This window comes from Boleophthalmus pectinirostris, unplaced genomic scaffold (genome assembly GCF_026225935.1).
Source record: "Boleophthalmus pectinirostris isolate CB_2022bp ecotype Guang Dong unplaced genomic scaffold, ASM2622593v1 HiC_scaffold_13, whole genome shotgun sequence".
Lineage (NCBI taxonomy): Eukaryota > Metazoa > Chordata > Actinopteri > Gobiiformes > Gobiidae > Boleophthalmus > Boleophthalmus pectinirostris.
Window position 1 is genome coordinate 12,549,335 of NW_026571036.1, and position 249,240 is coordinate 12,798,574.

The window sequence follows — 249,240 nt, forward strand, 5'->3', positions numbered from 1 at the left end:
GCTTTTAATGCTGTAGTAGTTTTCCTTTATTATTCTGCTGTATGCTGCATACATGCATCCAGAATTTTGTACTTCCACTCATCGTACAATGCATACTGGGAAGGGTTCTCTGAAAATGTGAGCATCAAACCGCCATGTTTGATTTCCCAGTGGGATGTGTCTATTGTCAAAGCCGATCTTTTCAAGTCTTTTGAACCATATCACTTTTGTTTCTGATATTGTCATATTTTAGTTATGGGATTCGAATATCATAATTGTGTGGTTGTTGGATGTCCTAACAGCGGAAAACGGCTTCGGAAATTAGCGAACTCCATAACTGCAAAACGGAATCAGATCTGTGTGACTGCAAAACTCAGTCCAACTCAGTCACGTTCAAACTGTTTCCCTTCTCAACGGAATTGAAAAATAGTGAAAGGCGACGGCGATGAGCAGTATTGATCCACAGGAAGGACGAAAATGGTAAAATTAAGAACTTTTAACCCTGTACGAGCCTCCCGCAGCCTTAGATCCTCAGGCAGGTCCCTGTGGCTGTTTCAAAGTCCAGACTCCGGATGAAAAGTGATCGAGACTTTTCAGTCCGGGCTCCTCGGCTTTGGAACTACCTACCTGAAGAGATAAGACTCGCACCATCAATATCATCTTTTAAATCATTTCTTAAGACTAATTTTTATCACTTGACCTTCCTGTAACTGGTTTTAGCTTGATTTTATTCCTTACTTATTTTTTATTCTAATTCTTTTATTTATAATGTAATAGATTGTTTGCATCATTGTCTGTTTTTGTATGTTTTTATGCTTTTTGTAGTGTTCTTTGCTGCGTGTACAGAACTTTGTAAAGTAAGTAAAGTACAGACACCAGAAATTCATACTTCATACAGTACTTGACTACATTTTCAGTTACGTTCCACCACTGCCTATGACTTATTTCGACCTGAAGAGCTGCTTTTAAAATGTATCTGAACTGTGGAAAGATAATTTTTTGCTCAAATACATGAAAGCAATATTTTAAAAATCACTTACAGACCCTTTAAGTCTCTGCAAAAATGATTATATCTGGATTTAAGTTAAGCTTTGAGGGCTCACAATTTCTCTGATGGCTGCACTCAGCATCAGTCTAAACGTATTATTCAAATGCAGTTCTAATGGAGCTTGTAATGGGCTTGTACATGGCCATCTTCTTCCCATCGGATCATTACAGGGTCTCGTCTCCAGGCTTCTACACCTGGACTGGAAAAAAAGTGAACCACCACCACCACCCCCTTTCCCCCTCGCTCCTCCCTCCTCCCCACCTGTTTCATGTTTACATTACCTCACCCTCTTCGTCCCTCCATCCTCCTCCTCCCCTCTGCACACAGGCGCACGGGCACCTGGGAAATAAGCTCTTGCGTGGCGAGGTTTGTGTTTACAGCTGGAGTCTTGTGGCTGAGGAGGAGGAGGAGGGCTGGCTCTGAATGATGTAAAAACGTGGGAGGAAAAAGGGGAATATTTAGGGAGAATTTTAAATAGGGGACACGAAGGTGAGACTAAAGTAATTTTGGTTGAACATGTCATGAGATAGGGACAGATAAAAATAAATAAATGTATAAAAAAATGAAATTAAATAAATACTGAACTAGAAAATACAATTAAATACAAAGAATAGCCTACATTATAAATTCCAGAGAGTGGTTTGTGTGGTCTCAAGAGCCGTACAAATTAAAATTCAAGTACTACCAAAGAAAATATTTAATCTTATCATCTTTAACAGGATTATTCCAGACCTAAACCAGTCTTGTACCAGGGTTTTAGATGTTATAAACAAGGACTTACTCAAACAAGGAGGAAAATGTGACACTAGAACTGAATAGTTCTAGTGTCTGTGAGAGATAAACAACTTTATCATATCAGCAACAATCTTTAACTTTTAATTTAAACTTCTTCACGCTTCTGTACGCCGGCAGCTGGAATCCTTGCGCCCCCTGCTGATATTTTGTAGCTATTTATATAAGAGCTGTTCGTGTACTTTTGGATCTTTTAGAACAGGAAGTAACATTCTACAGTGTCCCCTCTTTCCCTGCTGTTCTCTCTCTCTACAAAGCAAAAGCCCCAAAACATGTCTTGTAGAAAAAGGTGAAATTGTGTACATGGTGTTTGTGCTGTTGTGTGACTGTGATGTCAGATATGTGTGTGTGTGTGTGTGTGTGTGTCAGTCCTGTGCAGCTGAAGTGAGAGAGACTTTGATGAGGCCACACTGCTTTTATCCAGAGCACAGCACCAGACCTTGTGTGTGTCATGAGTGTGTGTCATGAGTGTGTGTCGTGAGTGTGTGTGTGCGTCGTGAGGAGGAGTAATGGCCCCAGGCTCAAAACACACAGACTGTATATGAATGCATTAGAGATATTTGATATGTATGAGGTATATGAGGTTAGACTTGGGTTGTCTGCTATCAAAATAATGACTTTAATGGCAGTCACTACGACTATTCGGTGGTGTTTTTGAAAACCACACTTTGAAACAACTTTATAGACCCGCAAGGAAAAATATTTTGTGTATTTTCTCCAAAAAAAAAAAAAAAAAAAATTGAAATGATACATAATATTCTGCCTGTGATCCAGAAGTACAAACTGTTAATCCGACGTAAGAGAAATGTCATTTTGTCCAAAATGTTGGATGACCAATGCGCTCCTACGTTTGACATGCGTCACTGAACAAAGACATGATTGGACATGATTGTGGATTTGCCAGATAACGGATAATGAGCTTCCTCTGGTACGTCACAGATCTAGTGCCATATGGCATGAAATCACAGACTGTGGTTTGCAAATATTCACTCTATTTTTGTTTTATGACCATCAGTTTGATTCAGTACCATTTCATTTTTCACACATATTTGACATTTACAGTGTAAATACAGTTGGTGCTAAAGACGTCACTGTTATTTATGCAAACAAATGCTAATTCAAGATGTTTTTTAAAATCATTTTTACTCTGGTCTCACTTGATTCTTGTCAAATACTAAACCTCAATGTCCATCAGACTCAAAGTATATTATGCAAGAATAAAACATGATAGATTTTCTAAACCTGTGACTCATCAGGGACTTGAATTACCCAAACAAAGTCTTAGCTGTTTTATAAAGAAAATATTAGAAAAACATGATGATGTCTTGAAGTACATCAGTTGAGATGGTGGAGCCTTTATGCTCGGCGCTGCATGACTAACCACAGCCTCATGTAAAAACAGATCCAAACTCTAAAAATACTCTGGCACATTTTGACTTGTGCATTGTTATTCACCTCCTGTTGAGTCACCTCAGATCCTGCTCTGGATTCACACGCAATCAACACCTGAACGTAAAAGGGCCCGACTGATGTGGTTTCACGTGATACATTCAAAATTTGTTTTTGCCTCTGCAACAGCAACTTCTGGAGTCAAAATAAAACTGCTGTGCACTTTCTGCATCTAATTATGAAGCTGTTAGCATGCTAGTTGTTGTTAGCATTGGAGTGGCAGCAAAACTTCTCTTTGGCTCCAGAAAGTTGTGAAAAAAGCATGCCGAAAATGCAAATAATTTAAAATCAACTAGTTCTGTTTTTCATATTGTTAAGATAGAAAAAAAATCAGGTACAACATCTTACAACAGGTCATGTATAAAGTTAAATACAGCATCTATGGTTAAACTTCAATTAGCATTAGCTACAAAACGGAAAAACAAATTGTGACTCTATTAAAAACAAAAAACAAAACACTGGAGTTTGAATATTACCAGCAATAGGAATTATAACATTTATTTTGGTGACACTTTAGTTCACGGACCACCTATGAGTCGCTAACTAAGTGATAATTGGTATGCTAATTGGTATGCTGTTACTTAGCTGTTAGTTGCTATTTATCAACATTTATCAAAGCTTAATATGATTTAAGTGTATGTACAAAAACATCTATTGTAATCCTCACTAATTTAATGAGAAGAAAATAGTTAATGGCTTAAAATGTGCAAAATATGTGCTTAGACAAAAATACATTACACTTATTATGCATATGTTATTGGAATATGTGATTTCCTGCCTGTACAATTTGTCATTAACTTAAACTTATATTTTAAAAGCCACAAACCTTCGCGACCCAAGTCAATAGACATTATTCATAAATTACAAAATAAAGGTGGATTTGACCATTATTGAACATTAATGAGGATATTTATTGTTGATTGAGTGATTATAGCCACCTAGTGCCTCCGCTCAATTTCATTTCTCTCCAGCGCCTAGGTCAGAAATCAGAATACACTAGACGGTTTGCAAGAGTGTGAAGAGTGAGTTCGGGCACCAGCCAATCAGCGAAGAGTCATACATTCTGTGTTGGCAACGATTCCTGAGGTTGAGGATTTAAAGCCGGAACAAAGAGAATGTTTGCTGAATTTTATCAAGGGGAAAGACGTTATTGCCCTTCTTCCTACGAGATTTGGAAAAGATTAATATACCAGTTAACCCCTTTAGTGGCGCATTACATACGTCACGACCAAATAGCAGCGATTGGTTAAATGAAAAAAGTACCCGCCTACAGTCGAGTGAACAAATTCTAACGCTGTGAGGTCAGACGGTTTCCACAGAGGGAAACTGTTTGATGAATCAGGCTAGAGTCATCGTATCTCTCTGAACAATTAGTATTACTCAGGTTTTAAACAATGAAAAACAGTAATTGAACCAGCAATAAAATATATTGCAGACCTACAATGCTTAGCACACATGTAGTAATTAGAATTGAGAAAAGAGTGAAACTGAAATACAACTAAATATAGCCTACAGTGGGGATGCATTGAGGCGAATTACCATTTTGTGGTTGAATTGGACGATATAATGACTGGGGACTGTGTGGTCATTTTAATGGAAACAAAACATAAACAACAAACTCACCTGAAGTAGATGATGGATGCAGTTTAAATACAGGCCCGTGGAAATACAAGAGGATTCCCACCTGCGCACAAAAATCCCACTGGAGTTTGAATCCTGCTTGCGATACCAACTTCTATGGAAACTAGTCCAATCCTACAGCTCTAAAAAGAGAGGAGATTCTGGATGTCTGAGGAAGGAGAATTGTACTTACCATCAGTAAACAGACTTCCACTGGAGGGTGCAGATTAACATTAATGGTCCTATATTACCCAAAATTGACTCTTGTGAGCTTTAAGACACGTTAGAATGCTGTTACCTGCTCAAAAACATACCTGGAGTTGTGTTTTGTTTCATTCACACACGTTTGAGTAACATTATTATTGTTTGTCTATATCTCAAAATGCTCTGTTCCACCTCGTGATGTCATGAAGCGATAGTGTTGAAGTTAATAGCTTCCTTTTGCCTTTTGTTCAGAAGAGATTGGCAATTCCAGGGCTGAAATTATCCAAATTACTCCAGTGAAGGTGTAACAAGGTGGAACAGAGTGTTTTCAGTTTGAGAGAAAAACTGGAGGGTTTGTGTGTTTGAATAAAACAGAACACAACTCCAGGTATGTTTGTGATGAAGAAACAACATTATAACATACAGGAGATCAGAAAATAATGTAATATGGGCCTTAAATCTCAACAACTGGAGATCTTTCTGTGGCTGCACATTCAGAGACTGGAAAAGGAGTTGCTTTGGAAGAATGCAACTCTTTTTGCCCCATCAAAATGTAAACACAAAATGGGAGGAAAAAAATCTTACAAGATCATTTTCTTCAGTGTTGTGCATGAAAGAGTTCAAAAGAACGCATTAATTGAACACGTTCATTTTTCAGTGAACTTTGAACTAAACGCAACACATTTGTAAATTAAGAACTTGAATGCGAATTTGTTCAGATTATGTGAGATGAACAACGTACGTCACTGTTGGGGTTCAACGCCGGAATTTGTTTTCACCTGATGAGTCGAGTGACAAGGTCTGCTCGCACTTTTCAAACTGCATGTTGCACTGTCACTGACTGCCCATGGGCTCCTCCTGCACAGCCTCACCAGAGAGCACTTGTGCTTGCAATACATCTTGGGTAATGTAGTGTGAAGCAGGGATGGGCATGATTAGTCAGCTAATTTATCGTTAAAAATTTTGTCGATCACTTTCATTTTAATCGACAAACTGAATGTAGGTTGCTGTGCGTTGTGTAAGGAGACAAGGCTGTGTCTGACAGCACAAACACTGGAGTTGTGGCCTCACAGTTCCATGTTTCAGCTCTGGCACCTCCTCACTGTACCACTCACTGAATGCACTTACATGCACATCAATATCCCGGGTATGATCAGGTTTTTTGAGTATCCCTGTTTCACCATGGTGCATGTAAACGCAGTATCCTGGTTAGTGCAACATAAAGTTGAGTGCGCATGCTTCCAAAAAACAAACACTTTTCAGTGTTTTCATCACAACTGAAGGCAAAATAAATAAAGTTACCAACATAAATAAAAGGAGTGAAATGACTAAACCTGCACACGTATGATCTCTGAAAACATGAACCATCTCCAACATGATATACGCACAGTTTAGTCAGAAGTCAGTTTGAGAAATAAGTTCAGCCTTTCATTTACATATCTCACCTAAAAATAAAATGAACTGAACTTTGAACTAGTTCAAAATTAAAATTGTGAACTATGAATGTGAACAGTTCACTTTGAAAATGTGTGAACTGAACTTTGAACCTAGTTCATGAAAAATGTGAACTTGCACAACACTGATTTTCTTATATGTGCATGAATCCATGTATCATTCATTTATTAGTTTTTTCAATTTAAAACCAAAAATAAGAAAACAAAACAAAAAAAAAAAACAATTATTTTGTTCATTATTTGTCTCCAAAACCAAAATGAAAAACAGATAACGATTCGTTTTGTCAACTTTCGATTTTGGGTTTAATTAAATAATGGAAAAAACAGATAATGGGCCCGTCCCGACACTCAGGCCTGTTTTAGTCCTGATTCAGTCCTGGTTCAACATTAGTTTAGTCCTGGTTTAGTCTTAGCTCAGTCCTGGTTTAGTCTTGGTTCAGCCCTGGGATCAGTCCATGTTTAGTCCTGGTTTGGTCTTAGCTCAGGCCTGGTTTAGTCCTGGTTCAGTCCTGTTTTAATCCTAACTCAGTTCTGGTTTAGTCCTCCTGGTTTAGTCCTGGTTCAATTCTGGTTTAGTCCTGTTTTAGTCTTGTTTTAGTTCTGTTTTTGTCCTGGCTCAGGATTAGTCCTTGTTTAGTCCTCGTTCAGTCCTGCTTTAGTCCTGTTTTAATCCTAACTCAGTTCTGGTTTAGTCCTCCTGGTTCAACCCTGGGATCAGACCTTGTTCAGTCCTTGTTTAGTCCTGGTTCAATTTTGGTTTAGTCCTGTTTTAGTCTTGTTTTAGTCCTGTTTTAGTCCCAGCTCAGGATAAGTCCTTGTTTAGTTCTGGTTCAGTCCTAGTTCAGCTTTGTCTCGTGAGATCTTGTATCACCATCTCTACAGTTTCTGCATCAGTGTCTCTGTGTTGGTCAAGAACTATCTGGGGAATTCGCCCACATTGTTCAAACTTGACAGACTTTATTGAAACCTTCATCCAGAAAAAAAACAACTTCACACGGAAGACACACAGCTTCCGGGAATGAAACCTTCGACTTTTTGCTGGAGGCGAACCACTGCGCCAACAAATGCTACTACTACTACTAGTGCTGTGAAGATGCTCTTGATTCACTCTAGTGCCTGATAAACAGCTCGCAGATGTAGCACTCCTAGCAACAAGAGAAAAAAAAAACAATGTTCCCTGGCAACTAGCACCCCTCCTGGATCTCCATAGAGCGGCACGAACGGCACGAGCAGTAACAAGTATCTGTTAGACGCTCTCCACTGGGATTCTCCAAATACACGACCTCAGCCCCATTCGCACTCTTCATGGGAATATGAGGTGACAGTGGATTGTGTGATAAGACGATTGGAAATATTAGCTTTGGAAAGAGACTGAGAATAAAACTGGAATACTCTTAAATCTTAATCTTCTTGGGACGCAACATAACATTTTTTTGGCTGGTATAAAAAAATGAAAAGAGCAAGAGGATGGTTGTGAAATAGTGTGCTGAGAGATGATAATTTTATTCAAAAACTGATTTTGACTGGTGTCTACTGTGAAATCACTACTAATGATCCTGGTCTGATCATATTTTTGGGACAATTACTCGTACAGATTGATATGTGTGACAGTCTGGATTGAGTTCTACACATTATGATATATCTGGAACGGCTCTCACTCAAAGCGATCGGAAAACACGGAGCATCATGACGACTGTTTGAATTTGATTGGTCGAAACGCCATAACAGCGAAACAAACAAACAAAAAATCTAACTTTAGTTACATCCGGTTGAAAGAAAATCATAGATATCGTCCCTGTCCACAAATGCACAAACCTTTTACCTTCTGCATGTTTTTCACAAACTAAATAGTCTGTTTCAACGTTAAAAAAGTCTGAAGTACCATATTTTTCGGACTATAAGGAGCACTTACAATCATAAATTTTTCTCAAAAATCAACAGTGCACCTAAATTGATTAATTCTGGTTGTGCTTACTGACCTTGAACCAATTTTATGTGTTACACGGCTCTCAGAAATCTGTCAAAATGTTTTAGTACGACTTTGGTAAACTATGAAGCCGTACCGGTTGATAGATTGTTGGAGCATTATGGCTACTGTAATCAGAAGCCTCATGGAGTAAGTTCGACAGAAGCTGCCTGCATCAGTGCACAAGGAGCAAGCTGTTTTGTCAGCGCTTATAGTTTATGCAAATGAGCCATGTGGTTTTAAATTTAGTTTCAGTAAAACGTAAACAAATGTGTGCAAAGCTGCATTAAACACGTTGTTACTCAATGTATATTTGAGTTCTCCTTGTAGGAATTAATAAAACAAACTTAAATTATCCACCCACATTCACATTCATAATACACATTCACCAAGACAGGGAGGCAACGCCGGGGGGAATTACGCCGTGATCTGCCAAAGTTTGTTTCGCTTAATGCGCCTTATAATCCGATGCACCTTATGTATGAAAACAGACGAGAGAATTCAACATTATTAATACTGTGCTGTATAATCTGGAGTGACTTATAGATAAAAAAATACAGTACATCTGCCAGTGTTTCCATGTTTGTTTTGGTTCACCTTTGACTTCTGCACAAACCTCAATGATTGGTCTCCCACCCAATTAACCTTAATGTGGGCGCACTCCAAGATGGACTCTCATGAGCTCGTGAACTCACAAATATGATGAGAATCCATCTTTCTAAGCAAGGTTAGGTCAGAGAATCCATCACTTTGTATGTGGGCAAACTCCAATTCTGAGTTTGGAAATAATTTATAAGATTTTATCATCGTAAAGAAAAGCAGAGAGAACATCCAGAGAACTCAACAAACTCTCCTGCAGACTCCAGGTTCTCAGCAGTAGACAGTGCGCCAGTAATTGTCTACCTCATTGGCAATGTAAGACTATAAAAGAACTGAACAAGCATGTTACTGACTACATAATACGCACTTTACAGCTTTGAAATCCATAATCCTTGGGCCTAGTATTGTTATATCCCTCTGACTTCACTTCACAAGGCTAATTCTTCCCCATTCCACTTGGATTAGCCTTTGGTCTCTGCACACAGACCTTCATAAACTATAACCAGCTTCTTCTGATTTCACATTACAGAGCTATTTGAACCTTATAGAAGAGAGAATTTCCCAAAGGCCACAGTGAAAGAGTATACGGCTGGATTGAATCGGCGCCTCAGGACACGATGCATCTTATCTACTTTACACATGTGTTATAGGATTATACTCAAATCTCTCAGTATTCGGCGTAGATCAATGGATTGACCTCCAGTAAGTAACAGTCCATGAAAGAAGAAAGATCTGGGACTGGGGATGTGCTGAAGAAATGTCAAGCTTTCTGTTTACAATGTACCAGGATCAAAGTATTATATGTTCTCTAAAGTGAACTATCAAAACGTCAATAAGTGAACAGACGCTACTGATAAATGTTAACGTTTGCAACAGGTTTGATTGACAGTCATCACAAAGCGCCTCGTGGAAATCAGCAATGTAAGCATGAAGAGTCTGTGCTGAAACGTAACAAAGTAAAAGTAAAAGTAGTACTGTACTTAACTATACATTTTAGGTATCTGTACTTTACTTACAGTACATTTGAATGTGGATATTTTTTACTTGTACTTGCCTTTAGTGGTGTAACAATATCCAAGTCTCACGATATGATATTGTCACAGTATGAACCTCACAGTACGATATTTATTGCGATATTGTGGGAAAGCTCATGATATGGTGGGCAGGCTCAAGGCTTAATGTGGATACTTTTTACTTGTACTTGCCTTTAGTGGTGTAACAATACCCAAATCTCTTGGTATGATATTTTCACGATATAAATCTCATGGTACGATATTTATTGCGATATTCTGTGGAGGCTAAACAGCTAAAACTATTAATATGCTACTTTTTCCTCTTAAAATGCCTTGACAAGACTTAAAAGTGCTTAGAAGTGTTATTTCTTCTTGTAGTCTGCACTGAAATGGAGCAAAGGATCATGGTCTATGTAGTTTCCTCTGTCTTTTTTTTTAGCTGTTGCTGCACCATAACTTTTAATTTAAGAGAAGAGGCTTGTAATTCGATATATTGTGATGGTCCATGATATTATTGTGAGAACTTTGATGATACGATGTCACGACATTTCGGTTATTGTTACATCCCTACTTACATTTGAGAGTAGGTATTTGTATGTTCTACTCCACTACATTTTTTGAACAAGACTGAAAAGTAATTAAGCATATTTTATTATTGTTTGAGACCTGCTGAAAAGGCGGAGGAGTTTATTTGTAGTTTGAGCAAACAAAAATATACTAATAAAAACAGCTTGGAAAATTTTTATTGTTTCTGCTGAACAAAATTCAACACAAATGTTTATCAAAAACACTGAAGTTGAAGCTTTATTAGATTTCAAAATCTGAGCTGAAAACTAACTTTTTCCTCTTTAAGTAAAATTTTAAACAGGTGCTTTTGTATTTTTTTTTTTCATATGATACTTTTACTTATATCTGTGCATTTTTTGCTCCGATATCTGTACTTTTTCTTAACAAAATTAAGCACTTCTTCCACCACAGGGAATGAGTGAGTACCTTCAATAACCTCACCGCTGATTGGCTGCACTCTGAATTCCAAATATGGAACTTGGCTCCAAATTAACCCCCAACTGCTGGCCTCTATTAGCTTCAGTTGACTGGAGCCGAACAGTATGACGTCCCTACGTTCACGTCTATATATAATCTGTGGCTCTGGAGGGAATTTTTTCAGCCTGTTAATGTAAAAAGTCCTTTCAACTGACGAGAATCATGCTATATTTTAACACAAGAGTTGCAAAATGGAATGGCTTTATTTACTAAGGCGACAATGCTCACATGACAATGCTCCTGGATTTTTTTTTTTTGCGGGTTAAAAAAAATTTGTGTCCACGTGTCGGATCAATAAATATTCACATCCACACGACAATGGAGCACTGAGTGAAAACGATGTAATACATATGCCACACCTTAAAACAGGATAGAGCCTCTGGACAACAATACTACAAAGAGCACATGTGCATAAAGACGAGGACGGGGTCGCAACATCATTGTTTTCCAAAAGCTGTGGTTTGCTTGTCCACATGACAACACAATGCCAGCGTTCTCAGATTTCTCCACTCTGAAACCCGTTTTCAAAAAACACAGTTTTCACCCACCCAAAATACCGGCTCCGTGTGGACGAAAGGCCAAAACGAATAAAAACTTCACCATTTCGACCAAAAAACATTGTTGTGTGGACACCACCTAAATAAAACTATAACATTTTGCAACTCTTGTGTTAAAATATTTCATCTCAGATTATTTGTGCTGACAGAGAAGATCTTGAGGTTTTTGTCCATCTTTGTTTCATGTGGATAACGCCTAAACATTACAGAGACACTAACCATACGTAAAGTAGGTCAAAATAAAAATTGTCTCAGTTTGAACACGACTTTGTGGTTTTGTCTGTGCACATTGTCTAAAACCCTAACTTTAAAGTTCATATATTACACAAAAGTGACTCTTGTGAGCTTTAAGATATGTTATAATGCTGTTACTTCTTCAAGAAATACACCTGGAGTTGTGTTTTGCTCTATCTTCACTAAAATCTAAATGATTGTAGTGAAGTTAAGCTTAAAAACACAGTGGAGCACTTCCTGTATTGCCATGACATCAAAAGCTGGAACAGTGTTTGCTGTTTGAGAGGAGAACTCAACGTAAATATGCAGGATTTATGAGTTAAATATGTGTGAATGAAGCAAAACACAGGTCCAGAAATGTTTTTGACGAGGAAACAATATTATAACATAGATCAGGGCCCTTTAAAATACTACTTTCAAAAATGAAAAGTTAGGAGCTTAATAAATGACTTCCTTTTCCACAGTGTGTCTAGTTTTTGTAGCAGTTGTTAAATGACACTGGGCCCGTTGTCATTACAGATAATTGCGGTGCGCTGGATAATTGGTCCTGATTACTTCCTGGCACCTCTGTACACACGGATGGTACTGCATTCTCATGGGAGACTACAGAGCGTGGTACTTTTTGACTTCACCGAATGCCATTGATAATAACAGGGCTAAGCTTTGGTCTGGTTCAGGGGTCTTCAAAGTTTAAATAGTAGTTTTATATTGAAGTGCACTTTCGCTGAGGTCATGGTAAATTGTAAAGCTTGACAATGTGTTGAAATGAAAAGGAAAGGAAAGTAGATAAAAAGTTAAATTAAACACCAATCTCAAACTACACAGACTTGAAGACGTCCAGTGAATATGTAATCTGAGGCATTGGATAAAATTCATACTTAAAATGGCCCGTATTACACTATTTTCTGATCTGTTATTATGTTTTTTCCTCATCACAAACATACCTGGAGTTGTGTTTTTTTCATTCACAGTTTGTTATTTCATTATTCTGTTTTAGTGTCAAAAAAAAAAAAAAAAAAAAAAAAAAAAACGGATTTCAACCTCTATTTCCAATATTTAATTTAAAGTTTATTTAAAATCTGTGTGACATGTGTTCATTCGTTTTTCAAAATAAAACCAAAAATATGAAAACAAAAAAACATCTGTCTTCATTATTTGTCTCCAAAACGAAAATGAAAAAACAAATAATTTGTTTTTTTCATTTTTCGATTTTGTATTTAAATGAATAATGGAAAAAACGGATAACGGATGTTTCCCGTTTACGTGACTTAAACTGCGATGCCGGACTGAACCAGGACTGAACCAGGACTGAACCAGGACTGAACCAGGACTAAAACAGGATTGAACCGGGTTTCAGTCCTGGTCTCAGTCTCAGTGTGGTCCCGGTCTCAGTCCCAGTCTGGTCCTGGTTTCCTAACCACCCGACAGTCTACGCGGGCGCACGTCCAGGCCAGTCCTGACACTCCTGTTTCAGTCCTGGTTTAGGACTGAGACCAGGACCGGACGAGGACTGATACCAGTTTAGTCCTGGTTTAGTCCTGTTTCAGTTCAGTTCAGCATCACAGTCTAAGTCTCATTTTAACACAAAATCGAAAAGTGAAAAAACTAATTGTTAACCGTTTTTTCACTTCCATTTTGGAGACAAATAATGGAGAAAATAGTTGTTTTTTTGTTTTCTTATTTTTGGTTTTATTTTCAAAAACGAATGAACGAATGATACACGGATTATTTCAAGTAACACCATTACTGCCTATTTTAATTTTGATATTTTATTCTCTGATTTATTTGCCCCAGAAGTTCTGCTGCTAGAATGACTTACTTGAAAAATCGTTGCAATTTTGTGGACAAATATGTTTCTTCTTTTATAGCGATGCGTTTACTTTCACGTCTTAGAAAGTCATTGATGAAGTCCATGACGAGAAACAGAAAGCAGCGATAAACTTCATTTGACACCATAGAAATCTAATATATATTTTTTTTATTTATAGAGACATGGTTGAGCAGCAGAACTTCAGGGGCAAATAAACCAGAGAGAATAAAATATCAAAATTAAAATAGTCACTGAGACTTTAAACTTTAAATTAAATTTTGGAAATAGAGGTTGAAATCTGTCTTCTTTTTGTTTGACACTAAAATGGAATAATGAAATAAACCATTTTCCCATTTTACTATATTTTGTTCTTAATTGAAATTCAAAAGAACGAATGGTACATGGACCGAAGTGCTCCACTGTGTTTTTAAACTCAATACACTTTCACTAGAATCATTTGGGTGATTTCAGCCCTCCTTCAGCCAATCCATACTAAAAATATGGCAAAACGTCTCTGTTATCTCAAAAACTACCGCTTCATGACATCACAAGGTGGAACAGAGCATTTTGAGCTTTGGAAATGTAGACAGCCCAATAATAAAGGGTTGAAACATGTGTGAATGGAACAAAACACAACTCCAGGTCTGTTTTTGATGAGGTTATAACAACGTAACCTGGTTTAAAGTTTACAAGAGTCAATTTTGCGTGGTATAGGGCCTTCAAGTGTCTGCCTCTGCTTGATTTCACATCCTGTCCTTTATACATCATTAAAGGTGCCCCATGTAACTTTTCTGGTGAAGGCTGATTGTCTCCAAGGAATTGTTATTGCTTTGCCTGGCATTAAACCCAGCCAAGCTCCAGCTCAGGGGTCTCATTTACAAAACCTAATGCGGAATCCTTACTAAAAGTGTATGTACAGCAAAACACCTCCTCCAATTTGCCTCAGCTCTGAAAACCCCGAGGCACAACGTTCAGAGCTTTGGGACCCGGCAGCTCATTTCCATGTCAAGTTTTCATAAATCACAAAATTAAAGGTCCTATATTATGCAACTTTGACGTTTGTGAGTGTTAAGCCATGTTATAATATTTTTATCTCCTCAAAAACACATGCAGAGTTGTGTTTTGTTTCATTCACATGTTTGAGTAATCCTTTATTAATGCTGTCATTTAGTGGTAGTTTTCAAGTTAACAGCTACTCTTTAACTTTAGTTTAGTAGAGATTGACAATTCCAGGGTTGAAATTATCCATATGATTCTAGTGAAGGTGTATGGAGATTAAAGAACAAAGTGTTTTCAGAAGAACTCTACTGAAATATGCAGGGTTGTGTGTAAAACATGTGTGAATGTAGCCTGAGTCATCAGCCAGTTTCACTTCGTAGAAATGGTTTGTCCTTGCATCTTTAGAATTTGTTTGCTCAACGGTAGACGGGTACTTTTTTTCATTTGACGAATCGCTGCTATTTGGTCATAACGTGTGTATTAAGCTTTCCCCAAATCCCGTAGGAAGAAGGACAAAAACGTCTTTCCCCTTGGTAAAATTCACCAAACATTCTCTTTGTTCCGGCTTTAAATCCTCGATCTCGGGAATCATTGCCAACACAGAATGTAAGGCTCTTCGCTGATTGGCTGGTGCCTGAAATCGCACTTCCGGGGTTTTTGCGAACCATTTGGTGTATTCTGATTCCTGACCTAGTTGAGCCGAGGCACTAGGTGATGCCAGCCTGACTAGTGTGAATGAACATAGATCAGAAAAGACTGTAATATGGGTCCTTTAATGTGGAGAGTGTCGTACGTCACTTTTTCGTACATGCACACACTTTATAAATGAGACCCCAGATAAAATGTGCAAACATAAAAGTGCACATTTAATGTAGATAACCCATTAGCGGGGTTCATTCCCACGTTTGATGCAGACTGTTCAATGCCATGTTTAGACAAGTACTCGACTGTTCTGAAAACTGAATTCATTCAAGTGTGTGATCTACTATGAAACCAAAACTGATATATATCGATTTAAAGTTGCACTATGTAACATTTCTGCTGGAGGGTCTGACGCCTGCTTGTCTCCATGGCGATATTACTGCTTTGCCTTGATTATTCCACAGTACGGAGCAAAAACAACAATTTAGTAATCACAATGGAGGCAAGGTAATGGTCAGATCTATGGAGAAGCAAGCCTGCACATAAGAAATCACATTTAGTAAGATATTTTTGAGCTATAAAACACCTCTAACATTAGCTAAAAAAAATAACTCCATGGGGACAAGCAAGTAGTCGACTCATCACCTTAGAAGTTACATACTGCCCTTTTAAGCTCTCAAAGACCCTAAAGCAAAATACATCATCTTTTTTTTTCTTCCATCTGAAATAAATTTGACACAGTGATAACCCCAGCCTTACCAGAAGACAGTGGAACTTTTAGCAGAGAATCCTTTAGTCCCGGACACCACAGATAAGGCTCTGCAGAACTGGGTTTGTTTGTTCAGCAAATCTCTCAGACTTATGCCCCAAAATAGAGGTGCTCTGACCCAGCTGTCCTGTCAACCCTGAGAAACAAAGATTTCACATAACTACAAGTCACTTTTTATTATTAAAGGTCTTATATAACACAAAATGTACTCTTGTCAGCTTTAAGTCATGTTATAATGCTGTTTCCTCTTCAAAAACAGACCTGGAGTTATGTTTTATTTTATTCATACAAGGTTGAGTAATCCGAGTATTATTCTGTCTACATCTCCAAATGCTCTCTTCCACCTTAATGCATCGGTGTTTTCAGTTTTATATAGCGCTTTTCTGGACAGAGCATAATTCATTCACTTCATACCCAGTGGTAATAAGCTTCTATTGTAGTCACAGCTGCTCTGGGGCACACTGACGGAAGCGTGGCTGCCAGTGGGCTCCTCTGACCACCACCATCACTCACACACTCAACTTTCATACTAGGCAATAAGAGTGTCGTGCCTTGTGACAGTTTTTGCGACTGGCTCCCCACTGTGGCACCTGATTTTCCCAGCGGTCTCCCATCCAAGTACTAACCAGGCCCGGCACTGCGGAGCTTCTGAGATGTGACGGGATCAGGCTTTGACAAACTGGTATGGCCCCTGACAAGTTAACCACCTTTTATCTTGTTTGTTGTTTATTGGAGAAAGGCTTTTCCAGACCTGAAATAATCCAGATCCAGCACATGGACTTTTTACATCAGGTAGAAGATTGCGCCACCTACAGGCTACAGGTTTTTATCCTGATGCCGTGAGACAGATCAATTCTGTCAGAAAGCCCAGACATTAATGTGCCTTTACAAAACAACACTGATTTGGAAGGCACTTTAGAAAATGAGGGCAGGTGGGGGCTGTGTTTTTTAAAGACGGTATTTGCCATACAATATTTTTACTATATATTCTTATTATTATCTATGCTGCTGTTGACCTGGACCTGAGTGCAGTATTTTGTTTCTGTGTATTTTTCTATACTGAAATGACAAATAAATTCTGATTCTGATGATTCCAGTGAAGGTGTATGGAGTTTAAAAACACATTGGAGCACTTCCTGTATCACCACATGGCATCACAAGTTGGAACAGAGTGTTTTCTGTTTGAGAGAAAAAAACTAAAAGTCTAAATATGCAGGATTTGCGTGTTAAATGTGTGAATGAAACAAAACACAACTCCAGATATGTTTTTTACAAGAAACTACATTGTAACAGATCAGAAAACAGACTAATACTTTAACATTTAACACTGACTCAAATATGAAAACAATTTTCTTGGCACAAAAAAATAATTGGCTGAACTTGAATTGCCAATCGTGGCCAGCAGACATCATTAAATTTTTGTTCATACAGTAATAAACTTAGTGCTGAAATCATAGATTGTAAAAAAGTAGCAGGCAGCAGATCCTCCACCAGAAAAGTTACGCAATGGACGTTTAAAAATGTATAACAGATTGATTTAGTTTAGAAGCAACACTGGTTAGAGATGGACACAAACAGCAGCTTGCACTTGATACACTGGTAAATCTGGAATCATTAGTCTGTACTACAAACCTATTAAAATTCACTTCATTTTTTAAAACGTCATCTGGAATCCACACGGAAATTACAGATTTTGCCCTTCAATTTTGTATTTTTTTTCTTAAATTCTTGCAAAAATAAAACCCATTGTTCATTCTCGACTACAGTACCATTTGTGAAATTCTGCATTCTTCACAATTATTGAGAAACGAAAATCTCTTGGCTCCGACCAGTATTCTAAATCACGCAGACAGTAGTGAGAGGCCTAGGGCTATTGATTTGAATTATCACACTGCCAAAAATACTCGCTATAGAAAAACTCCTCTGAAGAAGAAATAGAGGACACAGAAGGGACATGTCAGATTTTAGTTGTGATAAACAGCACTATAAAACCATTTCGACCTTCATAAACCGACCTGGGAGAGCAGATAAATCCTTACAAAAGGCTTTGGTCGAACTTTGAACTACTTTTAAAACATATTCTCGTTGAAGACATGAGCTTTCACCATTTACTCGATTTCATTACAAACCTTTAACAAAGCATAGATCCACATTATTACCTCGCAGATGAAATGTATTAGCTCTGACAATAAAAAAGTATAAATAGTAGAAGAAAAAAAAAAACAAAATGTCGCGTCGGTTTTTGGGATTTAATTAAAGCTACAAACAAGTAAAACGAATGACAAGTTGCAGTCTTTGTTGGCGGCGTCGCTAACATGCCAGCATCCAAACATCGTCCCGAAATGGAGGCGGGGGGGGTTTCACATCGGAGTGCGTGGACGTGTGTTATTATGGGATGGCTCTGTTGGGTCTTTTGGGTGGGGGAGGGGGCATGAGGGCGGCGTCGGGGTCGGAGGGGTGTCTCTTGTTCTGGGGGGGGCCGCTTTGGGCGCAACACCGGTCCAGGAACTCGAACAGGATCTCCTTGGTGACGGGCTCCTGGATGCTCTTGCACACGGCTGCGGAGAGAGGAGACAAGATTTAGAAAGTATAACAATGGTCACATTTAGATGAGAGCTTTAATTCCAAATAAAACTTTATTCTGTTTTAAAAAGACCATGTAAACACTTTATTCCTAATGACAATGATTACTGACCCACTTACTTCAGAATTAAGTTTAATTCCGAAGTAAGTGGGTGGTTTATCCAGATTTTCAAACTGAATTAATTTATTTCTTGATTGTGTAAACATTTATTCTTCTTAAAAATAATTCCAGTCATTCAGCGCATGCTTGTTGGGTTGCTTTTTTGATGCGATGACCCACTGCAAGACCAACTTGAGATCAACGTTTGCTTTGGGCCGTGAATTTACGAATCCTACCATGACCACGTCAGATTTCGCCGAACTCGCCTTCTGATCGGTCAAGCCTTGAAGATCAACCAATCAGAAGCAGAGTTTGGCGAACTTTGGCGTGGCCATAGTAGATTTTGTAAATTCGCAGCCCGGAGCTGACGTTGGTCTCGAGTCAAATAAATTTTTTTGATAAGTGTGCTGGAAGAACTACAAATAATGTAAAGAGTGAACCATCGGAACAACTGCGAAAAAGTTTGTATCATGTTTGTGTCCATGGCGTAACGACAATCCGAGATAACAAAAAAGCCGGTAACAGCTGAAGTGTGTGTTTTTTTTCCGATAGAGTAAATACATTTGTGCACCCCCTGTCCAATCATAACTCTCCTTGATAACCACACGTTGAGCGAAATTAAATAAAGGTGATTTAACATGTTTTCCATGTAAACGTCAATTCAGAATTATTATTTCCAAGTAATCTCGAAGTAGAATATTTTAATTGAGAACTATTTAATTCAGAACAATTAATTTGGAATTCAAAAACATCAGGTAAATGTGGCCAATATTTCAAGAAAAAAAAAAATCACTGGCAGCTTCACGGAGCACCACCTTATTACCTTTTCATGAGTTTCTAGTTTCTGTTTATACTGTAGGTACCATTTTCTACGACATTTCAGCATTCAAAAAGATATTAGGCTTGTAATTGTGAATTGCCACGGCAACATTGCTAATTTTTAATCACTCTAACAAACCCATGAATATATAGACAAAAGGCGGGAGTGTTTTGCTCAAATTATCAAAGGTGGTAGCAATGTAGTTTCAGTAGATCTTCAGGAATCTAACCTTAAAAACTCCCCACCAATACTATTGCAATGCATGTGGAGTGAAAAAAACGGTATTGTTGCCATGGGAATTAACTTATAATAAAATATATCCTCTGAATGGTGACATAAAAGTGCTCAAGATGACGCCGATGTTTCTTTCTTTTATGTGTAATGTAATTTAAGGCGGTGAGGAGTATGGGTCCAGGAAGAGCCATATCATTTCTTTTAAATTAATAAAAGAAGAATGGCCCTCATGTTCATTTCATAACACCACTGTATTTAATTTTGTTCTTATTTCACACGCACTTTAAATAAATGAAAACCAGCGTTGCGTTTTGTAACCTAAATGTCACAGATAAGCCTATGGAACCTGTGATGGAAAAACACTCGGGCTGCCATGACCTGGTTTCTCCTGGAGGTAAAGGTTGAGCATGTGCATCATATTATATAGGGTAAGTCTCATTAGCCTAATTAGAAGGATCATTTGTCAACCTCCTCATGATCACGTATGCAAAATATAGGCCCCATGTTAGATTGCAATATATCATAATGGTTCAGGAGTTTCAAACGTTCAAAAACTTTCGCTTTTCAACTCCTACACAACTGAGGAGTCTGATTTAATTTCAGATAAATGTAATGTTTAAAGAGATGGGAGATATCTTGTTTAGATAATTTGAGCTTTTTACATCGCTACAAAGTTGTTCCTTCATTAAAACATAGCCTAAATGGATTTGTCTTTAGTTCATTCACACATTTAAAGGTCTTATATTACGCAAAATCCAAAAAGCAAATGGTTTAAGCCATGTTATGATGCTGTTACTTCATCAAAAACAGAACAAACCTGAAGTTGTGTTTTGTTTCATTCACACATGTTCACAGTAATCCTTTATTATTAGTCTGTCTACATCTCCAAAACTGAAAATGTTCTGTTCCACCTTGTGATGTTATGAAGCGGTACTTTTCAGGTTAACAGCTACCCTTTTCTTTTAGTTAAGTAGAAATTGGCAATTCCAGAGCTCAAAGTAACCAAAATGATTCCAGTGAAAGTGTATGGAGTTTCAAAACACAGTGGGGTGCTTCCTGTATTACCAGATGACATCACAAGGTGGAACAGAGTGTTTTCTGTCTGAGAGAACTCCTGTGTGATTTTGTGTTAAACATGTGAATAAAACAAAACACAATTAGATATGTTCGAGGAAAAAAAATTATAACATAAATCAGAAAATAGCGTAATACAGGACCTTTTAGTAATATTTAATTCTTGCTGCTCTCTCATCTTCTTAAAGGTGCATTGTGTGGCTTTTTGGTTGCAGGACTGCCTCTTGTCATTGCTCTGCCTGGAATGTTCCACAGTATGACATTAAACAACTCTACCTTACATTTATTCATTATTACAGGTGGTTTTATAGCTCAAAAATATCTAGAAAAACAGGAATTTTCACTGTGCGGGGTCGCCTCTCCACAGATCTGACCTGTAACTTGGTCTAGTTTGGTCTCCATTAGGGGTGTGCAAAAATATCAAAATATTGATATGTCGTATTGTTTAATATGGTGATACAGTATCGATATCGTAAGCTACTGTATCGATATCACCAAGAGTATTTTTAGGTATATTTTACTAAATTATTTTGTTACAGCGCTACAATTTTGTTGCTTGTTTAGAGGAAGGAAACTCATGCAAACTTTATGCAACAAATTTGACATTTTCACTGTTTTGATGATTAAAATGTTTGTGTTTCATATTCACTTTGCACAAGAAGTGGTTTAAGAAAGGCTTTTAGTATCACAGCCATGATTTAGCCTTTATTTTTGATTGAACCGTATCGAATCAGTTTGAAATATATCGTATCGAATCAAAAGTATCAAGTATCAATCACTGTATCAAAGTATGTATTGTATTGGCAACTTCTTAATGATACCCAGCCCTAGTGGAGATAGAAATGTTTAATGCCATACTGTGAAACATTCAAGGCAAAGCGAGAACATCTTCATGGAGAAAACCTTTTGACGGACCCTCCACCAAAAACCACACAATGCACCTTTAATTTTTGATTCAACTGACCTAAAATGGCGGCAGTTCGTTTTTTCTACTGAACTGCCATATGAGTACATAAACATGACAGATTTCTCCCGCTGTATGGTAGTAACACTGCGGCCCACGCCTTGGCAGGGTCCGCGGTGTGGGCTGGGCTGAGTGGGCAGAGTGTCTGTTGTCTGTGGGCGTAGCACAGCGCCAGTTGGTGGAGCGGAGCTTATATAGCACCAAATCTAACGCAATGTACTTTTACTAACCAAATCATTCTGTGCTACTAAAAAGGCCACCAATAGACATGTAATAATACAGATATTTTCTCATTATTATCATTTGAGGAGCAGTTTTATGTCATGACCTTTAAAAAAGCATTAGTACAGGGCGACGTGTAAATTTAATATTATGTGCAATAACATGTACGTCGTTTATATGGATCACTGATTGCCAATTATTTATGTAGTCAAGTATTTCTTTTTAATTAAAGTTACACAAGGACATGAGGGAAAACATTTCGCCGTATAACTATTAATGTGCTGGGACCTTTTTGCTAATTTGCAGCTCCCATAACTTCTTCTGCAATTTAGAGCAGCTATACCAAAGATATTCGCTTCCCCAGCACTTTCACAGCATCCTAATTATTCGCTGCAATGTGTTTACGAGCAACCTTCACAGGTCAGAGTGAAATTTAGGATAAAAGTAAATTAGAAAGCTAACAGCGCACTTCCTGATTCTCTGATGATAGAAGGCTTTATAATTAGATGTAGACAGTACACAGCGGTCTCATTTTGACCCTAAAAAGCTGCATATACTTACATCTGTACTGGGCAAGATCTGATCGAATACTTGGGTTGTAAGTATAAAAGTAAAGAAAATCAGATACTAATCGATACTAAAACTAGTACTGAAACTAGATACTCAATTGAGCAAGTATTGATACTAAAAAAAAGTCTCTGAAAAGCTTTATATTGATCTTAAAAATCACGTAGACTAGCATACGCTCATGGATCACTGTGGAACCTACCTGGACGACTGAGGGATTACACAGATATAAGGCCACATGTTAATATTAGGAATGTAACAATAACCAAAATATTGTGATATTTTATCGTCAAAAGTCTCACAATAATACCGTGGGCTGTCACAATATATCGAATTACAAGTTCCTTTGCTTAAATGCACGATTTTATAGTAAAAACAGCTTATGAACATTGGAAACTACATATCCCAGGATTCATTTCAGTGCAGACAACATGAAGAAATATGTTTTTAACTTGAATTCTTGGGATGATAATGGAAATAATTCACACCAAAATCTTGTCAGTATTTTAAAAGAAAAAAAGTGTCAAATCTACAATTATATCAGCCTCTACAAAATATCGCAATAAATATACCGTGATAATATTGTATTGAGAGATTTGGATTTCATTACATCCCTAGTTTTAGTTAGTTATTCAGTGTAATTCTCCACTCCTGTGTTCAGTTTTAGTTGGCCCTCATGTATTTAAACATCCCTGTTTGTTGTCTGGTTGGATTCATTTTATTCTGTTCAGTTTGATTTAAGTTATCCCAGTTGGCCTGGCTTTTTGTTAATGATTTACCTAATTTGAGCCTTTGTTAAATTACATATTTTTTGACTTTATTAAATTTAAAATTATTTTTATACCTTGTCTTTGCCTGTCTGTTTGGTCCACTACATTGGAGGGAAGGATTACACAAATCTAACACAACATGATAATAAAAAATAAAGTACCGTATTTTCCGCACTATTGGGCGCACTCTTAAGCCTCCAAAACATAAAAAAAAACACGAATGAGCACCCTGCAATCCAGAGCGCCCTATACACGGATCCACTCGGGTGTCCCAGCATGACTTCAGTAAACTACAAAGCCGCACCTCACGCAGCGCACGCAAACACGCACGGAGCAGACAGCGACCGCACAGTGAAAAACACCCACAGACACACTCATCACTCCACGCGGACAAGGAACGGAGGAACGAACCGAAAAAGCGAGTGCAATGTGCCACTTCTAGCCACAACTGAACAACTGAGTCACTGCGAACACGCCGACAATCCAGCGGTCCCAGACAGCACCCTCCCTACACTCCACAACTGAACAAGAGAGAGTCACCGTGAACACCACAAACAAAGTCCCACTGACCCATCAAACTGTTGTGTTTCGTTTAAGGTCTGATGCGGTTTATTTGTGAAAAAAGTTCGAAAATAGACCATTTAATGAAAGTGCATTTTATAATCCAGCGCTCCCTGTAGTGCGGAAAATACAGTACTGTCATTTAATGCTGAAAATTACATTCTATTGTCTATGTTTTTTATTATTGTCAGAATCAGTATCAAACTCTAGTTTGAAATTTTAGCATCGTGACAAGACTATTGACTACTATCGCTACTACAATTGCTATTCTTGCAGCAATTCTGAAAGATGCTAACCACTCCAGACCACACAAAAAATGCAGTTTTGGAGATGTTATTGCCCAGTGACTCAGCCATCACAATTTAGTCATCCACAAACAGCAGACTTGAAATAAAAAGTCCAATTGAGGCAGTTCACTTCACCATCAGAGGCTGTAGCGTTGTACCAGATTGGTGTATGGCACTTAAGCAAACATGAAGTACTTCCCCCTCAACAAAAGAAGGCATATTTTTACTACTTTGAATGTGGTCCATAACAATCCAATACACAGAATTCAGTATTTTATCCCTATAACTGCAGCCTAGTGCAAAGTGTGTCTGGGTTTTAGATTTAAGGTGCCATCGGGGCCACACACACAAGACGCGACGCTCCATAATTCACAACTATCGTTCGATCTTCTATCAATACAATTCATTTCTGCGATGCTTTTGCTCCCTCGCCTCCGCCGCTTGTTTTTATGGCTTCAATTTGTCCTTTCATTCTGTGTTTTAATGTTGCCGTTTAGGTGAGGCTCGCACAGATAAGTTCAGTCAACATTAGTTTTTCTTATTTCTGTATTGGAGTTCTGAAATGGTTTTGTAAAAAAAGGATGGCGTGTCTGGGCATTTTTATGGGATTGTAAAAATGGAGGGGAATTTATCTAGCAAAAAGAGTTTGTATTTTTTCAGAAATACAGCTAAGAACATAATGTATTTAATGTGTTCACATGCAGCTGGTCTTTTTAAAAGGTCTGCATACAGTTTGTTTGTGATAAAAGTGTTTCTGGTATTATAATTTGAATGTAAGTTCATTTGAACCTTTTATTATTTGAATCTTTCTGTAAGGTAGCACCAGATATGTCTATTCAACTTAGCTCATATTAAATGTGTAAAAAACTGTTACAATAAGATAATGCATTATGTTAAAAAGATATGAATATCATAGGCGACTTTAGAGGAGAAACAGGTAGGATAAGGAGGAGAATAGGCACTTTGGACATAGCTAAAAGCTAAATGACCTAAAATAGTTCATCCATCCATTTTCTTCTGCTTATCTGGGGCCGGGTTGCGGGGCAGCAAGTCTAAGCAGGGACTCCCAGACCTCCTTCACCCCGGACACTTCCTCCAGCTCTTCCGGTGGGGACCCCAAGACGTTCCCAGGCCAGCTGAGAGACATAGTCCCTGCAGCGTGTCCTGGGTCTTCCCCGGGGCCTCCTCCCGGTGGGACATGCCCAGAACACCTCCCAAGGGAGATGCCCAGGAGACATCCGGAACAGATGCCCGAGCCACCTCAACTGGCTTCTCTCAACGTGGAGGAGCAGTGGCTCTACTCCGAGCTCTTCCCGTGTGACTGAGGTCCTCACCCTATCTCTAAGGGAGCGCCCAGCCATCTTGCGGGGGAAACTCATTTTGGCTGCTTGTATCCGCGATCTTGTCCTTTCGGTCATTACCCAAAGCTCATGACCATAGGTGAGGGGAGGAACATAGATTGACCAGTAATTCGAGAGCTTTGTCTTTCGGCTCAGCTCCCTCTTCACCGCAACAGTGAACGGTGATGAGGATCAACTCCTCCAAATCTAAGGCCATGGTTCTCAACCAGAAAAAGATGGCTTGCCCTCTCTGGGTGGGTGGGGAGTCCCTTCCTCAAATGGAGTTGTTCAGGTATCACAGTGTCTTGTTCACAAGTGAGGGGAGGATGCAGCATGAGACTGTTCAAATTACAAAACCTATGAGCCATAGTGTTGTCACAACGACACAAGGGACTCAGTACCAATTTGAATACCACGACCAGTAGACACTCTTTAGGCAACAGTCATTTTTAACATTAAATAATATTACTTTCTTTTATATTACCATGTTGTCTTACATCTGTGTAGTCCTTCAGTCGTCCATAGTGGTCCATGGGCATAGACTGGGTTATGTGCTTTTATACTTGTTCTGTTCTGCTCAGCATAATTCTAAAACTATTCAGGAAAGGTTACAGGTAATTTCTGTCCTGTGAATGCGATTTTTTAGTATTAATAGTCGATCAAATGAGGATCTAGTTTCTATACTAGTTTTAGTATCGATTAGTATCAGCTTTTTGATCATTCTGACAAGCCTAACTATTACTACTACTACTACTAATAATACAACTACACCATCTACTACTACTGTTGCTTCTGCTGGCACCGTCACAGCAGCTGGGCACCGTGCACAGAGCCAGTGAGGGAACATTTGGTCAGACTCACCCATGGCTGTGTCGTAGGAGTTGGGGAAGCTCTTGTCCACTCTCTGCCTCATGAACACCCAGCTGTTGTTTTCGAATTTACACTCTATGATCTTGTTGTCATACAGTTTCAGTTCTTTAGTGGCCTGCAACACACACATGGAAAAGAAAAGGCATAAATACTTGTAAATTACGCTGCAACAAATGCTACAACATTTTCCTTTTTCTTCTTTGTAAAGTGAAGGCCTTGAAAAGTACACAGCGACGGTTCAAATCAAGTTCATAGTTATTATTCCGAACATGTTTTTCTGCAGTGTATTAGGCTTGGTGATTAGATGTGAGATCAGAAGAGGCTTACGAGAAAGCTAATAATGCCTTGTTACTAGTGACAAGTGAAAACAAAAAAAAAACAAAAGTTAATCCTGTTATTTTCTAAGAATGTAGATCATTATTTACAAGTCATATATAACAAAATTGTGAGTTTTAAGACATTGTAATGCTGTTTCTACATTAAAAACATACCTGGAGTTTTGTTTTGTTTCATTTCACACATGTTAGAGTGAAGGAAACCTACATCTGCCTACATCTCCAAAATTCAAAATGCTCTGCTCCACCTTGTGATGTCATGAAGCGGTAGTTTTCAAGTTAATGGCTACCTTTTACACTTGGTTCGTTAGAGAGTTTGTGTGTTAAACATATGTGAATGAAACAAAACACAACTCCAGGGCCGTGTTTGTGATGGGCGGTTGGTTAGTGCTCTCGCCTCACAGCAAGAAGGTACTGGGTTGGATTCTGGAGCAGTGTGGGGTCTTGCTGTGTGAAGTTTGCCTGTTCTGTGCTTGCTTAGGTTTCTCTTGGGTGCTCCAGTTGATTCTACCGCTAAAAACATGTACGATAGGGTCCCTTGTGGGGCCAGGACTCCTCTGAAAAAGAAGTTCATTATCTCAGCGGGACTATCCTGGTTTAGTAAAGGTCAACTAAATAAAAAAATAGGAAACAACGTTGTACCGTAGATCAGAAAATAGCGTAATATTGACACTTTAAATGCCTATTCATGTAGACCTACTCCAGGCATCTTTTCCCCATGCTCAAAAGTTGTGGCTCAAAATCATGGATCGTAGGTTTCAGAGTGAGGCAGGGACAAAGATCAAACTTGCCTGACAGTTTAAAGTCTTGGTCTCAGTGTGAGCCATCCTCTCTCTGCATCTGTGATCAGTCTGTGTGGCATTCAGTAAACACAAGAGCTCCTCAGTAACAGCAAAAGAGCTCCAACGTGAGAGGGACCATCTCTCCTCTTTTCTCTTTCATTTACTCACTTTTACAAACACAGAAGCAGCATGTAGCACTAGCCTTACCCAACGGTACATTACGGAAACATTACCACACGGAGCCTGGAGTCTGATATTCACTCAGAAAAACAGTGAGAGCCATTGGACAGTGAACATGTGTGCTGTGGTACGATTTAAATTCCTCACTTCGTGTAGTGTGACATCCAACAATCTGTCACTCAGAGCATGATTGAGGCTGCCCAGTGAGACGATGGTGTGGGGAAAATGATCTGAACATGGAAGAAAAAAAGCATTTTGTCACTAAGATCAGATAACTCAATTCTGATAGATGAATTATGCTTCACTGACAATGCTTTATTGTTTAAAAATGTGCTAATATTGGCTGATGGAAATTAAACGAGCTTTGTGGCAAGAGAGGTTTTGCTATAATAATGGAAAAATATAAAATCTAAATAAAATGAAGATTGTGCTGTAAAAATCATCAACTGAACTGTACAATTTATTTGCTACTGATTATGTCAGAATCTCTTGTCTGGTATCGTTTTGTGGACATTGTGTCTTGTCCCCATTCACTGACCATCATGTCCAAAAAATAATTAGTATGAAAATCTGTAAAAAATTATGCCTGCATGACAGACGAGCCAAAGTTTAACACTGGCCAGCCAAATCTGAAAATTTAACAAAGAAAAAAACAAAAAGTAGCATTTTTCTCAACAACAACCAGGGAGGCAGGACTCCAGAGTAGAAGAGTAGAAGGTCAGATGGGCAGATCTTGATCAGGTTGAAAACATGTTGTCTCTGTGATGAATGTTCTCAAACAGGTCAGTGTGAGGGAGCTGCTGTGCCTCGCGTCCCACGCTGTACACATACTAACCAGCAGCAAACACACAGAAGTGCTGTCATCCATTTTAATATGCCATCCAAAGGCCACATACAAAACATATCGATTCCACTCTTATTTATTATAAGTCTGCTGTTGTGAATGCAGATTAGGGAAAATTACCAAAGAGTTTTTATTTCACAACGCCCGCAGTGTTCAATTTAACAATGTTAAGGAAAACCTGCAAAGGTTCACATCTTATGCCTGTTCAAAGGGAACTCGACTTAGGGGAGCTACGAACAGACAACTATAAAAGGCACTATAAAAGGATCATAATAGTTCTGCTTTTTTTACATAAAGAACACATGTTGTTCTTGTGTTTGCTATATGCAGTAGTTATAATCTATGACACCCGTGGATTATTATGTTGTAAAACGCAATATTAATTTTATCAATGACTTAATAAAAGGAACAAGCCTGCGTGTACAAACGGAGGTTGATAGGAGCAATGAAGGCTAAAATAAAGGAGTATATACCATTAAATTACTCAAGCACACATGAATCACTCTAAATACAACTTCAAGAGGGTAAATGAGATAAACAGTGATGTTGTAATTTTGCAATACTGACAATATTTTTGATAAAAATGTAATTAAAGTGCCCACATTATGCTATTTTCTGATCTATGTTATAATGTTTCCTCATCAAAAACATACCTTGAGTTAACACACAAACCCTGCTTCTCTCAAACAGAAAACAATGTTCCACCTTGTGATGTCAATACAGGAAGAGCTCCACTTTGTTTTTAAACTCTATACACCTTGACTAGAATCATTTGGATAATCTCAGCCCTGGAATCATTAACTTCTACTGAACTAAAGGTAAAAGGTAAACCTGAAAACTGCTGCTTAATGACATCACAAGGTGGAACAGAGCATTTTGAGCTTTGAAATGTAGGCAGACTAAGGCAGGGGTCTCCAACCTGTATCTCCAACCAGTAGCTCTCCACCCCTTCAAAGTAGCTTGCCAAGGGATTTCTGAATTCTACATATTGTGCTGAATAAGTAAAATTTGATTCATTAAATGCCTTTTACCATTGTACATTTATCATTTTGATGTCTAACTTTGTACAGTAATAAATGGATAATGGTTTATATTTTATAGACATAACTGCACCTGTCGCTGTTATATTTCCTCAATAACCTGTGACCACTAAAACTATTGCATTTTTATTTTGTAAAAGTAGCTCACTGGAGGAAAAGGATTGGAGACCCCTGGACTAAGGATTACTCCAATATGTGTGAATGAAACAAAAAACAACCAGGTATGTTTTTGAGGAGGTAACAACATTATAACATGGCTAAAAAGTTGATTTTGTGTCATACAGAAGTATACTTTAGACAATAAAATGTAACTTTAACACAAAGTATTAGATGTTTCTTTAATATCACATGGTCTAACTATAACTCTGGTTCAGATAAGACCATTTTGCCATATTTTTCTAGTTTTAGTATGAATCTTGACAACCCTAGTCTGTGATATTACACAAGTTACATCTTCAGCTGTTATTTTATGAAGCTTAAAACTAAACACACAATTGACTTGCGTGTGTAAACCACTCTGGCATTTGCTTCTTGGCTGGTCCCTCTTCATGCCTGGATGAGCAGCTTGCAACACCATCGTAACCCTGGCCTCCTCCTCCACAGTGTCCTGGGACCACTGGCTTATTACATCACTCTGGACTCTGAACAAACAGAATGCACTGGGAGCACACAGGGGGACTGCACAGAGGAAGTCTTTGAGGAGGAAAAGAGGAGAGGAAGAGACAGACGGAGAAGAGAGAAAGAGGAGAGGGGCAGGAGAGGAATAGGGGAGAAGAGGGAGAGAAGGAAGGGAAGAGGAGAGGAGAAGGAGAGGAAAGAGAGAGAGGAAAGCAAGAAGAGAAGGGGAGGTGGAAGAGAAGAGAGGAAGGGGAAGAGAGGGAAGAAAGAGGGAGAGGAGAGGGGAAAAGGAGACAGATGAAGAAGAGAAGAAGAAGAGGGAGAGAATGGGAGGAAAAGGAGAGGGACAGTGAAAGGGAGAGTGAAAGAGGAGAGAGCGATGAGGGAGAAAAGGAAAGGGGGAGGAGAGAAGAGAGGCAGACGAGAGGAAAAGGACAGAGAAAGGAGAATAGCGAATAGAGGGGAGAAGAGAGGGAATGGAAGAGGAGAATGAGAGGGAGAGAAGAGAGGAAGGAGAAGAGGGAGGGGAGAGGGAGAAGAGGGGAAGAGGAGACAGATGAAGAAGTGAAGGAGATGAAAGGAGAAGGGAGGAGAGGGAGAGAAAGGGTGGAAGAGGAGAGGGACAGTGAGAGGGAAAGTGAAAGGAGAGAGAGAGGAGGGAGAAGAGAAAAGGGGGAGGAGAGAGGAGAGGGAGAAGAGAGGAAAAGAAGTGGGAAAGGAGAGAGAAAGAGGAGACAGATAAGGAAGAAGAGAAGGAGAGGAAAGGAAAAGGGAGAAGTGGGAGAGAATGGGATGAAGAGGAGAGGAAAGTTAGAGTGAAGAGAGAGAAGAGGGAGAAGAGAGGAAGAGGAGAGGGAGAGGAGAGGAAGAGAATAAAGGGGAGAAGAGAGGGAATGGAAGAGAGGAAGGAGGAGAGAGGAAGAAGAGAGGGAGAAGGGGGAAGAGGAGACAGATGAAGAAGAAGTGAAGGAGATGAAAGGACAAGGGAGGAGAGGGACAGTGAGAGGGAAAATGAAAGAAGAAAGAGAAGGGAGAAGAGGAAAGGGGGAGGATAGAGGAGGAGGAGAGGGAGAAGAGAGGAAGAGAATAGAGGGGAGAATAGAGGGAATGGAAGAGGGGATTGAAAGGAAAAGAAGAGGAAGAGGAAGGAGCGGAGAGAGAAAGGAGGGAGAAGATGAAGAGGAAGAAGACAAAAGGAGAAAAGACAAGGGAATGGAATGAAAGAGGCAAAGGAGAAAGACGTGAGAGAGAGGACGCAGACGAATATGCTAGGAGAGAGAAAAGAGCGGAGAGACAAGGACAGGAGAGAAAAGAAGAGGAGCGTCCGTGAGTCAAACGAGACATTTGGGCAGCTGTTGTTTGTGCGTGGAGCTGAGAGCTTCTCCAGACTGTGGTAAATGCCAGAGCTGAACATGTCAGGAGAACAATACACTGACACAAGAACCTACACACTGTACAGCAGCACTTACACTTCTACTGTTTACGCTATTACATGATGATGTTGTGTCCTGGGGCAAGGCACTTCTCTTATCTTGCATATACGAATGTTGGAGAGGTCGTATTATTGTTTTTGAAATGTAATGAACAGATCTTTTGGCATCGATTTAGGATCCACTTGAAGGTCAAAAAACAAACATGGCGGGCAATAATCTGAAATAATACTAATAGTTGGGGAAAAAAAAATTCTCATTCTTGGCCTGTAGCAGATCTTCCAAGAGCTCCTGAGATCCCGTGGAGAGAAGCATCTGGGCCCACAGTGGGTGCTGACTTCACACAGGAAGTGTTTGAGGAAGAAAGCACCAAGAGAGAGAAGAGACAGGACAAAACTGTACTCAGTCACGCAACACGAAAACACACTTCAGACGGTAAAAGTACTTTGGACAAATGTGAGATGGGGAGAGAGAAAATATGCACATTTTGTTGTTTGTTATATATACTAGTGTTTTATAGTGACACAAAGTACAGCATTTGATGTAGTGGATAAGATTGCCTTGTTATATAATTCAAGAGATACTGACATATTGCATTGTCTAGCACCCACTTTTTAAGAAAGAAAAGCATACTGACAGAGGAGCACATAATGATAGATGCAACAGAAACTATTTCCTCTTAATGTGGGTTTGTTACTGCATCAAATATTTTAATCTGCTAAAAGGCAAAACCTTTACTGTTTGTGAGAGAAATTCCTTTTCTGGGCTGTACAGAGGGCACTCATTGCCATCTCAGTCCTTGTTATCTTGGCCTATATCATCAAAGGTATAATACTCCCTACAATGAAAGTATACCTAGGATTGGACTGTAATGAACAACACTATCACAATGTCTTAAGGGTTCACACTGATGGTCATATCACTGGATCATAATCAGGATAAAAGAAAAAAAAAAAAAGATATTTATATGTCATGAACCCATATCAAGAATATCTAGAGTTACAGTCCAGTGAGGTTCATTTGGTTTTCCGATATTTTATGTTATTAGGTTCTTTTTTCTGAGGGTTTGTTTTCATACCTGGCACTTTCGACAACATCATGTGACCACTCTGAGGAAGACTGTGTGAGCAGTCAAAACTATCAGGTATGAAAACAAACTCAAAAAAGAACCTAATAACATAAAATATCTTCAGTTCATAGCTGTAGCATTTATGTGCTACATGGCGTACTATTTGCAAGTCTAAATACAAGTTACAAGCTAGTCTCTCTCTCCTGTTCCACAGTATCAGCTCACACTGTCGGCTGACATTTACTATAATTATTGTGTTTGTGTTGCTGAAGAAATTACAATTTTTGTGATTAAAATGTGGCGCATGATTCAGAGCCTGTGTTGCAACATGGGCTCACCTGATTTACTGAAGACTTTTGACTAAAACTAAGGTAAAAGTAAGGCCTAACTGAAAAGCATGTGTGCTATTAAACTTGTCAGGGTGGTGCAGGCTGCTGGAGCTGGTCCCCACGGTGACGGGGGAGTTATTGGCTGCCATCCTGCGTCACCATTTGGAGCGTAATCCGCCAAAATCTGCCTCATTATGGTGGCGCACATGTGCCACTGGTTACCAGGGCCCAGAGCTGGCCACTGCATCAGCCAGTGTTTCACTACAGCCCCACACTAGGGCCGGGCTTTGTGCGTGAGATCTGCCCAGAGCTGCTCTAATCTCATGACCAGGTTAACTTGTGCTGCTCCCAGCATCCTGAGAGAATACACAAATGTTTGCTCCAATACTTCTGACGCTCAGGGTACAAATAGACACATTTACAAAGCAAACTCACCAGACACATCAGTTTAAGTTATTAAAGACTTTCTGTAATAGTTCACATATTCTCAACATTACATGAAAGTCTCTAAAAACAATGAAATGTGTATGGCATTAAACTTTTCTATCTCTGTGGAGTCATCCTGGCGTCTTAACTCTCCACCAGAAAAGTCATGCAGTGCACCTTTGCTGTAGAATTTCTTGGGGAATAAAAGCTGATAACTAAAACTGCTACAGGACATAAATTCTATGAAAAGAGTATGTCAACAGCAAAAGGTGACTCCCAGAATAATCACACAACAAAGGCCCAGCTATAAAACCTAACCTTTTACAGGACCTATGCAGCACATAAAGTCTACCTGCAGTTATATCATATATGGTCACCCAAGGGACTGGCTCTATTGCTTTATATTACATGGCATTCCTACACAATATGACAAAGTTTTCTCCTATGGGATATATATATTGTCTGCTATGTATATCCTTATTCTTTGTATTTCAGACAGAATTAATCAGAAGAGGCCCAAGGGTAAGCCACGCCGCAGCAAGCAGGTACATTTTAATAATAGCAAGAAGATAAAAAGAGACGATATAAAAGTCAAGGAGATAGTCTGCAGTGGCCAGACTTAGAGAGACATCTTGTAATGTAGTACATCGGTCTGGTGGCTCTCAAAAGTAAACATGCTGAAGTTTTAAAAATGAATTACAACTACCACTACTGCTACTACTACAACTACAACTACAACTACAACTATTTCAACAACGACTAATATTACTAGTAGTCTTGGTCTCGAGAACGACCTTGAGAACGCTTATTTACTGTCTTGGTCTTGTCTCAGACTCAAGCACATTTAGATTTGGTCTTGTCTTGGTCTTGATGGTAATTGGTCTCGGTCTTGTCTGGGACTTGAGGTCTGACACTCGACGAGTACAATCATATTTCATTACAGCCGGTGTGTAGAGGCTGCTAAATATCACTGCAAAACCAATAAGATAATGTAAGTGTAAATGTTTTGCACTTGAAAAAAACACTTGATTAATATTGAAGTTCTTTTCTGTAACGTCCCATTGGAAGCAGGATTAAAGAAGGGGTTCTGAAACTGTGGGTCAGGCCCCAAAAAGGGGGCGTTTAAAAGCAGCACAGTTTGCTTGGCCTATTTTAAGACTAAAAGAACACTAACCAGATCAAATGGAGATAGATTTATTAAAAATATTGAGATATATATGTGCCAAAATAGAAATAAATGTAGGAAATGACAAAGATTGGTCTCGATGGGCCGTGGTCTCGGACTTGTCTCGACCTTTAAAAGTTTTGGTATTGTCTCGGTCTTGTCCTAGTCTTGGGACCCTGTGGTCTCAAACTGGTCTTGGTGACAATTAGTGCGGAATTCTACAACACTAAATATTACCACTAAATGTTAAAGGAACTGTTAGGTAACCTGCACTCATGCTGTTTTCAGAAATACAATACAATCACAACCTAACCTGGGTTGCCAGTGCTGAAACCTACAGATATAAAGAGCTTATGATTTCCCTCTCTGAGCTGCACTGACTCATGATTGGCTGCAGATGTTGGGGTTTAGACAGTGAATATGCAGATCAGTGAGAGTGAGTCTTTTTAGGTTTAAACCAACTGGATTTCAGCACCGAAACTGGCAACTCAAATGAGAAACTCATGTGTGATTCATTGTGCGTTCTAATTGGATAATCATATTGAGAACCAAAATACCAAATTATAACAACAAATTGGCCCTCATGTCCAATGTTTTTGTAATTAAGACTAAATCAGCATTGCAATTATTATCAGTAAGAGAGCTATATCGAATTTGTTGTTGTCTAACTCGTATCTGGGGGCACAATTTAAAATCAGTGTCTTGCATACAGTTCCTTTAACTATCACTAATTAGGTATAATTAAAGGGGAAATCCAAAGTAGAAAAATAGGCTACAAAATTAACTGTGTAGCAGAAAATAGCACATTTTACAAATATACCCCTAAACGATGACCTGGCAAACCTAATATTAGCCACTTCCTGACGCTAGATGTGTACACTTGGCTAGCTGCAGTGTAATTACGAAGGCCCGTCGCAGCTGTAAATGTCTCGAAATAACCAAATGAGAGACATATAAATGGCGGAGCAACAATTGTCTTCAGATCCTGTTAGGTGACGTCAGCAGCCCTCTGAGAATATGCATAATGCTGTTCATTATCCCACGCATCGTAATCGGCCGCCACATTACAACCGAGCGCAGAAAAATCAGCCAATAAAGTGGGACCGAGGCAAACGGAGCAAAATATGGTGTTAAATCTCAATCTGGCAACGTAATGGAGGAGAGGGGAATGGGACGGCGGTGGTTCACTGGGTTCACCACTCAAGTTAGCGTTAGCATTAGCATAGTCTGTGGTAGTTTTCTACGAATGAGCGCTTGTGTAATATCTGTAATGTGACAATTTTCTATTCTCGAGTTCTCTCATCTAGTTTCTTTTTCATTTTCTTCCTGCAATAATCAAATAGCAAGGGCTGTAATTTTTTAGAGGAAGTGAAAACTAAATATCTTGCATTTATATAGAAACATTTAGTACATCAACAAATAGGCCCTTTTGCAGTGATGTAGGGTAAATGTAACCCCCAGTTAATGCTTTTTATGGCAAAATATCTGTGGAAATGTCTTGCGTATTTTCCACCAAGTTCATAAATCTGCCCCATCACCAAATCTTCATCCAACAAGGTCAACAACGGACATATTCTGTCCATGAAGAATTTATCCACAACTGTCAAAGTAAGAAAGACGAAAACGTAAAGACAAACGACGACTAGCATTAGTGAACTAATACTGAGAAAAATTGTTAACGTTATGCTCATGAATTAGGGTGACTAGATTTTCAAAATCAAAAACTGGGATGGGTTGGTAATAATAAAATTGTGAAATGAGTGCATAATTAATGAATTAAGAAAATTTGAAATCAAAATTACACATTTACAAAGAAAATAGGCATTTTATCAATCACATCTGAGTTATTCAGCGAAGTATGTATAATTCAGAAATCCCATGGTGAGCTACTTGGAAGGGGATGGAGAGTTACTGTAGTTCAGGAGCTACAGGTTGGAGACCCCTGATAAAGATCATCCCCAGCACAATGTCACTGCAAAGTATCAATGCAATACTAAGGAAAAAGAAAAACTGCAGCGAAACCCTACCACAAATGTTAGCAATAATTTGGTCGCAGTTGTCCACTATATGGTCATGGTCACATTTTTATATCGCGCTTTTCCACCTTCAAGGCACTTAAAGCCCTTTACAACAAGGAATCACGCTCCCATTCACACACCAGTGTACACAGACACTAGGGGCGACTTGGGTTAAGTGTTTTACCCAAGGACACAATGACAGCATTCATCTGTGGACCTGGATCTGACCGCTCAACCAATGATGTGTATGTCAAGAGCGGGATTCGAGCCGTCAACCTTTGGATTTGTGGACAAAAGCTTTTACCAACTGAGCTACTGGGGACAGAGATCTTGTCAGAATGGGGAAAGAGCCAGATTTCCCTCTTTACTTACACCGTACTTTGCCATGAAATATCCATAAGGTAAACTTACAATTGCTGAACCTGATCATTTCTATTACTGACCAGACCCAATAACACAGTGTATCAGCATTTTTTATAATATTCATTTTAGCTGCCTCCGTCTGTATTAAATGTTATTGGTCTATAGAATATTGTGATGCCATCTGAAACCAAATAGCATCACAAGACACCAGATGGACATTTGATATATAAAACATGATTGACTTAAGCGATTTGAAAATGATAATTGTGGGTCTGCAGCACTGTGACTTGAATCTAAAACATAGCAAATTGATATGCAGTTGCTAAATGGAGCCAAAAATGATCCAAATAAACATGATATTTTGTCTGGTCACGACTTCACTCTCAGTGCACGGCCACAAAACTCCATTTACACAAACTTTTAATTGATGGCTCTATTTTGCTGGGTGTTATTGGTAGTTTTTCGACCATATTGTGAGCAATACACAAAATTACATCAGAACTTTTTAATGAATTGTCACACAATTTAGTCCAAGCTGACATCAGGTATGGATGAGAATATTTGCTAGTTTCCTCCTACACAGCAAAGATTTGTGGGTAATGATCCAGCAACTATGCGCATAAGGTTTAATCAGAGCTGTGGCCAGTTGACCAGCAATTAAAAAGACTATTAAAGTTGCACTATGTTACTGTTCTGGTGGAAAGCCTGACATCTGTTTATCTTATTGTATCATCTAAATGTTTGTCACGTTAGCTGTAGTAAAAGCAGGGAATTGAGTGTGTGTAACCAAAAACTGCTTCAAAAACTAGCTCTTGCATTATATCCTTGAATCAATGGCTGTTTTTTAGAAAGTACAATTAATTAGGAATGTTGTCATAGCAATTAACAATTTAAAAACATTTCTAAATCCAGTCCAACACTTGCACAAGCCTATATTGTTCTAAAGCTGCAGATAACTCAACATCAAAACTCACTTCAGCCAATTCCTGAGGTCCTGGCTCCAAGTTATAACGACAATAAAACTGTTATCCAAATCCTGAGCCATTAAAACTGATTTGCATGAACATTTGGACAGTTTTCTAATTATGATGATTCACATGTTTGCAGAAGCTAAATCAATTTTTGTGTGGCCACTGGATTTGTCTGGACGAAAATGTTACCGTTTTGGACAGAATGTTCCACAATATGGTCTCGAACTTTTACTTCCCCACGAGGACTAGCAGATGACGCCACCAGGCCAAATTAGGTCAGATCTGTGGAGACGTGACCTCTCTCACAGTAAGAATACATGTAGGTATTTTTGATCAATAAAATCAAGCAAGAAGATCATCATGCAATCAGAAAAGAGAATTATATCATTTTCACATGTATTTCTAAGGAAAAAACATGACTTTTTCTGCACACTTTGTCGCTGGCTGATATATGGTATACTCAGTGTATAGTTCACATGGAAATAGGAATATTCTGTATTCTCTGTGCACAGTTTCAGGGCCTGTTTACACAAGAACGCTTGCAGGGAAAAACGACAAAATATTTTATCGGAAGTGTCTTTCATTTAGACTGTGACAGCATTTTTTGGGGCTTAAAAATGCAAAAATCTGAAACCGCCCTCCAGATTGGAAAAGTTGAATATGCTCCGCCGTAGTGTTTCCGTCTACACTGCCCAAGACGCAAAACTCTGGTCAGATCTGCTCTGCACGTATGTGTTTACATCACTACCTAGCGCACGGGTGGGCAAACTTTTTGACTCTTGGGCCACAAAGGGTTCTAAAATTTGACAGGAGGGCCGGACCAGGAGCAGATGGATGGAGTTTTTTTGTAATCCACCTCATAAGAGAAAAAATAACATGGGGTATGTAGAAAACAGACCCCATATTATTGAAATATCCCCTAATTGAAAATCATTACAAAGCATTACAACAAAATATCTGTCTTTCAAGTCCCACGGTATTTACTATTTATTGAAATTACTCTTAAAACACTGAAATTTATTATTATTATTCAAGTTCAGCGGGCCGGATGAAAAAGATTAAAGGACCGCATTTGGACCCCGGGCTGTAGTTTGCCCACCTCTGACCTAGCGTCACCATCTAGTAGCTTGGCATGCATACCCAAACGAATTCCACACACTTCTCCGTCACCATGTGCACGCAGATTTCCTCCTGAATACACTCATCTAAACACAGAATAAAAAGTGAAGACGCGACGCCACTTGTGCGTCTTCTGTTCAGACCGTCATCATTTAAACATAACCTCAAACATCAATATATGCCTATTGCTATTACTATTCTAACTGTGATTTTGCAAAAATTCTTGAACTAGGATAGTATCCTGAATCTACATTAAGGGTAATTAGTCATCTTTGGTTCACTACACCACATTTCCAAAGCATTTACTCTAACACACTTCGCGTATTTAGTTAACAGACTAACAGAACAAGGCATAAACCACTAAAGCTCCAAATTATTTACACCTTTTGCTCCAGTTTGTTATCGCTTTGAAGGACAACAACAGGTCCAAATATGTGTGTTCTGTCCCCACAGTGATACGGAGACTCATTAATGTAGATATGAGTAGTTAAGGACATTTGAGCTCACAGCAGGTGTGAGGAGAGCTCCATCAAAGCCCGAGCAGCCTGACACAGAGCGCCTCTTATCTGCTCTGCTCTGACGATCAGCGCCACAGCCATCACACACTCTGATTAATGATGAGGAGCACGGACCACACACAGAGCTGAGCGGGGAGATGCCAACACACAAGCAATACAAAACTCTGCTGCGCAAAACCTACATAAAATTTTGGAACAATGTGTCACTGCGGATTAGGGGAATAAATTAGAAAACTGATAGTGACAGATTGTAATAGTGTGTAATAATTAGATTAAAAATCACATACTAATGGATATTAAAATTAGTGAAACTAGATACTCATTTGAGCAGGTCTTGATACCAAAAACGTCATTCACAAGAGAGAAATGAACCTTTCCTGAATGATCTTGAGATGTATCTGAGCAAGTATAAGAGCACATAGATACACAGATATAAGGCCAAATGGTAATATAAAAGAAAGTACTATTTAAAATCATATTCTATTGTCTAAATAAAGAGCATTTAAATCATCATTATGGTATCGAAATCTGTTTTGATTATCGAATCTATTCCTTACTATCGAAATCAAGTTTGAAATTTTTGTATCGTGACAACACTAGTAATAATTAGTACTGTATTTTCCGGACTATAAGTTGCTCCGGAGTATAAGCCAAAAAATCTGTAATGAAGAAGAAAACATATATAAGTCGCACTTTTTGGGGGAAATTTATTTTATAAAATGAGAGAGCAGGAACCGTCATTTCATCTTGAAAGGCAAGGTATAGTAATAACAAGAAAATAGAGAACAGCAGGCTGAATAGGCGTTAATATGTTAACGTAACATATTAACATTAAGTTATTCAGATAACTATAGCATAAACAACATAACTTAAGTTTACCAAACTCTCACTGCAAATCACTAAATCCATTGAATTCTCCATCCTTGGTGTCACTTCAGAGCAACTCCGCGACCTCTTTATTTCTTTCTGCTGCTCGATTACTGTTTTCGGCTGAATATTTCAGTACTTGCTGCAGGACAGGGGCTCTTTCTGCAGGAGACATGTGCAGTGGAGCCATGTGACAGTAGTACAGGAGTAATAGGTGAAGCAGATACTGGCACACAAGCCTAGAGCGCCCTCTCACGGCTGACAATGTAAAAATTTTAATATGTAAGTCGCACCGGAGTATAAGTTGCTGGACCACCCAAACCATGAAAAAACGTATAAACCTTAAACTTATAGTCCAAAAAATACGGTATACAGCACAGAAAGAAGTGAAACAATTTGGGTTTTTGCTAATGCCAATATAAAAAGGTGATAAATATGGAAATAATAAGTAAATAAAATTCATATTTATTCAGACTCATGACGTTTAATAAATACATTAAAAATGTATGTATTCATCATTTTACACTCCATGCTATATGCTACTTGTCTATATGACTGTCTATTTTATTACATAAACCATCTAAATTTTTGTCACTTTAGCTGTGGTTAAAGCAAGAAAGTGACTGTGTTGAAAATGGTGCTTCAAATCTAGCACCTACATTATGTCCTTGAATCTCGCTGTTGTCATAGCAATTCACAATTAGAATTTCATTAGCAGCTAATAATTAAAACACCTTTGGATACTTTATTTAATTAAGTATATGATTAAATACTGTGCACAAGCCCGTATTGTTCCAAAGCTGCAGATAACTTGAAATCAAAACTCACTGTAGCTGATTCCTGAAGTCCTGGCTCCAAGTTCTGACAAAGATAAAACTGTTATCCAAATATTGAGCCATTACAACCAATTTGCATGAACATTTGGACAGTTATGATGAGTCACATGTTTGCCGAAGCTAAATCAATGTTAGTGTGGTCTCCGAGTACATATGCTTTAAACAAACTTCATTGATCCACAAGGGAAATTATTTGAACTCTATATTAGCTCCATAGCCTTGATCAGTGACAATACACTTCTTTAACCATGAGGCTGCAGAGTTGATCTAGTTGAAATGTCAGAGCAACTAGCAATTACACATGTACCAGCGATATTTACAGCCCAAACATGAGTCACCCAGGAAAGGCAGCGTCTTTATAAGTGTGAAGACATTACAAGAATAGACATGCCATAGTCCCCAGTGCTCCCTACAGACCATAATACAGATGAAGTGATAATTACTGCCAAGGCCAAAGCTAATGATCATGAGACAACAGCGTCTCATCATTATTAACTCTGCATGAACTACCAATACGGTCTATTGCTCAATCTATACTTGCTTATTATGAACTTTTTTGCCCTTGATACAAATACTGTTACTATAATGGCAATGGTAGAAAAAGAAAAGTGGTGTCAGAGAATACAGCGTTATTTAACAGGGATGAATTTCAATAACAGAACATAATCGTCTACTTAAAGTCTTAAATACGTGAAGAACAGAGCAGAGCTAGTTCAGTTTTAACAGTTTGCAGCGGCCCAAAGTAATTCCTCACTTATCTTATGCATTATAGTTATTCACAGTGATGAGTTTATAAGCACTTTTCACAACAATGGGAAGGGCATGATTAGTCGACTAATGGATCATTCATCATTAAGAATTTTGTCGATCATGTTCTTTTTTAATCGACAATCTGAATGTAGGTTGCTGGGGTTGTGGCCTCACAGTTCCACCTTTCGGCTTTGGCACACCTCCTTGGAGATCACTATACCGCTCAATGAGTGTGTTTACATGCACATCAGTGCCCCGGGTATGATCGGGTTTTTTGAGTATCTCGGTTTTGTCATGGTGCATGTAAACACAGTATCTCGGTTACTGCAACATAAAGTTGAGTGCGCAAAAAGACAAACACTTTTCAGTCTTTTCATCACAGCAGCAGCCAAAATAAATAAATTGACCAACATAAATAAAGTGAGTGAAATGATTGTTAAATAAAGAGCTGAGCTAAGAGCTAAGAGCAGTGCTTATAGTTTGTGCAAATGAGCCATGGTGTATTAAATTTTGTTTCTGTAAGATGTAAACAAATGTGTCAAAGCTGAATTAAACACATTATAATCTCAGACGGGCTGATGTAGCTCTGTGTTTATGGTTTATGTTGTAAAGTTGAGTTTATTTATGCAGATTAGTAATAGTAATAATGATAATGATAATTTTAATATAAAAACATTAATGATTAATTGGAAATTGATTGTTAATTCTCCAGACGATCGGTTATGAAAATTTAATCGAATGCCCATCCCTATTCACAACTTTCGGAGACCAGAGTGGAGTTTGCTGTCATGGTAATGCAATAACAAATAGCATGCTAACATACACTTTCTGGTTCCTGCACAGTAAAACATGTTGTGTAGCACAAGAGCTGCTTATGCAATATATCTGTATTAAGGCAAGACAAATTTTGCTCAAAAACATGGACAAAAATCACGTACTTCAACAAAAAGAAATAGTTATTTACAAATGGAAAATCAGTAAAGTAATTAGTCTGGCTCGGTTCAGAAAATTGCATTTTTATTCAAAACTCTTGTCCTCAGTGTGCGGTAAACTACACTGAAATATTATTGACAATGTTTAACTGAAGAATCCCTCGCACAGAGCAGATTCAATATGATGGATCAGCTTGGCATATCTACAGAGAGATATTAATCCCTGTAGTTAATGAAAGTTTATCTCACCAACTGTCAAAAATGAAACACGGCCTGAATAATGCTGGCCTAATTCATTTACATACTATTTGCATAAAAGGCTTGCTCTCGCTGATGTTGTGATTTATTTGCGTAATTATCCGCACTTATGCATAAATGGCTTTGGCCTATTTGTGGCAGAATGTGTCAGCTGTTATTTGTGATTCTGGAAGGAATTAATAGTAAATTAACTTCTGCAGATGTGAGTGACTGGTTATAAAAATTGGTCAAAATCAATGAGTGGATACAGAGGGGGAAAACGTAAATAGATTCAAAGTCAAGTGTACCCACAGAACAGAGCAGACACAAAGACAGTATCCATCTCTGTCTGGTACAAACTGTACCCACTGACTTCATGGGTGGATTGATACACGTCTTTCTTCTAAATCACTTTTTAATTTCATTGTATTTTTGCAGGTATTTAGCATGAATGTGCAGATACATTTTGCTCATTGTAAATTGCAAAATTGATCTAAATCCTGTTCTTCATATTAGCATTTCACCTTAATAGCAAGCAGTGGACTTTAATTGTTTTTAATGATGAAAAACATGGCATTTTAACCCGTAATGTACTACCCTTATTCATCAGCTGGTTTCACTTCGTAGGAACCGTCTGACCTTGCAGCATTAGAATTGGTTTGCTTGCCGGTAAGCAGGCACTTTTTTAATTTAACCAATTGCTGGTATTTGGTCGTGATGTGTGTAATGTGCCTCTAATGGGGCTAACTGGTATATTAAGCTTTTCCCAAACCCTTTAGGAAGAAGGACAATAACTTTTTCCACTTGATAAAATTCACCAAACATTCTCTTTGTTCCGGCTTTATATCCTTGATCTCAGGAATCGTTGCCAACACAGAATGTATGGCTCTTTGCTGATTGGCTGGTGCCCGAACTCCAACTTGCGGGGTTTTTGCGAACCATCTAGTGCAGGGGTCTCCAACCTTTTTCCTCAGGTGAGCTTTACAAAACAAAATTGCCATAGAGCAACTAATGTTAGCAGTCGCAAGAAATTGTGAAAGTAGAAGAGCCATGGCAAGCCTTTAATGAGGTACAGTTAGATGCCTAAAAAACATTAACCTTTATCCATTTATTAGTGCACAAATTAGGAATCAAAATGATACATTTACAATGGTAAATAATAATAATAATTAATTCAGAAATCCCTTGAAGGGGGTGGAGAGCTCCCGAGCTAAAGGTTGGAGACCCCTGCTCTTGTGTATTCCGATTCCTGACCTAGTCGCTGAAAAGAAATGGAATGGAGCGGGGGTACTAGGTGGCGCCAGCCTGGCTATTAATGTTCGACCTGGAGTCTGAATAGTGTGAATTATTAGAAGTACAGAGGATACAAAATTACTCAAAGCAGTATGAATGAATCACCCGAAATCCAACTTTGGGTATGCTAATGAAGGGGGAATACAAGGTTAAAAGCTCATAAAAGTCTTTTACATAATATGTCCCCTTCAAATCTGTTGTCAATTTGAGAAACAAGGTATTCAGGGTAATATCCTTTTAGAATTTCCACAGCAAATGTTCTGAAATGACTGTCATACACTTAGCAAAAGTTTCACACCTGATGCCCTAACCTACTGGTTTTCATGATTGCCAAAGCCTGTGAGCATATGAAATTGGAAAGCCACAAATGAAAGAACCTGAACCAAATAGTCTAGCCTACGACTCAAGGTTTCCATCCGGAGCTTAAGACTTTGGCGGAGTTAGAGGAAGCTCTAACAGCACAGCGGGCAGGAGCTGGCTGGCACTGGAATAAATTGAACAAAACAACACATTTATTGTCTCACCTTCATGTTGGCAAAGGGCCTGTCATAGTTGCCGACGTAGAGCAGGCCCACAGTCTGAGGGAGCAGCCTGGAGAGACAGAGACAGATCAGTGTTAACAGCTAAAACAAGCTCTCAGCACAGAGCTGCACGCTGCAAACGTCTGAGACAGGCTTAAACTCAAGAAGGAACAGAGAGAGGGTGAGATAAACATATACAGCTCAAATACCTCTGGGAAAAGTACAATACACCCATGTCTTGCAAATCAATTAGTTACAATAGGCCAATCTAAAATATTATGTAAAGAAAAATAATTATATTATAAACATCATTTTTTTTAAATAAATTTTGCAGTTCATCATTCAATTCAATCTCAAATGTAAATACTCTTGCAAACTTAAAACACAACTGTAGTATTAAATCATAAATACTTGCTATTTGATATTTCAAAATTATTCAGCGCTAGTATAGATTCTGTATAATGTGTAAACAATGTACCTTCATGTCAAAAAATGAAAATGTGTAACCAAAATAAAAAGGACATCATTTTAATGACCTAGAAAGCTAATTGGGGCTAATTGGTCGAAATAAAAGAAGAACAAAGTGAACAAATTCTAAACTAAACCAAGACTAAACCAGGACCACACCAAGACGAATCTAAACTTCACTATGGCTTCACCATTATGTTCTTTAGTAGGACTGTGTATGATTGAGAAGTTGCCGATATGATACATACCTCGATACATAGGCCACGATACGATACATATCTCGATACAGTGCACTTTCGACTCCATCCGATATATTTTAAAAAGATTCGATATGGTTCAATAAAAAATAAAGGCTAAATCATGACTGTGATACTAAAAGTCTTCTTGTGCAAAGTTCATATGAAACATTTTAATCTAAGCAAGCAACAAAACTGGCACTGTAACAAAATAATTTAGGAAAATATACCAAAAAATACTCTTGATGTTATATTGATACAGCAGCCCACAATATTGATACTGTATCATCACATTAAATGATACGATATATCGATACTTTAATATCTTTGCACACCGATGGTAAACAATGTATCTTCATTTCAAAAAATGAAGATGTGAAATCAGAATCAGAATGACACCATTTTAATGAAACAGAAAACTAACTTGGGTTAATCAAAGTCCAAATAAAAGAAGAACAAAGAGAACAAATTCTAAACTAAACCAAAACTAAACCAGGACCACACCAAGACAAATCTAAACTTCACTATGGCTTTACCATTATGTTTTTTAGCCAAGGGCTAAACTGGGCCTTTCCGAAATAGATAAATACTTTATTGATGCTGTAATAAGGTAATAAATTTGCCAGCAGCAACAATAATGAGAGCAGTTTACTTGTTTCTTTTATGTTTAGGTTGGTTTCCTTTGGGCACTGCGGTTTCCCCCAATCAACCCACGACATGCAGCTAAACTAAAGTCCTCACCAAGCTGAGCTCTAGTTCTGGAGATGGGTCCCCAGGTACAGCACTGCGGCGCCCACTGCTCCTGACAGCAGCATTGAAGGATGGGTCAAATAGAGGACACATTTCCCTATGGGCACAATAAAGCTAACCTAACTTTATAAAGCACTGTTAGTTTACAGCATTTGTCATTTGTCACACCTGCCTAAAATAATAGCACAGTACTAAATCTGTATCCAACAATGGAGCTGCCGTTTTGAAGCTAGTAACAGAGCGATGCAGACGTGAGATAACACCTCTGAGCCGTCTGCCTCTATGCACAGTGTGAACCAACTATATTCAGAGCCATGCTATAGACACGCTTTGGATTTGTTAGTTTGAGAGCACAAAACAATAAGATGCATCCATGCGATTTCACAGTGTCTGGGCATGGGAGCTGAGTGGGAGAGTGCACTGAGGTTCACTGAGCACAAAGATGTGTAAAGCACCAGTGTTTTAGCAAATGTTTGGTGCTCTGCCCTGATGCTGCTGCTGGTTACTTTGAGTTTCACTACATTAGTAATTGTCTTGTTAACCATTCGCACTGTTTTATTGCATAAACAGAAAAGGGATATTTGGATTTGAATATTTAAATGTGTAATATGAGATATTTGCATAAAAACGAATTAAAGGTGCACTGTGCAAATGTGCACTGTGTAGGATCTGCAACCTGTTTGTCTCTATGGAAAAGTTATTGCTTTGTCTAGACCAGATCTGGGCACTTTACAGCTCCTGGGTCAGATTTGGTTCACTCTAACCGGCCCATTTAAACTCATTTGAAATTACAAAATAAACATATTTTATAATTTTATCTCTTGCATGTACTAAAGCTGAATTGCTTTTATTTTAGAAGTGTTTTTTATTCACATACAAAACTACGCAATTACCGTACTTTTCGGACTATAAGGCGCACCGGATTATAAAGTGCAACATAAATAATGTTGAATTCTCTCGTCTATTTTCATGCATAATGTCATACACCGGATTATAAGGCGCACTAAATGAAACAAACAGATGACACTTGAGATTGATACTTTAGCCCAGGCATCCACGATCCACTGGCAGATCATCTCCCTGTCTTGGTGAATGTGAATTATGAATGTGAAGGTGGGTGGATTTAAGTTTGTTTTTTTATTTCCTGTGAGGAGAACTCAAATATACATTGAGTAATAATGTGTTTAATGCAGTTTAGCACACATTGGTTATGTTTTACAGAAACAAAACTTAAAACCTCATGGCTAATTTGCGCAAACTATAAGTGCTGAAAAAATTCCTTGTGCACTGATGTTAGCTTCTGTAGAACTTACTCCGCGAGGCTCCTGAGTACGGTAGCTGTAATGATCCAACAATCCATCAAGCGGTGCGGCTTCATAGGTTACAAAAGTCGTACTAAAACATTTTGACAGATTTTTGAGCGCTGTGTACCACATAAAAATCGGTTTGAGGTCAATAAACACAACCAGAATTAATACATAAGGTGCACTGTTGATTTTTGTGAAAATTTTAGGATTTTAAGTACACCTTAACGTCCGACAAATATAGTAATATTATGCAACATTGAGTTAAGCATTTTGGCCCGGCCCTCCACAATATTTTCTGTTTCTCATGTGGCCCCATAGATTAAACCTATTTATCACAGTAGAAACAAGCAGTTTACACCACTGCACTACATTACAGTTCAGATCCGTGGAGAGTTGCCCCTATTCAGAGAAAGAATTACTGTAATATGCTAGATGGATATGTTTAATGTCACACCATGGAATATTCCAGGCAAAACAATAACATCTCCATTGAGACAAACAGGTAGCTGACCCTCCACCATTAAATTCACGCAATGCACCTTTAAATTCAAGAATAGGTGCCAATTAATGTTTTACCAAGGTGCACCATGTCACGTTCCCGGTGGAGGATAAGTTCGTGCTCGTCTCCATGGAGATGTTAATGTTTGGCTTCCAAGAGAGACATTAACTTGCACTATCATGTGTTTAAATTGGTGTTTTTATTGCTCAAAATTACATCACAAAACACAGGTTCTTGCTGTGAATGACCTCACATGTAACTTGGCTTTGTGGAGTCGCATGTTTGTCTCCATGGACATCAGTAAGTGTGGAACATTCCAGGGAAAGCAATGAAGTGGTGGAGTTGGTTTACAAAATCTTGAGCAGCATTATTGGCAAAGAGAGGTTTTAGAAAGTCGTTTTGGCACTCTATGCTTCAGTCTTATTAGCTCATATTAGGGCAAATTTTGAGTCATTAACTTTAACTAGATTGACAACATTACCTAATATTAACCGAAAAGAGAGGAGTGTGTTTTTCAATAGTGACAAAATTTACTACAACTTGTCGACTGACCAGTGACCCAGACATTGGACCTGAAGCTGAGGCGGAGCTGTGCTAACATTACCCCTAACCCTAACGTGGGCACAGATGTCTTAATCACAGAGTGCTCCTGACATCCCTCCATTAACCACTCCTCTACTCGCCTGCAGTGCCTGCCACACTCCCTCTCTCTCTCTTTCTCTTCTTCACACCATTACAGCCACTACCTTAAAGCACTTTATCGAAACATTAGCACCAGGACAAAAGGGTGTTAGTGACCTTAACTGGCACCGAAATAAAGAATACTTGCGACTGGCGCTTAAATTGGGTGTGTTAAAACTCCTTTAGTGTCTCCGAACACATCTCTGAGTAATGATAGCTGGAGCAGGAAGGAAGCCGGGGTCCACATTTAGGGGGATGAAGAGGTATTTAATGATGGCTATTGTCCACTGCAAAGACCAGGCATTAAGCTACCAATAAAGGCGGTGTTACTATACAGCTGGTCAAAAGAGGTTATATAACACACTAAACAAGGAATGAGAAAGCGTCTGTAAGTGGAGACCAAATGTTGTTTACTTTTAGAATGGTAGTGAGTTTAATACGGTGCTCTGTGTATAAATCAAGCAGAAGTTCATGGGTAAATGCTGCATCTGTTAAAGGTGGACTATGTAACCTTTCGAATGGATGGTCTTCTAAGCGCTCATCTCCATGGAAATGTTATTGCTTGGCCTGGAATGGTAGCTAAAATACCTTGAAAAATTCTTTGTGGGATTTAGTGGGATTCTCGACCGGAAAAAAGTGACTTGCCCTCTCCGGGTGGGTGGGAAGTCCCTGTCTCAAGTGGAGGAGTTCAAGTGTCTCGGAGTCTTGTTCACCAGTGAGAGGAGGATGGAGCGCGAGATTGACAGGCAGATTGGTGCAGTGTCGGCACTGATGCGGTTGCTGTAATGGATCGCTGTTGTGAAGAGAGAGCTGAGTCGAAAGGCAAAGCTCTCGATTTACCGTTTCTACCCTCACCTATGGTCATGAGTGCTGGGTAATGACCGAAAGGACCAGATCGCGGATACCAGAGGTTGAAATAAGTTTCCTTCGCAGGGTGGCTGGGTGCTCCCTTAGAGATAGGGTGAGGAGTTCAGTCTCACGGGAGGAACTCGGAGTAGAGCTGCTGCTCCTCCATGTCGAGAGGAGCCAGCTGAGGTGGCTCAGGCATCTGTTCGGGATGCCTTGTGGGCGCCTCTGTCAGGAGGTGATCCGGGCATGTCCCACCGGAAGGAGGCCCCAAGGAAGACCTAGGACATGCTAGACTATGTCTCTGGGCTGGCCTGGGAACGCCTTGGGGTAATATGTATAACTCAGAAATCCCTTGGTGAGCTACTTGGAAGGGGGTGGAGAGCTACTGGTAGCTCCCGAGCTACAGGTTGGAGATGCCTGATATAGTATTAAGTGCATATGCTCATATTACTAAAATGCCTAGAAAAACATGCATTCTTTAGTGGGACTGAGATAGCCACTCCACAAATCTGACTTATAACTTGTCCTGCTAACATCACCTGGTTGTCACCATGGGGATATAAAAGTTTAATGCCCTGCCGTGAAACCATGAACATTAGGGCTAAAGCAATAACATCTCCAAAGAAAGAATCTTGTGACGGACAATTAAGCTGAAAAATTACATACTATTACTATTTTTAAGTATGATTTAGAGTTACAGGTGTGTCATTGAGGTCAGAGAGGTTTGCACCAGGAAGGGCATCTGCCGTAATAACAGTCGAACACAAGAATCATGTGGTCAGTTACTAACCTTTACGGCCATTGTTAGTGTAGAGTTATATAAAATACATAAGTGGTGTCTTCTGCTGTGGACCCCAGTGGAGGAGAATCTATAAAGAAATATGAAACGCCAAGATCTATAAAAACTATTGAAAATTCTCACGCTGAGAGTAAAAGACACTTGAGTGGACGTGATCGATTGTTCGTGAGACATACAGTACTATGAACAAAAACATAACTGTGGCCTATTGATCGCTGTTTAACATTGGCCTTTGCGGATAAGTGGGGAGGAGAGACAGACAGAGACAGGATTTGTATTAGATATTCAAAATCATAAGGGTAAGTAGTTATGGCATATTACAATTAAAATCAATTGACTGTGTTGCTATTGTTCAAGGTACTATTAAGTGTTGAATAAGGAATTATCGAGGTCGAGGTATTACAGCTAGAACCCATTAATTTTCTTGGCTCAAACTCAGTGGTATCCAAATCCAACTGAAAATTATAATTTAAAGGTTTTACAGTCAGAACTAGTTCGTTTTAAACTGTTTACAGTTCAGTGTTATTCCCCACTTACCTTATGCATTCAGGGCATCCTAATTATTCACGGCAATGACTTTAGAAGTGCTTTTCACAACTTTCAGAGGCTGTCACAGTAAAGCAAACAATAACAAGCATGCTAAGCACACACTTCCTGATTCTTGGACAATATAACACTTTATAATTAGATCAGACAGTACACAGTTGCTCCATCAACTCTATTTCCTCTACATGATCCTGGTCTTTTTATTTTGCCATTTTGGCTACATTTATGCATAGCCGGGTATGATGAGAAAAAAATATTTCCCCCCCGTTTTCCAAAATAACCTCGTGCACACAGCATTGTTTTCAAAAACATTTTAATTTACATCAACCTGCATAAATATGCCATCGAGCGGCATCATAACTACACCAAGCCTACGGGTGACACCTGTATTAGATTCATACCTGCAGAATTTATTTCATTACAGTTATAAGTATTACTCAAAAATAACCTGAAAATCTTGCATTACAGAGCGGGTTTGCCTCTCCACAGATCTGTTAAAGAAGTGTCAAAATTGTTGACCTCCAAGCTCAATCGTCTCTGGTCATGGATATGATACATCAGCTGTGTATGCAAATGCAAACACATGAAAAGTGTTTGCACCAGATGTGACTGCAGCTCTGAGTGCTTCCATGATCATCCTCAGAGCAAAAGGTCGCACTTTTGACACTTCAGCTGCCTAAAACTTTGTTTATCTCACTTTACACACAAACGCGAAACCATAGTTTTCCAGAATCTAGCTGGAGTTTTCAGAAAGATTTGCTCTCAGAGGCGATGATGTTTGTGTGTAAAAGATGGGTACAAACGAAGGGAAATGTCTCTGTTTTTAAAAATACCCATGTATGAATGTGTAAATGTGGCCTCTGTCTGTAAATACATTTCTATTACTAATATGCAACTAGCTCCAAATTCACCGCTATAACGACTAGCCTTGTGGGCTTCATTTGAGAGGAACCAAACACTAGGTTTCTTCACTCGCCCTTAGTCCATTTCTTTATACAGTTTATGGGCAAGACACATTTCGCTCAAATACTGAAATCGGCTGCAGGACCTTTAAGTGTTTACACAACCAAACCAACACATTTTCTTGACCCGCACTCAGTGAGGTCTAAATCCAAATCAAAATAGAGATTTAATTAAAAGTGCAACAAGTCTCCATCTTGGTAAATGTCAAGTAAAATTTATCAATCATACCATTACACTTTTGGCATTAAATAGCAGGTAGGAGGGACTTATCTGACCTAATATGACCTGACTGATGCAAATAGTATAAGAGGTACAAAGCTGTGTGAATGTTTAGCTCCACGAGGCATATTGGAGCGGACAGACAGGGCTGGTACATTTCACTACACACCAAATGGAGGGTGATGTAAGCTCCGGCATCACTCCACAACACAGCACAGCAAATGATCCATACTCATGCAATCTATGGCACGGTTTCCAGCCAAGAAGATCATTTCAAAACAAGTACTGGTCACTGAATATAGAGGTTACTTTCTAGTGCCCTGGACAAGAGAAGGCCGATTCAATGACACACAGAGCCCAATAAAAAACATGTAGTGTTCTTGGCAAGTGACTACACGGAATTAGTCTATGATTGGATGTGAACTGACAAACAGGACTGTGTGGTTAGTCAACTTTAAATGGAATTGTGATTTTGGAGTATTACATAATTCTTTGTTGTAAATGGCACTGACTAAGTATATGTTTGTTTATGAAGTTTAACATTAAAAGTCATATGGTTGTCATCAAAATTCCTATTTGAGTCTCCTACAAACTAATTCTTTTTTAACAATTTCTTTATTTGATAGAGACAGAACAACTTTTGCAGTGTAAATATGCAAAGATGCTAATTTCCATCTGTTGTCCCTGGGAAGGTAACAGAAGACAATCACAAAACAGTACAAAAAAGACATCAACAAACAAAACCATTCTAAAAACGCTCATGTTTTGTATAGGTATAATAGGTATAATGTACACTGTGAGGTATCTAAAGCATCAGTGAAGGCATAGTGGAGCAGCACTTCAGCCTCACAACCAGAGGGTAGGGAGTCTGCTCCAGATTCTTCTGGGTATCGAGTTTCCCCGTCACTAAATACATGTAAAATAGCTTCCTTATTCCAGCATTCTGAATTTGGTTAAAGGAAATGTATGTACGATTTTAACTTTAAAGGGACAGTCTTGAAGTTTGGACATCGGACCTCCTTTCCTAGTGAGCGAGAGTGTTGGAGACGTGTGGAGACACTTTTTTAAAATATTCCATCCAATCCTTGTATTTGCAGAGGTCGCTGGTGCTGAATGATGTGAATCGATGTGAATGTCTGTGTCGATGGAATAATTTTAGAAGTAAAACCATCCTTGCATTTGAAGGATTTATGTCTGAGAAGCAGCAGCGAGTTGTACTTCCTGATAGAAAGCTTGCTGAGAATATAGTACCTCAACATGCAACGATACATGTGATGCAAGTTTAGTCTTATTTCAAACATTATTATCAACACAGACATTTACATCAACAGTCCGGTGTAATAATAGATTTGCTTCAGGTGTTTTGTGGAGTGGGTAAGACTCTTATCAGTGGCAGGATAACTATGGCCGTTGACCAGAACCAGCGACCTCTGCCAATACAAGGACTGGATGGAATATTTTTAAAAGTGTCTCTACACGTCTCCAACACTCTGGTTCACTAGGAAATGAGGTCCTATGTTGAAAATTCCGAACTGTCCCTTTAAAATCCATAAACATGACCTATATCTATATCAGCCCCCAGATATGAGGACAATGAAATTTTTACTGATAACAATTGCAATGCTCATGCTGATGATACGAAAACAGTGGACATGATAGTTACTCAAAAGCATAAGTATGTTTTGACATTAAGCACTCATGCTTTTCTTGACTGGTGAATCCGCCAGTCAATCATGACCATTATAAATCAGGATATGGTTTTAGACCCGGTCATGTAGGTATTGACACTGTGTGTGATTTTGGCTGGTCAAACAGCTAAAGCTCAGAAGCCGCAGCCAATCATAATCAGTGCCTCAGGTGTTACAGTACATTCTGTCCATACACTGAGGATCAGAAAAAACTGTAGGTGTCCTCTATCTGCAGGATAAGCCACTGGCAATCCCTTCAGTTGTGTTTGTAGTACCTAACCATAAAAGTGCAGGATACATACAGATCCTTTTAGAGAATAAGTAAATAAATCAGTTGGACTATTTTTATTTTTAAAACGAGATATTGATAGTACATTTCCAGTGTTAACAAGGGTTGTAGTTAAAATTCTTGGTTGACTAAAGACATGCCCTGCCGATTGATTATTTTTATTTTTTTTTACTAAAAAGGGGTCATTGCATAAGCTCTATCTGCACTGGAGTTCATGCAAAAACAACTGTTTATACAGAAAGAAGTACCGAGAAACAATGTACTTCTATAAAGACAGATTAAACCTGTGAGTCATGAGTTTAATATGCCTTTCAACACATAAATAGCACATCTTCAGCTAACTCACTCACTAACCTCTTACTGCTGTTGCCCCATATAAATCCTTATGTTAGTCAACCAATACACATTTTAGTCAACTAAGACACCAGCAACTGATTAATTGACAAAACGACTACAACCCTAGAGCCTGAATCCCACTTGCATCTAGGTCTTAACTCAGTGTCTGGGAATGACAGACCAGTACAATTGTAGATACTGTTCAGCTGCAGGGAGGGGCCCTTGCATGCTTTCGGGGATTGCTTCATCTTTTTCCACTTTGTTCTGTTTTAAATCTCACAACATTTTTTTCAAACACACATGGACCGCAGCCCGCCTTTGTGCTTTCTTCTCGGAGAAAAGGTAATAAACTTGGAAGTACCACGCGCATCTCCGAGGTCCGCAAATACATGCTCGAGGATTGATCGTGTGGGTTGATGAATAAACAGTTGTTAGCTCCTTTCACGTCTGTCCATCTCTCTCTCTCTCTCTGTCTTTCTCTCCTCTGCCTTTCAGAAGCTTACAGCGCGTCCAAGGCCTTTTCAAGTGCCAGAAAATTTCATCTTTTTGAAGCGAAAATATCAGAACGTTCTCCGCGCCGAGTCGTCTGAGTTTCGCCCACGCCGAAGGAGGGGGTGAGGAGGATGAGTGGAGTGGAGGGAGGGACGGAGGAGTGGAGAGATGCGGAGTCTTGAGGAGCGCTGGCTGAATGTGCGCGGTGTTTTTTGGCGCGGTGCAGTCTGTGGCGGGAGCAGAGGGGTCGGGACAGTCACCGGGGTGGGCTGGCTCTTGTGCGCTACAGGCTGCATGACCAAAATGTGTTCAGTGTAACGAGCGCGGAGAACAGCGGGTGGATTTGCACACAGATTTAAGGGTGTGTCTGTGCCATTTGTTTGTTTCTACACTGGAGGAAAACTAAATCTCTGTGTATAATAGAAAGCTGGGTTTAGGGATGCAGCTACACATTTTTTGATTAGTTGACTAGGCATATTATTATTTCTATAAGACCTTGTATTTCAAAGGATGAAATATGGTGACTGCAAAAAGAATCTTTACAAATAGGGTGTCAAAAGTATCAAAAATCAGAATTAATCATCACTAAAACTAGTACTGAATGTAGACACTCATTTGAGCATGTACTGATACTAGAAAAAAAAGTCATATTTAGGACAGAAATTAACCTGAATTGCTTTAGAATTATCTTGAGTTGTACCAAAACTATCAGAAGTCTACAGAGACTAGTATACACCCATGAACCACGATGGAACCTTCCTGGATGATTGAAGGATTACACAGATATATAATCCACATGGTAATATAAAAGAAAATACTGCCACCAACATTGCGCAATAGGGGTGTAACGATATCCAAGTCCCACGATACGAAACCTCTAGGTACGATATTTATTGCGATATCGTTGGAAAGCTCACGATATGGTGAGGAGGCTCATGATTAGGGATGTAACAATATCCAAATCTCTCGGTACAATATTTTCATGATATACATCACGGTACGATATTTATTTATATTTTGTGGAGTGAACAAAACTGTGCATATGCTACTTTTTCCTCTTAAAATGCCTTGACAAGACTTAATCCAAAAAACTAAGACTTAAAAGTGCTTAGAACTGTTATTTCTTCATGTAGTCTGCACTGAAATGGAGCAAAGGATCATGTTCTATGTAGTTGCCTCTGTCTTTTTTTAGCTATTGCTGCACCATAACTCTTAATTTAAGCCAAGAGACTTGTAATTCGATCTATTGTGATGGCCCACGATATTATTGTGAGAACTTTGACAATACGATAGTCAAAAATAGAGAATACATTAAAAACACAAGCTAATTACAATTCATTAGTCCATAATAAAGTGCAGTATGCAGATCACCAATTACTGCCCATTCAGTTGCCTAATAGACACAGGCACAATGAGTTCTTTGGTAAAAAAAAAAAAAAACAGTTCTGTGATTAAAAAAATTACACCTTTTCCCACCCACACCTCCCATTGATCAACCTCAGTCATACTGAGTGAGTGACAGGTGGCCAATTGCTATGAAGTGTGAACTATCTACAGAAGCAGATGAATTCAGTTACCTTTTTAAAGCAATATAAAAGATATCACTGTACTTCAATTGTGACGTGTGATCAAGAACATTGTGATTTTTCTTTTTTTTTTGACATATCACCCATCCCTAATTGTTGTGTGGTTTAGCGAAGGTGAATTTTAACATGTTGCTGAATTTCTAAAACTCAAAGCTCGCTGTAGAAAGTAATTAGTTCAAACTCCATCTTCAAATTTGAAAACCTTTTGTGAACTACTCCTCTTTAATGTTTTTTTGTCTTTTCAGGATGCTCTCAAAACAGGCAAACCACACAGTGCCAAAACGCATTTCACGCTTTCAGCTCCACATTTGGCACTGAAGGTTTTGAGGCACTCAGGTGGAGGGGCAGGCTGCCTGGCATTGCTGCAGCATACAGGGAGATGACTGCGCACACTGTGGTATTACATTTGGACAAATTATTGAAACACAAAGAGCAAGGTGAGGGCTTGTCAGAAGGTGGTGTTTATACACAAATGCCTTTGGCTGTTTTCTTCTCATGTTGTCAGAGCGATTCAGCTGGCTCCATTAAAATGTTTTAATGTAAAAGCCGCAATCCACATACTGTACATATGTTTAAGGTGAGACATTTTTTCCATGTGGCTGAATAATTTAACTTAAAGGTCACATATTACACTATTTTCTGATCTATGTTATAATGTTATTTCCTCATCACAAGCTTACCAGTTGTGTTTTCTTTCATTCACACATATTTAACACACAAAACCTGTATGTTTCTTTGGAGATTTTCTCTTAAATTGAAAACACACTGTTCCACCTTGTGATATCATGTGGTAATACACAAAATGCTCCACTCCATACACCTTCACTACAATGATTTGGATGAATTTAGCTCCAGAATGATCAATCTCTGCTAAATAAAAGCCTGAGTCATGGTGCTGTCTATCCGGCTCGGGGCTCTGTCTACCCGGCTTGGGGCGCTTGCTCTGCCCGTAACTCCCGGATTTGAAGTTAAGCTAAGAATAAACATCTGGCAGTGTTTGGAGAATATAAGTTCCAGGTCCTGTTTTTTACACACACACAGAGAGTAACTGTAGGAGAGTGTGCATGACAGAAGTACAGCTATTTGGTCTTCCTCCAGGTTCCACCAGTATATTCACTGCCTGGTTATATTTCATGTCCTATTGTCCTGGTGGTTTTTAGAATTTGATAATGGCATACTCTCGGGTGGGGGTAAGAGCCAAATTTTCCCTATTGTAATGTAATCTGGCCTGAAATATCTAAAAAGTAAGTTCACAAATGTTGAACACAATCATTTCTATAAGTGAACAGAACCTAGATCTGCGGTCTCCAACCTTTTTTCTGCAGTGAGCTACTTTTGCGAAACAAAAATGCCACAGAGCTACCAATTTCAGCAGTCGCAAAGAAACAGAGTAAACATAAGAGCCACGGTGAGCCTTAGATGGTGTACAATTAGATGCCTATAAAACATAACTCAGTGTCCATTATCGGTGCACCAAGTTGGGCATCAAAATTATACTTTTACAATGGTAATTAATCAAATTGTATTTATTATCCATAATGCATGGAATTCAGAAATACCGTGGCAAGCTACTTAGAAGGGGATGGAGAGCTACTGGTAGCTCCAGAGCTACAGGTTGGAGACCCCTGACCTAGAACTTGCTCGCCTGGGACCCAAGATACACACTTCTTCAATACTTTACAACGATTGAGTCTAGTCAGTCTGGTGAGTCTCCTTGTTTTCAAATAGGTGTGATTGATAAGTGGATTAGCCAATCAGGGACATGCATGGTTTGAGCATACTGGAAAAAATAAAGGAAAAATATATCACAGGGGACTGAACAACATCACGGATTGCTGCAGAATCAATGTCTGTTAATCTGAGGGGAGAGAAACAAGTCTGATTGCACAATCACCTTTGACCAGGCTTGAGATTTGGCAAAGGGAGTGGAGATGAGACTGGTATTGATCTGTATAAAAATGTATGAGATAAATCATTCTGGATTTCCAGGCAAAGAACTTGTTATATTACAACATAAATCTGAGTTTTAATAATATTAATTTTAGCTGGCGGCCCATCTGTGTTTAAAATATGATGGGTTATGAAATGTGGAATTTGTCAATACACCTCAAAGTGTTATATGGTGTAGTAAATTCATTCACTTCAATGAAAAAGTAAAGGTATGACGCTTCTTGTTACTGGATTCTGAACACAAAGTTTAAGGTATTCAAATGTAGCACAGTATAAACTAATTGAGCCTGACGCAAATAGTGCAGCTTTCAAACTATCAAGCTTAGTTGAATGAGGCCTTTTACATATGCCAATAAAGATACAACAGCTACAAATAAGATCATTAACTTGAATGTGTTTACTACTAGAAGGTAATTACTAAACACAAAATACACAAAAAGACCCCAAACTCATTCTAGATTGGACAACACAGATAGCACTACAAGCTTCAGTGTCTCACGAGTGTCTATAGCCTCTTCTTACAGAGTGCTAATGTGCACCACAGACAAGGGGTGGGCACTGGCCAACCTGAATTATTTATGATACAATGGATGATAAAGTGATGGAAAAAGAAATAATAGTGAAAAACAAAAACAAAAGAAAACAAAAAACAGATTGTAAACGAAAGGCGATGATAGGAGGAGGAATGAAGTTGTTCAGCTACCACATTGGAAACCTACGCCAAGGATTGGACCTCGAGGCTACGGGGATTGTGAGAGAAGATGGAATAAGGCGGAATGGGAAAGATTAATGTCAAAGAAAGAGCATTTTTCTCTGAGAGGCTGACACACCTAGCGTACAGTGAGAGAGCTAATGCTTCAGTGCATTCAATCAAACAAAAGGCACATTTCAGTCAAAAACTCTTTTTATGGTTTATCTATTTGGAATTAATGGAGCTATAGAAACGAAAACTTAGTCTGAATGTCAATGTCTTCCTTGTCAGTCAAAGGTTCACTATGTAACTTTTCTTACAGAGGGTTTGCCATCTCAAGACTTTTTTGGTGTGTCTAGGATGTTCCACAGCATGGCATTAAATTTATTTCTTGCATTTATTCAATTACAGGTGTTTGTATTGCTCATTTTTCAAATTAAACAGAAAACATACACCGAAGTTCTTGTAGAGGTGCAAATGCAAGGAACAGCAATTTAAAAGTGAAAAAAATGAAATGAAATTAAAATGAATTGGGGTTTTCTGTGGCAGCTCATTTTGTAGATTTTAGTAGATCTACAAAATGAGCTGCCACAGGATCTGAGTGTGCTCTGCATTTTTTCCATATTTGTATTGCTCATTCTTCACACGAATTGATCTGCAACTTGGCCTTATGTTTAATGTCACACTGCGGAACATTCAAAGCAATAACATCTCCATAGTAGCTCAGTTGGTGGAGTGTTTATCCACTCGTCGAATATTGCGGGCTCTCGACATAAACATCATTGTTTGAGCGATCAGATCCACTGACCCACAGGTTGTACTTCATCGCCCCCAGTGTGTGTGTACACTGGTGTATGAATGGGTGTGTAGATGGGTGAGTGGTTCCCTGATCTAAAGAGCTTAGAGTACCTTGAAGGTGAAAATATGCTATATAAAACGTGACAATTTACCTAATACCTTCTACCAGAAGAAGGTTTATACTGTAACTTGAACTAAGAATATTTCTTAATTAGTAGCATTGGAAACTTGTGATGTTTTTGTATCAACTAAGGATGTGGATGAAACTAAAGACAAAACATTATACATAAATACAGTACTGTGTCATATTTGTTTATTATACCATGCAGTCTTCTAATAAAACTCAAGATGAAACTGTTCAGGAAAGGTCAAATTTTATCCAGTTACGAGATTTTTTTTCAGTATCGATACTTACTTAAATCAGAATAAAAAAAATAGCTAGTTTCGATACTAGTGATGGATTACCAATTTTGTAATGTTACTTCACATGATATCTGATGGTACAACCTGTTCAGTCTAGAAAGATCCATGTATCGCTACAAAGGAGAGACTCACCCCTCTCCTCCAACTTTGGTGATCTTCAGCCTGAAGTCCACAGAGTTCAGATTTGGAGGTTTCCACTTGAGGATGTCATCGCAGCGGCCTGGTCTGTACCTCTGCGGGGACACAAAAATACAAGGTTAACAAAACAAGCCAGGTGTGTGACGTGTCTTGCCCAAGGACATAACAACAGTATAAAAGAACTTTATTCAGCCCACTTCATCAGGTTTGAAATTGGAAAGTTTTCTTATTACAACGTGCACTGCAGCAAGATTCATAATTCAAGTCCTTTAGGCAGCGCTATACATCCTGTGGAAACACAGCAAATGAGACTATTTTGTATACTGCCTGAAGTTTAGATGTCAGAATATGTAATTGGCCAATGCATGGCCTTTTAAAATACTTGCAGGCCATATTTGATTAGAAAACTTTTGGTAACATTCAAAAGTTTTAGTAATTAGGTTTAGATTTAAAATTTGAACTTTTGAAAATAATCAAAACAAGAATAATTCACATATTTTCAGAATAGCCTAAAATTGTTACCTACAACATAATACAATTCTTTTTAGTAGACTTTCTTGCTTGATCTCAAAAGGTAAATAATTGGTTCACCATGTTCCACCTTAGTTTGTCACGATCAAAAAAACAAGAAAATCAGTCCCAGAAAATGTGTTTGTCACAACAAAGGTTAATAATAATGGTTAAAGAGAGAGAGAGTATTATGCAAAATAGACTTTCTGGAGTTTTCGACCGTGTTATAACATTGTTCCCTCATCCAAAACATGCCTGAAGAGGTTTTTTATGTCATCCAGGCATGTTTGAGTAATCTAGCAATCTCTCTTGCAGGCCCTATTCGAACTCTCCTTATAGATAGCAGTGTGATCCTGTGCAAAACTCACAAGGATACAAAACTATACACTGCATCTTCACAAACCTGATGCAACGTGCAGTACTTTTATTAGTGATTGTAATGTGAAGGGGGGCGCAGGAAGCAACTGGAGGGATACTCAGTGCCAGAAACAAAACCGAAACTTATTTAACATGTTAATATTTTGTTTTAGTTGAATATAGCATTTTCAAAACAATAAAATGTAACATGATGATCTAAATATGTGATGTATTTAATGTCAGTTCAAAGTTTCCATATTAAAAGCAGTAATTGTGTACAGATTCTGAGGATATAATGTTGGCATTGTATTATGAAGCCATATTGCTGACTCATATCTGTTTGCATATTATCTTATGTAGGCCCACAATCCTTGGCAATGTTCCACTTGTATTCTAAGCAATCCGTTAATTACACTAGGTTTTTTTGGGGAAAGAAAAGATAAGCTCTTGATGTCTGTATTTATGTCTTTTACATCTTAATATTAGTGTCTGCACTTCACGTCCTCTTCGGCACACTGCTTAACGGCGTCTCAATTATACACAGCTTTTCAGTTCATTAGCTGTCACCGTTGCTTCAAAATTAAGCTCTTAAATTAGCCCATCATTACGGCTTGTTCACGCTGATGCACTTTCATTTACATTTTCAAACGGGCACTTGTGAATATCAACAACGTCCTTATATGCTTCCGAAAATATGTCAAAATCTATACATTATTATTATGTCACACAGTATTGCAAAAATATCAGTGCACAGTTGTTTATGATTGCGACAGCAAAAAAACACACAACCGCCTACCTGGGTTATTTATGCATATGACATTTACTTAGACATGGAGAGAAACACGAACAGTCTAAAGCTATGTGAGGATCTGGAGGGCTGGTGAAGAGGTAAGCCATCCCATACGTTCACTATAGGAGCGGTTTTTCGATCAATCACAAATATGGATTTTTATTTTTTTTTTTTTTTTACTAGTACCTAAAGGCCAATTAAATATGTTATGCAGTACTGTGTTATAACTCTCTATAGTTGCTTTGAATAAGTAAAATATGTGTAGTACTAGGGATGTAACAATAACAGAAATATCGTGATATCGGATCGTGGACCATCACAATATATAGAATTACAAGTCTTTTTGCTTAAATTAAGAGTTATAGTGCAGCAATAGCTTAAAAATGAAAGAGGGAACTACAAAGACCATGATCCTTTGCGCCATTTCAGTGTAGACTACAAGAAGAAATAACAGTTCTAAGCTTTTTTTAAGACTACGTTTACATTGAAACAAATCCGCGTATCAGAAACAATGTGCGTCCAGACATGTAATTTCTGTGTCCGCAAGCCCTCCCTATCCACACAGCTTTGAGCATATGTGTTTATGTTCTACAGAAACAAAACTTAAAGCCACATTTGCATAAACTAAGCGTTCAAAAGACAACTCGGTCCTCGTGCGCTGATGCAGTTCAGCTTCTGTCGGACTAAAGGACATGACTCAGTGGAATATGAGTGTTCTTTCTGTGACAGAGGGGTGTTCTGCTGATAGTGAGTTTGTTCTGTGCTTCTATCACGTTGGAGATGGTTCATGTTAAACTTTTCAGAGATTATACGTCTGCAGGTCATACGCAGGCATAGACTGTATATATGAATGGACATATATTCTAGCCTTTTAGCGTTTTGGCGTTGAATTACTTCACGGCGCATAGACCTACATCAGTGTATCAGTGTTTTCAGGCGTACTGTACTCAAATGAATTTGTGGGAGCTGGCGGCACCAGATCGTTCTGTCTCTGGAGCCGTTGTCAATCGGATTAGTGTGGACGAACACTGCATCCACAACAAAAACGACTCAAATACGTACTAGTGTGGACGGGGCCCAAGTCTCAGTTCTTTGGATTAAGTCTTGTCAAGGCATTTTAGAAGGAAAAAGTTGCATATTAGCCTCTACAAAATATCACAATAATTATCGTACTGTGAGATGTATTTTTAGATTGTTACATCCCTAATCGTGAGCCTCCCCACCATACCGTGAGCTTTCCCATGATATCGCAATAAATATTGTACTGTGAGATTCATACCGTGATGATATCGTATCGTGAAACTTGGACATTGTTACACCCCTATGTAGTACCTTATCTGAAATAAGGCTGCAAGTTTTATCGCAATCAAACTGAAATTGCAACTTGAGTGGATGCAATTCTCAAATGTAAATACAAAAAATTCCTCCACAAACAACAAAATATCCTGTCTTATTCTATATAAAAACTGCTTAGCTTGTAGTTTAGATCTGTGCAAATATTTGTGATCATGTGTGCTTCTTTTATTAGTTTTTTAGTTCTTAAGCCTATCTGAGCCTTTTTGTCATTTCTTCTGTTAGTGTTTAATATGTCAACTTTGAACAGAATTCTATTATTAAAACATAAATCACAAGTCTAGTTTCAATTTCAGTGCTTGTCAGAAAATTCGCAAATAGATATGTTTCCCAAATCGCGCGCTAGTCTGAAATATAACTTTAATATGAGTACAATACACAAACAATATTTTAATGTTTTCAGTGGGTGTGTGCAATTAACAGACTTGCAATATATTTAACGACTTCACATTTCGAAAGCAAAGTCAATTGCTTCAAAGCACATCAGTTTCAGATGGATAAATGTAATGCTTGTTTTCTCAAATTGGTTAAAAGTCCAAGACAATACTAAAGAGAACTTGGAAAAACGACTTTTCAGAGCTTTTACCCTCTCGAAGTTGTATTTAAAGCAATTTGTGCAATCTTTATTTTCAAGACGCCATATTGCCAATCAACCAGTTTTTACTTACCGTCTTCATTCTTCAATTTTATTTTCTTTATTGTTCCTTTTATTACGCCATTTTAGACGAATATAGCGATACAAATATGCAAATTATACCTGAATGATGCATCGGTGTCATAGATTAAACTATACAGCAGACACAAGCACAATATGTCTTCTTTAAAGCTAGAGGAGGAAAAAAAATATGCAAAGGCACAAGGGGGAGGGACAGATGAGCAGAGTCTAGTACTGTCTCTGTCAGGTTTCCCCGGTAACACACGTCGACTCAGAATGAGAGACAGGAGGAGGACTGAAGAGGGACCAGAGCTGTCACAAGCTACAGGTAATATGTGATAAGGGCTGATGAGAGAAAAGGATGACAAATACTGTAGAGATTGTATGGATCGATGTATTAAATTTGCAGTGAGCTTTTCAGTTTCCAAATCCATCAGACCTGAAACTAAAATAAAGCTTAATGTGATTTGAGGGAGCTGGACCCAAAGCGCCGTTCTTGAGACTAAATGGAAAAATTAAACATGCAGAATTTAAAAGACTAATTAGAAATTTGGATTTGTTTATTTTGGTCCAAAACAGATGGACGGAAAAAAGAAAGCAAGTTTGGGAAAGAATGCATTTGTACCTGCAAAGCCTGAAGGTTGAATAAATATCTGGCTTTGGCAATCTGCTGAAATATTTTGACTGCTTCTTAAATTTGCTCGTAAACAACCAAGCACACAGTTCTTCCAGACAAGCTCAGTGCCCATAAACTTGGAAAGTGTCTAGGCTCAAAGTTCGAGTCATCTACAATCCATGATTACAGGAATAAAATAGAAGGAAGAAGTATTTGTAAGAAAATAACTCTTTAGGAATGGTCTGAGATTTGTCAATACCAACATTATGCTGTTAAAATCCACAGCAAGCTCTTTTTGCTTTTGTGAAAATAATAGCTAAATGTATTTATCTTGAATATAATTTATATTTTCATTAATCTGAAGACAAATATCTACTAAATTTTCAATACTGGACCGATGTAATATCTGGGGAAATCCTCCAATATTGCCAATACTGCAATAACTGACAAACCTAAATCATCCTTAGTGTTCTTTTCATAAACTTTCTTTGAAATTAGGTGAAAAATGGTAGACAGCCTTTTGGTTTGTTGAACACATTGCTATGTAGGGTTGTCAAAAGTATCAAAAAACAGATACTATTCCATACTACATACTAGCATCGAACCTAGATACATAATTGATCAAGTATCGATACTAAAAAGTCTCATTCACCGGACAGAAATGAACCTGAACCTGAACCTGAATCTTGAACTGTATCAGAACAAGTATAAGAGCACATGGACCAATATGGAACCTCCCTGGACCACTGAGGGATTACACAGGTATAAGGCCACATGGTAATATAAAGAAATTACAATTATTTTATGCTGAAAATTACGCTGTATTGTCTAAATAAGGTCTGTTTAATATTATCATGGTGGTATTTGAATCGGTATTGACTATATTACTTAGAATCAAAATGTTAGTACTGTGACAACACTTCTGCTATGACATACAAAGAGAGGAAAATGTCTCACAGTAGCCTTGGCCAAGCGCCAGGCCAGTCGCCATTCTATGCTAATGCTCTGCCCTTGTGTTGGAATGTAACTTTTAGAAACGATCCGTATTGTGTGAAGGGTTTTGTCGATCTCTTGTTAATGGCTCCTCTTAAATGGCGTCTGATTTTGGTGCTAAAGAGGGAACAGGAGCGACTGTCTGTCCTTCTGCTTTGTCTGCAGAGCTGGAGCTGAGTGTAGGAGGCGGCCTTCTGATGCCTTTGAAACTACAAAGAGTTATTCAGTGCAGCGAGGTAGAGAGCAGCCCGAGAGGCCACGTCGCGTTTTCAACAACCTTAAGCGAGTACATCTTTTCTGCTGGGACGTGGGAGTGCAGGAACATTCTTCAGCTCAGTGCTGCAAGAAGGCGCCTGTATGGCAATCAACTCTGCTGTTTGACTGATCTATGCTGAGTTTACCACATAGAGATGCAGTGACAGTAAAGGGACGAATGCTGAACTAGAAAATGTACTTGTATGTTTTTTTAGCCTTGGTGCACTTTATGGTTTCGTGTTTGAGCATTCCTATGCCTTCTCCCTCTAAGCATATACTTGGTTTGAACTTTGACAGTAAGCAACTGAAACAGGAACAGTTCCTGAATTGTCTAGATCAGGGGTCTCAAACCTTTTTCCTCCGGTGAGCTGCCTTTATAAAACGAACATGCCAGAGAGCTGCTAATATTAACAGTTGCAAGAAACTGAGTAAATATAAGAGCCATGGCTCAATTACAGTTAGATGCCCATAAAGCATAAACCATTACGCATTTATAAGTTACACATCAAAATTATACATTTATAGTGAACATTTAAAAGACATTTACATTTATTTAAATGGGCATTTACAGCAGACATTTAATTCATAATTTCTTTTGTTATATAGCAACAGTACATATATATAAATATAATCCCTTGGCGAGTGACTTTGAAAGGGGGGTTGCTAGTTGCTTCTGAGCCACAGGTTGAAGATCCCAAGTCTAAAAATTTGACTCATAGAGTGTTCTCTATGATGTCAATTAGAAATCCATGTTTTTTTTTTTTGTTCATGGCCATTACTGATACTGACTGTTTAGAATCCTGAGCAACCTAAGGCTAATAAATTCTGCCGATATTTTTGGGATGATATGTAAGACCAATTTAGATTATTTTCTCCAAATTGTGTGATTTAAATTTACTCCAAACTCACTAACAACATTCTTTAAGTACAAAATTTTAAGAGAGTTGTGTAGTCACATTTTGTGCAGTGTCCTCTTTGCACTCACTTGTTCAAATAAAGCTTTATGTGCATTCTTTAGGTAGCAAGTTGGCAAAAACGAACGATCATCCTGTGCTGGAAATTTAAGTCCAATAGCAAATACACTAAAAAGTGCAAATAATGGACCAATCTCTAATGTCAATTTGTATTCAGTCAGAAAACATAGAACTAGGAGCACCCAAATTATTCACCACAATGAGTTTAGAAGTTGAGAAGTGCGTTTTACAACTCTCAGTGACCAGAGCTGAGTTTTGCCTCACGGTAAAGCTAAAAACAAACAGCAGGCTAATGAGGCACTTCCTGATGCTCAGACAATAAATTTTTTATATATCTATACTGAGGAAAGACTAAGAATCCAGGTACAGAACTTTAATTACTACAATAATTTAGCCAAAACACAGTGGTCTCTTTGGACGTCTTTAGAAAAATACAAAACATTTAGGTCAAAAACTAAAGCAGTACTCAAACTTGCTCATCTGTAACCCATACGTGGTAAAGATTACACAAATAACCTGACACCATGTTTTCCATCAGATACCTACAGTGGTGTGACTGACAGCTGCACTAATTGGACACGTAGAAGTCTTCTCCTCACTGTATCACCCCGCTCATCCCTCTTAGTGCAGCCTGAAAAATCTCCGCCACCTTTCTAAACGCAAATGATTACAAATGAATGCGAGCCAGCAAAACCATGGCAACAACCTGATGAAAACCCAATTAGGCTGCACGCTAAATAAACAGCCGACCTTGGTTTCAACGCTTTTATTATTGTTGTTAGTCTTGCCAATAAGCCAGCGCTTATTTAAAAACAAGAGCTTTATTATGGAGAAAGCAACAAGCGACCTTCAAAAACCCAGCCCTGCATCGCACTTTAAATCCATTTTAAGTTAATGGAGTTTCATTGCATATAAATCAACCACTTTGTGAAGTCGGTGATGTGGTGGCTCCAGAGAGGGCACAGAGAAAAGGGGTGAACAGGCAAAACAATATGTGATGTTACTGTTCAAATGGTTCAGATTGAACCCTATTAATGCGCTGATGAGTCTGACCTTGCTTGGCGCCCACACTCTCTTGATGTGAAATATTGAAAATGACAGAAAAGTTCAAGTACGTAACAGTAAATGATACTTGGTAAAGGTTAAGTGTCTCAGTAGGTGTTTCATCTTCAGTATTCCCATCGCTAGCTTGTCAGTGGTGGTGTGTTTTGCATTTGATAGCTAACAAGAAGATCAATGGGGTCTTTCTGTGAGAAGAAAACAACATGCACTGTAGGCTACAGCGAAGTATTTAAAGAAGACCTGTTGTGCTTGTGTCTGCTATAAAGTAATCATCTATAACACCCATGGATCACTGTGCAATAATTTGGACATTTAAATCACAATATTCATGTAAAACAACTGAATAAAAAAGCGCCTAATTGGAGCTGACGTCACTGTAAACTTCATTACAACAAAGAGCTGAGAAGTTGTTGGCACCTCTGATGGATAGCTGCACATCACTCTAGCGAGTTTCAGATAAATTTGGCGAACGGAGTAAGTACAAAGCATTGGCCACAGTGTCAGTATTATTTAATTTAATTTCAAGTACATTAAGTTAATAACATCACACATAATTTAATTCCTTTATTTAGACTTATATTCTAATTTGGGTGCACACATTTTAGTTAATATAAGTCTGAATTATTTACTTACACTTGTCCTTTTTTTGTTTGTTTTGTTTTGTTCGAGATGCCAGATGGAGGACCCTTGGGAGAGACTGTTTGTCTAGTTTGCTTTAAGCTCACTTTATTATCACTTATTATTTTCTATATTATAATTATTTGCCTTTTTGTTACTTTGATTAAGTTAGAAGTTTTAAAGTTTTTTATTTTGTGTAATTCACCTCTCTTATTTTCAGTTTTAGTTGGTCCTTAGGTATTTAAACAACCCTCTTCCTTTGTCTGGTTGGGTTTGTTTTGTTCAGTTTGATTTAAGTTTCCCCAGTTGGGCCCGGCTTTTTTTTATTTTTTATTTGAACCTTTGTTAAATTATCTCTTTTATGACTTTATTAAATTTGAACTTATTTTCATCCCTTGTCTTTGCCTTTCGGTTAGACCAGCAAAATGGTGTCTTGAATTCACAAAGCACTCCAAATACAACTTCAGGTGAGTGAATGGTGAGAAGAAACAATTATAACATTAAGGCTCTGAAAAGTCGATTTTGCATTACAGGTCGGCTTTAACAAAAGTTTAAAACTGCAAGAAGCTATTATATAAAGTAGTTCCCAATAGAGCGAGCATAAAGCCCAGTCCTGTGAGGGTTGTTCTATTACAGACTCTAACTGTAGATTCATTTGCCACAGGTCTCTGAGGGGCTGTTACCACGCCAACATGCAAAACTTCAAATGGTGCAGAGTCATTTAAACAGATGAGCAGCTGATTTTTCAGTGGTCCTAAAATACCTACACAACTAATGCTTAGTCATACCTCACAATACTGCTGGCACACTGAAATCTGATAATAATGCACTGGATTTGTTTAGCAACGAAAGTGCTTCACATTGCATTTAAGAGGGGGTATTAGGCAAAGTCAACTTTTTGGAGCTTTCAACCATGTTATAATGTTGCTCCCTTGAGAAAAACATGCTTGAAGAGGTTTTAGGTGTCATCTGTGTACGTTCTGTCCTGTACAATGCTCAGCACACAAGCTTACATCACCCCCATTTTCCCGTTCATTAAGCATCTTCTCCTGGAAAACGTCGCCTTCTCTCCACAAAATGTTCTGTTTACTACCAACGAATATTAAAGGTGCACTGTGTACATTTTCTGGTGGAGGCTCCATCAAATGCTTTGCTCCTGCGCAGAAAATTGTCTATAGATAAACAAAACCATGATACAAAATACACTACAACTTCACAAACTTTAGTGTGGTGAGCATCAAAAAGACAGCGATAGCAACAGAAACTTATTAAACATATTAACACTTTGTTTTCTGTGAAGCTTTATTTTTTAAACAATAAAAGGTGACAAGATGAGCTAAAAATATTATGTGTTAGCAATTAACACCCTAAGTATAAGTATAATACTCCAGGGTTCCCACGGTCATAGAAATCTTGGAAAAATCATGGAAAATAAAAATGTCATTTTCGAGGCCTAGAAATGTCATGGAGTTTTGTAAATTCAATGAAAGATTTGGAAAAGTCATCGAATTTAATGTCTCTTTCATGCAACTACAGCGTTCAAGTTATCATTAAACTATTATGATTATAAAGAGATGACGAGAAATGCAATGACAATATTTTGAGGTGAGTGGAAAGGGTTAAAATTTCATATTTAGCCTTAAAAGTCTGATCAATTCAATGCATGTAGGTGCCATAAAGTGATGGAAAATTCACTTTAGGTCATGAAAAAGTCATGGAAAAGTTTTGAACTTTTGTCAGTGAAAAAGAGTGGGAACCCTGATACCCCCTCTTTGAGTTTTAAATACGCTTCATATGAACAAACGAAGGTGAGTAAATGTTTGAGACATGTGGTGAGCAGCAGACAAACATTTTCAACTGTACAATGTGTAATGAGTGCGCACGCAGCAGTGTTTGACAGCCTGTCAGACAAATGGCTTTCGGGCAGTTATGGCTCAGTTAAACAGCACTCCCTGGTGTTTTTACAAAGAGAACTATGGCCTTCCCTGCCGTCACGATTAGAAAATAAATCTTGAGGACGACAGGAGGAGAGCCAAGTGGCGATGTGACAAGCTATCTCGAGATTTGTGGCCGTTTTAAGTCCATAAATAGCATTCATTTGATCTGATCCATACTTGACGCTGGAGGAAACAGATTGTTATAACTACTCCTCCCAGCTCAAAACGAGGTAAACAACATGTGACATTTCATTTCACAAAGCTTATATTGGTTTTAAATGCAATTAGTTCAATCCCTAAACAAGTTACGTGAAAAATGCATGTACACGGACTGCCAGGTTCTGTGTTAATATTGAGTCATTGCGAGTGCTTTGAAACAGCCATACATAATTTACAGGAGTGGATTTAATGAAGAATGCCTAATATATGAGAATAAAAGACGGAGGCCGGGGGCTTGGCTTTGAGATAACCCTTTGATTACAATGTTTTTCATATTTCGCTTTTTGCTCGGAGAGACATGGGTGTTTAAGTGTGCGGGGGATTACAGACAAAAGGCTGGGCTAGTCCACTAAATCTGCTCTCAGGGGACAGAGCGCCGTGTCTCAGCTCACACACTTTACGCCAGAGTCACACTGACACTGAGAGGCTGAGAAAGAGAAAGAACAAGAAAGAAAGAGAGAGACGCCTCGGATTTGTGTTTTGTGCAAAGAAATAGGGAAGGATTTTACAAATAAGGAAATGGACTTATAGTAAGATCTGAAAGAGTCTAATCTAATTACGTTTTGGAAAAGTTGAACAAAATGTGAAATCTCGAGTTCTGGAAATATAAAGCTCTATAGTTTAGTATAGTTGTAATGTCTCAGAAGCTGCTTGGTGAGACATTTATTAGTCCTAATTAAAATAAGTAAAAGAAATAAAAGAATTAGTATAACATCGTATTCTACAGAGGTCGAAATCTACAAATATATTCCCTCAGGGACCATTTCAGTAATATTAAAGGGCTTATATTGCACTATTTTTGATTTATGATATGTTGTTTTTTCATTACAAATATACATGGGGTTGTGTTTTGTTTCATTCATACATTTTTAACAGAAAACAGAAAACACTGTTTCACCTTGTGATGTCAAGTGGTAATACAGGAAGTGCTCCACTGTGGTTTTTAAACTCCACACACCTTCATAAACCTGTAATCATTTGGATAATTTCAGCCCTGGAATTGCCAACCTCTACTGAACAAAACATTTTTAAAACGTAGCTGTGAAATTGAAAAGTACCACTTCATGACATCACAAGGTGGAACAGAGCATTTTGAGCTTTGGAGATATAGAAATAATAAATGGTGCGTCAAACAAGTGTGAATGAAACAAAATGCAACTCCAGGTTTGTTTTTGAGGAGGTAATAACATTACAACATGGCTTAAAGCTCACAAGAATCAATTCTGTATCCAAATATAAAACATTTTATAGTCTGCAAATCAGGAAGTCGATAGTGTTAGCCTCTAAAAGTTGTGAAATGGTGTTGCAATCTCCACCGGGTGAATAATTATGATGCTTGGAATACATTAAGAAAGTAAGAACAAGAAACAATTTAAGATTCTGAACTTCAGTCCCAGTGCTATTCTTTCACTTTGGCAATGAAAAATGGAGCAGCCTTAGGTGATACATAAATTGAAATTTCCTGGTTCCAGTTCACATTATTACTAAAATGATAAGATCTTTGCTATAGTGGAGTTTGTTTATGGTTTTACTTAGGATTCCAATATCTTGTATTATTTTGACCATAGGGGATTTCATACAGACAGTGCATATTGTCTGGTTATATTTCAGTTTTTCATATAATATCTTGGTATGAGACACACACCTTTATTGATAAACCATAAAGAAAGTACATGTTTTTCTCTATAATGATCATTAGGACCATCTGTATTCCTGTGCCATCTGTGGGCCGTTGTATAATGACAGGACAGCCTCCGATATCACAGTTTTCTCCATGTGTTGGCTGAGATAACATAGCTCTGTGCTGATTTAATGGAGGTTCAGAGCAGAGAGACCCAGGGCCAGATTAACCCTGAGACCAGCCTAATCCCAGTCACACATGAAAAGATTAGCATTGCACTGGGCACAAATCAATGACTTTGGAAAGCCATTTGATTACAAAGCAGAGTTACAGCCCATACTAGAGGCAGTAATGGGACTCTTACCGTGAATCTACTGTATTTACCTTATTCCATTCGTCACTCTGGTTCTAATATTTTGCATGGCTCTGCCACACACAGCAAATAAACTCAATAAGGACTATAAAGATGTTTTAAAGCCTCCCAGAGAATCGCTACAGTGTTGACTTGTTGGCGCACATGAACACTGTATATTTTACACAAGTCAAGCTACTTAATGTCATATTTAAGAGGCAAAGTTTTTCTCAAATTCACCATTGAAATGACAGAACAGAAGATTTAGAGACAAAAGTGGGAGGACGGAAACTATTCTATAGGCAGTAAAGATGTGCACTTTACATTAAGAATATGAATGATGTATATGGACCAAAATAGGGAGCCTAATGTATCTTAATGGCTGCTTTAACTGACACATTCAAAGCTACTGAAAATGGGTCCATTACAGAGTGATGGAGCTGGCGTAAATTCAGCCTGGAAGACATAACCCTGCTCTTGTCTACCTCACTGCTTCTCCAGAGTTTTCCTGCTGGTCAGCCTTCATCCCCTCACTCCTATGACTCCTCCCCTCACCTCCTCGTCATCCTATAAGCATCCAGTCTGCCGAATATTAAACCCCCATTGCAGTTGTACAGCCATTTCAGTTCGTGTAACGCCCCACCTTCTTCAACGACTAGGTCAGGAATTGGAATACACTAGATGGTTTACAAGAACCTTGGATGTTGTAGACCGTGCACCGGCCAGTCAGCAAAGAGCTGTGAAGCCATGACATCAAACTCAAGCACCTGTCTAGGTCCCTTTTGTGGTACAGCACAACAGTAAACAAAGCGGTCGAGATGGATGAAGACAAAGTCATACATTCTGTGTTGGCAACAATTCCCGAGACTGAGGATTTAAAGCAAGAACAAAGAGAATGTTTGGTGAATTTTATCAAGGGGAAAGACGTTATTGCCCTTCTTCCTACAGGATTTGGAGCATTACATACTTGACCAAACAGCAGTGATTAGTTAAATAAAAAAACACCCGGCTACCGTCAAGTGAACAAATCCTAATGCTGTGAGGTCAGACGGTTTCCATGAAGTGAAACCAGCTGATGAATCAGGCTACTCTACCACCTCCAGTGTCCAACCTCTCCTAAACATCATCTAACCTGCCACATTCAATAAATCATACTAATAGTTTCCTTTTGTGTCTTTCCAGGTTAAAATAACCACTGGAAATGTAGAACTGACAGTGCACATATCTTAACATTGTCTGGAAATGCCCCATGCTGTCTTCAATTGGGACTGATGTTATAAAAAATTGGAAAAGTAGATTGGCCTGCCTATCCCAGTATCACCTCAGCTGTGTCTACAAATGTGACATCCCCCCTGGATTCACAATGGAAATGTACAGGTTTGCGTGGCTGCCAGGGTAATTCTAAGGATCTTATCATAATTTGTTTTATTTTAAGTGAAAATCAATAAAACATTTAATGACAAGAAAATGGCTGTTCTAATGGGGAAATTTACCAATCTCGGAAGTTAGCAGCCATTTTCCAACTTCACTCCAGGCTTTTGCAAATCACAATGCAAAGCTCCAGCCAACAATTAAAAAACTTAGACAAACCAGAATTAAATTGACTTAAACATCTCACCAATACTGACCAAGCAATTCTTTTTTTCTAATTGCTTTAAGATATAGCTTGGTCCCTGCAGATTGGGACGATTCATTTCCCAGGAGTGGAATGAATGGTAAAGATTAAACTACCAATAATAGTACCAAAAGTTTCAGAATGTCAACATGTTTTTACAGTTTTACAGACAATCAAAAAAATGATAGTCTCTCTTGAACTAACATTGAGTGTTTGAGGTTATCTTTCTTAACAGTGACCTATGATGATGAAGCCTGGAGCTCAGGACAATTTAAACAAGTGACACAGTGTGAGTCAATAACCCAATGGCAGGAGCTAAAGGTCAGGAGAGTGCATGCATTTTAAGAGTGGATTAATAATTCAACATACAAAGCCACAGCTTTTTCCACACGAAACACATTTTACTTCAATCATGGCCTTCAAGCTTTCCTTCATCACATTTGTGGCTGTGTAATCTTTTTGAAGACACCAAATTGAAAAGTCAAAGCAGGTATGAGTCACAGTTCATACAATAATCACTGACATTTGCGCAAAAAAATAGTTAAGTTAATTATTCCATCTGTGATGCTATAAATGTGTTCATTTCCTTTGTGGTTTTAATTTACTTGTATGCAAATTTGAATGAACTGAATAAATGGTAACACATTATAATAAATACATCTTAATTAGCTTTAATAAAACAATGAATGATTCAGGCTTCGTAACTACATAGTTATTTGGACTTATGCATTATAAAATGTAATCCTTCTTTTTAGTGCAACTATGACTGATTAAAATACTAACAAAAGAAGAAATGTAAATTACTTAGTTTACACAGAACAACCTTTTAAGAATAAGGCTAATATCTGTATACAGACGTGGCCTGGTGAAGTGTGATATCATCCACAGGGCTGCAGCCAAATAAAGCCAAACAAGGCAAGCTTATAGCAGCTATCCTCCAACCAAGCTCCATATTTGGAAATCCAAGAGTGCAATGCAAAGAGCCAATCAAGAGCAAGTTTGCTGAAGGTACTCATCCCTTCCCGCCTGTACTGTTGGTTTGGCAAGTGCAGTCAAATAAACGTGTTGCTCATGCAGGAGATTGATTGGTGCGTAATTAATTTTCATATCTTAAAGGGACAGTTCAGAATTTTTGACATAGAGCCTCATTTCCTAATGAGCCAGAGTGTTGGAGACGTGTGGAGACACTTTTTTAAATATTCCATCCAGTCCTTGTATTTCCAGAGGTCACTGGTTCTAGACTAGTGCATGTCAATGGTCATAGTTATCCTGCCACTAAAAAAAAAATCTTAATCACTCCGCAAAGCACATGAAGTAAAACTTATTATGTCAGAGTGTTGACGTAAATGTCTGTGTTGATAGAATAATTTTAGAAGTAAACCCAACCTTGCATTTGAAGGATTTATATCTGAGCAGCAGAAGCAGCAAGCTGTACTTCCTGATAGAAAGCTCAGCAGCGGTGGATTGATATATGAGAAAATAGTCCCTCAACATGCAACAATTCATGCAATGCAAGGCTAGTTTTATTTCAAACATTATTCTATTGACACAGACATTTACATCAACAGTCAGGCATAATAACAGATTTGCTTCTGGTGTTTTGTGGAGTGATTAAGACTGTTTTTAGTGGCAGGATAACTATGGCCATTGACATGCACTAGCCTAGCACCAGTGACCTCTGCAAATACAAGGACTGGATGGAATATTTAAATAAGTGTCTCCACATGTCTCCAACACTCTGGCTCACTAGGAAATGAGGTCCTATGTCAAAAATTCCGAACTGTCCCTTTAAGTTACGGACGAAACTGTGAAATAAAAACACCAGGATTTTATGAAAAGGTCCTCACTCACTTCCTATTTGGAATGCGGCAGCTAGAGGGCTAGTTACGCCCATCTATGCATAGTCTGTGGGTAATATGCATTAAAAAAGAAAGTTCTACATTGTTAACTACTCTTCTGAATACTCTTTGTGAACCCTGTCCTCTTTCCAACTTTGCCCTGGCTTTGACTTGCACTCTCCAGCAGCATCTCCCTTGTTTGTTCCTTTATTGTTTTGTATTTCCATTGGGCTCATCTAGCCGGAGCACTCAGCCTCATTATGGAGCAGTATAATGCCCTCCCGCCTATATAAAAGAGAAATGCAGAACTTGTAAATTATGTCGCTTTTATTATTCAACATCAGATGGCATCCCATTTGCGCCATCATTTAGCCGCGTTAGCCATGCCAGCTTCATCTATCCATGGTGACGTCTGCAGACAGGAACCAGATGTTGATACGTGCAGATTTCGGCGTGTTATCAATCACATTAGTTGGATCTGTTCTTTAATACATGTAACATGGAGTTCCTATGTGTAGGGAGACAACAGCCCCAGACGGTAGCGGGTGCCATGATCGGACTTGTATCCAATTCCGAGCTGAAAATTGTGTAAAGAGAAGAAATAAATCGCCTGCCAGCCAAAGCGCGCTGAGCTAAATGATGTTCTCTCCTTGCAATCCTTTTTCCTCATTGGAGCATCCAAAAGCGGCAATGGGATCCTGCTTGTTTATAGTAATCATTTTTACTATGAGGCCAAAAACACATCTTCGGGCTGTGTCGATGGTGCGTTCTTAATCCGAGGATGATGTAGTAGCATTCCTTAGGCGGTTTGACGAATGCTCAGCTGTCATCTATGGGTTCCAAAAGCAGCAAGCACCTTTCTTTAGCTGGATGTTTACGAAGTGCTTGATCCACTGAATTCACTGAAGAATCAGGGGTTACAGGTGTTAAATCAATTGAAGGTGGTGTTAAATTCAAAATTTGACATGATTTTTTATTTTTATTTTAAGGTTTGGACATAAAAATGGAAAATTCAAACCAAACCATCCTCCTCAAGATAGACAATAATTGTTGCTGGTACATTTTGTAAAATCGTTGATATAATTGAGCAGAAAAAGCTGCTTATTCATGGCATTATTTTAAACATCAGTGGCTGTCAAATATTTCAGACAAAGTACCACATAGGATTTAGCTTTCCCAGTACCACAAGATCAAACTCCAGACTGCACTGGGTCTAAATTAGCATTAAACTAGAGCCCTGCACTGTGGGACCTGCGGGACCCACCCAAAACAGTGCGGTGTGGTACACATTTTGAAAGCTTATTGCGGGTGTGGGAAGGAGCGTGACTGCACTCTTGACTAAATATGAGTGCAAAGTAAAATATACAAATGATTAATGTATGCATTAATGGATATTTTATTTGGCATTAATAAAAACATTTTAAACAGTCTAAACTTGTGGATGTGGTCTAATCTCGTGCACATTTTAGATAATTCCTTTCTGCTTCTCCGTGTTTAATAAAGCTTAAGAAAGTGAATGTCCCCATCTTGTGGAATTTGCGGGCAGGAGCAGGAATGAAAATTACAATTCTTTGCGGGCGCAGGCGGGAGCAGGACTGCACAACGCGGGTGTGGCCAGGAGCTGAACTGAAAATTCTGTCCCACAAAGACCTACCTCTTGGTTAAACATGTTCTAAAGGTAGATCCAAACAATTATAAACCCAAAGGGCGGGCAAATACCTTATAAATCTGTCTATGAAAGAAATACTGCATTACGTTAATGAAAGTACTGCACATCGCATCAGGTTTGTGAAGTTGTAGTGTATTGTTTAGACTAAGCACAGGACAGGATTGTACGGCTAAGTGTAAGGAAGGTTTGTATAGAGCCTAGGAGTGTTCGCTAGATTCCTCAAACATGCATTGATGAAATATAAAACCACTTCAGACAAGTTTTTGATGAAGAGCTCCAAAGTTGATTTTGCATAATACCCGATCTTTAAGAAGCTACTTAAACATGAATCGAGGAAGGCAGGAAAAACGATGCAAAAAGAGGTCAATAAAAAGACAAATTTGGTACTGCATATTGAAGCCAACAAATCATCAAAGAAATGTATAATCAAAGTCTCCTCCATACATCAGGGGAGGGTTCTGAGTTGACAGGGAGGTCAGGAATTACAAGCACTTTGAAAATGCAGACATCCATATGCGAACGCTGCAATATTGATCAAGGCCACAGCACATAAACCACCCAGCTACTGAGACATAAGTGTTAGGAAATACATGTGACGCACTGGCACCATTTTCATGTTGCCTACAAAACCCTCTCCACTGTTATAGCTTGTACGATAATGACTTCACAAATTACACATAAGAGCCAACAGGTGACGAGTGGTACAGGCAAACAGGGTAAAAAAAACAAAAACAAAATAAATCTCAAAGTTTAATTTAATTTTTTTGGTTAAGTGCAAAAAACTCCAAAGGCTTCAACAACTAATCAACTAATTGTGACAAATCAAAATGTCATCATAATGTATTTAAAAAGTGTCAATGGACAATAAAAATAATTTATCAGTGGCTACACTCACAATCTGATCAGTAACAGATTTCTGAGCTCCAAGACAATGTAAATGAAATGTAAAAAGCAAAATCATCTTATTTGGGGTGACTGTAGCTCAGCTGGTGAGTCAGATCCACTCACCACTCAAAAATTGCAGCTCTCACAGATGAATACTGTTGTTGTGTCCTTGGGCAAGACACTTAAGCCCCTTTGCCCCAGTGTCTGCGCACACTGGTGTATGAGTGTGTATGTGAATGGTTGAGTGGTTCCCTGATGTAAAGTGCTTTGAGTGGCTTGAAGGTGGAAAAGTCTTAAATAAAAATTTGACCATTTACCATTCATGTCTTTCTGATCATGGTCTCGGCAACTATTAATTAAAAACATGACTAGCTGCAGCACTAATTATTATGGATTATTACTAAAAGTAAGCCAATTCATGCTTTTTTGTAATGTTTGTATTAAAACTAAGAGTTAGTTTTTTTTTGTTTGTTTTTTTACCTTACTTTTTGTATTGTAATATATTGAGATCATATTAAAACATTTTAGGAGTTGATACGCAAAACATTTTCTTACATACGCTAACAATGTATCATCATTTAAAGTCTTATCTGGTGCTACAGATGATTTATAGTCTGTTAAATTCCAGATTTGAGAGCAGCCCAGCACCAGACTGATCCAGGGGCTTATCCTATGTTCTGGCAGAAACAGCTCACCCCCCATTTCAACAAAGCCCATCCAATCAGGCCTCTGACAGGGCAATGCCACACTTATCTGATACAAGACTGGCCTAGACTGATAGCAAAGGTGGATGTGAGGTGAAGGGAGGTTTTAAACACGAATTAGAAACATCACTAATAGGAGGACAGTGTGTATATGCCAATATATCAACAAATATTAGATAAAATACAAATTACTACATTATGTGAAATAAAACTGCATTAGCCCATTCTCCTCCCCAGAGCTGAAAGTCTCCAAAACAGAAACGTGGCAACTGTGGAGTCAGCCACAACAACACAGGGAAAACAACTACCAGAGAGCAAACACTGGCAAAATGAGTATTTACCAAACAAAGGTGGATATCAGAACAAAACAGAGGTGAACTGACAAATATTAGAATAATTGTACTTACAAGAGAAACAAAAAGTAGAGAAAGCAGACAGGTTTAGTATGTGGCACTTCTGCTGTTGTTGTTTTTAAGAGTCACCAAATGACGATGTATATCCTCAAAATGTAGAATAATCAGCATATTTTTTTAACTATAAGTTGCTCCGGAGTATAATTTGCACCAGCCAAAAAATGCGTAACGAATAAGAAAAAAACATATATAAGTTGCACCGGACTATAACTTTTTTGGGGAAATTTATATTATAAAATCAGAGACCAGCAAGTGACATTTCATCTCAAAGGGCAAATTATAGTAATATAACAATAGAATAGAGAACAACAGGCTGTTAACTTAACATATTAAGAGTTATTCAGATAACTAAAGCACAAACAAGAGAACAAGTTTACCAAATTCTCCATCTCACTCGGAATCACTAAATCCATTGAATACTTCATCCTTAGTGTCACTTCTGAGCAACTCTACAGCCGTGAGGTAAACGGAGTGCTGCTTCCTCGTCTGCGTAGCTGTAAGCCTCAGTTCCAGTTAGAATTATTCTGGCCTTTCTGAATCCTGACAGGATGGTTTCGGTTGTCACTAAAGTCCAGGCTTTGTCGATCCAACCAATGACTTCCAGGAAAGTTGCATGGCGCACCCTCCTGATTATAATGAAGCTGTGTTCTCTATCCCCACCTTTCGTCAGTCCTTCACAAGTTTCTCGCTCACTCCAAACTTTCTTTCTGCTGCTCAATTACCGCTTTCGGTTGAATAGTTCACTACTTGCAGCAGGACAGAGGTTCTTTCTGCAGGAGACATGCGCAGTAGAGGTTGAAGTGACAGAGGTACAGAAGTAATAGTAGCAGCAGATACTGACACAAAAGCCTAGAGCACACTCTCGTGACTGTCAGTGTGTAAATTTTTGCAAAAAGTTGCAACGGAGTATAAGTCACAGAACAACCCAAACCATGAAGAAAAGTGTGACTTATAGTCCTAAAAATATTGTTCTTCTGATTGGTCACAATTCTCTCAATGTGACAAAAAAGTGGTGATTGATGCAACTGTTTGATGCATTTCCCTGATTGGCTAATCCAGCAGTCAATCACACCCATCTGATCTCTGGAATATTCACCAGTGACCAGATTCACATCTTCATAAAATATTGAAGAGATGTGTATTCTGGATCCCAGGCAATTTGTTTTCCGAATACACTACACTTTTACATGACCTTTGTGGACCCTTTTTATTACAAACAAAGCAAGGCAGCTGACATTTAATGGGAAACGCTGCTTCTGATTGGTCACAATTCTCTTTATGTGAAAAGAAAATGGTGATTAATGCAACTGATAGTAAAATAACAAAGCCCCACTACATTGACAAGATAGCAGTATTTCTAACATCTACAACTGCTACAAAATACTCTTATAATGTAGTGTTTTGTATTTATTTTTGGCTTGTATTGTCTGTTGTGGACTAAAGGTTATATGCAGAGCAGGTGGAGAACCATTCGATTGGAGTGATGGCCTGGAGCCAATGTGTCTCCGAAGGATTGGACGTGAGGACAAGGACAGCAGCCGAGCCGTGTGTTCACAGACTAATGATGGACATGAAGACTTTTTCAGCATCATTTACACCTGTCTATGGGACACCGGGGAGAAGAATGGACCACAATGCCAAAGTTAAAGGGCCTAATTAAGCGGTTTGATCTAAGTTATAAAGCTGTTTCTTGGTCAAAAACATAACCGGAGTTGTGTTTTGTTTCACTCACACATTTAGCACAAAAATCTGCATATTTAGGATGAGTTCTTCTCTCAAACAGAAAACACTCTACAATATTTGACCTTGTGATGTCATGTGGTAATACAAGAAGTGCTCCACTGTGTTTTTAAACTCTCTGAACAAAAGGTAAAAGGTAGCTGTTCACTTGAAAACCGCTTCATGACATCTTAAGGTGAATTTTGATCTTTGGAGATGTAGACAGACTAATAATCCAGGATTACTCAAACAGATTGGTTCTGGCTCGCTATGGGGCAGAGGGAGTAGTTGCCAGACTGACACCAAACATGATCGTGCAATCAGATTTGTTTGTTTCAGTGACGCCTTATTTGACACCTGCTCCTTATTATCCCCTTTTCTTTTTTGCTATTTATTCTGAATTTATTATTACCATTTATATGTTTTACTCTTTTATGTTATTATATTGTGATGTGTGAGCTACTGTGCCCAAATAATTTTCCTTGTGGATCAATAAAGTTTGTCTAAGTCTAAGCTCATAAGTCAACTATTAGTTACAAATAAAATCAATATGCGCTCACCAACAAATTTACATATTAATTTAATGCTTTGCTTAAAGATTCTGGAGAAATCAGCAATATTTTTCAGTCCAGTGTTTTTTTTTCCTTTATTTTTTTCTCACAAGCAGCCATATTTGTTTTGATACAGACAAGCATTTTCCTTATTGGCTAATAGGGGTGTGCAAAAATATCAAAATATCAATATATCGTGTCATTTAATGTGATGATACAGTATCGATATCACTGGCTGCTGTAACGACATATCACCAAGAGTATTTTTTGGTATATTTTACGTTATAGCGCTACAGTTTTGTTGCTTGTTGCTTGTTTAGAGGAAGGAAACTCATTTAAGCAACACATTTGACATTTTCACTGTTTTGAATCGAATTGAATTGAACTGAAATATATTGAATCAAATCAAAAGTGCACTGTATCGAGATATGTATCTTATCGTGGCCCATTTATCGAGCTATGTATCGTATCGGCAACTTCTTAACAATACCCAGCCCTATTGGCTAATCCACCTGTCAATCATGCTCATCTGAACTGATTCACCTGTGATTGGACTCGCATCTTCGTAAAATATTGAACATGTGTGCATTACGTATCTCAGGCAGCCAGCTTTCCAAATATAGTGCATTTCTACATGACCTTTGTGGACCCTTTTCATTACAAACAAAACAAGGCAGTTGACATTTAATGGGAAAAAGCTGATCTTTTCATTGTATATAAACACCTACTCCGACTGAAAACCTCTGAGTGATGCTTTTAAAGACTTGTCACTCTGCTCCGAGACTGTAAACGTCGTTGTGTTTCAATCTGATGCCTAAGAAAAGCTGAGGCACTACATCTCAGGCTTTATGCGGTATCATAAATATTTCAATGTTAAAACAAATAAAATATAGAAGAATACTGTGCTGCTGTCAATATTTTCCAAAAGACCTCACCAGCCTGCAGCTTCAACCCATATCCCCTTTCTGTTTAATATGCTTATCACGGATCTGGCTACACTCCTGCTTCAATTTTACATTCATGTACTGGGAAAAGCATATTTCAGATAGAACCAAGATAGGGGGTGGAAATTTTTTCTCTATGATGCTAGGGGGAAGGATCACATTCCTAAATATAGGTGTTCAAACAGGGTGACAAATTGCAACGTTCAAAGGACAATTCACACAGAAAAACGGTCTCTCTGCCAAGGTGCTGGTTTAAACTTGCAATGAAGTGTTGGATAGGTTAAATTATATGTCAAATTACATTATATAGTAAAAATGTATTGCGAGTTCTTCTTTGATAGTCCTGATGTATGTTATATTGAGGTTGCCACTGATTTAAACCAGATTTACTTCCTGTTTAGTTTAGATAAAATATACTGTATATGTATATTGATGTGGAAAATGTACACATATTTTAAGTTATGTCATCACACCTTAGCAAAGTAGAAACTCAATTTGTCAGCAGAACTGAAGGAGCAGCTTGGATGAGTGGAGAAACATATTAAACCAATAAACTTTTGTCCAGTTGACAAATTGATTTTCTCCTTTGCCATGGATTCTACCTGGATGACAGGGATTTTTCACTCATCAGATCTTAGTTAAACGTGGACTAAATAACTTTTTTAGGAGGAACATTTTAGGTAGTCATAGTAATGATGAAATATTAAAGACTAAAGATGTCCACCACTTTTTCGTATCCATGGAGATCTTATTGCTTTGCCTTTAATGTCCCAGAAAATATTAAATCCATCTCTATAAAGACAAGAGAGCAGTATAGCCAGACCAAATTACAGGTCAGATCTGTGGACAGGCAATCTCTCTCCCAGTAAGAATATGTATTCAAGATATTTCTGAGCAATAAAAAACACCTGTAATGAAATAAATACTACATAGACAGTTTCGATGCTATACTGTGGAAGAGTAAGAGCAAAGCAATGACATCTCCATGGAGGCAAGCAGGTAGTGGACCCTTCTCCAGAAAAGTTACATACTACTACTAATATTTTCAGCATAACTCTGACTATTTTAAGGGCCCATATTAAGCCAATTTCTGATCTATGTTATAATGTTGTTTCCTCATCACAAACAAACCCGGTGTTGTGTTTTGTTTTATTCACACAATGTTGAACACACAAATCCTGCGTATTTAGGCTGAGTTCTTCTCTCAAACAGAAAACACTCTGTTCCCCTTGTGACAGAGCATTTTGAGTAGACAGACTAATAACTGTTACTCAAACATGTGTAAATTAAACAAAACACACCTCCAGATATGGTTTTGATGAGGTAACAACATTATAACGCAACTTAAATCTCACAGGAGTCAAATTTCCGTAATATAGGACCTTTAAAATGTTGTTTCAAATATCCACTACACATGTCCACACTATTTAATTTCACCTGTCTCAAACTTGAGTGCAGTGCAGTTTACAGTATGTCTGCTTGTCTGTACATTGTCCAGACAGGGATTGGTGAATGTGGGAGTGTGGGCTTGTTGTGCAATAACTGAGGGCTATGTTGATACAGACAGTGACAAACAGTGGGTGGTAGTGACAAGCTGTCCAGTCTTCATGTAGGAGCTCAAATCAAGCAAAGACACTAGGGCCATCTAAACTATAGGGCCAGTGCCTCTCAGTGTGTGATGAACAAGTACAGACTCACCCCACACGGCTGGAAGATCAGTCCGTCTACTTCATGGCTGACCTGCGCCGTGAAGCTGCCTTCCAAAAGCTGAAAACAACACAAATGGTGGTTAAGAAACGAAATGGAGAACAAAATAGACAGTTGTTTTCATGGAACACTCTCATTTTGTTTTATTCACATATTTGTAGAGCAGTTATCCCAAAGTGCTGTGAAATGGCAGTGCACACTAGACGGTGAATAGTCACAGTTTTAGTGTTGAAAATGTCTATTGCAGATCAACAACTTGAATTAGTCAGATAACAGAGATTATATGACCAGCTAAAAGGCCTCTTTGAATTAGGCTCTCACCAGAAAAACATCATAGTTAGTACGGTTTGCAAAAATATCGAAATATCGATATATCGTATTGTTTAATGTGATGATACAGCATTGATATCGTGGGCTGCTGTAAGGATATATTGTCAAGAGTGTTGACCAAGTTTTGTATTCACCCTGTGTGTCTGTGTGTGCGTCTGTCCACCCGTGATAATACCGCCATTTATTTACAGATTGTCACCAAATTTGGTACGTGGTTCAAGCCCCCGTGCCCGATTCCGCAAAAAATGTTTGGTGACAATCCAAGGTCATTTGAGGTCACACCAATCAATTGAAATGTCATGCCCTTATAAAGGATAGGTAAATTCAGCAATTTCTGAACCATTTGCGGGCTAAAATATTCACCCAATCATCACACAAGTTGGCACATACATAACCGGCATACACTGGATGTTACAGGTTGAAACCGGTCGAGGTCACTTGAAGGTCAAGGTAACAAGGTCAAATATGCATTTTTGGTCATAACTATGTAAAGGATCGAGCTAGAGCAATGGGCGTGGTCTCAAAATCTCAGAAAAATTATACACAGACATTCTCATGTGTGACCAATATCACACAAATGTTCATGGGCACTGTACAGCTAGACACATTGCATTGTGGATATAACGATCATGTAATATGGGCTGGGCTCCTCATAAACCGGCTTCTGTGGTGATGAACTGCCCACACCGATGCCTCATGGGGGACCAGGTTGCTCTCTCTGACTGCGCTCGTTTTTTATTGAACTGTATCGAACCGATTTGAAATATATTGTATCGAATCTAAAGTGCACTGTATCAAGATATGTATCGTGGCCTATGTATCGAGGTATGTATCGTATTGGCAGCTTCGTAATGATACCCAACCCTAATCATTAGAGTGGTCAGATCCATTGACCCACAGGATGACATTGCAATTCAAGCTCCCACAGATAAATACTGCCATTGTGTCCGTGGGCAAGACACTTCCAGATCAGAGTCTGCGTACACTGGTGTATTTGTGTGTGTGTGTGTGCGTGTGAATGGGTGAGTGGTACCTTGATGAAAAGTGCTTTGAGTGCCTTGAAGGTAGAAAAGCGCTGTATCAATGTGACCATTAAATTGAGTCATAGATCAAGACCGCTTTAAACTTTTCACAAAAAAACAAATTTGTCTCATTCAGGTTATTTTTTTCAGTATTGACACTTGTTCAAATTAGCAGATTCAACACTAGTTTTATGATATCGCATCACTGGAGACATCAAAAACTGAGCGTTGTCGACCGAAATAGCTACAAATCATTAGGTTTGAGAAGTATGAGCGGATTTCATCTTCCCCATTAACACCAAATGCCCGGCACAGCTGTACTGCCATATGAGGTAGAGAAACCCCAGGGACTACATGGAGCTACTGTACGATTAAAGCACATTTTCCACATGAGGAGCAGAGGCAGAAGGCATGGTGACGAGAAGACAGGGGAATATTGTGGAGTCTGGAAACAGTTATGTTACAAACAGATGTAAAATGCAGTGTCAAAAAGTCAGTCAAGGAAGAAGCAAAACAAGAAAGCATTGAGCCCTCGAAAATGAGTCTGTGTTGAGATGTCAAAACATTTGCTGAGTGCTTTGTCTCCACAGCAAATGTAAAAAGTGACAACAGTTGTGTGAATTTTCTGAAAATAAGTTGGGGAAATTGCAATGACTTGTCTGTAGATGCAATTTATGGACTTGCTTGGATCGTCTCGCACTCAAATGTCCAAAATCCTTCAGTGGTGACATTTATGATCTAGAGATATAGTAGTCTAATGTTGGTCATAAACTGAAGTAATATTTATGCCAAAAACTGGCAGCAGTCTCTTAGAGGTTATTGTGGTCGCCTATGAAGCCAAAAGTTGTTGATGTGTTCTTGGACAAGACATTTTATTGACCTTGCCCATGTTTAAATGCGGGGCGCAGATTGGCAGCAGAAATGGCTTAACCTTGATGTATATGGGGAGTCTAATAATTATGCTTTTTTTAAAATTATGCCTTGATTTAAAATAGCTCAGTTATATAGTGAATTGGTGACCTAATTTGTATCACAAGTCTTTCAAATGTGGAAGACATCTCCTCACAATCAGAACAAAATATCTAACTTCTTCTACCCGAGATAAGTAATCGTTTGGTGCTTTGATTGATTCTGAGAAAATCCATGCTGTTTCTCAGTCCTTTTTGTTGCTTTTTCCCTTTTTTATGTTTAAGTCACCATGCTTATATTTGACTCGAGTGGAGCATGAGTCTCTCTGATTGGTTAATCCACCTGTCAATCAAGCCCTCTGAAATCAGGGAGACAAGATACGGCTCCAGATCCACTCATCTTTGTAAAGTTCTGTGAATTGGGAGGGTTTTTTTTCCCTCCAGAGGCAGCATATATGATAACTGACCTTATATAGTCACTGGAGAAGGACATACAGGTCATTAATGTGTAACTTTATCCGTATTTCTACTTTAAAAATCACACAAACTCATACAAACTTCAATCAATTTGGTCCTTGAACGCAGCACTGGTAACTAAACCTGAAAGGCTAATCCATGTACCAGACACCACACATCAATGAGTGAATCAGTGGAGTCAAAGTGTATGAAATTTGTAGCATGTGGCCTTCCCTATAATAAAACCAGGTCTACAGTCAATAAGAGGGTCTTCAATTTGTGTTTAATATTCTGCACCAGCGCCTTTAGAGAGCTCTACCGCTGTGACTGAGAAGGAAGAAAATCAATCTAAAAAACATCGTATCATCATATGCCCCAGAAAGTGTTCACGGTAATGTGATACCAAACGCCAAATCTAATATACGAGCACGCATAACTACACTTCCAGGAGTTTGAGGAGAGATTTTCAAAGGAAAGAACTCATGAAATGTGGAATGATAAAGTAAAAAAGGTGTTTCTGGTATCCATAAATGGGGTTGTATTCAGAAAAAGTTGACATTTGAATGATGAAATGGGGTGTAAGATGAGGGTGCGTGTCTTTTTTATCTTGGAAGCACAGCAGATTCCATTGTACTTTGCATTGAAGTGTTTGTACTGTATTTCAATTAGCAGCAATGTGAATATTTATATGAGCTATAATATCACAGCATGGATTTTCTTCCCCGATCTATAGTAGTGCATTATAGAGTGAAACAAACATGACCTTTATCGATCTCTTAGTCTTTGTTGATAACACCGCAGGAATGTCACTTAGTACAATTATCAACTAACTGGACTGTTGTGATATCAATGAATATTATACTGCTCAGTTATAGCCTTCCTCTGCGGCGTCTCGTATGACGGTACAGTGACGAGTTTGTAGGTAGACGTGATGGAAGGAGCTGAAACATCACAACAACAAACTAGCAAGGGCTCCTGTCTGACTGACTTTGTGCTAAATAACAAAATTGCTCATTTTGTTCTTAATTAAAAGTTAAGAGAAAGTCACGATGATTTGAAACAATATTTGTATGCTAAGAAATAATAATTTCTTAGTCATGTTCTGTGATTCATGCTTCAAAAGCACAATTTTCATTTGTTATACCTGTTTCTCTTCTTATTTCCCCTGTCAAAGTTGTATTTGGAGTGATTCACGCAGGTCTGAGCTTCTTTAAATCACTAATTTTCATTACTCAGTGTTGCAGAAAACTTCATAGCTTTTTCTTTTGATGACATTCAGTTTAAAGTTTGACAAGTATGTGTGTACTTACAAAAGTAGTAATGCAGTGCAGCCAGTGCATACTCTATAACCCAATCCTTTTGTAATCATGTATGTCAATAAAGATAACACAAAAATAAACTCCTACAGATTGCATCTGCCCATTTAAAAGAACCAATACAGTATATTCAGTTGGTGTAGATATAGTCGAAAAGACAGGAAATTGCCTTGGTCAATGAGCGAGACAGCTAATGCTCTGGGTATCAGGTATCATACACAACCCATCTGCCCTGGCACACACAGGGCTCTGCTTTTGAGGGAGGGTGGAAAAACAACATTGAGCTTCGAGTTGCCTTTTAAAATACACTCCTCCATCTCATGCCTGAATGAGAGAAAATGAAATGATGAAAATTTAATTAGCGATGCCAGGGCTGAGGACATTTCAATGGCCCTGACTATAACGCGGTGCTGTTTGGAGTCCTGGAACAAACATGTGAATGAAGGGCATTCGAGGCATAGTCGCTTTTGAGCAGGCTATGCAAATGGCCTTAGAACATCAAATACTGAGTCCCTCATACATAGCAGAGGAAAACACCGACTCACTGGGATGGAAGCTGCTGACAAGAACTATCTGAATAAAGTTATTAGATGTGTTCCAGTGCGTCAACTAATCAAAAAAAAGCCTCAAAATTCTGTAAACATCTATATTAGCTGAAGCATTCACTCAAATGAAATCATTTTCAAGGGCTATAGGCGTGGGAAATGTAAGCAAAATGCACATCTACACCATTCTAAAATAATGGCCTTTACACATAGAAAAGATAGACGAAATAGATGAGATGATACACTAACATTTATGTCAACTGTGTAACACAAAACCACAAAATTTAAACATGACTTAGGCAAGCTTTTCTGACACATGTGACTCAAAAACCTGGGCCACACTCTTGACATAGGCCAATATATTATTTGCAAATATCTCATGATCCTTTGAAACTAATTTTGTTTTATCAAAAAGTTTTCCGTGAGAGCGCATCAATATGCTCAGTGACATGTGGCCAGGGAAGGATTTACCTCACCAGTCATTTTGGGAAGAAAAAACTGCTCAATAAGGTTAAACAAATACTTAATAATACTATTTTCCTGTGATTTGTGGTGAGTTTTGTGATTTAAAATCACAAAATTTCCCAGTGCTTGTCGATATAAGGCACAGAAAGTGTTAGGAGGTGAGGCACACCTCTCGCTAATACTGCGGCCACATATGTGCAGGGAGATTATCTAATATCTATGATTCATCATTTGGGAGTTTACTGTAGCTCACTCGATTCATCTTTGAAGATCCAGATTAAAGCCCCAAAGGCTGCACTAGCACTGATTCATGACATATATATATATATATATATATATATATATATATATATATATATATATATATATATACATCACACACACACACACACACACACACACACACACACACACACATATACATATACATACTTCTATACAGTTTCTTGAAGAACTTGGCTAATAGGGATATAATTTGCCCCCAATTCCGTGTACCACAGGACCCCAAATAGTCCTGTTACCTGGTGGCTAACAACTTGAGATGGCACCTTTTATCTTTTGCAAAATGTCTCTTTGAAGTCTTCAGACATCACAATACAAGACACCGGATGTTTCCTCGACAAAATGCAACAGTAATCTACATGCACACAGCGAACAGAGCCAAGAAGCAAAGACTAGAGTGACTGCATAATGTCTTGATGAATAATAAATGGTGGATTGTCAAGAAAAATATTTGATTAAGCTGTAGACAGACGGAGTTGTCTAGTAACTCTGTGACAGTGCAGTTTCTATGTATGTGAAAAAGGGCAAAAAGTTACAGGTCTTAGAAAGTGTGACATAAATTTAAAATGTCTGTTATGACAACAACAATTATACTAGCAGATTACAAGTTGTGTTCAACCACTGAGCGGAAAATGTAAGTAACAATTACATCAGGAAAGTAGTTTAAATCAAATTTCAAGACACAAATGGAGAATCCGAACTGCGGGTTTCCATCAAACTTCGAGTGACATTTTATTAAATGGTACAAGGGCGGAAAATGGCTTTGATAGAGCCAGGAGCAAGTCTGTGCACACACAAAAAAAAGAATTCCTAATATTCCTAGTACTATAATGTCACAACTTCATGGTGAAATTCTTTTGAAAATTCTGATTACAAAAACTTGCTCGCTTTAGAAGCTCTCACTCAGTGAATCTTGCCCCGACCAGACAAAATAGACACTTCTTTCTGTTCATCTAAAAATGGGAAAACCTAATTGGAATACTTCCCATTTCTACGTTAAATGAAATATAGCAAAACTCCAGAAGAGAGTACAAGTCCTTTCTCCTTGTATTCTTCTATGAATCCTTGTACGACGTTAGAAGAGCAAATACGTCATTAGTACATTGAACACTTCCCTTGTGCAAGCATACATTTATTCAAAGCAGTAGCAAACTCTTGGGTCTGTATCTGTGAGGATGCCAGTGCAACATCAGTGCAGGCGCGATGATAAATGAGTCAGAGCAGATCACACAGGCTTGACAATCTCGCTGACACGGAGAAGGCAAGGAGCCAGCCTCTGAAGAAGAACCGGGGCCTTTGTGGAGGGAATGGTGTGTAGGCGGCTCCATTTCAGTACTGTTGCCATCTGAGCACACCCACAAGCGCATTCAAACAGCACGCCAACAGGGGCCCCGCACGGAGAGAAGAGCAATGACTTCCACTGGCACATCCTCCTACAGTAAGGAAGTTCCTCAGAGCGGTAGCACCGAGGGGCGGAGGAGCACAGACCCGGGCTTTTCTTCTTAAAACCCTCTTTGGAAAAAACACCAACAGGCTGTGAGGAGCGGTACAGTAGAGTGGTGTGGGCGGAGGGCAACAGCACGGCCCCATTAAGACATCAAGCTGTCACTGTTACACTTCAGGCCATAGACAAAACAGCATCAGAGGGAGTGAAGACGCTTACATGTGAGATCCTGACAATTAGATGAGGAGGAGAACGGAAAATGTTATAAAAAGGAGATTAAAAACTTGGCTACAGCTTCAACTTTTCGGGCGGAGGGTCTGTCAAATGTTTTTCTCAGTGGAGATGACATTGCGCTGTCTGGAATGTTTCACAGTATGGTTTGAAAACTTTCTATCATCATCAGACCAAACCAGACCAAGATACAGGTCAGATCTTGAAGAGGCGACCCCACTCACAGTCAGAATGCTCATTTTTCCTAAGTATTTTTGAGCTATAAAAACACCTAAAACTGAATAAATGTAAGGTTGAGCTGTTTAATGTCATACTGTGAAACATTCCAGGCAGAGCAATGACATATTCATTGAAAACAAGCAGGTGACAAACCCCCAAACAAAAAGTTACATAGTGCGTAGGTGTGCGCAAAAATATTGAAATATCGATATATCTTATTGTTTAATGTGATGATACAGCATCGATATCGTGGGCTTCTGTATTGATATATCATCACGAGTATTTTTGGGTATATTTTACCAATTTATTTTTTTAGAGGGCTACAGGTTTGTGGCTTGTTTAGAGGAAAGAATCTCGTTCATGTGACACATTTGGCATATTTACCATTTTGATGATTAAAATGTGTGTGTTTCATATGAACTTTTAAGACTTTTAATATCACAGCCATGATTTAGCCATTATTTTTTACTGAACCATGTTGAATCAATTTGAAATATATCATACTGAATCGTATCAAATCGAAAGCTCACTGTATCATAAGACATATCATAACTTGGCCTATGTATCGAGGTATGTATTGTATTGGCAACTTCTTAACAATACCCAGCCCTACTAGTGCACTTTTAAAAACATTTTACTATGCTTTTAGAATGCTCCCAGATGTAGCTACAGCCTTCAGCCAACACTCAAGCATCTTCCAATGTTTCCTTATTTTGTCTGTGGGTCTCCACCTGCGGATGTTGTTCAGGAGGTAAGAATTTGTCAAGCTCAAGTCCTCTTGATGAGCACCGACTCTGCATCGAGCTGCCTCTGAACTAGGGGAAAACAACTGATCCTTTGAGATAGGAAGCTGTCCTTTGGTCATGGCCCAAAGTCTTTTACATAAAGTGAAGGGAGGGAATGGCAAAACATGCTGTTTATTTATAGCAGATAGGAATAAAAAAAAAAAAAACATAGAAAAGAAAGTTTTGTGTAACCATTAAAGTGTTAAAGCTCAAAGCGTCAACAGCTTTAACATTTCAGTCAGCTAGAAAAATTACAAAATATATTGAGCAATACATCCATAATGGTAACAAAAAAAAAAGGTTGTCTGGTTTACATTTTTTTTCAAGTATTGTACGTGAATAACTACGATATGGTCATTGTTTTGAACACTCATGCCTCAGACTGGAGCATTTGTCCGAGAAGAAAAACAACATTTACTGATCGTCGACAAATCTATGAGTAAACACCACCTGCCAGCAGACTGAAAAAAATGACATGAATATTTGCCTTCTCTCCACAGTCTCTTCTTCAGAATTATGTTGTTTTGAATGTGACCTTGCCTTTGAATACTAGTTGCTATTGCTGATAATGACAACAGATTGCAAAGGCTGGACTGCTATTACTTGGACGCAAAATACAATTTAACAAAGTCAAAGGCTTTGAATCACTGGCCCGTGGTTCCATTTCCTCCAAAATAGGTATCATTTATAAAAAAACTGTTGAGCTGGAGTGCAGTGAATGTAGAGACACAGTTCCTTTGTTCAACATTGTGCAATTAGTAAAAGCAAAAATGATGAAGTGCCACCGTCTAAAACAGGTGATGAAAACGCTGCAAGGTGCGAAAGCCTCCCACTGTGACGAAGGAATCCATTTTGGAACACTGACTGCTGATACCCTGATTGGATTTTTTAGTTGAGTGGATGTGTCCAAAAATAACAATATAATAATCGGGGAGAATGAGGGCAATTAACTGAAATAAGACATTTTCGTTTAATCTACTGATATGAAGAGACATCATATAAGATTTAATAAAGTGTTTCTAAAGACATGAACGGTATGTGATCTGCCATCACAGAAATGGTCTGCCTGTGTGCGTATGTGGTTCTATTTGTGCCAGTTTTACATGAGATGCCGCTCCAGACACAACCCAATCACCACTGATTTATTATGAATTTATTTTCTGCTGATGACTTGTACAGGAAATGATTACGAAAAATGTTCTACAGCCTAATGTAATATAACTTATATTGATTGCTGATTAGTGGCACAAGATTGTTCTCCACAAGAGGTAGACATGTTGCGGCATTTTGATCTCGCAAAATAATGTTTTTGTACATTCCTGATTTCAAGCTCTGTAAAAAACATCAATATAAAGTGCAGCAAAAGTTGTTTGGACAAATATAAAAAATATTATTCAGTCTAGGGCTGTGCAATAATAACATTTTAATATAGGTAGAAATTCTGTAATTTCTTATTGTCAATGATATGCTGGGGACTTTTAAATCAAGAGGTCTACAGCCACTTGCATGTCATTTGGAGCAGAGTCCAGAGTTAGAAAATAATTTTTAAAAATTTTTTGAGTTAATAGGCAATGATGCCTAGTATTACTTAATTATTACTAATATTTGCAAAAATATTGGAATATCGATAAACTGAATTGCTTCATGTGCTGATACAGTATCGATGTCGTGGGCTGCTGTATCGATATATCACCAAGAGTATATTTTAGTATATTTTACAAAATAATTTTGTCACAGTGCTACAGTTTGTTTAGAGGAAGGAAACTCGTTTATGCAACACATTTTACATTTTTACTGTTCTGATGAGTAAAATGAGTGTGTTTCATAGGAACTTTGCAGTGAGAAGTGATTTAACAATGACTTTTAGAATCAAAGCCATTATTTAGCCATTATTTTTATTGAACCGTACTGAATCGATTTGCAATATATCGTATCGAATCGAAAGCACACTGTATCGAGCTATGTATCGTATCGTTGGCCTATGTATCGACGTATGTAACGTTCAGCAATTTCTTAAAGATACCCAGCCATAATGATGAGTGTATTGTTTATATGCAGGAACTATGCCCAAATGCCATTTATGAGACAAAAATCTAATCAAAAATTTAAATCCTAGTTTATTTTTTGCCGTATTATACAGCCCTAAATCAAACCAAGTATAGCTTCAGCAGTCTACGCATAATGACATTGTACTGGCAAATTTCTAACACAATATATTTATCACAAAAACACAAAAGAGTTATTTTTTCCTTCACTGCATTTAAATAGAACTCTTTCCTATTGGGTCACTCTGCAGCGTCTGAAGCAGGTTGACGTGTGGCGGTAGAATCAAAGGAAGACTTGATATTCTGGTCAGACCACAAGCGGAGTGCTGGAGGGCACCTTTCCCTGTGCACTTCCCATTAATCCCAAAACCCACATCAGGCAGAGTAGGCCGGGAGGAGGAAAGAGGACGCATTGGCCTCATGTCAAACCAGGTAACTGCCACTACTGCAGACAAGTGGAGCATTTCACACAAATCGCCTTTCTATGGATCTGGCTTGTTTTGAAATGAAAGACTGAAGATTATATTTTACGCTATTGATTTGCACAGACGGAGGCAACTACATGGACAAAGACATTTACTCGAGGAAAGGGGGAAAAATCAATAGGGGCAGGAATAGGACAAGCTGAGATAATATGTAATAAGTGGACACAGCGTAAAATTGAACTGTGTTACAAGAATAGCACTGCGGGCCAGAAAGGACAATTGTCATTTTACACAAACTACAAGAAAACTGACTCACGGGAAAGTATGTGTAATAATATACTGGTGTCACAAGTACCAAGGTTGACGTTTTTCCAATTTCTGTATAAGATAAGTGATATTGTGCTATATAGGTGAGTATCACAGTTCTAAATATGAATGTCTGGACAGCGTCGTCACCGACCAAACAACTGTCTTCAGTGTAAATCACAAATTACATTAAAATGCATGGAGAAGCTATTTGCCTGGAATGTTCCCCACTATGGCATTAAAAGTTTATACCATTTTTTTATTACTGATATAAATACTGATAAAATAACTTGAAAAACCTGCATTCTTACTATGAGCGGGTGTCCCCTGCTTATAAAGCTAATGTGTAACTCTATATTTACAAGTTTCACGCCAAAATATTCTTGGCAATGCAAGAAAATTGCCATGAGATAAGCACGAGGCAAACCCTCCATCAGAAAAATTTTAAAACATATGATAATTTTTGATCCCTTTAGATGGCTATAGAGTATGAATGCACAATGAGTTGATAGAAAACTCCGATTGTCCAGACAAGCACAGCGTATAAGGAGAATAACTGCAAATTTGAGCACAAAAGAGTAATATAAACATCCATCACTGAACCTAAAAGTTCACACAGTGGCAGTTAAAGTATGTTTATGTGAGACTGAAGTGGACGGTGAAAAAACAGTTCTTTTAGAGTTGCACTTTCTGTGAAGTCCCTTGTGTTTAAACTTCAGATCTCCAAGGGACAAAGGCCTTAAAAGCCCGTCTGTAGGCTGGACAAATTGACACTCTGCAGTTTGGAAAGGGCAAATGGAGACGAGACTGCACTCACTGCATATACGTGTGTGGAAGTGGAGTTTATCCATCTCCCTTGGACTGAAAACTGAAGAGCCAAAGGATGACATAGCCACAATGGAGAGAGCTTACATGATGCACGGTAGGGAAAGTGTTTTGTAATGATTTATCTCTGCTGAAAGGCCAAAGGATGAGAAAGCGCTGGGTTATAAAGTGTGTGAAACATGAGCTCTTTAGCGGCCTCAGTCACACAGGCCAAGTGCATTCAAGTCGTCACATTGATGTAGCATGCACCCACTCCACATTACATCAGAAAAGATATTTACTTTCCTTTGGCTTTTACCTCCTGAGGCTGCCACTGCAAATCTGTGCCCTGTGGTGCAAAGTGCTATGCATATTAAAGGATTTAATCTAGATTCACTTCCTTGGTTCAACATCTCATTTAATACAAGCTTGAAAGTAAGAGACAATGCAGTAGTTATGGGTTTAGACATTTGCCATCTAATCAAATGTAATGCATACAAACATACTGACAAGCATATTGTGTTGTTGGGCAGTTCAACGCAGGATGAACTCCCTATAGAGCCCTCCGGTGTTTGTAGCGTAACACCTGTATTCATAAGGCAGGTTGGAACTTGTTAGAACACCAACTCTAAGCACATTCAGTAGGAATAAGTGTTAGCCACCAAACATTACAAAGTATATAAAACCTAAATCTGGCAACAGATAAGTATTCCCAGCAGTCTCCACTGAAGTACTGACAGGTCCATCCCTGCTTACAGCTCCTGAGATCAGATGAGAGGCATTGACAAAGTGTTAAAGCACCATGCTGTAGAGATCAAACTATTTGTTTTTCATAGCTGTCAATGTCAATACTGATAGTTTAGAGATCAACCAACGACTGATCAGCTCTACCAACATTTCTGGGCCAATATGAAGGTCCAAGTTATAATTATGATCTGATATTCCTAACTAACTTATCCATAGCATACCGCAAACCCTCACAATAAACTCTAAAATTCAAACAAAGATAACATGTCTTTCCTTTAGTCAGGTGGTCTTTGTTGGAGATCTAAGGCCAAAAGCCAATAAGCCAAAAAGTGCAAATATCTCTACCAGGGTGTGTGTGAAACTATGGAGGTACAAGAACATATTGCTGCATGGCATGTTGTCTGGGGCTACACAAACTCGCACATCCAATAGTCCAAAATGTTTGATCTTTCAAGGTCCAAAACTGTATCTGTAAGAGCCAGCGTGTCTACAGGATACACTAGCTTGTACCACTTTGTAGCTGCATTCCACCACTTCAACCTTCAAACCAACAGAATGCCCTGAAGTTTGTTTTTGGAATGAGCCACGGAAGTCAAATGTGAGATGGTATTGAGAAAGACAATCAAATAAACCACGGGAGATGAGGTTATCACCGAGGAGTGGATAAATGTCTTTGCTGAGGCGATATACAAGAGCCAGTCTGGAGACGTCACCGGGCTGTCTCCAGGAGAAAGATGGAGTATTGCCCACACAGGCAGCCTCAGACGTGTAGAACGTGGAGAGGAGCGACCAGGAGGGAGCGCTGTCCAGACTGTCCAACACCAGGGCTGGCTCTGGGACAAGGAACAAGGGCACACTTTGGATTTGGAGGTGCTAAAATGTAGAGAACAGATACCGCCAGCTCATCAGGATTTAGCTAGCATCCAATTTTTTTCTCTTTTTTCTCAAATGGACCTGACAGACAGCTTCCTAGGTATAAAGCTTTGCAATAGATGAACACAACTTTATTCTAATGGATTTAATTCTCTTTCAGACATGCTTTTGGACACCTGGAGATAAGATGATTTCACATTTTATAACAAATATTTCTAATCCATGTAGGTGTTGAAGCTCCCTCTGCTGTCAGCAATGGTATCTATTAGCAATCTATTAGGCAACATGACTCCAGTGCTCACAGAATTACAGAGTTTATTGTCCGGTGATTGCTTATGGAAATCTGCAGTCCGGATTTAAACCTGTGACACAACAATCCATGAAAAATGTGAGCAGAGCATTTTTGAGTTCTCAGAGAAGATGTTTTTGGGTTATTGAAATAAATGTGAATTTATGGTATGTATTTGATAAGTGAACAATAATAAAACATGGTTAAAAACTCCAAAAGTCCTTTAAATTGCATGATTCAGAGCATTATGTCATAAGAAGTTTCATCCTCAAAACAACGTAAAAATCTACTGCTTAATTTTTCTATTCTACTAACTGTTCTTCTGTACTATCAATGACAAGTGTATTCAACCTAAATTCCACTTTGCATTCTCAAGTTGACTATGATAAAGGCAGAGAAATGAGTGGGAGGGCTCACTCGACACTCAATTCAATTAAGTGAAACTGTACCAACCTTAATAGCACCAACTTCAAGTGCCAAAGAGGCTGATAATGCTGCAAAACATAATTAGAAAAAAGGGAATACCAGAGTACTGGAAAGAGCTCTATACATAGAACAAGCTGCTTGTTACATAAGACTGCACAGAGTTCATGGCCATTTAGCATCTCCAAGGAGCGTCATCAAATATGCAGCAACTTTCCATACCTCTGCATCACAGATAATGCAGGGGAAAAAAAAAAAAAAACAGACCCAAATGGGCTTGATTATCCTGTCAAAAGTGTGCAAGACGAAGCAGACCATAAGCACTTCTGAAGTATCAGATTTTTGGGGCAAAAGAAATATATAAGATTTTTAAAGAACCAGATATAACTGTTGATTTAAAGACACTGTATGTAACATTTTAACCAAAAGTTGATAGAAATAGAAATAGAAGCTAGGGCTGGGTATAATTAAGAAGTTGCCGATACAATACATACCTCGATACATACACCATGATATGATACATATCTCGATACAGTGCACTGTCGATTCGATATCATACATTTCAGATCGATTTGGTACAGTTCAATTAAAAAAATAAAAAAAAATGGCTGAGATACTAAAAATCTTTGTTACATCACGTCTTGTGCAAAGTTCATATGAAACCATATGAACACATTTTAATCCTCAAAACTGAATTTTTTTTTTTCCTCTAAACAAGCAACAAAACTAGAGCTGTAACAAAATAATTTAGTAAAATATACCAAAAAATACTCTTGGCAATATATCGATACAGCAGTCCCCGATATCGATAGTGTATCATTACATTTACCGATAAGATATATTGATATTTCATTATTTTTGCACAACCCTAATAGAAGCTTTCATTTTTCATTTCAGCTTTCATTCTTTCATTGCACTGAAAAACATGTATCCTTACTCTGAGCAAGCTTGCATGGGCCGCCTTCTGTTGTTTCCATGGAAATGCAGGCTATAATATTCCATAATATGGCATAAAATGTATCTCCATGGAGAATGTAACTTTCTATTTCCATGGAATCATGCAGATGACATGCCTCCTCCTGAAAGTTACAAATTACCTTTACATGTTGATAATATTTACATAACAATATTACTTTTATATTGTTAAATACTACCTTGTAATGTACACCTTAAGGCACTAAACTGGGTACAGTGCAAGTATGGTATTACTCAAATTCCAATAGATAAAATTAACACAAGTCAAATGTTGAGGAATAATTATTCAGTGTAATTAAAATGGCTGCACAAATCTCCAGGCTTATTTAAATGTCATATGCTAAATGATGATTCAGCCACTTGTGTTATTTGAATTGGTTTGAGATAAGCGCTCTGTCAGCTGTCTGAGAAAACCCAGCGCAAAGAGAAAAACGGCAGGAGCGGAGTATGTCATGACATGAACGAGGGTCAGACAAAGAGGAACTGTACAAGAATATCTGAGCAGAAACCCTCAGATGCTGCCTGACCCGACCCGAGGCAGCCATCTTTGTTTATTACACCCACTGCAGACCTGAGGGTACAAGCCGAGCAGAACAACTGAACGGAACACATGCAGAATAAAAAATAATCATTGGGAAGCAAAGAAAAACTATTTCACAACATTAACATTCCACTGTGTCATTTGTTTTTTGTGGACCTGTTTGTCTGCATGGAAATTGTACTGCTTTTCCTGAAATGTTCTAGTCTGATTCACTTCGTAGAAACCACTGACCACGCAGCATTAGGATTCGTTCACTTGATGGTAGACGGGAATTTTTGTCATTTAACCAATCGCTGCTATTTGGTCATGAAATATGTAATGCGCTGCTAATGGGCCTAACTGGTATATTAAGCTTTTCCCAAATCCCGTAGGAAGAAGGGCAATAACGTCTTTCCTCTTGATAAAATTCACCAAACATTCTCTTTGTTCCGGCTTTAAATCCTCGATCTCGGGAATCGTTGCCAACACAGAATGTATGGCTCTTCGCTGATTGGCTGGTGCCCAAACTCACACTTCGAGGGTTTTTGTGAACCATCTAGTGTATTCTGATTCCTGACCTAGTAGCTGGAGAGAAATGAAATTGAGCGAAGGCATTGGCTAGAAATGTTCCATAGTATGGCATTAATCTTACATATCACAGGTGTTTCTTTTACATATAATTCCACAAAAGATGTATTCATTCTGTGCGCCACTGTGTTTGTAAAGTCCATACATCTTCACAAGAATCATTTGGATAATTTCAGATCTGGAATTGCCAATCTCTACTGAACTAAAGGTAAAAGGCAGCAGGTAACTTGAAAACTACAACTACTTGAACAGAGCATTTTGGACTTTGGAGACATAGACAGCTCAATAATAAAGGGTTACTCAAACATGTGTGATTGAAACAAAATACAAATCCAGGAGGGTTTTTGATGAGGTAACATTCTAACATGCACTTCAGAGTAAATTTTGTGTCAATATATGGTCAATATTAAACCACTATATCTTAAATAATCTAATAATTTTCTTTTGTAGTTAAGTTGCCCCTTTCTTGCAATTATACAACAAGTATCTTAAACCGAATATTGTTTTAACTATTAATATTTTGTATATTTGCTTTCTGCTAGCCTTCGCTGTACCCTTTTCACTCAGGAGCTGTTGCATAACGTCTTCAAAGCTTGTGCAGAAAACTCAAAAATCAGTCGAGGTAAACAAATGTTAGTCATCGGGGTTGTGTTGAGTCTTACACAACCGCCGCATGTTTGTGTGTGTTTGCGTGTGCGTGTGAGTGGGAGAGAGGAAGAGGATGCAGGTGATCAAGTGCATGCTGATTTTTGGAACTTTTCAGGGCTGGATGGGAAGCGCTCGCTGATTTCACTAATGGCTGAAATATAAAAACAGCGTAGATTTCAGACAAGTTGTGATTAAAGGGCCTGTACCGGATTTTCTTTTATTTTTGTCAAGATAAATGCTCTTTACATTGCGCATTGTTTGGTAAAAGTCGCTAAATGAGAGAAAATAGACTAAATTATAATTGTTTCATTTTTCAATTGAAGTTTATCTGGTAATAACTAACAGAAGCTCCTCAGAGGATCATCTTTTTTGTCCAATCAGGCACATTTTTACTAAGAATTATGGGAAACCAACTGCCTGACACTATCCCAAACACATTATTTTACATTTTTATAGTAGGCAAGGCTAAAAGTTCAAACTTAAAGGTCTTCTATTTCACAAAATGGATTCTTGTGAGCTTTAAGTCATCTTATAACATTGTTACCTTATCAAAAACATACCTAGAGTTGTGTTTTGTTTCATGCAATTCCAAGGCTGAAATAAGCTTTCTGTTTGAGAGAAGAACTAAATCTGCAGGATCTGTGTGACAAAACACAACCCCAGATATATTTTATATAAGGAAACAACATTATAACATCCACGAATCCATTTTCTTCCACTTATCCAGGGCCAGGTCGTGGGGGCAGAAGTCTAAGCAGGGACTCGCAGACTTCCTTCACCCTGGACACTTCCTCCAGTTCCTCCAGGGGGACCCTAAGGCGTTCTCAGGCCAGCTGAGAGACATAGCCCTCCAGCATGTTCTGGGTCTTCCCTGGGGCCTCCTCCCAGTGGGACATGCCCAGAACATTATAACATAGATCAGAAAATAGCATTAACCTTTAACCATGCTCCTGATTCATGGTTTGAAATCATGCACAGGCTCTGAAAATCATTATTTTACAAGCTATTCTAATAAAGTGACTCAGTGTTGGATCAGCATTCACTCAAAATTATTGTTATGTAAAAAAAACAGCAGTGAGAATTTCCTTCACGATATCAATCAAATCAGACATGAATTTTCGTTTTACTTGTTCTAATGTTTCCAAGCCAGTGTGGCTTTTCATTATAACCAACTATTCTTTAAAAGGTGCCATTCACAGGTTTCAGCTTCCTGTTTTAGACAACATTTTGATGACTTTTCATCATTCAAAAGACAGGATATGTTGTTTTAAATTGTTAATTGTCTCAGTCCTAATTCTTTTGGAAGTAAGTATGGGTGCAAAATTGGCTCCTATTGAAGAATCTGCACCATCTTTTTAACTGCTGCTTTCAGGTTTCTCACTCTCATCTTAAAATGTTTGTTATAATCTGCTTTCCTTGACCCTGGTGTTTATGAAGATATTTTGTATGACATGACAAATGATAATGGCCCAATCAGGTGAAAACCAGTGGTGTAGGCGGGAAGGTGCGTGTACCTTCAACCTCGCTCCTGATTGGCCATGAAACGTGTATTGAAACTTGGCTCCACATTACCCGCTCTTTCACTGCTAGCCTCGACTGGCCACTTGTATTTAACGTCTATACCCTTAACATCCACCCTTGAACTGGAGGAACAGATCTCTTTGTCTCTTTTGTATTCAGGATCTATTTGAGGCTTAATCTTGCTGGTTTCAACTTTCTGACTTTCAAAAAATGTTGAAAAGGACGCTGTTTTAAAAGTGCACTATGAATATGTTATACTTTACGTTTATATATTACAGGTGGTAGAAAAACATTCTGACTGTGAGCGGGGTTACCTCTCCACAGATCTGACCTATAACTTGGTTTGGTTTAGTTTTCAAATGTTTAATACCAAACTGTGAAACTATAAAGACAAAGCAACTACATCTCCATGGAGAACAGCATTTGACGGACTCTCCACAAATAAAGTTATACAACGCACCTTTAAATTGTATATAGCTATGGCAACAGTCCTCATTTTTCATCATTCTGAAACCGATGGACAGACAGTATACAGCCTAATCAAATAAGTTAGAACTCGTCACCGTGTATCGTCACAGTATGAACCTCACGATACAATATTTTCATGGTATACATCGTGCGGTATGATATTTATTGCTACTTCTTCCTCTTAAAATGCCTTGGCAAGACTTAATCCAAAGAACTAAGACTTAAAAGTGCTTAGAACTGTTATTTTTTCATGTAGTCTACACTGAAATGGAGCAAAGGATCATGGTCTATGTAGTTCTCACCGTCTTTTTTAGCTATTCCTGCACCATTACTCTTAAATTAAGCAAAGAGGCTTGCAATTCGACATATGGTGATAGTCTACTGAAGTTTGAGCCATTTCTAGTTGTCATTTATGCACTCACTTGCATTTAACGCATATGGGCCATTAAGACGTATCCCACTCACTAATGTTAGTTTAGCGTCATAACTTATTTTATCACACAGTAATAAACAGTTTTAATGCGCATAGCTAATGTTGCAGCTTCATGTTAACCGCACAAAGCATACCTGCAAGTGGTCCCCCCTAAGGAAATCAACACTCATTCGGTTTATTAGCAATGCAAACTGCTTTATTGGTCATTAACCCTCGCAGATATCACTTTCACTGATAAGACTGTGCTGACTCCAAGTGATCTAATAATGTCCCCGAGCTAATGAGAGCATATCGAGCCAGAATTAGCACAAAGCTCTTGACTCTTCTCTTTTGTTCGGAGAAGAAAGCCCAAAAAGATGTGGAGAATGTAGAGTTACAGCAGATGCGGAACCAGAGAGGGGCGCCAGGTCAGAGTAACAGGGAAGTGCAGGAAGTGCTCACATAATGAGACGCGGTGTACAGGGGAGGCACCGTAAACCTATTAGGAACAAAAACAGGCATCTGACTCACGCGCCTCACACTGGAGAGGAATAAGACAACAGGAGATGGAGAGATGAGGAGATAGAAAGATGGGGAGATGGGGAAAGAGAGATAGAGATAGACAAAAGGAGGGACTGAGAGAGAGATGGAGCTAGAGAGAAAGAAAGAGATGAAGAGAGAGGGGGTCACAAGGACTGGGAGGGGGGCAGACAGAGATCAAGGGACAGAAATGGAGATAGAGAGACAGAGAGAAAGCGAGAGATGGGGAGAGAGAGAAAGAGAGAGAAGGGAGAGAGAAAGAGAGAGAAATGGAGCTAGAGAGACAGAGAGAAGGCGAGAGATGGGGAGAGAGAGAAAGAGAGAGAAAGAGAGAGAGAAATGGAGCTACAGCGACAGAGAGAAGGCAAAAGATGGGGAGAGAGAGAGAAAGAAGAGAGAAAGAGACAGAGAAGGAGCTAGAGAGACATAGAGAAGGTGAGAGATAGCAAGAGAGAGAGAGAAATCAAGCTAGAGAGACAGAGAGAAAGCGAGAGATGGGGAGAGAGAGAAAGAGAAATGGGGAGAGAGAGACAGAGAGAAAGAGAGAAATGGGGAAAGAGAAAAAGAAAGACATTAAGAGAGAGAGACAGAGTGAAAGAGAGAGATGGGAGAGAGAAATGGAGGTAGAGAGACAGAGAAAAGGCGAGAGATGGGGAGAGAGAAAGAGAGAGACAGAGCGGAATGGTGAAAGACAGAGAGAAAGTGAGAGATGGGAAGAGAGAAAGCGAGAGAGAGAGAGAAAGCGAGAGATGGAGAAAGAAAGAGATAGAAAGAAATGGAGATGGAGAGACAGGGAGAAAGAGATAGAGAAAAACAGAGAGGAAGACAGACAGAGAAAGGGAAAAAGAGAGGGAGAGAGACAGTGAAAAAGGGGTAGGGAGACAGAGGTAGAGAAAGACAAAGAGAGAGGGAGAAAGAGAGATCAAGAGAGAGCCAGACAGACAGAAAGGCATGAAGCTAGGCAGAAGGAGAGATGAAGAGAGAGTGAGAGAGTGAGTGAGTGAATAAGTGAAAGAGAAAAATTGACATTTTACATCAAATCAAAATGCAGTTCAAATGAAAGGAATGAAACACAGAGAGACAGAGAAAGAGGGAAAGAGAGAATGAGATGGATGAGATGGAGAGAGAGATGGACATTTTATACCAACTCACAGACAGCAGTTCAAATGAAACAAGTCTGGGGACTGTGTTGTATTATTTGTAAAATTTATGAGGAAAAACAGTGTGACAACTGAAATAATGTGAAGTGAATGATAACAATAACAATATTGAATGCACACAGCCACGTTTTGTCAGTATTTATTGTGATATTATGGAGAAGTTCATTGTACTGGGGGAATGATGCCTTTTATCTATGAATACAGCCTCTATGCACTGCTGGGCGAAATGTTAAATGTTCCGGTATTGATCTATTTTTGATGACATTTTTTACTTCAGCAACAAATAAAAAAGGCTTTCAATATTGATTTCCTGAACACAAACCAGACAGACTTCAAATCAGTGCCATTTACCACAAAAATATGGAAATGTAATCCTCCAAAGACCAAAATCGGCTCCAAACCACATGCTTTTACTCACAGGATTGGCAGTAGACCTCTTGGTTAAAAAGCTACAAGCATATCATTGGCGATTTTAAATGAGTGGATCTTGATTTGGGCAAAATTAGATAGAACCATGATTGTAAAATAGACACATGCATAAATTGTTGCCATAAAAATCACACAACTTATATAATGTAATGTATCAACCATATGCATGAGTACCGTGTTTTTCGGACTATAAGTCACACTTTTTTTCGTGATTTGGGTGGTCCTGTGATACTCAGATGCGACTTATATGTTAAAATTTTCACACTGACAGCCACGAGAGGTTCCAGGCTTGTGTGTCAGTGCCTGCTACTCTTATTACTCCTGTATCACTGTCACTTGGCTCTACTGGACATGTCTTCTGCAGAAAGAGCTGCTGTCCTGTCTATATCATGTCGATTGCACCATTACTTCTGCACCAATTTAAACAAACTTATAAAGACGACTGAGAAGACTGTAAACAAATGCCCCCAAAACAGAAATCATATTTTGCAGATTACAACCAGTAAGTAGCGAAATATGCAGCTGAAAATGGTAATCGAGCAGCAGAAAGTTTGGAGTGAATGAGAAACTTGTGACACTGGTAGGATGCACCATGCAACTTTCCTGGAAGTCAGTGGATGGATCAACAAAGCCTGGACTTCAGTGACAACCGAAACCATCCTGTCGGGAATTAGAAAGGTTGGTACAATTGTAAGGAAGTGATGCTGAGTCTGACGACAGCTACGCAGAACAAGAAGCGGCGCTCCGTTTACCTCCAGAGATCAAGGAGTTGCTCAGAAGTGACACCGAGGATGAAGAATTCAGTGGATTTAGTGATTTGGAGTGAGATGGAGAGTTTGACAATATATTACGTTAACAGCCTGTTGTTCTCTATTCTAATGTTATCACTATAACTTGCCTTTCAAGATGAAATGTCAGTTCCTGGTCTCTGATTTTATAAAATAAATTACTTATAGTCCGGTGCGACTTATAGATGTTTTTTTCTTCTTCTTTACGTATTTTTTGGCTGGTTAGTTAACAGTCCTATATTATGTAAAAAACTGACTCGTGTGAGCTTTAAGCCATGTTAGAATGTTGTTAACCCCTCAAAAACATACCTGGAGTTCTGTTTTGTTTCATTCACAATTCACATCCCCAAACCTCAAAACGCTCGGTCCCAACTTGTGATGTCATGAAGCAGTAATTTTCAGGTTAACTGCTAGCTTTTACCTTTAGTTCAGTAGAGATTGGCAAATCCAGGGCTGAAATGATCCAAATGATTCTAGTGAAGTGTTTGGAGCCTATATTATAACATGAAATCAACATCGAGCAGCGTGTTATCTGTTTGCGAGAAGAACTCAGCTTGAATATGCAGGGTTTGTGTGTTAAACCTGTATGAATGAAATAAAGCACAGCTCCAGATATGTTTGTGATGAGGAAACGACATTATAACAGAGATCTGAAAGTAGCAAAAGATGGGTCCTTTAATATACAGTCTCTGCCCTGGTTTCTACCCTAGTATCACCGTTGTGAACATTGTATTAAATCGATTCGATACACACACAGATGGATGAGTAAACATGGCGGGTGTCAAGAAAACAATTTATCACCAAGTCTAAAGAAAGTTTCAAACAGCTCTACAAGTCGGAAGCAAAACATTCAGAGACAAGTAGAAATTGAACAATGAATTTTAGCATTTCTGTCAAACTTGTCTTTGGCTTTAAACCGAGCATCAATATTTATAGCTTGTTTGAAAGTGTCCATCTTGGATCTCCATTACAATATTCCGGGATGTGGTTTTCATTTGAATAATACTAACCTTTTGAGAGACGGCAGGTCAGTGCAATTTTGTATGCATCAACAGATGTGATTGAGTGCATTAAGCCGGAAAGTCTTCTCCCTTTAACCACAGACTGTATAAGTGGACATAGCTAACCTGCCCACCATGCTTAAAATGTTTGTTAGAATCTACTCTCCTTGATCCTGATGTTTCCTTTACAGCTACACTACCCATCAGAAATTTTAGACCACCACACTTTTTCCTGTTTTTTATGGTTTACGGTTTACTGCTGACCAAAACGTATTCTAAACTTTTGATTCATGAAAGTGTCCACCTTTCTTTTTACAACAGAAATCAAATATACTTCAGAAAGTTCTTCACAACTCTGTCGCAGAAGTTCCCATAAATGTGTGGCACTTGTAGGTTGCTTGGCTTTTACTTTTCTGTCCAGTTTATTCCAAAACCAGCTCGATGGGGTTCAAGTCTGGAGACTGTGCTGGACACTCCATGTTTTCAAGCTTTACCATCTTGTTCTTTTTTATTGAGGTAGTTTTGGCAGAGCTTGGACTTGTATTTTGTAATTTTTATCTTTTTTTTAACCTCTGGCTGTTCAGTTCTTACCTTTGTGCCATTTCAAACTCTTCATTGGACTTGCACGACTTGAATTGCAATAAAGAGCTGGAAAAATGTTCTAAATTTTCTGACCAGTAGTGTATTTTGTATGTAAATCTATATAAGAGACCAATCAGGTCAGTTCCAGCTAGCGGTGACAGCTTACAACAATTTGAAAACCAGCGGTGCGTCCCTTCAGCAACCTCGCTTCTGATTGGTTTCTTTCTTTCTTGCATCAGAACTCCAAACTAACCACTGTGAGTGCTAGCCTCAATGGCCACTTGTACAGTATATACAGCTAACTTCGCCTCTTCTGTATTCAGCACCTAGTCAAGGCTTACTCTTGCTGGTTGCGATTAGGTAGGAGCTCCCCCAGTAAGGCAGCAATCATATGAAAGAATCTACTCAGAGGTCCCTATCCAAATTCAATCTCGCTGGAGAAAAAAAAAACTCTGAGGTAAGAAAAGCCAATCTCTCTCACCAATCTGGCGGTGGTCGGGTCCGCTAGTCAAAGGCGGGAGACTCAAGGGTCAAATGATAAGATTCACTTTTTCTCGATGAGGTACTTTCTTCTAATGCCATGCATGATGAATGTGGAGGGAGATTAAAATATTTTGGAACTGACAGAGAAAAATTAACACAATTTCCTTTTGATAATTGTTACACCAGGGCACCGAGAGTCCATTAAAATGAAAAGAGGTCTGACTCACATTTCAATATTGCCTCAGCGAAGATCTTAGCCTTTTGAAAGCATTGGTTTGTTGGTCTGAAAGTAATGGCTAGATGTGATGGAATTTAAATGAGAATCAATTTAGAAGGGATTCTGTACCATCACAATATAGAGTATACTGTAGGCATCCACTAGGGGTCAGTGTTATAAGTGCTTGAGTTTTTAGGCCTGAAAGAACGAAGAATATTTTGGGGGCTCAATATTTGACAACTTTTTGGTAGTATATGATGAGGTTTGAGTTATAGAGGGTCAAATAAGTCAATGTAAATACCAACAAACTACTTAAGTATTTCCTTCAGCAGTTTATTCTTATGTTTTTTAAATACATGGTTCATTTGGGAGAAAAGTTCAAGGGGATTGTGATTCTTTTTAGGTTAAAAGTGCAACTTTTCTGTAACAGGGTTCACCACCTGCTTGCCTCCATGATGAATATTTTATTGCTTTGCCTGAATGTTCTGTCTGGCAACCAACAAGACAAGCAGCTGATATCAACTGGCCAGGGTATGGGTCAGATCTATGGAAAGGCAAGCCCATCCTCAAGTAGGGTTGTGTGGTATCCAAATTTTGATACCGTTAAACCTTCTCTGGATTTTACCGGGGTACGCGGTATTACCGCATTACCAAAATGTTTTAGTACGACTTTGGTAAGCTATCGCTATACGGTCTATGCGTACGACCTGCAGACTTATAATCTCTGAAAAGTTTCACATGAACCATCTCCAATGAGATAGAAGCACAGAACAGACTCACCATCAGCTGCACATCCTCTGTCGCAGAAAGAACACATATATTCCACCGAGCCGTGTCCTTTAGTCCGAGAGAAGCTGAACTGCATCAGCGCACAAGGAAAGAGCTGTTTTTATCAGTGCTTTATAGTTTATGCAAATAAGCCATGCGGTTTTAAGTTTTTTTTCTGTAAAACGTAAGCAAATGTGTGCCTGAAGCCAAAATTGCAGAAGTACTTGTGGCCAGATTTGCTGTCTTGTCTTAGTCTCTCTTTTGAGCGTCACATGACAACGAAACGAAACTAACGTCATCTTTCAGTTTCAGTTAAAGAAACATTATAGATACTATTAGTCATAAATCATGATAGCATTAAATTGAAAATACACCACGCATTCATTTGTGCTGAACAAACAAATAAGCTGCTGATTTTTTTTAACATTGATAATGAAATTGAAACCGTTGCCACTTTTTGACACCGCAGGATACCATAATACCGTATTACTGTCCAACCCTCAAGTAAGAACGTATGCTTTTTAATGTATTTCTGAGGAATAAAAACGCATCTATTGAAAAAATATTTGGTTCAGAAGTTTAATGCTATTTTTTGGAACATTCCTGGCAACCCTAACCCTAGCAAAGTAACACACAGTAGGGTAACCTCAACCAGAAAAGTTGCACCTTTAAAGTGTCAATGGCATAAAGTACTTTCAATATTATATAGTTTTTCAAGCAATACATCAGTCTTCAAATGTTGTCATGGTGCCAGAACTGATAATGTAAGATTTGCCTCTGAATTAGCTTAACTTTTAATAAAAATACCATGAAATGCATTAACACTATAGTTATTTGCATGCTGTTACTAACAACTATCAGCTATTTTCTCATGGCTGTTCTGCATGGAAATTGGAAAGCGGGATGTTCTGAAAATACAACAGTGAATTTCTGTAATCCCAGATGGAGCAGACTTTCTACAGCTGAAAACGTGGATATTGCCAAGAAATTACAAGCCGGCATCAGTGGTCTGAAAAATGAGCAGAAATCTAATCCTGGTCTTATTATTTCATTCCTTGTGAAAACACTTGTATCCTCTGCCAATGCACTCTGTACACTACAACCTCATGTGTGGCATTGTAAGCATTGTTATATGTGTTAAGAGCATCATTGAAGCTGTCAAATAATTAAACTGTGATATTTGATATTACGGGCAAACAAACGGCCGTGCCATTTCCTCTACTGGCACACATTGTTGAGTTTACAAGAGCTTTATCTGAGAGCCAAGATTGCTGCTTAAAGACGGCTTCAAACAAGAATGGAAACGTGCCCGGCATTTGAATCCTGTTTGGAAATGTGTATAGTTCTGGAGCAGGGAATACTCCGATTGGAAGTACTTTAGCCACAAGAGAGTCATGCCGTGGATCTGTATTCATACTGATACCAGGAGCAGGAACAGCAGCCAGGAGTCAGCTTTAAACAGGTCACATCAATCAGACATACGGTGCTTAGATAGAGATTTATACTACATACAGGAATCCACCTCTGCACTGCTGGGGGAATTTGTGCCAAGTGATTCTGAACTACAGTCGTTCATCTATGTTATTATGCTTCTGAGATGTAAAGTGTGATAGGGTAAAGAGTGTAATCATTCAAGATCATAGATATCATAGAAGTGACACTGCTGTTTAATGTCTATGGAGCATTTTCTCACACACTACGACAGGACTCTAAGGTTACGTTTATACTGAAAGGAATTACCTTATCACGGCATCACCGTATTGGAAATTATTTGCATCCAGACATAATCCACACAGTAACGCAAAATGCGCTGAAAATTAAATGCTAATCACATGACTAGGCTGGGATCTCGACGTCATGTGGGCAGTAAAAACAAGGAAGTGGAGCACCGTGTCTGAAGCTGCAGCAGCCGATTTGAAGATGGCAAGTGTGAAAATGGTCTTTTCTACTAGCAAGTAACTCTAGTTACGCTGTTTCCCGTATGTCTATGGTTTGTTTAAACTGTTTTCCGCAATAGCATCACATGTCCGATGTCACGAACCCAGCGAATCAGGAAAGCGCAAGTCACAGTGACCTGGTCCAATAAAGACGGCAACTAGAGCTCCTACATCAGCGTATTAACTTTTTCAGGCGTCCACACAGTGCCAGACTGTACTTATATGAATTCATGGGAGCTAGTGTCATTTTGGAGCTTTCTACCGTAAAAATCAACGCAATTAAAGGTCCACCAAAGTCACATTTCGCTATTATCAACAGCCACTATGTTTTATACAGCAGAGTTGATTTGATATCTTTATATTAAGAAATACAGCAACAAGTTTTACCATTTTCTAGTACAGCCGATTTTGAATTATGCAGTCTATTTAAAAATGGTTTAGTGGGATTATCTTGCATTATTGTCATTGTGTCAGTGGCATAAAGTACTTCCAATATTTTGCTGTTTATGTCAGTATATCTCTAGTAATATACCATGCTTAAAAATGTGTGTGTTTTTTCCCAAATCATGTATCAAAAAGTAGTAATGTACTGTAACACTGTATTGCAAAATTGTGATTGTGATTCTGTTTCAAATCTAGAGAAACTGATAGCTGAGTTTGGGCCGTTATACAAGGCCAGTTTTGATTATTTTCCCCAGATGATATGATTTGAAATTATGTTTTACTACAAATTGGACACAAGAGCTGGGTAGTTACGTTTTGTGCGGTGCCCCTTTGCACTGAAGTGTTAAAATATAGTGTTATGCGTATTTTTAGGCATCTGGTTTGAACAAACAAAATATCGGCCTCTGATAAAGATTTAAGGCCAATAGCTGATATGCTTAAAAGTGCAAATATCAAGTCAATATTTTTATCTCGTTAAGTAACAAGTAACTACTTAATTAAGGAGTTAGAAGCTATAGGGTAAAGGTTTTAATTAAGCCAGATATTATAAAATGTTACCTAAAATGTTTATAGTTTTATTTTAATAATATAATGCTCTACTAAAAAACTTGTGTATGAAATATGTGACTAGCACAATGCAAACAGCGAGCTACTCAGTTGGACTTTGGATGTTTGGTTTGCGATGCCAGAAACGCAGAGACACTGAGGCCAGAACAGCCACTGTGACAAACACATTGTTAAAATCAATCTGTCACCGCTGCGTATGCCAAGTCACTAATAGCTTCCCCCTCGAAATTCAGAATAATCACCTAAATCTATTTTGTCAACCGGGCGAAGGGGAAGTCCAGAAATATAGAGCCGTATTCTCCCATTGTAAGAACTGTTTAATATTGAAAGGGGTTCATTGTGCGATAATGACGGCCGTACTGCAAGCTAAAGGATAAATGGCCGCTATAGTAGAGGCCAGACCCGTGGTGGCATGAATAGTTAAGTGTTGAAGATGGAAAACAGCAGCTTCAAATACCCCCCGACCGGAGGCTCTGGTTGAGAGGTGATCAAGTGGGCGTTTGTGTGCTTCAGAATTAATAATGCGTCTTTATTCCTCGGATAATGTCGCAGACTACAGGGAGATGACTGTATGGCGATGGACAAGAACAATAGTCCAGTCAGAGCAAAATGACCTCACTTGAAGACCATCCCCAACCCGACATGGGGGAGAGTGGTAGAGTTCATTTTATTTTCAATGTGCGATAACAAAGCCACTACGAGATATATGCGTTGGCAGAGGAAAATATGCAGCTAAAAAGAGTAGCGTGGTGGACCGTGTAACCTCGAAGCCCTAAGGGAGCTTTGATCAGTGGTGAGAATAAAGGGGCGAGATTGTGTGATCTTGGCTCGAGCTAAAAAAAAATCAAATTAAATTGCACTGACCTCCAACTGGCTTGATTTTAGGGCCAAGGTGCAAAGCTTTGAGGACTCAAGGAGATATAAATCTTCTTTAACTCGCTATCATGGTAATATTGCAGGGTTCAGACAACTATTCAACGATCAAATTGAAGCACTTTAAGCACATACTATTACTTTTTACAGCCTCTTAGCCAACTGGACTGCACTAACTAACTGAATACCTTCATCAACCTTGACAAGAGCTTTGATTGCATTTATTCCACAGTCAAATAGTCAGTTTTTACCAGAATTTGCAGGTATAATTTTCAAACATTAAAAAAAAAATGTTCCGACTGAAAAGTTTTAAAGAGGCTTTTTGGTGTTCGGCCTCATCCTTGTCTCCGAAAAAGTACTGCTTTGACTGATAGGCTCTACAGTACATGGCATTAAAGGTGTTTTTCTGCAAGAATATGCCTTGAAAAACAGCCATTCAGCTGTGAGCAGTGCTGCCTCTTCACTGACATGACTGGTAACTTGCTCTAGTGGCATCATCTGCTTGTGAGATGGATAGGTTTAATGTCATACTGTAAAAGTTACATGTAGTACACCTTAAAAAAATAGTGTAGCAGTGGTTAGTTGTAAGTTGAACCACAACAAACTCAACATTTTGCATAATACATAATAAATGTATGTGTCTCTTCCTCTTTTAAACTCTTTTTAAACTAGTCTGTAGCATACCTTGAGTAGTGTAGTGGTTCAAAACAAACAAAGAAGACTTGAGTAGACTAGTATTCTTATCTTTTGACACGTTTGCCTTTTGGGTGAGACGTTGAATCATCCGTCTTCATGAGTGCCATAATTTGCATATTAATTTATCACTGAGTTTACACTGGAAGATCCCAAGACCCCCTACGGCATGATTTCAAGGTAGGCAGAGACAAAAATAGTGTTAAAACTCAGGACTTGTCATCTCTTTATGTAGAAGCTAATGAGAAGATTCAAATTATCTCATTACCTCACTGTGCCCCCACATAATTTGTAGATCAAAACAAACTTTTTTCGTTGGAGGAAGACTTTGCTTTTGTTGCAGTGAAAATTCCTGTGGTGCAGTATGCTACAACATGATGTGTGCACTCATCTGTGAATGTCAACTCTCCCTGCAGATATATGGAAATGCATGAAGACGGAAATGCCGGCAGCACTCCATTTGAAGGAGGAAGGCCTTAAAAGTGATTTGTACTCACCAGCCCTGGGCAATAAAGATTAACTGTTTAGGTGCCAAAAAGTTCTACCCCATTACGTTTGTCAAGTTAAAACAAACAATACTTAAGAGAGACATAAAGGGAACTTAAGATTTTTTCAGGCATTAAACTATTAATTTTAAGACCAAAATGAGGCTCAGAGCGTTTCTTAATTTCACTATTTTGTATGAAAATAAATTCCTATTCCTGATATGGAACTGGCTCCAAATTTGCCCCTATAAATACTAGCATTGTGAGCTTCAATTGACTAGAGCTGAACTTTATAGCTGACATTACACTCCCTTAGTCCACTTCCTTATTTGGTCTGTGTATGATGCATATTTTTCAAATAATTGCAAATAATTAGAGATGTAGGTGGAACTAGGGTTTAGGTGAAAACAGGAATTTTCTGAGCACTCAAGCCTCAAATACAGGAAAATACAGGATTACTCAAACATGCAATAATCAGTGAATTTGACTAACCTTATGAGGCAACAATACAACAGTAATTAAAAGCTAATTAAAGTTGATTTTTCATAACACGTCTTATTTAAATTCTTACTATAATGATAAGTATTGCCGGCATTACCTTTCTGGACGCGTGGATATCAAAAAAAGGCTTTGCTCGGACACTGAACGGCTCCTTCGTTTTGTCGATCTGCCCGATCTTCATCTTTTCCATCCGAGGTGAAATGATCTCCTTCTCGATGCAAACTAACCGGATGTTGAAGTCACACTGACCAACGGGCTGCCCCTGTGAACACAAGACAAGAAATTAAGATACAGCTGTAACTAGGTTCATACAAAAAGAAACCAGTTAATCACAAGACAATCAAAAGTATCGAAAATCAGATACTATGGTAATTGGTATTAAAATTGATACTGAAACTAGATACTAATCTGAGCAAGTATTGATACTGTGAAAAAAGTCACATTAACAGGAAAAAAAAAAAGAACCTTTCCTGAATAACTTTATAATGATCAGAACAAGTATAAGACAACAAAGACTAGTTTGCATATAGTCGAATAGTAATGTTTTGGTACTATGGTAAGATTTGGGCTGTAAAAGGTTGAATAAGTGATTTCAGTTTGTTTCTATAATGAATCACAGAAGTGTTTTTATATTTTTTGCAGGTTTTAAAGGTCCTATATTACACTAAATTGACTCTTGGGAACATTAAGCCATATTATAATGTTGGTATTTAATCAAAATCATACCTGGAGTTGTGTTTTGTTTCATTCAAACATGTCAGAGTAACCCTTTATTTTTAGTCTGTCTACATCTCCAAAGCTCAAAAATGCTCTGTTCCACCTTGAGATGTCATGTAGTGGTAGTTTCAAATTACCAGCTACCTTTTGTTAAGTAGAGATTGACAATTTCAGGTCTAAAATAATCCAAATGATTCTCGTGAAGGTGTGTGGACTTTAAAAACACGGTGATATTTTCCGTATGAGAGAAGAACTCAGCCTAAATATGCAGGATTTGCGTGTTAAACATGTGTGAATGAAACAAAACAAAACTCCAGATCTGTTTTTTGTCAGTAAGTAACATAAAATATGGACCACTTAAAGACATTTGATAGTCAGTTAGTCTCAATACGATCATTATTATCGTCTCCATTTTCTTCTGTCATATATTGCACTTCTAAATGTGTTTTCGTGACAGGCCTACTTACACTTTTGTTTGTGGTAACTGCATGCGGATAAAACATAATTGGTGTTGTAAAAACTTTGTCTTTGCTATTTTGGACAGTGATGGATTGAGGCCTGGGCTGGGGAGGTGACTTTGGGGACTGTTTTCTGTCCTGGGAGCAAAAACCACTTATCTGCTGAAAGATTTCTGTGGAGTGAGGAAAAAGTACAGTTTTGCTAAAGTGGACAAAGAAATAGATACCATCGTGTGTCCTCTGAAGGTCCTTTGGTGCTGTAAATAAAACTAAAACATATCTCTGTTTGCCTCCAGCTGATAAGAAAACCTCTAATGATTAACAGTTATTCCCTTTACTTTGTAACTCATGCCACAGTGAGTAAGAATTTTTATGTGTGGTACAATAATTTACCACAATTTTGTAAGGGTTTGATATGGATTTTTTTATTTTTATTTTTTTAAGCCGATACTGATATCGATATTTGTCTTGCTGCTGTGGCTGATAACCGATATTTGCAGATACTGATATTAAGCTTTTATTTGGGATATGAATTAAAATTTTGACTCTATTCAAAAAAACAAATCTGATGGACAAACTGGGAATGCACACACAGAGTGAGGCAGTGCAAAAAAAATAACTGCCAAATATCTGCAAAATTTTCAATATCAGACCGATATTGATATCTGAGAAAATCCTCCAATATCACTGATAACTGATAACCAATATACCATGCCTACAAGTTATTTTTCCTTGGTTTTTTGCTTTATCGTCATGTTTTTGTCCTCACAAATAAGCCTTGATGAGTTTTTTTTTTTACTTTCAATTTTAATGTCATAAAATGAAAAGCGTACTTGTCCATTTTCTCATCCCATCAAGTGATATTTAGTTTGAACAGTTTGAGAGTTACTCGAGAGACATTGGAAACCAATCTTCCAAACATCCATTAAACCAAAGCCAGCGCTATTGATGGAGCTCATGTAAATGTCTTCAAATTATCTTGGGCAAAAACCTGATATTTCATTTCAGTGAAATGGGTTTCTTTTCCAAAAGATTGAAGCAGTAATTCTCGAGTCCATTTTGCTGGAACAACAGCTGGTCTGTCCCACACAGTGTGCTCCATCTGGCCCATGTCTGTGTCATCGGGACAGAACGCCGCGTACGTGTGGGTGATTCAAGGCATGTGCTGGTCAAGTCTGTTTAACGCAAAACACCACAATTACACACCGCATATTACTGTTATTACTACATTTTCCCTGGGAGCTAAGCGGCTATCGCAAATGCTAAATGATCCATGGTGATGAGAACTACTTTGTTTTTGCAACAGAGGCGGCTGTCTCTTGCTCATCAAAGTGCTGTTTGCGGCATCAAATCTGTCTATTTCGTCAACATTACAGAGATCTGCCGCAAGACCCCCCCAAAAAAATAAATACAAGAAAACAATACTGACTGCAGAGGATTGTTTTAATTGGAAAAAGTAGACATTATTTTTATTTGTGAATGTAAATGCCCAAGTAAAAGTAGTAGACCTTATAGTTATAGTATTTGTGAATAATTAATTTATATTAGAGGATAATGTTGATGCTGTTGTTTTGATTTTAGCACTCCACTTTCTGATGGAGTGAAAAGTGAAAGCTTTTTTTCTCTCTTCAATTATTTATTTGCTAGGGAAAGTCCATATTAATGAAGGTCTGAAGTAGAATTTCAAACTTGATTTAGATATTAAGGAATAGACACAATACTCAGTACAGATTCTGATGCCGTAATTATAATAAAAACACTCTTTCTTTAGACAGTAGAATGTGATTTTCAACATTAAATCATCTTACTTTCTTTTATATTATCATAAGGTTTTATATCTGTGTAATTGCTCAGTTGTCCAGGTATGTGATCTTATACTAGGTCTGATACAACTCGAGATCACTCTAAAAATATTCAGGAAAAGTTCATTTTTGTCCTGCAAATGTGACTTTTTAGTGTTGATACTTATTCAAATTAGTGTATAGTTTCGAAACTAGTTTTAGTATCAGTTAGTATTGGATTTTTGATACTTTTGAGAACCACAAAAGCGCTAATTCTCATCTGTTGTCCATAGACATGTCGCACAATTGCAAAATATTACCAAAATTGTCTACTTCTACTTTCATTATCCACATTTACTCTTTTATAACATTCAGATTTTGAAGCAACAGTACTTTCAGACTTTCTAGTCTAGACCACTTTGTGTTTTGAAGGAGAAAACCTTGGTAAAAGATGAGAAAAGGAGTGTGCAGTGCTTTTGGACACTTGGACACTGGCTGTAGTGCAGATTGCTTCTTCAGTTCCTATGCTCTTGTACTGACCCAATTTCACAAGCTCCGCAGAGAGACAGAGGCAGCTCACCTTGAACAGATTGACTGCGCATTGATTGAATATTATAACAGCTCCATGTGGTCCTCTATTGCAAGTGTCAATCACAGAGGCCCTCTAGTGAGAAACATCCATCAACCCAACAAATTACGACACGCATATAGGACATTGCTATTGTTATCAATGTACACACACTTCAATACAAACATTCTGAAATGAAAATGGGTAGTCAGGTCAAAATAACATACGAAACTATAAATTTTCGCCATTGGAACTTCTCAGCAATACATATTGTGCTTGAGTCTGCTAAATGATAAATAGTAAATGGTCACTTTTTTTATATAACGCCTTTCCACTTTCAAGGCACTCAAAGCACTTTACATCAAAAAACCACTCAACTTACATTAGTGCACGCAGGGGTGACGCAGTTTAAGTGTCTTGCACAAGGACACAATAACAGCATTCATCTGTGGCAAGCTGGAATCACACCACCAACCTGTGGATCAGTCAATCTGGCCGCTCCACTGATGATTAGGGCTAAGTGTCATTACGAAGCTGCCGATACAATACATATCTCGATACAGTGCACTTTCAATTTGATACAATATACTTCAAATCGATTCGATACAGTTCAATAAAAAAATAATGTCTAAATCATGGCTGTTATACTAAAAGTCTTTGTTAAACCACTCCTTGTGCAAAGTTAATATGAAATACAAACATTTTAATCATCAAAACACTGTGAAAATGTCAAATGTGTCACATAAACGAGTTTTCTTCCTCTGAACAAGCAACAAAACTGTAGCTGTAACAAAATAATTTTGTAAAATATACCAAAAAATACTCTTGGCAGCCCACGATATCAATACTGTATCATCAAATTAAATGATTCGATATATCGCTATTTCAAAATTTTTGCAAACCCCTACTAATGATGTTTATCTTGGAAGTGGGATTTAAGCCACTAACCTTTGTGTCAGTGGACAATGAAAATGAGGGTGATTGGCAGTACAGCGTCTTGAAATTAAAGATTGCTCAGACATGCACAAATCCAAATACAACTTCGAGAAAGTAAATGAGAAGGGAAGCATCTATAACATGCTTAAAAATTCCGTCGATTTTGCATAATAGGTCTGCTTTAATTGTAGAATCTTAATTTATAAAGGATTTACTGACTGCTAATTGGGAGGCAAGGCTATTGTTCATCAAAATATTTAGTCATGTACTGTACCAGATTGCCAAAATATATATGTAAATTACTGCTTTGGTTATACAACAAGCATGTGAAAAACTGAGAAATCTGTCAGGCCCTGAACATAGCAAGGCAAAACACATTACACAGTATACATCGTGGATCTATATATAACCTAAATCTGCATTAAAAGTTAAACAAAAGTGAATGGCGGTAGGAGGTAGAAGGACACTGTCAGAGAAATATGTAAAAATATGCACAACAAAACAATTCAGTGTATGACTATCTCTATGTGACATAAACAACATTAGAATAAGCCTCCCCTGGGACCATAACCAGTCTGTAATCCTATCCTACACAAACATAGCATACAGGCTGTATATACGCTTGAGAAACAGACATTAAATAATAATTACTTTTTTTTTGTTGTTGTTGTTGTTGGCCCATTTGATTTAAACATGTGTGCAAATATTGGTGTTTGTGAATTCTGGGATATTTTCAAGAATCAGTATTGGAAAAATGTTACTTTGAATGAATGAATGCATGTTTATTCAGACAGTAATGACAACATGCATAGAAAATACATAGCTAAGACAAAAAAAGTAAATATTTTTTTCCTATAATAATAAGCAAAAATAAATGTCACACAGATTTTACTTGTGTCAGAAAAAGACCGAAAACTCTGACCGAAAACTGAGCAGTTTTTAGTGGAAATAGATGAGTAATAAAGCAAGCAAAAAAGTAAACTTAAATAGAACTTTAAATACAAATTTGTGAGCCTTGCTGTAGATTTAAAGATATTGATATGGGGTAAATATTGGGGAAAAAGTGAAAACGTATCAGATATTTGTATCAGGTATTGGTATTTCAGTAGGCTTGCACACAAGCTCGCTCAGTGTGTCTCAAAGCTAACAGTCACTTTCAGTAAAATTGGAAAACCTAAAATAAACAGCCTATTAAAATTCTAATTCATTGAAATAAAGACTGCCCAGTTATTTTTATATGTAGATTACTTAGATTTGTGGCATTGTTGCCTCGAAATTAGCATTAGCACCGAAGATTTCACTTTCTAAACACAGAAATGTCCTCTGCTTAAGTATTAATTTTATTTGTGAACTTATTAACATGTTGTCAGTGACATCCACCCACAGCTCCCCGGTCACTGCCTTATATTTAAACATTTATTCATGACTCTGTAAAAACCTCATAGAGATCAAATTGGTCAGGAAGTAGTAATGTTAAAATTGAGTTTGCTGGACACTACAGTGCACAGAGCCTGTATCTTATTATAAAGGTCTACATTATCTAAAGATCTTATTCAGTCTAGCGTACATCTTACAGAACAAATGGAAAGATTTAGGATTAGGTTAGACTGCAAATACTGGCTATATGTCATGGTTGTCACAATATTCTGCTTAACTTAACACCGAAAACACAAAGATTATAGTGACGTTTTCTTTCCAAAGACAATATATTTAACTTCACACAACAAAGGGCCCACATTACTGTATTGTTTAATCTGTTATAATCCACACCAGAAACATACTTGGAGTTGTGTTTTGTTTCATTCACACAAGCTCTGCATATTTAGGCTGAGTTCTTCGCTCAAACAGAAAACACTATGTTCCACCTTGTGATTTCGTGGGGTAATACAACACTTCACTGTGTTTTTAAACTCCATACACCTTCACTAGAATCATGGAATTGGCAAACTCTACTGAACAAAAGGTTAAAAAGTAGCTGTTAACTTGAAAACTTTACCACCACATGATGTTGCATGGTGGAATAGAGCACTTTGAGCTTTGGAGATGTACAGACCAGAGGCTGCGCTACCATTAGGCAAAAGCCCCCAAACCTGGAGAGGCCCCAAACCAATTGCCCTCAGTGCCAGTAATGGCCGAGGCCTCAGAACAATTTGATTTACTCTCAATATGACATTAAATGAGAGTAGTTTACTTTTAAACAATAATCAGAAGGAAAAATATTATAATCATATGTAATGGATGTAAACAAAAATGTAATTGAACTAGCAAAAAAATAAAACTACTTTCAATTCTGGTTATCTTGTAGGCGACCTAACTAATAAGACGAGTTTCCAATCCACCATAATTAAAATAGAGATGTGTATGTCTCAAGAACAACAGAGAAAAACAGACAATAAATTCATATAATATAATAAAAAAATCTGTGCATTATAGTGAGGGCCCAAATTTGAGTTCGCCTAGGGCCCCCAAATTGCTAACTCCACCACTGGTACAGACTAATAATAAACGATTACTCTAACATGTGTGAATAAAATAAAACACAGCTCCAGGTATGTGCAATATGGTTATGTGACCTTTAAGAACAACAAAAATAACAATACTGCTGCATCATCTTATTATTTCTCTGTTTTAGGCAGATAACTGGGCATTTATTTTGTTCCGCCTGCATGCTCTGTAAAAGTAAAAACCCACGTCACAGCCCGCCAACTTCTGCTGACGACACCATTTCTCCGTAACCTTTAAATGCTAAGGTATTACATCAGCCCGATCTGGGTTTAAATGAGAGAAAACGTTGACTAGCAAAAGGTTAGTGACGGTTATTAGCGCATTATGGAGCGGTGGCTGCGCTCATGACAGCAGCCGGTGGTGGGAAGAGACGACACAAGAGCTGGAGTGCGTCAGAGGAACTTCAGAGAGAACAAAGTGATGATACTACAGGGACTATTCTTAGAGTGGGAGCCCTGCGTCGTCCTGATTGTGACTACAGGAGCGCGTATGTGTCTGCTTAAAATGTACAGCTGTGAAATGTTTGTAATGATGGCACTTTTGATAAGGTCTATGCTGATGTAGGTAGGTCATGTTGTGTTTTGAGACTTCTTGATGCTAAAGAACTTCAAGCAGATTCCTTGAGATGGCCATTTTGTTTTACTCAGCGGTCTTAAAAATCTACTAAAAAAGGTACGGCTTCATTTGTGTAACATAAGCAAGGGGAAAATAATTCATACAGTATACTACCAGTCAAAAGTTTGGACACACCATCTAAATTTTTCTTAATTTTTACTACTTTCACACTTTACTACTACTTTACTTTGTATATACTTGCAGAACTCTTCAGGAAAGGAAAAAATGATTCTCTAAGTAGCCACACTTTGTTGATAAAAAAAACCTTTTTTGTTTTCTTTACTGCATTATTCTAGATATCTTGCTTCAGATATTTGATGTGTTCTGCATGTACACAAAATGTAAAATATAGTAAAAGTAAAGAAAACACTGAATACGATAGTGTACAAACTTTTGACCAGTAGTGTACATAAAGCACACTTTATATGTATGGATTATTTATTTTTTTCATAGTAGGGCTGGGAGGCACAGAAAAATAATAATAGTCATTTTAGTGTTTTCTTTCAATACTAATTTCAAGCCAAACTTAATGAAATAGCTAAATTTATTCTTACAAAATTGGACCTAACTCAGAAGATTGGCTGTAGAATTGAAGATTAACAAAACCCAATCTTATCACTGACAATCTTTATTCTACAAAAATGATTTATTGCACAGGCCTACTAAACAGGTTGGTTTTCCAAATGTCAAACTCTGGAAATTTGACAGGAAAGTGGAGAATGACATCTAAAGTCATCATTAGCCTGGAGGTTATAATAACAGCTTTGTTTCACGCCGAAATTAAGGACATATGCAATTAGCACAATGTCCATCACTGCTGACAGGTCACCCACACAGAGCAGACGCTGACTGATGCTGACGGAAGACAGACTTCACCAAGAGCCCTCCAAGAAGTAAACTTTTAAACTGTCAAAGTACAACTGGTCCATTACCTCGTGTTGGTAAAACAAAATTAATACATGGGGCTGTAATCCGTTTGTTGTTTAGAGATTAATCACGGTACTGAGTCTTAGTCAGCCAAACTTATTACTAGTTGACTAATAACTTTATTCCAACTAAAAGAACCACAGAAAAATGAGAACACTGAGTTAGCTCAAGTTTTAGAAGTGACTACACAGTCTAATCTCTTGATCTAATCTCAAAACTTGAACTATTTTGCCATGGCATGCCCCTCTTTAATCAACTGATCAATGCACAGGAGATGTCATTAGTTGACTACAGACCTACACTAATACTACAAGTCATTTTGGAAGAAAACTGACTATAGAAAACAAAGATAATACAGACTTCCCTTAATTCTATTCCCTTAAATTTAAGACAGTGCTATTAAGGAAGTCCACTTAAAAGTAGGGCTTTTTCAAAAACACAGACTAGACTGAATTAGAGGTGGATAATATTGACGAAAATTTAAAAAATACATATTTTTGGTCATAGTTAGACATGCCTTTAAATGTATTAGTTGAGGTCCAAGTATCAGGTAAATGTGAAAAGACTGTAAAATGCAAAAAAAAATAACTAGGCCTGGGTATCATTAAGAAGTTGCCGATAAGATACATACCTCGATATGTAGACCATCATACAATACATATCTCGATACAGTACACTTTCGATTCAGTACAATATATTCCAAATTGATTTGATATGTTTAATAAAAAATTATGGCTAAATCATGGCTGTAATTCTAAAAGTCTTTATTAAACCACTTCTTGGGCAAAGTTAACATAAAACACAAACATTTTAATCATCAAAAAAGTGAAAATGTCAAATGTGTTGCATAAATGAGTTTCCTTACTCTAAACAAGCAACACAACTGTAGCAGTGTAACAAAATTATTTAGTAAACACGCCAAAAAAATATTCTTGGTGATATATCGATACAGCAGCCCACAATAACGATACTGTATCATCACATTAAATGACACAATATATTGATATTTTGATATTTTTGCATGACCCTAAACATAACCATTTAACTTTTTTGTTTCATTGATATATTTGAAAGACTTTAATGACTGCCAATACTGCCCCCCCATCACTACCTCCTGTTTTTTTTTTATACTTTTCTTCAACTTTTGTCCACAAAGTCCCTCTTAACTGATGTAAAACCTTAAAATATTTACTACAGGTACTATCCCACCAGTCATTTCTACTACTCCATTAAGTGAAATATTTTTACTTTCCAGAGACTCCTCCGTAGGACAGAGGTAAGCTGCTGTTGGCGGGTGGTGGTGGGTGGAAGAGCAAAGCGGCACAGATAATGGAGAAGGCCGATACTGTGTACTGCCTGGATCGATACGGCAGCGATGGCCCGGGGTGGAGGGATGCAGCGGCTGTACCTCGCCAAGATGGTCCCCGCTCCACTGGAGGTCTTATCGAGCTACTCGCCTGTGTGATCCTCTCGTCGATAAAAGAGGGGAGGCCAGACAAACAGGAATAGGACAAGTGACCACCATCAGCAAAGGATCGTTCAAGATGGACACCAGGTTTTTCTTAGGGTGTTTTCACACCGACAGTATTTGGTGCGCACCAAACGGTCCATTCGAACCAGAAGTGGTTAGTTCGGTTCGTTTGCGTTGGTGTGAAAGCGTCAATCGGACTCGGACCCGAACCAAATCAAGCGGACCGAGACCGCAAAAAAAGAGGTGGTCTCGGTTCGCTTGAATCCGCACCAAATGACCAACTTTGGTGCGGTTCCTCTGGTGTGAACGCGAACCCGGGTCCAAACCATAGACAGTATGGACAAACGGACTATTCCAAATGCATCATGGGAGGGACACGCGTCTCCTCTGCCTGAAATGACGCGCTGTACGATTCCAGCGCAGTAACAGATTGTTGTCCAGACGCAGACGCGATTCATTTTCAAATTATTTTACCAACAATGGCCAATACAGAGAATGTAACACACGAAGATCAGAGCAAGTATCAGTGTGCGAACGTGTGGCTCCAGAGTGAGTCAAAATTGGGGGTGCGCACCCCTGTTCGGGACCTACACGCACAGAGACGACCCGGTGTTCCCCGTGATCACACAGCAACCAACATTTGTTATTTTAGGCTTTAATTAACCAAATAATTTTACGGCAATAGGCAATCGCCCATTCAATTGATACAACTTGAAAAAGTCCCTGCTTTTAGCCTAGTGTGAGAAATACAGTCGGACTAGATCCAAACCAGAGTCCCGAACCAGCGGGGGCAGCTCCGGTTCAGTCCGGGCTCAGAGGAGCTGGAGCGGGGAGCCTCGACCTGAGGAAGCGCTTTCCCCGGGAAGAACCAAATGCGCGGAGGACGGACGCTCAGAACAACATATAACAAACCAAACTGGACTCACGCTTCTGTCCGGATGCTGCACCACCTCGGAACCAGCCGTGGTTCTTGAGCGCGGAGAACCGGAGCAGCGCGCCCGGACCTGTAGTCCACAGCGCATTCTTGCTTTTCCCGCACGGAAACAGCGCGCAGACGACGGAACGTACCCGCTCAGACCCAGTCATTGCGCACTGGTCTTGCTCGCCACTGTTTGGAACCAGCACATGGAGGATGAAGCCTCCGGACCATCTGACCAACGCGCTTGTAACAGACCAAGGACCAGACCCCAGCCCCGTCCTGAGGAGCTGTTGGCTGCTGCTGTTACCTGAACTCTGGGCTGATGCGGTGAGTTTGTACAAAGTTCTACATGTTGCTGTTTTATGAGTTCATGGTGATAATTTGAGATGAGGATGGCCCGTGGTATTAACAGGAACATCGGTGTTGATAACTGGAGGTATCGCGGTTTTACCGGGGAAACAGAGACACGTGAATCGAACCAGTTTTGGTTTGTTTGCCGGTGTGAAAGCGGACCACACTGGAGTGTATTTGCTACATAATAACAATTTTATTGCCTGGTGCGGACCAAATAATCGAACTAGCGGTGTGAAAACGACCTTAGTTCCTGGTTTGGAATACTTGCTTGCGGATGTCTTCTATATTAGGCCTCGGAAATCCTAGCCTGTTAAGTATGTAGCAAGGAAATCAATACTACTATACTAATTGATTCGAAAATTAGTATCAAAATTAGTCAATCTTGCTGGAATAAATAGGTCAAAGATGGAGTTTCTGAGTAGTTTTAGAATGGTCTGGTTGGCTCAAAATTTGTGTTACAGAGACCACACTTCTATTTTCTTCATTGTGGTTTCAAAAATCGGTATAAAGTTTTTTTCTTTCAGTTGCTGCACGATTGGGGAGAAAAAAAAAAAAAGTTTCTGACAAGCATTATAAACTTGTTTAAGAGAACTGACAAAAAGACTAAATGAGTCGTATTCCAAGATGATAATTGACGTGGTCTAAACTACATTTTTAGCAGCTTTAACACACTACTTTAATAAATAATATTTTGTTATTTGTGAAGAAAACAAGGATAATGGTACTACTAAATTGCAGACTTTGTGGTTTACTAATTGTGTCCATACAAATTGCAATTTTGATTCCATTGTGATTAGTCTTGCAGTCCTCAGTAAAATCAATTCAAAATGTCATTATTGGTGTGAGTCAGAAAAATCTACACACTAGAGGACCCCAGTTGGTGTGAAAGTCTACATGTGCCACGCAACAAATACGAGGAACTAGCAGCATGGTCCAATTCTAAAAATCACAGTTATGGTAAGCTGTGAACTTCAATTTGCTACAGCATATTAAAATTTGGATTCAGATTGGCGATTTTTAATCAAATAAAAGCGAGCAGTTCACGATGTTCTTGTGGGTATTGAAAGACGGAGACTGAAAAGTGAAAAAGGATGGTTTTGTGTGTATAATTTGGCGTTCATTTTTAAAGCAGAGCAGCTTTGAGCATTTTGACAGTGGCTGTGCTGGAGCGAGCGTGTCCTTTGCGGTCTGCGTGTTGGCCGTTAGCAGCATGCAGATGAGCTGAAGGGAGGAATTCATTTACAGTTTGGAGAAGTGTTAGCAATTAACAGCCTTGTAACGCTGTCCTCAGGCTGTTCCCAAGAAAACGGCCACGTCAAAATAATGCCGACGGTTGGAGCGATTCTGCCGCCCACCAACAATATTAAAGCAATTTCACACGCACGCATGCACAGGGGCAATTATCAGAGGTCTTGCTTATGGTGGGGTAATACAGTAATCGGTTTCGTGTCAAGTCCGCAATGACATCAATGGAAATGCGTAAAGTTCAGTTCATTTTAGGGCTCTCATGATATTAAAAAATGGAAATGAGATCAATATGTTAATGTTTGAGCCTAAGCGAGTTAATCTGGGAGTGTCCTTTCCTTTTTTCCATTGCTTTTAAAGAATAACATCATGAGTAAAATTATATTGCAGTGCATTAAAAAAAGGGGCTAATATGCAAAATTGACTTTTTGAAGCTTTCTACCAATGTTATTCCCTCACCAAAAACATGCCTGAAGGGGTTTTGTATGTCATTTATGCAGGTTTGAGTCATCTTGCGATCTCTCCAGAGCACTATTTGAACCCTCTTTACAGTTAGCAGTACAACAACAACTCAGCCTACAAGCAAGATACAAAATAATACACTACAACTTCACAAGCCTGATGTGATAAAAGTTTCATTAGGGGGATGCACACCAATTGTAATGTGATAGCGTTCTGAAGGGGGAGTAATATAGTGCTGATTTTAAGTAATTTAAGATTGTAATATGTTGTTTTCAGTGAACATAGCATTTTCAAAACAAAAAGGTAACATGGTGATCTAAACATTAGATCAAAATCTCATGGTATGATATTTATTGCAATATTTTGAAGAGGCTTATATAATTGTAGATGGGACACTATTTTGCTTTTAAATTACCTTGACAAGATTTTGGTGTGAATTATTACCATCATAATTGCAAGAATTCAAGTAAAAAACATATTTCTTCATGTTGTCTGCACTGAAATGAATCATGGGATATGTAGTTCCCTATGTTTATAAGCTGTTGCTGCTATAAAACCATGCATTTAAGCAAAGGAACTTGTGATTCGATATACTGTGACAGTCCACGACATTGTTATGAGACTTTTGACAGTACGATATCACGATATTTCAGTTATTGTTATGTCCCAACTAAACATGTTATGTGTTAACAATGAATACCCCCTAGAAGTTTAATATTGTGTTGTTTCACTTGTTGTTGCTTAAATAAATGGTTAAAAAATGCATGTTCTAATAGTTCTTAAAGTTTTATTTGATATCTGAAGTAGATCTCTCTAATGTGACGTTAGCCATGTAAACCCTGCACTGAGTTTAGACAACAGTTTGGAGTGGAGCAGATGCGTGACATGCTGCAGGGTCAGGGCGAGCAGCAGTCTGACAAAAGCCTGTCATCACAAAGGAGCGCAGAGCTGCCTGAGCTAACCTCACCGGAGCCCAGGCACCGATTGGATTTTCAGGTCTGAGAGAAATCTAATCCCAGTCCACATCAGGCTCCTCGCACACAAAGGACAGCTTGGGGAGGCGAAATGTCTGCTGTCAAACTTAACAAGGTGATTCAATAGAAATATAAAGCTGCATTTAGCTACAGTTACGGAAATGAAATTTGCTTTGTTACATTGACAGATTTTACTCATTGTGTTATTCTGATACAATACAATACAATTGTACAATTAATAATGTAAAGTATTAGTATGTTATTGTATTTTTAGTAGTTTAACTGAATCCAAATCTAAATATTTTCTAAAAGTCATCTTCATTTTAAGTAAAAAAAATGCTCCACTCTCCAATACGGACAAAGTGACGTAACTACCAGAGCCAAATGTGCTATTTCTGTGCAGCGTACAGTTTGTAAACTTCTTTTATGGGGTTTGATGTTCGGGGTAAAATTGCATACAGTAATAACAGACATTCACACATTTTGCAGTTGTGAGAGGGCAGCGAGAGGCTACAGTGGACCAAAGGAAGGGTCAGGCTGAGGGCAACGTGAAGCAGCTGAAAGGTAAGAATGACAGCAATTTACCAAATTGTTTGGCTGAAAATGTTGAATATCAAAAATGTATTGTAAACATATTTATGTACAGAAATACATGGGGCTGCAGAGTTTACAAAAAGGGAACATTACCAATAGCAAACATTTTTCTCTACGATTTAAGATGAAAAAGTAGAGAACACTCATAAACTACTCAAAGGGCAGATGTAGGATGCAATGTGGTGAAAACTGTGAGTTGTGAGTTTGTAATTGATGAATATTTGGAATAGCCAATTAACTCCCATCTAAAATATCTGAGCTGCTCCAATGGCTTAATTAAGAAAATGTCAAAAGAAAGATACCATGGATTCAAATTAAGGCAGAGCAAAATCATTCACCAAGATTTTCTTTTTCATCATTGATCACATTTTTATTTATTGAATTTATTTGATTTAATTATTTGATTAATAAGCAGACATGAACAACCGGATTATAGCCAAAAAAGGCTCATTTCCATCTGTTCTCTCAAAGGGCTGATTGAATTTTGAGATCAGTTTAATTTTGTGTTATTAAAAACAAAATTTAAAAAACAATATTATCAAGTAAATCTCAATTTCAGTTTGATAAAAGGTGCTGAACACAGAACTAGTTAATTTTAAATGGTTTGCAGTGGTCCAAAGTAACTTAATCACTTACCTTATGCATTCTGAGCATCCTAATTATTCACACCAATGAGTTTATACGCACTTTTCACAATTAACAAGGCTGTAACAAGGCTGACAACAACTAATAATAATAATTAGATGCAGACAACATGCAGTAGACGTATTTTGACCTCTAGAGCTGCCAGTACAATCTAGTGGGTCAAGAGAACTTTTGCACAAATTAATAAAATGGTACAGAGGTTTTAATAGGCCATCCTTAATTCAACTAAACTAAACCTAAACTACAGCAATTCATATATTGTTTCTCTTCCCCTCCATACATAGACCATTGACTTTTAGCACTTGTTCCATGCACATTTGTGATCTCATTTCCAGAGTAGGTCACAGAAAAGATAACGCGATGTGGAAAGGCCAGGATACTCACATTGAATTTGATGATGTCGTAGATCAGGTAGCGAGGCACTGGCTGACCGTTCACCTTGTCAATGATCATTTCCTGCAACATAAACATGAAAGTCAGGTCAAGGCTTCCCAGTGTACAGATGGACGATAGGGCTGGAAACGGACCAGCAAATTGGACACTAAATCACACACAAATATATTGCAATTATTTTAATGACGGACTTTCTATTCAGAGTAATAAAAAGAATACTAACAGAGACTGTCGGGGTGAGTAACAGACAAAATAACACATTTATGTACAGAAATATATGGGGCTGGACAGTTTACAAAAAGGAAACATTACCAATCCTAACATTTTTCTCTAAGATTTAAGATGAAAACACTTACAAACTACTCAGAGGGCAGATGTAGGATGCAATGTGGTGAAAACAGCGAGTTTGTAATTGATCAATATTTGGAATAGCAAATTAACTCACATCACTCACAAGATCTTAGGGGTACAAAAAATAATACATTGTTTTTCTTTTATCATCTATTCAGGCAATTCATATTCAGGCAATTTAAAATCATAAATGTGCTAAAACCTTGACTTGTTTGAAGCTGTAGTAGCACAATAAGTGAAAGGTGAAAGTATAACATAACATTACTGCAAGTTTGTTTTATGTTTAATTTGTAAAACTTTTCTAAACTAGCATTTTCGATATTATTTTATAATAATTACTAGGGGTGTGCAAAAATATTGAAATATATCGATATAGCTTATAGTTTAATGTGATGATACAGTATCGATACCATGGACTGCTATATTGATATATCGCCATGAGTATTTTTTGGTATATTTTACTACAGCGCTACAGTTTTGCTGCTTGTTCAGAGAAAGTAAACTTGTTTTTGTGACACATTTGATATTTTAACTATTTTGACAATGAAAATGTTTGCGTTTCATATGAACTTTGCACAAGAAGTGGTTAAACAATGATGATTTAGCCTTTATTATTTATTGAACGGTATCGAATCGATTTGAAAGCTATTGTGTTGAATCGTATCGAGATTTGTATCATATGGTGGCCTATGTATTGAGGTATGTATTGTATCAGCAACTTCTGAATGACACCCAGCCCTAATAATTACATACATTTGTAGTTGCAGCAGTAATTATAGCCATAATATAGCATAAACAAACTTCAAACAGCTCAACATGAAAAAATTGTTTATTAAGAATGATCAATCTCCATAAACCTGTCTCTTATTTGGCCTGGAGGAGGTCCTTGTTCTGCTTGTTTCCATGGAAATGCTTTGTCTATAATCTTACACAATATGGCACACAACCCATTTATCTGATGGAGAACATCCTATTTCCACGGTATCCTATTATCTAATTAATTAATACTCCTAAAACTCCTAACCCCAACTCCTTCATTAAGTTTTTAAGAATTTTTAATACACTATTTGTTCATCCTGCAAATCTTTGTTTATGCTTTATTAAGACTAATTAAGGTTCAGATATTGTAAAGTGATCCTTTTTCCCATCTCCAACCTTTTTTTAATTTTTTATTATGGTCTACAACTCAATTTATTGTCCATCACAGCATCACAGCACAAAATCTAACTGTTACGCCATACCTAGTCTTTCATACACCTCTATGTATGGCTAATTCAAAGGCAACCGTGTGTAGTGGCTCAGTGGGAGGGGCCTCTCTTGGGGACATACAGTACTTTGAAAGATGCCTGCAGCGGTGAGGAGGAGCTGCTGTGAGCATGTGTGACTAGCACAAGCAGAAATAGCAGCACATCTATTATGCAGAGCTCTGGAGTCGAGTCAGGTGCAGCGGCAGGCCCATAAAGCATGACTGTTACCAACCGCCAAAGGAAATACTACTAATGACACACAGAAAATAGCCCACACTCAACTGATTAGACACTTAGTTGAACATGTTCTTCTATCTTTTCAGAGCATTCATTATTCAGCAGATAGTGAATTGCAGAGAGGCAAAAGTAAGTCTCAGGTTATAGTGTCATTTTTTTTCCTTTTCTTTTTTTCTTATTTTGAGATATGTGAATTTTAAAATTTAATGCAGTTTTGACTGAGCCCAGAAAAAAAAGACAATAGCCTTAAGGTAAAACGACCAGAGAGAATTTCAATTTTACCAAACAAGGCTGTGGACAGAATACAGACAAAGTTGCAATAATTATGAACACAAAAAGGTGCACCAGTTAGGTTAAAATGTCTTTTAACACTGTAAAATACATATTTTAAAATGAAATACTATTTGTGTTGTATAAGTAAAATAAAATAATTTTGAGAACTTTCAAACATGTGAACAGAGGCACAAATGACTGATTTACCAAAATAGGTTTAATTTGTTTCTCTCACTGCAGCAGCAATTGCCTGGTCCATTCCTGTTTGAACATCTGCTTCTTTGCATGAATTTCGCCTCTCTGCTAGCTCCCATAATTGGACAATATGGTGTCTTTTTCAATACACATGTTTGAGTTGCCAAAGCCGGGCCATTGGAGAGGGCAGAGCAGACACGACTCGCCCACAGGGAGGGGCGCTGTTAATGAAATCAAATCATTATGCATGCATCGAACCACTGCACAGACACAGAAACAGCAAATGAATATATTATTAGGACCAAAGGAGGCCGCCAGGAATTCGGTCTGCATTTCTCAGGATACCACTGCAACGTGAAGCTCATTAAGCATTGTACTCCAGAGAAGAGGCTGAAACAAAGAGCACGCCTTTGGGCTCAAGATGAAACATATCTGGCAATGCAGCTGGTTCTCAACATGGCATCTTCGGGGGTCATTTTACACGGCTAAAGACACATTTTGCCAGAAACATCAACAGATGAATAAACACCAGTCAAAACAAAGCTGGTGGCCATCTTATTGTGTATCAAGGAAAAATGCTTCAAACGTCATGCTAATAGGCTGCAATTAAGAGTCTAGTCTGTGTGGAAAGAAGCATCACCATATATACCACATGAGCAGCCAAACACACCTATTTAAAGTGCAGTTCCTTGTGCCGATCTTTGGAAAAGGTCAGAGACACTGCTTAATGATTGGCTGCAGGTGATAGGGTCTTTTTAGGTTTAAATCAACCAGATTTCAGCATTGAAACTAGCTCATGTGAGGTTCATTCTGCTTTCTGATAATCACCTTCAGAACCAAAACACCAACATATAACAACAACTTGGCCCTTAGCTCAATGTTTTTTGTAATTAAAAATAAATTAGCATTAGAATTGTTAAAGCTATATTTGATTTGAACTACATATCTACAGACACATTTTTTCATACCGCTTACTTTGTCAGTCCATCAGTTGTTTTAGTTTTTCTGTTAGGAAAAAGATGATCTCACAATTAATTCTTCCCATTTTAGATTGCAGTGATATAATTTATCTAAATACTACCACTTCTATCCTCCAAATACTCAATGTTATTTATAACAGTGTGCAGATTCATTCTCCGCTGTCCCTTCAGCACTCACCACTATGTGATGTTCCACCAACTGTCCTGCTCACTCTGTCCTCCTGACGTCAACTTCACTGCTTATTATTTATCTTTAAATGCATTAATCTCAGTTATCCTGAGTATACAGTTTACGTCACGCAGATCAGATATTTTGTGTTGTCCCAAGAGTCAAAAAACAAATAGGAAACACTCGTTTAAATATAAAGCTCCTTCTGATTGGAGTAATCTTCCCTCTTCGATTTGTGCATTAACTTCTGTCCCTTCATTTAAAAATGCTCCGGTTCGATGCAACATTGAAAAAACTGAGTCACTCAAAAAGTACAAATATATTTCTGCACAATTTTGTATATCCAAAGTTATCCAAAGCCCCCAAAGTTTTGCTCTGGTTCAATATTTACATATCCCGCATAATTGTTTTTAGTAATTTTGTTGACTTTTGCTGTTCATCTTGTAGCATTTTTTGACTGTATTTGAACTTGTTCAAATTTGATTTATTATGTGTCTAACAGTCAAGTGTGAGTGTGTGTGTGTTGATTTTGTTGTTTTGATGTTTATTTGAATTTATGTAGCCTACTGTCTGCCCTACTGTATCTGTCTTTGTTATTGTAACTACGAGGACCCCCTCGAAAATGAGATGGCAAGAAATCTCAAGGGGTTTATCCTCCAAACAATTAAATTTGAATTTGAGTTTGTTTTTAAGTATTATTCCTTATATACTGGTCAGTCCTTACTCTTATCTTTATACTGATTGCATGTTTGTTTTTGTCCTTTTCCTATCTGCACTTTATTGTGTATGTGTATCAATAAAGTTCCACCCTGTCAACATTTCACCTGTCTGTGGTCATAATATTTTGCTTCCACTCCTCTCTGGCCGCTCGTCACTGTCAACACTATTCTTGCTGTAACAACCTTACAGGGCTAAAAAGAGCTGAAAAGAATGACAAGTAGCTCATCTGTCATCTGTCGCGAGCACCGGGAGGAGGACAGAGGCAATGAGGCTGGCTACAATCTAATCAAACGCGACTACAAGATGGCCAGCAATTTCCGGAAAGCTTTTTGAGTTGGGGAGAGCGGGTGACTCATCCAACACCTGAGGGAGGGACCCACGGTGACCTACACTACGTGGACGTGTCAATAAATGTCTGAGCTCAGGATTTTACAAGGCCATAAGTCTCCAGGTACCACTGCCAAGACACACAACAGGCGGAGATGTAGAGGGATGGCATTTCAGTGGTGCCATTTCTCCAGGATGCGAGGGAGAACAAGCCAGCTCTGACAGATGGGGGCTATGAGAGAGGAGAGCGTTTTAGATAAGACAAGTCCAATGTCAGCACTCGGGGACATTGGCAGTTTGGCAGAGTCGGCTCTGTTTTGGGGGGAGATGGTAACTGTAGGGGGAATAAAAGGTTGTAAAGACACTAAAATGTTGAGTAATTTATTGTCAGTGTTTATTTTTCCCTTTTTTCTTAGATAAGAGGACATTAAAGAATAAAAGCTTGGTTGCATTTTTTTAACTAAGCAAGCAGGACGTCCTGATAAAGCCAAGAACAAGATTACGGAGATGGATCCCCAAGCGCTGCACTGCGGTCCTCACTGCTCTTGACGAGATGCCTCAGTGACATTAAAGGATGGGTCAAATGCAGAGGACAAATTTTCCTACTAGGACAATAAAGTGTACCTTAACCTTAACCTAATCTTTATCTATCTATGTGAGTAGGCACATTTTGAGGTGCAATATATCGCTAAATAAAAATATCACAGTAAATTATAATATTGAAATTGCTTTATGCAACTTTACTTTATAGGGTGACAGTGGCTCAGTGGTTAAAGCAGTGGTCCCCAACCCGAAGGTCAGATAATCAATCCGCTTTGACAGTTCTGCCATTGTGGCAAGGCACTTCACCCATGGTGCAGATTGGCGCCCTGCTTCCATCAGTCTGCCCCAGGGCAGCTAAGGTTATAATAGTAGCTGTTTGGAGTGTGGAGTGAATGAATAATGAGCTTTGAGCTCTTCTTTTCACTACTTCAATGACAAAACAGTAAATTAGAATTGAAATATCAGATTCATTGCCATTTAAATTAACAGCAATAGTGCCACTCAAAATAACCGTGTTACAGTTCAACTGGAGATAACATTATTGAAATGATTGTATTAGTCCTTTCATTAACAAAAGACAAGCAGCCAAAGATCACATGTACAATATTTAATAAAGAAGTATCTTGACTTACCCCATCCAGCAGTGTGTTGGAGAGGTGGACCCGAGGATCTTTGCGGTAGGGGAACTCTAAGTTGTCTATGTGGAAGATGCTGTTGTCTCTGTCGACCATGAACACGTGGTTTTTTCCGTTGATGAGCATCATGTACCTGTGAGGGCAGAGCAGGCTTTAATAGGAGGAAGTGAGCTAGGCACATGGCTTCATTAAGATAAACATCAGGAAACAATCCTGGCCAACTGGGTTTGAGGGTGTCTGTGTTTTAAAAGCTGAACTTTTAATTGAAATAACTCTAAAAACAAACACTTGTTAAAATCTGTTATTGTTGTCATTGTTTTATTATTCCTTAGATTGTAAAATTTGTACTTGACTTTTTGTCATGGTTTACTAAGTTGACAATCATGTTTTAAAGGGATGGGCGATATATTGGTTCCAGCATCAATACAGGGCAAGTTCAATACCAATTTATTAAACAGGTATTGGCAAATATTAATATTCAATACAGATAGTTCATCAAACTGTCCCATTCTCTGTGTGGCCATGTCTCAGTCCCAGATTTATCCTCAGAGTATAAATTTGTCTTGATCAGACTAATGAGTAACAATGGAAATAGAAGAGTGTTATATTGCTGTTATTATTTTGGTAAAAGTAAAAACTTTAGTTGTGATCTTTACTTCAATTTAAGATCATTTTTATGGGCCATGGTGAGATAAAAAAAAAAAAAAAAGCTAAATACTGGCATCTGTAAATACCACAGCAAGAGGCCATATTGGTATCGGCTCATAAAATTCACATGAGCCAATCCCTATTTTACATAGGTGAACCACATCCAATTACAAGATTATAATAATGACATTATGTTAAAAATATATTTTTGCAATGAAAATACCATAACTTGTATCCAATATACCCAACTTCCATTTGCTTTTGGAACGTAGAAAGCTTATGTTAAAATAGGAAATTAGCAATTGTGTGCAGTGTAATTACCATCCAATCTCATGCTTAGATAAGCAATAGGAAAAAGATGTGTAGTACCTAGGAAATGAAAATACCAAGAAAACACTACATAGTTAGCTTAACGGCTAAACAAAAAATACTGTCTGGGGACTCATAAACTCTACGAGAGTGCCAATTTACGGCTTTCTATTCAAATACAACAGGCTTTAATAGGCTTTGAAAAGAAGTAAACAAGCTTCCAATTTCAATGTTTTACCAAAGCAGAAACTTTCCCTTTAATCTAGTTGGGCTCAGTCAGTTATCAGCGTAGACTGTGTAATTACGGGACGAAACACAAAAGCACAAAATGTGTCTAGTCATTGCCAGATAGAATTTTTTATTGTCTGAAATATTGAAGTCATGTCTTATAGAGAACTTGCTTGATTTTGCAAACCGGGCCTCATATCTGGAACTGTGGAAATATGTGGACTACTTAAGCATGGGGAAAACCAATTGTATTTTCCATTACTACCTCCCTTAGCGGCCTTGTCCCGGCTCAAACAGGAAGAAGATTACTCTATCTTAAAACTGCATACATCACCAGGGCAAGGTGGTTTGCCGAGAGCCTATAATCCTTTGCTTTGCAGGTGAAAACAGTACAAAAGCCCAATATATGCCTCAACATTTAAAATTTCAGAGTATGTAAAGAGAAAGTTCATTTTTGACTGATAATTGCACTGCTAATTAATGTGCTGGAAACTACATAAAACTGCTATAACAAGCAAAGTACGGCAGGAGTCACGATAACGAATTTTAAAGTGCGACTGATTTAAACCACAAAGACTATTCTATATATACACTTTTGGTTTAAAAAACAAAACAAAACAGTAGAACGAAAGACTTTAATACTTAGTTTGAGTCTGTAATGAGACATACAAGCGATTTATTCAACTTTTTTACAGCTTAAATCTTATCATATAGCCAAAAAAATACCCACAAATTTCCAAGTGGTGCAAAGGAAATATACATAAGATAAATTCTGACCCCCAAAATATATTGTTTCATCTATCATGTATTGAGCAAAAGTCGATATAGTAATTTTCGTGGCAGGCCAAAAGTGCAGTATCTATTTGAATGCCTACTTTAATTTAAAATACAAGTAATACTAGGACCATGGGGTTTGACAGGTGCTAGGCTTTGTGCCAGACTCAGCAGCGTGAGTTTGAGTCTCGGCTGCAACAATTTGCAAAATGTTTGCTTCACTTTTCACCCCAATTTCACACTACTGTTGTATCAAATAAAGCATAGAAAAATAAATAGATACAGATTATGGCTTTAAAAATAATGAAATGTAAGAGACTGTTGCTGTGTGAATTGTAATGTTAGTTTAATTGTTTGGACCAGATTTTTTTTTTCCATTTATTTGAGCTTTGCCTCATCTTAAATCTTACAAGGAGCAGCTTAGGTCAGAATATGTCCACTGTGTACTGTTTTTAATTGTTTAATGTAATAATCAGGGAGTGCGTGGTTATCATCCTAGTTGTAGTTGGCATTATCGTGACAGTAAAACTCCACTCTGCCTTGGAAGGTTGTGAAAAGCAAGGACAAACTAAATCGGGTTGAATAATTAGGATGTGAGGAATAGGAAGTGAGAAAAAACTTTGGACCACTGCAAACCTTTTAAATGAATTAGCTCAGTTTTCACATTTTATGACTGTAAAAATCATGTACAGGGCTTTTAAAGTTTTCAAAAAGTTACAGCTCAAAAGACAACCCTGAAAAAACACGAAACAAAAAGAAACGATCCGGACTTTGTCGCTGAATCCACTCTTTCGTTCATTCTTGTCTGGGGCTACTGTTTGTCCTGGTGACTCAAGGACTATGGTCTGTCACCAATGAGGCCACATCCAAGGGCAACTGGCCATTTCAATTTGTTCACAGTAAAATGAAAATAAATGTTTCTGGAGCCATCCCCCTACACTATCCTAGAGTGAGGCTCATTACAGTGTGTCCCTGTACGTGATACTTAGTCCTGGCTTCTGTGAAAACCAAACCAAGTTAAAGCGGAAAATTGCTTTTCTACCCAGAGGCTCACTCACCTCGAGGGATATTAAAAGTTGAGAGCAGTGACTGTGAGACTGTTGAAAAACCTGTCAAAATAAGTCAAGCTCTAAAGCATGAGTCAGGCTTTGGTTTAATTTAGCTCAAGTTTAATTTAGTCAGGCTAGTGACCCATGAGGACCAGCTAACAAGACAGTTATGTACCTATAAGAGCTTTTTGTCTACTTCAAACTCGCTTTTAAAATTTGAAGTTAATCTTTACAGTGTTTCAAACCTGTTCCTAACTTTCTTTATGCATTCTGAACATCCTAATTATTCACAGTGACGAGTTTATAAGCATGTTACATAGTTTTCAGAAGCAAGAACAGAGTTTTGACAGAACACTAACAACAACTAGCATGCACCAGTGTCACTTCCTGATTTGCTGCAAAAATACTTGGGACTCGGCTTATTTCAACCCTAAGAGCTGCTTTCACCATATATGGGTATGGGAGCAAAACAAATTTTACTCTACTGTACTTGGGCAAACCCTGTGCACAGTTAAATTCTTCATAAATAAAAGCTTAAATTCAACCTTCTGAAAGTTTCTCATGAACTTATTTTGGAGTTCAATATTTTGTTATACTATGTACACGCACAGGTCATATAGAGCTGGTCAAAGTTTAGTAGTTACTAATGAGTGAGTTTTCCTGAGGAGACACAAAGTCAGACAGAGCAGACAGAAGCATTGATCCTCCTTTAGTTGGCTCTGAACTCAAGACACACCTAAATGCTGCTTCTGTTCTTCCTGTTCAGCGCAGTGGAGATTATAACTAACACAAAGATATAGAGTATATTATAAGTTCCTAATCCTATAGTATATGCAGAGACAAATAAGTGTTGTACTCAATGAATGTTCAATATACAAACACTCAATACACATTTTGCATTATCTAGCAAACTAATCCAACTAAAAATTCACAAATCTCTTTTATAAAGTGACTTAAAGGGCCTTTTTTTGTTTGTTTTTCCCATGTATTTGAGCAAAGTGTGTCTTGCCCCATACAGATATAATGTACAAGCAGCTTTTGAGGTCAAAATTCTTCTATTTATGTATCCGATTCTTGGTTTATTGTGGTGGTGGTGGTGGTGGTTTATTGTCCAAGTATATGCAAGGGAGCTGTTAGTATGCTAGTTGTTGTTTGCTTTACCATGACGGTAAAACGCTGGTCTCTGAAAGTTGTCAAATGTGTTTACAAACTCATCACAGTGAATGATTAGGATGCTAGGAGTGCATAAGGTACCTTCAGGGTATCCTCAGGTTTGACTACTCCAAATTTAAGACTTTTAAAGACCTTTTTAAGACCACTTAAATTAAAATTAAGACCAACATCGCACCCATTATGCGGACGAAAAACACCAGATCCAATTCTAATAATGACTACATCTAAAATCTAAGAGTCACTGTGGATTAAACCTACACTTCCCCATGATCCATCTAATGTCTTCCTCCACTGTACTGATTGTTTTCTCATTGCCGCCGGCGCCAGAAACCAAAGTATTGTTTGCGCATACTCCAAATTAGACGTTCATTCATGTTATGTGATTTCACAATGTTTTTTTGTTCCTCCCTCATTTTAACATTGCACTGCAGCCCGGCTAAGTATATAAATATAGGCTAATGAAATTTAAGACCTTCGTGAAAAAAATAAGACTTGGACAAAGACTTCTTAAGGTCTTAAATAAGGAGCATGATATTTAAGACCTTTTTAAGACTTTTAGGACCCTGAGGCTAATGAGGAATAACTATGGACCACTGTAAACTGTTTAAAATGAAGTAGTTCTGTTTTTCACATTTGTAAGACAGTTAAAGTCAGTTTTTTTGTCTGTATTACACAATGAGACCAAATATTTTTAAACACTAGGAAATCCTAACTGTGATTTGGTTCTACTGCTAAATTAATCCATTTATCCAAATCAAGCAACTGACCTATAAATCAGGAATAGAACAATCTCAAGTCATTACGATGATATTGCAGTGTGGAAAAGGATCATAATGCATTAAAGGGGCACTATGAAAATTGTCTGCTGTATTTTAGCACCAATTTATTTCTTATCAATAATTACACATCTTCTGTACCAATAATCAAACAGTGCCTCTTAGCTATTGTCCATGTGAGCCTTCTGCACCTTATTGTGCTAATAGAATTTACTGATATAAATTTGTATATTTAGAAATGTGCACTCATTACAAGTCTGCTATGATCCAATTAAGCTTTGAACACCAAATACCAACGGTGACGATGCTAATGTCGGGATTCAAAGGTTAAGTATTCTAATCAATGCCACTGAGAGGAGCAGGGTAATTAGCCAGCATTTTAACATATTCATTGTAATGTAATGAGTGGAGAGACTTGATATAAAGTGAACTTCCACTTTTTGGACAACAAAGAGATAGAAGAAAGTTGGTTGAGCCGCTTTTAGCTTCTCCTACCTGCTGTTTTGAATCATTAGAGCGTATGGGATTAGGTGTAATAAAGGAGCTGTAACAACCAGCTGGTTCAAAGTCGGACTTGACAAGCTGCCAAAGAAGAGCGGAATGCTTTACCAGATGACAAGAGGAAAGTATAGTGGTGCTTTTCAAACTGGTTATGGTCTCATTAGAGTTTGCAGCCATCCATGACAATCTAACATTTAAAAGGTGCACAAGGCAGCATTTCTGATGGGACATTGACCATCTGCTCGTCTCCATAGAGATGTTATCGCTTAGTCTGGAATGTTCCACAGAATAGCTTTTTCTTCTTCTTTTTCTTGTTCAAAAACACAACGGAAAACATGCATTGTTATTGTAAGTGGGGTCACCTCTCCGCAACTTGGCCTAGTCAACTACTTGTCTCCATGGAGCAAGGTTTAATGCCATACTGTGGAATGTTGCAGTCAGAGGCGGCGCTACCATTAGGCAAAATAAGTGGCTGTGTCAGGCCCCCAAACCTGGAGGGGCCCCCAACCAATCGCCCTCAGTGCCACTAATGGCCGAAGCCTCTGAGCAATTTGATTTTCTCACAATATGACATTAAATTAGAGTATTTTACTTCAAGAAAATTTATAATAATATGTAATATATGTAAACTAACATGTAATTGTACTAGCAAAAAAATAAAACTTTCATTTCTGATTGTCTTGTAGGTAACCTAACTAATAAGACAAGTTTCCAATCCACCCTAATTCAAAAAGAGATATCTCAACAAAAGAGGAAAAACAGACAATAAATATATTTTAAAAAACAAACCAAACAAAAAACAAAACAAAAAAGGTGCATTATAGTAAGGGCCCCAAACTCAAGTTCGCCTAGGGCTCCCAAATTGATAACTCTGCCACTGATTGCAGTTACATAGTGTAGCACCTTTAAATAAATGTTCCAAATATAATCTCAAGGTTTGATCAAAATTTGACTTGGGTGCAAAATTCTATGAGTAGATTGAGTGAAAGTATATTGTCTAACTGCAAATAATTCTGAGAGGTGGGAAAATAGTACAAAGGCAACACTGGAGACGCTGGGATGAAACGCGAGACAGACATGACGGTTCTTTGCCCTGATTATGTAATAAAATGAGAACTGTGCCGTAGCTGTGTCAATGGAGTTCTTCATGTTTTTGTTCTGAAGTGCTGGGTTAAATATGGCAGCAACCAAACCAATCTGTTTTGTTCTCTTATTTATTTTTAGATTTACTGTTATTGTTTATGCCCTTAGCAAATGCTTCCAAAGGTTGAGAACGTGGAGGATTTTTAATCACATTTTCCCCAATTTCAATTTGTCATACCCTGATGCTGAAGTAAAAGTTCTTCACAAAATTCAAACTCAAACTTTAAGGTACCTATGGGGCATTTGATTTTTAAGGCCTCTTGTCTCTTTTCCAGACACACTGGATCAAAACACAAGAACACAAGAGGTGCTGCTTGAGCTCTTGAGTCTTACAAGTGAAGTCTTAAAGGAGGTTGGGTGTGGGTGGTTACAGAATCAAACCATTTCAAGTACAGTGTCCACTGATATTGGCAATCACTGGCAAATATGAGCTAATTATCCTGAGAACTGGTTCTGAATGTTTTACACTCTGGATCATGTGTGCCAACCGTCTTAAATATCTTAATGCCACTGGAAACAGGGCAAAATAATTTTATGTACACATAGATGTTGGAGTTTATGAGAGAGATCGAGGCTGTGTCAACAGAATTTCTGACATTTTTCTTCTTTAAGTAAACATATTCAAGCCAATTGTTTTTGTATAAAAGACACAATCCTTTGCAGTTGCAAAGCAATTACACTTTTCAGCAGCCCATGTAATAGCTACTTTAGAAGACGAGAATGTGTAGCTACAGTGGTGTGAGATTGGGGTCACAGCAGCATAATGCCCCTTTGCGGTACTTTTGTTAACTGTTCATTCTATACAATATGTAAGTGGAATTACAATGAACATGTAATCTATAAATGACATTGGCATGTACCCTATGGGGAGAGAGTATAATGAAAATGTACAGTGGGGCTTTAAAATCTTTGTAGTGGAATAGATTAATCAAAGAAACCAAGAATTAAAAGAAAAATAATGACAAAAGGATGGCCCCACAGAATGAGATGAAATTGTACATGTGAAGAGGGCTGTGTGCGAGAGGATCCTGCAAACAGACCAGTGTCACTACAGAGAAGATCTGTCAACCAGAGCAGACACAACAAGCTCTGCACGGAGCGGGAGAGCTTCCCCTGCTGTCTAATTGGCCAGTTAGCTGCGGCTAACGCTGTCAAGTACGTTCTGAAGAAAGCAGGAGGAGCCCATTAGTGCTACACACTCTCAGTGGTCCACTGCTTCATCCTTCTGTCCGTCACAAGACATGTTAACACAAGACTATTTGGTTTCATCAGCCGTCCAAAAATATACAAAGCTCCTTCAGTCAAACCAATGTGGCTTTGTCCCAGTCTGCCCTGTTTCTCAGTGCTGCTGAGAGGCTCAGATCCGAGTCTCATCCGTCCTGTCCCGGGAGCACTTTAGCCCTAATGAGGCACGTGCCGCTCCACTGGTCCTGTCCCACTGCTCCTGTCCCACAGCCTGACTGACAGGCGCTCTGCTGCAGATATAATCCTGCTGCTTTGCCCATTATTAGAGCTACGTCAACAGGAGGGATTTTCTCAACAGCCAAAAGGGAATTCTCATTTAGACAACAAAAAGAAACGTGGTCAAGTTTTCTCCAAATCACAGTATAAGTATAATCTCTCAGTCACCTACAGGTCAAGTTCATCTGCACAAAGGCATAGTAAATAACTACACTCTAGGAAATGAAGCAAGTGCTTTGCAAGTGCAATTGAAGGCAAAGCCAAAAGAAGAGAATTGTATTTTTAACCACTATTTATACATTGAATACTATCAAGCCAAAGTGTGAAAAGTATCAGACACCGAAGCTCCACAGCTCAAGTTGATTTGAGAAAAAAGCTTGTGATTTGCTGAGACGTGACAAAGTGATCTCTACACCTCGTCTTGGCCCCGCTCAGCCGCAGATACACCCAGCAAATGAAATCCGAAATTAAAGTCGCTGAGGTGGTACAGAGCTGGGCCTAAGGAGCATCTGCTAAGCCTGTGTTTTACCCATCACAGCTGCACTTAAACACATCACGGCTTTAGGGCAGCAGAGACTATGTGTTTTCAACATCAAGCATTAAAAAAACTATCTACAACCATGCTGTTTACAACTCCCCAAAATGTACTTCTGAACTTTAAGGGCAAAAAATATCAGGCTAGTTGATAATTTTGGTTCCATTTGGAGATTGTAATGCAAGTGGAAATAGCCCATGCAGACTTTAAAACGGCAATAATCCTAATGTGTCAATGAAGCAGATTTGGTCTTTAAGGAAGATTTAAGCTAGTAATAAGAGTTCATATGACTGATGTCGTTTGGCTTAGGAATATCCCCAGCACTGAAATGGCTTTACAAGTACTTTGTATCAGATGATTATGAAATTCAATAGGCCTAATAAATCAGAAGTTGAGTTAAACTAGTATATAAAAAGAATCTAGACCTGAGTAGGTACTGATATAATAAGTTCTTGATCTCTTTTAGAAGTAGCATGATCCCACAATAAAATGTTAATTGAGAAAAAAATACATTTTATTGTATTATGAAAGATGGAGAGGATAAAGAAGACTGAGATCACTGAGCTTTATATTAATTTTAAAAGTGTATCGTGTTGTAGGGATGGGACAATAACCAATATTGTTTATCGTGATAAAAAGGGTAGACAATAATCATTCGTAGGATATTTTATTTAATCGTGATCATCGCCGACAAATATAAATCGCCATTTCATCACCAGAATGTGCTGAAAAACGCTACTTATCCATGATTGTCTCTTCTACCTCGTTGTTTTCAAATCTATAACTTTTTTTTTTTTTAATAAGGTATCTATTCATATTATTAAAATTATAATTATGTGAACTGAGTGCCAAGCATTTTCCTTAGCATTAAAATCCAGTTTGAAATTTACAACAGTAAAAACTACAACAGTCTCTCTTCAAGTTTCAAAGTACCCAATTGAATTTCAGGTCTCAATTTTTATTTTTTATTTTTTGTCAGTGCTTTTCTTTAGACAGTGCCTTGCCAAGACAGTTGCATGTGGATGTCTGGATTTTATTATGTGCAGGTGGGGCAGTTGTTTTTAAAGTCAAAAGCTATAATTGGCCTCGTCACTGCTCTCTGGGGCTCAGACCAGTGGACCAGAAGTCCACAACAAGACGATTAAAAAGTCTGTTACCACGTCCCAGGCACAAGACAGAAAGCTCCTCTTGTTGTAAAGATATTGCCACGGGGACTACAGGGTATTCCTTTAGTGGAGGTGGCAGGCCAGTATTTAACCGCCAAGTGCCTTGCTGACAGGTTTCCGAGCGAGTTAGAGTTGAACTGTCAGGTGTGGTGGCACTTTATTGACCCTTTTTCTGACTCTGTGCTCTTGTTCCAGGAAGCATCCCCAGTGACCTGCCAGGCACTGTCCACTCTTCTTGGCAAATTAGCCTGCAGCAAAACAGGCGCGCAGAGTAGATTTGGGACCAGTCAACCAGTATTCAGTTTCCACCCAATTTGCATCATTCTCTTTCCTCTTTAGTGTTTTGGTCTGTAGGTTTTATTTGACAGGACTGTATGGCAGAAAATTAGGGTAAAGAACGGGGAGAGACATTTAGAAAATTGACAAAGCCGGGAATCAAACTAACGATGCTGAGGCCTCTGAATACTTAAAAATAAAGTTTCATGGCGATAAGTTAACATTTTTTAAATTATGGTTTGGTCAAAATCTATATTTGCAACTTGTAAGGTCTATGGTTGTAACATTAGATAAACTTGGAGAGCTGAAACTAAAATAGATAAAAGATGATAGGCAATTTTTTCCATGTATGTGAGCAAAATTCATCTTGCCCCAGGACAGATATAATATAAGCAGTTCTTAAAGTTAAAATAAGCTTGTCATGTGCTATCTGCATCCAAATATAAAGTGTTAGCATGCTAGTTGTTGCATTACTGTGAAAACAAAACTCTTCAATGGCTTCTCAAAGTTGTAAAAATTGCTTATAAAATCAAAGCGGTGTGAAAAATTAGGAAGCATAAGTGAAGAATAACTTTGGATCACAGCAAACGGTTTAAAATTAACTAGTTCTGTTTATCACATTTGTAGTAAAAATTAGGTACGGCACCTTTAAACGAATAAACACAAAGAAATTCCTGCAAATATAACTTCCCTTCATTCATTTATTGATTATCATAATTATTTGAGAATCCAATGTGCAATTTTATGCAAATCTAAAGATCAAAGTAACAGCAATTATTTAAAAGTTACAGACCAAAATAAGGATGAATGTGTGTGAACTCTTGACAGATAAATATTCGATAAGAAATCACTTCCAAATCTCAAAAACGCCACAGGCAAAGAGTGGGCCATTTTTAAAGAAGCTGGGGTGCTGTGCAAAAAGTGCAAGATAAATTGGGATCAGCCAGCATGACTGCAATCAGTAAATCTGAGAAAGCACACAAGCTCGGTCTCATCTATCCGTCTGACGCATACTAAGCAACTCGCACAAAAAAGATAGTTTTGCATATTTCATCATTCAAAAATAGCACTTTTCATTCTCTGTGCTCGGGTATAGTTTTTTCTTTTATTCAGTAGAGGTAGCATCACCACACAGTAGGGGTGTAATGATAATCCAAGTCTCACGATACGATATCGTCATGGTAAGAACCTCACGGTACAATATTTATTGCGATATCGTGGGAAAGCTCATGATATGGTGGGGAGGCTCACGATTAGGGATGTAACAATATCCAAATCTCTCGGTTCGATATTTTCACGATATACATCTCACGGTACGATATTTACTGCGATATTTTGCGGAGGCTAACAAAACTATAAATACGCCACTTTTTCCTGTTAAAATTCCTTGACAAGACTTAATCCAAAGAACTAAGACTTAAAGTGCTTAGAACAAGCAAAGGAGCAAAGGATTATGGTCTATGTAGTTCCCTCTGTATTTTTATTGCTGCACCATAACTCTTCATTTAAGCAAAGAGACTTATAATTCTATATATTGTGATGGTCCACGATATTATTGTGAGAACTTTGATGATGCGATATCACAATATTTCGGTTATTGTTACAAACCTACCACATAGTATAAGAAACAGTTTTATTTGTGGTAATATTTGTTGTAGTGTAGTAAAGAGAGGGAGTAAAGAGAGAGAACTCCATTAGAAGGAATGACCGGGAATATCCAATAGCACCACACTTTAATGATCAGAGACATGTTATTAGGTCTCTGTTTTTTTAGCATTGAGCATATCCATGACCGTATACTTAAACACAGGGAAGCATTTTGGATTTATACTCTCCAAACTTTAAGTCCAAAAGGACTCAATGACAATTTTAATCTTAGCATTTTTTTTTTAGACATGTGTTACATCAGGTCTCTTGCTTTGGGTGGGCTGTATATGGGCTATATTTTAAGATCCATTCTATATATATATATAGACGTGTATATGGCACGACAGCATTATTTTGTAGTTGGGTGAATATTTACTATGTCTATATGTATCCAGATATTCTTCTTATTTTTCTATTATTATTCAATGAGTTCTCTACTAATGATTAATATTTCATTATTATTATCAATACACTGTATGTTGATTGTCTTTGTTTTTTGAATTATGGGGTTTTGAGTGCACGGTTTCTTTATGACCTGTCACACTCAGGTGCTTGCCACACCCTATTTAAGATGGCCACCTGAGCTCTCATTCTGTTTTCCTGACGAAGGCCTAGTTGCACAGTTTTGTCCTAATAAATCTCACAATTTGCAAGTAAGACGGTGTGCGGGACATGTGGTACAAGGAGCAGATGTAGTAGTAGTAGTAGTAGAGATAGAAGTTGCTTGGCGTAGTATTGCATTTTCTCACTCCTAAACACAATTCCACAGCTGGTTGTCTGGTGCAATGCTGTGGGCTTTTGTACCGAAATGTGTTGTGTTTTTAAAATTTCCAAAGCAGAGCATAAAACACCTGCTGTGATTGCATTCAAACATCAGATGGTTACTTGCTTGTTCGCTGTGCGCCTTGTGGCAACTATTGTGAACACTTGAATGAAAAAAAAAGTCATTTTCAAAGCCAATCCTCACGACAGGCCGTCTACAAAAGAAATAATTGTATCTTTTTGGGTTTACAACATGTAGCGAGACGAGAATACAGCTTTAGCCACACCACGACAGCGCACGTAGCATCCCGAGGTCTGTTAGAGCTAATTCTCCTAAGCCCTGCGCACAGCTATGGAGAAAAACCATAGACAAACTCGAAGTATCAGGGGAGTACAAGCACTACAAAAAGACAGGCAAAAAATAACCCCTGTATTTTTATTATAGAATAAGATGTGCTTCAGAGAGGGAAATAAAGTTCAGAAGAAACAAATCTAGCAGTGTATCAGGGCACACTTAGGTTATGAAAGTCGAGAAAACTTTTTGTACAGGTAGACAAAATAGAAGTTTTATTATACCAGTGCTGTTTACTTTGTCCTTCCATTTGTATGTACTCATCAACTATGGCAAAAGTGGATAAGTACATTAACTTAGTTACTTTGTTTGTACATTTCAAAGTACTTTTCTAGCAGCATACTTTAACTCCTACTTGAGAAATATATTGCACTGTGTAACTCTTACTTGAGTAAAAGTTCCCACTTCCCACTGTGAGTAAGCCTGCAGGTGATTTGTGTTTCTTGCACCGCTCCTTCAGATTTTTCTTCAGATTCCAATTTTTAAATTAACTATATTATAAGGGATTTATAGAATAGCAGTGACAATAGCAGAAAAGAGAAAGTGAGAGAGTTAGCTAAAGATTTGGGAGTGAATCATGAGTTATATCTGCCTTTTAACATGTAAATACACAGTTTCCTAGTGCTTTTCTTTTTCTTTTAATGCTGTATTTGTATGAACTCCTGAGCATTGTGCCTCGAGGGTGCAGCTTGGGTCAGACACACAGAGATACTTAATAGTTTAGAGCTTTTGTCACACCCCGTTTTTTAGTCGACTAATCGATCAGCAGGGCTTTTTTGGTCGACTACAGGCCTATTATTAACATAAATGTATATATTTCTTTTATGTTATCAAAGATCTAGGGTTGAATACTCCCTATAGCAGCAACGAGTCAACAAAATGGGTTTAGCTGAGAAGATGAATAAAATTATTTTTCTGACAATATTGCACAAAAAATGTATTATTTACTTTATTATATTTAATCACCAATATCATATGCTCCCCAGTGAATGTAGGCCCTGCCAAAAACTGACCATTTTCCAGGGGATTGCCCAAAATTAACAGTTGCTATGACATTAATTACTTTAGATACTGCCAAAAAATATATTAGTTATAATAGAGAATTTTACTGCAATGAAAACACACAATCAAAGGCCTCTAGTTTCAAATGTAAACTGAAGAGTGCTTTGGACTACTTCGCTAATGGCTTTTTTCAAATGGCCTTTGTAGCAATCTAACAATTCAATTACAGTATAGATTAGAATTGATTAAGTAAGACTCACCTATTAACTGGTTGCCCCACACTGACAAAAGTTCCAGGTTTAATAGAAAAAAATAGCACATTTTACCAATATTCATGTTTGTGTTTAATACATATTAGTCCAATGGTGACAAAACATGACTGACTAAGTAAAAACCTTGGCTTCAAAGAAGCAGGTGACTTGGATAAACAATGGCAGAAGATAGAAACAAGGACGCCAATACACAGGAGGGCGAATCCACCTTGAATTATAATTAGCCGGAATAAACAAGGCCCTCTTGATTAGTCTTAAGCACAGGGAGTAGGAGCGAGACCAGATTTTAAATTAATCCAATAGGTGTGAGTCAACATGGTGAGAAATGATATCAACTCCCCAAGAGCCACCAGCCAAATGTTCATAATTAACATCAAATTAACCCAAAACTAGAAAACACGTGACAACAAAAAGCTCAACAATAGCATAGTACAAATGGATGCTAGAGACATGCACACATAACAGTTTCAAAATGCTGTGTAAATTTGTGATACCTTCATAATTTGTTATAATGCAATGTGCCAAAATAGATCTTAACTCTTAGTGTTGCTACATTAACATATTTCTGTCCAAGAAAGAAATATTCTGCCACAAGAAACAATTCGGTAAAAGTTAAGGCCACTAAAACACAATTAAAAAGGGGCTTCAAAAGAACAAAAGGTTTACAGACGCAAGTTGCAAATAACACTGCCACTGCTCCTCTACTACTAAAAGAGCCACTTTTGATAAGTTAACCCAAAACACTCTCATCAACTTCTACAGTGTGTCAAATAAAGTAAATTAAAGCAATTATTCTTTCACAAATGGCCCTCCTCAGACACTTGAACATCAGTTACCAACAGAATAAGAGCAGAGGTTTCTGAGGAGTGGTATTCTGAGTGGACGGGTCTTTAAGTCTCTGCAGCCTCACAGTCATGTCCTTGGGGAGGTCTTGTTTTTATGGTCTGTCACACCAGGACGACGCCCCAGGGCATACCAGGGACTATGGCTCCGGGATGACCCTTAATACCACAGTCTGGGCCTGAAGGCATGAAAGAACCCACTGACTTCTTTGTCGATTCAACAGTTCATAAACAACAAAAGATACCGAGCCATACTGTATGCATGCTCATTTTAACCATGATCACTAAATGAAAATGAAATGAATAGGCATTTAACAACTTGACTCTGTGAAAACCTTGAGAGAACTGATTTAACAGTATGCCATTATTGAAAAATATAATTCTACCTTGATATTAATAATGCAAATTTTCTGCTTTTGCAACAAAGCTTCTATTTTTAATCAAATAAATTGTTAATTGTGAGAAAAGTTAAAATGAACAAAAGTTGAAGAGTGTGCCGCGACTTCTTTCTGCCCTTGGAGGGGGAAGAGAGCATCTGAGTTCTTGGTCTTCTTGAGCTTGTTTTTTTAATGTTTTATTTTTTTCATTCAGCTTGTTCTTGACATTCTTCAGCTCCTTCTCTTATGATGTGTACAATTACATTTGAGGGGCTTCAGGGTGTTCACAAATGGGAATTGAAGTACTTTCTGTCCTGGTCTAGACTAACAATCTGGACCTGAACTGTGGGCAGGTCTTTGTGGGCCAGTTCAACACTGATCCTTTAAATGGAGGCCTCGGGTTCTATTGGATGGCCTCAGCTTCGTAATTGAGGGGATACCTATGATCGGACATATGATATAGCTGCAAATTCATAACACAAGCTATATTCGTTTTTGTTTTCCTAACTGATAAAAAAAAAGTTGCATGTCATATATATATTTATTTACCTATGACAGCAATCGAATAAAAACATACAATATGATATAAGATATGCACTAACCAGAAGAACAAAGTTAATGTTCTCTTTCATATTACACCACATTGCAGCACATCTTGAACCATCTCTTCAAATAATTGTCTTAGAAGCACAGAATGAAAAGTCGAAGTTCACACACTTACTGATCTCTTTCTCAACACCCCACAGAGTCAAGTCTTAGCCCCGATTCCACTCTGCCTGCTAATAACTTCAGCTCTGCCTCTCCCATTTTCAACAACACACAACTCACTCCACAAAGAATAAACAGACCCACAATAGATGGACTGATGACTCACGTCCCATTGCAGTGCATCCTCCCAGTGTGAGGTATTTCTACTCTATAGGCTTTTCAAGAATCACCAAGAAACACCAGGGACCTGCCCTAACAAGAGAAAGGCCAAGGAAAGAGCACGCTATTTCAAGTCAAACTCGATGGATACATTATTTACACATGACGACAGCTGTTACGTACAGTACTGTGTAGGAAGTTAGAGTGATCTGTCTGTAGGAAGGAGCTGTTTTTAAAGGTGCTGTACCTGATTTTTACTGTTTTAAAAATGTAAAAAAAAAAAAAAAAAAAAAAAAACATAGCTAGTTATTTTAAACGATTTGCAGTGGTCCAGAGCTATTTCTCACTTACCTTATGCATCTGACCAGCCTCACAGTGACGAGTTTATTAGTGTTCTTCACAACTTTCAGAGACCTTTCCGATCGGCTTTATAATTAGATGCATACAGTACACAGTGGGCACATTTTGACATCAAAGCTTTGAACAAAAGACAAAAAAGGTAGATTTTTGCATGTGATTCTAGATCTGGCCACTAAAGGTATAACATGGCAAATTGAGATGATTGCCTTGGTGGAGGTTTACAGTTTTAAAACTGTAATTCTGAACCTGATCCACACTTTTGTAACTTTCCCTTTCATATAAACCAGGACCTCACAGTAGAAGAGGAAAAATGTCATCTAGGTCTATCTTTATCGAAAATTAAAGTAAAAAAAAAAACATCAAAATCAACTGTGGTCATAAATTATTCACCAGCACACTTCACATGTCTGCTGGCAAGAGTGAGATAGCAGCAGACTACACGAATACTAAAAAATGCTTTCCCTCTTCCGACACTTATGGCGTTTGGTGACAACAACAAAAAAAACAAAAGTCGTAGAAAATAACAAATTTGTGACGAATGTGACGAGAAACATGATGAGGCTCACGGCATGTAGTTCTCTGGAGGGGACAAAGAGCTGGACTGTAGCCCGTAGCACATTATGCATGGTCACTTCCCCAGCTACACTGACCCGTCCAGGTTGATTAGCTGAATAAAGATGCTGTAATTAAAAGCTAATGAGTAGCAAAGGCCGTGCTTCTATTCACTGGTAAATCTGCAAGCTGCAAAGTATAATGAATTAACTCCTAGGAAGCACAAATCCCCCACAAACAACTTCAGCCTCATGAGTGGGAAGGCAAACTAATTGGTGCCGTCGGACATAATAAGAAGAAGCAGTAGTTTCCTCCGTGAAGACAGGAGGTGATAAAGTGGTGGACAGGGAGACTGACCGGGTGCCGTCTGCCTTCCAGCTGACTTTGTACGGGCTCTGCTCCAGGAAGCGAAGGTTCTGGCGGTCCATGGACACGGGCTGAGCTCCGGGGAATCCAGACCTGGAAGAGAAATGATGCGTTAGTGTTTAGAATAAGTTAGAAAAATTGGTGATGAGAGTTACTGAGAGTTAAAGTTACTGTTTCAACTAAAAGAGCAAATGTTCTTCCCTGTACCACTAAGGTTAATTACATCTATGTTAAGCTATAGATATATCAATTGTTTCTTCATTGAGGTTGCCAAATAGCTTTTTGTATATTTATTAAACATATTTAACCATTTATCTAGACTTTGGAGTGGCAAAAAGTAAACAGGTAGTTTGTCTTATTTAAATCATCAAACAAACACCTTCAAAGTATGCAAATAAGTCCTGGTATCTTCTTCAACCATGTTAAATTTTTTGGTAACAATTGTATTATTTTCCTTTTAAAACTAGAATTAATCAGTAAGCACACATTTTTCAATGATTGTCCAAGCACATTTTGTAAAGTATTCTTATTATACCAACTTTTACACATAATTAGCACACTCCTGCAGTACTCTATATAATATTATTGCAACATTTGTACTTCTTAACACAGTTTAATTTAGATCCCAGACCACTGAGACTGAACGGTATACACTATCTTACTTTAACTGCCCTTCTCGAAATTTACATGACAATTTGTTCTTGAGTTGTAAGATTCAAAGAGCAGCAGAAGGCTCCCTTATCTTACCCTAAGCCTGCTGTCTTCCCACCGTAGCCTCAGAAAATGAATATGTATGTGAAAACAAACACGGCCTGACCTTTAGGCAAACAGGGGCTTAGCATTTGTAAAGTGCGGCTCACACAAAATAACACAAACTCATAAATAAAAGTACACATAGTTGCACTGTAACACATAAAATGACCTTTCACTTGCACCAATCAATTTTAAAATATATTTAATACGCAAATGGGAGTCAATAGTCTGTTGGAGAGTCCGTTGTGTGTTTCTCTCTGTGGAGATATTTCTGCTTTTTCTGAAATGTTCCACAGTATGGGGCAACCTGATCAATTTTTGTTCAATTAAAGATGATTTTATGGTGAACAAAAACAAAAAACTGAATTCAAAAATATGTATTCTTATTGTGGGTTTGTTGTTCCACAGACGTGACCTGTAACATGGCCAGAAGTGCAAAGACCTGCTTGTCTAAAGACCTGCTTGTCATACTGTGGAAAGCAATAGTATTTGGAGGCAAGCAGACGTCCTCTACCAGAAAAGTTACATAATGCCCCTTTAAATCTGATTTATTTCGTTTTTTTTATGCTGGAATCAACCATAAAGCTTAGAAATCCAAAAATCTATAGTTGGATTGTGGCAGCCTAATAAGGAAGACTTGTGGGAAGCAGCAGGTAGTGAAAATAGCTGCATCGACTGTTGTGCCGCTTTGACAAGAAGACGGGGCAGAGCATCGCTGACGCCATCGAGTTTCATTAAAAAAACCTGCAAGTGCGTGTGTTTTTGTCTCTATATAAAAAAACATATCCCTGCCGCTATTGGCTGTCTAAAAGTGTCAAGATGGAAGACTAATGAGTCACTCGATGGCACAATGGCGAACACCCACGGCCCGCACAGTTTGTTCCCATCATGCTTTGCGCCTTACTTGTCCCACTCGGCCATCTCCTGACACAGGCGCTGGATCTGGCCCAGTTTCGGTTGGTTGGTGATCTGAGTGACGCCCTTCACCGTGATGCCTTCGAGGAACACCGCACCCTAGGACACAAGAGAGACACGTGAGGTTAGAATGGACAAGAGGCCCATTTGTTTAGAGCCGCCTCCGCCTCCTCAGTGACACCCTAACTCCAAAACAGATGTGGACCAGAACTCCCAGATGTGTAGTTACTATAAGAATAAAGAATTGTTATAGATTTTTTTTTTAAGTAGTACGTCTTTATTACAAGCAGCTGTGCTATCCAACACTGCGCAGAATTTGACATGTTGTGAAGTGAATCTTTGTGGAATATCGGTTACGTCATCTTATTCCATGGGGAAGTTGTGAAGAGTTAAGTGGGAGAGAAGGGAGTTGTGCTGCACGCTCCACCATGCTATACCTAGGCTAAAGAATTACTCATAATGACTAATTTTCCATTTAGATGTGTGAGGACTTTGTTGGCCTATCCATAAGTTTCAAAGTGATGAAAATATAACTTTTGAATTGAATGGGCAAAAGTCCTCAAATAGGTGCTATATTAGACAAAATTGATTCTTGTGAGGTTTAAGCCATGTGAGAATGTTGTCATCTCCTCAAAAACATACTCGAGAGTTGTGTTTTGTTTCATTCACATTATCACAAGGTGGAACCAAATGTTGTCAATTTGAGAGAAGAACTTGGCCTAAATATGCAGGATTTGTGTGAAACAATGACACAAAACACAACAGAATGGGCCCTTCAAACAGTACTGCAAGATGAAACCCAATGCAATAATAATGAGCCCCTCCACTTAACCTATGACATTGTTGTTGCAGTTTTTGATACTTTCTGTCTCCAAGCGATACAAATAACAAATTTTGCTTTTTTATGTAGCTGTTCGTTAGTCATAGCTGATATCTTGGGCTAACAGAATCTCCTGTCAACGTGACCTATCAGTCCAGCCCAGGCTGATTCATAACATCCAATAACATCCATTTTGCCAAACGGTATCTGCTCTATTATTGGAATGACCTGTTAGAGAAATATTTCATGTTCTCTGACACTCGGGCTTGAGAAAAAAAAATCTAAATATGTTTTTGTGTATTTGTGTGAATAACAGAGTGTTAACATTTAAATTTTTACACCTTCTTTGCTCATATACTACCAGTCAAAACACTTTTTCATTTGTGTTTTCTTTATTTCCATGATTATTTGCATTGTAGGTTCTCACTGAAAGCATCAAAACTACGTATTAACACATATGAAATGTAGTTAAAAAAGATAAATTAGTTTTGCGTTATTTTTGAGTTTTAGATTTTTGTAAAAAAAAAAATAGCTACCCTTTAATTTCATCACTGCTTTGCACTCTTTGCATTTCTTGACCCTGACATGGCACACCTGTAAACTCAAAACCATTTCAGGGGACTTCATCATGAAGTTAATTGATAAAAGGCCAAGGGCTTACAGCACTGTGAACAAAGAAATTGCTATTTTGATCATTTGAATACAAAATATATTTTAAAATAGTTGAATTACAGATTTTTATTTCTTTGCTACATAATTCTATGCATCTTGCTTTATTTATTTGATAACTTCGATATGTATATAAAATGTACAAAGCCGTAAAAATAAAAAAAATAAAAAACACTGAATGAGAAGGTGTGTCCAAACTGTTGACTGGTAGTGTATGTCAAATGCATTCAAACTACAGAAAGCTGACAGCCAAGTCAGTTGTTGCAGACACTGCATTTTTAACAGCAAAACAAACTGCTACTTTGCCTCAGAATTGACAAATGTTTTGTTTTTATCCCCCCACCAACAGGCAGCTGTATTCAGAGCCCTCTCGACTGCCATCTCCCATTAAAAAGTTTGAAAACATTCTAGTTTGATTTGTTAGTGCTCAGCTCATTTGCTCAAGCACATCTCATCTGACACGTCCTTGCTGCTTTCATTCACAATCAAACCAAATGTGGCCAGTATAATATGAAAATGTATAGCAATTAGACGCAACTGCAGCTGGAGTATGAAAGCCTCACCCCAGATCCATTAGTGACTGCATTATTATGAAGAATAGCAAAGTAGTGAGATGCTAATCCAAAGTCATGTCTGTATAAATGTATTTTCTGCACATGGGGTGAATATATTAAGGTGCATAACATTGGAGGTTGGTTACAAGTGTAAGTGTAAGTAAGCCGCAGTACTGAAATGTCCAACTCTATTTTGAATACTATTAAAAAAAACCCACATAATTTAAGGAGGGGGTATTATGCTAAATCAACTTTTTGGAACTTTCTACCACCAACACTGTTGCTTTATTAAAAATCTGCCTGAAGTGTTTTTTTGTCATCCATGAGATGTTTGAGTCATCTTATGATCTCTCCTAGAGAAATTCGTAGTCTCCTTAGGGTTACCAGTACGAGCTTGTGCAATGCTCAGCCCACAAGCCTATGTAGCCCATAAATATACAAAGGCATAAAACAAAACAAGATGCTACAACTTCATAAAGTTGATGCGATGTGCTGTAATTTTAGTAGCAAAATGCGTGGTGATGGTGTTGTGATCGTGCTCTGAAGGGGGAGCAAGGGGAGGGAACACTCAGTGTGTCAAAAATGAAACTGAAACTAATTAAACTTTTGCCCTTTGTGAAAATAAGTCTCCTTTACCAGGTCAATCGGAACAGTGTTATCGTAATTATGTACTATATAAGCCTAATGTAATTTCCAATACAAAATAATAAGAGTCTATTTACTAAAGGTCTAATACTTTTTCTGATAATGACAAAGATCATTCTATGAACATCCAAAAAAGGTCAAACCTTTTGGGCTTTTCCTTTTTCACTATCGATACCTGCTCAAATGCCTATGCAGTATAGATATTGGAATGGTGCCCAGTCCTTGTATATGAATCATATCAAGCCTTTAATAAAGTGCCTTATTATAATGCTCCTAGTTTATAATTATGAAGTGTTCTGACATTTCTTCTCATATCAGCTCCAGTGGAGTATATCGCCGCCCAGCAGTCTGACTCCAGTGCAAACCGCTCAGGCGATGGAGCGTCTTCTTCTTTAATGACAGGCGAGTAATGGGACTCTGCTCCTGCTGCTCCTGCCTCACCTCTGCTGTATCACGGTCTGTATTAGATTTACTTTAATACAGGTTTCAGTAAGCTATGTGCAATAACAGAGACACTGCCCTGGCGTGATTGATTCCATTTGGAACAGAGGTTTCCCACTTTAGGCTTACTTCAGATATTTGGAACTTAATTTGATTAGGTCTCCCAGATACAGGAACAAGTTATTTATCTAATCTTATTTTGTGTAGAATTAACGATTCTTTTAGCCAGACGGGAGAGTTTGTTTACCTGCTTTATGTGTTTCGGCTACTTCCTGTAGCTTTCCTCAGAAGTATCACGTGGCGTTTCTCCTGTCTGACTAAAAGAATCATTAAGTCTATAATTAAGTTTATAACTGAAGACAAAATTAACCTTTATCAACAAATAATCTTATTTTGGATGACTACCAATGATGGGAATTATGTTTTTACATAAACATGTGGAAGCCACGGCTGGACTACTTCATTTAACATCCTCGCAATTATGATTGTGATTATATTTCTGATTTATGTTTTAATAATAAGACAAAGTCTGTTCAACAAGAATCCAATTTCAGAACATGTTTTACAGATCTAAACTATGGGGTTAGCTGTTATTATGCAGAACAAGACGGGATATTTTGTTGTTTGTGGAGCAAATTATAGTTCTTCAAAACAGGCAGCCTTTGTGATTTGCCAGTTGAAATTGCAAGTTTGAATCAACTACGATTCATCTTGCATCTTTTGGCTTATAGTTCTAAATGTAGGCTTACATTAAAAGTAAATAAATAAATAAAATGGTTAAATGGTAAAATGGCTTATTCGGTGTGTCAACAAAACCTCATCCTGTTCAGATCCTAATAAAGGGTACTTTTTTGAACACTTCTGCAATGCTGTTCTGCATCAAATAACTTAAAAACAATGTGTAAAAAAAATGTCCACCTTTGGAGCAATGTGTCATTTATTTTCAGTGAGAACGCTTGATATCGCCCTCTACTGGCAACAAGGGGAAGTGAAGCTTGTTGAAATGGTTTTCTAGCAGCACAGCTACTTATTATACAAAATGCTAGAAGCAGACAAATGCGTCATAGGTGTTTTACTTGACAATACCTCTGCAATATGACCTACAAAGGCTGTTTACTCCATTCAGGACCATGGACAGTGCCAATCATCGTCACTGCTCCTCTCTTTGGCTGAGCAACACTGTAGAAACATTCTCATTTATTATTCTCGACATGTTTGAGTTTATGAATACGAAGACTGACGCGCCGTAAAATAAATGCAACAAGCTCCTCTTGAGCTTTTATGGGCGACAGTGATGCCTCCATAAATATGTATGTCACTTGGACAAACAGTAAGAATATCTCTGAGTCAGTGTTGGTTTTAGAATTAGCAGATTTAAACACACAATACAAGGTTATCAAATCCAGATAATTATCTAAGGCACGATTTTGGCGGGTGTGACTCATTCAATTTTTGGACCTTTATCCGTTTGGTCCCAGTTGGATTAATTTTGAATCCAAGTGTAGGCACTCTGCTCGCTTCTATATTAGACCCTGGTGAGCTTGCCAAATCATGAGGTGCATTAACTAAGATAGAAGCACTGCAAATAATACAGTCGTCCACCAAGTCATTACTATGCAACCCTGGCATTTGTGATAGCAAATTCTAAAACAATTTACATAAAAAATTTACAGAAGTGTACAGAATATAAGTAAGTTGAGAATACCACTGTTTTTACCTTGTCCTGGCTAACATTTATTTTGGAATCTATTTTAATGAAATAAATTCCATACTAGTGTTGTCAAAAGTATTAATAATTAGATGCTATTAGATACTAAAACTAGAACTGAAGCTAGACACTTATTTCAGCAGCTATTGATACTAAAAAAGTCACATTCACTGGAAAGAAATGAACCTTTCCTATACAGCTTTAGATTTTGAGCTGTATCTGAACAAGTATAAGAGCACATAGACTAGTATACGCCCATGGACAACTATGGAAACTACCTGGAGGGATTACACTGATATAAGGCCACATGGTAATATAAAGGAAAGTACTATTATTTAATGCTGAATATCACATTCTATTGTCTAAAGAAAGTATGCTTTTATTATCATCGTGGTATCAGTATCGGTATTGAGCATCAAGACTATTCCTTAGTACTGAAAAAAACTTAGTGAAATGTTTGTATCGTGACGACACTATTCCATAAATTAATTTGCAACATGCTTTATTCACATGGAGCTACTGCTAAAAGAGGATATAATTATGCATTTTGTAGTGCAAAGGGACGTGACCGCAATTCCTGGACCCTGATGTATTTAAAGTTAAGGAGGGTTTCTCAGAAGCAAACCCTCCCCATAGAACAGACCATACATTACTCAGCCCCAGGCACATCTCCCGCAGCGTGTAACCCATGGACATGTACTTAACAGTTGCATTGTGGGTCAGATCTCACCAGTTTGAGCTTCTCTTTCCTCCTCTTCCCTGGTGCGGACCCTGACGAGCTGGGACCGGACTCCTGGAGCGCGTTTCCGTCGTCATCCGCCTCGGGGTCCTCGTCGTCGAAGCACCAGTCGGGCAGCGCGGGGGCAGGGGGCGCGTCCTCCTCGTCTCCATAGCGACGGAACAGCTCTTTGAGGTACTCTCCCTTGTAGATCCCAGGGGCCCGGGCCTGCGAGAAGGCAGCCACAGCTGCTTCCACACTGATAAGAGAGACTAGTCAGTAGCAGTCAGGGTGCACGCTATAGTTTAATGGAAAAGCTTTAGGTGGTGATGCAAGGTGTGTCTTTGCGCACTTACACTGTATGGTCTAAGGGCATATCATTTTACATGTGATTCAGGCAGAGGCTCCGGGGGTACAAACCAATATTTTCTGTGTGGCTTTATTTGACTTCAGGCTACAATTTTCACATTATTACATAGTTTGTGTTATTGTAAACAGCCTCTTGTTTCAAAATGTGGATACACTTCATCCAAAAAGGCATTGTGTCACGTGCCATCTGACACGCCATTTGATCTTGTTTGCTATAGTAAATAAATAACATATGCTTACCAAACTTTTAAAAAACAGCCTTTTCTACAATGGTATGCAGTACACTGTGATTTAAAGACTAAAGTATATATTGTAGATTGTTATAATACTGAATTACAACTACTGAAATTGTATGCAGTGATAATCGAAAAGGAAATATTGAATCAACAATGAGACCAATAATATACAGCAAATAAAAATACTTTCTACTTGAACACCAACAACTTTAAATTTATCTGCCGCTAAATAAACTATTCTAATTTATAACAGCAGCTGAATGAGCTGTAAATGAAAGCCTGCTGCTCTGTTACTACTTAGTGGGTAGTAGGTGGAAAAACACCACACCCGACATCTGAATTTCCCCACAACAAAAAGAAAAGGGTTTATTGTTCTGTCGAGGAAGTAGTGGGTGGCTGGGATGGGTTTGCAACTCTATATATACGTCTCCAGTGGCTTGAGAGTTTTCCTCCCCGGGCTAACTCGAGTCCATCACCTCTCCCTCCTCTGCTATGCGCCTCTTAAATAATGCACTCGGGGTCTGTCCTGAGGTGCCTAGCTGCAGAGCCACCATCCACTCACTTGATTAGACCTGACAGTTCCCACGGCTGGACCTGGGCTAAAGCTTTCCTGACTGAAGCTTTGTGACAGCGAGGGGGAAAGGCATTGAGTAACCAGGCAAGTAACGCGTGTGATGGTGATGGTGATGATGATGAAGGCGGTGGGTGAGAGGAGACTTTGGAGCTTATGTTACCGGGCGAGGCATGAGTCACACTATGCGGTGATGTGAACTGCATGCAAACTGTGACCTTACCTCCAGTCCATCTTTTCCACCAGGTAAGCACAGATCAGAAACCCTGTGCGGTTGAAGCCATGCGTGCAGTGAACACCTTAGAGCGGAGAAAAGGAGAGAAAAATACAATGTCATGTGCATATGGGTAGAATGTCAAATAGGGCTCACAAAATATGGCTATCTCTGTGCTCAAATACTACGCCAATGCTGCAAGGCAAGATATATATGACAATTATCGTTAATTTAAGGTTCACTGAACCATAAGCATGCCAGAACATTAAAGATACACTATGTAACTTTTTTAAAAGAGTATTTGCCATTTGCTTGTCTCCAAGAAAATGTGGAATAGTCCTGATTATGGCATTAAAGTTATCAATCTTGCATTTATTTATTTTTTATAGCGTCTCTCTAGGTCTCTCTAGATGTTTAATGCCATTCTGTGGAAAATTTCAAGTAAAGGGATCCATCAGAAAGGTTACACACTGCACCTTTAATCATAACAAAAAAAACAAAAAACAAAAAAATATTGCATACCAAATTAGTACTAGATGTTTTTATGATAAGTACAAGATTTTGTTTACACTTGTGCATAGACCTAATGAAAACTGGGACTAAACCAGGACTAGACCATGAGAAAACCAGGACTAGAACAGGATATATTGCACAGTAAATGTATCAATCTTGCATTTATTCAATCAAATGTGTTTTTATTGCCAAAACATACATTAAATACCTGCATCACCACTCCATAGGTCTGATGAAACCAACTTGTCTCCATGGAGATAGATATTTTATACTGTGGAACATTTCAAGCTAAAGAATGGAGACAAGCTGGTAGAGTGAACTCTTCCAGAAAAGATATATTGTGCCCCTAAGGCTTTGCAAATTAGTGCTGCATAGAAAGTAAACTAAGATTTAATTGTTATACGGTTGTGTAAGCTCCATTCTTTAGCGTCAAATGTTACATAGCATGGCATTCAACAGACCGTTTCCCATGGAGAAACCTTTGCACACACTACATTAAAATTGGGACTAAGTTAGAACTAAGCCAAGTACTAAACCTGGACTAGACTATGAGTAAACCAAAACAAGAACAGGACCAAACCAAGTCTTCGACATCAGACTAAACTGGGATCACACCAGGACAAGCGTGACTCCAACTAACTCAATACTTTTTCCATTTTATAAAACTGTACCCCCGTTATCAAATATATAAGCGCATAATTCAAGGTGTCGCTTGACCCATATCGCCACCAAAGAACGTAGCGTAATGTGTTAGCGCCAGCCCAGTGGTTTAGCAAAATCTTATTCAAAGGATTCACTTCTCGCATCGGTGACATTGGCCCTCGCTGAGATGTAGCGGGGCGTGTGACAAGAGACTAGGGCATCACTCACAAATCAAGCGTTCTGAGCCCTGTCTGCTACAATGGGGGTCCTGCATTTACATTCATATATACAAAAACATCTCGCAAAGGGAAAGATGAAACACGCCAAGGGAGATGACAAGAAGCCTGCATGAAAATAATAAAGGAGAGAAACAGACGGATACTGTTTGGATGCAAGACGGGTGGAATAATATCAGATAGGGACAAAATTGTAGAGTCAATAACGCTCTAATTTTGGAAAAACAAAACAATGTCACGGATGCTTGTTGGTCATAAACTACAGCAAATAACAGCATTTGAATCTCGTCTTCGCACCGAGTTAGGAAATAAGAAAAAAAAATGAAATCAGCCTGCTGCAGAGATTAACATTTAACAAGTATGACTGTCTAACATCACCATCTGGCTAAAGGGAGGACAGCACCTCCTCGACATTCACACATTCTGCGTCAATGATGGCCAAGCTTTTTGATTCACAAAGCAAGCAGGACTTAGTCAGCTAAAGGGAATATATACTGTATAAGGTAATAAATACAAAACAATAATGGGATAGGTAGAAAAGCATGTCCTGACAACTTTCAAATAATGGGGAATGTAACTTTGAAATATTCTAGTTATTTGAGTCTATGGTGCAAAAATGACCCCTGTTTACTCTACAAGACTAAGTATTAACAAAACACGGAATACTATACATATTTGGAGAATTTATTGTTGGATTATTGAAAAATGGTTTATGTTAAATCTTAATCAACTATAAGCTGATAAGGTTGTTTTTTTTGGAAATTGTTGCAGCCATGAATTTGTGAGAACCAAAAGCAAAAGCCTAGAGCAATAGATGTTTATAATGCACGTCTTAAACCCTGAAAAAAGATAAACCGAAGAGTGAAGCTGCCCTCTAGTGGATAAAGTAGGTCATAGCATGTATATTTCTGTCACCATGCAACTTTATATTCTGTTTACATAAAACAAATATGCAAAAAACATACAATTTGAGTACAATTCAGTCAACTATTTCATGTGGATCTGTTGAAAAAATACGTAATAGCAAGCAAGCAATACTACAACTTGAAGAAAATCCCATAATTTCCAACAAAAGATCAAATTTAAATTTAAATTGTATAAACAACATTTGCATTTTGTTTTTCTTGCCTATTATGACCTTGAGGGATAATGAACAGCGATAAAATCTGGTTCACTGAACTTACAAAATGGGCTGATAATAAAGGAATATTTGTCAGAAGTGCCATATCTGTATCTATAATAAATGTAAATGTATTATAATGGCCTTAACTTCTTACCTATGAGTTCTGTGGGATTCTTTTCGATGAAGTGCTCACACAGTCTGATGAACATAGCAGTAGTGTCTTGTGAAGGACATTCTCCATGGCTGAAAGTAAATTACAGAATTGTCCACCACAGTGCATATGGTTAATGAGTTACACAGATCATGTTGCATACCCTTTACACTGGAGTTTCACATATTTTATGCCTTCTTTTTCAATCTCATTGCGGTCATAGAAACGTGTGGTGTTTGTCAAATCCACAAGCAATCCCATTTTCACCTAATAAAAGAAAAAACACCAGTCAGACACATCCTAAAATGAGAATCAGAGGCAAACATTCCAGAATGAGACACTTACATTCATACTCTTTAAGTAGTTGGACAGCATGCCCGGGTGGAACCTGTTCTCTTCAGCAACTTGTTCATCATATCTGGGACCCAACATCGTTTTCATTGGTAGGAATTTTCCTAAGTATTAAATTCAAAGTACAACTTAGAAGTAGTAGTCTTTGTAGTCTTGCAGCAAGGTACATTCAGTGAAGCATATTTACATCCATTATAATATCTACAGCCAATGAACAAGATGTAGGGCAGACTAAAGAAGCATCCTTGCGCGCCATTGCTGCAGCATCACCGTGTACAGTGGTTTGTTTGGACACGTGACCCAGCGGCTGGCACACATGCCTCAAGTTTAATAAAAGAAAAATTAATTAATTAAAGTCAACGAGATCTAAGAGACTAGCCACTGAATGATTACTTTGTCTTTCCTTTGCTCATTAAGCTTGAGCATTATCTGACAGTGGCATTCTGATACAAATCTCATTCATTCCTTCACTAACACATTTGCATTGCACTCTTAACTTTGCCTTAACTTCCTTGCCTCAGTTTATTACAGAAAAATAGTTCCATTTTGTTTTTGCCATGTATATTTTATAAATGCATGGCGCTAGCCAGAAACCATATGTCGACACTGGTGTTGTTTACAAGTGAGTGTAGCCCCACAGCACATGAGAGCTCTGCTCTCCCTTTGCTTTTATTAAAAGACATTTGTTTTCTTCTCACCTGCCACAGGCTGTCCTCTGCGGGGACAGTTCCGCCAACGAGGCGGGGGTCCGTTATGTGACATATTTTAGAGGATCTTGTGCCTTTTGGTCCAAAAACAAGCCAAACCTCGCAGAGCTAGTTAGCTTTAAGCTTACAGCTCCTGCAGGGGGTGTGCAGTGTTCCCGCCCGCACTGAACCCGAGCGCCGTGGATTCAGGGCCCTTTAGCTCCTAGTGCAGGGCAAACATGCAATAACGCAACTCTTATCCTTCTTCTGACCAGCCCCTACACATGTCCGAGCTCAGCAGATTTAAGAAACCACGGCGCAAAGACAGTCAGAAACGATATTTTCTTCTGGTTTGTTTCCTTCTGTAGAACATTAGGATGTTAGCTGCTAGCATCACATTACCACAGGTCCATTCTCGACAGAGCCACACGGGAGCTAACAGAAGCTAACCCCACTAGCCCTCTTCTTCTACAACCACAGGAGTGACACTGAGCCACACTGCCGCCTGCAGGAGAGGGTTCAGGAATGGATTTACAGCTCAACAAAAACATACTGCAAAAAGAGACGTTTTTAATAATCAGGGAACAAGACAAGGGTTTATGCACATGTATTTATATCATATGTACAATGGCAGCAAAGCCAACAAGATATTCCATGCGTGGAGAAAATGTATATTAAAATAAATAAACAGATTATTATGTATACACATATTTACATATATAGGCCAAAAACAATACAAGCAAGATCAATCTATTACTCAATACAGAACGCTACATGCCACACTAATGCTACATATAGGTTTAGTTTTATGTATTGGCCTACAACACGTTTCACCGATGTCAATCAAATATGTCCAATGACACATATGACGGAGTTTTTTCTTGTGGCCCCAGAACGAGTCGTTTGACTTTTTTACTGTTGTGTGGTACAGGGCTGTTGTCTGCAATCTGACGTCTGTATGGGTTAAACTGGCTGTTCTCTACAGTCAGCAGAGATACAGAATCTCTGCTGAAGCACTGTTGTGGTGTTCTTGAAGATAAAAATGGCCTCTCATAGTTTTGAAAAGATGTTGTAGTTTGCTCTTTTTGTTCACTAGTGACTGGAGACTTGCTGTAAGTAGTTGATGAAGTTTGTTGCATTTCCTCTGTATAGACACGTTCACATTGGCTTTCTGATGGGGTAGTGAAAGGTTGATGGTGAAAGGGAATGAGTGTCTGAAAAACAAAACAAATTTATTCAAAAGTGGCAATTTTTTCCATGTGAGCGGCTTATGTGAGTATCCTTCATTAATGTGCAATATTTAACTAATGAGTAGCTACAATGTAAAAAAAAAAAAAAACACCATTAATGATGAATTAAATAAAAATAAAATATATAATCACACACACAGTACTAACGACAACATTCAGTCTTGCATTCATTACAAACATTTGACTCAATTTGCTGTTAAACAAGTTTGTGGATGGAAAAAATAAAAAATAAGATACTAAAAATTTACCTTTGAATGTGTGCTTTGTGGCCACAGAGCCAAAGAGCTGAGACCAGGGTTTGGAACAGGCCTTTCATTGAATTTCCTACAGTGGAACAAATAAGAAAATGAGAAAATTTTAAAAAAAGTTCCAACAAATCCAAATATTATCCATATTATAATAAAAATATATAACTTACTGAACTGCACGCAAAAAAACTATAAACAGTACAAGTAGTATGCCCCCAGTGATGCTAATAACGGTGATAAGCTGAGGGTCTAGAAGAAGTTGAATTTATTTAATTTCATAAAAGACACAATTTTCATAATGTCTGGAATACACTAAAAACTTACCAAATATTTTTGTCTTAAAAAGTCGTTCACTGCTCTCAGAATTCCCACTACGAGCCGTGGCCACAACATGGACACTGTATTGAGTGTTTGGATTCAAGTTCTTCAAATAAAAATCCTGCACTGTATTTTTTACAGTTACATCTAGAACAGAAAAAGCATTATTATTCCTAAAAACATATCTTTTTTTGCAGTTTAATTTTATTTCTGTTTAATAATTACTTAATTGTGGTCCATTCAGTGTCCCATAGAAGATAGTGTAATTCACCACAGCATCACTGCATTTTTCCTGGGATTTCACACTCCATCTTATATGGGCCCTTTTGTTATATGCCTCCAGATTTACAATAGTCACATTTCCAGGATCTAGATACACATAACATTTAATAAAAGTTGTATTAGTGAAGAAGTACATAATTTATTAATACTGATGTAATATAGAAAACTGAGTACCTGTAAAGCCTGAACAAACTCCAGAGGTCTGTGTGGAGGGTCCTGCCCGGCCACCAAACAATGGAGTTACTGTAATGTTGTACGGCTTCTTATCTATAAGGCCTGCTAACCACAGAAAGCTGTTAGGAAGCAATCAAGCTCTTTACAACAATGATCATACAGTAGATTTGCATGTAATACTAGCTACAGTTTATATGCAATTAAAAGCCGGGCCTAATGGGACTCTCTTAGCGGTAAAAGCATTAACTGGAATCAAGAGAAGACGATAAGGAAAAAACAAAACATTGAGATGTAAGTGTATGTACTTTTTATTTTCCCTGTATTTTTTCTTGTGAAGATTATTCATTTTCAAGTACAATATACTCCAGATAAAATGTAAGACTACAAGTAGCCCTTTAGATACTACACTTGTTACTACTCTTAAACTACTTAAGGATGGCAGCAACTGTTTAAAGTGCACAACCAAATCACAACAACAACCACTGTCATCGTGTTCTTGGGCAAGATGCTTTTCTTTGCATGTATGTGGATGGTAAGCCATTGATGGTGATTTGAAAGGCTGATAAAGTGACAAATATTATGTATTTTATGGATTGTTTTCATATTAGACTGTGGTGACGTCATAGCCAGATTCATCAGCCGGTTTCACTTCGTAGACACTGTCTGACCTCGCAGTGTTAGAATTCGTTCGCTTCACGGTAGGCGGGTACTTTTTATCATTTAACCAATCACTGCTATTTGGTAGTCACGTATGTACTGCGCCACTAACAGGGCTAACTGGTATATTAAGCTTTTCCCAAATCCCGGTAGAAGAAGGGCAATAACGTCTTTCCCCTTGATAAAATTCACCAAACATTCTCTTTGTTCAGGCTTTAAATCTTTGATCTCGGGACTCGTTGACAACACTGAATATATAGCTCTTTGCTGATTGGCTGGTGCCCGAACTCGCACTTCCGGGGTTTTTGCGAACCGTTTTTTGTATTTTGATTCCTGACCTAGTTGCTGGAGAGAAATGAAATTGAGCAGAGGCACTAGGTGGCACCAGCCTGGCTAGTGATGTCATACTTTCAGATGGTATTACTACTGAGTGATAGTGAGTGACTCCCTGGAATTCTCACCGTGTAATGTTGTATGGGTGGATGTAGTCCTCTTCCACTCAAAGTCATTTCCATTGTAAGTCCAGTCAATAACATAACCACTGACAGGTTGTGAGGGAGCAGTCCAGGCAACCACAAGACCATTTTCCTCTAGCTTGGTTTCAATACTGTTAACACGGAAGAGCTCTACCAAGAATAAAACGTTAGTAAGAAGCTGCAGTACCGTAAAATAATATGAAATACACACATGAGCAGTATTGCGCGAATATCTAAATCAATAGCACTTACTGACTGACTCATTTTCAACGAAAGATGTGAGATAGAACGAAGCCTCTGCCAGAAAGTCTCCATCATAGATAACAGTTAGTTTGATGCTCTGTGCTTCTGGGTTGACGGTAATTTCACATGAGCTATTTGCACATGAAGTCCTGGTGTAATTTGTTTTGGAAGTGATTTCATAGGAGGGAGAGTGGCTGACATTGTAGCTCAATGTGCCTGGGCAATTTGAAGGTATTCCCTGTGAAGATAGAAACACACGTTTAAAGGCTGAACTATGTATGCTTTTCTGGTGGTTTCTTCTGCATGGAGATGTTACTGATTTTCCTAGAATGTTGTCTTATCTTATGATGTCTCTAGGCCAAGTTACAGGTCTGATACGTGGAGAGGCGAGCCCACACACAACATGAATGTATTTGTATATGGTATTTTTAACAAGATTAAAACTATATTACAATGAATGCAATAAAGACAAAATGAATGCCTGCTGGGTAAAGCTATAACGTGACATCACCATGGAAACAAGAATATATATATATATATATATATTACTTTAGGGCACATGTTACCTTCCACATGATATGAACGTTTTTTTCTTCATGCAGCGTTGACACTTTTCTCCACACATCCAGCTTGACATCGCTCTCTAAAAAGTACAGAATAGCATGTGATTCAATAGAATAAAGCATTTTAAAGGGCCTATATATGTTATAATTAGTGCTGTCATGCGATTAAAAAAATTTAGAGATTAATTAATTATGATCTGTAATTAATTAATCTAATTAATCTCATTTTAATCTCACCTAAAAATTGCTGAGAAAAGCCTTCAATTTGAGGTATTTTCATTTAAATTCATTATTACATTATTGTGGCAGATCAAAAGACTAATATAGATTTAAAAAAGTGACTTTATAAAGTCATTTATTGTTTAACAAATCTCTCCAATTTGGCTGTTGAGCCCAAGTCTCCATGAATAAGAAACTGTTTGTTGTAAAGTAGCAAAGACGAGGAAATCTGAACATAATAACTTTTGTGTACTTAAAGACAATAAAAAGTCCAGTCTTTCCTTAACCATATAAAAATATTATTGATAGAGAAATATATATGAGATCACTGGTTTTAGTCCTGGTTTAGACCTGGTTTAGACCTACTTTAGTCCTAGTTTAGTCCTGGAATGGATTAATCCTGGTTTTAGTCCTGGTGTTAGTTCTGGTTTAGTCCTGGTTTAGACCTGGTTTAGTCCTGGTGTTAGTCCTGGTTTAGACCTGGTTTAGACCTGGTTTAGACCTGGTTTAGTCCTGGTTTAGACCTGGTTTTAGTTCTGGTTTTAGTTCTGGTTTTAGTTCTGGTTTAGTCCTGGTTTAGACCTGGTTTAGACCTGGTTTTAGTTCTGGTTTTAGTTCTGGTTTAGTCCTGGTTTAGTCCTGGTTTAGACCTGGTTTAGTCCTGGTTTTAGTCTTGGTGTTAGTTCTGGTTTAGAGGCGCACAGGAGGAAGCGCGGTTTACGCCGCGTACGCGAGAAAACACTATCCACACGCGGCTCACGGGAGGACAGCGGTGTTCGCACAGTGTCTACGGAAGAAAACGTGGTCCGCGCGTTCTCAGGTTAATGACGATGATGAAGGTGTGTTTGTTTGTGTGTGTTTGTGTGCGTGTCCCCTCATGTGCAGGTTGTTTTCAGGCGATATTATATTTGTTATTTTCTTTTATATTTCACGTCGGGAGAATAATTTCCAAGACACGAATGTGTTTTTACCTGTGCGCTGCTGCCTCTGTTCTACTGGCTCTTCGACCTCGTCCATTGTGCGACTGATGCCGCCAACGTTAACATGACGCTCACATCGCTGTTACTGCGCGCGTTTTGTGTGGCTTTCCGGCAATGAGTGGAATTACCGAAATAAAAAAATGTATAAATGTGTTTTGTGTGTGTGTGTGTGTGTGTGTGTGTGTTGTTGTCCCAACAACACATAAAAACAGGTTTTATAATAAAGAAACTCACATACAGAAACACTAAAGTTAGAGATTAAAAATTAGATTAACGCGATTAAAAAACATAACGCGCTAAATATGACTGTAATTAATTAATCGCAATTAACGCGATAATTTGACACCCCTAGTTATAATGTTGTTTTCTCATCATCACACATGTTTAACTCACAAAACTTGCATATTTAACTCTCAATTCCACCTTGGGATGTCATGTGGCAATACAGGAAGTGCTCCACTGTGTTTTTGAACTCCATACACCTTCACTAGAATCATCTGAATAATTTCAGCCTTAGAATCATCTCTACTGAACAAAAGGTAAAATGTAGCCGTTAACCTGAATGCTACCTTCATGACATCACAAGGAAGAGTAGAGCATTTTAAGATTTGACTATGTAGACAGACTAATAATGCAGGATTACGGTACTTAAACACAACTCCAGGTATGTTTTTGAGGGGTTAACAACATTATAACATGACTAAAAGCTCACAAGAGTCAATTTTCCATAATATAGGACCTTTAATGAAGAAAGACTATATTTATAATGAGCAGTTCATTCCTTTCATAATGAAAAGTTTTTTAAAATTATTCAGTAACAACTTAGTTAACCTAACCTTAACCACTTAATGCTTGAATTAAGGTGTAGTTATAAAGTCTTATCAAATATATACATTCATTAATCTATATTATATGGTCATATGTGATCATTGCCACTATTCTCAGGAGCCACCTCACTTTTGAGTTGTGTTAGGATTGGCCTCTCCGGGCTCCAGTAGCTCCACGGGGCCTGGTCCAAAGCACAGCGAACAGAAACATTGTAGGTTTGACAGGACTCCACTTTATCGATAGTCATCTTTCCTCTTACATCAGGACGCAAAGTTATGTTCAACACCTCCTGGGATAATACAAGTACAAAGATCAATAAATCACAAATCACAGAAAGAGAGAGAAAATTGACACAATCTTTACCTGGATTACTTCTTCATTCTTGAGTAGAGTAGCAAGGTATTATAATAAACAGAAGCATAAATTAGCAGATTAAAAACATATGTATGTGTTGTCTCTGCACTAAATCATAATAGTAATACATATTTTTCTGATTTTTGTTTTCAAATATATATATCTGTTATTGATTTTTCTATGTAGCAATAATTGTCTTACTTTTGATTTCATTTTAATTCATTATTTTTCAAAATAAAAACAATACTAACAAAACTATATATAGCACATAAAAAATAATAAGTACTTAGATAAAATACTAGTATAATTTCTGACTATAACATTTAAAGAATAATACAATACTCACCTTTGTGTACTTGTATTTCACTTGACATCTACCATGGACCCCCAAGTTTGGCATACTGTTCCACTCCACCAATATATGATCCAAACGTGCAGTGAGATTGATTTTACGAGGGAGAATTTTGACTATAAAATATGAAAGACAACATTATATAAAACAAAAACTATTAATAAAAAAATATCTCTATTGAAAGTCTTCTTGTTTTGTTACTTACATATTTGTGAAGCTCTAAACGTATAATAGCCAGACTGTGCTTCCCAGGCTTCTGTTTTGGCCTTTACATAAATGGTGTTTTGTTGGGGAAACGAAATCTCAGGTACATCTCGTGTATTTCTGGTGCAGGTCGTTGCATTTGAGATGCAAATTTCTTTCGAACCACTAGCACAATGCAAATTGAAATAGATGCTTTAACTTAGAAAGACAGATTAGATACTGATAATGCATAAATAATTCAAAATTCTCTGACCTTATTACAGAGTATTTAATTTTCAGTGGTGTATGAATATGATGCTCCCAGTTGCATGTGAACAGCTCCGGTAAAATCTCTTTCCAATTATGGTTTGAATGGAAAATGCAAGACAAGTTGTGAGGTTTTGCTGGAAAAACAAAACACCATCACACTTATATAATCTGAATATTTTGTACAAATCTGGAAAAAACACCATTTGACTTTTTCATTGTGTAAATCCAATAAATGTAAATGCTACACAATAAATTTACACAACTTTATGGGAGAGTCACTGTTTTTGATAGAAATATTCAAACCACATGCTGAATCTGATTATTTGTTAGGGATTGGGCCCTCTAATTCCCATTAAACACCTTTGCTGAACAAATAATTACACTTTTGTTTATTTATGCTCTCAGAAAAGACAGTGAACTTGTGAACATGACAGTGAACTAGTGAACATGAACCATATTTTCATGTAAATAGGTCCAAGAAATTACAGAGATATTAACCATAAACCAGATCAACAAATCTGCAATCTGTACAGTTAATGTATCTGCAACAATAGGGATTCTATAATTATTCTATATTGTTATGTTATATGGTCAATCAACCTATCCATCAGCCCAGAATGATGACAAATTAGAGATTAAAAATTCAAAACTAAATGTTGACTCTTCTGAATACAGCAAAAATCTCACAATGTTGCTTCTAACAGTAAGCTGAAACCCATGAACTGCTCTTACTGTATATTCGGATTGTGGTCCCTCCTAGGATCTGGAGGTTCTCTTCACTGTGGCACTGGACAGTCGACGTGGGGTGGTCGGGGTCCTGGAGCTCTGAATGGGGCAGCAGGATGACTGTGTGTGTGGAGTTGATCATATGTGATAGACTCTCATTCAGGCGTCTGTTATTGAGGGTCCAGAAAACTGTTCCCGAAATGCAGGCACTCACACAGGTTATCTCAGCGCTAGCACCCTCCTTGATGTGCTGGTCTTTAGAGAAAACGCCACAGCTCCTGTCACTCCAACCTAAACAAACAAATACATAATTAGAATAATAAATTGTACTTTTTTGTTATGTCATAGTGATAATAAAAAGACACTATAAACATTAGTGAATTACCTTCAGGTGTAAAATGTATCTTGCATCATTATTAAATACCTGCTAGTGGGAATAAAGCTTTAAAACTGTTGAGTGACTCAAAAAAAAAATTAAGCTTAAGATTTTTTTGCCTAATTCACTCTTTGTGGGAGCGGGGCTTTAGGGATGCATTCCTGAGATTTCAACTAACAATACAAAGTGCACTATGCATTTTTTTTGGTAAGGGTCAACCACCTGCTTGTTGATGTTATGTTGCATTGCCTGGAATGTCCCACAGTATAACATTAAACATACTGTATCTTGTATTTATTCAGTAGCAAGTGTTTTTATTTCTAAAATAAACCCTGAAAAGCATGCATTATTACTGTGAGATCTGTGCCTACATTGACATCATACAGTATAATTTAATTTTGGCATTCTGTGGAACACAAGGGGAAGCATAAAACTTAATCTCCACGGAGACAAGTGACAGCGGTGTCCGCTCCACCAAAAAAGTGTCATAGTGAAGTGAGCTTAAACATTTGAACATTAATACAAAAATGTTTCATAAACTGTTGTTGATAAGACCCAACATATCAACAAAGTTAGATTCTGAATCAAAACAAAACAAAAAAATAATATATTGAACTTTGGTACTGCATTTTTAAACATACACTAAAACAAAGTGAAAGATAGAGGAACAAAAGAAAAACTGAAAGAAAGAAGAAAAGAGACGAAATCTCTAGGCTGTAGTAACAATTCAACAATACAATCTGTCAAATCTGTCAAAGCAACATTAGTAAAAGTTGTAATAATAATAATAGATATACTTACCACTGCATTTCGTAGAGAGCAAAGCGATGACAAAACTGATTATGAATAAATACATAGTGGAATCCAGTGTGTCTAATCCAGCAGGACATCACATCTGAATGATAGAGTGAGCTGTCCGGAGAGGCACACCAACAATCTTAGGCTAGCCATTTGTTTCTAATGTTGCTCCCGGTATCTCAGTCATCTTATGTAACAGGAACTTGAGTATAGCCTGAAATAAACGGGAGACATTACCCAAGAAACAACCGCGGAAAAGAGGAAGTCATGGTCATGCTTCAACGCTGCAAATCAATCACAACTGAGGGAGGTAACGAGAGAGATAATACGCACTATGGAGAGTTATAGTATGTTAAGTATGCAGGAGCAGTAAAGAGTCAAAAACAATACGTGTGAAGATTCAGGCATTAAATAAAAAAAAGTTAAGATTACTTTATGTACCTTTGGATTGGAGTCAAATCATGCGCGTCCTCTACTGGAATATTTACTTATTACAATGCGTTAATAATAAGAGACTAATAAAAGCGTAGTCTAAAACAGCGATTATTTGTTGTTAAAATATTTGAAACTGAAATTGTATTAATTTGTTTAGTTAGTTAGTTCATCGTTTCACGTGTAAAAAATAAATAAATAAAATAAAATAAAAATACAGGTGACGTAATGACGCTGCTTAGCTTTCACGTAGCAACAAGTGCGAGTCCCTAGCAACGAAAACTTTGGATGTTTTCACACTTTGCACGGTTTTAATTACCGACACAAACAATTAAAAGTTATACTGTACACTATTAACTAAAATGGCGGATATAAAGCCAAAGAGTAAACGAGTATTTGTGAATGATGTTGACGTCTTCTCTTCAAAAAACATCGCTAAGGTAAATAAGCAAACTCTAAAAACATGTTGCGCTAGTTAGCATTAGCGTAATTTCCGAATGATACGTTTGCCACTAGTTTTCTGTGAGTTTCATTTACGTATATTTATTTGTCAAGTTGATATCTGTTATACATTTGAGGCATTTGACCTTTTGTTGATTTCACAGTTTTTGTCCACATGCTTGATTGAAGAAGATGAGGAGGGAGAAGAACGCTCTACACCCAAAGGTGAACCTGCTTTTCAGGTCGTGGGGACAGTGTCATCCTCACCTAAACATGAAAGACATAGTTGTGTGACTGAATACTATCTGGTAAGTCAAATCTTGCTAATGTATTTGGTTTCGTTTGGCTGTAATTATTATCAATGTTTGTTTTGAATTTATTGTTTTATATTATTAACAACCATGTTTAAAATGTCTTCACAGTCACCAACTCGTGAGAAACTCCTGGGTCACCTCCTTGAGTGTGATGTCATTCTGTACAATATTTCCGAAAATTCCACACAACAAATTATTGATGAAGCTACATGGGCCGTAACAAGTAAATTCACAGTTTATTTTAAGTTCACTATGTAACTTTTGTTGTGGTGGAGTATCCGGCTCCTATTTGTCTCCATGGAGATATTATCATCAGATGTTGTCAGTAATGTTCCACACTATGGCAAAATTAAAAAAAAACATATCTATCTTGAATTTATACAATCATGGGTGTTATTTATCGCTAAAAAAAAATGAATGCCATTCCGTGGAACATTCTTTAGTCAAAGCAAGAACTTTTTTAGTTCTTTTCTTCTGACATAATATTAACATAAATAATAAAATCAAGGACTCTTTGTTGCCATGCTGGGTCTTCTCAACAACAGCTAATCAAAAAAGCATTACTCTTGATATTGTACATTGGCATTACATTGCCAAATAAACAACTAATCAGAATGATGTGAGAGAAAGATACTTTATTGATAAAAAGAGGAACAAAGAAAATAAAACAAATAGCAAAACAGACAATTTTGTTACTCATTTTGTACAATAATAACCAACTAAAACCACTAACTTCAAAATGTTTTTACAAACAGCTCTTCATGAAGAAATGGAGAACTTCAAGTCCAGGAAAATGTTCATGCTAATCTCTTCAGTGATGACATGGGCCATGACTAAGCCACAGAATCCCGTAAATGCTTCTATTATCTAATGGTACTCCTAACACAGAATGCAGCTTACTTACTCCTTTTCTGTTTAAGGATGAAGCAGACATTCCAGTATTAGAGGAGGAGTTCAGAAGAAGGCGACCACATCCCGCTTTCAGAGCGCTCTATGAACTGGAGAAACTGGTGTTGAAGCTTGGTCGAGTTGTGGGTACACATCATTAAAGTGGGATTAAACTATACCCACAGCCATATATTTCAGATAGAGTCAATAAAGTAAAAAGTGCCTAGAGGACTAAAGAAAAAACATAAAAGTGGGGAGGAGATGATGAGGTGGGTTCAAGTACAGTCTTCATTTAGTTGAAGACTTGTTTAGAATATTTTCATTCATTTCATTTGTAGATTTAGTCCCTAAATTAGCACAACCTTCATAAAAACTAAAAATTATTTTAATTAACTAAACTAACTAACAAAAAATAACTAAATGAAAGTGAAAACAAAATCAGAACAGTGGAGCGTGAAGTCAGGAATTTTCTTGCCCACAAGCTTGAATTTCAATTTCAGTCTGAAAACTTGCATCAGTTAACATATTACAACAACAATCCTATATTAAAACAACATGTACACAGCATAATAATGTTGATTTTGTGTTTTTTTTTGGGCTAAAAAAATTATGAATTATATGTCTGTTTCAGAAAAAGACCAGACTTCCAGCATATGTGGTTTCTAGTGGTCTTCAATATGGAAAAGGAGAAAATCTCTTTCATTATTTTTTTAAGGTAAGCTAGAAATGTGTGCACAATTATAATATACTATATGTATTTATAGTATATTTTTTCTGTCAGGTTTCTTGGTTGATGCAAAGTCTGGATGTCCCCATGTTTGGCCTGGGAACAAACTACTTACCTATGATTCACATAAATGACCTTGGAGGGTAAGAGTAGTTCAGAGACTACTTAAAGGTACTTGAACTATATGGGTGAAAAATCTCAATTTGCTTATTTGTTAGAGTGATACAGAGCATAATCCAGAACAAACCAAAGGCAAAGTACATCCTTGCTGTTGATGACTCTAAAAACACATTGGAGGAAATTGTTCAGGCAAGTCTGACTTCACAATTCAGTTTTATTGTAAAGAAAAATGTTGTGATTTTTTTTTTCTTTAGGCAATCAGTACTGCACTTGGCCCTGGAAAAATCAAGCAATTCACAGAGCAAGAAGCAATTTCTATGAAGGCATTTCAGGTAAGCGGAAACTATACATTGAGTTGGTTCAGGAAGGGCTTGATTTTATTTGATTTTCTAATTTGATCATGTCATAATCTCTGACAGTGGACAAGGGCCTATATAACTGTATGGGAGATTCACTGTTTTTAAAAGAAATGGAAATCCACCAACATTGAACCTTATTATTATTTGTTAGGGATTGGCTCCACAAACTCTCCATTATACTCTGATGATTTTAAGTCCTTTCAGCTGACAACAGTTGTGTCTTTGGCATTGAATAATGGTATCACTTTCTGGGGCTATTGTGAAAAAAAAAATTCACTTCTGTTTATTTAAACTAATAGAAACAACACTGAAATTTAAGTCAGTTTTTGTTTCATGGAAGTAACTACAGAGATATTAACCATAAACCAGGTCAACAAATCTGCAGTCTGACAGTTAAACTGCAGGTCTTTTAGTTTTTATGTAATTAAACACTGCATTTTATATCATTTAGCCAAAACAGCTGGATTACCTGAAAATCAACCTTTCCCTGGAAGCAGCCTTAATAAAAGAGTTAAATAACCAATGGACCTCTGAAAGTGGGATGGTGGAAAACATAGACAATATTGTGGAAGAATACAAAGTGACCAGAAACCTCCTTGTAAGTTTTAATTCAAACGTGTTATGGCAGTTAGATCACGGTATTTGTTAATCCTGGTATATGTATTTTATTTTTATTTCTACAGCCAGTTAAAATCTTCATGGTTGGGCCTCCTGCAGTGGGCAAGACAACAATTTCTAAGAAGCTATGTGGCTATTACAGGCTCCATCACATAAAGATTAAAGACGTCATTGAAGAAAAAATTAAGGAATCGGTCAGTTGCTATACATAAAAACTGTTAATTATTTTAAGTTAATTTGCTGAAGTACTTTTTTCTCACTACAGGAGGAGCCAGAGAGTCAAGATGCTACAGATCCTATACAAGAAGAGCTGAGAAAAATCCTAAAAAACTTGGAGGAAGATGGAAGTCTCACAGCTGATGCGAAATTACTGAATATTGTCAAGGAAAAACTCAGTTCCAAGCCATGTTTAAATCAAGGCTTTGTTCTGGATGGTTTTCCCCACACGTATGAACAGGCACAGGCACTCTTCTTTGGTGGGTAATGAACAAAAATAACATATCTTGGTATATATTCTATTACTTTTTGGGAGGCTTCACGCATGGTGAAATAAAGACACAATGAAAGTTGCTATTACATTAAGGTTAATTGACAGTGTTAATTATTAGATTTGTCATTTAAAACTGACTGGAGCAACAATTATACAAAGCATCACATGCCCAAAACCTAAGTTACTTCAAATTGATAGGTAAGCTAATAACTGTTGATTGCTTAATTGACTTATTTAACGTTCTGGACGTGGCAAGTCTCCTGCATGATTCCATGGAAATAGAAAGTGAATATCATACTTTGGAACATTCTACGTGGAGATAAATGAGTTTTATGCCATACTGTGGAAGATTATAGCCAAAAGGAACAAGATTTCCATGGAAACAAGCAGGAGGACGCCCTCTCCAAAGAGTCAGGTTTGTGGAAATGCAAGCCCACACAGAGTAAAGACTCATGCTTTTGAGTACAATAAACACAACCATAATGAAAAATGTACTGGCTTACTGGGGCTTTCATTCGGTAAAATCTATGTCTGCTATTTATTTTTTATATGGATTATTTAGATACTTTTTTAATAGAACACATTTTTATTCTTTTCTTTATCTATCTATGTATTGTTTAGATGCAAATGCAGAAACTCAGGAGTCCACTGAGGCAGCATACAACAAGAAGATCACACCAGGTCACATATTAAGAAGAAGCACCATTCCAACATGTCCATTTGAAACATTGTAACAATCGTCTTTCCATCCATTTTGCAGACAACATATTTGTACTGAATGCCTCCGATGAGTTCCTGATAGAAAGAGCCCAAGCCCTCCCACAGAGTGAAGCAGAGAAGATGCACTACACACAGGAGGCCTTCCTCTCCAGGCTGAAGGGGTACAGAAAGCGCTGTGCTGCTGATGAAACACTACTGGATTACTTTGAAGAACTGGAGATTTACCCTGAAGAAATTGGTATGTACTCTTTCAATTCTAGTTATTCTGTGTACCAGCATGTTCAGGCAAATAACTTGCAACAAAAAATAAATGTTGTGTAGAGACCATGATTGAAATACAAATCTGGTCTTATGGCATTATTAGTAGGACAAGAACTACAATGAAAAATGGATGAGAGAGCAAGAAGAAACATTCGGCAAGCCATAAAACAAAGCCAAAATCACAACTGTGTCTTAAAAGAAGATTTTTATTTCAACATGCCCTAACTGTGTCCCCAAATATGAAGTAGATATGTTCAAATCCAACAAAGCTCCAACTGATAACAATTGTAATGCTGATTTATTCTAAATTACAAAAACATTGGACAAGTTATTTATGTAATAATTTGGTGTTTTGGTTCTCCAGTCAGAAAGCAGAATGATCCTCCGACGAGATCATTTGTGTTGAGAGTTTCAAGGCTTGAATCCTGTTGGTTTAAATTTTAAAAAGCGCTCTTTCATCATCTGTTCATATACTGAGAATGAGGAAACCTTGTATGTGTCCTCAGTCTGCAGGTTAAGGCTCTGGCAACACAGATTCATTCAGATGTATTTGTACTTCGATTTTTATCTGTAAGGTCACAGGCTACATACTGTTCCTTTAACTGAAGAAACTGTACAAAATTATGAAGTTTTAGTTTTAGATTATTGCTGTTTAAGTCCAAATTCAGTATGAGATAGTCCTTGGTTATAGGTTTTTATGCTAAATATTCTAATCCATTTCCTAGGATCACTGTTTTTCTCACAACCCTTTACTTTTGTAGATGTGAATGTGGATGATCTGGAGTACACAGCTGCTTTGAAGAAGATCACTGGGATGGTGGGAGAGCCTAAGAACTACGGTCCGAGCCCTGAGGAGCAGGAGGCCCAGAGGCTCAGACAGGAGGAGGAGAGGAGGGAGAGACTTGCCTCTCAGGCTGCAGAGAGGAAACGCAGGAACCAAGCCACACTGGCAGAGATGGCAGCACACTATCAGGAGTGGGTAAGAACAGGGACAATGGGGTGATGAGGCCTGTTTTTTTTTTTTATAGCAATGCAGACACACACACAGGTTTTCCTTTAATATGAAAATCGAACATTAAAGTGGATTCATTTAACAGCTCTGTATGATACCAGAGTTTTATTGTCTTAAAAACATGAAAAGAACTAGATCATTTTAAATAATTTGCAGTGTTCCAGAGTTTATATTTACCTTATACAGAGGTCAGAGCAGAGTTTTACCATCACACTAATGCACAATGAATTATTAACATGCTACCTGTGCACTTCCTAATTCACTGATATAATGTGCTTTATAATTAAATGCAGACAGCAAACAGAGGTCTCATTTTGACCTTGAGATCTGCTTATACAATATACAGTATTTGTATCTTGCCATCTGTTGTGCCAGACAATTATTGCCCAAATAGATGGGGGAAAAAATCTATTTTTTTCAACCAGAAACACAAAGTTACATAGTACATACATAGTAAAACACTATGTAACATTTTCTGCTTGTCTTCCTGGAGATTGTATTGCTTTGTATATCCACAATGTTCCACAGTATGACTTTAAGCTCACATTTATTCTATCACTGTTTGTATGTTTTTATTGCTCAAATATACATTGAAAAACATGCATTCTTACTGTGAGCAGGTCATCTCTCTGTACATCTAACCTGTAACTTGGCTTTGTGATATCACCTGCATGTCTTCATCCACCAGAAGTGACATAATTTACCTTTTAATTACTGTTGTTAACATTTGAATTAAAAATTGCTTGCAATGACAAAACCAACACCCTGCACTCTGTATAAAGTAAATATATTGGACCAAAAAATTACTAATAATAAGTAATGAATTTTACCTCTAACTATAAACCAAATATATAGAATACTGCAAATCATTTTTACTGTATGTTGCTGTGTTTGGTTTATTCAGAAGAAGAACCTGTTAGAGCTGCAGCGACAGGAGCAGGAGCGACAGTCTGCCCAGTCTCTGCCTCTGAGAGTTTACCTGATGAAGTACGTGATGCCCTCTTTGTCTGAGGCCATGCTCGAATGCTCCAAGGTCCGGCCAGAAGACCCTGTGGACTTCCTGGTAACTATCTCAGTTACTATAAAAGTTTTTTATTATTTTTATTACATTTGCTTTTTCAGATCAAACATAATATAGGCTCTTTTTACAGGCTGAATATCTCCTAAGGAACAGCATCGAGAACACACAAGAGGATTAGGCTATTTTTGATTGTATTTATTTATTAACAGCCCTGCAAAAAACTTGTAAGTATTATTTTGAAATATTTAAAAGAACACTATGCAAAATAACTTAAGATTTTCGTGAAAAGCAATGTCCCTTTAAGCCACAAGATGGGGTAAACTCCATGTGCAATGGGTTCAAAGGCCAAGTCCACTCCTGCTTCGGTCAAATGTTTTGTACTACATTTTAAAATACTGCAAAATACATACCATTCAGTGTAATATAAACATTTGCTCAGCTGACAGTAAATGTTTGGTCAGCTGATTTATTTGGGGCTGAGTAGTTGTGTGTTGTTACGTGAGAGAGAATTGTTTAACTGAACAAATCTTGTCAGGACCTGTTGTAATTCCAACCAAACCAAATCTCTGTGGTCAGATTTGAGTAACAGAGCTTCAGACAGAGCAGTGCCTCTAGTTATCTTCACCCACCCTGAGAATGCTGATGACGTCTGCTGCAAAGTATCAATTACAGTACGTAATGTATTAAAACAACCCATATTAATTGAACATTGGTGAGATTTATGAGTGAGAACATGCAGTAAAAATAAAAGTTCTTATTTTGATAATTATGTAATTTCCTTTGACGTGACAACATCATAATACATTTCTCCTTGGGTACATATATATATGCTCGTTATAACACTGTCGACAGCCCGGCCCACTCCCTTTGAAGAGGCTCTATAAACACCAGTGTTAGTGTGAAATGGACCGGTGCAGGCGGCTCTACATTAGCTAACAGTGTGAACTTGGCAGTACTCCGAACATGGTGCGGATGTGTTCTAAATAGCACTTAGCCTGGACTGGAAACATGAGTCACCGATCCCAGATGGTGCACACGCCGGTGACATCACAAACTCTCACCTGCCACAAGGCATGATGGGAACACATGCACCTTACCGGATTAATACTGTGATGCTAATACAGTAAGCCCACCAAATTACAAACAGATTTACAGTCTGGCTACCACACTATGCTAACCACTGACAATTTAAGATGTAATTTAAACCCACTGTATGTAACTTTAGACTATTTGGTTGTTTTTATTGCGCTAAAAACAAAACATAAAAATATTCATGCTTACTGTGAGTGGGCTTGCATTTTCACTACCTTGACTCCTCCTGCTTGTTTCCATGGAAATGTTGTTCCTTCGGTGATATTATTCCACAGTATGGCATAAACTCCTGAAAGTTATATACTGTACCTTTAATTGAAATCTAAATGTTGGGGGAAATTAGTCAAATATACAATAATAATAATATTCATGTGTTTCGGCTCCCTGTTACATGCAACATTTTGAGGACTTTATTTCTGTTCAAAAGATAAAATATTGACTTTTAAATTGGTTATTGTTGTGAAAATGGTCCGGGCTATCAGTTGTACAATCACTCTGGGGTCCAAGCCTTAAATTCCTGTTAAATACAACACCATAACTTCCAAAAACAGCAAATAGTTTCCTATTAAGTCACTTCTTCCACAACCAATATTTATATAAAAATCTGTTTGGGGAATTAACAAAATCATCATTGTGAAATTTAGTTAGACTGTGTCAATTTTGATAGATAATCTGTTGAAAACATATTACTTCTCTCATCCAGGTAAGTCAATAAACATAAGACTATTAGGAAAAATCTCCTTCAGCACCGGTAAAAGCACAGGTCAAAGTCAGGTGGACCAAGATGGCCGCTGTACAGTGGAAAACCTCTATAAAACATGTCTCCTTTAATGCCAGCTGCCAGAAATAATGTGAAGAATGGAAGGCCTTCACCTGAACAAGCAAAAAGGAAATGTTTTACTGTGTGGTGAGAGGCGGAGGCTCTAACCATCTCAAGTACATTTATGGTGGAAATATAGTCGTCAAAGCGTTTGGACAGCTTTTACTATTCAAAAACATGCAGTAATTCAGCTTACTGTACTACAATGTTGCTTCAAGTATATGCTTTAAGGAAGAGGTAGACATTTGCATAGTTTTGACTCTGTGCTCAGATTAATGTCTAACTTCAGTAACAGAGCTTCAGACAGAGCAGTGTCTCAAGTTAGCTTTACTCCCTCAAGCAACATTGATCACTTACAGTATCAATTGCCGTCCCTATCTTGCAACGGGACATACTAGTTATCTGTAAAAGTTGTATTTGGTCTCATATCTCTGTGTCGTATTTGAAGGCATGACTTCTCTAAATTTTATTACATTTAAAGTTCAAAATCATAAATACAATTCCTTTAAAGATAAGAATGCATGGAAAAGACAGAAAATAGCATGCATTCTTATCTTTAAAGGAAAATTATAAACTTTAGAGAAATCATGTCTTCAGATACAACAGAGATATGAGACCAAATACAACTTTTACAGATAACCCTAATGCTGATTTATTCTTAATTATTCTTAAATGTTTTGGTTCTCAAGATTCTGAATAACCCAATCAGAAAGCAGGAATCATTTCAATGCTGAAATCCAGTTGGTTTAAACCTAAAAGACTCACTACTTAAACCTCAGCACCTGCAGTCAACCATTACTCGGTGCTAGTGCGGCCTCTGTAGTTCTGTCCATACCTATTGAGATAAATTTGTATGTGTCCTGCAGATTAAGAAGTAATGGCAACCCAGGTTCAGCTGACTGCAGTATAGCTTTTTAAAACAGTAATAGTGCAGGCTACATACACCACACACTCTGTTACTTGAACAAGTTTGTAACCATTTAAAATGCGGTACGAAAAGTAGTAATTATGTTAGTGACTCTATTGCTGCTATGAGTAATGTGTTTTCTGCATTTGACCCGTTGTCAGGATCAGCGGGTGACTAAAATGCAGCACCCACGGGACCCTTCTGTTAATGTTGTGTCAGGATCTGGGTCAGGAGTCTAACTGGTGGGTAGTATACTGTGCATTTTTATGTTTGTTTTTAGTTTTTTTTTTGCGGGGGAGGTTTTTTGGAACGACCACCTACCCACCCAGCTCCCCATCCCACCCAGGCACAGGGAGAACATGCAAGCACGTGACGCAACAGCCTGTGTCACAAAACTATGAAGCCAAACCCTTAGAAACACCACCACAAATTGTTTAAATCAGTCTAATTTTGGCAACGTTTGGAAATCACCTCTCCAGAGCAGCAGTGTGGTGGTCCTATTTGGTCGGACCCGGTGTATTTTCCATGTCTCCCAGTCTCAATAACCACTCCGCCCTTGTAGTGGTCTCTCTCTTTCTCTCAGCCCACATAAAGTAAATAGCCTCTAACCCTCGCACACCCCTGCTCCCAGTGGTCACTTCACATCTGCTGCAGGACCACACACATACACACCACTAGGTTTTAATGAGCATTTGAAAACATATAGACTCATAACAGTTTAAATGGTTGGTTATATAAGACTGAGCCTATGTCATCATGTGTGAAGTAGAACCTGTCTGCTTTTGAGTGCGGACAAATTAAAGGCTAGAATTACACAAATGAAGCATGAAGGATTTGGACATAAAGTTCTCGCCACTTCAGTGCATACAGAATGCCTTAAAGGGACAGATTTTTTTTTTATTTGTCTAAGTATTTCAGCAAAAATTTTCTGGCCCCAGTAAAGATATATTGTATAAATCTGCTGTGTACTTTCTGCATCTAATTATAAACTGTATTGTCTGATAATCAGGAAGTGTGCTATTAGCATATTAGTTGTTGTTAGTATTACCATGACTCCACTCCAGCCTCTGAAAGTTTAGAAAAATGCTTATAAACCATGAATAATTAGGATGCTCAGAATGCAAAAAGATAAGAAAGGAATAGTTTTCGGCCACAGTTCAGTTTTTCACATTTAATTAAGCATAAACAAAAACTTCATAACAAACATTTTCTCCTTGTAAGATTTCCTTCCTATTAATTGGACATGGACAATAGGGTAGATCAATCCGTGTATCATTCGTTCATTAGTTTTTCGAAATAAAAGCTAAAAGAAAAAAAAAGAAAAAAAATCTTCATTATTTGTCTCCAAAACCAAAATGAAAAAACTGATAAGAATTAATTTTTTCAGTTTTCAATTTTGTGTTTAAATGAATAATGGAAAAAGTGGCCATTTCCCATTCCGTGCCTTAAACTGGGATGCTGGACTTTTGCACCGCATACGGACTAAACCAGGTCTAAACCAGATCTAAACCAGGTCTTGACAAGGACTGAACCAGGTCTCAGTCTCAGTCTCCTGGTTTAAGTCTCGGTCTGGTCCCGGTCTGGTCCCAGCCTCAGTCTTGATCACCCGAGAGTTTACGTAGGGGCACCTCCAGGTCGTCCCAACACTCCTGGTTCAGGATTGAAACCGGGACCGGACTCGGACGAGGCCAGGACTGAAACTGGTTTAGTCCTGGATTAGACCTGGTTTAGTCCTGATTCAGCTCTGGTTTAGACCTGGTTCAGTCCTAGGATCAGTCCATATGCGGCGCAAAAGTCCAGCATTGCAGTTTAAATCACAGAAACGAGGAATTGTCCACTTTTTCCATTATTCATTTTAACACAAAATTGAAAACTGAAAAAAGTTATCATTTTGGTTTTAGAGACAAATAATGAAGAAAACAGTTGTTTTTTTTGTTTTCTTATTTTTGATTTTATTTTGAACAATGACTGAACAAATAGATCTTTTAAAGTGAGTGTATTTTGGATACAGCTTGCATAATTTACCAAGAAAATATATCCACAAATGTACTATCTAATCACACTGTTACACTGGATTATCATTAACAGTGTTAGCATGTCTTGTATTAAGTTAAACTGAGTCAGATACACACTTATATATCCATGTTCTGGCCACATTTGCGCTTTGTGTTTGTTTTCCTCGGCACACTGACCAGACGTGGACTGGGACTGCGTTTATCAGTGCTTCATGGTTCACTGTGCATGCTGATCACTCACCCACAGAGCACCCACAGAGCACCCATGGGTGACCCCTGTTTACCACTATGCCTCATACATCAGCATACACCGGGCACCAGGTCACCAAAGTTCAACATTTATAGTATAGCATTCAGTTACATGTGGTCAAGTGGAATTCAGCCAGTCTGAACTAGTCACAAAATATTCTAAATTAAATAAAGCCCAGAAATGCTACTTGAAAAAAAAATCTACTTAAAATTGTATGGGGTTGGAAATATTTTTTTTAAATAATAAATTTTAATACAGTTTATACCATTTTCCCTTTTAAGTCATCAGTGGTACTTAGAGGTCTTAAAGCAGCACTATTTAATGTTTCTGTTGGATAATACTCCCTACAGCTATACAATAACTCACCCTTATGGAACAGGTAACACTCCCTACAACTGTACAACAACTCACCCTTATGTAACAGATAATACTCCCTACAACTGTACTACAACTCACCCTTATGTAACAGATAATACTCCCTACAACTGTACAACAACTCACCCTTATGTAACAGATAATACTCCCTACAACTGTACTACAACTCACCCTTATGGAACAGGTAAAACTCAATACAACTGTACAACAACATACCCTTATCTAACAGATAATACTCCCTACAGCTGTACAACAACTTAACCGTATGTAACAGATAATACTCCCTACAACTGTACAACAACTAACCCTTATGTGACAGATAATACTCCCTACAACTGTACAACAATTTACCCTTATGAAACAGATAATACTCCCTACAACTCTACAACAACTCACCCTTATGTAACAGGCCAAATTAGATCAGATCTGTGGAGAGGCGATCCATATGTTTTTCAAGATATTTCTGAGCAATGAAATAAAAGAAAAATAGGACCCTCTACCAGAAAAGTTACATAGTGCATCTTTAATTTTACAGCTTGAATAACGGTCTAAATGTTGACCTCTTTTCCAGTTGTGCCAGTACCACTTCATTAAGAACCTGGCTCTTAAAAAATCCACACAGTATCTGGCAACCTTCACCCTTACATCTGGCAACCCTCAGCATTCTAGTGTTTGTATGTTCAGCTAACACTTACCACTTTTACATAATAAAATTCAGACAACGCCAAACGACTGTGGCACCGTTGAACCGAATGAGATGTTTTTTCTTCTAAATAATTACAGTGATGCAACAAGACAAAAGAGAAGAAAAATGACCCACATGAAACGCATTTGGTCCTGTTTCCTTTGCGTACTCTTAAACCACAAACATGTACTTATACTGTCACTTCAGTGTGAAATACATGGGTCTTTTTACTCACTGTGAACGCTGCCAGACTGTAATAAATGTACAAAGAGCTTGACAAAACAATATGGGAATACAATACAAAATAAAGAGAGTATGGGTAAGGTTTTATAAGGTTTTTACGTCAACATACTCCTTTAATAATATTTTTGTGGTTTGCAGTAATACATATTTTCAACTTCAGAGATCCTTATGACGGTAAAAATACAGAAATTAATGTGAAAGAAATGGGAAACAAAATAAACAGAAAAATCTAACTAGTCACAAAATATTCTAAATTAAATAAAGCCCATGGAAGTTATTTGAAAAAATCTACCTAAAATAGTTTTTAAAAATAACACATTTTAACACAAAAACTCACCCTTATGTAACAGATAATACTCCCTACAACTGTACAACAACTCACCCTTATGTAACAGATAATACTCCCTACAACTGTAAAACAACTCACCCTTATGTAACAGATAATACTCCCTACAACTGTACAACAACTCACCCTTATGTAACAGATAATACTCCCTACAACTTTAAAACAACTCACCCTAATGTAATAGATAATACTTCCCACAACTGTACAACAACTCACCGTAATGTAACAGATAATACTCCCTACAACTGTAAAAAAAAAAAACTCACCCTAATGTAATAGATAGTACTCCCCACAACTGTTCAACAACTCACCCTTATGTAACAGATAATACTCCCTACAACTGTAAAACCACTCACCCTCATGTAACAGATAATGCTCCCTACAACTGTACAACAAAAAAAAAATAATTAAAAAAATAAAAAATTCAACAAATACACATTGACGTTGCTAACAAGTTGTAGAAAAAGCACTTGATTTTGTTGCTTGAGTAAAAGTAGAGATACCAGACCAAAGGGAAAAAAAAAAAAAAAACTCTAGTAAAAGTAAAAGTTTCACATGAAAAAAGTTAAAGTATTAAAGTACCCACTTAAAAAACTGTAGATTAAAAAGTAAAAGTATTTTTCTTACGTCCCACCACTGATGCAAAAAAATTATAATATATATTAATGGTGACACTATAATGCAAATTAATTATTTTATTTATTTATTTATTTTATTTTTATTTTTTTTATTGAAAAGGTGCACTAGGAGCCACCTGCTTGTCACCACGGAGATGTTATTGCTTTTCCTGGAATGTTCAGCAGTGTGGCATTAACTGTATCTATCTGGCATCTAGTCATTTACAGGTGTTTTATTACTCCAAACACCTTGTAAAACACGCTTTCTTAATGTGAGCAGGAACGCCTCTCAACAGATCTGACCTGTAATTCATCCTTGTTTAATGTGTAATGTCATACTGTGCACTATTCCTGGCAAAGCAATAACTCCATGGAGACAGATGGGAGGACCGCACTACGCTGGAAAAGTTATATAACCCTCTTTTAATGGTGGGAAGAACTATAGTGCAAATAAATAGTTCTTTCATATGTTTTTGAAGTTACAAAGAAAAATACAATTCAAATGTCTTTAAAGATGCATTGTGTAACTTTTCTGCTTTTCTTTGTGAAGATGTTATTGTTTGTCTGGAGTGTTTCACAGTAAGGCATGGAGGCCAAACCAAGTCAAGATCTACTGGTCAGATCTGTGGAGAGGCAACCCTGCTCACGGTCCAGATTCTGTTTTCCTTATTATTTTTGAGCAACTGGAGATTGAAGATAAATCCGTGTATCATTCGTTCATTCGTTTTTTTCTAAATAAAAACAAAAAATAAGAAAATGAAAAACAACTATTTTCTTCACTATTTGTCTCCAAAACCAAAATGAAAAAACAGCTAACGATTTTTTTTTTTTCGGGTTTTGATTTTGTATTTAAATGAATAATGGAAAAAAAAATTCCCATTTATGTGACCTAAACTGATGCCGGACTTTTGCGCCGCATAGGGACTGATCCCAGGACTGAACCAGGATTAAAATAGGTCTAAATCAGGACTGAACCAGGTTTAAACCAGGACTGAAACTGTCTCAGTCCTGGTCTGGTCCTGGTCTCAGTCCTGGTCTGGTCTCGGTCTCAGTCCTGGTCTCAGTCCCAGTCTCAGTTCCAGTCTCAGTCCTGGTCCCGGTCTGGTCTTGGTCTCAGTCCTGGTCTGGTCTTGTTCTCAGTCCTGGTCTCAGTCCCAGTCTGGTCTTGGTCTCAGTCCTGGTCTTGGTCCCAGTCTGGTCCCAGTTTCAGTCCTGGTCCTGGTCCCGGCCTCAGTCCCGGTCTCAGTTCTGGTCTCAGCCCTGGTCTGATCCTGGTCTCAGTGCTGGTCTGGTCCTGGTCAGGTCCCGGTCTGGTCTTGGTCTGGTCCCTATCTGGTCTCAGTCCTGATACACAGATTAAGTTAGAGCTGTTTAATGTCACACTGTGGAACATTTGATGAAGAGCAATGACATATCCATAGAAACAAGAACCAAAAATCTTACATAGTGCAACTTTAAAACCTCCTTGTCTGCAGTGAATGTGGGTTAGGTTTCCTCCACAAAAAACAAATAGGTGAGGTATGTGCTCTGCTGTAAAACTTTGTGATTGACTGTTGTTTTCAGTATAGAGTCGCATCTACAAACGATTCCACTTCGCAGAATCAAAGAGATGTTCTGGGCACGCTCAGGGGCAAACAGGCTTTTATGATCTATCACAGATAAAAACATCTCCCCAACGCTAATCACATCCAGGGCTTTCGTGAATACTTTAAGTTCTTTCAAATGCAACAAGGCGCCACTCAGATATCGACTGTCCTTACAAGAGAGCAAATGTGATACTGCCAGCTTATATTAAGGATGAAGTACTTCTAAAATCAAACAATATTTACACAGGCACAGTATTTCAATGAAGCAATTTGTGAAGGAATTGTACTGATTAGACTTGAGATGTTACTTGTACTTGAGTAGTTCCCCAAATTTTAAAGGTCCTATATTACACAAAATTGAGTGTTAACTTTTTAAATCTCGACGCCTCTTCAGAAACAGACCTTGAGTTGTGTTTTCTTTCTTTCACACATGTTTAACACCCAAACCCTACATATTTAGTTCTTCTCTGAAATGGAAAACATTCTGTTCCACCCTTGTGATGTCATGTGGTAATACAGGAGGTGCTCCACTGTGTTTTTTTTTACTTTTAACATACACCTACACTAAAATGATGATTTCAGCTTTGGAATTCCCAATCTGTACTGGACAAAAGGTAAAAGGTAGCTGTTAACTTGAAAACTATTGCTTCATGACGTCACAGAGCATTTTGAGCTTTGGGAATGCAGACTAATAAACCAGTGGGCGTAGGTTTGGTCTCAGCTTTGGTGGGGATATTATCAGCTAACCCCCCCTCCCCCAATATGTTTTATGAATTCTTTCCAAAAAACAAAAACACACAGAGTCTGGGCAGGTCCAAAATAAGTAAAGGTGGTTTCATTTTTCAATTTGCAAAATGTAAAGTTTGTGTCCATTGTCCTTCTAAGATGATTCTTTCCCGAATAACAGCGATGTAGAAGTTTGTAGCAGATTTCCCTTTGCTTGTTGATGAGATATTTGTGAGGTCATGTCCGTACATTTTCCCATGGAATATTGTCAGTAGAGTCGGGCTGCTCATAACGCACGAGTAGGGCTCCGTTGGGGAGGTGCACTTGTGGCGATAGTTGCTCTTTTTCTGAGGCGACTCATTATAAGACAAGTTTAACTGAAGATGAAGCCAAGTAAGTTCCTTTTGAAAAGTCTTTCAAAGTTTGGTGCGCAGCATCTTCACTCACGCCTGCTCAAGCCGACATCTTCAGGTGCTGGTTCTGTCCTGCCACTTCCCCAGTTTAGGCTCCTGGCTCCACTAATGACATCACTCTGTTATAGCCAATCAAATAGCAGCATCTCAGAATGTCTAATAAACAAAATGTAAACTAAAAGGTGTTAAATTAATACTATTGAGTTTAGGAAAATATCAGAATAAATTAATATTTTTGTTCATTAAAATAAAATGTCATAATGGTAGGGACTATTTTGTCTTCCCCAAATATTGGTTGTGACATCTCTCCACCGTCCCTATGCAAGCCTACACCACATGTGAATGAAACAAAACACAACTCTGACAAAACTGTTTTTGATGAAATAATAACATTATAACATGACTTAAAGCTCACAAGAGACAATTTTGTGTCATATAGGACCTTTAAACAATTGACACTCAAGTTTTTGTCAATTTGCCAAGTCAGTTTGCAAATTCTGTTACACAATTTGTCCAATCTGCTTTGCTTTTCGACCCTTTGTCTCATTTGTCTCCCACTATTTTATTTACACTGTCCCGGCCATGCGCGCACCGGCCCACCATATGGACCAATGAGGGACATACGCAAGCAATTACACGGATTTATTGCATTCATTTACATTATGCACTGCCCGTACCGTTACACAATACAGCAAGGAGAGCGCAGTACTTCCCATAGGGCCTGTTTATGCCAGAGCACTTGGATGTTGTGAAATCCACCATGCTAATTGTGGCTTTGAGGTGAGCTGGTGGTCCCCGAGGCAATCAGGGATAATTATGGGATGCTGGTAATGTCACTGGCTTAATCACACAAACATATCCTACACAGCGCGTTCCAGAGTATAGAAAGGTAAAATTCATTACTTGGCGGGTAGAGTGACAAGTAAGATTTACATACAGTACTTTGAACTAATATTACTTAAATATATAAAATAGTGGTCCAAGATATTACGTTAAAGGCACTCTAAAAGATTTTGACTGAGCTAAAAATGTGAAAAACAAATAAATTTTAAGCATTTTGCAGTGGTCTGAAGTTATTCCATCCATTCTGAACGTAATTATTCACCGCAATGAGTTTATAAGCAATTTTAACAATTCTCAGAAACCAGAGCGGAGTTTTGATGTGACAGTAAAGCTAACAACAACTAGAATGTTTGCTTGCACTTCCTGATTATTGGACAATAAAATTCTCTAATTAGATGCAGACAGTACACAGTGGACTTATTTTGACCTCAAGAGCTGCTTACAGTATATCTGGGTTAAGACAGAATTTTCTGAAATATATGGAAAAATCATGTACAGGATGTTTAAGCATGATTCAGTTCAAATAGTATGTCATTCAATAATATTCTTGGCAACTCAAACTGTGTGAATGAAGCAAAACACAACTCCAGGTATTTTTTTGAGAAGGTAACAACATTATAACATGGCTTAAAGCTCACAAGAGTAAATTTTGTGTCATATAGGACCTTTAAAAAGACATAATTTTTAGGAGTCATGATTGATGATGGTCTAAGCTAGTCATGTTGGCGCCACCTAGTGCCTCCGCTCAAATTAATTTCTCTCCAGCGACTAGGTCAGGAATTAGTATGATGTTAAGGTGATATCTTAAAATAGGTTTTATTTTGGTACCATTCTCCTAGTCTGATTTATCAGCTGGTTTCACTTCAGAGAAACCGTCTGACCTCGCAGTGTTAGAATTCGTTCGCTCAACGGTAGACAGGCACTTTTTATCATTTAACAAATCGCTGCTATTTGGTCATGATGTATGTAATGTGCCGCTAACGGGGCTAACTGGTATATTAAGCTTTTCCCAAATCTCGTAGAAAGAAGGGCAATAACGTCTTTCCCCTTAAAGAAATTAACCAAACATTCTCCTTATTCCGGTTTTAAATCCTCAATCTTGGGAATCGTTGACAACACTGAATGTATGGCTCTTCACTGATTGGCTGGTGCCTGGACTTGCACTTCCAGGGTTTTTGTGAACCCTCTAATGTATTTTGATTCCTGACCGAATCACTGGAGAGAAATGAAATTGAGCGGAGGCACTAGGTAGCGCCAACCTAGCTACCATTCTCCTACACTACATGGTGTGGGCGCAGGGCTGGATTAAGGAGGGAACTGATGTTTGGAAATGGATGAAGAAAATGTCTGTGCTTTTTCTCAACTGGATTTAACAAAAGTTTAAAGGTGCACTCGGTAACTTTTATGATGAAGAGTCTGTCACCAACTTCTCTCCACACTTATTTACCTCTACGGAGAAAGCAGGTCTCACGCCATAGTGCCAAGTTACAAGTCAGATTTATGGAAAGGTGAGCCCACTCACAGTAAGAATGAAGTCAAGAAAAACCCATGTTAATGCCATACCGAGACATTCCAGACAAAACAGCAACATCTCCATGGAGACGAGCAAATGACAGATTGTCCATCAGAAAGGTTACACAGTTTACCTTTAAATTCTCTCTGCTATTGTGATCCTTTGGCCAAAAACTTTGAAGTATAGACATCTGAATATAACGTGTATCTATCAAAGCATCAATCTGGAGAAGAGGAAGTCACAGGGGTAGAGCAAATATTTAGTCCCAAACCGAGACTTATTCCATCACATAGGATTAAGAGCAAGAAAAACAAGGGATCACAAGGAGGTTAAATAAATTGATGATTTTTGTTCCTGTGGTGCTTTACTTGGAAGTATCAAAAAAAAAAAAAAAAAAAAAAAAAAGAAAAGAAAAGAAAAGAAAAAAAATGCAATCTTTTGAAAACCAAATAAAGAGCATCACATGATTCTTCCAAACAAAACCCTAAACTTGTCCCACAGTGCGGGCTTGGGTTATGTAAGTTATAAGAACACTGGTTTGCCACTGAGCAGTAAATGAAGCTGACCTGAAACAAAAGAACACAAAGAGGAGTCAAAGCGTGCAGCCGCAGTGGGGTGGTGTTATAGTAGACACAGGGAGGGCATCCAGGCAGAGTTTATTACAGCCCCTTCTAGAAAACCCTACACCCACCCCCAAGGTTAACCAGCGTCCAACATGGGGTCTGCACAAGGTCAGTGCGTAGGAGCAGCCCTCAAAGAGAAATAATAATAATGGAGGTATCTTTTATCTTAAACTATAATCTAATGTAATGGGAGAAGCCACCTCCTTTTCACAAGAAGCCCTCTTGTCTGGAATTCTGACTCCAGTTATTCATTAGTTGTTATTGAGATTAAAATATATTTGTCAATTTTGTTAGATACTTTTCGTAAACATTTAGAAATTGAGTAAGCTACACTGTGCACACTACAGTATGTAACTTGCCTGGAATGTCCCAGTATGAGTATGGCAATTAAAGGGCCTGTGTATTATGCTATTTTTTTTATTGTATTTCTGTTAGAGGGGTTAATAAATGGAGTAGTCTGAGTGCTGATTTTAAAAAAGTCAAACGCTGTAGAAGCCTTTAAAAAAGAGTATAAAGCGTTATGTTTTGAAAGATATAGAGCTCTGGAATGAATTAATTATGCATAAAATTTTGTTTTGTTAAAATTTTTTATATCTTGTTTCTTCTTCTTTCTTGGAATTCTGTCATTGTTTAACAGGGTTAGGCATTATAAGTACTTTTTACTTGAGCCTAAACCCTTTCTGTCATGATCCATGGGTTGTAGTCTATGTTTTGTTTTGTTTTGTAGTGCAAAATGGCAGAATAAACTACTAGTAAAATTGTTGTTTCCTCAGACTACCTGGAGTTGTATTTTGTTTCATCTAACATGTTTATCACACAAACCCTGCATATTTAGGCTGTGTTGTGTTCTTAAAACAAACAAACAAATAAACAAAAAATACCTTATGATGTCATGGAGTAATATAGGATGTGCTCCACTGTGTTTTTAAACTTCAAACACCTTCACTAGAGTTTGGTGAATATTTTCAGCCCTGAAATTGCCTATCGCTACTGAACAAAAGATAAAAGGAGCTGTTAACTTGAAAACCTCCACTTCATGACATCATAAGGTGAAACAGAACATTTATAGCTTTGGAGATGAAGACTGACTGATAATAAAAGGTTGTTCAAACATGTCTAAATGAAGCAAAACACAGCCCTGGGTATGGTTTTGATGAGGTAACAACATTATATCAATGGCTTAAAGCTCACAAGAGTCCAATGCCTAATAAATGTCCTTTAATTTTTCTATCTCCATGGGGACAACCAGCTGATGCCACCAGGCTGGGTTACAAGTTAGATCTGTGGAGAGGTAAGCCTAGTCATTTTTTTTTTTTTGTCCTGATTAAAGAAGTTCTCTTGCATAACTTTATTTACAGTATAGGATCTAGGCCCATGTGTTTTTTGTTTTGTTTTGTTTTTTTGGAGTCAAACATCCAGGTCCTATCCAATTTCATGCTACTGGTTTGGTGCTGGTAATATAAATCGTATTGTCAAATTCAAAAGAGCTTCTACCTTCCCTATATGTTTTTCATGGTGTGGTTTCACAGTAACAACATCTGTAAATAATTGAACGGAAGATGGATAGGTTTAATGTTACAGGCATAAAGAAGAATACCTCCATGAAACAAGCAGGTGGCAGAACCTCCACCAGAAAAGTTACATAATGCTGATTTAAACCGTGAACAAAGTCAAATCCAGTTTTGCAATCCATACCTCACCAACCTTATACACCTAGTAAGTCAAAGCAATAAGATGAACAGTGAAGAATCTGGAGAATCTGAAATACTGAATACGTGAATTAAAATGTATTTTGTAATGTATTTCTTCACATGAGCCAGTAAGAGTATTATATTTTGAATACTTTTACTAGATTGAATTATATTGTAGTGAAAAAAAAATACTACATAGTGTTACATTTTGTTAAAAGAAGCTGCACACGCATGCATTGAGCTGTGTTTTATGTATTTTTTTCACTAATAATGTGTAGTACAAAGCCAAAATTACATGATAAAGTACCATCAAGTGTTCCTTTCAACTCAAAAAGTAAATGAATTCTTAATAGACCTTTTTCACACTTATGTTAATGCTTTTCTATGACAAAATATTTGTGGAAATATCTGGCGGATTTTCCACCAGCTTCATAAATCTGCCCCATCACCAAATCTTCATCCAACAAGGTCGACAAAGGACATAATCTGTCCATGAAGAATTTGTCCACAACTATCAAGGTAAATAAGACGAAAAGGCAAACAGTAATATGGCGAGGAGAAAATTCAGTTTGTCGACTGGACAAAAGTTAGTTTGGTTGAAGACGTTTCGCAGCTCATCCAAGCTGCTTCTTCAGTTCTAATCAGAATGCTGGTGGACACTTCCTTATATCTGCAGAGAGAGCTAACTAACTGAAACTAACACACCTACTTGTTTACAGTTTCTGTTAGTTAGTTTGGCCTATTGACCTGTGCAGGGTGTGGGGTCTTATTAGTATAACAATTCAAGGCCATAATGGAACTTCCACACCTCTGGACCTGATCTGGCTACACCTATTGTTCTCTTGTTTGTTTTGATTTAGGTTTGAGGATGGAGTTTTCAATAGGAGATAGATGGTGTCTGAGTCCTCCATTTCTGTTTAGAGAAGGATTCTCTTTCTTAACAAAAATGGCTTCTTTCACTCCCCTCTCAAACCAGTTCTTTTCTCTGGCTAAAATCTGTACCTTGCTGTCCTCAAATGAGTGGCCCATTTAAGTGGAGATGTACAGCAGACTGAGGTCCACTGCTGCTCTCTTGTCTGTGTTGGTACATCCTCTTGTGAAGTAGCTAATTAATAAGTAACTTGTTTAGTCAGACTGATTCTAGAATTAAAATTAAAATTAGATTTCATGATGTAGATTTTAGCATAGACAGAGAGATTTGTGCAGGTTGAATGTTAGAGATGTTCACAGATTAGATGTCTCGTAGTTAAACTGCATAGGTCTCTCTCTGTCTATGCTAATATCTGCACCGTGAAATCGATTTTTAATATTAATTCTAGAATCAGTCTGAGTTAACAAGTTACTTATGTTTTATTCTTGATCGTAAAGTTAGTTTTGCTCAGGAGTAGTTCACCAATGCTCGTCGTTATTCACCTTTACGTTTTCGTCTTTCTTACCTTGATAGTTGTGGATAAATTCTTCATGGACAGAATATGTCCTTTGTCGACCTTGTTGGATGAAGATTTGGTGATGGGGAAGATTTACGAAGCTGGTCAAAAATACGCGAGACATTTCCACAGCTATTTTGCCATAGAAAAGCATTAACCGGAAGTGACATTTATCCTACATCGCTGCACTTTTGGCTGTTGTGAAAAAGGTTTATACCACCAAATGAAAGAGTAACTGTACAGGAATTGACATACACAAAGTTTTCAGAATAGGTGTTTTCAGATCATGTTTCCAGTTACTTCCCAACACTGAAGACGAATGAATACATCTTGTAAAGTGTATACGCTGGAGAGTGATTTTCATTTTAGAAAAGGTGTTATCGAGGGAAAAGACTGAAGACTGTAGAGGTCACACTACGCCAGTAATTCTTTCAATCACAATGGAAACAGAAATTTAAAATAGCCTACATTTTCCAGTTCAAAGCAATGACTTCCAGCTGCAGCTATACTGTACTGCCTATTACCTAAAGCGACAAGCAAATCCTTAAGAAAAACATGACAGTGTATTTCTATTGCTAAAGCGTACCATATTGTGTTTCTGTGTTATTGCTGAAGACAGGAGACCCCCAAAGAGTGTTAAATACAAGAGTTATGCTTTGTTTTGGATCACTTGTAAACTGTGAGGACGGTTTCAATGGAGTGGAGGGGGCAAAGACGAAAAAGTTAATGTAGAGAAATCTGCACAGCTGTATGCCATGTGTCCTCGCAGTAACAGTGGCCTATGTCGTTCCATTGAAAAATAAAAAAGAAAACCGCACACAGACCACCGTCGCGTTAGCACCACTTTCATGTCATAGTTGGATCATATACTGTTTTTTGGCTGTGCATCAAATACTATAAGTCATGTCATAAAACCACTATTCAGCACTGGTTTTATTGGTTCATTGTGAGGATTAAAAATGTATTTGGCATGAATTGTACGCCGTATCGGGGGATTTCACTTGGGACTGGTATAGATCAAGAGGTAATATATTTGGATTTTTGGCCCATAACTCATAAAGATATCTGAAAAAACAAATATAGATGTTGTAGACTAATCCGTGTATCATTCGTTCATTCGTTTTTCAAATAGGAAAACGCAAAAACAACAATTTTCTTCATTATTTGTCTCCAAAACCAAAATTTAAAAAATGGATATCGATTTGTTTTTTCCATTTTTGATTTTGTGTTTAAATGAGTAATGGAAAACCAGGACTGAACCAGGACTAAAACAGGTCTAAACCAGGACTAAACCGGTCTCAGTCCTGATCTGGTCCTGGTCTCAGTCCTGGTCTCAGTCCCGGTCTCAATCCTGGTCTAGTTTCGGTCTCAGTCTCAGTCCTGGTCTCAGTCCCAGTCCTGGTTTAGTCTTGGTATACCTGGTTTAGTCCTGGTTCAGTTCTAGTTTAGACCTGGTTTACACCTGGTTTAGTCCTGTTTTAGTCCTGGTTCAGTCCGTATGTGGCGCAAAAGTCCGGCATTACGGTTTAAGTCAAGGAATCTAGAATGGTTGTTATTCGTTTTTTTGTTTTTTTTTTTTTTTCCCCCCCATTATTCATTTAAACACAAACTTAAAAAATGAAAAAACAAATCATTATCCATTTTGTTCATTTTGGATTTGGAGACAAATAGCGAAGAAAAAAAAACAACGAATGAACGAATGATACACACATTTAGAATAAACAGAAGTAGCGCAATAAGAAGAGGAGTATAGTATGGGACTCAGAGACACCCCTCAAAACATTGTGTGTAGTATTGTCCACCGTTGTAGGGAGTATTATACCGCTGATGTAGGCTAAGATAACAAGGACTGGGCTGGAAGTATGTTTTGCTTTTTTTGTTTTTTTACATGTACAAAACCATTCTATAAATTGCCTTCACCTATTTAGTAATGATCACTTGTTCGCATTTCCAATCAAATATCAAATTTACTGTAGTTTGTATTAGAGTTATAAGAATCTTTGTGATCTGGAATGTACGATGTTTCCTGAAGAGCCAGTCCTGTCTTCATTCTGTCAACTACAGCAGGGTCTGGAACTGAACCTCGGAGCACGAAAATCTGCTGTCCAAGCTTCTAAACACAGCCGTTAATTTGCATCATGTGTTTCTGAAATACATCTCTCTGATTGGTTAATCCACCTGTCAATCACACCCTCTGGAATCATGGAGACAGGATCCAGCTCCAGACCCACTCATCTTTGTAAAATTCTGTCAAAGTATGAGGTTCTGGATGGTCAGATAACAGAATTTGTATCTTTCTATTTATGCTGATTCAAAGAAAGTATTTTAGATTAGAAGTTGATAAAAGTAATAGGTCGACAGGCTATAAGATTAAAGAAAACATCTTATTTTAGAAAAGGAATTGTCTGGGGGGAAGACTGAATGCTGGTCCTGCCAAACCAATATATTTTTATAAGTCACAAAGGAAACTGGATACATACTGTAACATAAAATACAGACATTTGTTCTCATCATCATCATTCCAGATTTAAGCCCTGTATCTGGGTCAAGACTATCGGCCTGGAAAGATTAGTCTATACTGTGCGTGTTTTGGCCTGGCGACACCATGAGATATGAAACAGGGATCTTCTTTAGGTTACCAGGGTGAATTGTAAACTTCTCCATTCTTGTCCGCGATTGGCTGAAGTCTCCAGAGTGCATTTGTATTACAGTGAGGTCATAGTTAATGGTGTAATTCTCCCCAAAGGACCAGACTTTCTGCTGACTCAAGGAAGTGAGGTCAGCCACACTAAAAAAAATGTTTATTTATATTCAAGGTTGGGCTTTGTAATTCAAATATAATTGTGTTTCAGTATATTTATTTAGTGACGAAAGAGCGCTGGATAGCATACTCGTGGTGCTGTCTCTAACTTTTCATGATTTGGTCAATTTACGAAAGATAATGGATCAGGGAGGTTCCAAAGCAAAACACAACGCTCCTCTACAAATGAAGTTGCTATTATGTGTGGTGTGTGTGGTCCAGGGTTGTTTAATATGAAAGAAGTCCAAATGACCCCTCAAAATTAAAGCTATTCGAGTGGTAGAACAATGATCTAATTAGAGTTAGTAATAGTCAACCTAGACGCTAAAAAACACGCAACTAATCATGTTTCAAGGGGCCATTATATTGTGCTATATTCTGATCTATGTTATAATGTTGTTTCCTCATCAAAAACGTACTTGGAGTTGTGTTTTGTTTCATTCACACATGTTTAACACACAAAGTTCTTCTCTCACTGAAGGCACTCTGTTCTACTTTGAGATGTCATGTGGTAATACAGGTGCTGTATTACAAGTGCGCCACTGTGTTTTTAAACTCCATACACCTTCACTAGAATCATTTCGATGATTACAGCCCTGAAATTGCTGATCTCTACTGAACAAAAGGTAAAAAGTAGCTGTTACCTTGAAAAGTACTGCTTCATGGCATCACAAGGGGGAACAGAGCATTTTGAGCTTTGGAAAGGGTTACTCCATGGCAAACTCAGGCCTGCGGGCAAATTTGTCCGGCGGTATAACTATATTTGACCTGGGGGATCATGTCAAATATGTATTAGAGCTGCCCACCGGCTACAGATAGGGTATAAAGACATTATTTATTTAAAATTTTGTTGTTATTTTATATGTTTGTTCTGGATTCAATGTTTAAGCAAAAGTATTATTAAACATTTATTTTAATAAGAAAAGGTTTAACATTACATATATCTAAAGAAGAGAAAACATGCAGATGTTGTTGAAATTTTTCAATAAATATTTAGTTTGGCCCACAACTTAGTCCCAGTTTTTAATTTTGGCCCTCTGTGAATTTGAGTTTGACACCCCTGGGTTACGCAAACATGTGTGAATGAAACAAACCATAACTCCAGGTATGTCTTTGAGGCTTAAAACTCACAAGAGTCAATTTTGCATAATATGAGACCTTAAGTGGTCAGATAGTTGTGGATTAAACAAATTATTTCAACATTAAACTGTTTAATGAATCCAGTTTGTATTTATAATAAGCTAAATCATTACTAACATTGTGTAAAAATAATCATACTTTATTTTAATTTTGGCAGTAGTCACTCTTTCCACCACTGACCAATACAAAAACTACATTTAAAATTCAGACTATTCATGGATTTCAGCTTCTTGCTTTATGTAACATTTTGAAAACCTATTCAAAAGATACAATCATTTGTTTTGAGCTGAATCCTTGTATATTGAATCCGTGTATCATTCGTTCATTCGTTTTTCAATATAAAACCAAAAATAAGAAAACGAAAAAACAACAGTTTTCTTCGCTATTTGTCTCCAAAACCAAAATGAAAAAACGGATAACGATTCGTTTTTTCAGTTTTCGATTTTGTGTTTAAATGAAGAATGGAAAAAACGGATAACGGCCGTTTCCCGTTTACGTGACTTCCGTGACTGCGATGCCAAACTTTTGCACCGGGTGAACGGACTGATCCAGGTCCGAGACCAGACCGGGACCAGAGCGGGACCAGACCAGGACCAGAGCGGGACCAGACCAGGACCAGAGCGGGACTGGGGCGGACTCCAAGCTTTGACTCTGAGCCTCCGCGGGGTCCAAGCCTCAGCTTCGAGCTCCGGCCCTGCCGTGGGCTCTGAGCCTCCGGTCTGGTCTCGGTCTTGTCTCGGTCTTGTCTCTGTCTCAGGCCCGCTCTGGTCCCGGTCTGATCCCGGACCTGGTCCATTTGAACCGAAAGCTCTTAGTTCGGTTCGTTTTCGTTGGTGTGAAAGCGTCAGTTGGATGCTTTGCACCACCTCGGAACCAGCCGCGGTTCTGGAGCAGCCCGTCCGGACCAGCGCGGAGACGACGACACGGAACCGCTCGGACCGCTGGTCTCGGTCTCAGTTCCGCTCTGATCCCGCTCTGGTCCCGGTCTCAGTCCCGCTCTGGTCCCGGTCTGGTCTCGGACCTGGATCAGTCCTGGTTCAGTCCGTACCCGGTGCAAAAGTTCGGCATCGCAGTCACGGAAGTCACGTAAACGGGAAACGGCCGTTATCCGTTTTTTCCATTCTTCATTTAAACACAAAATCGAAAACTGAAAAAACGAATCATTATCCGTTTTTTCATTTTGGTTTTGGAGACAAATAACGAAGAAAACTGTTGTTTTTTCGTTTTCTTATTTTTGGTTTTATGGCAATTTCTCAATATTCTGAAATCCATGGATAAACTAATTTGGGTCCCAGTTTGAAAATATGGCAACTATCCTGAAGCAAAAGTCTCAGAACTAAAAGGAAACATGACTGACCTACAGCAAATTTAAGTTAAAGGTGCACTGTGTAACTTTCACCTTGGAGATGTTGTTGCTTTGCTTGGAATTTCTCACAGTATGATATCCAGTTTATCTATTTCCATGGAGACAAGCACCGAGTTGATTTACAGGTCAGATTTGTGGAGAGGTGGGCCCATTTACAGAAGAACGCATATTACAGGTATTATTTTATTGTAAAAACATCTACAGTACAATACATACATAATACTACAAAATAACCAATTCCAGGGAAAGTAATCTCCATGGACACTGCCGGGTTATGGACTTGTACCAGAAAAGTTACACTGTGCACCTTTAACTGGATTTCTTTCTTGCATCCTTGAGTCCTTGCATCCTTGGTTCCTTGCTGCTTTGTTCCTTCTTGTTAGCACTAGATTAAACTTTACAACATGTTGAAGGTGGATAAACCTGTTGAGTAGATAGAATAATATACGGTTCTTCTGCACTAGCTTCTGTACACTGGAGCTGGTGGATTTATGATGCCAGTGGTCGGAGGTGCCGGAGAAGGGGGACATTAGCTAACACCGGCACAGTGGAGACATGAGCTCAGAGCAGCACATTACAGAGGCAGCTGGAAAAACAGACTCAGGTACTGCTTATTTTTCTCTGTGTGGTTGTGTGTGGATGGGAGTAGCACCTGGTACTAGAGAGGAGTGAGTCAGCAAGTACACAGAAAGGTTAGAATGTGGTCTAGAGACGGTTTTCCTGCTACGATAGGAGCACATAAGAACCTCTTGTTTCTCATCTACCAAATCATATTCTGTGTAATAAAAAAAGGGAAAAATAAAAATCAAGCCTGGTCACAATAACAAATTTTGAACTGTGTTATATTGCAGTAATTATTGTGACCTACAGGCCTAAGTACCATTTATTTTAATGGAGAGAAGCTGTTCATTTGAACATTTGACTTTATTTGAGTTGATTCAACTTGAAAAGTAAAATGATCTACCAATGAAGTAAGCGTGTTTTTCTTATTTCAAGCAACATTAGATTTTGTTTTTTATTTTAAGTGCAAAAAGTTTTTTTTTTTTCTTATTTTAAGTGTAACCAGATGTATTTTCAAGTACAAAAAGTCTTGTTCTATTCAGAGATAATTTTACTTGTCAAGTGAAATTTACTCAAATCATGATAAAACTTGGTTAGATTTTTTATTTTATTTTTTTGCAGTGGATGTCCTTGCTTCCTCACATCCTTGTGTCCTTTGTCCTTTTGTCCTTGTGTCCCTGCATTCTTCCTTGTGTCCATATAACCAACGCCCCCCTTTTATAATGTGTGATTCAACTTCTGTTATCTTAAAATCAGCTTATTTAACCATTTATTTTCCTCATAAAACCAGAATGTATTATACCATAAAGATAAGCTTTATTTATTCAAATCAGTGCATTACTCTTCTATAAAATCAGAATATAATCATGTTTTGCAGTAATGAGATAATGACAAGCTATTCTCTCTGTTTCTTAGTGTCTCCAATAACCTTTGTCTCTGAACGTTATAATTTGTGTGCACTCTGTTCTCAGTACCGTACTCACCACAGACCTGCACACTGACAAAAGAGTCCTTCACCATCGCTGCATCTAACCAGGCCAAACTAAACGATGACAAAGTGTAATGTGACCAGCTCCACCTGTGTCTTTCGTGGGAATATTTTTAATGATCTGAAATGATTATGTAAAGTAAAAACGTTTCAAAACAATAATTACACTCCAAAAATCTCCCCCAGCCCTGGAGACAGTTACAGGACAAAATGAGCCAGTGGTCTGTGCCAGTCCAAACTGTGGTTAGTCGACCCACTCTCTCACATTACTCACACATATGACTTTAGCAAACACACATCTCGGGGTTTAAGCCCTGTAATCTGCTGTGTGGGGATGTTGCTAAATAAATCTCGCCAGTGCCAGTGTAAATTATATAGGCCCTGCTCTAATCCTAAACACCACCCTAAGACCAAACGTGCATTGTCTTAAGGGTTTATTTGGACCTCATTCACGGAGAGCTACTCTGAGTCCATAATACTGTAATACATTTCAATAATAATAATAATTTCATATATATATTATAACATAATATAATTTCATGACAAGAATTATTGAATGCTCCTTGTGTCCTTGCATCCTTGTTTACTTATGTCCTTGCATCTACGTGTCCTTTCATCCTTGTGTCCTTGCTTCATTGTGCCATTGCATCCTTAAGTCCTTGCTTATTTTTGTCCTTGCTTCCTTGTATCCTTGAGTTCTTGCATCCTTGTGTTCTTTCATCCTTGTGTCTTTGCTTCCTTGTGTCCTTGCTTTCTTCTGTCCTTGCCTCCTTGCATCCTTGCATCCTTTCCTCCATCTGTCCTTGATTCCTTATGTCCTTTCATCCTCGTGTCCTTGCATCCTTTAGTCCTTGCTTCCTTCTGGTTTTGCCTCCTTCCGTCCTTTCATCCTTGTGTCCTTGATTCCTTATGTGCTTTCATCGTTGTCCTTCTTTCCATTGTATCCTTGCTTCCTTGTGTCATTGCCTCCTTTAGTCCTTGCTTCCTTCTGTCCTTACCTCCTTAAATTCTTGGCTCCTTCTGTCCTTGATTCCTTGCATCCTTGCTTCAAAAAAGTGACGGAAAGAGAAATTAACAAAACAAATGCTATAAGTTTAAGGCAACTTTAAACAATTTTCACATATATAAAAATTCAAACTATCCATACGCATCTGTAATCTGGAGTTGTGTGCACCGAAGTGAAAATCAAATAACCACTGACTGAGAGTTTAATTTGAATTTAAATAAATAAAGCCTGGAGTGCATAATTTTAAAATTATGTTTTATTACTTAATTATGTTTTAGTACTTAACAGTGTAATAAGATCTTAAATTGAAGTTTCAGTCCACTCTAATTAAAATAAATTGTGAGTAAGGAATGCTACAACCTGTACTTTGTTTCTTCTGTCAGTCAATCACATGTAATCACCTGCTATCATTGTCGCTCCACTCCCTCTATAGTCATTCCGATAAACAAACAACTAGTACACTGTATCTCCTCCTCCACCTCAGCTGCAGAATCCTCATCCTCCTCAGCCTCTTCATCTCCCACCCTTCACCTCCACCACTATCTACAGCTCGGGGTAGTTGTATCTCTCTGGCTTAACTTTTGCTTTCTCCCATGGGTGTCATATGTGGTCCCTCTTTACATGGCGGCGTCGTGGGTGAGTTTGGGGTCTGTGACAGTGATTTATGGGCCACATGTTGAAACAGTTTGGGTCGGACTCCAGGAGGTCGTTCCCACTCCTGTCAGAGGCAGAGACGCACAGGAACTGACACTATAGGAGGAATAAAGCAGATGAAAGAGCCAAATATATCACAGATTATAGAATTTGTTCTCACTTGAATGCCAAAAGTGAAAGAAACAATTATATCTAACCATCACAAAAGTTCTGTACTACATTTTTCTTATGTGACTGAGCAAAATTCACCCCAGTGTAGATATAAGCCAGATTTTTTTAAACGTAAAAAACAGAACTAGTTAATTTTAAACTGTTTCCAGTGATGCAAAGTTATTCCCCACTTACCTTATGCACACTGAGTATCCAAATTATTCACCACAATGAATAATAAGTGCTTTAGAAAGCAGTTAAGTTCACAACAACTAGCATACTAACACGTGATTCCTGATTATCGGACAATAAAATGCTACATCATAACCCAGACAGCAAGCAGCAATATTATATTACCTTATTTTCTGGACTATAGAGCGCACCTGAATATAAGCCGCATCAACAAAATTTTAACAAAATGTTTAAATTGTACATATATAGGCTGCACCTGAATATAAGCCACAGGTGTCCACGTCTTTAAGAACTTTTTTAAGTTAGGCCTTCTGCTTTTATCGCCTCTGAAAGCTTTTGACGTTTTTTTTTTTCATTGAGTCAGACATCGTCAAAATCTCACCATCGACTCAGCAATGCCAAGCTCACGTGCAGCAGCTGTTTCCTTCTTCGACATCCACATCAGTTGCTGTTAAAAAAAGCTGTATCATCTGCATTTCTTTGTGTATTTTCCATGAGGAGGGCGTGTGTATGAAGCGCAAAATAACTGTTCAAAACACAATCGAACAAGCATCACCCCCGTCTCTCCCACATTCTATGGCACATGTCTCCTGCAGAAAAGAGCCTCTGTTCTGTTTGTATCATGTCAGTGTCTTGGAGGATTTCAGCAGATTTCAGACTCTCTCAGGAGTGGGGCTAGTTCTCTCAATCAGGTATGAGTGGATGTCCGGCTACTGAAGTTTGAAACATTTTTTCTCATCATTTACGCATACGGGTAAGACGAATCCCCCTCACTAATGTTTATTTAGCATCATAACTTACTTAAACACACGGCGATAAACTATTTGAGTGTGCTGACATTTTCGCTGGCTAGTGTAGCAACTTCATGTTAACCCTAGATCCATGTGTTAACTGCACAGACAGCAGTGTGACTTTCTGCACTCAGGCTGCGAGTATCTGCTGTGTTGCCAAACCATAGACCGTAAATACGAATGGACAATGTGCCAAACAAAGAATCCGTCCACATATTAGCAACATCGTTTTATTAGTCGCAGGCAAAGTGTGAGAAAAAAGTAATGGCTTATAGTCTGGAATTTACGGGATGTGTACTAGGGCAAGGCAAATTTGTTCAAATACATGGAAAGAAGAAATCAGGTACATTGCATATTTGTGTTATATTACAGCTAGGTCTACACTATAATTTCCAAGGGTACCCAAATTCAGTTTTCAGTTTGTGTAAAATCTACACAAGTCAAGTAAATACTCTGATATCTATACACTTATTCTGAGTGAAGATTTGTGATTTCCCATTTCCATCACAGCAGACTCAAAGCATTGGACGTGGATGAATTCTCGGATTTGGTTACAGAAATCTTTGACAGCTTATTCAGTTCCAGAAAGCCTGCTAAATTATGATTCAGCACATTTGACCACAGTCTACACAGCCCGTTTCCCACAATGCATCTGTGTACACAAGTGTCACTTTGAATTTAAACATCTCATTCTTGTATAATGTTTAAGGATGTTATGTAAGACTTCTGTAAAGTCACTAAGCATGTCTAAGCTATTGCGTATTTTAGTAACACAACCCTTACAATGAAAACCAAATAGAGTACAAACTTATGTTAATTACAGTCACATTTTAAAACAAGTTGGGATTTAGAGAGTGGCAGTACACCGCAAAAATCTTACCAGAAGGCCCACATGTGTTTTGAATTAATGACAAAAACACCACTCCCTTTCTTATGGGGCAACAATAGCCCTTAGGAGCTGTAGTAGAGTACAGTAAGTACCACAAGACACTGTTTGACCAAAGCTTTTATTGAAGTTCAATGCAAACCAGTCGCATGTCATGACAACAGTTTTAAAGACGACGCTTTTCTCTATAGGCGATTACTCTTGAGTCCATTTTGAGCTGGAGTGATCAGAGCTGAAATAGCAACATGTACAAAATCTAAACCAGATGGTAGTGAACTTCACAGAAAAAGCATCCGATGTCATTTCATTATAGCCTACTCTGATCAGGCAACAAACATGAGTTAAAATGATAGGTCTACTTAATAGTGGTACACATGTAATTATGCAACAGTGTATACAATTTGAGCCACTGTTTTCTTTGACCACTTTTGGTACTGATCAGGAAAGCCCCAAAGGACTGCAGTTTTGGAGTGGTTGTAGATGACCTAAACGCTTCTCCATCAGTATATGGTTCCAGTCAAATTGAAATCCCTTAGCTTCCATTTTTCCAGATCTAAGTCTGTCAGATGTTTTTATGCCTGATCCATCTTTTGGCTGTGAAAAAAATGCAAAATCTTAAGGATTTAAAATGTGAAGTCTATTCACGATGATGTTTCTTACCAACTGATCTACAGTATTCAAAACAGTCATGCTTCTTCAATCACACACTCTCAGAGAGCCTGCTCTGAAACTTTTAAAGGTAATATAGTGCTGGGTTTACACTAACTGCAGGACGGATTTGGCACGTACTTTGAGTGGGTTACTTGCAGACCGTCTCACCAACTATGACAACTGTGGTGGTATTTAACCAAGGCACGTGGTCTCACACAATTATTCATGTGTAATGATCTGAAAATTGGACCGCTGCAGTGTTCAGAAAAAACTTTTTTTTGCAGATTTTTTCCTCATTTGGACCCACACTTGCACTCTGCCTGGTTCCATGTGGCAGGGTGCAGAGGCCACTGTGGAAGGGCGCAATGATTTTAATGAATTTCTAAGTCTTATGGGACTCACCCGAGTCTCAAATTGTGCCACACTTGCAGTCAGTGTACAACCAGCATAAATCTTTATCCACCCACCATGATAAGACCATACTTAGTGAGCTACATTTAGTGGGGGACAATGTAAACCTAATGTTGTTGGAAGCTTTGAGCAAAACTAAACTCACATTTCAACAATCACGACCTCAAGTACATTCAACTTTGACCAAATGCAAAATATACACATGTTTTGTTTTACTACTGATTCAAAATGTTAAAATGCAAGTAAAACAGGGCAGTACCATCAGTTGGATTAAAAGCTGAATGTCTGTCCAGTCAAAACGAACAGGGTAGTTTTGCATTAAGTGCATTCTGAAGTTTCTCACTCTAATTTAGCTTTTGAAAAAAAACAAAAAACTGAAGAAGTCTTTAAAGTTAAAATGTAGATGCTGTGTGTTTCATAAAGACGCATCCAAAATGACATTGACCATCACATATCACAAAAGATTCATTTTAACTTGTTCAAGTGTTTTATGGTTTTGTGAAATACTAGTATATGCTTTTGTCCCACTTCACTCCTCAGTGCCTCTTTGAGTCCACTCCTGGAGTCACTGTCTGGATATCTGTCTGATGAGGGCTGTAATAGGGCTGGCCTGGAGGTCCGGCAACCCCTGGTGCTCCGGGTGGTCCGGCTGGCCCTGGTTTACCCCTTGGTCCTGGTGGACCTGGTGGTCCTCGAGCACCTTCAATTCCAGGATCCCCCTTTGGTCCATCGAGTCCTGGCAATCCAACACTGCCAGGTTTACCAGCATCTCCTTTAAACCCCTTTTCACCTCTGGGACCAGTGGGACCCATTTCCCCCTTGGCTCCCTTAAGTCCAGTAGCACCTCTTGTACCGCCACTTCCTGGCTCTCCAGGAGGTCCTTTAGGTCCTGGGACGCCCCTCTCTCCCTGTGGTCCACGTCCTCCTGTAGGTCCTCGGTCACCTTTGCCCCCACTTAGTCCAACTGGACCTTTGGCACCAGGGTCCCCTTTGAAGCCTCTGGGTCCTGGAGGTCCTGGAGCACCTGAAGGCATCACAATAAGCCAATTACAGTTTCTCAGAGTTCTCACAGGTTTCTCGCAGGAATTAGGAAGATGCTTGTTTGTGAATTAAAACGAAATTATTAAATTGTGAGAAATTATGTCTGTGCTCTGCCACCCCACATGGCCATCCCAGTCCTTATTATCTTGATCTACATCATCAGAGTTATAATACTTACTACAACTGAAGCATAGCCAGAGTGGACTAAGCTGGAATGGGCAATACTGTCACAATGCCTTGAGGCTTCAATCTCTCTGTGTCCAAGGTCCTGCACTATTGTTAAATAAACTTCAGAACGATAGCCTCATGTCTCTTTTTCCAAATCTTTGACTAGTACTAGTTATTCTACAAGAAGTCAATGATAATACATCTGAACTACAACAAAGGCACTGACCTTTGACTATGGTGAAGTTCTTGATGAGTTGTGTGTGGTGGACATCCACAAGCTTCATCTCCTCCATCACCATGGACAGGTTTCGAACATCCACATCCAAACGCACGTTCAGCAGCATGTTCTGTTGTCTCAGGGAGTCCGCGAGATTCAGCAGCAACAGCACTGTGGTGTTTAGACTCTGGAAATCACAACACGATAACAAAGCATGTCAACCTTATGGAGCATTTGATAAATTTACCTTTCATAATGGCTTACTGATTTTAACACCTAATATGCATTTGTGAATTATACAGTTTTTACTTACCATATCTTTAAGTGGCTGTATCCAATGTTTTGTGTGTAATGTGTAGAACAACAATATATCTGTCACTTATCATGGTCAATAATTATAACGTTAGGAATGCATAAGTTAAGTGCAACTACAAACGGTCTAAAATGTTCTGTTTGGAATTTTTTCAGATGATAAAATAAATAAGTATTGAGAAAACAGCAATTATGTATCAATAATAAAGTTTATGGGAGGATATCTTGAGCTTCATGTGCCAAAACTGATTATTTACTGTGATAAAGTGAAAATGGAAAGACCACATTATGCAATAGCAATTTAGTGGGTTGAGATAAGGGACTACAGGAGGAAATTCAAACTTAGTAGGAAGTGTAATGTTGAGATACCTGTAGGTCTTCGGTCTGTCGTCCCAGGCGGCTCTGGCAGGTGGAGCTCTCGATGCTGATGTATTTGTACATGCTCTGCACATGGTTCACTGTGGCATTGATACTGGACGAGATGGTTTCGATCTCCATCTCTATAGAGTTCAGACGACCGTCCAAGGCAGAGAAGCGCTCCCCAGTACGGTTCTCATAGTACCTGACAACGAGGGTTGACGTGACTATAGGCCTACTAGTGACTGTCAGTTGTACAGAATGTTCTATGGTCTTCTGACTTACTTTGAGTGATAGTGAAGATCGTGCATGTTCTCCTCATGTTCATCCATGAATGAAGTCACATTGTCCAGTTGCATTTGGAGATTCATCACCTAAAATGAGAAATAAGAACACACAGTTTATGATTTCTGGAAGTGGTCTACAAGAGGTTCTATTGTTGTAAGATCTCATCAGGGTCATATCCCACAGGGCTTCTGATTTACGGTATAATCTGTAACTGGCCTGTTAAATCCTTTAGCTAGTCATCGCTCAGTCAATATCTGTTTTTCAGGTGAACGAATCATCATGAATCGACATTGTTGTTTCTACAGCTTTGTATGTATGACCACTGCCATTGCCATTTCTGAAGGACCCAAAATGTCACTACAACTGGGAGCTCCAAAGAACTGCTGAGCGGATCCAATTTCTTACTCTAGATTTAACTTCTGAGCACACCTCAACAGCCTTGGATGTGCGTATCTCTATCTACATATAGCTAATGAAACAGCAAGATAGCAATGGCTTTCTTTCAAGATTTCACAGGACTCTTGCTATATATGTGATGGAAAATCGAGCAACGTTTCATATAAGAGTCAACTTGACTTGAGCACAGAAGAAAAAGTGCACTTTAAAAGACAAGGGGAGCTCTATGGAAGGAAGATACGACAAAAGCAGAAAAAAAGCAAAACCGTTTAACCAGGCCAGACCTGTTGGGTGAGGTCGTAGAAGATCTCGGTGGCCATGGCAATGCGCTGCTGGTCGGCCTGGATACTGTTCTGGAGGAAGCGCATGTTCTGGGTGGTGGTGCTGGTGTTGGACTTGATGGCGCCCAGGACTTTGGTGTAGTTCTGCCAGTCTGTGGTCAGTTTCTGTAGGACCAATGTCTCCTCATCTGCCTTTCTTTGGAGGGCATCAATCCACATGGTACTGCAACACAGTAGAGTATATTTGGTTCAACCTTAGGTTTTAGATGATTTCACAATATTCTATAGCCTTATTATAGGGCTGTGCAGTTAGTCACATAGTCATCTTGAGATTTTCAGAGATGTCGAAATTCAATTCTCTGTCAGTAAAAGCATGTGGTTTGGAGCTAAATTCAGACTTTGGATGACGAAATCTGACTATTTTTGAAGTAAAATGGCAATGATTAAAAGTTTGTACTGTTTTCCTCTTGGTATTTGGTCTTGAAAGCAATTTTAACAGAAAAAAAAATCTAATAAAATATTGAAAAGCATGAATGATTTTAATTTGTTGCCCAGCCCTACTTTATAGTGTTTAACTGAGATTGTTAATCTGCAGATTTTGTATTTGGAGGATCCCATGTGGAATAATGGACTATGTCACCAGATGGTAATTGATCTCACATGACTGCGGCCGGCAAAGAGCCTTGCATGTGTGCTTCACCCAAACCACTTTGCCATTATAAAGCACAAAGGACTTTGTGACTAATAGGTTTCAACATCATTGTAAAAACTGAAATTGGACAATCTGACCTAAAACCCAAGTTAAAATATACAAATCAATAAATATATTTTTTACTGCTGTGTGCTCTGAAGTAAAAGTACCTTAGTGCCACAGTAGTGTTGACTTGTTGTGCTATAGCTTTCACATCATCCTGATCCTCTGCTAGGGTCTTCATCTTCTCCTCGGTTTCCTCGATTACGTCTCTCCAGCCCTGTACCTGGTTGGAGAACCTGTCTAAGGTCTGGTTCAGGATCTTGATGGCCCTCAGGTGGTTCTGAACATCTCGAGTGAGGCGGGCACTAGCGGCCTGCAGGTTAGCTTGGGCTTGGGAAGACTGGTCCAGGAGCTAGGATAGACAGGAGAAAACCATATGATATAGTCAGGTTTAGGGCTGTAAGATTAATCACAACTGAATTGAATGGGCAATTGGTTGGAGGTCCATCACCTGCTTGTTTCTATGGATATGCCATTGCTCTGCCTGGACAGGTTGGACATTAAACAACTCTGTCTTACATTTCTTCAATTACAGGTGGTTTTATAGCTCAAAAATACCTAGACAAATAGGCATTCTGACTGTGAGCGGGATTGCCTTACTTGGTCTGGTTTGGTCTCCATGAAGATAAAAATGTTCTGTGAAATTTTCTAGACAAAGCAATAACATCTCCATGGAGAAAAGCATTTGACGACCAGAAGGGTTACACAATGCACCTTTAACAAATAGTAAAGACTACAGTTGTTGAAGTACTGTACCATAATTTTATCCACAAATAACAATAAATCCTGTCTTATTCAACATAAAACCTGTTAACCACATAGTTTAGCTTTATATAAACATGTTCTGAAAAGTTATTCTTGTATTAGTTTGTCACTTCATATTTGAGTCTATTAATAATTTCATCTGGACACATTCAAACTGTGAACTTTAAACAGAAATTGTAAATCTAATCCCAACTGCAATGCTTGTTAGGAAATGGCAATTATATATTACTCAGCACTAATTAGGTTTAAATATTGTTCTGTTGAGCTATTTTTGACTCAAAGAGCTCACCATACCTGCTCTTGTCCCAGGATCATTCTCTGGATGTCTTCAAACTCTCTTTTCAAGCGGCTGATCTCCTCTGTGTACGTGGCCACATCTAAACATCCGGTGCAATTAGAGGCCACGCTCAAATCTACAAAACATAAATATACTCTGAATCAGTACATAATAACTTGATTGCAGTACTTTGTCTTTGCAAATGTTTGGAGTATCCCTAGCAACACAAATACAGTTTCTTTGTTTCTTCAGCGCTTGCATCACACATTTTGTACATTAAAATAAACAGTTTATTCTTGAGAACTTGCAAAACTTGCGAAAACAAACTGTAAATGTGGTGTGAGTTGTGGTAGTAGTTGAAGTACTTACCTTCTAGTCCTTGCTGCACCTTGTTGATCTTATTGTAGTAGTTGGTTTCTTCTACAGAAAGGTTCTCCACTTTTCTGAATACTGGAAGAACCAGAAAGAAAAGTTAAAACCACAGTATGGACCCTTACAGATAACTCATTTACTAAAATAAAAACAAGCATGTTTTTTTTTTTTTTGGTTGCTGTTGCGTCCTTACTCTGAGAGGGCTTGCATCTCCACAAATCTAACTCTTATTTGACATAGAGGAGTGACTCTTTCAAATTGTTTTCATGGGAATGTTGTTCCTTTGGCTATAATATTCAGAAGTATAGCCTAAAACTTAAGTATATCCATGGAGAATGATCCAAAAGTATGGTTTTAACTCCATGGGATCATGTAGGTGATGTCTCCTCCAGAAAGTTACATACTGTATCTTTGAGAACAGTGGACATGTTTATATTTTAAGATGAGAAAAAATATTAAATCTTAAAAATATCAAATTGAACCTTCTTTTACACACAGAGAGGATTTTGGATATCCTCATTTGTATCAGAGTAAAGTTAATCTCACTGAGAAATTGCCTAAAAATTCAAATTTCACCAATTATAGTTATAACGTTAATAAATCAGAGCTGGAAAATGAACTACAAGCTTGAGGAGATCCTTATGTCATTATGGGAGATAAATGGATTTTGAGAAAACAGACTTTGAAATGAAAATGTCTGAAATAAGTTAAGTTAACTAAATATTAAAACATATTTCGGTGTGGGCAATTTGTTATTTTCACAAGAAAGCCACTACAAAAATGGTTTTACCTGTAGTATCTCAACTTAAAGTCATCATAAAACAACTTAATCATTACAGAAAAAGGAAGCAATGAAAGACATATGCAATTTTCTTAGCTAAATGCAGCCAAAACACGTATACAAGAATGTACACAGCTGCTCTATATGCACTCTCTATATCTCCCTTGAGAACTGTAAGCAATCAACTATGGGGGGATATGAGTTGTTTGCATACCAGATGGACTGAGAATAAGAATGTATGTTTGAGCCCCTGGTCTTAAACTCTAGGGGCCAATCTGAGTCCAGTGCTGTGTTTGCATAGAGAAGTGTCCCACGTGCACTGTGTACATACCACCTGCTCCTATGTATCCAGTGCTACGGACAGAAGCTGACCCTTTACATTCTTTACTGTTCTGTAAAAACACTCGCCTTAACGGATGGGATTTTAATTGTTAGAAAAATATGGTTTTGTTATGCATATTTGAGGTAACTTTGTATTGCTGTGTTTTCGTTACAAATTCGATTTTTAGATAGAAATATTTTAGAAGTTGTTTTTGTAATAGTAGTAGAAGTAGTGGAATGCAATGGCCAAACGTAAGAGGTAGAAACTGAGAACCACAAGCAAAACATTATTACTGATAAAGTAAGTTCAAGTAGCAAAATAGTAGTAGTAGTTTGTTTGATTTAAAAGGATGGTATAAAAATAAGTTACTCATTTCCATACTTATTTTATATTATGCTTGTTCTGGATTCAATATTTAAGCAAAACTATTATTAAACATTTATTATTATTGCAGATATTGTTGACAACTAAGTGCCATTTTTTAATTTTGGCCCTCTGTGAATTTGAGTTTGACCTCCCTGTTATAGACCATCTAGCAAAAAGCCAATTTGCAAACCCATATACTTGATTTTTTTCCCTCATATTGACAAATTTTATTGATCGATTTTATTTTGAAAAACAAAGAAAAATGCCGTTTGGTTTTTATTTCCTGAACGTGACACTTTGAATCATAGTATTTTGCATGAAAAAAATCAAATTTCTTTCTTCAAAGTCTGAAATCTGCTCTAAACCACATGTTTTTACTAACATATTCTTAAATTATAATTACAATACAGCTGATCAGAATTGGCTGAATCTTCATTAAAATTTCATTAACTGCACAGATACTGCATTTATTTAATTAATACTTAAAAATGAAAGGCCAGTTATTATGCAGGTTAAAAATGTATATATTATTTATATGTTTATATGTTATATTAGGCCATTTATTATGCAGTTTAAAATGTTATAATGTTGTTTTCTCATCAAAAACACGCATGGATTTGCGTTTTGTTTCATTTACACGTTTTAAACACACAAACTTTGCAAATTTAGGCTGAGCACTCCTTTTTTGTCATGTCATATGGTAATACAGGAAGTGCTCCACTGTGTTTTTAAACTCCATACACCCCCAGTAGATGAGATTTGGATGATTTCAGTCTTTTGGAATTGATCAACTCTACTGAACCAAAGGTAAATTGTCACTGTTAACTTGAAAACTACAGCTACATAATCAGAAGGTGGAACATGCATGGAGCATTTTGAGATTTGAAGATGTAGTCAGACTAGTACTGCAGGATTACTCAAACATGTGTGAATGAAACAAAACACAACTCATTTGTAACAACATTTTAACATGACTAAAAGCTCACAGGAGTCAATTTTGTGTAATATAGAAGGTTTAAGTACTAATGAAGTATGAATATAAACTACTGGTTTTTGAAGTAGTATTACATAAACAGTGTTAGTTAAGTTCTGAATACTTGTTTATGGATACTGCGCTCAGAGGGAGAATCAGAGGTCACGTTGTGTTTCTCTTGTGATCTGGACAGTTTAGATGCAGGGCCAACGACAACATGTTTTTGTGGATCCAGCGTTTGAGAGAGACTTGAGTTGAACAGCTGTTCGAAAGGCAATAATATCAACATGAGCTAACGGTCTTTTGCTCCATAAAGACAACGGCCAGACTTTAACTCTTTGATAACATGATGAACAAAACAGATATTTGATAAACTATGGGCTGTAAGTAAAGTATTACATACAGCCCATAGTATTAGTCCCCATGTTTACTGATCGAGCAACGCTTCAGAAAAAACGACCATCCCCAAAGTGTACAAAGAGTAGAACTATAACAATAGGAAGATGAGCTACAATGGTTGTATTAGTTGTTGCAGTAGCCTAATTGTAGTGGTAGTTGTAATAGTAGTTGTAGTAGCTTAATTGTAGTTGTAGTAACCTATTTGTAGTAATTGTAGTAGTTTAGATGTGGTAGTTGTAATAGCTTAGTTGCAGTAGTATTTGTAGTAGCTTATTTGTAGTTGCAGTAGTAGTTGTAGTAGTAGCTGTAGTACCTTAGTTGTAGTAGTATTTGTAGTAGTCTAGTTGTAGTTGCCTCATTGTAGTAGTAGTTGTAGTAGCTTGGTTGTGGTAGTTGTAGTGGCTTAGTTTTAGTAGTATTTGTAGTAGCGTAGTTGTAGTAGTAGTTGTAGTAGCTTAATAGTAGTAGATGTAGTAGTATTTGTAGTAGCTAAGTTGTTGTAGTAGCTTAATAGTAGTAGTTGTAGTAGTAGTTGTAGTAGCTTAGTTGCAGTAGTAGTTGTAGTGGTAGTTGTAGTAGCTTAGTTGTAGTAGTAGTAGTTGTAGTGGTAGTTGTAGTAGCTTAGTTGTGGTAGTAGTTGTAGTGGTAGTTGTAGTAGCTTAGTTGTAGTAGTAGTAGTTGTAGTGGTAGTTGTAGTAGCTTAGTTGTGGTAGTAGTTGTAGTAGTAGTTGTAGTAGCTTAATAGTAGTAGATGTAGTAGTATTTGTAGTAGCTAAGTTGTTGTAGTAGCTTAATAGTAGTAGTATTTGTAGTAGCTAAGTTGTTGTAGTAGCTTAATAGTAGTAGTTGTAGTAGCTTAGTTGCAGTAGTAGTTGTAGTGGTAGTTGTAGTAGCTTAGTTGTAGTAGTAGTAGTTGTAGTAGTAGTTGTAGTAGCTTAGTTGTGGTAGCTGTAGTAGTCTGGTTGTAGTAGCAGTTGTAGTAACCTCATTGTAGTTGTAGTAATAGTTGTAGTAGCTTAGTTGTGGTAGTTGTAGTAGTAGTTGTAGTAGTTGTAGTAGCTTAGTTGAGGTAGTTGTAGTAGTTGTAGTGATTGTAGTAGCTTAGTTGTGGTAGTTGTAGTAGTAGTTGCAATAGCCTAGTTGTAGTAGTAGTTGTAGTATTCTAGTTGTAGTAGAAATCGTTGTAGTAGTTGTAAGCCTAGTTCTAGAATAGTTTTAGTGGTATTAGTTGTATTAGTAATTATAATAGTAGTAGTATAAGTAACACAGTAATGACCTGTTTTATATTTTAGTAAAATTTACTTGAATATAGTTGAAATTAAATCATTTCTACAAACAGTAACTTCATATTTTCACTGTTCGCCACCAGTGACTGACTTTTAAGAACTAAAGCAAACTATGTCTACTCCTCCAGGCTCTTTTCAGTAGTAAACTCAAACAAGGAAATGTGTGACAATAAATTAATCCCTGGGCTACGGTAAAACAGTATATTTACGGCGTCAGGGCCAGTAAAACGTGCTGCTGATGGGAGAACCAGCTGTGGGGTGGAGCTGTCAGCTAATCAACACGATCCCATTCAAAAACTCTCCTCAAGACTTATGGAGATGGAAGAATTTTAACGGCAAGCTTAAACCAATTCAATTACAGAATGAAGTAGAGGTGGTGTTGTCCCTGCAGAACTCAAGGCAACATGGGAAATTAAACTAAGAGGAGTTTTAATATACTTAAAATGTAATGTTGTTGACTTTAGTTTAGAGGAATATGACATCACTGAACAGCTCAAATTATGATCTTAACAAAACAAATATATGGAAAAGGTCACAGAAAACACTTAAAGGTTCATCAAATTATCTGGGAGATAGTTATACTTCAACTGTAATGTTCCACAATCTGGCATTAAACTCATGATATAATATAATAACAACTTATCTATAACAATACATTCATTTGGCACTGACCAATAGAATTCATCAAAACATTTTACACTTTTTTACACATTCCACGGCCGTTTTTTGGTCCCAGTCTTCCCCTGGAGATGCCACAAAAAAGTGAATTGATAAATGTAAGATATAAATGTTCAGTGGCATAGAACAATTCAGTTTTCATGAAGACAAGCGGTCTCACTAGAAAAGCAGTGCACCTTTATTCAGAATTTAAACTCAAGAACTTCATGTCTTTATGTAATACCTGGAATTGTTACCTTGATAAAATGGACTGAAAAATAAACAAATGTATTTTTATGACTTGCATTTGAGATTTTGGAGTGTAGAAGACTGAATGTTGTTTTTACCGAGTGAAGCCAACACTGCTACGGTGATGATGAGAAAGGCCACAAATCCATACAGGACTTTGATGGCCAGCTGGAGAGCATTGGTCTGTTGGCAGCGCACACAGCCACTCCTGCTCCGACCTGACAAAAACACACACATGACAAAAGCTGTTTCTGTGTCTGTATGAGAACTGAGAGGCTTTTGAGCTATGGTTGCATGCATTTTGATTAGGGAGACTAGATTTTCAAAATCAAAAACTGGGTTGGTAATAATAAAATTGTGAAACGAGTGGTAATTAAGGTAAAGTGTGATGCACTCGTCCCATTCATGACTAACATGTGAGTCAGTATAGTCACATTTTCTTTGTGTTTTTGTCATTTTTATGCAGCTTTTCTGTATTTTACACTGTTTCTTTATGATCTGTCATCCTTGGGTGCTCACCACACCCTATTTAAGATCTACACCTGAGCTCTCATTCTGTTTGCTTGATGAAGACCATGTGCCGAAACGTTGTACGGTTTGTCCGAATAAATTTCACAATTTGCAAGTAAGACAGTGTGCAGGATTTTTCTCTATGTTCTTGGGCTGCCCCCTCTCCTCCAATGCACCTGTCTCAAGTAATTAATGTGCAGAGTTCTCATTCTTCTGTATTTTACCTCAACAAATGACAATGTTTGTCTCTTTTTACCCCTGGCAGGATCATATTGGTCAAAAATAGAGACACCTGGGACATTCCTTGTATAAAACTGGGACAAATCACTGGTTTTGTATAAATCTGCTGGGACAGGGGACACAGGACTCAAAACTGGGACTGTCCCAGGTACAGTAAATAGGCACTTCTGGTCACCCTAATATTTATACTTTGCAGTGATGCTGGGGGTGTTCTGCTTCTATGTCTTTGATGGAATAATCAGCAGATTACATATTTCAAGAGCCTGTGATCGATATGAGTTTTCTTGGTCCCATTTGGGTTTGATTTTCAACAAAAAAGAGAGTGTGACTAAATGAAAAACTTGTGTAATGTGTAATCTTATTTAGAGTAACTTATTTAACCGCACAAATCATCTCACCTGTTGTAGTTCCAGCTAAGTCAGTGCTTTCTATTCAGATTGTCTACAGTTAACATCGCACCCCCAGGGAATGTTGATGACAGTTGCAAACTGTCAATACAATCTCTCCTGCTGTCCTCAAAACAGAAAATCAATAATAGGAGCCTTTGAGACTAATCAGTGGTCTACTCTTGGAATTTGTTCCCTAAAAACAGCAGGATTAAGTTAGATCCAGTGCATGCGCCATTGAGATTGGCTGCATGGAGAGCCAGTTTTAAAGTGCTGGAGTCTGGACTGTTGGAAGACTTCTTGGTTTAAAGTTGTTTTTTCTGCTCACTCAATCAGTTAAGTTTGTGTTAACTGTGAAGCATGCTGATGGAGAGTTGCCCATGTTGAGAATGCTGTGAAAAGTTAGAGGTAAAATATTTGAAAGCAGTTTAATATTGCAGAAGTTTAAAGTAAGACAAGGTACGACATATACACTATTAGAACACCACACTTTTTCCATTTTTTTACTGTTTACTGTTGACCAAAATATATTCTAAACTTTTGATTCATGAAAATGTCCACCTTTCACAGATATAAAAGCTGAACACACTCGTGGCTCGTTCTTTTTTCAGTAAAAATCAAATAATCTTCAGAAAGTTCTTCCCAAGTCTGTTGCAGAAGTTCTCATAAATGTGTGGCACTTGTAGGTTTCTTGGCTTTCACTCTTCTGTCCAGTTCATCCCAAATCCAGCTCGATGGGGTTTAAGTCTGGAGACTGTGCTGGACACTCCATGTTTTCAAGCTTTACCATCTTTTTCTCTTTTCCTGAGGTAGTTTTGGCAGAGCTTGGACTTGGCTGTTCATTACTAGCCAGGCTGGTGCTACCTAATGCCTCCGCTCAATTTAATTTCTCTCCAGTGACTAGATCAGGAATCAGAATACACTAGATAGTTTTTGCAAAAAACCTGGAAGTGTGAGTCCAAGCACCAGCCAATCAGCGAAGAGCCATATATTCTGTATTGGCAACTGAGATCGAGAATTTAAAGCCGGAACGAAGAGAATGTTTGGTGAATTTTATCAAGGGTAAAGATGTTATTGCCCTTCTTCCTACGGAATTTGGGAAAAGCTTAATATACCAGTTAGCACCTTTAGCAGCGCATTACGTACGTCACGACCAAATAGTAGAGATTGGTTAAATGAAAAAATTTACCTGCCTATCGTTGAGCGAACGAATTCTAACACTGCGAGGTCAGACGGTTTCCACGACGTGAAATCGGCTGATGAATCTGGCTAGTTCAGCACTTACCTTTGTACCGTTTCGATTTACCATTTTGAGTTTTTTATTGGACTTGCACGACTTGGACTTGCACAATAAATAACTGAAAAAGTGAGGGCGTTCTAAAACTTTTGACCGGTAGTGTATACAGTATGTATGTATATAAGACATACATACTGAATAAAACTGTAAATAAGAGACACCATCATACCGTTTGAGGAGCAAAATCATTGAAGTCGATGGTGAAAATTTCTGTTTGTTTTAATTAGTCTAACACAATATGGATTGAAGACTTGAAACTGGACAAAGCTGCATTAATACATCTACAGGTACGCATCCCACACCTTGAAACCCGCTCATTTAAATTATTCATTCTTACCTCTAAACGAAGGTATTTCCTCCTCTTCTCCTGTGAAATCTTCATCTGAAACAGCCAAATTAACATCCATCACCACAAACACATTACACTATTACCTAATACTGCTGCCACTGCTCATTTATACAGATGTAATACCCTGCATGTAACTCAAGACAAACTGGCACATGTTAGGGGACTATTATGCGGCTAATTACCTTTGAAAAGCTGGTTCTCGTATCCTCCATAGTTCTCTGGCAAAGAAAAAGACACAAAACAGACCCGCTTTAGTAACACAGCCATTTGTAGTACCTCATTTTTCATGTCATGTGTGAACTCCTGCGCACTCACAAAGTCCCACAGTGGCCCTTGGAGCTAGTGAAGGAGTTATGGACTGTGCATGGTTTAGAGCGAAAAGTAGTCCTAGTACATTGTCACCACTCTGTTTAGCTGGAGCAGAGCTTAACCAGAGGCAAATGTTTGAGACAAAAAAACTGGCTTATTGTTTATGGTTTAAATCTGGGATGAGTTTGCACAACAGCGTGTGATTGACCATTAAAATGTTACAGGCGCCAAATGTTGAGAAGGTTTTGGAGGAAGGAGGAACTTGAGGAAAAGGGAATATAAGAGCCATTGGGGAGCTATAGTGTACGAGTGTAAAGACCTAAAGGTGCACTATATATGGGTCTTTAGTGGGTCCATCTCTTTCCACTTGAGAAAAACCCTAAAACTCTTTAATTCTACTCATTGTGAAACTTCTATGAACATCAGGAACTGGGAATCAAACCATAAAGCATGACAAACATCTTAACTTGGGGCGCTCCAGTTAGTGCTGGGACTTTTGGCTCATTTATGAGTCTGAATCTTTTGGATCATTTCAAAGAGCTGTTATAAACACTGCTCTTTTAGATAGATACTTTATTATCCCAAAGAAAATTTCAGGAAGCATACAATACATAACACAATACATAATATAACACATAACATCAACTTATCTAAATTTATCAAATTATAGTGAAGCGTTGAATGCATCATTTCCTGTCCAGTAATGGTGCTGTGCAGGGGGTGCTGGGGGTTATCCAGGATGAACATGAGCCCTATGCAGCTCCGTACTCTGCCCAGAGCCCTGAGATCAGCTGACCAGCTCCTGTTGGTCATGCCCAAAACTAGGCTCTGGACTAGATAGTCCCCCCCCCATCCTGTATGCCATGCGGACAGTCCCCCTTCCGTCCCGTACACCGCAGAGACCGTCCCCCCTTCCCCTATGCCATGTGGACAGTCCCTCCTCCCATACGTCACGTGGGGGCTGCTCCACTAAAACAGAACTAAACCAGGACTAAACCAGGTCTAAAAACAGGTCTAAAACCAAGACTAAAACAGGACTAAAACAGGACTAAAACATAATTTAGCTAGGACTTAACCATGCCGCCGGACCGTCCACCACGCCTCCTCCCATACACAGCCCAATTCCTTTCGCTTCTCCGTGTTTTATAGAGCTTAAAGAAGCAAAGGTTCCCATCCTGCGGGACTTGCAGGTGGGAGCGGGACTGAAAATTCTGTCCCGTGCAGACCTTTAATGTGAACCACTTTGGTCAGTTGAAGTTGTTTTAAATGTGCTATATAAATAAACATAAATTGAATAAGGCCCTCTTCTCATATAGATAATCTGTCAAAAACTGCATTTACATTTATATGATAGAAGCCAATGTGAGAAAACCTTTTATCTACAAACTAATCCGAAATGGCCAAGACACAGAAAAGAGTCAGACTGTGAGTTTGTGCTTATCCCTGTAAAGTTACAAATGATTTAAATAAAACTTTTCATTACAATAATAATAATTTAAAAACATAATTTTATTTATTTATTTTTATTTTTTTGCACAAAGCTCTCATTTGTGCTGCCTGCTCTGTTTCTGTTCTGATTCTTGTTGTTCAGCGTTAATCACTGTACAAATGCATGCAAACTAGAAAGAAAAGGATTTAGTTCTTTTAAAAAATGAGATCTGACTCCAACAGTTCACATTAAGGAACCATTTTAAAAAGCCGACTTGTTCACAAAGCTCCATTCACAGAGGTTAATTTGCATCACATGTCTCTCAAACGCAAAAGACATCACTACAGAATTCTCATATCATTCAATCACATTTAGTATAATTATTGTTTTCTGCGTTATTGTTTTTTTCTTTTTCTTTAATCCACCGTGTTTGTTTTGACACAAATGTTTCTCTGATTACACCCATCTGAAACCAGACCCACACATGTTTTTGTAAATTTCTGTAAATTTACAAAGTGTGGCCAGGCAAACTTCAAAGTGCATGTGATTCAAGTTTTTTCTCATTGCTATTACTTTATTTGATAATATAATGGGCCTATCGTTACTGAATATTTATCATGGTTTTATAAAAGGCAGTTTGGGTTCAAATAAAAGCAGAAAATGACAAGAAATAGTGATGACTTCTTAAAGGAATCCCTCTTTATCTTATTCATGCACAAAATTCCAGCCAAAATGAATTACAATCAACACGCAGCACAAACAAGTGATACTTTGCAGCTGTTATCAACATTCCTTGGGGGTGTGAAGCTAACAGAAAGCACTAGTGTGTCTAAAGCTCTGTTACTCAAGTTGGACTTTAATCTGAACTTTGTGGAAAATCTTTGTGGAAAATCATCCAGGTAGAATCCATGGCGAAAGGAGAAATTCATTTTGTCAGCTGGACAAGTTTATTTGGTCGAAGTGTTTTGTCGAGTTGACTTGAATTTCTCCTTTTGCCATTTAATCTGAGTTTTGTTTTAACACAATCTGACCAGAAAGAGCTGACTTGGTTGGAAATACAAGTGAGCTGATTGCTGCGCTTAGATAAGTCTAAGTTAGTCACTGTCAGCTTTTTTGTTGAAACTCAATCAATAAACTTTTTAGACAATCTTAAAACATTTTGACAATGTTTACTAATGTGTGTGTTGTTTCACCATGGTAACTGCTGAACATTCCACCAATAAACATACACATACAACAACCCCAGCCCAATGTCACTGCAAAGTATCAAAATCTTCCTTCAAATAATAAAAGTTATGGAATACTATACCATATGCCCATGTCCAACCAGGAAATCAAAAGAGTAATCTAACCTCATGTTGTATGAACTCTGAACAGAACAGAATAGGCCTGTGCTTGGTTGTATAAAGTCATGTTGTCCATAATTGTGTTTGACATACAGATTTCCATTGTTTATATATAGCAATAGGCTCAAGGTAAAATGTGGGGCAAATCTTTTGCTTAAATTTCATGTTAGGTCAGCATTTTCATATTTCCTTTTTATTTAAAGGGCCCTCAGTATTTTCTGATCTGTTATAATGTTGTTTCCTCATCACAAACAGACCTGGAGTTGTGTTTTGTTTCATTCACACATGTTCAACACACGCAACCTGCATCTTTAGGTTGTGTTCTTCTTCTTCACACTGAAAACATTGTGTTCCACCTTGTGATCTCATGTGTTAATACAGGAAGTGTTTTTAAACTCCATACACCTTCACTAGAGTCATTTGGATGATTTTAGCCCTGGAATGGTCAATCTCTGCTGAACAAACCACTCCTGTCATGGTGTTAATTTCCATTGAATTATTTTATTATTCTTGACCCAGTTTTATGTTGTATTTCTCTAGTCATGTGTGTGTTGGTTATTACTTTCTGTTGTATTGATTGTTTGCCCTGCTTTAATGTGTCTCACCTGCGTCTCATTCATCTGTGTGCATATACTGTATACCCTGTATTCTCCTTTGCCCTTTGTCAGGGTTAGGGTTGTTTGGTTCATTTGTCATTATCAAGTGTCTTGTCTGTTTAGATTTTTTGTGTTTGGTTGCTCTTTGTTATATTAAACTTTTTTGCAAATACAGTTCTGCATTTTTTGGGTCCTTCCCATGGATCTGTTAAAATAACTGGATAGGGTATTGCTAGTTTGCAGCTGCCTCCAGTTGACGTAGTGGCCACTCACTGGAACTTCAGTGGGAAAAATCCTATGGGTTGAGATAGGATTTTTCTCATAGAGCGCAATGTAATCACAAACTGCTGTTGTTTGGCTGACAGGGCACCCACAACTTTCAAAAATGTCAGATTTTGTGGCGATTTTTATCTATTTTTAGATCATAAACTTTTTCTCAGCTCAAAATCCTTCAGTTGTCTTAAAAAAACGCTTTATAATTGTTAGCTCTGACTCCGCTCCGCTCTAGCTCCTCTCGCTCTGATTGGTCAAAGTGATCACATGATACACTAGACCGCGCTTCATGCATTCACTCGCGTGCATTGGCACGTGCCAGTCAGCCCAGAGCCACCGGAAGCTTTTGGGATATAGACAGACTAATCATAAAGAGTTAGTCAAACATGTCCAGGTATGTTTTTGAGGAGGTAACATAACATGACTAAAACTTCATATGAGTCATTTTTGCTTAATATAAGATCTTTAATCTAATCCAAATTTTGAAATGTTTGGACAGCTTGTCATCAGAGCAGCAAAGTGGCAAAGAATAGCTGCCAAGTCTCTTTAAATTACCCCCAAGGCAAGTGCGACTACAGAGGTTGCACCTGACCACCAGAATACATTTGTAGAGGGAATAAATGATGACTAAAATACTATTGTTTTAGGATCATAGGGCCCCTAAGGCAACTATTACAGTTTTGACCCCTGGGTGACTGTACTCAGCAGATTGATGTAAATTGTCCATAATTCTTGGTTTGCGGAGATATTTCTGGCGTTGAACCATGAGAAATCGCAAAAAATCCATGACAAATCCAATACAAAAGATGGAATATTATCATTACTTTTCATTCACCGCTGACTGGGGCTGAATACTTGACAAAGGAATCTGATCCTCCAGTAAGGACAGGGGTTAGGCTGTCAGTTTGAATATAACAAAAACCGGACAGATGTGCTGGCTGCATGTGGAGCTCTGACATGGCCAAAACTACAAAATGAGAAGTATCGAAAATATGAGGTGCAGATGCCAGAAAACATCACTTGCGGACAGAAAAGTGGATTGGATGATTGGAGGGGTTGTAGAAGCAGTTTACAGTTGGACAGGACTTTTAGTTTTGCCTTCAGGAAAACCGAACAAAGGGTGAGGCATGTTGATGTACCTTGCACTTTGCACAGTTAAGGAAGATGGTTTATTTTACTTCTGTGGGGTATTAACTGCTAAAACATAACACATTTAGATCACCGTGTTACCTTTTTTTGGTTTTAAAGTGCAAAATTCACCCAAAACAATGTATTATCATGTTTTATAACTCCGTGCAAAGTCACTTCCCCTTCTGAGCACTATCACAATCAGCCTGAATCGCATATTATCGCACATCGCATTAGGTTTGTCAAGTTTTTGTATACAGTTTTATATCATGTTTGTATATACAGCATATATGGAGCATTGGACAGAATCTTAAGCCCAGGGAGAGATCACTAAATAATGCAAACATGAATGGATGGCATCTTAAACGTCTTCATGGTGATCTGATGTTTATGTTAAGAGCGGGATTCGAAGCGCCAACCTTCAGATCAGTGGACAAACACTCTACTAAATGAGATACTGTCACTCGCAATTGAAAAAAGATGTAAGTGTATGTTAGACCATGTACTGAGAATTTTGAAAGGCATATCTCAAAATGTGTGCTACATACATTCAGAGCTGTCCCAGGTTATAATAAGATACACGACTTCTTGATAGTGCTGTAAGTCTTTAGTTGTTTAGCCAGCTAATTGTGTAATGGTGTAATACTGGACTAAAATTTGTATTAGCAGACTAATTACGAGAAGGATTTTATGGGCCTCAACAGAGAGACGATATGTAGCGAGATAGAAATATCAAAATATCAGATGTTTTACTTTGGATCATGTATATAGTTGGATCACAGATGTTAGGTCAGTGAAGGAGTCACAACACGACTCTCCCGCTTATTTTCTGTACCGCTGTGGTGTGTTTAACCTGGACCTGATAAATGAAAATCTCTCATGTTGTTTGATATTGTTCTCAACTTCCCACACCTCTTGCAGCCTCCAGTGTCCAAATGTGCTTTCTGCTGCTTGATTACGTTTTAAATTTTCAGTGGTACAGAAGTAATGGTGCGATCGGCTGATATGATATAAACAGGACGGCGGCTCCACAGAAGACGTGCAGTAGAGCCATGGGTAGAGTGAAGTGACAGTGGTACAGGAGTAATAATAGTAGCAGATACTGGCACAGAAACCTAGAGTCTCTCACGGCTGTCAGTGTGAAAATTTTAATATACTCCGGTGCGACTTAAATAAGTCGCCACACATTATTTGTGTCCATCCAATAATACAGTTTAGACTGTGTCCATCAATACAGCAATAATAAAGTCTAAGCTACTGCGCCTTGTGTTCGACATCTGAGGTGCAAATTATGAAATGCAAGGTGAACTGGGCCGACAAGCACCTCCGAAATTTTCTAACTATGCGTCATTGCTCATTTCCTGTACTCCTCTTTCCTTTCTTTCAGTATACATTGTAATAATGTGTTTAATGCAGCTTTGTGCACATTTGTTTACGTTTTACAGAAACGAAACTTAAAACTACATGGCTAATTTTCATTTGCAGTTATTACCATAGTTACGATGGCACTGTCACCTCCATCAATCTTACTGTAAATCAGACGTGTCAAACTCAGACCCAGGGGCCAAATTTAGCCCATGATTATTTAATTATATTTGGCCTGCGAGATCATATCAAATATGTATTAGAGCTGCCCGCCAGCTACAGATAAACTATAGAGACATTATTTATTTAAAATGTTGTTATTATTTTATATTTTGCTTGTTCTAGATTCAATGTTTAAGCAAAACTATTATTAAACATTTATTTTAATAAGAAAAGGTTTAACATTACATATCTCGAAAGAAGAGAAAACATGCAGATGTTGTTGACATTTTTCAATAAATATTTAGTTTGGCCCACCACTTAGTCCCAGTTTTTAATTTTGGTCCTCTGTGAATTTGAGTTTGACACCCCTGGTCTAAAACAACAAATAAACGCGCACCATAGATTTTTTTGATTAGGCTGTTTTCCCAGTTTCCCGTCATAACCTTTCCCGGGAATTTAGAAATAGTTTTAATCAGATTGCCCAGGAATCCCAGGTCCTGGGACCTATTCCCTCCATCTGTCTGTCTCTCTCTGTGTCTCTCACACTCTATCCCGCCACTCTCTTTCTCCCTGTCTCTCTTTTTATATTTCTCTCTTTCTCTCTCTCACTCCCTTTCTCTCTCTCTAATTCTGTGTCTCTCTTTATTTCTCTCTCTCTCCTCCCTCCCTCTGTCTCTCTCTCTTTCTCCCTTTCATTTTCTCTCTCACACTTTCTCTTTCTCTCTCCTTTCCTACCTCCCTCTCCCCCCTCTCTTCCTTCCTCCCTCTGTCTGAGTTTCTCTCTTTCTCCCTCTCACTTTCTCTCTCTCTCTTTCTCTCTCGCACTCTTTCCCTCTCCCTCCCTCTCTCTCCCTCTCCTTCCCTCTGTCTGTCTCTCTCTCTTTCTCCCTTCTTCCCTCCCTCTTCCCCTCTCTCCCTCACTCCCTCCCTCTGTCTGTCTCTCTCTTTCTCCCTCTCACTTTCTCTCTCTCTCTTTCTCTTTCTCACTCTCCCTCCCTATCTCTCTCCCTCTCTCCCTCCCTCCCTCTGTCTGTCTCATTCTTTCTTCCCTCCCTCTTTCTGTCTTTTGCCCTTCCTCCCTCTACCCAATCTCTTCCTCCCTCTTCCCCTCTCTTCCTCCCTCTCTCTCTCTCACCCCCTTCCTTCCTCCCTCCCTCCGTCCGTCCATCCGTCCGTCTGTCTGTTTCTTCCTTTCTCCATTTCTACCCCCTCACTCTTTCTCCCTTCCTCTCTCTTCCCCTCTCTCCATCCCTTCCTCGCTGCCTCTGTCTGTCCCTCCCCCCGTCTGTCTTTCTCCCTCTTCCCCTCTCTTCCTCCCTCGCTCTGTCTGTTTCTCTCTTTTTCCCTCTCACTTTCTCACCCTCTCTCTCTCAATCTTTCCTTCCCCCTCCCTCTCTCTCTTTCTCTCCCTTCCTCCCTCTGTCTGTTTGTCTCTTTTTCCCTCTCACCTTCTCTCTCTTTCTCCCCCTCCCTCTCTCTCTTCCTCCCTCCCTCTGTCTGTCTGTCTCTCTCTTCCTCACTCTGCCTGTCTGTCTCTCCCCCTCCCTCTGTTTGTCTCTCTCTTTCTCCCTCTCACCTTCTTTCTCTCTCTCCCTCCATCCCTCTCTCTGACCTTTCCTGCGCTCATGTGATGCCTCGTGTCTGTGCCTCTGTGTGCACAGGGAGGAGGAAGTGGAGGTGTCCAAGACTCACAGAGCACTCCCAGAACCTGCCCGTCTCTACCAAAACACTGCTCCGGGGTCACACAGTTCATCACCTATTATTCTCTGATCCATTTGGTAGACGTTTAAAGCAATAACCAATCAGGCCCTGTGTGTTATTGTTAGTTTGCCCGATGGAAGAAAATGTAATCTAAATCCATCATAGAGCGACCACCTCAAATAGCACAAGACAAATTGTTGAACTTGAGCACAGAAAAAGATTGGAGCAGCAACAGGTGCCAACATCTCAGACTTGATTTCTTTGTGAGTGAAGAGAAATATGTTTTTATTTAAAAAGGGAGTATTATGCACATTTTTTGGAGCTTTCTCCCATGTTATAACGTTCCCTCATCAAAAACATGCCCACTGAGATTTTAGATTGCATCCATTCATGTTTGAGTACTTTTGTAAGCTTTCCCGGCCCTATTTGACCTAATTCTTACGGTTAACTTGTCCAAAGTTCAGCCCACAAGCCTACGTCTAATCCTCTTTAAATATACAAAAGCATGAAACAAAAAGGTACACAACAAGTTATCAAACCTGATGGAATGTGCACTAGTTTCATTAATGGGATGCACAGTAATTGTGTTGTGATAGTGCTCTGAAGGGGGAGTGGCTTAACATGGGGAGCAAAGGGAGGGGAGACTCAGAACATCAAAAACGGAACTTATAAAAAATGTTAATATAGCATTTTCAAAACAATAACAGGTAACACGGTGATCTAAATATACAGAGTGTCCAAAAAAATATGACATAATTTCACGGGCCAATCATTTTGGCAATTCTCAAAATTTCACAGAATGTTCTGTTTTCAGGTTGAGCCATGCCGTTCTAGCCTAATTCATCAGCCGGTTTCACTTTGTGGAAACTGCATGACCTCGCAGCATTAGGATTCATTCGCTCAACAGTAGGTGGGTACTTTTTTATTTAACCAATTTTTTATTTAACTAATCACTGCGTCACTAACAGGGCTAACTGGTACATTAAGCATTTCCCAAATCCCGTAGGAAGAAGGGCAATAACGCCTTTCCCCTTAAGGAAATTCACCAAACATTCTCTTTAAATGCGGCTTTAAATCCTCGATCTTGGGAATCGCTGTTTATTTGACATTTGCCAACACAGAATGTGTGGCTCTTCGCTGATTGGCTGGTGCCCGAACTCACACTTCCGGGGTTCTTGCAAACCATCTAGTGTATTCCGATTCCTGACCTAGTCGCTGGAGAGAAATAAAATTGAGCGGAGACACTAGGTGGCGTCAGCCTGGCTAATGCCGTTCACTCCCACAGAGAAGTGTCAGTTTGTGTCTTGGAATCTGCTCACACACAGTCACCCAAGACTGTGCAGCGTGTCTTCAATGCAAAATTTGGAAAAACTTCACCAACTGGTAAACAAATTTGGACTTGGTAGCAAAAATGTATAGAGGAAGGCTGCTTATGCAGAGCTAAAGGATCTGGTCGATCATCATCAACATCAGAAGAGAAGGGTCGAGCAAGTTCGTGAAAAACTCTTGTGAAGCCCCAAGAAGTCCGTAAGGAGAACAAGTTTGGAAACCCAGATTCCTCAAATGACGGTTTGGCGTACCAGACGTACATTCTGTGAAAATTTGAGGTTTTCAACAAGAATTGCCAAAATGATTGGCCTGTGAAATTATGTCAAATTTTTTGGGACACTCTGTATAAGCAGCTCTTAAAGTCAAAGTGAGATTGCTTTATACCATCTGCAGAGAATCAGAAAGTGTGCTGTTAGCATGCTATTTGCTTTTAGCATTTTAGTGAAAACTCCGCTTTGGTCTCTGATTGATGTGAAACACACTTGTAAATTCGTCGTGGTGAATAATTTGGATACTAGACATGCATAAGGTAAGTGAGGAATAACTTTGGACCACTGCTAAATTTTAAAATAAACTAGTTATGTTTTTCAAGTTTGAAAAAAAATGTAAAAATCAGGTACATCACCTTTAATAAATGTCTGACAAATAAAATAAATAAATATAACAGTGAATGAATGGATAACATTTGTTCAGTGTCCAGTGCTTTCTGGAATATGCAAGGCTTTGGATACTGAGAAATTTTGAGTTTACAGAAAGGTAGGGCCAGAGAATACAGATTACTTCACTAAATACTCAAATAGAACATCCATTAAAGTAGTGATATACAAATTTGCACCATTTTCCCTTTGGTCTTTACAAGTGCTCTGGTGAACAGGATGGAGCAGGTGAGATTTATGGTGTTTATGCAGACACCGAGGCAGACACCGAGGCAGACACAGAGGCAGACACAAGCTGGAAAAGCCTGATTCACGGTTTGATGTAATTTGGATATATTGGAAATAAACACAAACTGGTCACAAGTGGACAACAAAAGAAGACTATTGAAGGGCCAACTGTAGAGGAACACTTAGCTTATGTACTTAACCTTATATTTGATACAATTTCCTCTCTTCTACTTCCTGGTATATGCGTCGCTTTCTGAACTCTAGCAGAGAAACTACTGACTAATGGTGTATACATTGGACAGCAAGCAAATTTGACACAGAATGCCTCATATAGTATCTTTTATGGAGTTAAATAAACAAAAACAGATACACAATATATCTTGGAGGTGGTTTAGGTTCATTTTTAGTGTAAGAAAGATTTTTAAAAAAAGGCACTTTCAGTCTCTGCGCTGGTACCAGTCGAACTGGTGGAACTCTAATTACTACCACTACTACAACTATAACTAACACCACAAATACTACTACCACTATAACTATACCACCACAAATACCACCACTACCACCAGTATCACCACTACTACCACTACTACTACTATCACCACTACTACATCTTCTACCACTACCACCAGAACCACCATTACTACTACTACTACTTCTACTAATATCATTACCACCAGTACCACCACTACTACCAATCCTCCTCCTCATCCTCCTGCTCCTCCTCCTACTGCTACTACTTTCACCACTCCCGCCAATACCATCTCTACTACTACTACTATTACTACTACTACTACTACTTCCACTAATATCACTAGCACCAGTACCACTACTACCACCACTACTACTACTACCACTGCTACTACTTGAACCACTAACACCACTACTACCACCACTACTACTACTTCCACCACTGCCACCAATACCATCTCTACTACTACTACTACTACTACTACTATTACTACTACTTCCACTAATATCACTAGCACCAGTACCACTACTACCACACTACTACTACTACTACTACTACTTGAACCACTAACACCACTACTACCACCACTACTACTACTTAAACCACTGCCACCAATACCATCTCTACTACTACTACTACTACTATTACTACTACTACTACTACTTCCACTAATATCACTAGCACCAGTACCACTACTACCACCACTACTACTTCTACTACTACTACTACTACTACTACTACTACTACCACTACCACTACCACTACTACTACTTGAACCACTAACACCACTACTACCACCACTACTACTACTTAAACCACTGCCACCAATACCATACTACTACTACTACTACTACTACTACTACTACTTCCACTAATATCACTATCACCAATACCACTACTACCACTACTACTACTACTACCACTACTACTGCTTCCACTAATATCATTACCAGCAGTACCACCACTGCTACCACTACTTCTACCAGCCATAGTTTCAGCATTATGGACATTTATTTATTTATTTTTTAAATTTAAGTCCAAACTAAATATGTGCGTGTGCCTGTGCTGCCTCTAGTGGCTACTGTAATTTCAAGAACTACATGACATCACACAGGACTGCCCTGATAACAGCTAATAATCAGTCCAGCAGTCAGGTGCAGGTTTGCGGCTAAAGAGTTTGAAGTGAAGATACCTGTTAGAATCACACTGCTCCTCATAAGTCCAGAGCCCAATGCTTCTCCCCCTAACTCTTTTCCTCCAGGTACTGCCCAGTTCCTGTTTGAAATGTAGTTGTGGGTGGAGTTTAGGTGTTTAGTCGCACTTTAAATCGTCTTACATGCAACTCTCACACAAAAAGACGACTACTACTCCTACACTTGTTTTTGTATGAAGTCCCCATTGAACCTCAGGCTTAAGTGAAACCAGGCCGGAGCTGGGGGTCCTGACCACAGCCTCATAAAAGCCCCCAAACCAGAGCATTTTTCTGTTTACATCCATTTTCTGTCAGGAATGTGCCTCCAAGTGCTATTGCCAGGAATGTATGCCACCACCACATGGTATAGAGCAGCACATTTGATTTTATTTTGATGTTTTTATTGTGGCGGAGTGGCAAAACTAAAAATGTTCAAAGTCATGCCTCATCATGTTTTTGGCGCTTTGGTTTAGAACGGGGGTTAAAATGGTATGGGAAATGTGATATACAATAGTTCAATTCAATATTTTGGGTTTATTGAGGAAATCTTTTTAAAACGTATTCATTTAGTTCCTAATTTAGTCCTAGTGTTGTCCTGGTTTGCACTTGTTTTTATCCTGTGAAAGATTTGGTTTTGTGCTAATTGTTTTGGACCTGATGGACTTTTAGATTGACATGGGTTCGCTCCTGCATTGGTCCTGGTTTTTATTCTTTTAGACATGGTTTCAGTTTTTAGTTTCAGAGGGGATCTAGCTGCAGACCTCCATCTATACGGCCCCCTGCTGCACCCTCCACCAGGATGGACCTCTATCACCATGCCCAGGACTAGATTTATTTTGTAGAAACTATTTTTTCTGACTTAGTTCACTGTCTGTTAAAGGTTGGTGTGTGAGCTCAATTCAAAGTTGGAAAATCTTTTGAAAAATCTCAACCCAGAGATTATTTGCAGTCTGAAAATATGGTCTGGGAAAATAGACACGTATACGGCTCAGACCTTTACTTTACGCACATGGATTTTATTAATTTATATTCTGTTTGGCCAAAGCAGTCGCAGACAATACAAATCAAAACTAGCTACTAAGGAACCCTGCTCATTTCCATTTGGACCGTCTGCCAACTTTCAAATTTCTTGAGATGCCAATATGGAGTCTAAAAAATTACAAAATTTGGCCTCGCAAACAAATCAAACATAAATCAAGCTTGCGTCCAAGGTTGTCCTAGAGAGGTCTGGACAGCTTCAGACTCAGAAAGACTTTTGAATGGCAGCTGGAACGTGACACTTCGTCAAGATAATTACCTCTGAAACCTTTTCTGTCATGGATCACTCCTGGGTGAATGAAGGGTTACGCTGATTGTATCAAAGACTATGGATGTAATCACCAAAAAATGACAATCAAGTAGCTTTACTCTGAAATCAATCACTAGAGTGGTTCTGCAGTGACATAATTCCATTTAAAAATGCCCCTCAACATTTTCAGTGAGTGACAGAACTACAGTATAGGCAGCAGACTAAATGTGTTTCTTTGCTCTTTTTGTCCTAATTCTTGTCCATGGAGTTATTTTTTAGCTCAAATTATCTTTATATGGAAAATTTTGTTGTAGACTTTTACATTTGTTATTAAGCTGTAGCAACCTTTTCACATTTTAGACGTGTGGTTTTGAGCTTTTACTGAAGGAAATGCCATTACTAGCTGCCACTGACACTCATATAATGTTGCACTTATTCTAAAAATGTGTAATGCTGTGATGTCATCTGCATAACCTCTACTTTAGCCTTTTCCTGCTTTGCATAACAGTATAGTATATTCTTAGTACAACAGTAAATTGACTAATGGACTCACTGATCCATATTTCTGGTACAACTCTGATAGGCATAAATGTTAAATAAACAAAACCTGGTCTTAACGTCGTGCTTTTTCCTTCAAATAGATCTCTGTGACTGGGTGTTGAATAAAGCTGTCATTGCTCTAAGTAGCTCGAAAACTCCGCAGTCCTCCTCCCTTCTCCTGCCTCAATTTTTCCTGAAGTGTGTCCAGCCAGCCATCCACCTGTCTGCCCCCTCTCTCCACCCCTCCTCCCCTTCCGTCTCTGGGACAGTACCCCTCCTCCCCCATGTGGGACCCTCCTCTTCCTCCGCTCTGAGAGGAATGTATGAGCCAGCAGCTTTGGTTGAGCTCTGCAGACCACATGGATGGGCCTCCTGCTCTGCTCTGTCCCTGGTGGTAAGGAGCTGTTTCAACATGGGTCATATAATAGTCAAGGGATCACAAAATTACTTTATGATTTATGAATATTAAAAAATCCATTATTATTTTGAATGGTGAAAAGGGCTCTAAATGGCAGCCATAAACAGGAAGTTAAAATTCATGAATAACTTTTATTTAATTTTTCATTTAAATGGATAATAGTTTAAAGAAAGATACTTGAAAAAAAGCACAGTGGGTTCTATACAAACATAGAGGATCACTTTTATATAATATAAACAAACAACAACAACAAGAGGTGCTTAATCATGTCATCATAGTAGTACAAGGCACTGTCTTAAAATGTGAAAGAATGTGAAAACACTTTGCAGTGGTCCAAAGTTATTCCCATAGACTGTTCCAAATAAGAAGTAAACATGGGCGTGCTCCCAGCTCCATCGACTCCAGCTCCAATTCACTTTGTATTGTAAAAACATCACCCCTCTTTCCGTAAGTGCTGCTGTCAGACTCCTCATTTTGATCTTAAAATGTTCGTATTAATCAGCTCTACATGACCTTGGTGTTTTTATTTCCCTATTTTATCCTATAAATTCCATGTCCGGAGATCCGGTCACCAAGATCCCCGCCTTCGACTGCTGCCCAGATCTCTCTGCACCAGCCCCATATGGATCCTCCCGTGGGTGATGGGTCCACGGGAGGACCTGGGTGCCTCCCTCGGGAGGTGTTCTGGGCATGTCCCACTGGGAGGAGACCCCAGGGAAGACTCAGGACACGCTGGAGGGCCTATGTCTCTCAGCTGGCCTGGGAACATCTTGGGATCTTCCTGGAGGAGCTGGAGGACGTGTCTGGCGTGAAGGAAGTCTGGATGTCCCTGCTAAGACTGCTGCTCCCATGACCCGGCCACGGATAAGTGGAAGAAAATGAATGGATGGATGGATCCTATAAATTCCTCTTTCTAATATGGAGCTCCAAATTTGCCCCATAATTGCAAGCCTCGGTGAGCTTCATTTGACTGTCGCAATCCCTTAGTCGACTTAATTAGATATATTTATCCAGTCTATAATTATTCTCCACTTACCTTAAGCAACTAGCATGCTAACACACACTTCCTGACTGTTTATACAATATCTGTACAGTACATGAGGAAAAACTGGGTACAGGACCATTAGTTTTAAACAAAGTGCAGATAAAGTTAATACATTCAACTATGGGATTGCTCCTTCCACCCCCGCGCCCCAACTATGTTATTATTACCATGCTGACACTTCAAAATGCAGATTACTGTAAGTGCGTATACATTTCTGCCCAGTATTTTTCTGTGTAATGTTCTGCTGCGCCCACACCAGCGAGCATTGGAGCTGACTGATCAAAGTCTCATATCCAACAACAACAGAGCCCAGGCATTCTGCACACAGCCCAATGAGAAGCACATGGGGCTCTGCTACAGGTGTCTGACTGCGTGCCGTGGTAAATTCACTCCCTCGCTAATGTTCTCCTCAGAAACACTGCATTTGTCAGGGTTTGTGTGTCAGATGCCTTTCCGAATGTGTCAGGTTTTGTTTAACCATACAGGACCTTGACTGGTTAAAATCAGTGCAATGTGTTGTGATTTGTACTGCGATATATGGCAGTATATTAGATTAAAAAATATATTACGACCACATATTTGACCACTCAGAAAGCCCCAGTAAAGATGTTAACTAAACTGTTACTTGCAAATATCACAGAAGATTTTTCATAATTGATTTATATTAAAATCAAAATTTGTAACTTTTCTGTTGGAAAATCTCCCACCTGCTTGTTTCTACAGAGATTTTATCATGTGATCTGAAATGTTCAAGAGTATGGCAACAAGCTTCTGTATCTCCATGAAGACAAAGTATGTGTATTCATTATATTAATAAACTCCCAGTCATTTTGTTTAGTCTTTTTGTTTCTTTATGACTGAAATATTGAAATATGCTCAATAAAATAGCAAAAAAAAAAGTAATTAAAGTAAAAAAAAAAAAAAAAAAAAAAGAAAATCTCCCCAATTTGGCTTGAAAAAAAAAACAACTTCTTTGCATGTCAACAATATACAACCTTCTTTTTCTTATTCAAATATCTAATCAAATGCAACCACTTACAAAAATGCAACTCTGCAAAATTACTATCGTGAATGAACTATAAGTAAGTTGATAGCATTTCAGATATTAAAAACAAAAGCATAAAGCAAACATTGCACTCCCACCTTTCATGATTGTAGCTCGGATCTGCAGGTACCTGTCCAGTTTGCTTGTGTTGGCAACAGCTGCTTTGACGATAAAATTGCAATCCTTTTTCACTTCACTGTAACCTCCAAGTGTGGGGCAAAAACATTTTCATTATTCTAGTGTTTCAATTCTGTCACAAGTCCACAGAATCCCAAACGAGCGAGACTTAATATTTAACAGTCCATGTGTGCGCGTCTACTACACGAGTTTGCACGAACCTCTCTGGCATCGTCCATCAAAGCGAACTGTAGCTACGCATGCAAAGACCATGTGGGATGGAGAAGAGTTTGGGGAACAAATTTTGGGAAGAAGGAGGGAGGGGCTGATTGCTTGAGGAAACAGAGAGAGAGAGAGAGAGAGAGAGAAGGAAGGAGGGAGCTGGTGTATGTATCATGAAGGTAATTGGTAACAAATGTTTCTCAGAGTGCGTTGGAAATGCGTGCCGTGGCCTTGGTTCTGGTGAGCGCGCACCCCTGTACTCATGTCAACGCCGTAATCCTATTTTGGAAACACGTAGCGGTTTGCAGCATTGAGGTGAAGGAGGAGCAGTGTGTGACAAAAAGCAGGTGAAGAAACCATAGGAATACATGGGTGTAATTGGGTATAGTGCAGCTGACAAAGCACGTTTATATAGGCCTGTTTTTTGGGCATGTGTAAACTTTATTAGCTAGCCCACATTCTTAAGAGTTTGTGCTTTTATTTACAACGTTTGTTTTGAATATCCCAATAAATCATCCAGTACCATGTCTGATTGCATTAGAAGCAGATGGGAGAGGCGTTCAACTGCACGGCGTAAGAAACAGTGAGGAAACTTTAGAGATGTGTTTGGACGTGTACGGACTCAAAAATCAGCTCCTTCGTCGCAGAATAGCATGTGTTGTTTCATTGTTTGGATCTGCCACATTAAAGTGAAACTAAAAACTACTGGAACTTCAGTGTGTTTATTTCTTCTGTGGAAATCAAATAACTTGCATGACTGAAGATGAAATATTGAACCTAAAAGGGATTATGCTTAGTTATGTTTGCCAAAAGTGTGGCTACATGTATGATGTTAGATTTATTAGCGGTTACAGCTACGTTTTAGTGTTAAAGGGACAGTTCAGAATTTCCCAGTGAGCCAGAGTGTTGGAGACGTGTGGAGACACATTTTTAAATATTCCATCCAGTCCTTGTATTTGCAGAGGTCGCTGGTGCTAGGCTAGTGCATGTCAATGGCCATCGTTAGCCTGCCACTAAAAACAGTCTTACCCACTCCACAAAACACCCGAAGCAAATCTATTATTACACCAGACTGTCAATGTGAATGTCTGTGTTCATAGAATAATGTTTGAAATAAAACTAACCTTGCATCACATGAATCATCACATGTTGAGGGACTATTTTCTCATATATCATTCCGCCGGTGCCAAGCTTTCTATCAGGTAGTACAACTCGCTGCTGCTGCTCAGACATAAATCCTTCAAATGCAAGGTTGGTTATACTTCTAAAATTATTCTATTGACACAGACATTCACATCAACAGTCTGGCGTAATAATAGTTTTGCTTTGGGTGCTTTGTGGAGTAAGTAAGACTGTTTTTAGTGGCAGGATAACTACGGCCATTGACATGCACTAGCCTAGCACCAGTGACCTCTGCAAATACAAGGACTGGATGGAATATTTTAAAAAGTGTCTCCACACGTCTCCAACACTCTGGCTCACTGACTAATGAGGTCCCATGTCCAAAATTTTAGAACTGTCCCTTAAATGCTAAATGACTAGACGCACCTGAACCTCTTGTAGCCCTTGTTTGCACCTGTTTGGATCTTTGTCTTGAATGTAGATTGGAACAAGGGTGGTCTGACTTGTTTTGGGGGAAGCACTTATTAAATTTGGTTGGTTAGCACACTCCAAGTACTTTCAGCCAGCTCTGCTTCTCCATCTGTTAGTTCTGACTAGTCTCAATATTCATGCACTGTCTCCTCTTTATAAACATCCTAGTTCAGCCACAGCCCTCCGCAACACATCTCCACCATAGCAGCAGAACTATGAGCTCCCTCAGCCTCTCGACCTCCTTCTTTACCAGCACTAGTCAAAATGCACCCACGCTCCTCTTGTCTCCTCTTCATCTCCTCATATAACCAATTTCCCTCCATATCTAAGCATGTTCATGTCCTGTTATAGTTCAGCTACAATTCTTCTTCTCCCTATTTCCACCCTCTACCGCAGCAGCAATCTTATCAGCCTCTTCAATCTTTCCATCCTCTCCTCATCCTCTCATTCCTCTATTACCAAATACACTAGAGTCAACCAAGAAGAAATACAGTAATTTAACCATTTAGAATTTGGTTTGGTGGGTTAAAATCAACGACACGTTTCAGGGTTCCCACTCTTTTTCACTGACAACATTTCAAAACGTTTCCATGTCTTTTTCATGACCTAAAGTGAATTTTCCATGACTTTACGGCACCTACATGTGTAGGATTGATCAGACTTTTAGGACTAAATATGAAATGTTAACTCTTTCCACTCACCTTAGGATTTGGTATTACAGTTTTTTAACATTCAAAATACTCTCAGTGCATTTATTGTCGTCTTTTTTAAACAAAAAGATGCAAACTTTCGAAAATAATCATAATAGCCTAATGATAACTTAACTGAACACTGTAGGTGCGTGAAAGAGATACTAAAATTCCATAACTTTTCCAAAACTTTCATTGCATTTACAAAATTCCATGACTTTTCCAGGCCTGAAAAATTACATTTTCAATTTCCATGACTTTTCCAGGATTTCCATGACCGTGGATAAGCTTGACTGTAGCTTTTAAATGGGAAAGTCCTAACAAAATCCTTCAAATCAGGAACCCATGATGCAATTTACAGTATTTTTTTTTTTTTTTATAGCTGCACATTTGAGTACTTTTTCCAAGAAATAAATGAAATCCGGAGTCATTCATGTTTGAAGTGTCTCCAATCTGATCACTAGGGCTTGTTCATTTCCACTATTGGCGGCCATTACCGTAGACCTGCTCACAATTATGTTGAGATAGGAGCCAATAGAGCCAATGTCTGTGTGTCTGTGTGTGGATTTATTTCACCGTGTGGATTATCTGTACACACTCATGAGGACGTGCCTTCTATATGGGGACAAATATCAGGTCCACATTTTGTAAATTCTTCACTATTAGATCAACAACATGGTTCTAAGCTCAGAAGTGGGTTCAAACAGGTTATGGTTGGGGTTTAGGTTAAGTTTAGATGAGGACCTGTACGTGATTTTAATTAACCAAATAAAAATACCAATAAAATACTAAGAATTGAGACAGTAAAATATAATCCATTAATCTCACCAACATAGAAGCTACTGGCAGGATCAGCATTTTTGTCAAATCATGGACATCATTACAAAGATTTATGGGAAACCAGCTGCTTGACACTATCCCAGACACTTGACCAGACATCATGGTGCATTTTTCAAGAGTGACGACATAATAAAATAGTAGATAGGAATTCAAGAACCATAAAGACTCTACTGACATTAAACCAGACAGCTGTTTCTGTGTCATGGTGAAAGATCAAAGTAAAACATGTTCCTGACTTGAATGGATGTAAGTCAACGTCTGTCTTCAAAAAGCATGGAAACCCAACTTGTGTTTTTGTGTTTTTGTGCATGTTTGTGTGTTTGTGTATAAGTGTGTATGTGCTGACATCCTTGCCACCAGAGCAGGATTGGAAACAGAGCCGCTGGAGCCAGTTGCGGAGCAGGGGTTAGCCAAGCGTTCACTGTAAGTGCCTGGATAACATCTGGATACCTGCAAGGGCTGAGAAGACAATAGCAAAACACATTAAGGTCGAACGAGGTCATGGAACAAGTTTAGTCATCACAGCAAAACAAGAGCTGAAGGGACAAATAGAGTCATTAAAACAGATTTTTTATGTATGTTATCAAAGTACAAAGGGAAAATGCTTCAGTTTGGGTTCATATGATATTAAAACATTCTACATAACCCAAAATAACAATACAACGGAGGGTGGACTTGAATTTTATGGTCAAATTGGCTGCTAATTGAATGATTCTGATAGTCTATAAAGAAGAATTCATTTATTTTAGACTATTTGCAGAGATCCAAAGTAGGGATGCACCAATACTTATACAGGTATCAAATATCGGCGCTTATACTGACAGATTTGCTAGATCGGATCAGTTTCCAGGTATCGTTTTAGTCAATATCCTGTTTGAACGTAATACATTACTGGTCAAAAGTTTTAGAACACCCAATTTTTTTCCAGTTATTTATTGCAATTCAAGTTGTGAAAGTCCAATGAAGAGCTTGGAATTGTACAAAGGTAAGTACTGAACAGGCAGAGGTTATAAAAAATAACAAGACACAAATCCAAGCTCTGCCAAAATCACCTCAGGAAAAAAGAACAAGATGATAAGCTGAAAAACATGGACTGTCCAGCACAGTCCCCAGACTTAAACCCCATTGAGCTGGTTTTGGGATGAACTGGACAGAAAAGTAAAAGCCAAGCAACCTACAAGTGCCACACATTTATGGGAACTTCTGCAACAGACTTGGGAAGAACTTTCTAAAGAATATTTGATTTCTATTGTAGAAAGAATGAGCCACGAGTGTGTTCAGCTGTTCTATCTGCCAAAGGTGGACACTTTGATGAATCAAAAGTTTAGAATACAGTTTGGTCAACAGTAAACAGTAAAAAAACACAAAAACACCATTTACTGGTCATAGTCACCCAGAAAGTCTCAGAGTGTTTGAACCTTTATTTAAACAAAGATGCTGTGTAAGTTACTTCAGAGACAACTAACAGCTACATCACACATTTGAATCTGTTTTGTCTTACTTTACTTTTGTTTAAAGGAAATAAATGCTGTCTCTGCACTGGCATGAGCAGGTAATTAAAGCTATAGCACTGGAATCGGTATTGAAACTGAAAAAGCAGTGTGAGGTATACATCTGTGCATCCCTAATCCAAATGTATACCTCACTTTCCTCATACATTCTGAGCTTCTAATTATTCACTAGCCTGATTCATCAGCTGGTTTCACTTTGTGGAAAAAATCTGACCTCACAGCATTAGGATTCGTTTGCTCGACGGCAGATGCGCTGCTAACGGGGTAAACTTGTATATTAAGCTTTTACCAAATCCCATAGGAAGAAGGGCAATAACTTCTTTCGCCTTGATTAAATTCACCAAATATTCTCTTTGTTCTGGCTTTAAATCCTCGATCTCGGGAATCGTTGCCAACACAAAATGTATGGCTTTTCGCTGATTGGCCTACAACTTCCGGGGTTCTTGCAAATCGTCTAGTGCAGGGGTGTCAAACTCAAATTCACAGAGGGCCAAAATTAAAAACTGGGACTAAGTCGTGGGCCAAACTAAATATTTATTGAAAATTTTCAACATCTGCATGTTTTATCTTCTTTCGAGATATATAATGTTAAACCTCTGCCTATTAAAATAAATGTTTAATCATAGTTTTGCTTAAACTTTGAATTCAGAACAAGCATAATATAAATCAATAACAACATTTTAAATAAATCATGCCTCTATAGTCTAACTGTAGCCAGCGGGCTAGTTCTAATACATATTTGATATGATCTTGTGGGCCAAATATAATTACATCGTGGGCCAAATTTGGCCCCCGGGACTGAGTTTGACATGTCTGATTTAGTGTATTCCGATTCCTGACCTAGTTGCTGGAGAGAAATTAAATTGAGCAGAGGCACTAGGTGGCACCAACCTGGCTAATTATTCACAGCGATGAGTTTTGAATGATAACTTTCAGAGGCCAGGGCAGAACAATGCACTGCTTCCTAGTCTGGGACAAAACAAATAATATAATTAGATACAGACAACACACTGTAGCCTCATTTTGACCCTGTAAGAACTGCATTTACAATATATATAAGCACTTGGAAACAACAAAATCAGGTACTGATCAGTTGTTTTTGACATAATACATTTGTACAACAAGAATCAATTTACCATAAGATACATCTACTTATATGAGACAGTGATGCAATTAAATGTTCGCCCATCAAGCACAAGGTTGGCAGCTCAAATCTTACCAGAGAATTGCCATTGCGTCTCTTGGGGTGATAATATGCAACTAGGCCTGTTGTTTTTGTTAAATGTTCTTTAGAAAGTAAGGTTTATTGATCTTTGAAAGGGTGTATTAGCATTTTTATTCCAAGGTCATTATATTTGTTGAAAATGGTCTCAAAATGTCAATATTATTGTTTATCGCAATCAATTCTTGGTCAATTAATCCTCCAGTAAAATCTGTTATCGTTACAGGCCTATGCAACTCCATCACTAGTACAGATAAAGTGATATTTCCTGCATTGGTATTTTTGATGAGCATCTGGTCAGGGGATGAGTTTAGTCTAACCCCATCCTCACCTCTGCTGCTCTGTGGGAGAAAGGCCACACAGACGCCCTGGTTCAAATGCATCCGCCTGTAAACAACACGAGGAGGGCCAATCCAGGTCAAGTATTTGGGCCAAAGGTGGAGGAGAGCATCTTTAAAGCATGACTCCTGTTCCAACCGCTAAACCAGAGCCTTGTAAACCTGAGGGAGGCTCACAGTTGTAGTAGTAGTGGCTAAATGACTTGAGACTGAACAGAATTTCTCGTTACTTTAGAATTTTTTTACGGGAAAAATATCCAATTAGCAAGAAGTCAAATCTGCACGTGTTTCTATCTTGTTTAGAAGGGACAAAAGCTATTGCACAATTACACATGTGTTATCCAGAGCACATCTGTGAACTGTTCCCTTGTGTGACCTTAAACAATATTGCAGCCAGAATCATAAGACGATACATGTTATATTTCATTCTGAGTTTAAACTGAAAGACTGGATTGTGAAGAATGCAGTGAAGCAGATTATCACAACAATGTCAAAACCCAGAGGACAGATCTGGAAGTAAAAGTGTAATTAATGTCGGCACATTCCTTAGCAGTGATGGATGTAGGACAGAAATTCTTGTATAAACCTTGAATATTTAGTATTAGACTGTTGTATATGAATATCATTGTTTTACATTTTGTTATTTGTAAACGATAATTTGATTTAAAAAGTCTTAAAAATAGAAACTGGTTCAGTGACTTTCTGTTCAAAACTGCAGAACTGAGAAGCTCGCCTTTTTAGTGACATTTCATCGTAACAAGCAGCAGAGGTTCAATTCTGTGTTTTTAATTGTTAAAAAATGAATGATTTGAATGATCACAAGTAAGTAAGCGAAGATAGGAGGTAGGTGAAAACAGAAATGTCTGACACACTCAAGCCTCAGACGTAGGACAAAACAGGATTACTCAAACATATGCGACTCAATCAAAAATATAAATAATAATTTTAAACTAATGAGGCAACACATCGTCAAGATAGCTCAAAAGCTCATCTGTATGTCATACAGATGGCTAGCCTGATTCATCAGCTGGGTTCACTTCGTGGAAACCGTCTGACCTCGCAGCATTAGAAATCATTCACACAAGTTGCGGTGGGTACTTTTTTAATTTAACCAATCGCTGCTTTTTGGTCCTGACATATGTAATGCGCCAAATCCCATAGGAAGATGGGCAATAACGTCTTTCCCCTTGATAAAATTCACCAAACATTCTTTGTTCCTACTTTAAATCCTCGATCTTGGGACTGGTTGCCAACACTGAATGTATGTCTTCATCTACATCCATCTTGACCGCTTTGTTTGCTGTTGTGCTGTATCACAAAAGGGACCCAGACAGGTGCTTGAGTTTGACGTCATGGCTTCACAGCTCTTCTCTGATTGGCCAGTGTGTGGTCTACAACTTCTGGGGTTCTTGCAAACAGTCTAGTGTATTCCGATTCCTGACCTAGTCGCTGGAGAGAAATGAAATCGAGTGAAAGCACTAGGTGGCGCCAGCCTGGCTAATAGATGGCCTTATGTCATGTCACTCTTTTCATCTTTGCATTCAGCACTTCTTGCAAAGCCAAGATATACACTTCATATTTACTATACTGTATTTAATTCTACTTATACAGATCTTAATAATTGTGCTTTATTTGACTATTTTTGCCCTCTGTCTATAAGTGTGAGCAGGGCCCAGGCTGTGTCCTGTGTTTTCCTGCCCTGCGCCTTCCTAAACATCAAGTAATTTAATTCAATTTCTCCAAGCCTCACATGCAAACTATTACTGCAAAAAAGAATAGTTTATTTTGAAATCAAATTAATATTGATTCATCAGTTGCCATCATATGTTGACACTTTTTTACCAAGGATGCAAAAATTTTCAAACAGGTGATTGCTGCCACCCAGTGTT

General features: G+C 38.2%; 4 protein-coding genes across 6 annotated transcripts; 1 reads left to right on the plus strand and 3 right to left on the minus strand.

Moving 5' to 3' along the window:
- Positions 1 to 17,443: 17,443 nt before the first annotated feature.
- On the minus strand, positions 17,444 to 167,231 carry rngtt (RNA guanylyltransferase and 5'-phosphatase). Its single transcript, XM_020939046.2, has 16 exons — positions 166,802 to 167,231; positions 166,098 to 166,207; positions 165,916 to 166,019; positions 165,756 to 165,844; positions 163,097 to 163,172; positions 161,710 to 161,956; positions 156,132 to 156,241; positions 154,466 to 154,567; positions 137,034 to 137,169; positions 131,351 to 131,422; positions 115,893 to 116,057; positions 85,272 to 85,340; positions 60,918 to 61,018; positions 45,219 to 45,285; positions 26,564 to 26,687; positions 17,444 to 18,738 (listed from the first exon to the last, which is right to left on the minus strand). The coding sequence occupies exons 1-16, from the start codon at positions 166,863 to 166,865 to the stop codon at positions 18,569 to 18,571; spliced, it is 1,806 nt and encodes a 601-aa protein (XP_020794705.1). The 5' UTR covers positions 166,866 to 167,231; the 3' UTR covers positions 17,444 to 18,568.
- A 150-nt stretch (positions 167,232 to 167,381) lies between these two features.
- LOC110156757 (interleukin-31 receptor subunit alpha-like) lies at positions 167,382 to 176,342 on the minus strand. 3 transcript variants are annotated; one of them, XM_055149368.1, is made up of 16 exons: positions 176,090 to 176,341; positions 174,919 to 175,203; positions 174,191 to 174,320; positions 173,939 to 174,102; positions 173,728 to 173,849; positions 173,391 to 173,408; positions 173,157 to 173,316; positions 171,004 to 171,080; positions 170,447 to 170,675; positions 170,180 to 170,344; positions 169,062 to 169,166; positions 168,831 to 168,974; positions 168,612 to 168,752; positions 168,458 to 168,536; positions 168,288 to 168,363; positions 167,382 to 168,003 (listed from the first exon to the last, which is right to left on the minus strand). In XM_055149368.1, exons 1-16 carry the CDS (start codon positions 176,142 to 176,144, stop codon positions 167,629 to 167,631), a joined length of 2,325 nt encoding a protein of 774 aa, XP_055005343.1. In that variant the 5' UTR covers positions 176,145 to 176,341; the 3' UTR covers positions 167,382 to 167,628. The 3 variants fall into 3 exon arrangements, 2 of the variants coding, with proteins under 2 accessions (XP_055005343.1, XP_055005344.1); XM_055149369.1 differs by having other exon boundaries at positions 169,062 to 169,163; positions 176,090 to 176,340; XR_008631651.1 differs by lacking the exon at positions 167,382 to 168,003 and having other exon boundaries at positions 168,458 to 168,528; positions 176,090 to 176,342.
- Positions 176,343 to 176,880: 538 nt separating this feature from the next.
- Positions 176,881 to 205,570, plus strand: LOC110156746 (adenylate kinase 7-like). Its single transcript, XM_055149773.1, has 18 exons — positions 176,881 to 176,958; positions 177,124 to 177,267; positions 177,382 to 177,496; positions 178,029 to 178,123; positions 178,194 to 178,301; positions 178,793 to 178,876; positions 178,943 to 179,031; positions 179,107 to 179,197; positions 179,263 to 179,340; positions 179,819 to 179,965; positions 180,051 to 180,179; positions 180,251 to 180,461; positions 181,097 to 181,156; positions 181,236 to 181,433; positions 182,218 to 182,435; positions 183,373 to 183,531; positions 183,620 to 183,713; positions 205,432 to 205,570. The coding sequence occupies exons 1-17, from the start codon at positions 176,881 to 176,883 to the stop codon at positions 183,665 to 183,667; spliced, it is 2,052 nt and encodes a 683-aa protein (XP_055005748.1). The 3' UTR covers positions 183,668 to 183,713; positions 205,432 to 205,570.
- Positions 205,571 to 210,375: 4,805 nt separating this feature from the next.
- Positions 210,376 to 224,595, minus strand: scara3 (scavenger receptor class A, member 3). Its single transcript, XM_020920955.2, has 11 exons — positions 224,483 to 224,595; positions 224,289 to 224,333; positions 221,617 to 221,736; positions 216,483 to 216,563; positions 216,131 to 216,249; positions 215,179 to 215,423; positions 214,321 to 214,540; positions 213,638 to 213,726; positions 213,365 to 213,557; positions 212,693 to 212,870; positions 210,376 to 212,281 (listed from the first exon to the last, which is right to left on the minus strand). The coding sequence occupies exons 1-11, from the start codon at positions 224,586 to 224,588 to the stop codon at positions 211,794 to 211,796; spliced, it is 1,884 nt and encodes a 627-aa protein (XP_020776614.2). The 5' UTR covers positions 224,589 to 224,595; the 3' UTR covers positions 210,376 to 211,793.
- Between the last annotated feature and the right edge of the window lie 24,645 nt (positions 224,596 to 249,240).

What these genes read in the sequence shown, in the direction of transcription:
- rngtt (XM_020939046.2), bottom strand. Translation starts at nt 166,865, where the DNA reads ATGTCACATAACGGACCCCCGCCTCGTTGGCGGAACTGTCCCCGCAGA. An exon ending in GTGAAACTCCAGTGTAAAGG is followed by an intron (nt 165,845 to 165,915) that starts GTATGCAACATG and finishes ATTTACTTTCAG; the next exon opens with CCATGGAGAATGTCCTTCAC. An exon ending in GAGATGGCCGAGTGGGACAA is followed by an intron (nt 154,568 to 156,131) that starts GTAAGGCGCAAA and finishes TTTCTCTTCCAG; the next exon opens with GTCTGGATTCCCCGGAGCTC.
- LOC110156757 (XM_055149368.1), bottom strand. Translation starts at nt 176,144, where the DNA reads ATGTATTTATTCATAATCAGTTTTGTCATCGCTTTGCTCTCTACGAAA. An exon ending in GACCACAATCCGAATATACA is followed by an intron (nt 174,321 to 174,918) that starts GTAAGAGCAGTT and finishes TTGTTTTTCCAG; the next exon opens with CAAAACCTCACAACTTGTCT. An exon ending in ATTAAATACTCTGTAATAAG is followed by an intron (nt 174,103 to 174,190) that starts GTCAGAGAATTT and finishes GCATTGTGCTAG; the next exon opens with TGGTTCGAAAGAAATTTGCA.
- LOC110156746 (XM_055149773.1), top strand. Translation starts at nt 176,881, where the DNA reads ATGGCGGATATAAAGCCAAAGAGTAAACGAGTATTTGTGAATGATGTT. An exon ending in GTGTGACTGAATACTATCTG is followed by an intron (nt 177,268 to 177,381) that starts GTAAGTCAAATC and finishes ATGTCTTCACAG; the next exon opens with TCACCAACTCGTGAGAAACT. An exon ending in AAGACCCTGTGGACTTCCTG is followed by an intron (nt 183,532 to 183,619) that starts GTAACTATCTCA and finishes CTCTTTTTACAG; the next exon opens with GCTGAATATCTCCTAAGGAA.
- scara3 (XM_020920955.2), bottom strand. Translation starts at nt 224,588, where the DNA reads ATGAAAAATGAGGTACTACAAATGGCTGTGTTACTAAAGCGGGTCTGT. An exon ending in GATCTTCACTATCACTCAAA is followed by an intron (nt 213,558 to 213,637) that starts GTAAGTCAGAAG and finishes CCTCGTTGTCAG; the next exon opens with GTACTATGAGAACCGTACTG. An exon ending in GAACTTCACCATAGTCAAAG is followed by an intron (nt 212,282 to 212,692) that starts GTCAGTGCCTTT and finishes TGATGCCTTCAG; the next exon opens with GTGCTCCAGGACCTCCAGGA.